The 286021-nt window shown below is 40.0% G+C and overlaps 16 protein-coding genes across 31 annotated transcripts; 11 read left to right on the top strand and 5 right to left on the bottom strand.

Annotated features, from left to right (window-relative positions):
- The first annotated feature begins 2338 nt into the window (after nucleotides 1-2338).
- On the top strand, nucleotides 2339-7255 carry LOC148189924 (uncharacterized). Of its 2 annotated transcripts, none has more exons than XM_088075632.1 (6): nucleotides 2339-2476; nucleotides 3681-3767; nucleotides 3976-4281; nucleotides 4428-4591; nucleotides 4705-4817; nucleotides 6644-7255. In XM_088075632.1, exons 1-6 carry the CDS (start codon nucleotides 2395-2397, stop codon nucleotides 6813-6815), a joined length of 924 nt encoding a protein of 307 aa, XP_087931758.1. In that variant the 5' UTR covers nucleotides 2339-2394; the 3' UTR covers nucleotides 6816-7255. The 2 variants fall into 2 exon arrangements, with proteins under 2 accessions (XP_087931758.1, XP_087931759.1); XM_088075633.1 differs by having other exon boundaries at nucleotides 4705-4833; nucleotides 6644-6771.
- A 7701-nt stretch (nucleotides 7256-14956) lies between these two features.
- Nucleotides 14957-22763, top strand: LOC121941685 (C-type lectin domain family 10 member A-like). 3 transcript variants are annotated; one of them, XM_088075624.1, is made up of 8 exons: nucleotides 14958-15886; nucleotides 16390-16476; nucleotides 16699-16941; nucleotides 17818-17981; nucleotides 18081-18196; nucleotides 18918-19068; nucleotides 19985-20015; nucleotides 21901-22763. In XM_088075624.1, exons 1-7 carry the CDS (start codon nucleotides 15805-15807, stop codon nucleotides 20012-20014), a joined length of 873 nt encoding a protein of 290 aa, XP_087931750.1. In that variant the 5' UTR covers nucleotides 14958-15804; the 3' UTR covers nucleotide 20015; nucleotides 21901-22763. The 3 variants fall into 3 exon arrangements, with proteins under 3 accessions (XP_087931748.1, XP_087931750.1, XP_087931749.1); XM_088075623.1 differs by lacking the exon at nucleotides 19985-20015; XM_088075622.1 differs by lacking the exons at nucleotides 19985-20015; nucleotides 21901-22763 and having other exon boundaries at nucleotides 14957-15886; nucleotides 18918-19398.
- Nucleotides 20080-25600, bottom strand: LOC121941943 (C-type lectin domain family 4 member E-like). Its single transcript, XM_042484974.2, has 6 exons — nucleotides 25372-25600; nucleotides 23804-23914; nucleotides 23595-23729; nucleotides 21133-21257; nucleotides 20866-20966; nucleotides 20080-20747 (listed from the first exon to the last, which is right to left on the bottom strand). Exons 1-6 carry the CDS (start codon nucleotides 25505-25507, stop codon nucleotides 20591-20593), a joined length of 765 nt encoding a protein of 254 aa, XP_042340908.2. The 5' UTR covers nucleotides 25508-25600; the 3' UTR covers nucleotides 20080-20590.
- A 2971-nt stretch (nucleotides 25601-28571) lies between these two features.
- LOC121941944 (hepatic lectin-like) lies at nucleotides 28572-60806 on the bottom strand. 6 transcript variants are annotated; one of them, XM_088075628.1, is made up of 10 exons: nucleotides 60609-60806; nucleotides 60242-60331; nucleotides 58741-58794; nucleotides 57322-57375; nucleotides 43672-43725; nucleotides 31317-31370; nucleotides 29879-29932; nucleotides 29529-29671; nucleotides 29303-29403; nucleotides 28572-29104 (listed from the first exon to the last, which is right to left on the bottom strand). In XM_088075628.1, exons 1-10 carry the CDS (start codon nucleotides 60733-60735, stop codon nucleotides 28957-28959), a joined length of 879 nt encoding a protein of 292 aa, XP_087931754.1. In that variant the 5' UTR covers nucleotides 60736-60806; the 3' UTR covers nucleotides 28572-28956. The 6 variants fall into 6 exon arrangements, with proteins under 6 accessions (XP_087931754.1, XP_087931751.1, XP_087931753.1 ...); XM_088075625.1 differs by lacking the exons at nucleotides 57322-57375; nucleotides 58741-58794; nucleotides 60242-60331; nucleotides 60609-60806 and adding exons at nucleotides 45676-45810; nucleotides 45885-45995; nucleotides 47452-47685; XM_088075627.1 differs by lacking the exons at nucleotides 57322-57375; nucleotides 58741-58794; nucleotides 60242-60331; nucleotides 60609-60806 and adding exons at nucleotides 45676-45810; nucleotides 45885-45986; nucleotides 47452-47685.
- A 2423-nt stretch (nucleotides 60807-63229) lies between these two features.
- LOC121941686 (uncharacterized) lies at nucleotides 63230-68154 on the bottom strand. 3 transcript variants are annotated; one of them, XM_088075619.1, is made up of 7 exons: nucleotides 68026-68154; nucleotides 66252-66472; nucleotides 65643-65738; nucleotides 65315-65542; nucleotides 64405-64547; nucleotides 64096-64237; nucleotides 63230-63765 (listed from the first exon to the last, which is right to left on the bottom strand). In XM_088075619.1, the coding sequence occupies exons 2-7, from the start codon at nucleotides 66409-66411 to the stop codon at nucleotides 63554-63556; spliced, it is 981 nt and encodes a 326-aa protein (XP_087931745.1). In that variant the 5' UTR covers nucleotides 66412-66472; nucleotides 68026-68154; the 3' UTR covers nucleotides 63230-63553. The 3 variants fall into 3 exon arrangements, with proteins under 3 accessions (XP_087931745.1, XP_087931744.1, XP_042340449.2); XM_088075618.1 differs by lacking the exon at nucleotides 68026-68154 and having other exon boundaries at nucleotides 66252-66674; XM_042484515.2 differs by lacking the exon at nucleotides 68026-68154 and having other exon boundaries at nucleotides 64137-64237; nucleotides 66252-66674.
- Nucleotides 67494-71254, top strand: LOC148189923 (uncharacterized). Its single transcript, XM_088075634.1, has 6 exons — nucleotides 67494-67831; nucleotides 68064-68177; nucleotides 68292-68495; nucleotides 69269-69417; nucleotides 70585-70685; nucleotides 71081-71254. The coding sequence occupies exons 1-6, from the start codon at nucleotides 67642-67644 to the stop codon at nucleotides 71229-71231; spliced, it is 909 nt and encodes a 302-aa protein (XP_087931760.1). The 5' UTR covers nucleotides 67494-67641; the 3' UTR covers nucleotides 71232-71254.
- A 3299-nt stretch (nucleotides 71255-74553) lies between these two features.
- Nucleotides 74554-78513, top strand: LOC121941628 (uncharacterized). Its single transcript, XM_088075265.1, has 5 exons — nucleotides 74554-74829; nucleotides 75077-75181; nucleotides 75308-75451; nucleotides 77368-77466; nucleotides 77927-78513. The coding sequence occupies exons 1-4, from the start codon at nucleotides 74652-74654 to the stop codon at nucleotides 77421-77423; spliced, it is 483 nt and encodes a 160-aa protein (XP_087931391.1). The 5' UTR covers nucleotides 74554-74651; the 3' UTR covers nucleotides 77424-77466; nucleotides 77927-78513.
- Nucleotides 78514-79272: 759 nt separating this feature from the next.
- Nucleotides 79273-87631, top strand: LOC121941851 (putative ATP-dependent RNA helicase DDX5). Its single transcript, XM_042484757.2, has 13 exons — nucleotides 79273-79439; nucleotides 80569-80749; nucleotides 80859-80955; nucleotides 81076-81209; nucleotides 81612-81677; nucleotides 81801-81942; nucleotides 82088-82248; nucleotides 82605-82777; nucleotides 83024-83134; nucleotides 83297-83358; nucleotides 84048-84107; nucleotides 85575-85796; nucleotides 86804-87631. The coding sequence occupies exons 1-13, from the start codon at nucleotides 79399-79401 to the stop codon at nucleotides 87259-87261; spliced, it is 1908 nt and encodes a 635-aa protein (XP_042340691.2). The 5' UTR covers nucleotides 79273-79398; the 3' UTR covers nucleotides 87262-87631.
- A 951-nt stretch (nucleotides 87632-88582) lies between these two features.
- polg2 (polymerase (DNA directed), gamma 2, accessory subunit) lies at nucleotides 88583-96619 on the top strand. The gene is made up of 8 exons (XM_042484760.2): nucleotides 88583-89532; nucleotides 90154-90259; nucleotides 90810-90915; nucleotides 91385-91570; nucleotides 91898-92035; nucleotides 92130-92210; nucleotides 92828-92928; nucleotides 93052-96619. The coding sequence occupies exons 1-8, from the start codon at nucleotides 89037-89039 to the stop codon at nucleotides 93215-93217; spliced, it is 1380 nt and encodes a 459-aa protein (XP_042340694.1). The 5' UTR covers nucleotides 88583-89036; the 3' UTR covers nucleotides 93218-96619.
- Nucleotides 96620-97421: 802 nt separating this feature from the next.
- srp68 (signal recognition particle 68) lies at nucleotides 97422-110455 on the top strand. The gene is made up of 16 exons (XM_042484758.2): nucleotides 97422-97579; nucleotides 98079-98145; nucleotides 98765-98878; nucleotides 98960-99155; nucleotides 99446-99528; nucleotides 99650-99759; nucleotides 99903-99982; nucleotides 100262-100402; nucleotides 104832-104930; nucleotides 105115-105179; nucleotides 105575-105728; nucleotides 106313-106407; nucleotides 106659-106788; nucleotides 106971-107046; nucleotides 107146-107198; nucleotides 108337-110455. The coding sequence occupies exons 1-16, from the start codon at nucleotides 97492-97494 to the stop codon at nucleotides 108562-108564; spliced, it is 1779 nt and encodes a 592-aa protein (XP_042340692.1). The 5' UTR covers nucleotides 97422-97491; the 3' UTR covers nucleotides 108565-110455.
- Nucleotides 110456-119243: 8788 nt separating this feature from the next.
- evpla (envoplakin a) lies at nucleotides 119244-137694 on the top strand. The gene is made up of 22 exons (XM_042484753.2): nucleotides 119244-119426; nucleotides 124854-124953; nucleotides 125050-125204; nucleotides 125684-125807; nucleotides 126156-126287; nucleotides 126442-126483; nucleotides 126700-126861; nucleotides 126999-127106; nucleotides 127229-127324; nucleotides 127481-127591; nucleotides 128711-128857; nucleotides 129023-129174; nucleotides 129272-129369; nucleotides 129525-129697; nucleotides 130934-131082; nucleotides 131355-131493; nucleotides 131611-131804; nucleotides 132664-132814; nucleotides 133043-133126; nucleotides 133447-133554; nucleotides 133645-133737; nucleotides 133884-137694. The coding sequence occupies exons 1-22, from the start codon at nucleotides 119374-119376 to the stop codon at nucleotides 137265-137267; spliced, it is 5955 nt and encodes a 1984-aa protein (XP_042340687.2). The 5' UTR covers nucleotides 119244-119373; the 3' UTR covers nucleotides 137268-137694.
- Nucleotides 137695-137747: 53 nt separating this feature from the next.
- ten1 (TEN1 subunit of CST complex) lies at nucleotides 137748-141188 on the bottom strand. Its single transcript, XM_042484762.2, has 3 exons — nucleotides 140980-141188; nucleotides 139218-139375; nucleotides 137748-138879 (listed from the first exon to the last, which is right to left on the bottom strand). The coding sequence occupies exons 1-3, from the start codon at nucleotides 141066-141068 to the stop codon at nucleotides 138737-138739; spliced, it is 390 nt and encodes a 129-aa protein (XP_042340696.2). The 5' UTR covers nucleotides 141069-141188; the 3' UTR covers nucleotides 137748-138736.
- Nucleotides 141189-141197: 9 nt separating this feature from the next.
- Nucleotides 141198-166969, top strand: acox1 (acyl-CoA oxidase 1, palmitoyl). Of its 3 annotated transcripts, none has more exons than XM_088075615.1 (14): nucleotides 141198-141440; nucleotides 143459-143618; nucleotides 152834-152994; nucleotides 155167-155274; nucleotides 155496-155615; nucleotides 155735-155850; nucleotides 157771-157940; nucleotides 158461-158623; nucleotides 159571-159761; nucleotides 160530-160709; nucleotides 161904-162009; nucleotides 162175-162318; nucleotides 162731-162937; nucleotides 164477-166969. In XM_088075615.1, the coding sequence occupies exons 1-14, from the start codon at nucleotides 141332-141334 to the stop codon at nucleotides 164525-164527; spliced, it is 1986 nt and encodes a 661-aa protein (XP_087931741.1). In that variant the 5' UTR covers nucleotides 141198-141331; the 3' UTR covers nucleotides 164528-166969. The 3 variants fall into 3 exon arrangements, with proteins under 3 accessions (XP_087931741.1, XP_087931743.1, XP_087931742.1); XM_088075617.1 differs by lacking the exon at nucleotides 152834-152994 and adding an exon at nucleotides 145685-145845; XM_088075616.1 differs by lacking the exons at nucleotides 141198-141440; nucleotides 143459-143618; nucleotides 152834-152994 and adding an exon at nucleotides 145906-149660.
- A 1162-nt stretch (nucleotides 166970-168131) lies between these two features.
- LOC121941850 (inactive rhomboid protein 2-like) lies at nucleotides 168132-207074 on the top strand. Of its 4 annotated transcripts, XM_088075612.1 has the most exons (19): nucleotides 168170-168270; nucleotides 175785-175839; nucleotides 183983-184132; nucleotides 186785-186948; nucleotides 187892-188075; nucleotides 188849-189070; nucleotides 189197-189325; nucleotides 189863-189972; nucleotides 191014-191232; nucleotides 191512-191623; nucleotides 192041-192115; nucleotides 194518-194679; nucleotides 195203-195288; nucleotides 196071-196134; nucleotides 196303-196397; nucleotides 196540-196615; nucleotides 196699-196799; nucleotides 197396-197549; nucleotides 204559-207074. In XM_088075612.1, exons 3-19 carry the CDS (start codon nucleotides 183995-183997, stop codon nucleotides 204988-204990), a joined length of 2523 nt encoding a protein of 840 aa, XP_087931738.1. In that variant the 5' UTR covers nucleotides 168170-168270; nucleotides 175785-175839; nucleotides 183983-183994; the 3' UTR covers nucleotides 204991-207074. The 4 variants fall into 4 exon arrangements, with proteins under 4 accessions (XP_042340690.2, XP_087931738.1, XP_087931740.1 ...); XM_042484756.2 differs by lacking the exon at nucleotides 175785-175839 and having other exon boundaries at nucleotides 168132-168270; XM_088075614.1 differs by lacking the exons at nucleotides 168170-168270; nucleotides 175785-175839 and adding an exon at nucleotides 171005-171129.
- An 805-nt stretch (nucleotides 207075-207879) lies between these two features.
- On the bottom strand, nucleotides 207880-211578 carry aanat1 (aralkylamine N-acetyltransferase 1). The gene is made up of 3 exons (XM_042484761.2): nucleotides 211308-211578; nucleotides 210289-210443; nucleotides 207880-209236 (listed from the first exon to the last, which is right to left on the bottom strand). The coding sequence occupies exons 1-3, from the start codon at nucleotides 211453-211455 to the stop codon at nucleotides 208931-208933; spliced, it is 609 nt and encodes a 202-aa protein (XP_042340695.1). The 5' UTR covers nucleotides 211456-211578; the 3' UTR covers nucleotides 207880-208930.
- A 2495-nt stretch (nucleotides 211579-214073) lies between these two features.
- On the top strand, nucleotides 214074-264763 carry ube2o (ubiquitin-conjugating enzyme E2O). Its single transcript, XM_088075611.1, has 23 exons — nucleotides 214074-214526; nucleotides 239537-239596; nucleotides 240002-240112; nucleotides 242142-242239; nucleotides 242391-242454; nucleotides 243909-244052; nucleotides 244179-244288; nucleotides 244391-244541; nucleotides 244873-244930; nucleotides 247383-247548; nucleotides 249340-249495; nucleotides 250414-250568; nucleotides 250975-251087; nucleotides 252135-252263; nucleotides 253129-253218; nucleotides 253312-253636; nucleotides 254488-254856; nucleotides 254960-255136; nucleotides 255918-256054; nucleotides 256696-256899; nucleotides 259305-259362; nucleotides 259787-260579; nucleotides 260944-264763. Exons 1-23 carry the CDS (start codon nucleotides 214074-214076, stop codon nucleotides 260969-260971), a joined length of 4149 nt encoding a protein of 1382 aa, XP_087931737.1. The 3' UTR covers nucleotides 260972-264763.
- Nucleotides 264764-286021: the final 21258 nt, after the last annotated feature.

The raw sequence follows: 286021 nt of genomic DNA, 5'->3' as shown, positions 1-286021 counted from the left end.
TCGGAAAATGAATTTTTAGGCTTAGACGTCCTACTAACACAGTGTTAAAGGATGTGAAATCATAATTTCAAAGTATTTAAAAACAGGAAAACATCACATACCAACACACCCAACTTTTATCAATTGTTCAATCAACACCAAAAATGACTTTGCTCCCATTTTCCAAAGGTTTAAAGATCAAAGACTTTTTTTTTATTTACACTAATAAATTTATCTCGTAAGATTTGATCACAAATTTCTTGATATCTGTGTTAGTGAGCACTTCTCATTTTCCAAGACAAACAAACCACCTGACAGGTGTGGCGAATCAACATGCTGATTAAACAGCATGATTACTACACAGGTGTGCCTTGGGATGGTCACAATGAAAGGCTACTCTAAAATGTGCAGCTTGATCACGTAACACAATGCTACAGAAGTGCAAGTTTTTGTGCCTTTGGCGCTGACTGCAGGAATGCCCACCAGAGATGTTGACCATAAACTGAATGTTGATTTCACTACCATAATCAGACTCCAATGTCATTTCTGTGAACACACACCTGCAGACCACACATAATCAGGACATCCACATGCAGCGTCTGAGACCAGCCACCCAGACAGCTGATGCAATAATTGATTTTCTTCATAAACTTTTAGAAACTGCTTGTGTATGTTTGTCTGCGTGCTTGTCATCCACAGAGTCTGGACGCGACAGCACAAAGGCATTACGGTATGGCTTAAGCTATGGACAACAATCACAGGTGCATTTTATTGATTGTCATTTTATTACACATAGATACCATGATGAGATCCTAAGAATCATGTCCTCATGTTGCAGCATGAGAATGCACGGCCCTGTGCTCCAAGGATCTGTACACATTTCCCAGAAGCTGAAGCATACCAGTTCTTATACAACCTGCATATTCACCACACATGCCACCCGTTGAGCACGCGCGGGATGGTCTTGATCTACATGTACAAGAGCAGGTTCCAAATCCTGCTAATATCCTACAATTTTACATGATCATTAAAGAGGAGTGGGATGACTTTCTTCTTACTTTGGGGCATAAAAAAATTCTGTAAGCACAAGTCAAGTCAAATTTTAACAAATGTCAACTGCACATTTTAGAGTGGCAATCCCACAGCACACCTGTGTAGTCATGCTGCTGTTTGATCAGCATGGATAGATAATCTTCGAAAAGGAGAAGTGGTCACTAACATTGATTTTAACAAATCTCTGACTAAAATTTGAGATAAATACAGTATATCTATAGATCTTTAACTTTTACCACAGAAAAATGGGAGCAAAAACAAAAATGTTAAAATTCTTGTTCAGTTTAAAGATAGCACAACCCTGATCCCTCAAAAGTTAAAACAGAATATTTGCAAATGTTTTTAGACCTAAATTCAGAGACAAGATATTAAATGTTAAAACCAATAAAAACTGTTTGGATTTTTTTTTGTAAATATACACTCACTCTGAAGCTGATGTCTGCAACATGTAGGGATTGTGGTTGTACATTCACTCTCGTTAAAGAAAAATACAGTGCCAACAGATGTGCAAATGGTTTTTATAGTTGGCCTTGACTACAATACTGTTCACCTGGTGGCAATTTCACTGACTGTATGTTTTGTTGTTGTTGTTGTTTGTTTTGTTTTTTATTTTGTAAAATGTAAGTCCAGGGTGCATTCACTCTACTTTATTTTGAAACACTTATTTGTGCTGCATTTCATTCTTTTTTTAAAAAAAAAAAAGGTGCAGTGATGGTACTCAGTGTCATACAGTTTCCTCATAAGCTGGAGATATTTCACACAGGTCATGTTGTGCTGCGCAATTGTGGAAGTGTCATGAGTGTCTTACATGTAGACACAATTTCAAAACATGCTATGGACGACATTATGCAATTTTCTTTCTCTGTCTTCATATTCTTAGACTCTGTCTCATGCCTGTTTTGTTTCATACTTAAAATGTTTCACTTTTCGTCATTTTGATACTATTGATACAGACACCTTCTACCATCACACATAAACATCACTGCTTGTACTGTTTCATCCATTATTTTGGCTCACACAGGAATAACAAAGAGGACCGCTTTCAGTTCTATTGACCCTTTCAGTACAATTTATCAATTTTGAGAAATTATACTGTATACTAGAATATATATATATTTATAAAGCATAAATATTGTATTCTTTCGCTTGTTCAAATGAAAACAGATTTTAGGGTTTCATATATTCTCAAGATTCATAATTGTTTCTTCCTCTATTTGACCTATGTTCTAAATCTGTTCACAGTGTGGTAAGGGGTATATTAGCTCACTCTTGAGAAAGACACCCACAAAAAAGGGAAAGACACATTATGGCTTAAAATACTCCAAACTGGGCTTCTCACCAAACATTAAGGGAACCAGGACAATGCAGCAAATGGAGGTAGTCGAATATGTGAACGAGCGACCAAGACGTGAGCAAGAAAGCAGTGGGGATATAAATCAAAAAGGTAATACACATCATTGTATTTTCTATGTACTGTTAAACAACACAGGTTGACATGGTTTTTGTCCTCTATCGAGAGTTTTTAGCTGCACTGGTAGCAAGACCTAACAATCCCATCTCCTGGAAATTGCATTGATATATAATACTAATGTGCAACATACTGATGAAAACATTCACTGACTAAAAATTAACAGCAACATGTTGCTCATATCAATACAGTGATTATAGTTATGTTTATACATTCAAAGTATTGAGGTTTGCCAATAAATGTGGTTTTGGTTAAATATTGATAAAAATCGATGCTGTCTTGAAGCATGAGAGATTTAATCAAAAATCAATATCTTTGCCTAACCGTAACCAAAGTTTTTTTTTTTTTTTTTTATGGCATGACAACATTGAGAACATTTGAATGCTGGTTTCTGGTATCACAGTGCTGTACTGTAGGTCTTCATAAATTACATAAAGTAAGGGACCAGTGGTACCATTTCACAGAACTTTAAGTTCAAAGATTACACAACACAAGGCAGTTAATCTAATATATATTTGGGGGGACACAGCCTTTAGTGTGATATAAGTGTTACACATGCTATATCACTGATTGTAATAGATTTTGTAAAAGGTTACTGTGTCAAAAAAAATGTCAAAAGAAGAAGTGCCTCCTCACAGTTGTGCCTTTGTGTACCAATCAGGTTGCAGTTACAGTTTAACACTGATGCTTCACACACATCTTCCCCCCAGCAGAACAGATGATCTATACCATAAGCTGAGTTTCAAGGTGGACACCAAAAATTTGTGTCACTATTCAGTATCTGACCAAATGTCTCCCCTTCTGTTCTTGAGTAATGACATTGTGTAATGGCCAGAAAAATGTTTTTGAACAGTGTGATGGCATGGTGAAGATGACTTTTGACCTTTTGGATATAAAATGTCATCACTTCCATCATTATATCCTATTGGACATTTTTTACTAGACATTTTGTCATAATGAGTATATAAATACTTGAATTATGGCCAAAAATATATTTTGTGAGGTCACAGAGACCCTGACCCGTGATCTTCAACCACCAATTTCAAATCAGTTCTTGTGTCCAAATGGACATTTGTGCCATATTTAAGGGAGCTCCCTCAAGGTCTTTTAAAGCCTTAATAAGAATAGAGAAGAGATGTGTTAACAATATAATAAACACACACCACACTTGATTTTGCAGAGAGAAGACTCTGTCAGCTGCTGTTCCTCAGCTTTGGCGTGCTGTGCATCGTACAAGCCATTCTCAATGTTTCCCTACGTCTTGCAGGTGCGTATGTTTTCTGAACATTACATAACTTGAAATTTGTTAAGACAGTTGCGTAAACAACAAATTGGCAAATTTGCACATTGTGATGTATTCTGAAATGTCGCAGTTAAACTTGATTTCCCAATTTGGTGTCAAATTAAATCTCAACAACATTTTTGATTTAAATTTATTTAAACATATTTAAAATGTGACTTTTTTATACTTTCAGTGTACTCAAGCAAGGACTCAACCCCTTTGGACTGCAACACAACTCGTTTCTGTGACCAGAACAACGAGAAGACAATGCAAAAGGATTGTGAAGGAAGGAGGCCAGATCACTGCAACAGATTACAAGAAAAATTAAATGCCTTGACCGAAGAAAGAAATCACCTTCAAAACAGAAACAATGACCTCCAAAACAGAAACAATGACCTCCAAAACAGAAACAATGACCTCCAAAACAGAAACAATGACCTCACCAACAGAATAAGGATCGTGGAGCAGGAGAGGGACAGGTTGAAACAGAGACTGGGGGGTGAGAACAAATCAGGCCAAGATTTCTGACCTGAACTTTTGGTCCTCTTCGTGTCTTCCTTTGGAGTTCTGTTAGTACTTATTGCTCCCCAGTAAATGCCTCACAGTATTATTTGTGACGAGTCATTTGTTAATCTCATCCTCCAGAGACGAGTCGTTGTGCATCCACTCAGCAGTGTCCTCCAGACTGGACTGAGATTAACTCCAGATGTTACTTCCTCTCCACTGAAAGGAAGACTTGGGAGGACAGCAGGAAGTACTGTCAGAGTACAGATGCAGACCTGGTGGTGATCAACAACGAACAGGAGCAGGTACAGTTCGGTAAATTTGTGTCTGGATCTGACTGCATCTGTGTATGCCCTTCTTAAATTCAAAGGAGAACTTTTGATGTTGAAGTTACATTGCCTATGAACGCCGTCAACAGAGAGCCTTGTACCAACTGAATGGAGATGCTGATCTCTTGTTCTGGATCGGACTGAGAGACACAACTGGAACCGGTGGATGGAAATGGGTGGATGGATCTGCACTGACCAAAACGTGAGGCCTTTAAAATGTGTGTGTGTATATATCAAGTCAAGTCAAGTCAGTTTTATTTATAGAGCCCATTATCACAAAACAAGGTTTGCCTCAGAGGGCTTTACAGTGTACGACATCCCTCTGCCCTTAGACCCTCACATCACCCAAGGAAAAACTCCCCAAAAAGAACCCCTGTAATGGGGAAAAAAAAAGAGGAAGAAACCTCAGGAAGAGCGGTAGAGGATAGTGAGGGATCCCTCTTCCAGGACGGACAGACGAGCAATAGATGTCGTAAATAGCAAGTGAAATACAATCATGGCAAAAAAGGAAAGAGAAAGAGAGGGGGGGAGAGGGGGGAGAGAGGGGGGGGCACAGAACAATAGAAACAGATGCATGTCATATTACAATAATGGTAGGTGTGAAATTAGTAATTGCTCTCTATGCTGATGTTGATAGAGATGATAACAGTCTCATGCATATGTGAAAGGGAGTTGTCCAAAGGCAAGATCACGGCATCGAACCAGGACCAGACCACGATCAGGGCGGCGGGGGCACAGAATCAGTACAGCCACAGCACGAGCACAACCAAAGGCAGGGTCGCAGCATCAGCACAGCAATCACCACGGTCAGGCACAGTCAAGGTTACGGCCAGGATCCAGGGAAACTAGGAAACAAGGGAGCAGGAGCGCTCGAGAGGCAACGGGATTAGCGTAGTGCAGTTCAACCGACCCAGGCTCTGTAATCGCTTGAGCCCCAGGTGGTGAGAGTACCACATGGCTATCACAGAGCTAAGTTAAGCTTGCACATGGCAATGCAGTAAACAGACATGCATGATTTCTGATGGCAGCATTGAGAGAGGAAAGGAGCTCAGCATATCAGAGGAAGTCCCCGGCAGGTTAAACCTATGTCAGCCTATATATATACACACACACACACACACACACACACACACACACACATATATATATATATATATATATATATATATATATATATATATATATATATATGTCATTGTTATTATTTTTCCATCTAAAAAAAAAAGAAAAAGCACATCCTCAAAAATGAATGACAGTGACTTGGATTCAGCATTGCTAGGTTTACTGCTGCCTTCAACTGGGAATTAATGAAATGCAATACACCTTTACACTTGTTTTCTGTGTTGTGATTTGATATAGACAGAAGGCAGAAGCACAACTATCAAGGAAAAATGTCCAAATCAACAAAAATCTGTATGTTTACAATTCGGGCAGGCAATGAATCACAACATATTATTTATGGAATTAAATTGAGACCAAACATTTAGATTTGATGTTTTTGACATTTGATGTTTTTTTAGCCACAATGAAGGTGAAAATGGTAGTCAATGAAGAGAATCAGTCATAACACAGGTTTTTCAATAACTGACAATTTCCACAACCATAAAAGACCATTAAACATACAGTCCTTAATGTGCACAGAAAATATTAGGCTGATTGGTCTGGTAGTTTGTGGGATAAGGTACACACACATGCATACACACACTCACTCATGGACACACAACCATATGCATGATCTTCCTCAGGCTTACACCAAGTGGAGCTGATAAAAAAAATCAATTTGATTAATATGATTAACCTTACAGGACTCATAAGAGAGAGAACACCAACACTGTGGGACAGGGGAGTTATCTGAAAGTGACACACTGACAGGGGACACTGTGTCAGTCCTGACATGTTAGCAAAACACTCATTTCAGTTTTGTTTTGAGAAATGTATTGGTGTTACACAAACTGCTGTCAGTCCAGGAATCTAACATGAATACTTAAACTGCATCTCTTTGACCTCCCTCACTGAACTGTCATTTAGGTTTTGGCAGTCTGGCCAGCCAGATCGAGGTGGTCCCAACAATGTAGAGGACTGTGTGGAGATGTATCACCGTAAACCAGTCCAGGCCAACTGGAATGATGCCCCCTGTCGATCCCAGCGACGCTGGCTGTGTGAGAGAGATTCATTTCCACAAATGTGTGTGTGTGGCTGAGAGAAAGAGAGAGAGAGAGAGAGAGGTGTTTGAGGCAGCAGGTGTAAGCAATCGGACCACAGAGGAAATCAGCAGTAAAGTTGTCAAGTAGTAGTAAATGTACACTGTAGGTTTCAGATTGTCCATGAATAAACACTGCAGCTCCTTAAGAACCAATAGAAGCTTTTGTGTACCTTTTTTTAAACCTAGATCAATATTGTTATTATTAATGTAGCGGAAAATTGTCATCTTTTGCGTACCCTCATATCTCAGTCTCAAAACACAGCTGATATGACATCACAAGAATTTGATCTATCTCAGCATACAAAACACATGATCATATATGGATGATTGGAGCGATATTTCAGAAAAATCTCAATCACAACTCAATACAGTATGGCAGTCCATTTGACTGGCTGTGAGTTTGAAAACATTTGCTTCTGGAAATGGCGAGAAGTTTTACATCGCAAAGAAGAAGAACAAACCACATTAAATTTGGCTACATTACAGCAGCAAAGTGAAAATATCTGACTGGTGGGATGAGCTCCATCACGCTTTGTCAGTGAAATACAATGAAACTATTATCTGGGAGAAATAACATTGCAGGAGTGGCAACAACTTACTGCTTACTTTTAAGTTTGTAGACTGTCAAAACACCAGGGACTTCGAAATATATCCCTGACGACATCTGATATGTCGTATTGAACACATATTGCAACAATATAACATATCAACAGAAATTTTATCAACATGAAATATATTCTTGTAAGATTTAACAATTTAACATCTTAGATTATTACAGTGAGTTTGGTAAAGAAATGAAATATTTATTACAATGACAATTCACAGGGCATTCACTTGAGATAATTTTTTTTTAAAAATGGAAATTTAATGAGTATAATGCACCTGGGGGACTTATATTAAAATTATCATATGCTTACTTTTGAATATCTGAAACATCGCATCACAGTATAGGAAATACAGATTTCTGGAAATATCTCCAGCTCAGGCACTAAGTCATTTCAGTTCTGTGATCTGACCATGACTGAATCACTGGAATCCAAAATTTACTATGTGTTCGCCAAAAAAAGGTGGTGCATCAATTTTCCATAACCTCATCAAAGAAAATATATTAGACAACAGCAGTGAAAATGATTCATCTCCCGTCACTCTTTCCTCTTAAAAACAAGTAAAGTAACAACACACGTGATTCTGTTAAAACATTTCACTGCAGAGGAGCTGCTTATCTCGGCCCTTTAGAGCTGTTTGGATCAAGAATCACAACAGTATGTATTATGCTGGGGAAAAATGCCACCACTCCAAATTTCAAAAAATCTAAATCTAAAATCCAAAACCTGTTGCCTGATACGTGTGCCACGACAGAGAAAAATCACCACTTCAGAGTTATACAGTTCTATCTGCGTTCTGAGCAGTTCTGAGATATTGAGCTTTAAAGTGTTTCCCAGATAGCCTAAACTTAATGAACCTTTTTGTTTTCTTAATAAAAAATCCACTTAAAATCACCGCACACAAAAAAAGATGTTAAAAAGATGTCACAGATGAAGAATATATGACTGACTCAATTTTTACTCAAAAAAATTCAGAGAGAACCTTATAATTCTAAGGTGACAAAATATACTAATGGTTATTTCAGATGATGGTTATCCTTTATGAAGGATCATCAAAGCTTTTCTTGTCTGGTCTTTTCATCAGTTGAACCAGTGTGTTTTTTTTCGTCCATCTGTCTCCCGACATGGTCATAAACTATAACTAAGACTCACAGTTTGGAAGAAAGAAGAAGTGACATTTCTCAGAACTAACTTTCAGGTTTAGACATATGGCTAACTCATTGTTATAGGAAGTGAAGTCATAATGAATGTAAAGCACAAGAAACCACGAGAGCATCATATGCCCACTATGTTTAGTCTGGTGTAGATAGTATTTACTCTGGGTACAGGGACTTATAATGCCAACAGCAGTTTCACAGTTATGCAGATGATAGTTTCATTTAAATGTAGGTGGACAAACACTGTTAGATTCTTGTCCAGTTTCAGAGAAAAGGTTTTTTTTTAGTCTACACAGTGACCGAAAAAATGTTAATCTATGGTGTATTAATAGGCTATGATGTGCTTAATTTCAATTGCTCTTTGTGCTCAAGTTTATTAGTTAAAATTTACATTGTAGCTATTTTATGGACACAAGCATTCCTCTGTAGTTTTGTTGTTTTTAAATATTGAAGTAAGTTTGAAAAAAAAAAAGCACACAACATACTTCTGCACCAGTTTCCTGTGAGGCATGTGTGCCTGTTGAGATATATCACAGTTTATTTGGTGATACACAAATGTGGAAGTGTAATGTGTTACATGTCGACACAACTTAACACTATGTATGAAACGGGTGGTGGTAGGACCCAGATGCAGTACAACAATAGTCTCTTGCAATTGGTAATAACCTTTATTGTCACCAACACGGAAATGGCTCAGCTGACAGACAAAGAGTTCGTTCTTCGTGCCGGAAGCACTAGCAGTGTCTCTGGGATTGTCACTGAATGAAGAAACGAAGCTTGTACCCACAGTGGCTGGCGGGGAGGAAACCCCGTAGCTCCACGAGCCGTCTCCACGTGCTGGAACGCCGACTGGGATCGAGCTGAGGGATGGTCTGGGACAAGCAGGGGTTCGGTAACCGGGAAGTCCGTCCGCGGGAGCAACAGTACCGACAGGGATCAGGCAGGAGGATCGTCTTAGCCGAGCGAAGGAGTCTTTACCAGTGGAGCCGTCAGTTTTCCGGAACGCCGAAACTGGAAACGTGGTCGAGAACAAAGAGCAGGTAGGTCCGGGGGGAGTCAGGCGAGGAGGGCAGGTCAGGAACAGGCAGAGTCGGCAACGGGTGATCTGACGGAGAAACGCTGGAAAGACATGCATAACGCAGAGGAACAATCTGGCAATGTGTGTGTGTCCTGGAGTGTCTTAAATACTGCATTGATTGGTGATGAGCTGCAGCTGAGGGGAGAGCAGGCTGCAGCAGTGGGCGTGGTCAGCAGGTAGAGTGGAGCAGAGGGAGGGTGTGTGTGTGTGTGGAAAAGTACTGGCAGCAGGTAGGAGGAAACAGACAGCAGGTCCATGACAGAACCCCCCCCTCAAGGGACGGCCCCCGACGTCCCAAAACAGGAACACCCAAGCCGGGCGGGAGGAGGGGGTCAGGAGGAGGGACCGAAGTCCCCCGAAACACCGGAACCCACGTCGTCATCGTCGGAGGAAGGAACGGCCAGCGGCCGAGAAGCAGGAACCCCCGAGCAGGATCTCAGCCCAGACGTCCCGGGAACAGGAGAGGAAGGGACCGGAACAGGAGCAGAGGAACGCCGCCCCCGGACGGCACGAGTGGGCTGATCAGGATGCAGGCGGTGGAAATCTCTCACCAGCTGGTCGTCCAAGATCTGACGAGCCGGCACCCACGACCTCTCCTCAGGACTGCACCCTCCCAGTCCACCAGGTACTGGAGGCCCTCCCAAGGCCGGGAACGGAGCAGACGACGTACGGTGTAAGCTGGAGCCCCGTCGATGATCCGAGGAGGGGGAGGTGGCTGGGAAACGGGCTGGAGAGGACTGTCCTTAACCGGCTTGATCCGGGAGACGTGGAATGTGGGGTGAATCCGCATCGAACGGGGTAACCGGAGCCGAACCGCCATGGGGTTCACGATGCGATCGACCGGAAATGGACCCACATATTTGGGGGCCAATTTCCGGGAGTCCACCTGAAGGGGGAGGTCCTTGGTGGAGAGCCATACCTTCTGCCCCACCCGGTAGGATGGAGCTTGGGAGCGGCGGCGGTTGGCAGCAGCAGCATAGCGATCGGTGGCCCGGAGCAGAGCGGTTCTGGCCTGCGACCAGGTTTGGCGGCATCGCCGGATGAATGCCTCCACTGACGGGTACGCCGTGTCTTTTTCCTGTTCAGGAAACAGAGGGGGCTGGAAGCCATAAGCGCACTGGAAAGGGGAGAGTCCTGTGGCAGAGCTGACCAGGGTGTTATGCGCATATTCCACCCACATGAGCTGGGAGGACCAGGAGGCCGGATGAGAGGAGGCCATACACCGGAGAGCCGTCTCCATCTCCTGATTCATCCTCTCGGCTTGACCGTTGGATTGGGGATGATAACCCGAGGACAGACTGGTGGAGGCTCCCAGGAGACGGCAAAACTCCCTCCAAAACGCCGACGTGAATTGGGGACCACGATCAGACACCACGTCGGTGGGGAGTCCGTGGAGTCTGAAAACATGGTCGAGCAGTGAACTGGCAGTCTCTTTGGCGGAGGGGAGTTTTGACAGAGGCACCAAATGTGCCATTTTACTGAAGCGATCTACCACTGTCAGGATGGCGGTGTTCCCTCCTGACAGTGGCAGACCGGTGACAAAGTCCAGGGCAATATGGGACCAAGGACGGTGAGGAACAGGAAGGGGTCTCAGGAAGCCGGCCGGGGCTTGGCGAGGGGTCTTGTTCCTACTGCAGACTGGACAAGCGTTGACGAAATCCCTGGTATCCTCATCCAGGGTGGCCCACCAGAATCGTCGTTGTAGGACCTCCTTGGTCCGAGCTATACCCGGGTGACAGGTAAGTCGAGAGTTGTGGGCCCACTGCAAAACCTCCGACCGGAACCCTCGAGGGACGAACAGGCGATCCGGAGGACATGAGCTGGGCCCCGGCTGATCCTCCAGAGCGGCCTTGATCCTCTCCTCGATCTCCCAAGTGAGTGTAGCTAGGAGACGAGATGAGGGGAGGATATTGTCCGTGTGAGGAGAGTCTTCTTCTCCCACCAGAAACTGTCGAGACAAGGCGTCTGGCTTGACATTACGGGAACCGGGGCGATAGGAGAGCGTGAAGTTGAAGCGGGCGAAGAAGAGGGCCCACCGGGCTTGGCGAGAGTTCATTCGTTTGGCTGAGCGGATGTATTCGAGATTCTTATGATCAGTCCAGACGAGGAAGGGATCCCTGGTTCCCTCCAGCCAGTGTCGCCACTCCTCCAACGCTAGCTTGACAGCCAACAGTTCCCGGTTCCCGATGTCGTAATTCCTCTCTGCTGGAGACAGACGCCGGGAGAAGAAGGCACAAGGGTGTAGTTTCCCATCCTCAGCAGAGCGTTGGGAAAGCACCGCCCCCACTCCCACATCAGAAGCATCCACCTCCACCACGAACTGCCGGTCTGGATCAGGGATGAGCAGGATCGGAGCCGAACTGAATCGGTCCTTCAGGTGCTGGAAGGCCTCGCCCGCAGCTGTGGTCCAGTGGAACTGGATCTTGGAAGAGGTGAGGGCGGTGAGAGGAGCGGCTATCGTGCTGTAGCCTCTGATGAAACGCCTGTAAAAGTTGGCGAACCCCAGGAACCGCTGCAACTGCTTGCGGGAGTCGGGAACGGGCCAGGAGGACACAGCGGAAACCTTGGTGGGGTCCATCTCCATGTGGTTGTGGCTGATGATGTAACCCAGGAAGGCGACGGAAGAGGTGTGGAATTCACATTTTTCAGCCTTCACGAACAGAGAGTTTTCAAGAAGGCGCTGCAGAACCCTCTGTACATGGTGAATATGTTCAGGCATGGATCGGGAGAAGATCAAAATATCGTCAAGATAGACGAAGACGAATTTATTCAGCATGTCTCTGAGCACGTCGTTGATGAGGGCCTGAAACACGGCGGGAGCGTTAGTTAGTCCAAAAGGCATCACCAGATACTCGTAATGTCCTGTGGGGGTATTAAACGCCGTTTTCCATTCATCCCCCTCTCGGATGCGGACCAGGTGGTAGGCGTTGCGGAGATCAAGTTTCGTGAATACGGTAGAACCTTGCAATAGCTCGAAAGCAGAGGCGATGAGGGGAAGAGGATATCGGTTCTTTACCGTAATGTCATTCAGGCCTCTGTAGTCAATGCATGGCCTGAGTGATCCATCTTTCTTCCCCACGAAGAAGAATCCGGCCCCGGCAGGAGACGAGGAGGGTCGGATGATTCCAGACGCCAGGGACTCGGAGATGTAGGTCTCCATGGCCTCCCTCTCCGGTGCAGATAGCGAGAAAAGACGGCCCTTGGGAGGAGCAGACCCAGGCAGGAGATCGATGGCGCAGTCATATGGTCTGTGGGGTGGCAGAGATGTGGCCCTGGACTTGTTGAAGACCTCCCGAAAGTCGTGGTAATCCGATGGCACCCCGGAGAGGTCTGGAGGAGAACCGGCACTGGCAGGCGGTGTGGGCGTGATCTGTTGATGGAGGCAGATGTGCTGACAGGAAGGACTCCATGACAGAATCACCCCTGTGGCCCAGTCTATATGTGGATTGTGGCGCCTCAACCATGGATATCCAAGAATCAGCGGGACTTTGGGAGAATCCATAACGTGAAACTGGATGGTCTCACGATGTTCTCCAGCCAGGATCATGGAGACAGGAACGGTCTGATGGATGACCGTTCCCAGAAGATGTCCATCTAAGGCGTGTGCCGGAACGGGACGTGGAAGGGGAACCTGCTCGATCCCCAGCTGACGAGCGAGTTCTTGGTCGATGAGGTTGACGTCAGCCCCGGAGTCAACGAAGGTGGCGAGGGTGTGGGACCCTTCGTTAACCAGGAGCTGAACGTGGAACAGCGGACGAGGACTTGGGACAGAGTTCTGGGATCGGCTCAGCAGGATGCCCCTCTCGCCTGCTGAGCCCTGCCTTTTACCGGACATTTGGTGACAAAATGGCCGGCCTGACCACAATACAGGCAGAGATTTCCTCGCCGGCGTCTCTCTCGCTCCTCCGAAGAAAGCCGGGTCTGGCCCACCTGCATGGGCTCTGGCCCCCCTGGAGCTGATACTGGAGGTGACCCGGGACTCATTGGGAATCCGGGTTGACGAACCGGAACACGATGAGCCCCCTCCTCCTGGCGTCGCTCCCTTTTTCTGGCCTGAATGCGTTTGTCGAGCCTCGTGGTGATCTCAATGAGTCCATCCAGGGAATGAGGTAGGTCAAACGACACCAGTTCGTCTTTTATATATGGGGCTAGACCGTTGAGAAAAGCGTCACATTGAGCGACCGAATTCCAATCGCTCTGTCGAGCCTGAGTTCTGAATTCGATCGCGTAGTCCGCCACCGTCCTGTCCCCCTGATTCAGAAGACCCCCAGTAGCATCGGGGCCCAAGGAGACGGGACCAAACACCTTGCGAAGCTCCTCAGAAAAGGCTTGAAACGACGCACAGGCTGGCGTGCCCCTCTCCCACTCCGCCGTTCCCCACAAGCGTGCTCTGCCCGTGAGGTGATTTATGGCGAAGGCGACCCGAGCCCCCTCCGTGGCGAACGTGCGAGGCTGCAGGGCAAACAGGATCGAGCAGTTCGTGAGAAATGGGTTGCACCCCTCCGGATCCCCGGCATAGCGTTCTGGCGCTCCCACACGCGGTTCTGATGCCATGCTGGGCGATGGAGTCGGAGGAGGAACAGGAGCGGCGTGCTGGGTCAGTGACGTAGCCATCTGTTGAACCTGGTTGGCTAGTAGGGTTAGCGCTCGCTCCAGGGCTGATGCGGACTGTCGTGCCTCTGCCGCGTTGGAGGTTAGCTTAGCCTCGTGTTGCTGAAGCATTCCCTCCACGCGGGTTAGGCGGGATTGCAGAGCATTGGAGTCTGCTGGGTCCATGTCTGGCCAGATTGTACTGAAACGGGTGGTGGTAGGACCCAGATGCAGTACAACAATAGTCTCTTGCAATTGGTAATAACCTTTATTGTCACCAACACGGAAATGGCTCAGCTGACAGACAAAGAGTTCGTTCTTCGTGCCGGAAGCACTAGCAGTGTCTCTGGGATTGTCACTGAATGAAGAAACGAAGCTTGTACCCACAGTGGCTGGCGGGGAGGAAACCCCGTAGCTCCACGAGCCGTCTCCACGTGCTGGAACGCCGACTGGGATCGAGCTGAGGGATGGTCTGGGACAAGCAGGGGTTCGGTAACCGGGAAGTCCGTCCGCGGGAGCAACAGTACCGACAGGGATCAGGCAGGAGGATCGTCTTAGCCGAGCGAAGGAGTCTTTACCAGTGGAGCCGTCAGTTTTCCGGAACGCCGAAACTGGAAACGTGGTCGAGAACAAAGAGCAGGTAGGTCCGGGGGGAGTCAGGCGAGGAGGGCAGGTCAGGAACAGGCAGAGTCGGCAACGGGTGATCTGACGGAGAAACGCTGGAAAGACATGCATAACGCAGAGGAACAATCTGGCAATGTGTGTGTGTCCTGGAGTGTCTTAAATACTGCATTGATTGGTGATGAGCTGCAGCTGAGGGGAGAGCAGGCTGCAGCAGTGGGCGTGGTCAGCAGGTAGAGTGGAGCAGAGGGAGGGTGTGTGTGTGTGTGGAAAAGTACTGGCAGCAGGTAGGAGGAAACAGACAGCAGGTCCATGACAATGTATACCATTGAGCCATTTGCTTTCTCAGCCATATTCTTATACTCTGGCTCATGCCTGCTTTATTTCATATTTACAACATTCTATTTAAAATTATTTGAATGCCAAAATGGATAAAAAATAAATTATACTAATATTGCATAACAATAACTGCATGTACTGTAATTTCGATCCACCATTCTTCTGGCTCAAACAGAAAAATGTGGACAATAGTAACAAAGAGGTCTGCTCAAATTTCTTTTGAACCTTCCTCTGCTTTCCTTTCATACTTTTCTCATGGGTGCATGAATGACTTTTAAGGCAGTTTTGACAAATTGTACTTTATCTTAGAGTGTAACTACAAAGGTAAAAGGAAGAAGAAGAAATGCCATGTATCAAAGGTTTGATTCATGAAACTATAAATAGTGTATTCTTTCACACATTCAAGTGAAATGGGTTTTAGGGCCTCATATATTCTGTTTCCATCTAACTGTTTCTTCCTCTATCTGACCTATTTTAAATCTGTTCACTGTAGTAATGGGTATATTAGCTCACACAAAAAAAATACGGAACACACAGTTTACTGATCAGATGACTCTGAACTTGACTTCACACCAAATATTAAGGCAATCAGAACGATGCAGCAAATGGAGGTAGCTGAATATGCTAACGAACGACCGAGACGCAAGCAGAAACGCAATGGGGACGCAAATCAAAGAGGTAATTACAGGCATAATTGTATTATCTAAATACTGTTAAACAACACAGGCTGATATACTTGTCCTCTATCAAGTGTCCTCTATCAAATATCCTAAAAATTAGTTAAGGTTTATTTCCTAAGGTTTAAGCAATACAAGCATGTGGTTAAGATTTTTTTTTGAACCCATGACGGTTTGGCTTAAGATTATTATATTTGTTACTGATATAATAACATAATATAATGTCAGTTATGTTGTGGTATTATTATTGACAACCATAGCTGGTAAACGTTTGAAATTGTTAACTGGTTCAACATCATTGTAGTGATGTGAACAACTAATCTGGAAGTAATAACTGACAGAAACGATTGTTGAAGCTTCAAAAATGAGCCCCAAGTTATAAGATATGTAGCTATCCAAGCCATTAGCATGTTAACAGTGGTAGTCACTTTCTTTTTTCTTGCTAACTTGTCTTCATTTAGCCTAGAATATGTCACAATAAAATACATACTGTTTATTTTGCAGACAGAAGACTCTGTCAGCTGCTTTTCCTCAGCTTTGGCGTGCTGTGCATCGTACAAGTCATTCTCAATGTTTCCCTACGTCTTTCAGGTGAATTTAGTGGCTTAGCATTGTGTAACTTAAAGCTTGCTAAAATAGTTGAATATACAACACCACAATTTTGCAAATACACACATTCTGATGTTATTTGGCATGTTGTAGTGAAACTTTTTTTTTTCTCATAATGTGTCAAAGTAAATCTCAAGATTTTTTTTCTTTATCTTAATTCATTTAAACATACTGCACTATAAATTTAACTTTTTTTACTTTAAGACTGCTCAAGCAAGAACTCAACCCTCTCGGACTGCAATACAACTCATTTTTGTGACCAGAACAACGTAAAGACGATGCAAAAGAATTGTGAGGGAAAGAGGCCTGATCACTGCGAAGGATTAGAAGACAAAGTCAGCGCCTTAACCGCTACAAGAAACGAGCTTCAAAACAGAAACAATGAACTCACCATCAGGATAAGAAATGTGGAGGAGGAGAGGGACAGGCTGAGAGAGAGGCTTGGGGGTGAGAACAAATCAGGCTATGTTTCCTGGCCTTAACTTCACAACATTCTCATTTCCTCCTCTTTCAGTCTATTTTGTCAGTTAGGTCATGGTGAAGTCTCCGGCTGACTACCCAGCACTTCTTGTGGTTACAAAGAAACTAATGTTGCTCCTGGGAAAGATCAAAAGCATCAACTATGTAATAATACATATGGCAAAAAATGTCCCAGTTAAGGCCGATTTATGCACAATAACGCAAATATGTTTAGGGCACCTAAATAGGCAGCAGAAGCAGCCCTGTGAATATGTCTCTGTAATTGATCACTGTCTTTTTCATATCTTCCTGAAATTTCACCAAAGTGTATTTTATATGACTATATAAGTGTGCACTACATCCAGTTAATTTAAAGCAGAGAGGAGCGTCTGTATCATTTGTTGCTCACTCATCCTGTCCATACAGTACGGACCTCCCAGATTTCTCCAACCTGTTTGTGCTGTATGTTTGGATTATTTTTTTTAATTACTTTTAGTCAAGAAATCATTTGATTGGTTTATCTTACCCATGCATCTCCCTCTTTTGTCCGTCCAAAGAGCCAGGTTGTGACAAAAAGTACTGAAAATCATTCTGTCTGCATTTCAAAATACCCTGGTATACCATAATGACCATGATACCACCCAAGCCCACTGTACAGTTCTAGTTAAATAGGCTCGTTATATTCTGAAATGCAGCTACAATTTAAACAATTTGTGTTTTATGGTCACAAATACATAATAAATATTTAGATTTATTGTCTTTAAATTAATTGTCAAATTTGGAGCTGTATTTGTACTTACAGCTCTTTTTTAAACACCTCACAGTATAATTTGTGACAAGTCATTTGTTAATCTCATCCTCCAGAGACGAGTCCTTGTGCATCCACTCAGCAGTGTCCTACAGACTGGACTGAGATTAACTCCAGATGTTACTTCCTCTCCACCGAAAGGAAGACTTGGGAGGACAGCAGGAAGTACTGTCAGAGTACAGATGCAGACCTGGTGGTGATCAACAACGAACAGGAGCAGGTACAGTTCAGTAAATATGTGTCTGGGTCTGATTACATGTGTGTATGCCTTTCTTGATGTTGAAGTCATAGTTACATTTTCTATGGTCTGAATCAACAGAGAGCCTTGTACCGTATGGATGGGGATCCTGATCTCTTGTTCTGGATCGGTCTGAGTGACAAAACTGGGTCCACCAATGGCTGGAAATGGGTGGATGGATCTGCACTGACCAAAACGTGAGGCACCTTTAGAAAAACTTTGCTCAGCAGAGTGACTCTAATAAGAAGTTAAACCTTGTTATCACAGTAATAAATGCTGTTGAAGTACTATATATATATATTTATTGATATTTATATATATATGCATTTTTAATAGGGTTATTGATTGATCCAGGTCCAAATCTTGATAATTGAGTGAATCTCACATTAGTGTTAGGGACGTATAAGGGAGCAGCATTCGTTAGCAACTCCCTGCAACTAATTGGACCTGCAGGAGGTGGAGCAGGTCAACTACCAATCAGAAGAGTGGCTGTTTGATCAGGAGGTAGAGCGGGTCATGAAGATCAGCAATTCAATACCTGGTTTATCCAGTTTGCATGCAAAAGTATTCTTGAGCAAGAGACTGAACCCCAACTTGCTAAGTACATGGGAACTGCTTAACCAAGAAGAAAGTGCCATCTTGTATGGTAACCACAGCTACCGGTGTGAGAATGTGTGTGTCAAAGGACGAACGTCCCATAGTACCAAAGTACCATAAAAGTGTTTTAAGTGATCAGAAGACTAGAAAGGTGCTACACAAATGCTAGTCCATCCATAAATTAACATTACTCTGAGCGACCTGGTTTAATGGATACAAAGGCCGCTGTCACACTGACACACAAACTGCTGCCAGTTCAGTTATTTTTTGTGAACATTTAAATTGCATCTCTGTGACCGTCATCCCTGTATTCTCATTTAGATTTTGGCAGGCTGGCCAGCCAGATCGCAGTCCCACCAAGGTAGAGGACTGTGTGGAAATGTATCACCTCAACCCAGTCTACGCCAACTGGAATGACGCCCCTTGTCAAAAGCTGCGGCGCTGGCTGTGTGAGAGAGATCCATGTCCACAAGTACGTAATGTGCCTGTGGTTGATCCAAAGAGACAGAGAGAGAGAGAGAGAGAGATCGAAAGAGAGGCTGAGAGAGAGATGCTCCCAGAGCTGCAATAAATTAGCCTACACTGCTGCTTAAGAAAATAGTGCTATGTGTTTGTGTGCAGGTCTAAATGACTTAAATTGCTTTTGCATGCAGCACAACTAAAAAGTTCATATTTGAAACCCTTCTGAATAAAAATTGATTGTGTCAACTGTAATATGGAAAAATAATTTAGTCTAGAGTAAAAGGTAACTGTGAATTTGATGTATGTTGAAAAAACTGCTAATTTTGCAAGGTGGTGATACTTTTGGAGCCTATCATAGTTTACTTTGTGGGATAGGCTACTTTTTATTGCTTGGAGATATTTTGTATTTTGAGCTAAATCTCATTAACGCATTGTTGTTTGGTAATTCATGAGTTTCTTCAAGAGATTTCATCCCATTCAAGAGGCTTCTTCAGCTCTTAACTGCTCAGAAATGAAGAGGCATACTGGATGAGAAGTGAAATGTCTTTAAGAAACTCAAACAAGTCCATCTGCCTGCGATTTAGCACCTAGAATTACCATTCGCTGGATGACTGAGAATCTTCACCAACGTGCTGTTTTAGATAATTGTCTTTAGTAACTTTTAGTGGGAACCTCCATTTGGTATTTATTCAGTTACAACAATCAGTTAGGATTGTAAGAATAATGTAATTTACTTTAATTCCCATTCACCTATAAGGCTCATTGTCTTATGTAGTGTATACAGAATAATCTAAAACATTTTTGTCATTGTAGTGAACACAGGACAACAAATAAAAGATAATATCAGTTGAAATTTGTGTTCTCAGAATAGATACTTTTCGGTCAGCACCACTTACTCTTTCTATTTGTTGTTGTTTGTAACACAGGATCACAGGCGCAGAAGGTGGGACAGCTGAGGTAAAAACTTCACAAAAGCAAGAGATTAAGCAAACGAAAAGATGATCAGACACAGCAAGTGCTGTTAAGTCCCTAGTCTAGGTATTTATTACAAATGCTCAAATCTATGTAAAGCCACGTCAAAGCAGCAGAGTAAAAATATCTAAATGATATAATATAATATAATAACACTGCGGGAGTGGCAAACACTAATATGCTGCAGAGAAAAAATTGTGCACTGTTTCCAAGTTTGAAGACAGTAAATACACCACCGACTTTAACATTCAGCCCTTATAAACATTCATTATTATGAAAATATATGGGCAACATAAAACAATCAACAAGTTAAGTGACATTATTTAGCAAGAAATGTAAACAAAAAATATAGAAAATGTAAGATTAATGTATAATGTACATTATGTATAATGTATAATGTATATATAATGTATAATGTGTGTATATATATATATAAACTGTTATCAAATCATTAACAGCTGTAAAGCACATTACATCGTCATCTTGTTGCCACACATTGATAGAGGGCCCTCCTATTTAAAGAAGTTTAGGAATCAACTCTCCATGATACGTTTGGGTTGTCAATTGGATGAAATCTCACAGACCCAGTAGTTTCTTTGAGAACAATGGGCATCGTTCCATTTTAATAATGGATCATGGCTTTCAACATACATCTCAGCACAGTCTTCTGCATATCCAAGTGTTCCCCCATTGTCAGGCTGTGGAGAGTACCAGTACCTGTGAGAAGATAATTGAGCAAGTCACTTTTCCACATAATTTCACACTTATTTATATTTTTGATTTTTTAAAGTGGTTTATTCTTTATTCTGTTTTTCTTTATTTCATGTTTATGTACTTTGTGGACAGAGTTGTCCCATCCACCCATTTCCAGACACCCTCCTCATCTTGGTCAGTCAGCCCAATCCAAATTATTTTGTTGAATTCAATGATGAACTTCTGTTTGAACAAGAAGATAAATGAGAGATGATAGCAAACAGACACCACTGGAGCCCTGATATTGCATGTGACAGTGATCACTTGGTTCAGCAATGTGTGCATCTTTTTGCTCAGATTAATACACAGCTTGATTTGTGATTTTCATCGTTAGGACCCTCCCTCTTACCTGTTCCTCCTCACTGTTGATGATCACCAGGTCAGCTCCTTTGCTCTGGCAGGCCTCTCTGCTCTCCTTCCACGTCTTCTTTTCAGTAGATACGTAGTAATGGCTGGTGCCATACTTAACCCCCCCTGTAAAAAAAAAAAGTCAACTTGCATTTGCTGGCATAAAGAAGTATTTGAAGCTGTACAGACTTAAAAATATAAATTACTAACATAAGAAGTAGTAACTCAGTCTAGCAAACTAAATTAGTTTAAGAGTCATTACAACTAACATCTTTCAATTCAGTTTACTAACAAAATTTCTGTTTACTCTTGAGTCTTTGTTGTGAAATACAGAAAAGCCAACTTTCCGAGCTGGCGTTTGCCACTTGAACTAGACTCCAACCCTCAGGCTGGCTGTCTTGAACTACAGCTGATTAGAGCTGACCACACAGTTATGTTTTGTATTTGACTTTATATAATTAATTTAAAACTGTGTCAGAACTTTTATGCGTTGTGATAAACGAGTTGATACGGCATGTATTATAGTATCTGACAACAGTTAAAAACAAATAACATTAGTTTAATTAGCGAATGCTAGCCACTAGCTGATGCTAGTGATGGTTGTCTGGGCAAGGACCAAACAAAGATGGCATGCACGTCTTATTTCTTCCAACTGTTAGTCCACATGGTCTTAATTCTTGCACGCAAATTTGTTATTGCTTTTAAACCCATGTCGCTGGGTCCATATTTTCTATTAATGTTTTGATATTTTTCTGTCTGTCATCACAAGGCAACTGACCGAGAAGAGGAGCCTGTAGGACCTTTGTGTCCTATGTCCTGAACTATTCTTTTAGAAGAGAACATCACCCTTCAGTGTCTCCCTGACCTGACAACAGCTTTTGCTTACCTCTTTGGACTGATCTACTCTTTGAGCCTCCATTACCCAAAAGAACTGAGGTACACTTTTGAAACCATTTAGAGGGTTTTCATGGAACTTGAAACAGATCTGTCTGCAAGTGTCAGATCTAAAAAAGACTAACTCCTTCACTGAATCCAGCGAGTTAGCTGATGATGTTGCTGTTCCTGTTGCCCCTTATAGAGGTCACTTGCTTAAGATGAATCCTCCTCCTTTCTCTTCTGCTTTTACTTCAAGCTGCCTCTCTCCTCCTCTTTTTTTTTCATTTTTCAATTTTCCCCCATCTTATCTCCCTTTTCTTGCCATATTCTCTGCTCAGTCAACCTGTCATTCTAACTTTGTTAACTTTATTATTCCTTTTGCTTAATTCAAATATTCTCTTTTTCTCAAAGTCTGACCTCTAAAACCCTAATCAGCCAACACCATGTTAATTTCACTCTATCAACTCCTCATTACTAACAAACATTGATCTACCTCTAACTCTTCTTTCTTTGTCTCCCTACCTACCCGTCTCCAATGCTTAATCGTGCCTGAATGTTCCCTAAAATGTATCCTGCAACAGTATGCCTTATGATAAAATGTAAATGTTTAAATTGTTGGCACATTCCAGTGGGTAATCTTCTGATACATAAAATATTTGCTCATGTTGACGGTGAAAAATTTGGATCTAAGAAGCCTTGTCAGTTGCGTCTAAGAGTTTTGTTAGATTGTGAAAATAAATTAATGTTTTGAATCTAGACCCAGAATCTGTAATTATTTTTGTTGTTGTTTTTAAATGTAATATAAACTTAGATTTGAGTTAACAGAAGTTAGAATTCAAAGTTGAGCAAACTCAAAAGCAAAACTTAAAAGGTTGAGTTTAATTCCCTAACTTCTGCTAGTTTGTTGCCTTGAAATTTTGAGTTGGCCCAACTTTTTTTTTTTGGACATAGTGTTTCTCTTTTAACAGCACAGAAGCAGCTACCATGACCAACAAATAACATCATATAATAATTACAATTAATTTTCATTGATGGCCTGAACTGAGCTTAATAACCACAAAGAGCCTGAAAATGCCTCTTTCGAACTCGGCACATGGTGACAGTCGGTCAGTGACCTTCTGTGTCAACCAATGACGTTCTGCCGCTAAAGTAGATGAGTTCATTCGCTTGGGACAGAGAGACCTATAACATCTTTAACAAATTTCATAGAAATCTGTTAAATATTTTTTCCAATTTAATCTACTACATAAGTCTGAGCATAGCACAAGTTCTCATACTGCCAAAAACTGAATGAAGTGATACTGTATAATATCAATGGGATGGTGGTCTGAGCCATATTAACCCCTGTGGAGGCCCATTTCCCACACTGACTGCTTCATGCCCACCCAGTGGCAGCAGTATGTGAACACATACAAGCATTACATGACATTAAAATTAGTTGTAAATTGTAATTACTTACACAATAAGTTTAGAAAAAGACTCATCATAAAATGTGAGCAGAAAAGTGGAATCTGCTGCAAAGAGATTTTCTGGTAAGATATAATTTTGAAGTCTAACTTTGACTCACAAGATGTGAGAACTAGTTACCTGTTGGGAGATTTGTCTGTACAGCATTTCTGTCTTTGGCCATGTCTTCAAATCTTCTCTGCCACCAGTCTCTCTCTTCAGACAAATTTTTGTAGCTGGTCTGCAACTTGACCCACTCAGAGTTGCCTGTGGTGTCTAAAATAACAAACACTGTTAACCATCAGCAACTACTTGGCGTTTTATTAAAGGCAAGCTAACAAAGCACTCACACAGGAGAAGCAGAGTTATGAATCCAGTCAGGAGGAGAAGACACAGCAGACCCAGACACACAGCAGCACCTCTGCAGGAACCCTTCTTCACTCTTTTGCGATCTGCAGCACCTAACACAAAGAACAAAGGAAGCATGTCGGTCTGAATTGACTTGCATGTAAATATCAAGCTAAAAAGATAACTTGTAAGGTTGTTTTTTTAAACTGAACTTCAACAGCTCCTCAGACAAGATGTTCCCAACCTTAAGAGTCACAAAGACATTAAACACTGTAACTCCTCATGTCTTAAAGGTACAGTATTCTTCATCAGGACCGCTTGTCAGATGGTCACATAGTGTTTGAACCTTCTTCCTCTACTGACCAAAGTCATGGGTTCATTGTCAGACGTGCTTTTCATCTTTGTCAGTGGTCTTGCAAAGTGAGTGATGGAATGTGAATGGCCAGTGTTACCGTGAGAAAACAAGAAGCTTGTGGGTATGCAGTCAAAAGTTTTTTTTGTGGTTCCCAGATGAGAATATTGCAACACAGCACATCCTTTTAAGCCCCGTTACAATTCTGAACATTAGCCACAAGTAACAAGTTAAGCAAGCTTTGCAACAGTGTATCTCACTAAAAACAAGATGTCTCAAAAGTAAAGGAAGTCATCAGTCGCTAAATCCCTGCCACCAAAATGATATATTTTTGGATAAATATCCAAGGATTGGTGTTAAATGAGTCAAAGACTCAATAGAAGTCATAGCAAAGAAAAGGTGTTGCGTTCACAGACTGACTGAACGTCAGTGTGCAAGGCTCCCATTTGTTCCTCACCGTCACAGTAAAAGCAGCCAAGGCAAATGCAATACAACTCAAACACAACTGTTAATTGTGTCGAGTATTGTAGAAGTGAAGATCAGATTTAAAACCTCTTTACGACTTCATGATGGGAAAGTGATTGTGGGTAGGGCACAACTACCATCGGGTGATTTTGAAATGTAAACGTGTATCTATTGGCATATTAATAAACATTGCATGATCCCTGAAATCTCCCAGAGGCAGAATCTAACAGATGAGTGGCTCTCTTACAAAATTCAGGAGTTAGAGTGGGTCATTCACTGAATGTAACATTGGCAGTTCGATCGCTGTCTGGATCAGGCCCCATGTCAAAGTATCACTGGCAAGATACTGAACCCCAAATCACTCCTGGTGGCTGTTCGATGTGTGAGTGTGTGTGAATGGTTATTGAACAGCAGGTGGCAACTTGTATGGTCAGCCACTTGTGTTTGAGCGTGTGTGTGTCTGTGTGTGTGTCTGTGTGTGTCTGTGTGTGTCTGTGTGAATTTAACTAGTGTAAAAGTGCTTTGAGTGATGAGAAGACTAGAAAGACACTGTACAAGTGCAAGTCCATCCATCCATCTACACTGCAATGAAGCCAAATACAGGTTTTGTCTAATGAGAACATTAATATTATAATCAAAAACACTTTTGTTCTCCTTCACACAAATTGTTTCAAAACAAAAAACAAAAGGATTTAAAAACTGAAATCAAAATCATCTTACAGTAAGTGTACCTCCTTGCACGTTGTTCATTACCTGCAGGTCCAGTTCTTTTTGACTCCAGGGCGTCTCCATTTTCATAAATGTTTTCTAGACTTTTTCCAAAGCTTTTCTTTTTGCCAGGATTACGTGATGGTCTGTCTACATTAACATAGACATCCTGTTGAGCCATGATGTTCAGCTGTAACGATGGTCAGTTTGGTGCTGAGGTGCCTAAAGAGTCCAGAGTTAGGAGAGTGTGCTTCTGAAATGATCAATGATCTTTCTGAACTGTGTCACTGCAGAGGGTGTCTTTGACACAGCATTACACCGAATGCCTGCTGATTCTTTATCTTGTAGATGCATAGATGTGCTTTCCATTTATGGGCACAAAAGCAATACTTGCTGAGAAAAGTTTCACAAATTGCAAGAAATTAATTGATTTTGATTTTTTTTTTTAAAGCTGGGTAAAAAGAAATGTCTAGAAAAAAAGGCAAGGGATAAAATTTTGTAATTGTCATAATTCTATATTCAGAGTTATGAGTTTCATTTTAAACACAACACATCACTTGATTTAAGTAAGTCCAAATTAGGTTTTATTACATACACAATTTATTATTAGGAACTGTCTCAAGTTCCACTACTTTCCACTGGAGCCTGCAATGTACAATACACAACACCATTTTCACACACTACATCCTCACAAATACCATAGTCATACAAAATACCCAGAGTGCACTTGTTGTGTACAGACTGTTTTAAATAAGTATTGCAACAGCATCCAGTAACTGCCAGTGTCTGTGGATGATGACATACAGTTCAATCAGAGGTTATAAAGACAAGAAAACAGGGTCAGTTCAATAAATACATTATTCAGTGTTAACACCCTTTATGTTCTTATAACGTCGGTCTATTTCAGTTTAATATTTTTTGGCTCGAGTCTCTTTCACCTGCAAGCAGATTTATCATCAGCGTTGCTCTGCTCAGGTGTTCTGTTATTTAGCTTTTGACCAGCAAAATATGTTGGAGTCTGCCATATTTAAATATCTCCAGGCATATTGCCCAGTGAAAATATTTCCCTCTGGATATATATGTAGACTGAACACTGTATCATAACAGCAAGAAAGTGCCTCTCTGTCCACACTGGAGCCCTTAAACATGCACTTCTATAACATCAAGCAAACAAACTACACATTTTGTCAGCTGTGCACTCGAGATCATACTGAAGACATAACCATTCAAACAGCTCGTTCTCATTCCCAACTTGTCATATACCGCTGCTTGGACAATGATTTCAGCATCAGACAAGATTATGGATGGATTACTAACAGGTCTACTGGGCACAGGCCCAGGGCCCCAAAGTGTCAGGGCGCCCTAAGTCTTCACCTGCAAAATCCATCCATCCATCCATTTTCTTCCGCTTATCCGGGGTCGGGTCGCGGGGGCAGCAGCCTAAGCAGGGAAACCCAGACTTCCCTCTCCCCGGCCACTTCATCCAGCTCTTCACCTGCAAAATGTCACTGAAATTAAAATGAACTAATCAGGAAGAGACACAAGAAGACCAGACAGCGATGCAAAAGGCCTGCCAAGAGTCACAAAATAAATACAAATTAGGGCCAAACAACAACAAAGAGACACTAAATTACTTTTCTAAATTTTGCAAAACAGTGTGCCTTGGTATATTGTTTTGGCTATGACTTACTTACTTCTCCCTCCTTTTTTCGGTCAAATTTGTCATTGGATCCAGTGAGCACCTGTTTTTGAAACCTACACATGTGAAGTAGCTTTCCTCAGCCAACCTATTTTATAGATCTTTTTTATACATGAAATGTCAGTCATTATGTTCCCTTTAAACCACTGAAACCTGAGCAAATTGACTTGATTTCTTTCAAAAACATGCAAAGAAGGCAAACAGAAAGGGAAGAAGAAATCAGCCAAAAAATAGTAAGAAATTAGTAGAAAGTATTGGAAAAAATGCCTGAAAATGTGTTGTTTTGTTTTTTTGTTGTTTTTTTTTAAGGAAATTACCTTAAAATGTCCTTAAAAAATATTCTAAAAATTCTGTTACATGATTTTAAATGTGTAATTATGATAATTATAAATAGTTTCCCCCTTGCTTTTTTCTTTTTGTCCCCGAAATATTTTCCCTAGCTTTTTCAAAATAATTTCTTGCAGTTTGTTAAATATTTCTTACCAAGTTGCTCATTGCCTTTCTCCATTATGTTTTTAAAGAAATTGCACCAATTTGCTCAGGCTTCAAAGGTTTAAATACTTGTGAAAGATGTCAGAAAGCAGCACAAGAAAAGTAACATTGCTTCAGGTTTCAGAGGCTTAAATATGGTACTGTACTTTGGTTAAACACATAAGCGGCAAAGCTTGATTCAGAATATTTCCAAAGCTTCAATGTCAAAGGAAGCAAAGTTAACACATTGAACAAATTCTAGCAAGCTGGAAACTGATTATGAAATTGTTGGACATGATACGGAAGCCCTAAGCGGACGTGTTTTTTTTTTTTTTTTTACAAGCCGTTTTCTCGAGATAACAAGATATTATCTCGTTATAACAAGATATTATCTCGTTATCTCGAGAAAACAGAATTTGTTTTCCTGAGATATTATCTCGTTATCTCCAGAAAACGAACTTTGTTTTCCCGAGATATTAAGTCGTTATCTCGAGAAAACAAACTTTGTTTTTTGGTTTGTTTTTTTAAACTTTATTGAATGAACGTCAGAAGAAGAAGTGGCGGGTGGATGATGTGACAGCAGGTGCCGTGCGGTGTTCAGCGCAGACAAATGCGCAAGGTAAGATGATTATTACAGGAACACATCACCCAAATTCATCAGTAATCATAACTAGATTATTATACTGTTGCTCCGGTGCTTTTTGGCCCCTGCACGCATTTGTCCGCGCTGAACACCGCACGGCACCTGCTGTCACATCATCCACCCGCCACTTCTTCTTCTGACGTTCATTCAATAAAGTTTAAAAAAACAAACCAAAAAAAGTTCGTTTTCTCGAGATAACGACTTAATATCTCGGGAAAACAAAGTTCGTTTTCTCGAGATAATGAGATAATATCGTAGGAAAACAAACTCCGTTTTCTCGAGATAACGAGATAATATCTTGTTATATCGAGAAAACGGCTTGTAAAAAAAAAAAAAAAAAGCGTCCGCTTAGGGCTTCCGTAATACGAAACAATTGTGGATTTTATCATATTCAGCACTGTCTTGAGCAGAGTAAAGAAGAGAATCACAAAACATTTTTTGACATTTATTGACATATTCATCAGGCAGTGAATCAAATTCTGAGTAACTGATGTTGAAAGGAACCAGCAGAAGAAAAAATTAAAACATCTCTAAGACATCTTTTGTTGGCATAACTGAAATAAAAGGATCTGAAAGCAGTTCATCAATCACAAAAACATAAAAACTGAGAAATATAAGAGATTGTGATTACAGTTTTTAAACAGTGAACATTACATTACAACATCATCTGTCAGCAATGGGACGTGACTCCAGTCACAAACATGAGAGTCAGACAAGTCTTCCTCAGCCCCGACCTCTGCTTCCTCACTTCACACTGTGCTACATGAACAGCGCGCTGCTTTGCACTTGCAATGGATTTCAACTGTGCTGAGCTGAGTTATTGTGGCAGCATCATCTCACAGATCCAGTGTTTTAGAACGTCACACTCTTCATCATTCCAGCTGTTTTGAATGGTATGATCCTTACTCTCTGCGCAGTCTTCATCTCTGTCTGGAACCCCATTTGGCTCATGTGAGGTCCAGTAACTGAAACCCCAAAGCAAAATATAAGCCTTCAACAAATAACACACATCAATAAGCATTTGACACACAGTAGCATGTAATATGTGTTGCTGTATATCAAATGCTTACATTTTAAACAATAGCAATTCAAGATTTACAGTAGATATTTTTTTAGAAACAGTATTTTATTGACAGCAATGCAGATAGAAGTGGTGTGTAAACCTTGTGTTCAGCGGAGACCCATCCACCCATTTCCATGTCCCCTCTGTCTCTCTGTCAGTCAGTCCAATCCACAGTTGACGTTGGAAATTTCTAGTAAATTTCTTGAAAAAAAAACAATAATCAATAGGAATGAAACATATTAAGTCTCTCCTCAACCTCAGTGACCTCACATTAACTGCTCTTCACTCTTTCACAGATTCATACTCACTCACACATACATACGCACCTGTTCTGCTAAGCTGTTGATAATGATCAGGTCTGCACCTCTCTGCTGACAGTATTCTCTGCTTTCTTTCCAGTTTCTCATGTTTGAGGAAATGTAATAGACACTACCCCTGAAATACACCCAGTCTTGTTGGGAATTGCGATCTGTTGCCGATTTTCGAAAAAAGAAAGACACAAACAAACAAAACAAACAAACAAACGTGATTAATGTGACTGAATAGAGCATGAGATGAAAAACTTTCGGCACTTTACTTTGAACTGCAGTGATATACAGCATCGCCCATTATTACACACTCCAAAGCCAATCTAAGGCCTTATTATTTATTGGCATTTCTTCATCCTAATACTCACACATCTGTATCAGGTTTCTCTTCAGCTCATCTCTCTCATCAGACAGGTTTTTGTCTGGAAGAACATAAAGACATAATATGACAATTGTGAAAAATTTAAAAAAGGGGGAAAGATAGCTGAATTTACACTCATATCAAGCAAGTTGCCATTTTAGGTTTTGGGTAAAGACAACTCACAGTTGTACCAAAATGCCAGAATGCCCATAACAAAAGAGACAATTCAGTTAAAAAGACTTTAATTTGCCTGTTGCATTAAATTTGTGTTTGTGGACACAAAACCTTTCTCACATACACTTACAAACCAGCTAAAACACATTCATGCAACGCCAAACCAGACAGGATGACCAAAACTGATTAAAAACCACAATGTATCTGAAAGTTGCAGAATTGGAAAGAAAGCATTCATGGGACTGAGAATACAACCGTGGAGGCATATTATGAATCATGAGGTGATATACATAATATCTAGAATAACTGTCTCACAGTTTAATGCCTCTGCATATCAGCCAGGTTGTAGTTACAGTTTACATCTCTGTTAGTCGCATATGTCAGACGCATATGCCAGGACAGTTGACTATGTTTTAAATATGGACGTTGCTGCAAAGAAGCTACAAATTCTAAAACTTTTTCCACCAGTAGCACATTAGATCTATACAATCACCACTGTTTTAAGGTGCAAACCCAAGATTAGTGTCACCTGTTCAGTATCTGACCAAATTTCTTCCCTTCTGTACCTGAGTTATGACATTGAGAAACGACCAGAAAAAAGTGTTTTTTGAAGAACATTATGATGTAACGGTGAAGATGACCTTTGTTTTTTTTTTTATATAAAATGTCATCAAATCATCACTTTATTCTTTGAGACATTTGTGTGACATTTTGTCATTGTTAGCATGATTTCTTGAGTTATGGCCAAAAACATGTTTTGTAAAGTTACATAGACCTTGAATACAAATATCTAATCACTATAGTGAGCGTCTGTGTAAAATTAAAAGAAATTCCCTCATAATGTTCTAGAGATTTTGTATAAAACAGAATGGGATGGATGGACGGACAACCCAAAAGCATAATTCCCCTGGCCAAAGCTGTAGCCAGCATGTAGCCATGATAAAATGATAAAAAGAAATATTCAGGACAACACTTTTTGAAAGTGAGTGGTCATCATACCAGCAGCTTGTAATTCTAATCATTCATCCGGTGGTCTTATAAAATTCCAATGTTGAATTTCAGTGGAAGTGTGGGAAAACACAGAGTGAAAATACAAACACAATTTAAAACAACTTACAGAGAGTCAGACGCAGGGAAATGTTGAGCACAGCTTGTAGTAAACACAGCAGTCCAAAGTCCAAAGCTGACCTACAGCATCGCCCATTATTGCACACTCCAAAGCCAATCTAAGGCCTAATTATTTATTGGCATTTCTTCATCCTAATACTCACACATCTGTATCAGGTTTCTCTTCAGCTCATCTCTCTCATCAGACAGGTTTTTGTCTGGAAGAACATAAAGACATAATATGACAATTGTGAAAAATTTAAAAAAGGGGGAAAGATAGCTGAATTTACACTCATATCAAGCAAGTTGCCATTTTAGGTTTTGGGTAAAGACAACTCACAGTTGTACCAAAATGCCAGAATGCCCATAACAAAAGAGACAATTCAGTTAAAAAGACTTTAATTTGCCTGTTGCATTAAATTTGTGTTTGTGGACACAAAACCTTTCTCACATACACTTACAAACCAGCTAAAACACATTCATGCAACGCCAAACCAGACAGGATGACCAAAACTGATTAAAAACCACAATGTATCTGAAAGTTGCAGAATTGGAAAGAAAGCATTCATGGGACTGAGAATACAACCGTGGAGGCATATTATGAATCATGAGGTGATATACATAATATCTAGAATAACTGTCTCACAGTTTAATGCCTCTGCATATCAGCCAGGTTGTAGTTACAGTTTACATCTCTGTTAGTCGCATATGTCAGACGCATATGCCAGGACAGTTGACTATGTTTTAAATATGGACGTTGCTGCAAAGAAGCTACAAATTCTAAAACTTTTTCCACCAGTAGCACATTAGATCTATACAATCACCACTATTTTAAGGTGCAAACCCAAGATTAGTGTCACCTGTTCAGTATCTGACCAAATTTCTTCCCTTCTGTACCTGAGTTATGACATTGAGAAACGACCAGAAAAAAGTGTTTTTTGAAGAACATTATGATGTAACGGTGAAGATGACCTTTGTTTTTTTTATATATAAAATGTCATCAAATCATCACTTTATTCTTTGAGACATTTGTGTGACATTTTGTCATTGTTAGCATGATTTCTTGAGTTATGGCCAAAAACATGTTTTGTAAAGTTACATAGACCTTGAATACAAATATCTAATCACTATAGTGAGCGTCTGTGTAAAATTAAAAGAAATTCCCTCATAATGTTCTAGAGATTTTGTATAAAACAGAATGGGATGGATGGACGGACAACCCAAAAGCATAATTCCCCTGGCCAAAGCTGTAGCCAGCATGTAGCCATGATAAAATGATAAAAAGAAATATTCAGGATAACACTTTTTGAAAGTGAGTGGTCATCATACCAGCAGCTTGTAATTCTAATCATTCATCCGGTGGTCTTATAAAATTCCAATGTTGAATTTCAGTGGAAGTGTGGGAAAACACAGAGTGAAAATACAAACACAATTCAAAACAACTTACAGAGAGTCAGACGCAGGGAAATGTTGAGCACAGCTTGTAGTAAACACAGCAGTCCAAAGCTCACAGCAACCACTCTGTACAGTTTCCTCCCTGTGTGCGGAAATTACAAAAAGTGTATAACATATTTCCATGTATTTTTTTTATTTATAAAATAAATGTTTGCACATTTTTATAAACTATGATTCTTGTTTTTCTTTAGCCTTTTTAATATGTTTTTAAATTTAAATTTCCAAGTATATCTTAGGCATTAAAAAATTTTATAGTTTATTTTGCCAGAAAACACTGAAGTTTTTATAGCTTTAAATGTGGCTTTTATACTTCAAACTGAACATTAAAATAATTGTTGGACTGTAGGAATTCTCTTACCAGTCCCTGCAGCAGTCATTTCAGTGTTTTTACCAGAACAGCTTTCAAAGGCAGCACTTCTGGCTGAAAAATCAGATCGGTCTTCAAGTTCTAATGTGATCTGAGGTTCATCGACACACCTCACCATATTTTATGTACTGGATGGTGCTGACATTTCTCAAGATATGAACTATCAGTGATCTGCTTCTCTTTTTCTTATTTTCCTCTCTTCTTCTTTGAAAAAAACTTTTGCTCCTCCTCATTTGTTAGTGACGTCCCCCATGAGCTCTTACAACTTATATGTACTGGAGGCTTTGACCATTTCCCCATTATACTATGTTCTTGAGTACTTGCAGTTGTCACGATTCCTGCTCCTCTCCCCCTCCTCAGTACTTTTCCATTCACTCTTCCTCTGCTCACTCTACCTGCGGGCCACGCCCACTCTGCCTGCTCTACTCACCTCCAGCTGCATCTCATCAGTAATCAACCCAGTATATAAGCCTGCCACACACACACTCTCATTGCCAGATTGTTCTACGCATTATGCAAGACTCTCCAGCATTCTCCTGCCAGATCTCCGAAAGCCGACCCTGCCTGTCCCCGACCTGCTCTCTTCGCCTGATCCCCGGTAAACCTACCTGCCTCCTGTCCTCGACCACGAGCTCTGTTTTGGCGTCTCTGATCTGCTTCGCTGGTAAAGACCTCTCCGCCTGGCCCCGACGATCCTCCTGGTCCATCCCCATCGGTACCGCTGCATCATCGGACTGCTTACTCGGCTTCGGAACCTCCGCCTGTCCCCGACCACGCTTCCGCCTTCTCCTCGACGGTAACTCCACACGTGCTGTCGAGCTGTTGGGCTACGGGGTTTCCCCCACATCCACGCCGAGTGACGTCAGCTTCGGCTCGTTGCTTCGATCTCCCTCCAGAGACTGTGTTGTGGGTTCCGACCTGAAGAACGAACTGTATGCTGACTTACCTCATCCTGCTTCGTGTCTGAATTGTGTTGGTCTGAATAAAAGTTATTACCAACTAATCCTGGTTACGGTTGTACTGCATCTGGGTCCTCACCACACCCGTTACAGTACAATCTGGCCAAACATGGACCCAGCAGACAACACCGCTCTCCAGTCCCGTCTTGCCCGCGTCGAGGGAATGCTGCAACAGCACGAAGCACAGCTCACCTCGAATGCAACCGAAGCTCGCCAATCGGCTTCGGCGTTGGAGCGTGCGCTAACGCAGTTAGCCACCCAAGTGCAGCAGATGGCTTCCTCGCTGACTCAGCACGCTCCGCCAACACCAGCCCCAGCTTCACCTGTTTTGCCACAGACATTCAGCCCGGCATCCGAACCTCGGGTGGGGGCTCCTGAACGATACGCCGGGGATCCAGAGGGTTGTAACCCGTTCCTGACGAACTGTTCGATCCTGTTTGCCCTGCAGCCACTCACCTTCGCCACGGAGGGAGCCAGAGTCGCTTTCACCATTAACCACCTCACCGGCAGAGCTCGCTTGTGGGGAACGGCGGAATGGGAGAGAGGCACGCCAGCTTGTTCCTCCTTCCAGTCCTTCGCGGAGGAACTACGAAAGGTTTTCGGACCAGTACCAGCAGGACCTGACGCCACTGGGGGTCTTCTGAGCCAGAGACAGGGGAACCGAACGGTCGCTGATTTCGCCATCGACTTCAGAACCTGGGCTCGACTGAGTGAGTGGAACATGGCGGCTCAATGCGACGCCTTCCTCAACGGGCTAGCTCCGTACATTAAGGACGAGCTGGTTTCGTTCGACCTCCCCAACTCATTGGATGGCTTGATCGAACTGACCACGAGGCTAGACAGGCGGATTCAAGCCAGAAGGAGAGAGCAACGTTTGGAGGGGGCTGAACACCGTTTCTCCGTTCATCATCATGGGCCACCTGCTAACCCCGGTCTCCATTCTGAACCCACCTCAGGAGCCGAACCCATGCAGGTGGGCCGCACCGGTTTGTCACCAGAGGAACGGGAGAGACGACGTCGCGGGAACCTCTGCCTCTACTGTGGCCAGGCCGGCCATTTTGTTTCACGGTGTCCAGTAAAAGGGACAGCTCAGCGGTAGATGGGGGCATCCTGCTGAGCCGATCATTGAACTCTGCCCCCTATCAACGGCCCCTGCTCCATGTCCAGCTTCTGTTGGGTGAGGGGTCCCACACTCTCGCCTCCTTCATAGACTCTGGAGCTGATGTTAACCTCATTGATGAGGAACTCGCTCGGCAGCTGGAGATCGAGCTGGACCCTCTGCCCCGTCCTGTTCCGGCCAGCGCACTAGACGGCCACCTCCTGGGAAGGGTCACCCACCAGACCACGCCCATCTCCATGCTCCTGCTAGGCACACACCTGGAGACCATCCGTTTTCATGTGCTGAGGTCTCCTAATCTTCCCCTGATCCTTGGGTACCCCTGGCTGCGTCGGCATAACCCCCACATCGACTGGTCTCACGGGTCCATTTTGGGGTGGAGTCCTTCGTGCCATCAGGTCTGCCTGCAACTGACGGTCACGCCAGTGCCAGCTCCCTGTTCCAGTTCCTGCTCCTCGCCAGATCTCTCTATGGTACCCCAGAGTATCATGACTTCCGAGAGGTCTTCAGCAAGATGAGGGCCACGTCACTGCCTCCACAACGTCCCTACGACTGTGCCATTGACCTCCTTCCTGGCTCTGTTCCCCCCAAGGGACGTCTGTATTCCCTGTCGGCACCGGAAAGAGAGGCCATGGACACTTACATTAAGGAGGCCTTGGCTTCTGGCATCATCCGTCCCTCCTCCTCTCCCGCTGGCGCAGGGTTCTTCTTCGTAGGCAAGAAAGATGGCTCCCTACGACCCTGTATTGATTACCGGGGTCTCAACGACATCACCGTAAAAAGAACCGTTACCCTCTCCCTCTCATCGCCTCGGCGTTCGAGCTCCTACAAGGGTCCACTATCTACACCAAGTTGGATCTACGAAACGCCTACCACCTGGTTCGGATCCGTGAGGGGACGAGTGGAAGACGGCCTTCAACACACCAACAGGACATTATGAATACCTGGTGATGCCGTTTGGGTTAACCAATGCCCCGGCTGTTTTCCAGGCTCTGATCAATGACGTGCTCAGGGACCTGCTCAACAAATTCGTGTTCGTGTACTTGGACGACATCCTGATCTTCTCCCGCACGAAGCACGAGCACGTTCACCACGTCCAGACCGTCCCTGCAACGCCTGCTGAGCAACTCCCTCTTTGTGAAGGCCGAGAAGTGTGAGTTTCACGCCACGTCAGTTTCCTTCCTGGGCTACATCATAAGCCATAACCATATGGAGATGGACCCGGCTAAGGTCTCTGCAGTCACCTCTTGGCCTGTTCCTGATTCCCGCAAGCAGCTTCAACGTTTCCTGGGTTTCGCCAACTTCTACAGGCGGTTCATCCGGGGCTACAGTGCTGTGGCGGCTCCTCTCACGGCCCTCACCTCCTGCAACATCCCCTTCCGTTGGTCTCCGGCCGCGGAGGGGAGCGTTCCGTACACTCAAGGAACGCTTCAGCTCGGCTCCCATCCTCCTGATTCGGGACCCTGACCGTCAATTCGTGGTGGAGGTGGACGCTTCCGATGTGGGTATGGGGGCCGTTCTCTCTCAACGATCTGCCAAGGACCAGAAGCTCCATCCCTGTGCTTTCTTCTCTCGTCGTTTGTCCCCTGCTGAGAAGAACTACGATATTGGTAACCGTGAGCTGCTGGCAGTTGTTGGCCTTAGAGGAGTGGAGACACTGGCTGGAGGGAACCAAGGTCCCCTTCCTCGTCTGGACTGATCACAAGAACCTCGAGTACATCCGCTCTGCAAAAAGACTGAACTCCCGTCAAGCCCGGTGGGCTCTGTTTTTCGCCAGATTCACCTTCACCCTGTCATACCGACCTGGTTCCCGAAACATCAAGCCTGACGCCCTGTCCCGTCAGTTTCTGGTTGGAGAGGGGGACTCCTCCAACTCGGACAGTATTATTCCTGCTTCCTGTCTCCTGGCCGCCCTCACCTGGGCCATCGAGGAGCGGGTCAAAGCGGCAGTGGAGGACCAGCCGGGGCCCAGTTCCTGTCCGCCAGGTCGGCTCTTCGTTCCACAAGACCTGAGGTCCGAGGTTCTGCAGTGGGCACACAGTTCCCGGCTCACCTGTCACCCAGGCATTGCCCGTACCAAGGAGGTGGTGCAACGACGGTTCTGGTGGGCCACCATGGACGAGGACATCTCGGCTTCACAACGCCTGCCCAGTCTGCAGCCAGAATAAAGCTCCCCGGAGGGCTCCTGCTGGTCACCTTCAGCCCCTGCCTATGCCTCATCGTCCCTGGTCCCACATCTCCGTGGACTTTGTAACCGGTCTGCCGCTGTCGGGAGGCAACACCACTATCCTGACAGTGGTAGACCGGTTTAGTAAGATGGCTCACTTCGTGCCTCTGCCTAAACTTCCATCTGCTAAAGAGACTGCTGAGTTGTTCCTGGAACACGTGTTTCGTCTCCATGGTCTCCCTACTGATGTGGTTTCGGACCGGGGTCCCCAGTTCACCTCCTCATTCTGGAGAGAATTCTGCCGCCTCCTGGGTGCCTTGGTCAGCCTGTCCTCCGGTTACCACCCTCAGTCTAACGGCCAGACTGAACGTAAGAATCAGCAGATGGAAACAGCACTCCGCTGTATGGCATACAGACATCCCGCTTCCTGGTCTTCGCATCTAATGTGGGTAGAATACGCTCATAACACCCTCACCAGCTCTGCAACCGGCATGTCCCCATTCCAATGTGCGTATGGGTTCCAACCTCCCTTGTTTCCCGACCAAGAGAGGGAGACCGCCTTCCCTTCTGTGGAGGCCTTCATCCGTCGCTGCCGCCAGGGTTGGACCCGGGCCCGATCTGCTCTACTGGGGTCCGCAGAACGTTACGCCACGGCCGCTAATCGGCGCCGTTCCCGGGCTCCAGCCTACCAAGTGGGGCAGAAGGTTTGGCTGTCGACACGGGATCTCCCCTTGAAGGAGGATTCCAAGAAGTTGGCTCCCAAGTTCATCGGTCCGTTCCCCATCGACAAGGTGATCAACCCAGTGGCGGTCCGATTGAGATTACCCCGGTCCATGAGGGTCCATGCCACCTTTCATGTCTCCCGAATCAAGCCGTTCCGGGAGAGCCCTCTGCAACCTCCGTCCCGACCTCCTCCTCCTCCCCGCATCATAGATGGGACCCCTGCCTATACGGTACGCCGCCTGCTGCGCTCTCGCCGTCGTGGTAGGGGCCTTCAGTACCTCGTCGATTGGGAGGGGTACGGTCCGGAGGAGCGATCGTGGGTTCCGGCACGCCAGATCCTGGATGACAACCTGGTGGAGGAGTTCCATCGGCAACATCCCGACCAGCCCTCCGGATCCGCCTCGGCACGTGGGGTCCTGCTCTGCTTCCCGTCCTGCTCCTGTGTCCGCACCGCCCGGGGATGACGACGTGGGTTCTGCCTCGGACTCCGGTGATGTCGACGGGGGGAGTGTGTCTGGGGTCTCGGAGGAGTTCTGACCCTCCTCTGGGCCCCCGCCGCCCGCCCTGCTTCGGTGGTTCGTGGTGGGACGTCGTGGGCCGTCCCTTGGGGGGGGGGTTCTGTCACGATTCCTGCTCCTCTCCCCCTCCTCAGTACTTTTCCATTCACTCTTCCTCTGCTCACTCTACCTGCGGGCCACACCCACTCTGCCTGCTCTACTCACCTCCAGCTGCATCTCATCAGTAATCAACCCAGTATATAAGCCTGCCACACACACACTCTCATTGCCAGATTGTTCTACGCATTATGCAAGACTCTCCAGCATTCTCCTGCCAGATCTCCGAAAGCCAACCCTGCCTGTCCCCGACCTGCTCTCTTCGCCTGATCCCCGGTAAACCTACCTGCCTCCTGTCCTCGACCACGAGCTCTGTTTTGGCGTCTCTGATCTGCTTCGCTGGTAAAGACCTCTCCGCCTGGCCCCGACGATCCTCCTGGTCCATCCCCATCGGTACCGCTGCATCATCGGACTGCTTACTCGGCTTCGGAACCTCCGCCTGTCCCCGACCACGCTTCCGCCTTCTCCTCGACGGTAACTCCACACGTGCTGTCGAGCTGTTGGGCTACGGGGTTTCCCCCACATCCACGCCGAGTGACGTCAGCTTCGGCTCGTTGCTTCGATCTCCCTCCAGAGACTGTGTTGTGGGTTCCGACCTGAAGAACGAACTGTATGCTGACTTACCTCATCCTGCTTCGTGTCTGAATTGTGTTGGTCTGAATAAAAGTTATTACCAACTAATCCTGGTTACGGTTGTACTGCATCTGGGTCCTCACCACACCCGTTACAGCAGTGTGGCAGATCACAACGCTCCTGAAGGACAATGATGTGCCTCAAACTTTGTAGCAGCAGTTTAACATTAAAAATGAACAACATTGCAGATTGGCAACTGCAGTATATTCAAGTTTGGAAAAAAAGTCATGGTTATGGCATCTAAACCACTGAACAATTGACCTCATTTAAACATCGTCTCCAAGCTTTAGCCCTGTTGTAGACCAGGATTTATTGGCTACATATAGCCAAATTTTTGTCCATATTTTAAGATAATAATTAATACATACAAACCTGTAAATATTTAACAAAAGTACTTCATACCCCTGCGTTTACATTATGAATGTTTTATTTTCTTGTCATTTTTACAGACTCTGTTTATCCTTTCATCTAGGTTTAGACTAAACATCTACTGAACTTTCACCTTTCAAATTTGAATAACCAAAATCTAAACATCTGAAGAAAAATAAATCTAAACATCTAAAGACAAATAAATCTAAACATCTAAAGACAAATAAATCTAAACTTCTAAAGACAAATAAATCTAAACATCTAAAGACAAATAATTATCTGAGAGCAAATAGATGTATAATAATAACAAATTATAGACATTTATTAAATGTCTTTAAATGTTAAATTGCTCAGTGGGAAACTTGTGATTAGTGACAAAAACACTTTGGGAGGTTTTATGGTTATAATAACAAAATCATGAACAAGGTGCAGGTCTGAACATTTGTCCCCGCCTTAAAGGGCATTACATCCTGCATTAAAACTGAAACTTCCAGCATGTACAAAATTTAAAAATGATTAACAGCTGTAGCATTTTACAGATTAGCGCTCAGATCACCTCCATAGAAGGTTCAAGTGTGGTTTGGTGCTCTGGGTTGTTTTTTTAGTGTTCACATATGCACAAAAAATGCTAACTCATCATTCTGAGTGTGTTTGGAGGGCTAAAAAGGGACCAAAAGTAAAAACCAACTTGTTCTCATTACGAACTCATCATATGGTGACGCTCAGTCACTGATCTTCCTGTGCCGTTTATTCTCCAGGATGCTGCTACAGTGATGTCAACAAATGCACATGGTGGGACAAAGTGGCACGGTCCCTTTGTTCACACAACAGCGTGGACAGTCGCGATGATTGGGATTAGGCACCAAAGTCATGGATGGTTAGGTTTAGGTTAAAGAGGCTCATGTGAAGTATAGAAAACACATACACACTCGGCCACATTATCATCTGATGCATCTGTGTGCATTTCACAACACTCGGATATGTTGTGCAAACACCCTCAGTGTGGCCGGATACAGCATTTCACACAAGTGGTTTACACAAGTGATGAGCTATGACAACTCATGATGCAATTAGAATAAACAAACAATGATGCCGCAACTATACAAGCAAAAGTTTATATTTTACCAATATTTCATCTAAAGAGTGCATGAAATACAACCCAGGTATTTTATTAAAATGCCAGTTCACCCAAATGCCTAATTTCTCACCTACCGTTGCCAGTATCTAATAGTGTATAGTATCAAATAGTTCTGGTTTTATTTGTCGAAGTTCAGAGATATCAGTCTCTGAGATTTCCGTTTCCACTCAATACTAATTTTGTTTGTGGTGCTTAAAACTTTGAAAAAAGTATCAAACATGTTCTAACAATTCCCCGTTACTCTGGATCCATAAAACACATTGTCCACAGTTTGCAGAGGGTCATTTATTTGTTAGTAAAAAAAAACATCGACAGTTTTTGGGAGACTAGATGACTAATAACTGTAAGTCACATCGTACACATTGACCCATCGCATGCCAATGCCTCATCTTGCTATATAAGGAATACGTCACCCCCAACATGACTATTTCCATGTAAATTACTCACCTCTTGTTGCGCTGACACTCTGTTAACTAAGTATTTCCACTGAAACGTAAACAAAGACTGATCCTGACCAAATTTGGGCTCACTGCATAAATTAAACTAACGAAAAGAGAAGATCTGGTTGCAGTGTGATATAGGAGGCACAAAACAGTGATAGTGGACCTTCTATCTAATAATTAATTCCAGCTAAATTTTACATCATTTTGTCACCTTTTACAATTTTATGTTATTTTTTATTTATTCATTCATTCATTTATTGATTTGTTTGTTTATTGATTGCAGGGAATTTTAGATCAAATTGCTCCTTATGTTTTCCCCATGTTTTTAAAAGAAATCAAACCAATTTTCTCAGATTTCAGAGGTTTAAATCTTAGTGAAAGGCGTCTGAACACAGCACGAGAAAACTACTCTCAATCCAGTGTTAAAGGGTTAAACAATTATGTAGTAGGAGGTCTGTTGAGGGAATTTATTGTCAAATTTATGGACACAGGACGGGACAACTGTTGATATGTTCATTATAAACACTTTCTTGAACAAGCAGTTTTGAAAAAAGCAAACACATAGTGGCAAAACAGCAACTTAAAATATAAATAACTGATGTAGATATAAATCATTTTTACTTTCTTTTAATCAGTAGATTATACCCAGCTAATATATACCCATATTTCTACAATCGAAAATAAAATCAAAATATCTTTTAAAAAATGAAAAAATGATTATCTGTTGGCATAATTTAATTAAAAGTGAGCCATAACATTAGTTCAATCTGAGCAATTTTAGTTGAAACAGGGAAATGCAATTTTTTTGTTTGTTTGTTTTATATAGTGGTCTTGTGGTTTATGGAGGCAATGTCTTCTCACAGATCCAGAATTTTTTACCATAACACGAGATATCGTTCCAGCTTTTTTCCGCCTTATAATTCTGTATTTCAGCACAGTCTTCATGTCTGTGAAATATGTGACCATTTGGCTCACGAGGGGCCCAGTAGCTGTAATGTCAAAACAAAAAATTAACTTTAATTTTTAAGAACACATACCAAGAAGCCTTTGACAGACAGTTACAGAGTGATTTATTAATCTATACTAAAAGTCAAAGATATAGTCAGGTGTGTAATTTGGTGATATGTCCCTGTCAGTGAGTATCGGTGAAACTAAGTAGTCAAATTTCAGATGTATTATCTTTTCCTCAAACTGTTATTGTTATATTCAAAGAGGTTTGTGGGTAAACAACACAACAACACACATTCAACTGCTTTTATCAAACTACCATGAATATGGAGAGCTGAAAGAGTGAGCAGCCACAGTTAAAAATGGCTCACCACAGTGCACCCTAGTGGTAGAAAAGTAAAGTGAAGTGAACCTTGTTGTCAACAGAGTGCCGTCCACCCATTTCCATGTCCCCTCTGTCTCTCTATCAGTGAGTCCAATCCACAGGAGCTTTTGAAAACGTCTCACGAAGTCCTTGATGGCAGAGAGAAAAAGTCGTCAATATTTAAGACGGTAAATGTAATACAAACAGTTTCAGTCTGTCCTCCACTTCTGCAACATTGCAATCACCCAGTTTTTTTACTCTTTCTTTCACTACACCCTTTACACAGATTCACAAACACACACAGACACATACACACCTGTTCTTCTTTGCTGTTGATAATCACCAGGTCTGCACCTCTCTGCTGACAGTCAAGTCTGCCTTCTTCCCAGGTTTTCTCAGTAGAGGATATGTAATACAAACTACCACTGAAATATGTCCATCCATGTTGAGGATAATGCTCTGTTTCAAATTGGGGAGGGGACACACACAATATCTCAGCTGAAGTGGATTGAAATGTGAACATTAGCTGCTAGTAGTGGCTATCGACATTGTAGATACAGGTTGGTAAGGTTCTGCACTAACACTACAAAATCAATGAGCGACAGCCACCACTGCCATGAAGAAGAGGACGGTCAGGGGCGTGAATCGGAGAAAATTCAAAATGCTTCAGTGTTGAATGCAACATGCAACGCCAGAGTTGCTGGATTATAATTCAGAAAATTGTCAATTTTATTCTCAACATTGTAATGTTTGGCTTTCAACCACAGTGACACAAGCCACTGAATTTTAAGTTCTGTGACTGGATTTTTTTCTGTCTTTAAAGGGTAACCAATTTTAAACATTAACATCTGTTTACAGGTATCAGGGAGTACGACTGCATGTGTGAAAAAAGTTGTGCAAAGCCTTTTTGTGGCTCCAGAGGGAGCTGTGCACAACTTGATGATTGGTGACACCACTTTAGTTAGTGTCATCTGGGCTTGAGACTGCATTGGAAAATGAAAAAAATCTATTAGTGTAAAGTTAGAGAGAAGTGAGTTTAACAGACCTTTTTGGCAAACTCCTTATCTCTGCCTGAGGTTAGCAGCACAATGCTGCATTAGCCTCCGCTTAACACACTCGAATCTCTGACAAACTGTTGATGGTTGAGTTGACCATTATTGCACACTCCAAAGCCAATCTAAGGCCTAATTATTTATTGGCATTTCTTCATCCTAATACTCACACATCTGTATCAGGTTTCTCTTCAGCTCATCTCTCTCATCAGACAGGTTTTTGTCTGGAAGAACATAAAGACATAATATGACAATTGTGAAAAATTTTTAAAAAGGGGGAAAGATAGCTGAATTTACACTCATATCAAGCAAGTTGCCATTTTAGGTTTTGGGTAAAGACAACTCACAGTTGTACCAAAATGCCAGAATGCCCATAACAAAAGAGACAATTCAGTTAAAAAGACTTTAATTTGCCTGTTGCATTAAATTTGTGTTTGTGGACACAAAACCTTTCTCACATACACTTACAAACCAGCTAAAACACATTCATGCAATGCCAAACCAGACAGGATGACCAAAACTGATTAAAAACTACAATGTATCTGAAAGTTGCCGAATTGGAAAGAAAGCATTCATGGGACTGAGAATACAACCGTGGAGGCATATTATGAATCATGAGGTGATATACATAATATCTAGAATAACTGTCTCACAGTTTAATGCCTCTGCATATCAGCCAGGTTGTAGTTACAGTTTACATCTCTGTTAGTCGCATATGTCAGACGCATATGCCAGGACAGTTGACTATGTTTTAAATATGGAAGTCGCTGCAAAGAAGCTACAAATTCTAAAACTTTTTCCACCAGTAGCACATTAGATCTATACAATCACCACTATTTTAAGGTGCAAACCCAAGATTAGTGTCACCTGTTCAGTATCTGACCAAATTTCTTCCCTTCTGTACCTGAGTTATGACACTGAGAAACGACCAGAAAAAAGTGTTTTTTGAAGAACATTATGATGTAACGGTGAAGTTGACCTTTGTTTTTTTTTTATATAAAATGTCATCAAATCATCACTTTATTCTTTGAGACATTTGTGTGACATTTTGTCATTGTTAGCATGATTTCTTGAGTTATGGCCAAAAACATGTTTTGTGAGGTTACATAGACCTTGAATACAAATATCTAATCACTATAGTGAACGTCTGTGTAAAATTAAAAGAAATTCCCTCATAATGTTCTAGAGATTTTGTATAAAACAGAATGGGATGGATGGACGGACAACCCAAAAGCATAATTCCCCTGGCCAAAGCTATAGCCAAAAAAATTTGGATCTAAGAAGCCTTGTCAGTTGCGTCTAAGAGTTTTGTTAGATTGTGAAAATAAATTAATGTTTTGAATCTAGACCCAGAATCTGTAATTTTTTTTTTTTGTTGTTTTTAAATGTAATATAAACTTAGAGTTGAATTAACAGAAGTTAGAATTCAAAGTTGAGCAAACTCAAAAGCAAAACTTAAAAGGTTAAGTTTAATTCCCTAACTTCTGCTAGTTTGTTGCCTTGAAATTTTGAGTTGGCCCAACTTTTTTTTTTGGACATAGTGTTTCTCTTTTAACAGCACAGAAGCAGCTGCCATGACCAACAAATAACATCGTATAATAATTACAATTAATTTTCATTGATGGCCTGAACTGAGCTTAATAACCACAAAGAGCCTGAAAATGCCTCTTTCGAACTCGGCACATGGTGACAGTCAGTCAGTGACCTTCTGTGTCAACCAATGACGTTCTGCCGCTAAAGTAGATGAGTTCATTCGCTTGGGACAGAGAGACCTATAACATCTTTAACAAATTTCATAGAAATCTGTTAAATATTTTTTCTATATTAATCTACTACATTAGTCTGAGCATAGCACAAGTTCTCATACTGCCAAAAACTGAATGAAGTGATACTGTATAATATCAATGGGATGGTGGTCTGAGCCATATTAACCCCTGTGGAGGCCCATTTCCCACACTGACTGCTTCATCACCCAGTGGCAGCAGTATGTGAACGCATACAAGCATTACATGACATTAAAATTAGTTGTAAATTGTAATTACTTACACAATAAGTTTAGAAAAAGACTCATCATAAAATGTGAGCAGAAAAGTGGAATCTGCTGCAAAGAGATTTTCTGGTAAGATATAATTTTGAAGTCCAACTTTGACTCACAAGATGTGAGAACTAGTTACCTGTTGGGAGATTTGTCTGTACAGCATTTCTGTCTTTGGCCATGTCTTCAAATCTTCTCTGCCACCAGTCTCTCTCTTCAGACAAATTTTTGTAGCTGGTCTGCAACTTGACCCACTCAGAGTTGCCTGTGGTGTCTAAAACAACAAACACTGTTAACCACCAGCAACTACTTGGCGTTTTATTAAAGGCAAGCTAACAAAGCACTCACACAGGAGAAGCAGAGTTATGAATCCAGTCAGGAGGAGAAGACACAGCAGACCCAGACACACAGCAGCACCTCTGCAGGAACCCTTCTTCACTCTTTTGCGATCTGCAGCACCTAACACAAAGAACAAAGGAAGCATGTCGGTCTGAATTGACTTGCATGTAAATATCAAGCTAAAAAGATAACTTGTAAGGTTGTTTTTTTAAACTGAACTTCAACAGCTCCTCAGACAAGATGTTCCCAACCTTAAGAGTCACAAAGACATTAAACACTGTAACTCCTCATGTCTTAAAGGTACAGTATTCTTCATCAGGACCGCTTGTCAGATGGTCACATAGTGTTTGAACCTTCTTCCTCTACTGACCAAAGTCATGGGTTCATTGTCAGACGTGCTTTTCATCTTTGTCAGTGGTCTTGCAAAGTGAGTGATGGAATGTGAATGGCCAGTGTTACCGTGAGAAAACAAGAAGCTTGTGGGTATGCAGTCAAAAGTTTTTTTTGTGGTTCCCAGATGAGAATATTGCAACACAGCACATCCTTTTAAGCCCCGTTACAATTCTGAACATTAGCCACAAGTAACAAGTTAAGCAAGCTTTGCAACAGTGTATCTCACTAAAAACAAGACGTCTCAAAAGTAAAGGAAGTCATCAGTCGCTAAATCCCTGCCACCAAAATGATATATTTTTGGATAAATATCCAAGGATTGGTGTTAAATGAGTCAAAGACTCAACAGAAGTCATAGCAAAGAAAAGGTGTTGCGTTCACAGACTGACTGAACGTCAGTGTGCAAGGCTCCCGTTTGTTCCTCACCGTCACAGTAAAAGCAGCCAAGGCAAATGCAATACAACTCAAATACAACTGTTAATTGTGTCGAGTATTGTAGAAGTGAAGATCAGATTTAAAACCTCTTTACGACTTCATGATGGGACAGTGATTGTGGGTAGGGCACAACTACCATCAGGTGATTTTGAAATGTAAACGTGTATCATTGGCATATTAATAAACATTGCATGATCCCTGAAATCTCCCAGAGGCAGAATCTAACAGATGAGTGGCTCTCTTACAAAATTCAGGAGTTAGAGTGGGTCATTCACTGATTGTAACATTGGCAGTTCGATCGCTGTCTGGATCAGGCCCCATGTCAAAGTATCACTGGCAAGATACTGAACCCCAAATCACTCCTGGTGGCTGTTCGATGTGTGAGTGTGTGTGAATGGTTATTGAACAGCAGGTGGCAACTTGTATGGTCAGCCACTTGTGTTTGAGCGTGTGTGTGTGTGTGTCTGTGTGTGTCTGTGTGAATTTAACAAGTAGTGTAAAAGTGCTTTGAGTGATGAGAAGACTAGAAAGACACTGTACAAGTGCAAGTCCATTTATCAAGTCCATCCATCCATCTAAACTGCAATGAAGCCAAATACAGGTTTTGTCTAATGAGAACATTAATATTATCATCAAAAACACTTTTGTTCTCCTTCACACAAATTGTTTCAAAACAAAAAACAAAAGGATTTAAAAACTGAAATCAAAATCATCTTACAGTAAGTGTACCTCCTTGCACGTTGTTCATTACCTGCAGGTCCAGTTCTTTTTGACTCCAGGGCGTCTCCATTTTCATAAATGTTTTCTAGACTTTTTCCAAAGCTTTTCTTTTTGCCAGGATTACGTGATGGTCTGTCTACATTAACATAGACATCCTGTTGAGCCATGATGTTCAGCTGTAACGATGGTTAGTTTGGTGCTGAGGTGCCTAAAGAGTCCAGAGTTAGGAGAGTGTGCTTCTGAAATGATCAATGATCTTTCTGAACTGTGTCACTGCAGAGGGTGTCTTTGACACAGCAGTACGCTCATCACACATGTGACTTAACAGGAAACCAAGGGCTGATGGGATTACACCGAATGCCTGCTGATTCTTTATCTTGTAGATGCATAGATGTGCTTTCCATTTATGGGCACAAAAGCAATACTTGGTGAGAAAAGTTTCACAAATTGGAAGAAATTAATTGATTTTGATTTTTTTTTTTAAAGCTGGGTAAAAAGAAATGTCTAGAAAAAAAGGCAAGGGATAAAACTTTATAATTGTCATAATTCTATATTCAGAGTTATGAGTTTCATTTTAAACACAACACATCACTTGATTTAAGTAAGTCCAAATTAGGTTTTATTACATACACAATTTATTATTAGGAACTGTCTCAAGTTCCACTACTTTCCACTGGAGCCTGCAATGTACAATACACAACACCATTTTCACACACTACATCCTCACAAATACCATAGTCATACAAAATACCCAGAGTGCACTTGTTGTGTACAGACTGTTTTAAATAAGTATTGCAACAGCATCCAGTAACTGCCAGTGTCTGTGGATGATGACATACAGTTCAATCAGAGGTTATAAAGACAAGAAAACAGGGTCAGTTCAATAAATACATTATTCAGTGTTAACACCCTTTATGTTCTTATAACGTCGGTCTATTTCAGTTTAATATTTTTTGGCTCGAGTCTCTTTCACCTGCAAGCAGATTTATCATCAGCGCTGCTCTGCTCAGGTGTTCTGTTATTTAGCTTTTGACCAGCAAAATATGTTGGAGTCTGCCATATTTAAATATCTCCAGGCATATTGCCCAGTGAAAATATTTCCCTCTGGATATATATGTAGACTGAACACTGTATCCTAACAGCAAGAAAGTGCCTCTCTGTCCACACTGGAGCCCTTAAACATGCACTTCTATAACATCAAGCAAACAAACTACACATTTTGTCAGCTGTGCACTCGAGATCATACTGAAGACATAACCATTCAAACAGCTCGTTCTCATTCCCAACTTGTCATATACCGCTGCTTGGACAATGATTTCAGCATCAGACAAGATTATGGATGGATTACTAACAGGTCTACTGGGCACAGGCCCAGGGCCCCAAAGTGTCAGGGCGCCCTAAGTCTTCACCTGCAAAATCCATCCATCCATCCATTTTCTTCCACTTATCCGGGGTCGGGTCGCGGGGGCAGCAGCCTAAGCAGGGAAACCCAGACTTCCCTCTCCCCGGCCACTTCATCCAGCTCTTCACCTGCAAAATGTCACTGAAATTAAAATGAACTAATCAGGAAGAGACACAAGAAGACCAGACAGCGATGCAAAAGGCCTGCCAAGAGACACAAAATAAATACAAATTAGGGCCAAACAACAACAAAGAGACACTAAATTACTTTTCTAACTTCTGCAAAACAGTGTGCCTTGGTATATTGTTTTGGCTATGACTTACTTACTTCTCCCTCCTTTTTTCGGTCAAATTTGTCATTGGATCCAGTGAGCACCTGTTTTTGAAACCTACACATGTGAAGTAGCTTTCCTCAGCCAACCTATTTTATAGATCTTTTTTATACATGAAATGTTAGTCATTGTGTTCCCTTTAAACCACTGAAACCTGAGCAAATTGACTTGATTTCTTTCAAAAACATGCAAAGAAGGCAAACAGAAAGGGAAGAAGAAATCAGCCAAAAAATAGTAAGAAATTAGTAGAAAGTATTGGAAAAAATGCCTGAAAATGTGTTGTTTTGTTTTGTTTTTTTGTTGTTGTTTTTTTTAAAGGAAATTACCTTAAAATATCCTTTAAAAATATTCTAAAAATTCTGTTACATGATTTTAAATGTGTAATTATGATAATTATAAGTAGTTTCCCCCTTGCTTTTTTCTTTTTGTCCCCAGAATATTTTCCCTAGCTTTTTCAAAATAATTTCTTGCAGTTTGTTAAATATTTCTTACCAAGTTGCTCATTGCCTTTCTCCATTATGTTTTTTTAAAGAAATTGCACCAATTTGCTCAGGCTTTGTCATGGTTCCTGCATCCTCCTCCCCCTCACTGCCAGTAAATTTCCATTCACCTTCCTCTGACCTGCTCCACCTTCAAGCCACGCCCACTGCTGCAGCCTGCTCTCCCACAGCTGCAGCTCATCACCAATCAACCCGGTATTTAAGACACTCCTGTTCACACACTCATTGCCAGATCGTCCTCTGCAGCATGCATGTCTTTCCAGCACTCTCCAAACAGATCACCAGTTGCCGACTCTGCCTGTCCCCGACCTGCTCTCCTCGCCTGACTCCTCGTGAACCTACCTGCCTTCTGTCCCCGACCACGAACTCAGTTTCGGCATTCCGGAAATCTGACGGATTCACTGGTAAAGACTCTCTGCTCTGCTTCGACGATTCTCCTGCCTGATCCCTGCTGGTGCTGTTGTTTCCGTGGACGGACTTCCCGGTAACCGAACCCCTGCCTGCCCTCGACCACCTCTCCGCTCGATCCCCGACAACGCTCACACACGTGTTGTCGGCTCACGGAGCTACGGGGTTTCCTCGTCACCAGCCACCGTGGGTACAAGCTTCGTGTCTTCGCTTCGTGTGACTCCCAGAGACATTGCTAGGGCTCACAGCCCGAAGAACGAACTCTCAGTCTGTATCCTGTTTTCCATTCGTGTTGGTTTTAATAAAAGTTATTACCAACTGCCAGTGAAGCGTACTGTTCTGCATCTGGGTCCTCCATACACCCGTTACAGTACGATCTGGCCAGAAATGGACCCAGCAGACTCCGGTGCTCTTCAGTCCCGCCTAGCCCGAGTTGAGGGAATGCTTCAACAGCACGAAGCTCAACTCACCTCAAACGCGGCGGAGGCTCGCCAGTCTGCTTCAGCGTTGGAACGGGCGCTAACTCAGCTAGCCACGCAGGTACAACAGATGGCAACCACGCTGACTCACCACGCCGCTCCAGCTCCGGCTCCTGCCCAGCCCGTTCAAGCACCTACGTCATCATCCAGCGCCGCTCCAGAACCCCGGGTAGGGGCTCCTGAACGCTACGCCGGAGATCCTGAGGGTTGCAACCCGTTCCTAACTAACTGTTCCATCCTGTTCGCATTGCAACCCCACACCTTCGCCTCAGAAGCAGCCAGAGTCGCCTTCGCCATTAACCACCTCACGGGTCGAGCTCGCCTATGGGGAACGGCAGAATGGGAGAGGGGCACGCCAGCCTGCTTGTCGTTTCCTGCCTTCGCTGAGGAATTACGCAAGGTTTTTGGCCTGATTCCTGTGGGTCCAGACCCCACTGGGGGGCTCCTGAATCAACGCCAGGGTAATCGATCCGTCGCTGACTTCGCCATTGAGTTCCGCACGACAGCTCGCCTGAGTGATTGGAACCCAGCGGCCCAGTGTGACGCTTACCTGAGCGGTCTCGCCCCATACATCAAAGATGAATTGGTTTCGTTTGATCTTCCGCATTCCTTGGACGGCTTGATCGAACTCACCACTCGTTTGGACAGACGAATCCTGGCGAGGAGAAAGGAACGGCTCCTGGAGGGGGAGGCTCGTCGGACTCTCGCCATTCAGCCTGGTCCCTCCTCCAGCCCTTCCTCGAACTCTGTACAGGGGACTGAACCCATGCAGGTGGGTCGCACCCGGCTGACAGCCGAGGAGCGGGAGAGACGGCGTCGGGACAACCTCTGTCTGTATTGTGGTCAAGCCGGACACTTCGTTTCCCGTTGCCCGGTAAAAGGGCGGGCTCAGCAGTAAAAGGGGGCATTCTGCTGAGCCGATCCCGGAACCCGGCCTCCAATCCACGTCCTCTGTTCCATGCCCAGCTCCAGCTCAAGGAGGGACTCTACACCCTCGCCACATTTATTGACTCTGGGGCAGATGTTAACCTGATTGACGAGGAGCTCGCTCGTCAGTTAGGGGTGCAACAGGTTCCCCTTCCTCGTCCTGTGCCTGCCAGCGCCCTGGATGGTCATCTGTTGGGGACCGTCACTCATCAAACTACTCCCATCGCCATGCAATTAGCGGGGGAACATCACGAGACTATCCAGTTTCACGTTTTGAGGTCCCCAAACCTGCCCCTGATCCTGGGATATCCCTGGCTTCGCCGACATAACCCTCACATAGACTGGTCCACTGGCTCGATCCTGAACTGGAGTCCGTCGTGTCAACAGGTCTGCCTTAAACGACCGAGCAAACCTGCTCCATCCCTCTGTTCCGGTTCTCCCCCGGATGTTTCCATGGTGCCGCCAGAATACCACGACTTCAGGGAGGTATTCAACAAGGCACGGGCTACTTCTCTTCCCCCTCACCGAGCCTACGATTGTGCCATCGACCTCCTTCCGGGTTCTACTCCACCCAAGGGGCGTCTCTACTCCCTCTCCGGGCCAGAGAGGGAGGCCATGGAGATCTACATCAAAGACTCTCTGGCTTCTGGCATCATCCGGCCTTCCTCGTCTCCGGCTGGGGCAGGGTTCTTCTTCGTGGGGAAGAAGGATGGCTCTCTCCGCCCCTGCATTGATTACCGGGGCCTGAATGACATTACGGTGAAAAACCGTTATCCTCTCCCTCTCATTGCCTCCGCTTTTGAACTGTTGCAAGGCGCCACTATCTTTACCAAGTTGGACCTCCGTAATGCTTATCACCTGGTCCGGATCAGAGAGGGAGACGAGTGGAAGACGGCGTTCAACACACCCAATGGGCATTACGAATACCTGGTGATGCCGTTTGGACTCACCAACGCCCCAGCAGTCTTTCAGGCGTTAATCAACGATGTGCTGAGAGACTTCCTGAATAAGTTTGTTTTTGTGTACCTGGACGACATCTTGATTTTCTCTCAGTCCCGCCAAGACCATGTTCATCATGTCCAGACAGTCCTGCAACGCCTGCTACAGAATTCATTGTTCGTCAAGGCGGAGAAATGTGAATTCCACGCCGCCTCCGTCTCCTTCCTGGGCTACATCATTGGGCACAACCGGATGGAGATGGATCCCGCCAAAGTCTCTGCCGTTTCCGCCTGGCCTGTTCCTGACTCACGAAAACAACTCCAGCGCTTCCTGGGTTTCGCGAACTTTTACCGGAGATTCATCCGGGGTTACAGCACTGTGGCAGCGCCTCTCTCTGCACTCACCTCACCCAAGATCCCGTTTCGCTGGTCCCCGGCCGCTAATGAAGCCTTCCAGCATCTGAAAAAACGCTTCAGCTCGGCACCTATCCTCCTCATCCCTGACCCCGAGAAGCAGTTCGTGGTGGAAGTCGACGCCTCAGATGTTGGTGTGGGGGCCGTCCTTTCTCAACGCTCGGCCGACGACGGGAAGTTGCATCCCTGTGCCTTCTTCTCAAGACGTCTATCCCCGGCTGAGCGGAACTATGACATCGGGAACCGGGAGCTGCTGGCGGTGAAGCTGGCCCTGGAGGAGTGGCGCCACTGGCTGGAGGGTACCCAGGTTCCGTTCTTGGTTTGGACTGACCATAAGAACCTGGAATACATCAAGTCGGCCAAGAGACTGAATTCCCGCCAGGCCCGGTGGGCCCTGTTCTTTGCCCGGTTCCTCTTCACGCTCTCCTACAGACCTGGTTCCCGGAACATCAAACCGGATGCGCTGTCCCGGCAGTTCCTGGTGGGGGAGGATGAGGAGGTTTCCCGTTCCGACAGCATTCTCCCTGCTTCCCGTCTCCTGGCCGCTCTCACTTGGGAGTTGGAGGAGCGGATCAAGACAGCACTGGAGGATCAGCCGGGTCCCAGTTCCTGTCCACAGAACCGGCTGTTTGTGCCACAGGAATTCAGGTCTGAAGTTCTGCAGTGGGCCCACACATCCCGTCTGACCTGTCACCCAGGGGTCGCTCGGACTAGGGAGGTCCTGCAGCGACGCTTTTGGTGGGCTACTCTGGATCAAGACACCAAGGACTTTGTAAATGCCTGCCCGGTCTGCAACCAGAGCAAGACTCCTCGCCAAGCTCCTGCAGGCCTCCTGAAACCTCTCCCGGTCCCTCATCGCCCCTGGTCCCATCTCTCCTTGGACTTTGTCACCGGTCTACCACTGTCAGACGGCAACACTGCCATCCTGACGGTGGTGGACCGGTTTAGCAAGATGGCTCACTTCATCGCTCTACCCAAGCTCCCCTCCGCTAAAGAAACTGCAGAACTAATGCTGCTCCATGTCTTCCGCCTGCACGGCCTGCCGACTGACGTGGTGTCGGATCGGGGGCCTCAGTTTACGTCTGCATTCTGGAAGGAGTTCTGCCGCCTACTGGGGGCGTCCACCAGCCAGTCATCCGGATACCACCCCCAGTCCAACGGCCAGACAGAGCGTATGAACCAGCATATGGAGACCACTCTTCGCTGCATGGCATCCAGCCAACCCACTTCCTGGTCCTCCCAGCTCCTTTGGGTGGAATACGCCCACAACTCATTGGTCAGTTCTGCCACTGGACTCACACCATTCCAGTGTGCTTATGGCTTCCAGCCTCCCCTGTTTCCGGCCCAAGAAATGGAGACTGCTTACCCGTCAGTGGAGAACTTCATCCGCCGCTGCCGCCGAACCTGGTCTCAAGCCCGGTCAGCACTCCTGGAGACCGCTGCCCGTTACACCTCCTCAGCCAACCGTCGCCGCTCCCGGGCCCCTCCATACCAGGTGGGACAGAAAGTGTGGCTCTCCACCAAAGATCTTCCCCTGAGGGTGGAGTCCCGGAAGCTGGCTCCCAAGTTTGTTGGTCCCTTCCCGGTCGAGAAGGTGGTGAACGAGGTCGCAGTCCGTCTCAAGCTGCCCCGCTCCATGCGCATTCACCCGACCTTCCACGTCTCCAAGCTCAAGCCTGTCAGGGAGAGCCCTCTGCAGCCCGTCGCCCGGCCTCCTCCTCCTCCTCCTCACCTCATCGATGGCGCCCCGGCGTACACCGTTCGACGCCTTCTTTGCTCTCGTCGCCGGGGACGTGGCCTGCAATACCTGGTGGATTGGGAGGGATACGGCCTGGAGGAGCGGTCCTGGGTCCCGGCTCGGCAGATCCTGGACGACCAGCTGATTGAGGACTTCCACCGTCGCCATCCTGATCAGCCCTCCCGTGCCGCTCCTGGAGGTGGGTCTTCTGTCTCTTCTCCTCCTCCTTCTCCAGTTCCCGGTCCATCTGGTTTGGGGTCCTGCACGAGGGGTTCCGACTCACCGATGAGGGTTGCTCCGTCCTCGGATGACGACGCTGACGACGACGACGCTGACGGCGACGATGTTTCCATGGGGTCCGAGGAGTTCTAGCCCTCCTCCTGGCCCCCTCCGCCCACCCGGTTTCGGTGTCCTTGGTTTGGGACGTCATGGGCCGTCCCTTGAGGGGGGGGTTCTGTCATGGTTCCTGCATCCTCCTCCCCCTCACTGCCAGTAAATTTCCATTCACCTTCCTCTGACCTGCTCCACCTTCAAGCCACGCCCACTGCTGCAGCCTGCTCTCCCACAGCTGCAGCTCATCACCAATCAACCCGGTATTTAAGACACTCCTGTTCACACACTCATTGCCAGATCGTCCTCTGCAGCATGCATGTCTTTCCAGCACTCTCCAAACAGATCACCCGTTGCCGACTCTGCCTGTCCCCGACCTGCTCTCCTCGCCTGACTCCTCATGAACCTACCTGCCTTCCGTCCCCGACCACGTGCTCAGTTTCGGCATTCCGGAAATCTGACGGATTCACTGGTAAAGACTCTCTGCTCTGCTTCGACGATTCTCCTGCCTGATCCCTGCTGGTGCTGTTGTTTCCGTGGACGGACTTCCCGGTAACCGAACCCCTGCCTGCCCTCGACCACCTCTCCGCTCGATCCCCGACAACGCTCACACACGTGTTGTCGGCTCACGGAGCTACGGGGTTTCCTCGTCACCAGCCACCGTGGGTACAAGCTTCGTGTCTTCGCTTCGTGTGACTCCCAGAGACATTGCTAGGGCTCACAGCCCGAAGAACGAACTCTCAGTCTGTATCCTGTTTTCCATTCGTGTTGGTTTTAATAAAAGTTATTACCAACTGCCAGTGAAGCGTACTGTACTGCATCTGGGTCCTCCATACACCTGTTTCAGGCTTCAAAGGTTTAAATACTTGTGAAAGATGTCAGAAAGCAGCACAAGAAAAGTAACTTACATATGCTTAAATATGGTACTGTACTTTGGTTAAACACATAAGCGGCAAAACTTGACTCAGAATTTTTCCAAAGCTTCAATGTCAAAGGAAGCAAAGTTAACACATTGAACAAATTCTAGCAAGGTGATTATGAAATTGTTGGACATGAAACAATTGTGGATTTTATCACATTCAGCACTGTCTTGAACAAAGTAAAGAAGAGAATCACAAAACATTTTTTGACATTTATTGACATATTCATCAGGCAGTGAATCAATTTCAAACTGATGTTGAAAGGAACCAGCAGAAGAAAAAATTAAAACATCTCTCAGACACAAAACAATGATCTTTTGTTGGCATAACTGAAATAAAAGGATCTGAAAGCAGTTCATCAATCACAAAAACATAAAAATTGAGAAATATAAATTAAGAGATTGTGATTACAGTTTTTAAAAAAGTGAACATTACATTACAACATCATCTGTCAGCAATGGGACGTGACTCCAGTCACAAACATGAGAGTCAGACAAGTCTTCCTCAGCCCCGACCTCTGCTTCCTCACTTCACACTGTGCTACATGAACAGCGCGCTGCTTTGCACTTGCAATGGATTTCAACTGTGCTGAGCTGAGTTATTGTGGCAGCATCATCTCACAGATCCAGTGTTTTTGAAGGTCACAAGCTTCATCATTCCAGCTGTTTTGGAAGATATGGTCCTTAACCTCTGCGCAGTCTTCATCTCTGTCTGGAACCCCATTTGGCTCATGTGAGGTCCAGTAACTGAAACCCCAAAGCAAAATATAAGCCTTCAACAAATAACACACATCAATAAGCATTTGACACACAGTAACATGTAATATGTGTTGCTGTATATCAAATTCTTACATTTTAAACAATAGCAATTCAAGATGTACAGTAGATATTTTTTAGAAACAGTATTTTATTGACAGCAATGCAGATAGAAGTGGTGTGTAAACCTTGTGTTCAGCGAAGTCCCATCCACCCATTTCCATGTCCCCTCTGTCTCTCTGTCAGTCAGTCCAATCCACAGTTGATGTTGGAAATTTCTAGTAAATTCCTTGAAAAAAACAATAATCAATAGGAATGAAACATATTAAGTCTCTCCTCAACCTCAGTGACCTCACATTAACTGCTCTTCACTCTTTCACAGATTCATACTCACTCACACATACATACGCACCTGTTCTGCTAAGCTGTTGATAATGATCAGGTCTGCACCTCTCTGCTGACAGTATTCTCTGCTATCGGTCCAGTTTTTCATGTTTGAGGAAATGTAATAGACACTACCCCTGAAATACACCCAGTCTTGGGAATCGTGATCTGTTGCCGATTTTCGAAAAAAGAAAGACACAAACAAACAAAACAAACAAACAAACGTGATTAATGTGACTGAATAGAGCATGAGATGAAAAACTTTCGGCACTTTACTTTGAACTGCAGTGATATACAGCATCGCCCATTTTTGCACACTCCAAAGCCAATCTAAGGCCTTATTATTTATTGGCATTTCTTCATCCTAATACTCACACATCTGTATCAGGTTTCTCTTCAGCTCATCTCTCTCATCAGACAGGTTTTTGTCTGGAAGAACATAAAGACGCAATATGACAATTGTGAAAAATTTAAAAAAGGGGGAAAGATAGCTGAATTTACACTCATATCAAGCAAGTTGCCATTTTAGGTTTTGGGTAAAGACAACTCACAGTTGTACCAAAATGCCAGAATGCCCATAACAAAAGAGACAATTCAGTTAAAAAGACTTTAATTTGCCTGTTGCATTAAATTTGTGTTTGTGGACACAAAACCTTTCTCACATACACTTACAAACCAGCTAAAACACATTCATGCAACGCCAAACCAGACAGGATGACCAAAACTGATTAAAAACTACAATGTATCTGAAAGTTGCCGAATTGGAAAGAAAGCATTCATGGGACTGAGAATACAACCGTGGAGGCATATTATGAATCATGAGGTGATATACATAATATCTAGAATAACTGTCTCACAGTTTAATGCCTCTGCATATCAGCCAGGTTGTAGTTACAGTTTACATCTCTGTTAGTCGCATATGTCAGACGCATATGCCAGGACAGTTGACTATGTTTTAAATATGGACGTTGCTGCAAAGAAGCTACAAATTCTAAAACTTTTTCCACCAGTAGCACATTAGATCTATACAATCACCACTGTTTTAAGGTGCAAACCCAAGATTAGTGTCACCTGTTCAGTATCTGACCAAATTTCTTCCCTTCTGTACCTGAGTTATGACACTGAGAAACGACCAGAAAAAAGTGTTTTTTGAAGAACATTATGATGTAACGGTGAAGTTGACCTTTTTTTTTTATATATAAAATGTCATCAAATCATCACTTTATTCTTTGAGACATTTGTGTTAGCATGATTTCTTGAGTTATGGCCAAAAACATGTTTTGTAAGGTTACATAGACCTTGAATACAAATATCTAATCACTATAGTGAGCGTCTGTGTAAAATTAAAAGAAATTCCCTCATAATGTTCTTGAGATTTTGTATAAAACAGAATGGGGTGGATGGACGGACAACCCAAAAGCATAATTCCCCTGGCCAAAGCTATAGCCAGCATGTAGCCATGATAAAATGATAAAAAGAAATATTCAGGACAACACTTTTTGAAAGTGAGTGGTCATCATACCAGCAGCTTGTAATTCTAATCATTCATCCGGTGGTCTTATAAAATTCCAATGTTGAATTTCAGTGGAAGTGTGGGAAAACACAGAGTGAAAATACAAACACAATTTAAAACAACTTACAGAGAGTCAGACGCAGGGAAATGTTGAGCACAGCTTGTAGTAAACACAGCAGTCCAAAGTCCAAAGCTGACCTACAGCATCGCCCATTATTACACACTCCAAAGCCAATCTAAGGCCTAATTATTTATTGGCATTTCTTCATCCTAATACTCACACATCTGTATCAGGTTTCTCTTCAGCTCATCTCTCTCATCAGACAGGTTTTTGTCTGGAAGAACATAAAGACGCAATATGACAATTGTGAAAAATTTAAAAAAGGGGGAAAGATAGCTGAATTTACACTCATATCAAGCAAGTGGCCATTTTAGGTTTTGGGTAAAGACAACTCACAGTTGTACCAAAATGCCAGAATGCCCATAACAAAAGAGACAATTCAGTTAAAAAGACTTTAATTTGCCTTTGCTGGATTTTTTGTGGCATTAGCATTGGATAATACCTGCACTGTCTATCTAAGTATGCATGTACAATATATGATGTATAATGTATTATATTCTGTACATACTGGCCTTTTGTTCGGGTTGGGGGTAGGGACTCTGTGTCTCATTCTCTTTTCTTTTTATTGTGTGTTGTTTTTGTATTTTGTATATATCTAAAAACCTAAATAAAATTATTTAAAAAAAAAAAAAAAAAAAAGACTTTAATTTGCCTGTTGCATTAAATTTGTGTTTGTGGACACAAAACCTTTCTCACATACACTTACAAACCAGCTAAAACACATTCATGCAACGCCAAACCAGACAGGATGACCAAAACTGATTAAAAACTACAATGTATCTGAAAGTTGCCGAATTGGAAAGAAAGCATTCATGGGACTGAGAATACAACCGTGGAGGCATATTATGAATCATGAGGTGATATACATAATATCTAGAATAACTGTCTCACAGTTTAATGCCTCTGCATATCAGCCAGGTTGTAGTTACAGTTTACATCTCTGTTAGTCGCATATGTCAGACGCATATGCCAGGACAGTTGACTATGTTTTAAATATGGACGTTGCTGCAAAGAAGCTACAAATTCTAAAACTTTTTCCACCAGTAGCACATTAGATCTATACAATCACCACTGTTTTAAGGTGCAAACCCAAGATTAGTGTCACCTGTTCAGTATCTGACCAAATTTCTTCCCTTCTGTACCTGAGTTATGACATTGAGAAACGACCAGAAAAAAGTGTTTTTTGAAGAACATTATGATGTAACGGTGAAGATGACCTTTGTTTTTTTTTTTATATAAAATGTCATCAAATCATCACTTTATTCTTTGAGACATTTGTGTTAGCATGATTTCTTGAGTTATGGCCAAAAACATGTTTTGTAAGGTTACATAGACCTTGAACACAAATATCTAATCACTATAGTGAGCGTCTGTGTAAAATTAAAAGAAATTCCCTCATAATGTTCTAGAGATTTTGTATAAAACAGAATGGGATGGATGGACGGACAACCCAAAAGCATAATTCCCCTGGCCAAAGCTATAGCCAGCATGTAGCCATGATAAAATGATAAAAAGAAATATTCAGGATAACACTTTTTGAAAGTGAGTGGTCATCATACCAGCAGCTTGTAATTCTAATCATTCAAATTCCAATGTTGAATTTCAGTGGAAGTGTGGGAAAACACAGAGTGAAAATACAAACACAATTCAAAACAACTTACAGAGAGTCAGACGCAGGGAAATGTTGAGCACAGCTTGTAGTAAACACAGCAGTCCAAAGCTCACAGCAACCACTCTGTACAGTTTCCTCCCTGTGTGCGGAAATTACAAAAAGTGTATAACATATTTCCATGTATTTTTTTTAATTTATAAAATAAATGTTTGCACATTTTTATAAACTATGATTCTTGTTTTTCTTTAGCCTTTTTAATATGTTTTTAAAATTAAATTTCCAAGTATATCTTAGGCATTAAAAAGTTTTATAGTTTATTTTGCCAGAAAACACTGAAGTTTTTATAGCTTTAAATGTGGCTTTTATACTTCAAACTGAACATTAAAATAATTGTTGGACTGTAGGAATTCTCTTACCAGTCCCTGCAGCAGTCATTTCAGTGTTTTTACCAGAACAGCTTTCAAAGGCAGCACTTCTGGCTGAAAAATCAGATCGGTCTTCAAGTTCCAATGTGATCTCAGGTTCATCGACACACCTCACCATATTTTATGTACTGGATGGTGCTGACATTTCTCAAGATATGAACTATCAGTGATCTGCTTCTCTTTTTCTTATTTTCCTCTCTTCTTCTTTGAAAAAAACTTTTGCTCCTCCTCATTTGTTAGTGACATCCCCCATGAGCTCTTACAACTTATATGTACTGGAGGCTTTGACCATTTCCCCATTTTACTATGTTCTTGATTACTTGCAGTGTGGCAGATCACAACGCTCCTGAAGGACAATGATGTGCCTCAAACTTTGTAGCAGCAGTTTAACATTAAAAATGAACAACATTGCAGATTGGCAACTGCAGTATATTCAAGTTTGGAAAAAAAGTCATGGTTATGGCATCAAAACCACTGAACAATTGACCTCATTTAAACATCGTCTCCAAGCTTTAGCCCTGTTGTAGACCAGGATTTATTGGCTACATATAGCCAAATTTTTGTCCATATTTTAAGATAATAATTAATACATACAAACCTGTAAATATTTAACAAAAGTACTTCATACCCCTGCGTTTACATTATGAATGTTTTATTTTCTTGTCATTTTTACAGACTCTGTTTATCCTTTCATCTAGGTTTAGACTAAAGTCTACTTAACTTTCACCTTTCAAATTTGAATAACCAAAATCTAAACATCTGAAGAAAAATAAATCTAAACTTCTAAAGACAAATAAATCTAATCATCTAAAGAAAAATAAATCTAAACTTCTAAAGACAAATAAATCTAATCATCTAAAGAAAAAAAATTATCTGAGAGCAAATAGATGTATAATAATAACAAATTATAGACATTTATTAAATGTCTTTAAATGTTAAATTGCTCAGTGGGAAACTTGTGATTAGTGACAAAAACACTTTGGGAGGTTTTATGGTTATAATAACAAAATCATGAACAAGGTGCAGGTCTGAACATTTGTCCCCACCTTAAAGGGCATTACATCCTGCATTAAAACTGAAACTTCCAGCATGTACAAAATTTAAAAATGATTAACAGCTGTAGCATTTTACAGATTAGCGCTCAGATCACCTCCATAGAAGGTTCAAGTGTGGTTTGGTGCTCTGGGTTGTTTTTTTAGTGTTCACATATGCACAAAAAATGCTAACTCATCATTCTGAGTGTGTTTGGAGGGCTAAAAAGGGACCAAAAGTAAAAACCAACTTGTTCTCATTACGAACTCATCATATGGTGACGCTCAGTCACTGATCTTCCTGTGCCGTTTATTCTCCAGGATGCTGCTACAGTGATGTCAACAAATGCACATGGTGGGACAAAGTGGCACAGTCCCTTTGTTCACACAACAGTGTGGACAGTCGCGATGATTGGGATTAGGCACCAAAGTCATGGATGGTTAGGTTTAGGTTAAAGAGGCTCATGTGAAGTATAGAAAACACATACACACTCGGCCACATTATCATCTGATGCGTCTTTGTGCATTTCACAACACTCGGATATGTTGTGCAAACACCCTCAGTGTGGCCGGATACAGCATTTCACACAAGTGGTTTACACAAGTGATGAGCTATGACAACTCATGATGCAATCAGAATAAACAAACAATGATGCCGCAACTATACAAGCAAAAGTTTATATTTTACCAATATTTCATCTAAAGAGTGCATGAAATACAACCCAGGTATTTTATTAAAATGCCAGTTCACCCAAATGCCTAATTTCTCACCTACCGTTGCCAGTATCTAATAGTGTATAGTATCAAATAGTTCTGGTTTTATTTGTCTAAGTTCAGAGATATCAGTCTCTGAGATTTCCGTTTCCACTCAATACTAATTTTGTTTGTGGTGCTTAAAACTTTGAAAAAAGTATCAAACATGTTCTAACAATTCCCCGTTACTCTGGATCCATAAAACACATTGTCCACAGTTTGTTAGTAAAAAAAAAAAAATCGACAGTTTTTGGGAGACTAGATGACTAATAAATGTAAGTCACATTGTACACATTGACCCATCGCATGCCAATGCCTCATCTTGCTATATAAGGAATACGTCAGCCCCAACATGACTATTTCCATGTAAATTACTCACCTCTTGTTGCGCTGACACTCTGTTAACTAAGTATTTCCACTGAAACGTAAACAAAGACTGATCCTGACCAAATTTGGGCTCACTGCATAAATTAAACTAATGAAAAGAGAAGATCTGGTTGCAGTGTGATATAGGAGGCACAAAACAGTGATAGTGGACCTTCTATCTAATAATTAATTCCAGCTAAATTTTACATCATTTTGTCACCTTTTACAATTTTATGTTATTTTTTATTTATTCATTCATTCATTTATTGATTTGTTTGTTTATTGATTGCAGGGAATTTTAGATCAAATTGCTCCTTATGTTTTCCCCATGTTTTTAAAAGAAATCCAACCAATTTTCTCAGATTTCAGAGGTTTAAATCTTAGTGAAAGGCGTCTGAACACAGCACGAGAAAACTACTCTCAATCCAGTGTTAAAGGGTTAAACAATTATGTAGTAGGAGGTCTGTTGAGGGAATTTATTGTCAAATTTATGGACACAGGACGGGACAACTGTTGATATGTTCATTATAAACACTTTCTTGAACAAGTAGTTTTGAAAAAAGCAAACACATAGTGGCAAAGCAGCAACTTAAAATATAAATAACTGATGTAGATATTAATCATTTTTACTTTCTTTTAATCAGTAGATTATACCCAGCTAATATATACCCATATTTCTACAATCGAAAATAAAATCAAAATATCTTTTAAAAAATGAAAAAATGATTATCTGTTGGCATAATTTAATTAAAAGTGAGCCATAACATTAGTTCAATCTGAGCAATTTTAGTTGAAACAGGGAAATGCAATTTTTTTGTTTGTTTGTTTTATATAGTGGTCTTGTGGTTTATGGAGGCAATGTCTTCTCACAGATCCAGAATTTTTTACCATAACACGAGATATCGTTCCAGCTTTTTTCCGCCTTATAATTCTGTATTTCGGCACAGTCTTCATGTCTGTGAAATATGTGACCATTTGGCTCACGAGGGGCCCAGTAGCTGAAATGTCAAAACAAAAAATTAACTTTAATTTTTAAGAACACATACCAAGAAGCCTTTGACAGACAGTTACAGAGTGATTTATTAATCTATACTAAAAGTCAAAGATATAGTCAGGTGTGTAATTTGGTGATATGTCCCTGTCAGTGAGTATTGGTGAAACTAAGTAGTCAAATTTCAGATGTATTATCTTTTCCTCAAACTGTTATTGTTATATTCAAAGAGGTTTGTGGGTAAACAACACAACAACACACATTCAACTGCTTTTATCAAACTACCATGAATATGGAGAGCTGAAAGAGTGAGCAGCCACAGTTAAAAATGGCTCACCACAGTGCACCCTAGTGGTAGAAAAGTAAAGTGAAGTGAACCTTGTTGTCAACAGAGTGCCGTCCACCCATTTCCATGTCCCCTCTGTCTCTCTATCAGTGAGTCCAATCCACAGGAGCTTTTGAAAACGTCTCACAAAGTCCTTGATGGCAGAGAGAAAAAGTCGTCAACATTTAAGACGGTAAATGTAATACAAACAGTTTCAGTCTGTCCTCCACTTCTGCAACATTGCAATCACCCAGTTTTTTTACTCTTTCTTTCACTACACCCTTTACACAGATTCACAAACACACACAGACACATACACACCTGTTCTTCTTTGCTGTTGATAATCACCAGGTCTGCACCTCTCTGCTGACAGTCAAGTCTGCCTTCTTCCCAGGTTTTCTCAGTAGAGGATATGTAATACAAACTACCACTGAAATATGTCCATCCATGTTGAGGATAATGCTCTGTTTCAAATTGCGGAGGGGACACACACAATATCTCAGCTGAAGTGGATTGAAATGTGAACATAAGCTGCTAGTAGTGGCTATCGGCATTGTAGATACGGGTTGGTAAGGTTCTGCACTAACACTACAAAATCAATGAGCGACAGCCACCACTGCCATGAAGAAGAGGACGGTCAGGGGCGTGAATCGGAGAAAATTCAAAATGCTTCAGTGTTAAATGCAACATGCAACGCCAGAGTTGCTGGATTATAATTAAGAAAATTGTCGATTTTATTCTCAACATTGTAATTTTTGGCTTTCAACCATAGTGACACAAGCCACTGAATTTTAAGTTCTGTGACTGGATTTTTTTCTGTCTTTAAAGGGTAACCAATTTTAAACATTAACATCTGTTTACAGGTATCAGGGAGTACAACTGCATGTGTGAAAAAAGTTGTGCAAAGCCTTTTTGTGGCTCCAGAGGGAGCTGTGCACAACTTGATGATTGGCTCAAGTGACACCACTTTAGTTAGTGTCATCTGGGCTTGAGACTGCATTGGAAAATGAAAAAAATCTGTTAGTGTAAAGTTAGAAAGAAGTGAGTTTAACAGACCTTTGTGGCAAACTCCTTATCTCTGCCTGAGGTTAGCAGCACAATGCTGCATTAGCCTCCGCTTAACACACTCGAATCTCTGACAAACTGTTGATGGTTGAGTTGCTTGAAGAAAAATGATTAAATAAGGAAAAATGATTAAGTAAGGTCAACTAGTATTAAAAAATGTAATTACCTTGAAGCTTTGTCTGAAGATCTTGTATCTTTTTGGTCATGTCTGCAGCTCCTTTATGGAGCTGAACTTGGGCTTCATTCAGAAAATTATAACTGCTCTGTAACTGGTCTCGTTCTTCAACTAGGTTGTTGTAACTGGTTTGTAGCTGGTCCTGTTCTTTGGTCAGATTTTTGTAGCTGGTCTGTAACTGGGCCATCTTCATTTTCCACTCAGTGTTGCCTTTTGAGACTATGTTTGACACATAAACGACAAACAAAAAAATAAAAAAAAACACTGTCAACCAGTATCACCTGCGTTGTGTTTATCAGGATGTTAACAAAGTACTCACAAAGGCAACCCAGTGTTATGAGTCCAATCATGAGGAGAAGACACAGCAGACACACAACAGCAGCTCTGCGGGAACCCTTTCTCACATCTCCTGCAACTGATGGTAGAAGTCAGTATTTGTTGTGTGTTTTTTCATCAATACAAAATCAAATTAAATCAACACATCCACATATTTTTATGCCTCCGTGCCAGAGATAGCTGTGACCAGGGGCAGAAAATTTGGCAGAAAATCGAGATGTCAGCAGTGAAAAAGGTCCGTGTGCTGAGCTTTACAAAGCCACTAGCCTGTCTGCAAACTAAAATAAAGTGATCTGAAAATGTCAAAGTGGATCTATAACTTCATTTTTCTGTTTTAGGCTCTGCAGTGGCCGTATTTTGTTCTTCTTGGTGTTTTATGTTTAGATGTAATCCTAAAGTTTATCAAGCTAAAGCCATCAATGACTGCAAACCACTCTTCCCCTTCACTCTCTTGCTCTTTGACCTTCAATGCTATTTGTTCCTGATATTAGCCTTTATTCAAGAAAATAGTCTTTCCTGTGTCGCGTGTTCATTCAAGATGATATTATAGGATTTCTATACACATAAGTACTTGTGTGCATGCATTCATTACCTGAGAGTGCAGGTCCAATTCTGTCTGGCTCCAGACTGTGGATCATTGGATTATCATAAATACTTTCTGAACTTTTTCCCAAACTCATCCTTTTTATCCTTTTGCCAGGATAACCTGATAGCTCTTCTTCGTTGACGTAGACATCCATTGATTGATTCATGATGTTCAGCTGTATTGCTGTAGGTTGGCCCTCAATGTCCCAACGTCGGGAACGTGTGCCTCTGAAATGACAAAATTGTTGTTCTGAACTGTTCTCAGGCAAAGTGACAAACTTAGTAACACAGATGGTAACATATTCATGCATGTGATTCTGCTCAACAGGAAACTAAGGGCTGGAGGGATGATTTATTTTAAGTGACCACTTTCACCTCTTACCACTTTGCCGCTTCATGACAGTGCTTTTCATTTGGTTAAGAGGGACAGTTCATCCCTCAGTCTAGATCAGGGATACTCAACTTGCTTTGCCCGGGGACCACTCTTGCAAAGTGGTTCCCAGTACCGGCCAGTACCGGCAGCTGCGCACAGGTCAGATGTACACAGGGGCATTTCTAGGATTTGAGAACACTGGGGACTTAACCTTGACCTCTGCCGAAACGTCCAAGTATCCTTGCTGTTGAGATTTTCAAATGTATTTGTTTTGGCACTTTAAGCTCCACAAGCTGAGTATCATCTTGTCCCATGATATTGGAGAGCAAGCAGACATCTCTATGACTGATATCTCAAACACTCAGCATCTCACACCAAAACAATCTAGACTGATAAATAGCATTACAGGTAAGAGGAAAGATAAGCGTCTTTTATTGTTGGGTGAACTGTCGCATGTTCATTTATTTCCACCACTGCTCAAAATAAATTAATGTGTACACAAGAAGATAAGATACATAATGACTTTTAAAAATCCACTATCATAGTGAAAAGAAGAGAGAAGTTTCACACATTGCCCTTTTACTTGCAATAAAGTTTAGTGGTGATCTCCAATAAAGTTTATTGCAAGTTAAAGAACAGTGTGCAGGAGGACTTCTCCCTTCTTATGCCAAAAACTATTTCCCCCTAAACACCTGTCTGCAAGAACCTGAAGGTGTGCATGAGCCTTTGCTGTCTAAAAATCCATTACCACAATTTAAAGTAGTCACACAGAGAGTCAATAACAGGATGAATCTGACTTTTAGTTAAAAAAAAATAGATTAAAGATGGGGTGTTATGCTGGTTTGGTGCTTTGCATTGCCCCTTTTTCCAGGTAAACTTCCTCTATTTCCTTCCCTTTAATAAAACCCATGTGACCCACACAAATGACTTGTCAGTGGCCTCTACTGTGTTGATATAAATGCTTAAATACTGTCGGACCTGTCCAAGCAGAACTGCTGAGCTGAATCAGGTGAAGTGACAAAACATGTCTGAGGATATTTATGCCAAGCCAGACCTCACCAAAAAAGTGAGATTTCAGACTGGTGAGAATGATGACAGACAGAAAGATGTCTGTGATAACATCGATACTGTGAGGATTTATGACAACTGCTGGGCAGAGGACAGTACACCGCAGGACAAATCACAGGACACCACTGCAGAGGACCAACTGCAAAGTATCTGTCTATCTGTCTGTCTTTCTGCCTGTCTCATATGTTCTCATGGAATATTGTATCTACTGTAGATGAGTTATATATGAAGACTGTGCATAAAACAACAGAAGTTTAGCTATGAGGCAATATGGAATTTTTAGACTTGCGTAAAAATAACTATTAAGTTTAAATAAAGCAGAACTTAACAAAGTTATTACATGCAAATCCATAGTAAGATTAAAGTCTCTGCCCACAGCGACTCCAGTTGTTGTGAGTTCAGAAAAGAGGAGTCTTCCCGGAGCTGCTGCAGTGTTTCTGGGGCTGCTGTGTCTTCTCCTCCTGGTAGCAGTCATTGTCCTGGTGGTCATACGTAAGTTTCCCAAATTCATCTGGCCTTCATTTGCCAACAGTTGTGTTACATTACCTGTATACATGGTATAACTCGTCTTTGAGCCTTTTACATGTTGGACCCTTGCTGCGACAGTTATTCAAGAGAGAAATCGACTGTGGGGGGACATTGCCAACCTGACCAACGAAAGAGAGAAACTGCAGACAAGTTACAGCGAAATGAAAAGCTTCAATCACAACCTGACCCAAGAAACGAGACAGCTAGAGAACGAGACAGAACATTTGAAGGCCACCAACTACAACCTCACCAAAATGATAGACAAATTAGAAAAACTGATTGGTGAGTGGAAATACCAATAATGATTTTAATTAAAGGCATAGTTTAATATTTTGGAAATTACAGTTATTCAGTTTCATGCCAAGAACTGGGTGAGAGGATTGATAAGTTCAGGCATATGTAAAATAAAGCTAGTTTTACCTGGACTAGCAGCCAGTTGTTGAACTTCTCCTACAATTACCAAGCCAGCAGGGAATGTTCCTACAACATTTGCTAACATTACCTACAAGTTGCAATAATGTTTTAAAGAAATCATTTTAATCTAATGTTCAAAGAACATTTTAAGGATATTTATCTTTTCGAATAATGTCTCTGTACGGTTACATGCTGACTAAGATGTAATGTTATAACTGCAACATTCTGAGGATGTTTGGTGATGATGAGAGGTGACAGATCATAGGATGTTCTTTAGTAAAATTTTCTCACAACATTACATGCAAACAAGGGGAGAACATTTTAAACGCAACATTCAGAACATGTTATTAAGGCCAGAAATTACAGACCACGTTTTACTCAAACATTGTGTTGGTTGTATTGTACCATTCTCAGAACATTTTTAGAACCAAAAATTGCTTGCTGGGTAGGTTTTCATTTTAAGCTGATGAGAGTTTTGAGAGCTTTCTATCTTATTCAGACAGAAGGACACATGCCATACAGTATTTAGGGTACTGTAAGCTGAGAGTGTTGTATGCGTTATGTTTTCTTCTGTCTTTTATCTTGTCAAAGTTTTATCACTATTGTTTCTGAATGAATATCATTTTGTGTGTGTTAAACAGAGACACCATTCTGCCATTCTACCAATTGGACAATGTTTGGCCACAGTTGTTATTTTATGTTCAAATCAAAGAAAAGCTGGGCTGACAGCAAAAAAACCTGTGAAACTCATGATGCACAGCTGGTGATCATATCTGATGAAGACGAACAGGTGAGGAGAATTGAAAACAATCTTTCTCTTCAAACTATCCTTGTTTGTTAACTAAGTATTCTTATTTTATTATATTATGTTATATTTACGGTAAGAAATGGGTTTTCTGATGAATGTTAAAAGTTTGAACCAGAAATACATGTAAACACAAGAGTAAAATATAAAAGGTGGAAGTGTATGTGAGAAAAAGATGAAAGCATGTGAAGTCTCCCTAAACTAAACGAAAAAGGGAAGAGAAAGTCTCTAATGACTTCTGCAAAGCTGCAGAAGTGAGTACAAATTATCAGCGTAACAGGGAGATAAAAACAGACAAAAGGGAAACGATGCACTCAAACCGTAGACTGTATAAATAACGGACGAATAGCTACCCATTGGTTTGTGGACTGCCGTTTTGAAGCCTCGAGTTCAGCATTTCGGTCATTGCCTTCTTTGGTTTTGTAAGTGGCCATGGGGATGACCACTGGATGAGAGGTTGGAGCTGTGGAGCGAGGGTAGGATCTGACTCATAGACTGTAGCAGCACCTCACAGACAGGCTGTCACTCATGTGGCCCCGCCTTTATATAATACATAACTCTGGGCCTTAATAAAATGTTAACAGGTGATGGATACAAAAATCATTCCTCATACAGTTGTCGCGAATATTTGAATTAGCTACAAATACCCAAACCAGTTTTTGTTTAGGCTGTAAACATATTTATTGTAACTGTAAAGTGTGTGATATGGGGGTTTACTCTGTTTTGGAGCCAGGCTCAAGTGGCCATTTGATGAAGTGCGGTTTTTGGCGCTTCTGCATTAGCTTCACTTTTCAGCCTCGGATGTTGTTGTTATTTGACTTGAACCTGTGAAAGCTTTGACGAGAAAGCTCATTCTGTTTTTTACTTTTCCATCTACATTATCACAATACAGTAGGCCTTTTCACAACATTTAAACTTGGCACACAGGGAAAAGCAGTGTTACTTATAACATTTATGATGGCTCGGCTCTATTTAAGTGTCCCAGTAAGTCATTACTGTGTGACTATGAGCCAAAATGCACAATACCAGGACCCTGAACTCAAAGCAGGGAAAGATTTTATTATTCACATCTGAAGGAGAGGTTCATCAGGTCTGTTTGGAAGGGAAGTAACAACTGAATAATAACAACAGATTATCATTTTTGAAACCTAGAAATTTATCAGCTCATTCAACCCGGACTCCTGGATTGGTCTGACTGATGATGAGAGCAAAGGCGTCTGGAAGTGGGTAGATGGAACAAAACCTCCCAAAATGTAAGACATTTTACACTTTCTTATTTATAGTCTTTAACTGAGTTATATTGAAAATGTGTGTGTCAGAATAGCAAAACACACAAACATTTGCCTACTAAATCAATTAACTGATCATTTTGCAATTATAATCACAACAGTCTAAAGAGATTACAGAACACAGATGATGATGAGGGCTTTATATGTTGACAATACAGAACTGCATTTTGCAAATATTGTGATATTAAGAATCCAAGATTTGACTCCCAAATGAAACAGCTGCTTTCTGTGTTTGTTTGTATTTAGTGTTCTGCTTAACTAACATGCCCTGAAAAGATTCACCAACAATAACAGCATTAATTTCTCATATGTTATCAATGGGTTTGATTTGCGACTGAGGAGTTTTTGTTTGTCTCTAGGTACTGGAAAAACAACCAGCCAGATAATGGTGGATACTTGGGGGGAAATGAGGACTGTGCTCAGATTTCAAACACAGATTCTTTACAAAACTGGAATGATTTGCCATGCAGTCATAAAATATTCTTTACCTGTGAAAAAATCCGTCAATAAAATCAAATTACAATATCACTGTATACTCTTGAGTCCACTTCTGTTTTGCTCTCACACGTGTAAAATATTCTGCTCACTAAGAGCAAAGGAATGCATCCTTGTGCTGTACTTTATATGTATAATTAAAGTTCTGAGCTAATATCAGAAATATTATTCATGATTTATATGTCATGCTAGTGATGTGAGAGCAGACAAAAATAAATAAATAAATACATTTGTCTCGCATAACCTTGATTGTATGACTAAATGATTTGGTACATATCATAACATTAATACTATTGAGACTGACTAAATGGTTCTTGAATGGAGTAACAGGACTAGCAGCAGATAAAAATGTAGATATACATAATTTATAATTAAAAAACAATTCATGATGATAAAAGAGAATATGAATCAATGAAATGTTAAGTGTTGAATGTTTTGGCTGTTAAACATTTTAGTCAAATATGGAATCTTGATTTGGGTCAGAAGGTTGTAAAATATCATTTGTTTGTGGGTAATAAAACAGATTCATTTCTTTTTACCTTCCACCCAGACCCTGTTAGTAATATTTACAAGTTACATTCTGTATATTACAGTGTAAATATTTCCAAAAAAAAACTTACTGGATATATGCTAGATTTTCATGATACGATAACTGGATATATAATATAATAATTTATGATGTCACAGTACAAAGGTATTTAAGAATTATTCTTATTATCAATTACAATGACCCTTTAAGGAAATTTAGTTAAACGTTTTATTGAAACTATTATTTTATAGATAGATAGATAGATAGATAGATAGATAGATAGATAGATAGATAGATAGATATATAGATAGATAGATATACTTTATTGATCTCAAAACTGAGAAATTGGGGTCAAAACTGAGAAATTGGGGAAGTAGGTTTTCATGAATGCACTTAAAATTCTCCCTTTCAAAATAAGTAAAATAAGGGTGAGATTCTCTATCCAGCTGCATTATGTCCAATACCATAGACAAATGTACATAATATGATAACTGTCAATTTCCATACTACGATATATCTTGAAACCAGTATATCCCGCAGCCCCAGAACCTTAACAGACTGCAAAGCTTATTTTGCCAGCAGAAATAACACACTATTTTGATATCAATAATAATAATAATAATAATAATAATAATAATAATAATAATAATAATAATAATAATAATAATAATGATAATGATAATAATAATTATGATAATTATTTAATATCCCAAAGTTATAACCAGTTTGATTTATTTTTTTCCACTGTTTTACATAAAAAGCATTTAAACAAGGCTGAGGTGATGAGTATTTCAGCTGGATATCACCATGCATCTTTCTGCTGATGCTGTGCATCAGTGCCATAGCTGTGGAAGCTGTTGCTCTGTCTAAAAGTTGTAGGGCTCTGTTGTCCGGGTGTAAGTCATGCGATCACTTTAAGCCCATTGCTGAGTGCTTGGCTGCTGCAGTTCAATTTGCACATGTGGTTTCGTCTTAGGTTGCAGTGTCCAGTAGAGGTCACTGTATTTGTTGTTTAACTTGACCCTGCTGCAGACGTGATTTAACTGATAATTCACTAGATGCAAAGAAAACTTAGAGGGAAATGTGCTACAATGTGAAGATTGACAAATTTAGAACAATATTAACAGAAAATAGTCACCTAGAGTCACCTATCACAAGTAGACAGGTTCTTTCATGACAAAGCTTTCAGACAAAAACACTCAGTCGTCATTTCCCTGTGTAGAGGAAGAACTGCACAACAATGTGGAAGTGTGAATAACAGTTAAAATTGTCATTCGCCACTGTGGCTTCTGACAGCTGTCAATCTGCTATTATTGAGCTGTCATCTGTCTGCAGCACAGTTGATGTGACTTATCTTTCACTGTGCAGAGGATTGTGGGTCAGAATAGTGTGCTGGCCTGCATTCTGCGAAGTGCAAGTGGACACAGTAGGACGTCTTGGTATTTTTGGCAAACTGCATTTGACATGGTATTTACTGGCAAATATATCTGTTTCTGGCATACTAAATAATACAGTAGCATGGGCACAGGTGATATTGTTCTCTGACACACCTGCAACGGGCGGCTCAGATCGGTGAAACTGCAGTTCAGCTGATCCTCTGCTTGTTTTCACAGAGCAATCAGGTCCAGTTTAGCACGTAGCTGTGTTTCAAACCTCTACAACCCCCCGTGTAATAGAGCTGCTCCAAACCACAACAAATCTAGAGTGACACAGCAACAGCTCCATGTAGTTGCATTTTAACGATAAAGACTGTTATAGATATAAACGGCTCTGCACACCCACACAGGTGTTTTCACTTGGGCTTATTGCAGGTGTAATTTGGGTGGCGCTCTCCTGGGATTCACATGATGTCACCAACTCTTTGCACCAGATCAATTTAAGCAGCATAAGTGAAAACACGTGTTTGAGAGAACTTTAAACTTGTGTCATATGTCAGAGTGCTCTGTTTGGTGAGATTAGACAGTAAACAAGCCGGTTCTGCCTGATGCAACACAAGTGGAAAAGTAACTTTCTAAAGAGAACAATTTTGGTACATTGTAGACTGATCAGTTCCTCTGCAAGGCAAAACTTCACTGAGTTATAAAATACACAGAAGACAAGAAACATGTTTGTAACATGTTCATTCCTCTGTCACTGTAAATACACAGCTTATTATTATCACTGCTTATTATTTACAGTTTCTGTTCTAAATGCATGATATTGTAGTTTTTCTCTATCAGGTGCACAGGATGTAATTTATTATTATTATTTGTTGCAGATTTCATATTAGATTCTCCATGTGTGTGTCTTACACTCTAAATGTTTTCCCTCAGGCAATGTGCTCTAATTTCGTTCATGGTGTTTTTATTGTGTTGCACAAGAAACCATGCCAATAAATTCATCACATGACTTTTGATGAGAAACCTTGAAACATAGTTGTCTGTATGGAAACATGAAAGCAAAAAAAAAAAAAAAATGTAACATTACTATTTTGTAAACTATAGACCCTGCAGCTTATTTTAATTCTACATTTGACATGGAAAAAGACAATTATGCTCAGCCATAATGAGGTTTTGTCCTTCCTTTCAGCCTCTTCATAGTCACAGAGGGACGGCTTATTGTTACTTGTCTAAGTTTTGGTTAATTTATTATTTCTTTGCTTTTTAGTTTGCAATAAACGGTAACTGAACCATGACTGTCATCTCTATGTTATGAACAACAAATCAAATGTCAAAGGTCACTAGTGATCAGGTGAATTCAGAGGGAACAGCCCAAATGGTAATTTCTTATGACTTCCTTTTTTCAGCTCTTCCCCTTTTTAGTCAACAGTGTGGATATTCAGTCTCTTTCCTAAAACAGACTGATTTATTATTTCAAGATTAAAAACAATCTTTGTAAATCTGTGAGTAAGTTATATTAGCCATAAGATGTCGGGGGACCTGTACGCTGAGCCTGGTATCGTAAACAAGGTTTACTGTGATCAGGACGACAAGGATAATATGGTCAACATCTATGTCAGCGCAGAAAGCCTGAGAGTGTATGATAACCCCTGGGTGGAGAGCAGGTCTCCAATTACACCAGGACCTGCAGAGATTCAGCATCCAGGTATGAACACATGATGAGCATGAGCAACAGTTATTTCCCTTATTTTTGGTGGAATGTAAATGTTTTGTTTTCTTTTCTGAGTGATTTGATTGTGTGATACAGCAGTGGGATTTTTTAATCAAAACATCCTTATTTTCTTGTATTTTACTATTCTTAGCTTATAATAATATGAGCTTAACATTAATTCATGTAATTTGTCAGTATCCTTGAAATCCTGAGCCTGATGTTGCTTATTTATTTGTATCAGTCATCAGTGATTCAGGAAAGAGGAATCGTGTCAGAATGGATTTGGTGTTGCTGGGTTTGGTGTGTGTCCTTCTCTTGGTCGCGATCATTTGCCTCGGGGTCTATAGTGAGTTTTTCCCAATTCTGTGTGGTGTCTTAGCACTTTATATGTTCTTAATCACAGAAATATTGTAAAGATATGATAACATGGGAATATTCACTGTTGTTTTACCGTTCCCTCTTGCCACAATAGTGAATAAAGACAAAGCAAGCTGGAGAAGGGAGAGAAACCAGCTACTGGCAGTTAAAGACGGTCTCGAGAACAGAAGTCACCAGTTAATAGCCAATATCACCAAACTCAACAGAGAAAATAAAGAGTTGTGGGAATGGTTTTGTGGTAAGTAAAAAATTTCATATTTGATCACCTTTGTTCACCGGTGAGTTATTTGGTAGATTTGTGTTTATTGTGGGTGAAAATGCACCAACCAAAAAAATCACCTCACTTCATAAAATAGCCTAGTTTTGCTGTGTCTTCACAGTAACCATACAAGGGCCCCCATGTTTAATTTTTTTTTTTTTTTTTTTATATATATTATTAAAGAAACTGTATACCACATTCAGAGCATACATATTACATATTACATTGCATTCGGGATTGCATTCGGGATTGCATTCGGGATTACTCTTATCATGGAGATGGCTGAGTCATGGTGTGTCTGGTGTGTCCATGTGATGTCATGGACAGGCGGTAGATCAGGTCAACAGTAGACAGCAGCAGGAACAAAGGTCTCTGAGAACTTTCAGTAGTTTCTTCTCTTTATCTCTTACTTATTCAGTCTCTCTTTCAAACTCAGAGTAGATGCATTTGGATTAGTGTTTAGCGCTGCTTAGGAGGAGATAGACAGTAATTAGTGACGACACGTCATTGCATCTCGCTGGTTAAGGAGCTGAAATTACCCAGGCGTTGTATTCCCATCAATGTCAGTCGAAGCTGGAGGCTCTCATTGTATGAAAAAGCCAGATATTGAAGGGTGTTGGCAAGTTTTTTGTGCAGTGGGAATGAGTCTATATATATACATATATATATATATATATGTGTGTGTGTGTGTGTGTGTGTGTATATATATATATATATATATATATATATATATATATATATACATGTATATGGAGTCCACCATGTTCTCTTGCGGTAGCCCTAAAATGGGCAAAGAAAATACCATCTCTAGATAGGACAATTCACATTTTTGCAACGGCCACCGGAGTTGTCCTACACACTCTGTACACAGAAGAAGTTTCCTTTCTGTAACTTCACCACTACATGCCACTTAATCCTACATACTAGACCTTTAAAGTTGGGGAGGGGGGCATTGAGCATTGAGCTCATGCCCAAAAAGCAATGCTGCTCTGCCCCTGGGGGTCAGTACGGCTCTATGCATGAAAACTGCAGTATCAGCAACGGCTATTACTAGCTAGTGGAATACACACACAGGAGCTCACATGCACCAACATGGACTTGTGGCTGAAGCAGCTTCACACAACAAATCACAGGGAACCTCGTATCACAACACACAGATGGAGCGTGTCTTCATTCTTTGCATAGGACGCCACTACTCCACTATAGCTTTACAGAGCGAATAGTGGTTTGCTGCTATATTAATGCCCTGAATGTCGAATACAGTACCTCTGACATTGATGTCATATAAGAGAGGACATTTTGACCACCTGAGGTAATGTGACAGCTATAATTTTTATTGTTATGTGGTGATGGGACACACATTTCAGACAACAAATGTACAAAATAGAATATTTCACTATTATATACAACACAACAGCACTGAAAGTATTTGTATCGTTATTAATCCTAGATGGATGGCAGTGATGCCACTGGTAGAGGTAGGAAGTAGAAAGGAGGTGTGCGTCCTTTACAGGTGGTCACCATAATACATCCATGGTGGTCACATTGTCAATGTGTAGTTCCACCTTTGGTTCAGGGATTTATTATAATGGACTGCACTTCCTCTGTGGTTTTGACATGAAGTAAAAATTAATGAACAATGAAGCTGCTAAAAATAAACTGACTCTGTTCACATGTGTATCTAGCAGAGACAAAATGTGTCCCAGTAATGATTATGTTGCAATGCTGATCACCACAGTGAGGTTGTCCTTAAGAGTTCAGCACTTGAGAAATTGAAACTGATGAGAAAAGTGAGCCAAAGCAACGATAAAATACTGTAATTATTCCGAAAATTAAAAGAGAACATGCTGCCTTGTATTTGGACTGATTAAATTGTCTCTCCCTTTGAAACACAGGATGTGTGAGGCCAAATAAGAAGCCGAGGAAATGTAAAAACCTGGATCAGTTTTAAGGGACTGGGAGAGGGAAACTGGCATAGTGCTGACCACACAGAGGTACATGATGAAATTGTTATTCTTGGACATTTTAAAATGATTTCCTTTACTGATAATAACTATTCTTAAGTTAAACTTCAGACTTCAAAAGTAACATTTCTAAATGCCTGGTATTGTAATGTATCTTTAGGGGGTCCACAGGAGGTAATGTCCCATGTGCTGCAATTTTTGTATCTTATTCTGCATCAGTATGACTTGCTAGATAAATGCCCTCCCTGGCTAGTATGTCTTTGTTTAATCATGGTGGTGGTTTTTGAGGTATTGCACAACACCACCATTTGCAAATTTAAGGAGAACTCCATTAATGCCAGACAACTTCTTTGCAAAATTAACAGATTTTATTTTTAAAAAGCTCTCACGTGTTACTATTTTCTAATAAAAGAGCTCGTATATTTTACATATAGAATAAATGTAACATTTTAGTTTTGTCATCATAAATTATTTTTCTCTGTCCCCACAGGTACCAGTATGTCACACAAGATAAAGATGATTATGGTGGAGTCTTTTTAGTACATAATGTGCCAGAAGAATTTACTGAAAACAATCAGTTTCCAAATTCTGTCACTGTTATGATTCACTGTTACATTGGTGCATTTCTCTTTCAAATGAATGTTTACATAATACTGTTAATCTGTAGAGTTGGTTACCAGGCCTGGTTATCCACCTGTACTTTGGAGCTTTGTTCCTTCATCTCAATAAATATGTTTTTGAGTAATAGCAGCACACCCCTCTGTTCTACAAAATATATTTGTTGGTCAAACTACAGATTTGCTTTGTCAGCTATTACTGCTGCCTGGGTTATATTCACTGGTGACGTTTCATTTATTCTTTTATTTTTATACTGCACAAAAGCCACTTTGAGGTTGTCAGTGTGAATGGTTGCCAGGCTCATTAACCCATCAGAGACCACTGACTCAGGTTTGTGTCCTTCATCCCACATGTTGTTAGGTTTGAACTACTTTGCAGATACTTCAATGTATGAATAGTCTTCATGTTAAAACTGCTAAAAGAAACTGTATGTACATTAATAAATGCTGACCTCTTTCTCTGAAATCATTACATTGTGAAGAGGTTTTTTTTTTTATTATAAATTATGAGTACCAGCTGACTTATTTTTAGGCTTAACCCTGTACTGTTTCCCCTCTCAACTACCATCAAGTTAGTTGTCACAGAATCATCTTGAGCAATAAAATTATATTTAATGTCACGCAGTTAAAATGTTCATCCCACTCAGCAACCCAACCCAGTGTCAATGCGACAGCTGCAAGTGTGTTCAGGAAGACTTAAAAAGGAACGTTCTGTAATGGCAAAACAGATTAAAAGGTTAATAATAATAATAATAATAATAATAATAATAATAATGGTTTAATGGTAAGAAGTCAATTTCAGTGGCAATATGAGAATGTTGGATTTTTCAGACTATGGGAATCACAAATAAATTAAAAATGTATGTATTCATTATTTTCTCCACACAGTTGTCACATATAGTTTTTAAGTTCATCACAGATAGGCCGTTTCGTGACCTTGCCATCACCTTCTACCATGGCTGAATACCCATGTGCGTGTTTGCTTTTGTTTATCAATGTTTTAAATTTATTTTAAGATTTTTATTGATTTACGTATTGAAATGACGATTATTAATAATTCTATATTAATATCCGTGTAGAATTTCGGTTATCTGTGCATATTAAATTTTCTTTTTATTAAATAAGGCTGTGGATGACATAAAATAAAATTAAATAGTACCACGGGTGTGCCACTGTATGGCGCGCATTGATACGATGTTATCCGCCTCATGTGACATCACATCCGTCTCTCCAGCCAGACTTTTGTCTGCCGGCATTTTCTTTTTGTTTTGTCTGTGCTGAATTTAGCTCCTAGATATAATATTCTGTTTAGTTATCCGCTTTTGCTACAGCAGTCTGCTACACAATGCCTGGCTTTTCGGACAGAGACCGGGGCAGAGACAGAGGGTAAGTCAAATGTCAGCTTTGGTTGTTTTGACGTTAATGGTTAGCCGGGATGAACAGCTTAGCATTCGGTTGCTAGCGCTACCGCTGTCATCGCTGCATCCCCAATACAAGACGTTTGCCTTTTAGTATTTTCGTCGCCACCTGTGATTATCTTGCTACGTTGATGTATTAGATTGTGAAACACATTTTTCAAGCGACCAGGCGTCCCTGACGTATTCATAATATTCTCCGTTTCCTTGTCTGTTAGAGGTAAAATGGCAGCTAAAGACGGCTGTGTGTCGGCGGCTGAGCTCTGCTCGGCAGCCTGCATGTTATCATGTGACGCAGCGGTGTCTCCTCTTGCGGATGCACATCCGAGACGAAGATTTGTGTCGCAATTTATTTTTAACGAGTCGTTTTCCATTAATAGTGTCTCTTACCGGCGCCACATAATGTTCTCGTTTTCTCGCGTTTGAACAAGTCATCAATCTTAAGTGAATCATTGCGCCGTTTAATGTTACTTGGTGTTGAGTGTTGCTGAATGAGTAGGGCAATATTCAAGTGCTGTAAATTTTGAACTGTAAGCAGTGTTGGCTACATTGAAACTTGTCAGCACAACTATTGTTTCGCTATAAAACCAGAGATGCTCAGTGTTCATACAGCAAATAAGATTCAGCTCCAAGTATGTCCTCTAAGCTATAAACAATATGTATTCGGAGGTTGTGTCCTCTTTCTTAAATGTTGATTACACTGTCTGTAAATGAAGTTTACGTATTTAAAGCCCTTTTCCTGCACTTGCAAAACTCCTGTGGTTCATTGTCCATAAAGTTGGGGGACCGACAAAAGCCTGATTGTCTTTTTTGAAGAAGGGGAGAAAAGAATCATCTGAATCTATGTGCAGAGACGGAGACATTTTGTCCTTTAACTTTAATATATATCAAGATACAAAACATAGCCCTGCCCTTAATAAAAAGCAAGCAAGATCATCTTTTTGTTTTTTCCATTCATACTAGGGCCTGCAAGGACACAGGCTGTTTAGCACTAACCACAACTAGTTAATTTTCGTAAAGTGAGAAAATTGTGGAATGGCCCTTTCAATAGGCACCTCCCTGGCTATGCTTTAATTTAGTGTCCCACTCTCTTACACAAGGTATTGTGGAGGACCGCCTCGTTTTGGTGGTGGCGGAGGAGGCAATAGGGGCGGACCTCCTCCAGGAAAGTTTGGCAATCCTGGTGAAAGGCTGCGGAAGAAGCACTGGAACCTTGACGAGCTTCCAAAGTTTCAAAAGAACTTCTACCAGGAACATCCCGATGCTACTCGCAGACCACTTGTAAGGGCTGCTAATAACTGCTTTTCTTTGTCATGTTTTGATTTATGGGGGCTTGTGTGTATGTGTGTTGAACATGATTGGTTTTCTGCATTTCCCCTTTCAATTCCAGCAAGAGGTTGAGCAGTACCGAAGAAGCAAAGAAGTCACGGTCAAAGGTAGAGAGTGCCCCAAACCAATTGTAAAATTCCACGAAGCTGCATTTCCAAGTGAGTAGAAATTCATGCTCTACCAAGCAATTAATCTTAAACTGTTCTTTACCTTTTAAATGTGTCATTGTCAGAAGGTTGGCCGTGCAACAATTTAACTTGCTTATCTTGCTTCTCTAGGTTATGTCATGGAAGTTATTGTCAAACAGAACTGGACTGAACCAACTCCCATTCAGTCTCAGGGGTGGCCAGTTGCCCTGAGCGGTAAAGACATGGTTGGCATCGCTCAAACTGGGTCTGGGAAAACCCTCGCTGTAAGTGAAATCTTTTCTTATGATGGTTTGTAAGACCTTTTCTACCCTGGACCTATATGAGAAATTTCTTGTCACTCATCGAATGTCAAGATATCACACTTATGTCAAATGTTAAATCCTGTCAGAAATCAGTTTCAGTTGACAGGTGAGGCTCATTACACTGTTGGCCAGAGTGACTTGACTCAAGATGGAGCAGAATGAATACAGAAAATAGACATTAAAGAGAAGATGCAACTTGAAACGATGCTAACTCTCATCAGCTGAGGAAAGAAATATATCCTGCTTATGTTGTTAAAGTTAATGAAAACAAGCCAGCGGTGCACATTGGAACACTGATATGTCAATTTAATATGTATATTTAGAGCTCAGGCCTTTATTTTTATTTATTTATTTTTTCTTTAGTACCTTCTGCCTGCAATTGTGCACATCCAACATCAGCCATTCTTGGAGCATGGAGATGGACCCATTGTAAGTACGCTTGAAAATGTATTGTTGTAGTGTGATCTGATCTGACCATGTTCGGTCAGTTTGTGTGGTGTGAATGATGCATCACACTGATAATTTTGACAAATTCTAACCATCTGTCTTTAGTGCTTGGTGCTGGCGCCAACCCGTGAGCTGGCTCAGCAGGTGCAACAAGTGGCTGCTGAATACGGCAGGGCCTCCCGTCTCAAGAGCACCTGCATCTACGGTGGTGCACCCAAAGGACCCCAGATCAGGGACCTTGAGAGGGGTATGCTTACTTAATGACTCTCACTGTGTAAATTGTATTAAAATTATTCTACTCTTTGCTGCTATCAGGTGTTTGTTTTATGAATACGGTTTGATTGGTTTTAGGTCTAAAATATAACATTATGGTGTCCCTGTTTTGTTTTCAGGTGTTGAGATTTGCATCGCTACCCCAGGTCGTCTCATTGACTTCCTGGAGTGCGGTAAGACTAATTTGCGTCGTTGCACCTATCTGGTGCTGGATGAAGCTGACCGCATGCTGGACATGGGATTTGAACCTCAGATCCGCAAGATAGTGGATCAAATTCGGGTAAGTTGTGTTATTTTCTTTAACTTGGAAGACATTATACATTATTATTGTTAATGAGACAATATCAGAGTAGAGGGAATATTACTCAGCTGCATTGTTTATGAGAAATAGTATTCTCCAGCACCTCCATTAAATGAGGACTTGGCTCTCCAGAGAGTTATTTAAGAAATGCCCACACAAGTTGACCCAACAACCTGCAACCGATACTCATACCTTGTAACTTACCCAGATTAGATGTTGCTGATACAAGATATCAGACGAGAGCACCTTTTAACTTCTGAATGTGAGTGCTTAATTTACTCTGAAGCTGCCAGATAGTATTGAAGTCCTCCTTTTTGTCTTTTTGTCTTCATCAGCCAGATCGTCAGACCCTGATGTGGAGCGCAACCTGGCCTAAAGAAGTTCGCCAGCTGGCTGAGGACTTCCTGAAGGACTACATCCAAATCAACATTGGTGCACTGCAGCTGAGTGCCAACCACAACATCCTGCAGATAGTTGATGTTTGCAACGACATGGAAAAGGAGGACAAGTGAGTAGAGATATCTCTTTATTAGCATCAGTCAGTAAAATGATGTGATGGAGAAAAAGTTTGCATCAGTTACTAGCCATGCATGTTCCTTGTTTAAATAGTACAAGTATTTCAGGAGCAAATCGTGTATATAATCTTAAACCAGTCTTTGGCTCTTCTTGAAACCATAGAAGCATAATGACTGTTTCAGTGACAGACTACATTATTGTCAAATAAGTTTTTGATCAACTTCCTCTCCTCTGCCAGACTGATCCGTTTGCTGGAGGAAATAATGAGTGAAAAGGAGAACAAGACCATTATTTTTGTGGAGACCAAAAGGCGTTGTGATGAGCTCACCAGGAGGATGAGAAGAGATGGGTAAGGGTCTCCTCTTCCATCCCCTCCAAGAATGTCTCATCCCTATTTTGATTTTTGTTTTTTATCTAGAAAAGTAACATTTAGCAATGCATTTTTGTTTGTTTTCTCAATGTACGTACCTGTTCTTGCATTATTGTTTAATGTTCAATCTGTCGGTCACAGGTGGCCAGCAATGGGAATTCATGGAGACAAGAGCCAGCAGGAGAGGGACTGGGTCCTTAACGGTGAGATTTAATAAATCACATCTAGGGATAACTATGCATCTCGAGGCAGTTAAAAATCGCTAAAAAAATGTGAGATTCAAATCGGTGAGATGAAAAATCAACCGCACTACTTTTTTTTTAACAGCAGAGGGCGTGATCTACTTTTGACTTTGCTTGCCCGGCGTGCCATTTCACTAAGTGTTGAACGTTCAACATCACGTCCAAGACTAGAGACTCCTCGCCAATGTTAATAAGACGAAGCAAAGGCTCCACGACATTTGTTATAGAAATAAAAGATGCACCCTCTAGTTTAAAATCGGAAGTGTGGCAGTATTTGAGCTTCCTTTAGAAAGTAATAAAGGCAAAAAGATAACAGAAAAGACAAAAATAGTCTTCAAATATTGCAAAAGAGTGTAAAACTACACATATAGTACAACTAAAATGATGAACAGCAGGGGACATTGTGCATATCCAGAAATGCATTCGTTGTATAATTCGAGTTTTGCATAATAATTTGCTTAATAGTCATAATTTTTGTTATCCTATTTTGTATTAAAAAATATTGTGAGAAAATCGCATCATGAACCCAGTATCGTAGATTGTTTCAAATCATGAGTTGAGTGTATTGTTACATCCCCAATCACATCATTTAAGACTCCTATTCAGAGGCTGCTTTGTGATTGTAATAATTGCTGTCCCTCTCCCTTCAGAGTTCAGATATGGCAAAGCTCCAATCCTCATCGCTACAGATGTGGCCTCCCGCGGCTTGGGTCAGTATGCCATTGAGTAGCACCACTTTCTTATCAGTGTTACACTTACTTTAAAGAAAGTGGTTTTGCTTTCTTTAACTTTTTCTATGCATTTTCTGAGTTTTTCTCACCTTAAGGTGGAGTCTTTGTGGCAGGCGCTAGGCATGACAGTCCCAGGCCTCGAGAGGGAGAAGGATGACATATTGGAAGTGCTCAACTGGCTTGCCACCCAGTGGGCCTAGAGAGGTGAAAGCTCTTGTGTGCCAGTGATCTTCAAAAGGCTGTGTGGCTAAGCCTTGGTCTCTGATATGTTGTTGAAATACACACACATCTGTTCTCTGTCCATGGATTTCACCTGACAAATGCCATCCAGCTGTTTCCAACTCAAACGTTAAAAAAAAGAAAAGAAAAAAAAAGATATGCTTGATGTTGTGACTTCTGCCTTGCATGCTGTTGTGTTAGAGAGCGCTGTATTGCAAGTCACTTGTTTGAGATTTGGAACAATTGTTACCTTTCGGAGCTTGTATCACATAGCATGGGTGCTTGTGAGCCTGTCTAAGCTTTCAGTTGTTTTCTTTTCCCGTCAAAGTGCTGGATTTCTTGAAATGGAGAGAGCAGTTTGAAATCTTTTGTCTCTGAAAATTTATGAGACCTGGCACATGTGTTTAGGGGGTAATGGGAACATCTAGTGAGAGGAGAAAGAGAGTGAGACAGCTCAAACCAAAGTTCCTCCCTCGCCTGCGTTTCTATAGTCATGTCGAGACCTGCCAACGAGAGACATTTTCTCAAGTGAACACTGGCTTCTTGGAAGATCTTGCCTTGATGAGACTGATGAAGGGGGCGGGGGGAATTGTTCCGTGCTCGGTGAGGGGTCCCACAGGGTTCAATGCTTGGGCCTTTTCATTTTTTTCGAAGGGGCCCCTGTTCAAATTAGTACTTGGTCTATTTTGTCTTGGCAAGACGTGCAGTGCGGCCTTTAATATCAAGCTTCTTTTGAGAGTGTACTGGGAAAAACGGACCTGCAAAAATGTACCCCAGAATGGTCCTATATTGGCACATGAGGAGGCCCCAGTGCATATCGTGGCCCAACTGCGTAGAAGCTCCTGGATGTCACTTGACAATTTGTGGGGGATTTCGCTGCATTGGGAAAGGACTAGTGAATGCATACTCCTTTATGGTAAGACATAAATCCATTTTTTTTCCTCCCTTGGTTAACAAAAGGGAGACTGAATGTCTTTTGGATCATTTTGATTATGGTATGCAATCGGAGTGTGCATCGTTTCTCTCTTCCCACAGTAGTATTCCCATGGAGTAGATGTATACACAATCTTATGTTGTTTTAACACGTTTTTCTTCCACAGCCTAATGACCATTTTCTTCCCCCAGCCTCCACAGTTGCTAACTTTTCCCTTTGATCTGGCTGTTGTGGTGTGCAAAATCCTGTGTGGCCTCCATGTTTTGTTTTGCCACACTGCAACACTTTCACAGATGTGGAGGATGTGAAATTTGTCATCAATTATGACTACCCTAACTCCTCCGAGGATTATATCCACCGCATTGGACGCACAGCCCGAAGTCAAAAAACGGGCACAGCCTACACCTTCTTCACCCCCAACAACATGAAACAAGCCAGTGACCTGATCTCTGTGCTCCGCGAGGCCAACCAGGCCATTAACCCCAAGCTGATCCAGATGGCAGAGGACAGAGGAGGTAAAAGCCAACACTTGTTTATGTTAATAATGGTTCTCAAGATGCGTTTTATATTCTTGTAATAATGGCTCTCAAAGATGCGTTTTATATTCTTGTATATAAGAGAATTGATTGTTAGGCTCAATGTAACGAACAAGTCAAGCCGCCTGCTGATAGTTTATTTATTCATTTATGTCACTGATTTACATAATATGCCCCTTATTAGTCATTGTCCCCAAATTTTCTTTTTAGACATGGACAACCTTACATAAGTGCTAAAGACACCATGGTAAATCTAGCACTCAATTATGAGAATTTTTTAAGGGCTCCATTTCGACGATCGCTGTGTCCAAATCTGTAATGATTCTGGTTCTCCGTAGGTCCATCTATCCTATATCTTTCAGAGCGCCTTTAGGGAATTACTAAAGATTTGGCACAAATGTCCAGTTGGACTCAACAATGAACTGATACGATTTTTTCTTTTCTCCTGAACGTGATATCTCTAGAACGCCTTGAGAGAATTTCTACAGATATGGCACAAATGTCCATTTGGACTTTCTGGCCATTATTCATCATCATAACTCAGGAAAAAAAATAGACATTCGGTCAAATACCTAACAGCAGACGCCAGTCTTTGGTGTCCATCCTAAAACTGTGCTAATTGTGTAGATCTTGTGTGCTGCCGGCTTGAAGATGTGTTTGAAGAGTCCATGTTTTATCATTTTTAGCTGCAACATCCATATTTTAAGTATTTTCAACTATCATTGGCAAAATATGACCTGGCTGGTCCAGGAGGCACACAGCGGAGAGGCATGTTACTGTAGTTGGGTTGTTAAGATTTCTCCAATGTCAGATTAGTCTACAAAAGGTTTTCAGATATGCTGACATATTCCAGGTCTGAAAGGGGCTTTATACATATTTCAGTGTCTATTGATATTATCACTGTTGTTTTAGGTTTAGTGTATTAATAATCTGAACCCACTCTGCTCTCTCTGTTTTTGTCCCTCTCCTGTCTTTATCTCATGCAGGTCGTGGAAGGGGGGGAAGAGGTGGCTACAAGGATGACCGTCGGGATAGGTATTCCGGGGGTGGGAGGAGCAACTTTGGCGGTAGTAGCTACAGGGACAGGGACAGTGACAGGGGGTTTGGCAGTGGGCCGAAGAGTGCCTTTGGTGGCAGTAAGGTTCAAAATGGTGGCAGCTATGGAGGCAACAGTGGTAACTCAAGCGGTAGCTATGGCAACAACAACTATAGCAACAGCAACGGACAGGGTAATTTCGGCGCTCCAGCAAACCAGGTGGGTGCCTTTGGTAACCAAAGTTTCCAGGGTCCCCCACAGTTTGGGGCCATGCAGAGGGCCGCTCAGAATGGCATGAACCACCCACCATTCCCATTCAACTCCCAACCGCCACCGCCACAGGCCCAACAGCCACCACCCCCACCACCAATGGTGCCCTACCCCATGCCACCACCCTTCCCACAGTAGATATGATATACGCACAATATATGGAACCAACATGATTTTGGTTTAGTCTTGAAATCTTACAGTATGATTATTATTATTATTATTATTGTTATTGTTATTATTATCCTTTGTACTGTTTAACTTTGTTTTGCTTACAGCAGGGTTGGAATTACTCAGTAAACCCAGAGCATTAAATGGAGTCATAGACACGTCTCCTATAGTGCAATTACGATTGCCGCATTTTTCCTTGACTGTTTTTTGTTACATTCCTCAGTAATTTATTTTTACTAGGTAATGCGATGTTTTCAGTTTGTGGTATGTTTAAAGTGATGTTATGAAGATCATATAAAAAGGGTGTGTGTGACCCTTTTAAATAAAAAGAAGAAAAGGGGACCTGTGTCTTGTTTTTGCTTTGTGGGGGGTGTTGGGTTCAAAGAACTATTAGAAATTGTATTGTTTTGATGTGTATCTGGTTGTCTCTAACCACACATGCGGTAGTATCAGGGATGCGCGATCCATAAGTAATAACCCTGAACACATTTGTGAAATTACCTTAGAGATTAACAGTACGAACGTCTAAAGGCAGGTTGCCTAGAAGTTACACTTTGCATTGGTATAATGACTGACTGACTAAAAGAAACAATGCTGCATTGGAATTAAACAAGGTGCATATTATTGATTATTATGGATGTTTGCAACCTCTGGGTGTTCCTGACCCTCCTGTTTCTGGAGCCATTACCACATTGATCCCACCTGAATGTGACAGTGCATGTGAAGTAGGATTCAGTGAAGGGCTGCAGTAACCACTGAGGATGCTGAGAGTCTACAGGAAAAAATAAAATATATTTATTTTAAAAACTAATATGATGGTGAAGCGTCTGCTTATTTCAGAAAGTCCAATTAACACATCACCCTACATTTTTTTATTATTGTTTTTTTCAAATAGTGCATTGTACAGAGATGTTATTTGATAATTTTTTTAAAAAAAGATCATTTTGACAGTAATATCGTACATAACATAAGAAAAGACCATAAAATTAAAATTAAGACAACAAATTGACGAGGGACATATAAACTTATAACATAGATATAATATATTTGTTTTTAATCACACATTGATACCATGGGGATGTATCATAGTGAATCCGTAACCCGGATGCATTTTTTTTCAAGGACGGCGACGGCTTGACCCGCCCTACTCTCCCTCTCATTGGCTAGTACTCGTTACCTTCATTGATCTGATTGGTTAGATTTAGGCAAGAAGAGTGCGGTTGGTCAAAGCCACGGATGAATTATAGGTCAAAGCCAATCAGAAGCAGCGTAGGGCGGGCCATGCGTTTCCATCACTTCCGGCTCATGCATCACATGTAACTCCGGTGAATTTCAAACTATGTCTAGCGGTTTTTATTGGATATCAAATGTGTGACAACAGCAGTGAGAAACTGTCAGGCGAGTGTGTTTTATTTTGAATGCACAGACATAATCTAGCATTTGCAGCATGTTGCATTCAGGCCGTTAGCTAGCTAAAGTATGCTATAAACAGAGAGAGGGTAAAGCCACCTCACCGAGCCTGTGTTTCCGTGTTCAGCAGAAAGTTAACATACTTTTTTTTTTTTTTGCTGTAAAACAGGTTGCTCGCTTGAGTAAGTCCTCGCTAACACTTTAACGTTAGTAGTTTATTTTATATCAGCGTTTGGGGCTGTTGAGGATGGTTAAAGAGGAGTGATTTGTCTAATGATGGAGGATCATCCCTGAAATAGACAATCTTTTGATTTACTTTTGTTCAGCTTATCATCATGTTGTCGTGTTGTGCCAGAAACGCTTTATCAAGGCACTTATGCGTATTAAAACCCTCTCAGTGCAGAGTAACACCGACTCTGCAGCACAGCAGGAGACGCTGCAGTGCATCACCCAGTGAGGACTTTGATCAGGTCAGGGCTTTGCTGCAGCTCTGTGTGGACAGACACTATGTTTCACCCGGACAGACAAACACTGAGCTATTTCAGCGTGGGCTGAGCTGCAGCTATGGACCTCTGGGCATGGAGCTGAGGAGAAACCTGCTGGAGCAGTGGTGGCACTCTGTGAGCAGGTCCTCAGCTCAGGTGTTTGGGATCAACACTCTGAGCAGCAGCAGGGACACAGCAGCAGATGGACGGAAGCAGCTGAGGATGGTTGAGTCCGAACATTTAAAAGACATACTTGGACAGCATGAACTGAGCAGGGAGCAGCTCATCCAGAGGGTACAGACGCTCATTCAGAGGTCCCCGTCTCTGAGGACAAACTTTCTTCAAGGTATAACGCTGCAGGACAAAATCCAGAGAGGCTCACTGTTTGTTATGATATTGGTGCGATTTGAAAGTTGCACTAATAACTATAAAGCGTATTATGATTACACTGGCATGAAGTTTGGTCTGTATGGCAAGCTGATAGCAAGAAAGACCATCCTTTATTCAGCAAACCATCAAAATGTTACAGTAAAAATAAGAAGTAAATGGTGGTTTTAAGGGACTCTCCTTGCCTTAATTGAGTCTACCCTGGTGGAAGCTCCACATATCAAGTATTATGCTTAGGATCATGATGGCTAAGATTGGGACTTTACAGTCTGCAAAGGAGCTGGGATTTGTACCTATCCTCAGAGGAAGTTCCACATGAAAGAATTAACAAAATGAAACATTTTTGCACATATAATATATGCATCAGATCTGATGATATCATTCTAAAACTACTAATTAAAGCCAAATATTGCGGCATTTAAATTTCATAGTCAGAAAATAGGAAAGTGCATCACTCCTGGGAACATAACTGATGTCATTTATCCTCAACCAGAAGCAAAGACAAACAGCAACAGTGTTTTCCAACTTAACTGTCTTCTTTGTTGTACAAAAACAGCAATTAAGTCTGAGTTGTTGTCAGGTGCGTTGGAGCAGTTCGTCCCCTCGTTGGAGCTGGTGAACAGGAAGCTGCCCTTCGGCCTGGCTGAGACTGGTCTGTGTTTCCAGCCCTCAGACGGCTCTGGTTGGTGAGGCTTCCTCTAATGTCTGTCTGTCCCTCTGTCTCTTTATGTGTGTGTGCAGACACATACGAATGAAAAAAAAGGTTTATTCTTGCACTTCACTTTCTTCAGATGAGATTTTCAAACATGGGCAAATCAATTTAGCTCCTTCATGCTCAATACAGCTTGATGAGTTTATATAGATCTCACCCGCATGTGGACCTTATCAGAGTATATAGTAATATTTATAATAGTAATATTTGCAAAATCCAATATCTTTAATATGTCATTAAACCTTTTCTACCCACTGTGCTGACCGTGGGACATTAGCAATATGTACAACTCAATGATTTCTAATTCTATAAAAGAGGCACATCAATATGAACATGTAGTATGCTGTTTGTATCAATGAATTAGATTCATTTCAGATTTGATGCATTAATTTCATTTTACACTGTCAATTCTCAGCATTAGGAGGTAAATTTGCCCTCTGGAAGTACAAAGTTGTGCTTAAAAAAAAAAGAAATATGCGTAGTGCTACCATAATTGTAATGTAGTGTTTTGTTTTTTTTTCCAGCCCAGCTGAGGTCACTCAGACGTCTCTGGTGTGGTTCTGCTCTCCTCGAACCTCTTCCCAGTGGCTGGATCACTGGACGCAACAGAGACTGAAGTGGTGGAGAAAAGTGGGTATTTTGAAGTGAGAGGAAGTATTTTCAGAGCACAGCAATTAACAGATAATTACTCAGATGCACATATAGAGTTTTTTTTAACAGGTTCAAAAAAGTAATGGGAAAGATGAACTGTCATGTTTTGTGATATGCTTTGATTACAATATATTTATAATCATAAGGTTGTTAAATGGTTTGTATTTGCCAGTATTGTGCAGTGCTAGCTGGTCCTATTTTTATTGGCGTCTTAAATTGAATCCTCTACAGTTTTCCTACAACAGAGATATTTTTTATTACTTAAACATACACCCCCTGATCTTCCTGAAAGGCCCTCCAAACACTCCATCTCCCTCCAGAAAGCTGCCGTTCATGTTTTAAAATGACACAAGTTTTAAAAATAAGCATCAAGATAGGAGGAGGTTTGGTGAGAAGTCAAGCAGTATGTCTCAGTTACATCAAATCAAGACAACCCATGTCTTCGCAGTTTGCCGTGTCTCCCTCGGACTTCAGCAGCAGTGACGTTCCAGAGGAGGAACTCGAGGAGGCGTCGTCTCGTGGTGTGAGGATCATCTATAGCTTCCCGTGGGGAGAGGAGCCCCTGGAGACGCTGTGGAACAGGGGAAACACAGAGCTGCTGCAGACACACCAAGGAGTATATTCCAAACTTCAGGTCAGTCTGCTTCTTCTTTTAGTCCTAACACTGTCCTGTTTTGTACACGTGTTTTCTTTGTTTGTATTTAGTTTAGCTGTCAAGTTGCTGTTGCAGAAAAGTGAATGATAAAGTGACGCATTTGTAACTGTCTGTACTGTTTTGTTTTTACCCAATTATGACCCATGTTGAAGACAAATGTTTTTTTGTTTTGTTTATTAGATTCTTGTCTTTAAACCCTGTTGCACTGAAATAGGGTCATACTCAAAGGCAGCTATTCACTAGTGTTTTCCCCCTTCTTCAGTGTAATCACATGCAGTGTTAATTGTCTCTCTAAACGCGCTTCAGTGTCAAGATGGCCGTAAGTCAATTCCTCACGTCGTCTCAGTAACCGGGAACATGGATCGCGGTGTGATGGCCTTTCTGTCCAACTCACTCCAGCAGCTCAGGAAACAAGACAGCAAGCAGAAGCTGCATCAGAGAAAGGTGATGACAGCGATAATATATTCCACTTGACATTTGTGCTCCATTTTTTGATGTAATCCTCCATCACTGAGTTTTGGTTCGCTGTTGATTCCAGGTCCTGAAGTTGCATCCAGTGTTGGCTCCTGTCAAAGTAGCTTTAGACATTGGCAGGGGAGCCACTGTGGAGCTGAGGCAGGTGAGTAACATATTTATCATAATAGGACATCAGTGATCACTTGGTTTTTATTTATCGTGATTAAATCTGTGTGAACACACATCTAAAAAGTGAATCAAGTGCTTGGTGAAAAGGATCTTTCAAGTGAACAGGGTTCCCACAGTCATGGAAAACCTGGAACAGTCATGGGATTTCACATTCTCATTTTCTGTAACTGGAAAAGTCATTGAATTATTAAAAATCATTCAAAGTTTTGGAAAAGTCACGGCATTTTGTTGTGTTTTTTTCAGTAATTTTTAGTGGAAAACTTTCTATGTCCAATTCCAAAGTTCAAAAAGCGTGTGCCTACATTCTTATGTTTCAGCATTTTTTTCCAGACTTGCATATGAATATGAACATACCATACCACCATACCAGTAAAACAACCAATTACTAGATATTTGAAGAGGTTGCTGAATAATTTTATTACAATAACAAACATTTTGGGAAACTAACGACACAGTTCTTGTAGTGTTATACGTTGTGAATGGTCTCAGAAATGTTACAATGTGTCCGTGAAAAACCATGGAAAAGTTTTGAAATTTTGGCCATGAAAATGTGTGTGAACTCTGAGTATATTAATGAGTATTATTTTGTAGGTGTGTGAAGGGCTGCTGCTGGAGTTTATGGAGGCCAAGATCTCTGCGTGGCCTGGGTATCTCAAAACTCTGCCAACATCAGTGGAGCTGCTGAATGCAAAGTAAAGTGCAATTTAGTGTTGCAACTGAAGAGAAATTGCTCATTAGTAAATGCAGCAAATTAGCCGTGATTCTCTCGCTGTGAACTGATGTGATTTGTTTGTCCCTGTGTCGATGAATTTTAGGTATGATGAGATGGGAGTGCTTTTCACTGTGGTGATCAGTGAGAACACGCTGGAGAGCGGCCTCCTTCAAGTCCGCAGCAGAGACACCACCATCAAAGAAACCAAGCACATCTCTGAGATCACAAAGTTTATCTCCAGATACATTTCTGCTGCCGACAACATCTGAATGGACTTTCTTATTTTAGCAACTAAAAGAAATGCATCCCTTTAAGGCACAAAACAGTTACTCATCTACAAGTCACTGACTTCCTTGTGAGGAATATTTTTACTGACAGCATCGAATGGAAATTAATCTCTTACTGAAAAACGTTTGGCTCAAAGTGACCCAATAAGGAAAGGTGGATGTTTGATGTGTATCGCTATATACATCTCGGTAAGGCTAAGAATTATTGGTGAAAAGGAGACGTGTGCAGTGCAACTTGTTGCTCAAACAAAATGTATACATAATGCATGTAGTTTTTAAGCAGCTGCTTCTCAGTACTTTTGACAAGTAAACACAAAACTGTTACAGAAGGTAAAATAAAGCACTAAGTAGTGAATAGCTGCTGTCAGGGCTAGATGTGCTTTGTCCGGATGTTTAGGAGTGCAGTTTCATCAGCAGCTGGATTCATGGGCCTGGGAATGTGCTGGACAGCCCTGCTGGTCAAGTATGTAACAATCCAGGTGTCGATCACAGGTTTTTCTTGTACTGTAAGGTTATCAATACCTCTGTAACCTCTTAAGGACGTGTTGCCTCTGACCTGGATCGACAACTGGAGAGCAGTGTACAAAAAGTTAGGGAAATCAGAATTCTTCAGATGTCCTTGGATCGGTTTTTGGAGCGCCAGGGTCCATCCCATCCAGTGTCCCCCAGGTGCTGCTACTTGTGTGCCTCCTACTGGGGATGGTGGCTAAATGTAACCTGCAAATGCACTGACATTACTGAGCTCATCGATCCCAATCTCATATTGCTGAGATCTTGCCAGGGAAAGTCGCAGAAATCTTTGATTGCGCGAATGATTGTCACAATGCCGGTCAGCATCTTCAATTCTGTTTGTTGGCATGCCATTGCCAAATGCCAAGAGACTGGTCCCACTGACTGTTGCAAGAGAGAGAACATGTCCTGAAGGGACGTCTGCCTTTGTTGGTTCCAGTGCATACTCAGAAAGTCCCAGCCCTTCATAACCATGTTGCCAGTGAAGTCAATGGTATCAACATGAGTCTCACATCTAGCTGCAGCAATAGTCTTCCTGAGTCTTTCATTCGTGATGTTGCCCCCGCTGGTACGTATGGTAACTCCCAGGACCAGCATGCCCATGATATCATTTCGGCGCACCGTGCCTTTCTGGAGAGATAAGGCATACACAGTTAGGAACTCCAATATTACCGGTATGTTCCCTGTCCGGATTGACATGGCACCACCAGTTTGCATGTTCATCTTGTGGTACCCAGCCAGCGCCCATGGGTGGAGCTCATTAGCAGCAGTTACTGGTTGCGACCCTTGGGGTTGGTTATCAGGAGTATTTGCATTGAGGTGGTTGTTCCCAGCTCAGACATCAGTGATCCAAGCAGGCCAGTGAGTTGGGTTGATGCAGATAAGCCCTTTTGCATCTGGTTGAACAGGAAACCCAACAGGCCAGGGATTCCAAAGTCCATCAACCTCCAGTTCGAAGGGAACAATGAGATCATCAACATCCATCGTGTTGGGCCCGAAGGACTTGAAGATCAAATGACGAACTTGGTTTTCATTTATGTACATCGTGTTTTTGAGAACAGGAAGTCCTCCTGTCACAACACTGAGGGATATGACCGCCTGTACCAAGTCTTGGTTCCTGACTGTACGTTCATCCTGGAGAGCACGACCCTGCTGGCGAGCAAGGATCCCTCTTGCAAGATGATTTACACATGCTCCTTGTGAGTTGTATGGAGGGAGTAAACGCATCCAATGACTTCCTGCACTACCTAGTAGTGCGGCTAATCCTGCCAAATTAAAAGCGTTTGCCATTTAGACCAATTGCTCTATCAGTGTTGAAGAAACTAGATAACAAGCCATAGAGTTTTAAAACTGCATGACATTTGTTTTATTTCCACCTCTTCCAGAGATGTTCCTATGGATGCAGCCTGCACCAGATGACTTGCACAGTTTACTGGACAGGGAGAGTTTAGTGGTGGGCAAAAATGAACAAACAAATCTTTTTGAATGACTCCTTTAGTGTCTGGTATGTACCCGCACAACCTGACTAGCTTCCAAGTGCTCATGAATCTCCGACTTAGATCTCTCGCGTACTTACTGTTATTGAACAGTGGTGCTCACTCTGCCTACTACTAGTTAACAGGAAGCAATGACAACAAACTCGAGTCAAGTTGTTCTTCTGACTTTTGTCTGTTCACTAGTTTTTAAGATGTAATTTTCAAACAACATGGACTTGGTCATTTTTATAACTTCAGTTCCTTTGTGAGCTTCTAGTCGAAACAACATGGAGGCTGCAAAGACGATGCTCAAAAATTTTAAACAATATGTCAACAAAGAGCAAAGGAAACAGATCAGTTGAGCCATGAAATATAATTGAAAAAATTTTTTAATGATTTTTCGGACACCACCTGAATTCAGCACATTGAATTAATCTTACCTACATACATTTGGGATGCTGAATCAACGCAATAAAATTATTTTATCTTTATCAATGTAAACTTAGACATGATGATTGGTCATGCACTCGGAGTTCCAACAGTCATGGAAAACCTGGAAACATCATGGAATTTCACAGTCTCTTTCTCCAAGTCTGGAAAAGTCATGGAACTAGTAAAGATTATAACAACAAAATTATAACAACACAGTTTTGTAATAATCATGGAATACTGTCATGGAGTAATGTTATTGTTAAAGTAATCTTCTGTGAATATTCTTCACATAATGTAACATAACAGAAAATTTATTTTCTAAGGCTGTTTATGTGATGTAACTCTCATATGCATCAATGTGTAACACCGTTTTTGTTTACGTGTCTTCAATTTCCCCCCACATTCTGTCTGTCTTCTCCCATGTATGCAAGTTAGCTAAGATTGTGTCTGAATAGAGTTTGTATATGGTATGACCGAAAACTTCCAGACAAGTATTGCAAAAAAAACATATTAATTAAAAAATTGTTATTATTTTTAAAATTACTATGGATCCTTGAATAGTCAGGAAAAAGTTTTGATTGTTTTTTTTCCAGCGAAAATGTGTGGGAACCCTGCCCATGTAACCCTGAAGAGGGGTTACATGGGGTGGGCAGCACTGGTTGTTAAAGGTGCATGTAACTTTATTATTAGTGTCATGGAGCAGCTGCCACCATATTTTGCAAGAAGTATCCAAATTTGATAGTTTTGAAAGGTTTGATACACTTGCATGTAGTCCTATCAACTTCAAGGAAGTTTTTTTCCCCAGTTTTCCAGATTTTTTTTTAATTTAAATTTTTCAAAATTTACTAACAAACATGACAACATGCCATTCACTTCTCCAGTGTCAGCATGAAGGTGTTGTCAAAGGGAACAGTGCTAAATCTATTTATTCACTTTTTTTAATCAATAAATCAAAAAAGTAAACATATAGTGTGAAGTGTTTCAGTCCTGTTGGAGTGTTTGAAGTAATACATTTTCTAAATTAAAATAAAATAAATCAAATTAAGATACATAAATAATAAATAGATTATCAGACAAGGGAGGGAACTCATTCTAAACGTAATCATTTACTCTAGTGGGAAAGTGTTTCAAAATATACAATTTTAGTTCTTTTGGCCCTTTTAGAGGTTTTGGGGATTTCAAATATAATTTAAATTCATTCAAGTTTGGGAATGGCGAGATCCTTTGTTTTATCCATTTATGTATGTCAAGCCCAACTTTGTGGACAACACTACAAGAGAGGTATTTATGGTCAGTAATACCTCATTTTCTTAAAATGTACCTGCATTATAATAAATACCAAAACAAAGTTGAAGTAATTCTTTAGAGGGGTAGATGTTCATAGTTTCAAAATTTGTTTATTTCGTTTTGGAGAAATAGGTAATGTTAGATACATTATCCTTAGTTAATTAATCTTCCTATCAAATTCATGTAGGGTGCCATTTTTGTTTGTCTTTTAGGGTAAAGGTTTTCAGTAAGCCAATTTCTGATGAAGTGATTACTTGATCTTCCATCCAGTATTAAAATCACTTGACTTGACATCGGGGCCATTGTTGTTGTATAGGTTGGTGTTTCAATTTCTTGTTAGACTTAAAGGAACCGATACTAAGCCGAATGAGCCGAATCTGTCCCATGGATCTGTCCCCATGGATCTGTCCCATGGATCTGTCCCTGTCCGCCCTATGAGCTAAATCTCGCGAGGTTTCAGTGTAGCTTCGCCCCTCCCTGTGCCGTCATTGGTCCCTGGCTCGAGCTCTGACTGAGCATGTGTATGTCCCGCTTAGCTGTTAGCGTTTAGAGATGGCCGCAGACAAGCAAAACGACGCCAAAGTGTCCACCATGGATGAAAATAAAGAAAATGCACCGGACGGGGGACTTGGACTGGAAAGTATCCTTCCCAGCAGCAAACGTGTAGCGGCCGTTTTGTTTCTCGTCCAGCGGTTCAGTGCCAGGCTCAGAAGCTAACGTTAGCTTGCTAGCTAGCTCGGTTAGAGGATAACGCTAGCTGCGTTAAAGCTACGTGTCATACTGAAGCAGGCTGTCAGTGGTATAGGTAAAAAGCCGATTTACGTGGCCTGCCACAAACTTTTCTCGGAAGTCTTAGGACGTTAAATTAACTAAGAGCGTTAGTTATTCCTTACCGCTGTAGGTATGTTTATTACTACATGTTAAACTATTATAACCTCTGAGATTCAGTTAGCAGCTGCGGTGCCGTTTCTGCAACACATCACAGCACTACAGCCAGACTTTCTGGGTCTGTACACTAGTGCTGATACGACTGTCATACTGATACGTGATTATGAACGACAAATGTCCTTGAGTATGGTGTATGTGTGTGGGAGAGAGAGAGATGATAAATAAGGTTGTCCCTTAACAATGATTCACAGTTTTGCAAATAATCAAGGAGTCCCAGCAGCAGCATGGCCTCAGGCACGGAGACTACCAGAGATACAGGTGAGCCTGGCTCAGTCATACAGGACAAGTAAACCTGCACTAACGGGGCCATAGCTGCAGAGATGTCTGTGGTGCAGTAATATGGCTGTTCACATGGAAGTACACACTCTTTTCAGTGTTCACAAGACATTCAAAGGGCGTATTTATTGAACTTTAATGTGAAATGCCCATCCTGTAGGTGCCATTTTCCCAGAATTCCTGTATATATAATGAAGTATTTATTTTTGGAGACCACATTATTGTTTTAAAAAACTGAGGAGAAGCGTTTTGAGTGGAAACATCTGGCGCCATATGGTTGTCATGAGACTGTGCTGCTGCACAAATGGCTCTTTTTAAAGGGCTTGCATGATGTCCTTGAATGGCCACAATTTTGAGGGGAAAAAATCAAGTACTGAAATACCTTGAAAATAGCGTCTTTGTTAATAAAGTGCCTAAAATGTCCATGAAGTGTTTCTTAGACAATTTAGGATAATATTTTTTCACAGACAACCTTGCAGTTATTTTAGTGTTAATGACCTGACTGTGTTTGTCATGTCTGTTGTGCAAAACCAAGATGGAAATGTACACGAAAGACTAATTTATTTATTTAAATGTAACCACCATTGTGTACTATGTCCAGGGGTTACTGCTCCCGAAGACTGCGTCGCCTGCGAAAGACTCTTGGGTTCAAGATGGGTAACCGACACAAGTTCATTGGGAAGAAAATAACTGTTGAAATGCTTTCTGACAGCAGGTGAGGAATGGAAGTGTTTAATGAATGTGTCCCCTAAAAATGGTGAAAATGCAACTAATGCAACGTCCTCTCCCTCATCAGGTATCTGCTGCTGGTTTTGATGGAGGCAGAGCGTGCATGGAGTTACGCCATGCAGCTGAAGCAGGAGGCAAACACAGAGCCACGTAAGCGCTTCCACCTGCTGGCACGACTACGTAAGGCTGCCAAGCACAGCGAGAAGCTGGAGAAGCTCTGTGAGAGTCCCCGTGTTGATGCCAAGACCAAACTTGAGGCGCAGGTACACAGTAAAGAGTCACCTTCAACACGCTTTTAAAGACACAGTGCAGAATGAGATTATATACTGTATGTGCTGTGAGATCACACCCTCAAAGGTCCAAAATGTTTTCAGTCTTGCATACTTCAGCTCTATACCATCTTATCTTCATTTTTTCTATATATATGAAACAAAACTACTGACATTGTTGATACATATAATTTGTTATTTAAAGCTGTGTTACAGGGATCAAAATTCAGATTCTTCTTATTCTTACAACAAATACTAATAAGGGCGCCTGTATTTTATTTCAGGCCTACACTGCTTACCTGACTGGTACGGTTGAGTTTGAACTGCAGGAGTGGAAACTTGCCATGGAGGCCTTCAACAAGTGCAAGTGAGTTTTAATGTCCCTACAGTTTCTTAATAAAAAAGGCAGAATAAGTGACTGCGTTTGACTTGTACAATTTATTATGACTGGTAGAAAACTTTAAATAACCCCATTTTTTTCTTGTCAGGACCATCTATGAGAAGCTGGCCAGTGCTTTCACTGAGGAGTTGGCAGTTCTGTATCGTCAGCGTGTGGACGAGATCTCACCCAACATCCGCTACTGTGCTTACAACATCGGTGAGTAACACATACTCACACAGAAGAAGGGCGACAAAGTGATCTCCCTCAACGTACCTCACAGCCATCTTAGAATCATTTAGGCATTTGGAGACATTGTTCACTCACACTGTGTAAATGTATTTTTTTCTGTCTGATTGCAGGTGACCAGAATGCCATCAATGACCTGATGCAGATGAGACTGACTGGTGGAGGAGGAGGCATGATGGCTGAGAAACTAGAGGTGAACATACAGGAGTTTTGACATTTGTTTATTTGCTTGTATCATCATTCATTTGTCATATTCTGGTGATTCCTAATATTTCAGGGTTGGAACACACACGTTCCTCAGATCTGGTCTCTTAAAGAGTAACCAGCAAATCTGTGTGCACAAATAAATTGCATTTTGAACAAGATTAAATATTAATTGATGAAAGCCAAAGATGTATTTGCACTTGTGGACCAGAAAATGTGTTTTATTAAGAAAAAAAGTTTAATATCCTTTTTTTATATTTCTCCTCAGGCCCTGATCACTCAGGCAAGAACCAAGCAAGCGGCCACCATGAGTGAGGTGGAGTGGCGCGGGCGGACAGTTCCTGTCAAGATAGACAAGGCCCGCATCTTCCTGTTGGGTCTGGCGGACAATGAGGCAGCTATTGCTCAGGTCAGTATTTCCTTGGTTTGTCTGTATTGTAGGGGGTAAAAACATACTGAACTTCACATGTCGTCAGCAGCTCTTAAATGTTTTGGATGTGAGATTTATAATGTTAATATAGCAGAAAACCCTATTTGCTGTGTGAAGATATAGTGGATGAATGGTGTCCTAAGCAGAGAATGAAGTCATGCTACCTCTGTGTGTATTGTAATCTGAGCTTTTCTGTTTATTTTGCTGTGGTAAGCCAGCTCAGCAGGTATATTAGCCCACCATTTTCGCTAACTCAGCCACCTCCATGCTGAGAACTGTATCCAATTCATATGATCTGATTTTGGCATAGAGCCCCTTGAATATCATTATAAGCCAAGACTTAAAGATACATGTTGGGGGATCCCTGTGGCCTGTTGGTCTAAAGCCCAAATTATATTTTTTGTATCTATGTAGCTTTGAGGCTAAATGCAACATAAATTTCAGCCTTCGTCGGCATGACTGTGTGAACCATATATGCTGGCAAACACATGCGCTCACACTGACACCGCTATAATATTAACCATGCACACTTCCAATCTCACTCACTTCTTTGCGTAAACACCCATGCAAACACAACCTTCCTGATTCAGTTACACCTGAGGGCCTCTGTTACATGTCAGTCCCCCATGTCCTCTCCTCATAGTTAACGCCTGTTTCTCCTTTTTATTTTTCACATTTACCTTCCACACAGTTTACGTTTTCTACACATTATGATCATAAAAAAAGGTTCATTCTTACTAAGATACAGTGTAGTTTTAGTGGTTTTCAACCCTTTTCCTCAAGGGACCCCTTTTCTGATATTTTGTCATATTTTCTGGATATTTAATATACACATTTAATGCAGTACAGAAAATGTACATATACATGTACAGTTAATCTGAACAGTGTACACAATTAGTGCAGCAAGTTTGTATGAAACGAACACTTTGGATCAATTTAAAACAGATTATTTCCTTTTGCATCAGAGATGCGTTTTCCAAATATTTTAAGAACGTTTTATACAATTCTACTTTATAGAATTTTATTCTAAGCAATCATTCATATTTAATAGGTTTTTTTCTTTTTAAAACAAATTCATTTTTTCTCCTTGACACTTGACCATTGCTTTATGAACTATGCAGTAGTTTTAACCATGTTCTTTTCTACTGCAGGACGAGGCTGTAAGGGGAGCGTAAAGGCTCCGTCAATATAGCCTGTGTTCAGGTCTTCACCATTCCCTTATCCTGTTTGGTTTTTTTTAAGTTTATATCTTGAATAATGATCTAAACTTAAAGTAACAGCTTTACGTAGTTTTCTTCATTGAAACTAAAAAAATGCTGAGATAGGCCTACTGTACTTATGCCACGGACAAATGCTCACCAGTGCAGCCGTCACAAGTTTTAGATCAGCACCATCATGTGAAATCTGCAACTTCACAGCAGTAGTGTTCTGATGACAGTATGTTATTTTGTTGTGCTGAATCATCAAATGCTCACTGAAGAGTGTCTCATTTGAAGTGGGTATTTGTAAATGCAATAACCTATAAAGTCTTTGTTTTGATTTGAAAGGGGTTAAGACCATTGCTCCTCAGCTTTTATGCCTACATGTGCCACCCCATGTCTTCACTACTCTCTGCATTACACTGGGCTTCACGTGAAAAGTCTCAAAATGGGCATCTGGCCCAAGTTTGAGCTGAACACCTCCTTCTAGTAGTCCATGCAGTTCCTTAAAGTCTCAGTAGGTGGCAGTCTCCTCTTTGCTGTCTTCTGTGTCCCCCTCACTGCCACCACAGCTCATTCCTCCTGTCTTCTTTATGCCAGAAGACTCAGCACACCCTGCAGACACACCTGTCACACCCACAGCCACTCAGGTCTGTGGCATGCAGCCTCTGTCATTGCACAACTGCATTCTGTGCATTTCAGCCCACACATGAATACAGGGCTACACCCAGCAGGTCTCAATGGACAGATTAGTATTATCTCAAAACACCTTTCAGTTTCAAATGGACCCTTTTGAAACTTGACTGCAGTGTCACAGTCCATTGTTAAGTTAATAGTGGCTGTAACTGACTGTGTATGAAGTTCTGGAGCTGAACTATCACGATTGTCCTTATTTTGATCATGTGTGACCTACATAATGAAATAACATCTTTACTGACTATCTCTGTGAGTTATAGAATTAATGTTATAAGATCAGCGAGCATTGGATCCATTTGTCCCAGTTTGCTCAGTAAAAAGAGTATGTAGCACCAGCACCTCAAGTTTCTCCTGTGGTGCCCCTGATCTCCGGCTTTTGGCGTCCGGAGGCAGGAAATGCCATATTGGGCCATAAGGCAGTCCTAGTAGGCGAGCTCCTTCAACTCCTCCCTCCTCTAATAAGTTTATCCGTCCATCCCTCTCTCTCTGAACAAGAGGAGATGCTCGACAGGTTGAGCCGGTTATGCTAGGCGTTGCCAGGGTGTTGCCACAAGAGTGTGGCACCAAATAACATCAGCCTTCTGGGTGGATGAGAGCCGCTGTATGACCTGTTTATTATCAGTTATCACTATGAGGAATTTTCTCGTAACATTCCTCTACTGTGTTTCTTCCTAAGGGTTTTTTTCTTTAAAGGTGAAGATTTGAATAATAATATTTCATCCATTAAGGTGTTTAACAACATGTTTATTACAGAAATGACGCTCTATTAAAGTTTATTTTGTCAATAATCCTCTACATTCTCACATTTACAACAATACAACATGCTGTCTTTTTAAAAATGAAGTCCTGTTGGCATGTGGGACTACCGTAGAGTAATACAGGCCTGCTGTGTGAGTGTGAAGGAAAGGTGAGGTGAAGAACAATCCTGTCATTCACAAAGATGTGAACCCTGAAACTCTGCAGAGTGATTGCTGATGAGTTGTGTGCAGGAATGTCATCGGCAGCCTGCCGGGCCACATACCTGCGCCTCTCACCCAGTTTGCCACAGTCACATCCCTGCTCACACTGTCGCTCTTTGTATCACACCGCTACAACTTCAAAACAGATGAAATATTTGTCTTTGCACGATTGACTTGTAAAGGTGCAAGTGTAGCTTTAATTGGGTGGAAAGTGGTTGTTAGTCTGTCTGACTTCAGATATTGAGGCCAATTTGTCTACATCTTCTTTTCTTTAAGAGCATTTGTATCTATTCTTTTTCATCTTTAAGATATTTTTGTGGTAACCTCTCAAAATAGGGGAAGACATTTGACCTTGCAAGTTTCTACAGGCTCCAGGTCCGAAGTTCACAAAGAGTAGTTTAAACTCAAGTCCTCCCCTCCCAAATTCCTCTGGATGTAAAACCTGTTGACATAGTTTCATGGTTTATTTGTCTTCCTCTAATCTTTCTGCACCTTTTTATATTTTATAATTGTTAAAGCATTGCACCAAGGCTTACATATAAAGCACTGATAGCGTTTTATCAGGCTGTACATTTATAAGGGACAGTGTAAAATGTAGAGATGTCAGGAGGACAGATACTTTATTACGAAGTCACAGCCAAAGGAAGCAACAAGTGCAGCTGCAGCAACAGCTCTGCCTTCGTTTGTGGGGAAAGAAAGCCTTTTTTTGTTTTTCTTCCTAAGCCCAGCTTTTTTTGTAAAGTCTTTGCAGTGGGAGTACGGCATATTCACACCATGCTACAAACCCCAGCAGCGTGATGAGGCACTGAGCATCTATTTCTCGCTGAATGCTGCACATTTTCATTTATTATTTTGTTCACTGAGAGTTTAAAAATGTCAAACTTGGGGTGAAACGCAGCACTCATCACTGTCAATTTTGACCCAGGCATCAAATCACAGTGGAAGGAGGGAAGGGTGGGAGCCTACCCAACTGTCACATCCTAGATGTGCAACTGCTTAAAATTATGACAGTATAGGAGAAATATGTTTATATTTTTTAAACTATGTGTTAATGTTTCCTGGCCCACAAATCTAACGAAACCCACATAACAAGTACCTTGTGTTTAGGTGGATCTCCAGTTTAAGTTCCCAGGATTTATTGTTTTGTGTTTTTAACATGGTGTGAAATTTGATATCGTGAATCATGAAAATTCATTGGTATTGGTGTTGATGAATACATTTCTGGTGTTGTGACACACCTACTAATCTGATCTTGTGGATCAATACTGATACAGACCTTCAGTACAGATACACATTAAATACCGTTCTCTGGTCTGCTTAGTTGTTTGTTTTTTGTTTTTGTTTTTTTTTTTTACTGAAGTGAAATACTGCTGATGCATAGACCTACAAGTGCCACTGACAGGACATCTTTATTTCCTGCATGTGCATCATAGTAAATGCATTTTAATGTGTAGACAATAGCATTTATTTTTACTGAGAAACAGGAAACATGGATGGTGATTAAAAAGCCACTATGCTCCACTGAAGATGTTAATTATTGTTTCTGTTTTGCAGACAGCTAATGAGGAGACCAAAGAGCATCTGTATGAGACCCTGCTGGCTGAGTGCAGAGACACCATTCAGGCTGTGAGAGAGGAACTCAAGAGTGAGGCGGTAAGATTCGGGGGGTTAAAAAGTTGAGATCTATCAGAGAGGACAGGGGTGTGAGTTTGTATGTATGTTGCTAACAGGTCAGACTCATTAATGTGATTGACAGCTCACTGAGTTGAAGAAATGTGACATAAAATCAAGAACTTAAAAAGTAGTTTTTTCATGAGATTATTGTTTGTCTTTGTAGAAGCAGCGTGAGAGGAGCTCAGATGCTGACAGCGGCAAGGTGTCCAACCTGCAGTTCCTGCACAGGTAAAAGAAATACATGGACTTAAAAGAGAGACTTCCAAATGCCAGGATCAGGCTTTACATATTTCTGTCTTTTGAGGTGTTTGCTGTGTCACATTGTCTTCTGTGACTGTAACTAACAGTTGTTTTCATTATTGATTTATCTGCCAGTTCTATTCTTCATTCATCAGTTTGTGTGTAAACTATCAGAAAAAGGTAGCTTCTTCATATTGCTAATGTTTGATTAGCAGTCTAAAATCCAAAGATATTCACTTTGCTGTCATATATTGCAAGAAAGTACTGTGTGTCATATCTAGTAAACAGCCATAAGCATGAATTAATCTTTCAACCCTCTAGTAATTCTCTTCTATTATATCCTTAATAAGTAAATAATAAACATGCTGTTGGTCTCCTCCCAGTTACCTGACCTACATCAAGCTGTGTACATTGGTGAAGAGAAATGAGAGCATGGCCCACACTCTGCAGGCTAAACTGAAGGAGCCCGAAGCTGACGAGAACAAGAGAGGGCCCCGTCCGCAGGACCTCATCCGCCTCTACGACATCATCCTGCAGGTTAACGTCTGAGCATAAATACATTGTGATTGTTTTCATATTTAAGTTTGATATCCATGAAGAAGTAGTTTTAAAACCTCCGCTTGGACTCAAAAATTAACTGATTAGAATCTGATGGTCCAAGGTCACTTTGACCTAATACAACATGTTTATGGCCATAACTCAAAAACCCTCAAGAACATGCTTGAAACTGTGCTGATTGTATAGATCTTCTGTGTGTGAATCATTCATGTTTTCACAGACATGGATGTAAACTGTAAATGTAACTTAGAGGCATTCAACTGTGGCGCGGTATAATGTCAAAACTAAGGTTGCTGCCTTATTTACATTATTCATCCATGAAAGCAGCATGTATTTCAGTCCGTTTAATTAATTTGAAATTGGTTATTAGTTGCCAGTTACTCACAGTAGCTGTGTGATTGTGATAGGTTGTTTGACCTGCTTTGTCACCAGTGAAATGATGTGTACTTTGCCTTGTTTGACAGTCTCTGTCACAGTGTAACTCACCTTCTGTGTCTCCTCGTCTTCACTTCCTGTCTCCCTCATCACCTCACTAACCTTTCTCTGTTTGTCTGTCTCTCCAGAGTCTGGCCGAGCTGTCCAGCCTGCAAGGCTTAGAGGATGACCACACCTTCCAGAAGGAGGTGTCCCTCAAGATGCTGGTTTACAAGGCCTACAGGTCAGAAATTTTAGAGTTATTAACTCCTAATCCAAAAAAAACGCAACTAAGATTCAAGGAGTAGGGTGTCATCTGGATGCATTGCTTAATGTGTTTTTTGAGGCAGTTCATTTTCATTGTCACTAGCATGACATCCATTAGCCCACATTATGTTCTCACAGCTGCTGTCCTCTATGTCCTATGTCTTTGGTTGTACTTTCTATACATCAATATATACACTGATGTGGTCCTCCCGTCTGCACTCCTCACAGGTGTTTCTTCATAGCTCAGTCTTATGTGCTGGTGAAGAAGTGGAGCGAGGCGCTGGTGCTGTATGAGAGAGTGCTCAAATATGCCAAGGAGGTCCAGTCTAAGGCCAAGAGCCTCAACAACAGCCTTAAGGTCGGTCATGTAAAAACACACACAAGCACCACAATTACAGTTAAAAATAGACTGCACGGCAGGCTTTTTCTCTCTCTCTCTTTGACTGACCCTCAAAGGTTTTTTGCAGTCAGAAAAGTCTTTGTGACAGTTTAACAACATCTGTACTCAAGCAGACTCACGTTTGTGTGTGGTTTCTGCAGGATCTCCCTGACGTTCAGGAGCTCATTGCTGAAGTGAATGCTGAGAAATACTCCCTTCAGGCTGCTGCTATTTTAGGTGAGAGCACCTTTTAAAGTGGCAATTTTCTAGCCAACTGATTTATTTTTTACTGTATGAGAACCCATTTAGTCCCATTCTTCAATGTTTGTGTTTCAGACACTGATGAGACGACTGAAGTTCCCTCTCAGCAGCAGGTGAAAGACAACACGGTAAGAGGACAAAATCAAGAGACGCCACAACAATATGATAGATGTTGTCCTCAATCATGGACTCAGAGTAGCTTTTTAAAAAAAGAAAATAAAAGAACAGATCTGACAGAAAGCTTAGATTCTGGTCCTTGGTTTTTATGCCTCCATGCCACTGAAAGCAATGGCCCCTTTCACACTCAGTCTGCCAGAGAATGACAACCTGTGACCACGACAAAAGCACTCAACAAACATGATTTCTAACCTCAGAGTTTCAATATGCTCGATGCCTGAGCTGAAGAAGTATTTCTCTGATATAAAGAGAAAATAGGCCGTCTCTGCACCAGAGAGATGCAAACACTTTTGAAATTGGTGCCATATGACCAGATAAAACAGAGCAAAAGGGTGTTATTGCTCAAGAAGTCGAAAAAAAAAACTAAAACTACAATAATGCTCCGCACAGGACATAATGTGGACTAGTCCTTGTGAAACAGTGGCGGCCGGCCGGATCACGTATTCCAGCAGTAATCTAAAATATGTTTCTGAGAACATTTGATGCGAGAAATAGGCAACTTAGTAACAAAATCCTGGTTTATATTTAAAGCTAAGTTTTACCTGCAGATCTCGGATGCTGTTTTCACTGTTCTGGAAGCTGTGGCACCCACTTCCTGTTCTCAGTCTCACACCATTACGGTGAAACAGGGCATTAAAATACATTTCTGAAAACATTTTAGGTGAGAAATAGGTAGTGCAATAATTGACTCTGAATTCGTATTGGATCAGCACGGCGTAGTTTTACCGTTTGATAGGATTTCAGTCTGAGTTTGAGAAACAGAGAGAGGCGCGTGTGTCTCTTGACCAGCTGTTTACTCTTTGAGAACGTGGTGGCGGTGGCAGGGTTGGCCGTGGTTGGCAGGTAATACGAAAAAACGGAAGTACAGCCTGTAGTTCGAGCAACAGCCCCAAGAGCCAGTGAAACACCTCCAAATGACGTCAATCATGTATTTGTTTTGAGTTTCAGTGCCACAGTTTATCTTCACATACTACCCACATTGTTCTGATACAAAGCTGGTTGAAAATTGACAAAGTATACCTTTAATAAATTCGTGGTTATCTGTGATTATGTGTTGTTGACTTTTCTACTTCTTCCTACTTCATGCAGCCCCTCTGCAACCGCCTGGAGACCTTCCGCCTCGACCCCACCCTGGTAGGAAAGCAGCCCAATTTGGTCCAGTTCCCTCCCGACTTCCAGCCAATCCCCTGCAAGCCTCTCTTCTTTGACCTTGCGCTCAATCACGTGGCCTTCCCACCGCTGGATGACAAGGTGGAGCAGAAGGGCAAGGGCGGTCTCACCGGCTACATCAAGGGCATCTTTGGCTTTGGCAGCTAAATCAGCCCCCCCCCCGGCGGTCGTCTCTGCAGGAGGGCCTCAAGGCTCCGAGTTTACCACAAACAACCAGACTTGGGTCGGTTGTTAATTAGAATAATTTAAATTACTTTTTTGTTTTGAGTTTTAGTGCCTAAGTGCAAGATGGGGGGAGTTTGCAGATCAGAGGAAGGCAGAGTGAGTCTACTTTTCTATAATCTTTTCTTGAAAGAGAAATCAATTTCAAGTAGCAATATGACCCAAGTTCACCTGCCACCTTTAGTAATAACATCAGGCTGCATGGGTTCCTTGCATACAGACTCCCTCCTTAATCTGAGCTGTGGAGGTGTCTGTGACTTTCAGGTCCTGCAGGTTACAATGCCATGGTCTCTCAGTACAGCCAAGTTGTCGATCTCACAATTCTGTCGGAGTAAAACAAGTCACTTAGGCATCATTAGTAGTTATTCTTTTTTTTTTTTCCAATGTTATGTAAGCGCCTTCATGTTATTAAATGTATGTTTTTTCTTTATGTGAGAGGTGTTTTCAGCTTTCTTAAAATTCGCAAAGTGCAGTTTTGTTATGGCAGCTACTTTGACTTAAAAACAAAGTACTGCTCATCAAATACTATAAACATCCTGTGACATGTAGTCCAGCAAACTGAAGATGTTTTACTAATCATAGTTTCACAAGACTTAAGCTGCGTCCCATTTCTTCCCTCCACCTTTGCTCTGACTATGAAGGAAAGCACCAATATGTAATTCATAACTTCACTTTGCACCAACACAGCCATTGAAAAAAAAGAACACTACATGGTGATATCACCGCATTAAACTGGACATGATTTGCTGTTAAAGAGCACAAGAAGAGCGATATCATCGCACCTTTGTGGTCCTTCTTTTGTAAGTGGCTCCTGATTTGTGAAGTCGCGAGCTGTAATTTCACCTTCAGACAGAGGAAGACTCTGAAACAAATAGTTGTGGGAAGAGTTTGAATAAAGCTTGAACATTTTATGTGCATCAGCAGGATGATGAAAGACATGAGTCAAGGCCTGACATCTTGGTTTTTCCTTAAAAAAAAGAGAAAAAAACCTGAATGGTTCGGTATTTTAATTTGTTGACTGCAGCAAAGGTTACGCTGTATATGTTGTCCTGTATGACATTTGGCGCTGAACTTGCCGTGTTAGAGAAGGGTCCAACTGCTTCAGCCCGTCTACATAGAAGCCTCATTTTTAACACCCCTCAGTGTCTCTCGTTTACCAGACATGTTTTCTACAAAAGAGTCTGCTGTCTGATGACCATGACGTACCAGTGCAGCTCCTTACACTGTAATTAATTCATGAAATGTTTTTATTTTGACATTTTTATTTGCACCTCAGCAAAATTGCATTGTAAGATTGCAGTAGACGTTCAGGACTTGAGGGAGTTTTTAGCAGCCTTTTACTCATCCTACCACCTGTTTGCGCCTGTTTGTCCGTCATGAGTAGGACTTTGTGTTTTTGTCACAAATAACATGTCTATGAATATTCTGTAATGCTAGAAAAAAAATATTTTGTTTGCCAGTCCGCATCGATTTCCTCTGACTCTTAAGGGACCTGGTTTGCCTGTGATATCTGGTAAAACTCTAGCTGGAGGACTGTTTCAGTGTCACTCCTCCCACTTGAACATTTCACTGTTTTGCTTCCTAATTCTTATCAGTGTCTTTGGTTTTAATTTTTTTCCCTTCCCTTCAGTGTTTTATGTTAAAGAATAAAAATGGACGTGCTGGAAAAGTTCCAGCACTTGACCTCAGTTGGCCTGGAAAAAAACAGTTATGATCGATAATTGCCAGAAAAAAAAGTGGAAAGAAAAATGAAACTATGAGAATGTATGATTTGATTTAATTTCCAGGCATATGATTAAAATATATTTGCACCAAACACTGTTTTCTCTGTTTTTCATTCACTTCTTCAATGGAGTATTCAGTGGCAATAGTTTCACTAACAAAGGGAAAACCACCTAAAAGGTGTGTGTTACATAACACAATATATCATTAAAAATGTACAAATATACAGTATACAAACTTCAGTAGTGCTAGTAAGAGGTTAATTCATAAGAATACTAAAAAGAGGCATTGCTTTCGTAAACAATTGTTTTAAAGGTGCCATATAAATAAAGTTATTATCTTGCAAAAAGAAAAACGTTCCCTGATGCAGTCATTCTGCATTTAATGCCTGTATGACATAAAGGTGTGAGAAAGAAGAAGAAGCTGCTCCATAAAATGAGCTTTATTTTCACTGTTGTGGTTTTGGGAGAGAGATTATCATGTAAACTCATGTTTTTGGACTGCCTTTGACCCCGGGTCTTCAACAGGGCGTCTTTACTGCAGGGGAGGCACCAAATTACTTCTTGACAATTAAATGAAAGTTTTAAATTTTTGCCCCCCAAAATCAAAATTAGGCTGAAAATAAACATTAACATGAATTCACCACATTAGATATATTCATAAAACCCATCCAATTTACAGTACACAACATTAATTATGCTAACTGTTGCGCAACTATGTAAATTAGCTAACACTTAAATTACTATGTGGCACCTTTTTTTCATATAATGACAAATTAGCTGTACTTTTACCATTACATCAAGTTAAGGGACATTACTGTGAGTCACAAAAGATCATTTTATAACTTTCTCAAGCAAGAGTCTCTGACACACCATCCACCTCAGAAAACACCAGCAAAAAGTGCAGAGGGTGAGGCTGAAGCACCGAGCCATGCGACAACTGCTGCTGGCATAGCAACTACAAGCAAGTGCAAATGAGGGAAACCTGAAAATATTCAGAGAATTATCTCAAGTGAAACTTAGGTGGACCCTGCTCCATCTCTCTTTCAGCAAAGGGTTTTTTGGCCTGAAAAACGTTGTCTTAGACCATGAGAAAAACATGCATGAATTTTGAAAAACCGGCCTAGTTTTTACAATGAAATTCAGCAGGTGGATTTCTGAGTAAGTAAAGAGGTGTGGGACTAATGCACCTCTGATGTGGGTGTGTTAGTAGGAGTGCGTGGGATGCCTCTGCAGGGTGTGAGTGTGTTTAGGTTTACTTGTGTATTTGCATTGTCATAAGTGTGAATAATTGCACAGGTGTGTTTGTTACTCAAACACGATCAACTATGCAAATGATTCATCCCATCCCCATTTTAACCTCAAAGTCACAGATACATTTAATTAAATGGATTAAATGCCTCCAACTCATATAGGATCTTAGTGTCTTATACTGCATGCTGCTTTCTGTCTGTCATCACATTCCTATACACACATACCTTTGTCTCTCCAGAGACACAGAAATGTGCTCTGCCTGGATGGACTCAAGACATTTGATGAGGTGAAGATAAATGCTTATCTGCAGGTTGAAACCAGAGATAATTATAAAAAAAAAATTTTTTAAATCGTATTAGTTTTTGTTTTATGTTGTTGCTTTAAAAACCTGAAAAATGGTTTACTCTGTAAAATTACCTGATTGAATTATCTAATTGACGGTATAATAGCTTTTGTGAAGAGAAACCAAATAAACAAAATGTCAAAAAAAAAAAAAAGAGATAAGACACGGTGCCACTAACAGTCTTCTCTGTGGTTTTACATTACTGTTCATCAGTTTATTCACATTCCTGTATTTCTTATTGTGAGATGAAAAGATGAAAGAAGTTACAGCTTTTTACAGCCAGGAAAATCATTTTCATTTACTTGCAGACACATTTATTTTACAGTACTGACTTGTGCAGGTGAAAAAGTCCAAAGTACAGAACTGCCTTTAAAGCTTTGTAAGACTGACTTTGTAAACCAGACAATCATGCTGTGTTTGTCTGCTGTGCGTCGTTGAGTGAAAGAGACTGACACACCCTCACTGTGTTGCCACCTTTGTTATTTCTTCTCACTTCAACTGTTAGGAATTTAAACACATGCCGATAATTCCTTGCCATTTTTTCATGTTGTTGTAAACTATGGAAATGGATGTTATTGTTACCTTTTAAATCCCATTTAGCTTTGACCTTTCTGACCTTTAACACCCTGAAGGACCAGGGCTCGGACTCACATCTAGATTTACAGCAGTGTTTATGAGATGGTTGTCACTTGTTGTATTTCTCTGTAATGTTTTTGGTCTTTCTTTCAAGTCTCAGTCTGTCGGGCTGGTTGGTTCACCAACTATCCCAACAAATATTGCATGAATTACCATTAAATCTTGAACAGACATTTATGGTCCTGAGAGAAACAACTCTGATGACTTTGATGATCTCCTGACAAGGAGCGTAGTACTAAACTGAAAACTGAAAATTAGCAGCACTGTCCCTGTAAAAATAAAACAATAAAAAATAGAATAAATTCTGGGCCTTATGCATAGTTTTTTTAGGCCCCTGACCTTTTTCTCTTAATCCATGGATCTCTTATATACCTTTTGATTTTTTTTGCTTAAAAAAGTCAGTTTACTTTTGTAACCCACAGTACAAAAGGGGACTGAAAAGGTAATAAATGAATAAAGTCTTAATCATTTAACCACAGTAATGATAATATGTGAAAAAAACTAAAAATGTAATAACTAAAAACAACAGTGAATTTAACAGTGTTTAAATGTCACATATAAAATAAATGTGCATTGTTGGTTTTGATGAGCGTTATCCAATGACATTGTTTAGCCCTCCATCTATCATGTTAGGCTACGTTACGGTGGTGAGGGTCATGGATCGATCATAAATCAGTGAAGGACATTTGCCCAAACTGCTCATAGACCAAGTCAGTTTTACAAAGAAGAAATGTACAAATACAGTTATCAAAGGTGTTCTCACTTTAGAACTTTTTCCGTTATCATTGAAAAGGAAAAATCTGTTAAAAGAATTACCTGAGGAAAAAATAAGAAGAATAAGAACTGGGTTTCTCTCTCTCATAATTTCACCTAAAGCCAAAGAACCTCTTTTTAAAATGATAAATAATATTTACCCCTGTAATGACTTTCTAAGACAAAGATTTAACATCGAGAAAAATAAATGTGTGGTTTGTGATTCCGAAATTGAAACTCTAGAACTACTGATTTTTATTTGTGAACATACAGGATCTTTTTGGGGATCATTTCAAAACTGGATTTCTGAAAATGATTCAGATTTTCCAAAGTTAAAATATGAGCTCATTAAATTTGGTGTTTTAATGGAGGACATAAAAAGGGAAAATATGTCGATTTATGAAAACCAGACTAAAATTTCTTGTCTTTATGAATGAGTTGTTAAATTTCATTTTTTATTAATATTATTTTTTAAAATTTCTTTTGATATTTGTATGTTTTTGTTGTTGTTTATTTTGAGAAATGTCGTTTAGTCTGTAATTTTTACTTGTTAAACCTGTTCATGAATGTAAAAGCCAGTTTTTGATTACGAATAAAGTTAAAAGAAAAAAAATAAATCGGTGAGGGTGTAGGGGTGAAAGGGCAGAGAGTCAAGCTTGGTTGAATGTGAGCGAAAATACGTCATTGAAGTGGTAAGAAATACAGCTAAAAACAACAGAGAACTCTGTTGAAGTTTATGTTGTGTTTTCGTGGTTAAGTTGTGTTTCGTGTTGACAATATAAACCAGAGCGTGGATTAAAAAACAGCGCACGCTGCCTGTCGCAGCGCGTGCACCGCAGCCTGCGACACCTGCGCAGGTGAGTTGACTCAGCCGTTAGCCGTGATGCTAATGCTAGAAACGTTAGCAGCTAAAGTCCGCTAGCTTCAGTGCTAAATCGATTATGCCAGTGCTGTTGGCCACTGGAAAGTATGACATTTAATAATTACAAATGATAATAATAATAATTCTGCCAATAAGCAGTACGTACTGTTATGTTGGTAGAGACAGAATACTGTCATTTTTTTTTGTTTTTAGGTGCTCTGAATTACCGGCCTAGCTGCTGATTATTTTGCTAGTAAAATTTTACCCTTAGCATAGGCATTTTTTTTAATAAAGAATTTATGAATATTTTAAATTTTGCAAAATTTACAAAATGTATGCTGTTTGTATTTTATATTATGCACCTTAACTTCAGTAAACGATTGTGCGTTTACTGCAAGTTTAGCTTTTTAAACTAGTTAATAATAATAATAATCTGTATATGTACTGCACTCTTCATACATAAAATGCAGCTCAAAGTGCTTTGCATGAGAGAGTGCTGGAATTTAAAACCTAATGGAGTGTGTGTTTATATATATATATATATATGTGTGTGTGTGTGTGTGTGTGTGTGTGTGTATTTACATTTTCCAAGAAATAAGTAAATTTAAAATGCTAGGAAATTTCCCTAGCTTTTTAAATACACTTATGTCTTTACATGATTACATAATTAGGTTTTTTTTTAAAAACAGACATTGTTGTCAAGTGTATCAGTTAGCTTTAAGGAACAACTGACTGCTGTTAAAACCTTCATATATTTTGATATTCTCCAACATGGTTACTGTTGACTTATTTCAGCATAAATAAACATGTCAAACCGTGACTGGATTTAAAAAGTCCTAAAAGGGTTTTTGCAGTCTAACAAAGCAATATAACCCTTTGAAACCCTGAGTGACATAACGTTTCTTGAGTTGCTTTCAGACGCCTTTCACAAGTATTTCAACCTTTGAACCCCAAACAAATTGGTGCAATTTCTTTCAAAGATATGGCGGAAAAGGTAAGTGTACAAGTGCAGCTTTTTAAACTAGTTAACTATAATGATAATAACAACAATAACATTTGTATTGCACCTTTCATACATAAAATGCTGCAGATCAAAGTGCTACATGTGTGAGTGCTAAAATATAAAACCTAACAATGTGTGTGTGTGTGTGTGTGTGTGTGTGTGTGTGTGTGTACATATATAAAATTAAATCATTATGCAGCACGTGAATACCATAACTCTGGAAATAAGTTGCAGACAGGCAAGGATGGAAAACTAATAAAAGAAATAGATAGTTGCATTGTTTTTATATGAATGAAATTGTGATATTTGAAACTGAGCGGAACTAAAGGTAACGATCTGACCTAATTTATAGGTCTGTTTTTGTGCGGAGTCCTGCAAAGACTAGCCAAGACTTGGGAGAAAATCTCAGAGCTGTCAGAGGAGGTTTCAGAGAGAACCGTTTTCCAGTACTGAGCCCAGCCTGTGAGAGCCTTCAACCTGCTACCACAGTAGGGAGGCTGTGATCTGAACACCTACATTGAGCGCGGTAGGACTGTACTGTACTTTATTTTTAAGTCTGTTATTTTCTAAGTGAATGAATAAATTTGCATTGAACGTACCTGTTAAACTCATCTTGGGCATTCCACCTGTTTATGACTTTTCTAAGCATTCAGTGCAAACAATTTTTCATATTTTAGTCCTGTTTCTGTCCTCTATTGTCTCCATCCTCTTGGCTCCTGTCACTCCGGGTTTTCTGGGTCTGATCCAATCTATGCATGTACCTGTAACATCCCTTTTTCTGTACTTAGTGGTCACACATCCTGGTTAGACTTTTTCTTTTTTGAACCCCAAAAATCCCTTTCTCAGGGAAAGACAGAAATGTGACAGAGTGTGTTGGTGCTCCAGCAGCGTTGTAGTGGGGCAAACCATTTTGCACCTTTAAGGTGTGAGAGGGGCCTCAAAGAGCTTCCACTATTTTTTCATACAAAATTCAGTCTTTCAACTGATTTATTCCACCAATTTAAATGTATTCATGGCACATCTTTCTTAAAAAAAATTGCTAAGGAAACCAAATTTTTGTTTCCAGCTTTTTTCCTCCTTTGACTGGGGCCCTGGGTAATTACTCTGAGTTTTCCCCTCAATACAGCATTCCTGCTCCTGGCGTTTCTTCACTGAAGTTGGCACTTTAATTTTATAGGAAGATGTCTCCAGCTGTTGGATGGATGGCACTGACTGTGGTTCAGACAAAAGATTTTATCTTAACTTCCAAACCAATAGGGACAAGAACTCATAAAGAAAAGATCATTGGGAATTTTGGCATTTACAGTTCCATGATAACTCACAAAACTCCATCTGCTGAGGATGACCACTGGTTTCGATCAGAAGCTCCTGAACAGCCACTAAAAGGACCTTGCGGTGTGATTTTCTGGGCGACCATGTTAATGTTGTTTGGGCATTATTAAAGCAGAATCTATACTGTAGCTTCTCTCAGGTCTGGCCCAAAATATTTTCCCATGAAAAGGAAAAATACCACATAGCATATCTGAGCAGCAGAAAGAGTATCTGTTTTTCCAGACAGGTGGACGCACCCAGAGGAAGAGAAAAAGAGACTGTATGACTGGACTGATCAAAAATGCGTGCTCTCTGTGCTGTTCAACACTCGGTTTCCGAGAAAGCTGTCCGGCTGCATTCCTCGCCATGATTCTCTTTTGTTGATATGCTCCAGAGAGACACCCTGATCCTGAATGACTCGCGTGTCTGCACTGTAGATACTACACTCGGGTCTTTGCAATGTATTGAGCCGTCTTTTATCGTTAACATTGTTATTACATGTGCCTCTACTGTATATAGAGGTATTACATAATGCGCTTTCTTTCTGGCTCAAGGACTAGCAGACACTTTTCCATTATTGACAGTATACACTGTGTCTGTGTTTTTAGCACAGAGTTTATCCGTTAGCATGAAGATAGGCGTGAACAGAGCAAGTAAAAATAAAAAGATGACTAAAAAGTTGTAAAGAATAATAATTATAGTAATAAAATGCCTGAATTATGAAATAGAACCCAATCAGATGCCAAATTTAAACATTTTAAATGGAGAAAACAGAAAAATTCCAAAAACATGTTTATGTAAAGTTCCTTTTCCTGTCACTTGATTTCACATCACGAAATAAGTTAATCATTTGAAACTTGAGCAAATTGGCTTGACATGGGAAGAAGGCAATAAGCAACGAAAAAAGAAATTGTAGTAAAAGTAGTCAAAAGTACAAGAAAATTACCTGACAATTTGTTTTTGTTTTTTAAAAAAAAGAATAACATAACAGCAAAAAAGAAAGTAAAATCATAGAAACAAGGAAATTACATCAAAAAGTGTAAATTATTTATATATATATATATATATATATATATATATATATATATACACAGTATATATATATATATATTTGTTTTTTCAAACTGGATCCTATTCTCCTTTTTTTTCGTGTGTGTCTAAGTGACTAACAAGAGCACCATTTTTTTTGGTAATTCTAGCGTTTAGTGAGAGCACTGCAGGCCGCAGCAACAACATTGACTGCAATGTAACCACTCGGGGCAATTGTGCACGTCAATTTACGTCCACTAAAATACTTTTTTTAATATACACTTAAATATTTTTTGCCACTGATGGGCTTACATTTTTTTCTGTTTCTGACATTATTAGAAGGATCCCTGTAGAGACATACATTTCTGTAAAAGATCATTTTTTGGGCCTTTAGCCTTTAATGGACAGGACAGTAGAAGCTTGAATGGGGGAGAGAGATGGGATGACTTGCAGCAAAGGACTGAGGCTGGAATCAAACCCACGGCTGCTGCAGCGAGGACTCAGCCTCTGTACATGAGGCGCCCACTCTACCAACTGAGCTGTCCGGCACCCCAAGATACAATTTTCTGTTAAACAGTAAGATCCTTTTTGTTTTACCAGAGGGGGTCTTGAAATCTCTGTTACCAAACTCACCAAACCCCATTAAAATATACTGTTATCTTAGTGTGTGTAAGGACAGCATATTTTCATATCTTACTGGGTAAATTAAGGGTTAATTTCAATTAAAACCAGAGTTGGTGATTTTTGTCTAGAGAAACCTAAACCATGACAAATAGAGTTACATGTACATGTGAAGAAAGGTGACAAGGTGGTGGTAAGAGTGTATTAAAGAACAAAAAATAAACAAGACACATTGACACAACAGATTCCCAGCAGTTATACATATTTCCCCGTGATCACGCCCCCACATCACAAAAAGCTATATCTCTTTTTGGATCCTTTCCATAACGTTGTCAGACACTTAGAATCAATAATCTTAGCCTGTAACTGACAAAAACAATCATTTTTAGTAAACTTATATTGATGGTGCAAACATTGTTGCCCACTCCCATGTGTAAGGGGTTTGCCTTTCCATATAACACGCCTACGGCCCCTTCGATTGAGAGTAATGAAGAGAAATATCACTTAACTTTTGTCCAAATCTGTAATGGAAACCCACCTAGTGACATATTTTGCCATAATCTGGGATTGAAATTGGGGTAATTTATGCCTTTATTAGATAGTGACAGTGGAGGGATGACAGGAAAGACTGACAGAGAGTGAGATGGGTATTGACGTGCAGCCAGGGGCCCCCAACTCTGCTGAAGTCTGTCAGATTTGGAACCACTAACTGCTTTTTAACTTGATTCCTCCCAACTGTATTCAATGCTCGGTTTGTTAACGAGTAAATACCATTTGTGTTTTAAAAGGAAAAGTGTTTTGTTCACAACTCCCTGCAGGAATTCAGTGTCCCCTCTAGCTCCATGAAATATGCATCCATGCTAATTAAAGAGCCCCTGCTCACTGTGAGAGATCTGAGAGGGCCACGATAAAAAGGAAGGGCAGGACTGAGGGAGGGAGGGAGCTTAGGAAACAGGTCAGGCTGGTCTTCCTGCACAAGGTGGATGTCTGGGCGGTGACACACCTGCTAACCTGTATGGGAGGAGCTGCGAGCGTCAAAAAACTGCGCTGACGTGAATGTGTGTGTTTAAGTGTGTTCGAGAGGAACCAAAGGGAGAGGAGAGACGGAGTGGGAGCCACAGGGTGAGGAGGACTGAGACGAAGAAGGAGTACGAGAAAGACATTTTTGTGGGATCTCTGCCTGACCCCCACAGCCTCCAGGATGTTTAGGAAAAAGGGCAAGGACTCGTCCAAGAGCTCGGGCAAGCTCAGCAAGTGAGTTGTTTTTTTTTCTCCTCAGAGGGCTTTATGAATGTGATGCATGTATGAATGTATGTGTATGTGTGTCGTGACAATGTATCTCGGTCATGTCACCCCTCCTCCTGTTCTTCCCCAGCCGAGGACTGTGTCATGTTTCCTGTGCGTGCCGTCGTCCTCTTTCTCTCTGAGTGTTGTGGTTCCCCTCCTGTTACAATATGGCTGGGTGAAAGTTTGCTCAGGCAGATTCTTCACTGATTTGTGCCGAGTTATGTCATCCTCGGGGGATGGTGAAAGTTGAATGAGATGTTTGCCAGGCTGTTGACAGGGCGCTGAGGTCAGGTTTACTTTGTAAACATAAGGTGCGCTTCGAGACAAGAGGTGAAAGCAGTGAAAATGTGCTTATGACTGGAGGTGAAAGTCACAGACAACTGTTCTTTCCAACTTGCTTCATCAGTCACCAAAAAAAGGAACCCAAAAATGTGACTCAATGAGCCAGTTTACCTCAAATCCGAGGCAAGATTTACACTTTTGATGGCTGGCAAAAACACTGTTGGTGATCATATTTCAGTGAGAGAGAAGAAAAAAACTATCCTCTGAGAGGGCCTGGCTGCTTTAAAAATGTAGAAATATGAATCACATCATATTCAGTGCTCTTTAATGATGGCACCTTAAACTGGCAGGTGCTTGCACCTTGAAAAGTTTTTAAAAAGCTGTATTTAGTGTGTGTATATGTGAAATGCACAAATTCATGCATTAAATTTAAGAGGACAGGGACAGTAGGGAGCCATCAATCTCCAGAGTTACTGATCTCCTGGCGGGTTAAAAGAGATAATTTCACTCAACTGACATAACTTTAAAATCACATTTAAATGCACAATATGTGACAGAGAGAAGCTGGAGACACATTCAGCTGGCAAAATCCCTTTGTGTCCCTGTCATGTGTCACAATACTGACGTGCTTTCAGGGGGTGACTGGGTGGTTTCACCTCGCCCCTGCCCTGTACGTGTTGTCCGACTGCTGAGGTGTGATGAGGGCTGGGCAGTCTGTACTGCTTAGCTGGTTTCTTTCTCTTAAGTGGGCGTTGGTTCCCAACTGTATTTTACAGTGTGACACAACATGCTGCTGGGTTCATTGGGCCCTAAGGACATTTCCATCATGAATTAAATCAGTGAAGACAATAAAGACAGTGTATAGTAGGCTGCAGCTAATGATTATTGTCATCGCTGAATAATTTTTAGATTTATTTATTCAAATAACTAATCATGTAGTTTCTGAAATGTCAACAAATCCAGATCCAACTCCCAAATGGATTTTTTTTGTTTTGTTCGACTAACAATCAAAAAAGAATAAATATTCACTTTTCATTTCACTTTAAAAAGATCCTAATTGTTTAAACCTAAAAAAAAGTTAGTGTCTGGACTACCTTAAAATTTTAAGTTAACTGAGTTTGAGAAGACAGAGTGAATTAATTTTGTAATGATTCAACTTATCTTTTCAAATTCAGTCAACTTAAAAGTTTAAGGCAGCCCAGACATTAACCTTTTAAAGCTTAAACAAACAGATTCTTTTTGAAGTGTTTAATTGGAATGATTAAAAACAAAGAAATGCAGAAAAATACAATTCAGAAACTGAAACCAGCAAATATTTCGCCTTTTTACATAATAAATGACTGACGATTAACTGATAATCAAGCTCAATTCATTGCCTATCCATTGACAAATAGATTATTACGGATTAATCAATACTTAGTTTTGTCAGTTTCACACTTGAAGCTGCATCGAATGTTAAAGGTTCATCTGGAAACTTTAGAAACTTAAAATCATTTACAATGAGAAATTAGGTGCACAGGTAAAGCAGAGGACACAATGGTGTGCGTGTGTGTGTGTATGTGTGTGTGTGAAGTATAAACATGTGGGTGCTGGTAGCTGTATGAGGGCGGGTCACATGATTTCCATAAGCATGTCAATATTTCTGCTCGTGCGATCTGTCTTTTACATCACAGCTCACATCTTGGGTCGCACAGTGATTGAAAGTAACTGAGCGTGCAACTGATGACGGTACGCTGACGATGGCGGTCAGTTGTTCTCTCAGTGGACAGTCATTGGGTGGAGCCATTGACATATGCACATTCACATTAAAGGACATTCCTGTCTGCGGTGTGTAAGGAGCTGAACCTGCTTAGCAGTAACACCAGCTCTGAGCTGCTCCCAACCTCTTTACGCCCCAGAATTCAACACAATTGAACACAATTTAATTTCATAATACAAACTGTGGGCTGGGAGGAGATTTGAGAGTCAGGGAGTGTTTGTGGTGCAAGTTTTGTGATCTTGCAGCTAGGTCAAAAAATGCAGAAAAGCCCTTTGAAATTATGCGGGTCATCCAGTTACCCAGGTTTTATGTCAAATGAGCTGTAGCTGCAGCTGTCTAGCTTCCCTGCTGTGGCCATTCATAAAAGCAACAAAGTACTCATTGTGTACTTTTTTTTTAACTAATTGTGATATTATTTGTATTTAGTGCATTCTTTCCTATTGGAAGTTGCCATTTAGTTCACTAAACACGGAATATCAAACCTACAAAAAACCCACACATTTATATATCAGATTGTTGACGTAAGTATTCTCTTTTAAAATCCACGCAAGCAGCAGTCATTCTCTGAGGGTTTAACTAAACAAGGCCGTACTGTATTCAAGAATTCATAATGTACACTTCCTCCACAACATCAGATCGCCTCACAAACGCCTCACACACTCCTGTCACCTCCTGACCAACACTCTGCGTTGGACATGAGAGGTGTGAAGTGTGTACCTACACTTGACAACCGTTAACTTATTCCACTCATGCCCTCAACAACCTCCCCTCTTCACATCCAGCAGATGTAATAAGGAAGACATAATTAAGTCAGTTATTATAGATACACTGTAAAAATAAACCATTTGTTTTAACTTAAAGTCTTCGGGCAGCCTTCAGTGTTTAAGTTGACTGAATTTGAAAAGACAATTTGAATCATTACAAAATTACCTAAACTTGCCTTCTCAAATTCAACCCACTTTAAGTTTTAAGGCAGACTGAATACAAACTTCTTTAAGTTAAAAGGAGTTCTTTCTAAAAAGTGTTTATATATACACAGATTAACAGTTATTATACCACCTTTAATGAAAAAAATAAAAACATTTGAAAAAGAGGCGGGTGAGGAATAGAAGTCAACCTAAAATTTAATTTAAGATTTTTGCTTTAAAGTTAATGTCTTTTTTTATTTTTTTTGGTCATTGTAGTCTACTTACAACAATACAACATATCCAACTATGGCCTTTCCATTACTGTTACAGTCCACCAACATAATCAAGTCAGAGACAGGAAGTCAATGTCTGACACATTTTCACAGATCACACAAGTTAAAGGGTTTTTTTCAGTGTTGTCTCTGACTTTAATTTTCTTTTTTTGCCAGCAATGAGAGCAATGTACAAGCACAAGTATTTCTCTGGCTGAAACGGGGAAATAATTATTGTGTAAAATATGTGCTCTATGTGTGTGTGGCGCATACTTGTCTGTCCTGCTGAATGAGCAGGAAGAGGGAGGCCATTGTCAGAGCGGCTGCAGAACCAGCTCAGCTCGCATCTCAGTGACTCAGTGCATTCCTCCGCCGCTCCATCATGAAAGAGCTACATGAAAATTGCACTTAGGCTGTTGTAAATCTGCCTTATATGACATTTGCTTGTATACTCAACAGAGAGACATAACTTCGTACCGTAAAGCAGCTTTGGTATGCGGTCAATTAACCAGCAAGGTCGTTGCCAACATTTTTAGGTGCTGAGTTACACATCAGCGCATTTTCAGAGGATTGAGGTGGAGATATTTGCTTTAACTTATAATAATAAGTTAAATAATGTTGATTGCACAATGTAATGGCTATAGAATAATGACACCATCTATGTCTAGACTGGTTCCCTATATGCTTTGCTTTCACCACGAAATTTGTGTGTGACTCTGCACAATCTCCCGGGGGGTTAAAAAGTTGTCCGTTTCCACTTAAAGTGAATGAATGAAGTCTTTCCAGGTTGTAAAATTAGACCTATAGCATAAACCTCCAGTGAGAAGTGAAAGAGTTTGCCATGTACAATATCAAATTCCATGTTTTGAATGATTTCTTCAACTGAGAGTTATTTGTGAGCGTAGGAGTTGCAGCTGTGACTTCACTTTAGTTTAACTGATTTAACCAATAAAATACTGAGTAATTTACCTGCCTTGGTGTCAGAGAGCAACTACACACTATTTTTTTGTAAGACAATTTTAATGACTACCTCAAAATGGAGACATTGGATGTTTGGACACAAAGCATTAAATACAGTAAGAAATTTGACCTCCAAACTTTAAATTAGATTCAAGTTAAAAACAATAGCACTAGTGAATGAGTAGTTTCTATTTGACTACAAGTTTGCTACAATTAACTGCTTGTAAAGCTCCTTTATGTTTCCTCATTTCTCCACACTCATTGGATTTCTTTCTACTTTAATTGATCACTAACTTGACATTAAACTCAGAAGATGTAAATACCATAAAGCCTCTTATACAAAAAAAATGTTCATATTAAATTGTAATATCATCCAATGTAATGGTTTTTCAAAACCTTAGCTAGGAATCACTCATAGAGCTATTATTTGGTTTTATGGGTGTAGTTCGTCTCTCGTTAAAGCCTCCACCTGTTTTTGTCTGTCAGAGGCATCACTTTACCTTTTGCCATGGAATGGTTAGTATTTAAGGAATGCTTTGGAGTGGCTCGGACGGTGACAGGAAGTGTCCTCGCTCTGACCCTACGCCATGCCATTCGCCCTGAAGACAGTGCGTGATTTGTCGGGCAGTGTGTGATCTTGATAAACACGCATCAGGTAGCTAATACAGACGAGTGAAAGAATAAAAGGAGGCGCAGATTCTTGATATTGGAGATCTTAAAATATGTTTTGTCCTTAGATGTCATTGTCTCACAACATGTCTGAGCTCTTTAGTTCATATTAGGATGTTGATGTGAAATATGTTCATAAATTAAACCAATTTAATCTTTTTTTGTGGTGTGAGAGAATATCCCAAACTCTATCAAACTTAGATTCACTGAGTTTTTAAGAGTCTTCCTGCTGTGTGTGTGTGTGTGTGTGTGTGTGTGTGTGAGTGTGAGTGTGAGAGTGTGAAGTCCACTTAAGTTTGGATGCTGTTTTGTAGTCAGTATTGATGATCAACAAGACCCCTCACTATGACTGCAATGTGTAAAACTAAAAGGCAAACTGAGAGGACAGCGCAGCCACGTTGAGTGTCAGTCTCTCTCTCAGGAGATTTGAGGCTGTGTGGAGCAGAAGAGGGGAAATACTGAGCTGATTCTTAATGACACTTGATCTGATCTGTGGCTGCGGCTTCATCTGTGACCTTTCTGACCTCTTCTCCTCACCCTGCAGGGCCCAGGCCAGCAGTCTGGCCTTGCTGATTGCCCAGATGCAAAAGAATGCCGACACAGTGGAAAAAGACATCCTCCGGTCTGAGGAGCTCCTCGCTGTGGTGAGAACACACGCTGAAAGACAAATACAAACTAGTGCACAAATCACAAAGAAGGAAAAAAAAAGATTCAGCCTAACTTTTGTCTACTTCCAACAGGATGCTGAAAATGACAAGAAAGATCTACCCCTCCAGCACCAGAATGAGATATCAGACAAGCTGGGCGAGGCTGAGGGCCTCCTGAAGGACCTGTTCCTGGACGTCGACAAAGCCAAGAAGTACCAACACCACCAGGCCAGAGAGATAGAGAGCGAGTGAGTCGTGACAGAATGAGCAGTATACACAATGGTTTACAATTAAGATAATATACAAAGAAAATAAACAAAATGAGTTTAAAATAAAGTTTCTATACGTGATCCTTCAGTGTAAAAATTATACATATACATTTAAAGTCCACAACAGCTACTGTTATTTGCCAGTCATTGCCATAAGTAGAGTCCACCCATGTCCACCTTAAAGCTAATGCTTATAACTATGGAGGCCCAAAGTGGTCAATATGTTTAAATTAAAAAAAAATAAATAAATAAAATATTTTAGTTGTAGGGAAAATTGCTTGTAATAAACTGATATTGTGAAAAGAAGCCGGATCAAAAATAATAATATTTTCCCAATTTATGGTTATATTATTTAGTCTACATTCATTCGTATTTCAAACTCTATTTCACACTCTGGGTCTTTATAAATATTGAGCTCTTTGTTTCTTTGCATCTCTTCTTCCCTCTGGTGATTCCAGTGTCCTCCACCTTCATGAGCGCTGGTTGACAGACTGTGCCTTCTACCGAGACATCTACGAGCAGATTGACGACGTGTCGCTGATGCCCAGAATCAGCTGGGGGCCTATTTTCAACCACAAGCAAGTATGTATAACCACAGTAAACCCTCTTGTGAACACTCTTTTTTCTTATGGGATTTGTGTACTATAAGAAAACTAAAAGCCTCATCCCTTAAAGTTATTTTTACACAGTAATACATTAAATTCTACTCCTGATCTTCATGCATTATATACCTGTTGCATTCCTACAAACACGTGTGCATGTTTTCAATCAACAAACGATGCCTTACTGAGACAAAAATATTAACCAGAGCTGAGCAAGTTAGAAAACACAACTAACCAGAGAGTGCTCAGCCTGTCAGACTCTCCCTTTGGTGGTTAGTTTTGTCTCAACAAAGCATTAACTGTTTTTTTCGGGTATCTGTGCTCTCAGAAACAAGTGAACTCGGAGGAGTACGGCCCCACCATGGAGGACCTGGAGAAGCAGGTTGCTACACACAATATCCTGCACAAAGAGGTTGAGGCCTACAACTCGCAGCTCTGCGTCAGCTCTGCAGGAAGCAAGGTGAACACACATGAAAATGCACATTCTGGCTGCCTTTCACCTGCACTCTGTATATACCACAGCAGCCGATCAAAACCTTAGATGTCCTGCTCTTTAATGTTATTGGAAAACTGTGCCAGCAGTTAATAAGGTATGCTGTTATCTTTTCTTTTAGGACCAATATGTAGCCCTGAAGAAGCAGTACAACAATCTACTGGTGAGTTGTGTTGTCCACATGTGGTAGTGCAGTTTCCAATTTATTTTTGAGTTTTATGCATGAACATTTGTTAGGAGAAATGTCATCAACAACTAAATAATTTTAGAATTTTAATCAAGGAACCCAAAACCTCCCAAAATACAATTAAAATTTCACATGCGTCTACACCTTTAGAACTTATCAGGTTTTATTCAGTTTTATTAAATTTCTCTGTAGGAAAACTCCAAGTGGCGTCGCCACTACCTGAAAAGTCTGTATGAATACATGCACGGCTGCGACAAGGAACTGTCGTTCCTGAAAGATGAACAAGATAAGATCAAAAAGCAGGACTGGAGTGACCGCATGATGGACCCACCTGACGTCCGCCGGACATATGAGGTCAGAATGAAAGAGTGAAACATAAATGTAAATAATAAGCTTATGTTAGTTGTCCAGAGGGATCCAAACTGAGGTATTTGTTCTGTACTTGGGTAACCAAATCTGTGAATAATCCCAGTTGATCTGATCTCGATCAGAACTTCAAGAACAACAACCTGCTGTCCCACGAGAGTGAGGTGAACAAACTCCAGGACGAAGGAGACAGACTTATTGGACTGAAACACCCTGCCAGTGACACAATAGAGGTAAGTCTCATCACCCAGAATACACTGCTTTCAAAAGCAAAGGCAGTGTCATGAAATGTAACCTTTTAAACTCATTTGAATGCCACTTAAATCAAACTCTTTACATTATGTTACATCTCCAGGCTCAGAAAGATGCTGTTAGAAACGAGTGGCAGAAATTCCTTAATCTCTGCATTTGTCAAGAGACACAGCTGGACAACGTGGAGGAATACAAGAGGGTAAATATGGGACATCTTACGCCACACTTTGTCATTACTGCAATCTGCATTTGAGTTTGTGTGAGAAGATTTTGTCTCTTTGTCTGAATACATCTCCCTGTAGGCTGACACATTAAGTTTTATGCAGTAAAAAATGTGTTTTGTGTCATATTCCAGTACCAAATGGAGGCTGAGCAGCTGTCAGAGTCGCTGACCAAACTAAACAGCAGCCTGGATCCCAAGTCCCTCAGCAAGATGGGCAATGCAGAGACACTGCTGCAGCTCGAGGTACAGAGCAACTTTTGTAGTCCCACCTCCCTGTGGGAGATACACACTGAAGCACCCACTTCTCCTCTTTTAAGTAGTTTTATGAACAAGTGAGGACAAGCTGGTTCTTAGTTTTAATATATGGCAAATAAATCTATTAATATTATAATTATATTGCATGCTTTATATATTGTATCTTTTTTTTCTTTATCCATCATATTCCTGAGGGCACTACTTTTGGCAAATAGTGGATATGGCTGCTCTGTGCATCAACAGAAAGTGAACGCTGCAGTAATACACAGTTCATTAGCACTTCTGTCTTACTTGAGTCCCACTGAAATAGTCTTACACACATTCCTGTCCAACTTCTATCAGTGGACATGTTGCTACAGTATTTGCAATCTAGCTTGAACTGGCACTGCAAACAACATCTGTGATTTAATGTCACAGGAAAAACATCGGGTGTAAGTCATTCCCAACTCTGACTTCTTCTGAGATAAATTCATTGTAAAACCATGAATGGCTATGGTTTGTCGACATGGCTAATCTTGGTGGCTAACCGCCAGTGGTGGTTCTGCTGAAAGCATTCGCCTTAAAAACTGCTATGTTTTTAACAGACACTTATTTAATGTAAAACTGGAATGTAATAAATTGTCCGCGAGAGCTCTGGTGCACGTGGTGTAAGTTGGTTTTGGGTTGATACAATTTTCAACACAGATTTGGTGCTAAATTTAAGCACTTTTGAGCACTTGAGCATGACATGTTGGTACCAGCTGTTTGCTCAAGTCATCACTTGAGCTTAAATTCTTAGCCGGATGCAGCCTCTTAATATCAGCCAAGACCGCCGGCGGTCTCGCCCCAGTGGGTGTCTTGCACAGTTCAACACTAACAACACATTTATCAGGCATCCCAAAGTTTAAAAATAGAAATGGATACATTGTGTATGTGTATGTATACATTGTGATATTTCAATATTGTCTTGGACTCTTAAAGCACAAAAAGTGCATTAAACCATTATTGGAGATACATGCTTAAATGTATCTCCAATTCAGTCTTAATTCTTCAGTGATGTGTATGATGAGGATTTGTTGCTATCTACAATGAGATGATAAAGATATCTCTATGTTTGTTTCACCCCAGGTCGAGGATAACGATGTACAGACGAGCGAACAGCAGCTCGCAGACCTGAGGAAACGCAGCACCACCATCGCCCCTCTGAAGCTACGACGTAATGCCCCCAACAGACCCATCACTGTGGAGTCCCTGTGTGACTGGGAGACAGATGAGGTGGAGCTTCTTCACCTTAAATTGTTGTTGTAGAAATAAGAAAAGGCAGAAATTGTCAAATATTTACAGCTGGGGTGTTTACTTCAGGCCCTTTTATTCAGACACACTAATGTTTCTTTTTGTTAATCTTTTTGGACATGTTTCTCATTTAATATTACCATCTAGGATTCTCTGGAAAGAGGTGAAAAGTTCACCCTAAAATCTAACTCATCTGAGAACTGGGACGTTATTTCAACTAATGGGGCCACAAAAACCTTCCCGGGAGTTTGCTTCCAGATCCCTCCACCTGATACAGAGGCCATTGACAAAGTGGACCTGTAAGTAATACAAGGTCGAAGTATTATGCAGCTGCAATAAACAGTGCAAGAATATGCCAATAATACTGTTTCTATTCACCTTTGTCCAATTCATTAGGTTGGGTCGTGAACTGGCAGACATCAAGAAGAGGAGAGCTGCTCTGGTGGCATCCCTGAAGAACCACAAAGCCGAGGTCTCCAGAGCCCAGCAAGCAGGTCTTTGTCTATAAATTAAATCCTTGAATATCCTAATTGTGAAGTATTATTGGTTCTGTAAAACATAACGATTATTTACATTTAAGTTTTACATTTTTATGGTAGTACCGCAATCAGATTAGGCAATAAATTAACGTCCCTGTTTTCTCATTCAGCCCCAGTTTCATCTGGCCCAGTGGATCCCAAAATGAGCGCCCTGTCTAAGCAGCTGGACAAGCTGGACAATGACCTGGCCAAAACCGAGGAAAGCATGCTGAATCGCCTGCGAGCCCCACTGAACCCCAACGATCCAGCAGGAGATCTGGCCAAGAGGCTGAGGGAACAGGAGGTGAGAGATGTGAAGTCACACATACAACTGTGTTATTTATTTTAAACCGTAGACTGTATAAAATAAAGGACGTAGCTACCGTGATGTCACGCATTGGTTTGTGGGCAGCGGTTTTAAAGCCTCAAATTCAGCACTTCAGCTCTCAACATCTTGTTTTGTTTTTGTCTTTTTTTGGAGCTGTTGAGAGTTGAGGGGTGGATCTGATTCACAAACTGTCACTTAAAACGGTTCGCCCTTAAACATGTTCAACTTTAAGACCTAATAAATGGAAACATGTAGGCTACATTTTAGAATGAATAAAAATAGCTAAGAGACCAAAATTGTTAGTTGCGCCAGGCTGTGAACATATTTATTTCACTGTTGGGCATTTTAACATGGGGACTGACATTGTTTTGGAGCCCCCCTCAAGTGGCCACTCAAGGAACTGCATTTTTTGGCACTTAAGCATTGACTTCAGTTTTAAACCCTGGGGGTTGCCTCTTGATTTATCAGAGCTAAGATTGATCCTGTTAAGCATGTTTCTGCCTTTATTCCTTTTGTCGGCTATGTCGATTAAACACCTCTAATTTATCAAATGTTTTAGACCACATGTCTTTTAAGGAGCTGCGTATACACAGAGTGATGATATCATGCAAAGTGTTGAAAAGTCTCTGAAAAATTTAAGACCATGAGTTTTTCTTTTTTTGAGATAAGTTTGATCAAAGAGGAGTTCTAGATGATTTGATGCCTAATATTTGATGACAATAGGCTCGGGTGGTATTATTTTTCATACCTTCATACCATTCTGACATTTTACCGGGGTATACAGTGTATGTATATGATGGTATAAGTATGAGACGCTCCAACAATCACCAGCCCTGGTTTGGTCAGGGAGACACCTCGGGTGTGCTGTGTTAGAACTTTTCTGAAATGGCACTAATTTGTAGAACAAAATTCTATACATTAGATAAAGCCAGTTTCCAAATTCTTGTTTAATTTTGTTCATGTATTAGAGCCAAAGGTTTTTCAAAAAGGATTTTTTTTTCACTTAATAAATCAGTAAATATGGTCAAAAGCCTATAAAAGTAGTTTGGAATAAAATGTTATGAAATCAGGCTGTAAATGGCATATTAACAAAGCCCTCTGAGAAAACCTTTTGAATATTGGTAGGAATAAAACTTAAGTGTTTGTATGTACGTGCTATGGAAGTTGAGGTTGTTGGCTCCTAGTAACTAAAGTATCATCCGTCCCTTTTAGGAAGCTAACAGGGCTCTGAAGGCTCTGGAGCAGCAGAGGCAGGCAGCTCAGGCCGAACTGCAGCCCCTGCTGGCCAAAGACCCCAACAGTTCTGCACTGGCCAACAAGAACAACAACATCGCAGAACTTGCTGACCTTTACACCAAGAAGTAAGTGTTGTTTATGTTTTGTTAGGGGGATCGAATTTATGCAGTGATTAGGGGGAGGGGTTTGTCTTCGATGAACATATGGATTGTCCCTCTTTTAAAACAACAGATTACAACTTTTCCCTTAAAGACTGCAAAAAATGATTTAAAAATATTTACATTAAAAATGCCTGTCATAGGTGTTCATCTGTCCGCCTTTGTTGAGCTCTGCTACGTAACTAAATAACCTCAGTATAATTATTAACACGTTTATCTTTTTTTGGTTTTTTTTTTAGAGCAAATGCATCTCTTAATCTGGAGAACCAGATTAAGAAGGTGGACGGCCTCGTCTCTGGGTTTGAGAGAAACCTGAGTAATGATGGTCCAATCCCTGATATGCCGAATGCAATCCAAGCCCGTGCTGAGGACATTAAGGTGAGGAAATCTGCATTTGAAATCTAAGCCCTACTACACAAAAGGTGATGCTCTTTCTCAGAGATTTATTTTAGATCTGACAGATTTGAAATTGCATGTCTCCTTTGCTGTATTCAGTACCAGCAAAGGTCTGTGGCAGCGGCTCAGGACGACATGAAGAAGCTGAGTCAGGATCTGGACACCACGGAGCAGCTTTGCAGGTCTTTGCAGCAGGGTTACCAGCAGTACTGCCCTGAAATCCAGCGCCAGGGATCAGATGTCAAGCAGCTGCAGAACCGCTATGCTAACGTGGCCAACCAGCTGCAGGAGAGGTGAGAATCAAACCATGAGCAAATCAAGTCAAATCAGCTTGGTCCCCAAAGGAGTGATATGATGATTAAAAGGACAGAAAAGAAGAAGAAAAAAAAAACATATTGCAAACATATTTTGCTTTTAATTGTATATATTTAAAAAAAAGTCTTTGCTTCTTTTTTGAAATCCAGATAGCTTTGCCTTTTCAACGCTATAAAAAGTATTCAAATGAAACATAGATGGTCTCTAATGAGTTTGCAGTGACACTCAACTTATAACCCCCCGGGCTGTAAGTTGATAGGGTGCCGGTTGGCCCAATGACACTAAATTAAAGCACACTGGAAATTATTTCTGTACTTTAAATGTAGTGTATTAAAAAAAATCAACATAGAGCTTGTTTATATTTTTAAAAAGTGCCAGGGAGGATCTCCTGCCAGTAGCCCAATTGCCCTCAAATCCTAGAAACACCCCTATGGTAACCAGACCACTGCATTGCTGCTGCAACTGGATGTGCTTTTTTGAAAAAGAAAAATTAACCGGCCCCCTGGTTATCTGTCACTTTGCAAAAGTTGCCCCCCAACAAGTTGAGTACTAGATGTATACAACTTTCCTACTGGCTTCAAACATACATAGGACCTACATTTTGTTGTTGTTTTGTTTTAAAAAAAAAAAAAGTTACTATTGCAAATAAAAAAAATATGTATATCATTATTTTGCAGAATGTTTCAGTGCTTTTACATGCAGTAGCTTGCAAAAAAAAAGCAGTTTACACTGATATGATGTGTCAGGCAAAGGTCTAAGCTAATTATACCTCAGACTTAAATATATTTTAGGAAAGGGCACAAAAGAATTATATTGAACATATTGATAATTTCTCAGAGAGAAAATATTACAAGAAGCTGCAATCAAGAACCAGGAGTACCAGAGCACATCCACATCTCTCAAGTCCTTCCTGGACAACATGCCAAAAGACCAGATGGGCTACAATGCTAATCTGTCTGAGGTGTCTGCCAGGCAAAGCTCCCAAGAGGTGAGACTGTGATTTATTTATACATATGATTTGTTCTGTGTAATTCTGTGAAAAAAAATAAAAATTATATATATACATATATATATATATATATGTATATATATATGTGTGTATATATGTATATATGTATGTATATATGTGTGTGTGTGTGTGTGTGTGTGTGTGTGTGTGTGTATACATATATAATTATTTTAATGACTCACCGTGATTCAAACCTTTTAACCACAGAGGCTGATGGATGATCTGAAGAGGAAGGGAGATGACCTGAACAGAGTGACTGACTTGTCTCAAGACCTGCAGAGTCTACTCAATGTGAGACTCAAATGGATTATTAGACAGTGATATAAAATATTAGCATAAGAGTGTATTGGTAATTCTAGTTATCCAATTATATAAGAAGTAATCCCTATTGATACCATAAATGATGTCATCATTGTAATACCTTTTTAGTTTATGTATAAAGAAATATTTGCAAATAGTCAAAAAATGGGAAAACAACAGCTGTATATAAAGATGTACAAAATGTCTTCATTTTCTCCCACTGGCTTCCCTTTGAAGTGGAAAAACAAGCATACTCGATTAACTGAATACAATATGTTGCGCCCAAAGCCTAATTCCTCATGTATGTGCAGGAATATGAGACCAACGTTGACAAATACAACAGTACACTTGAGGATGCTGGAGCCACTGTTCCCAAGAAATCCGGTATGCCCACACTGGCTGATGCTGTTCAGAAAGAGGTAACAGTCAAACTCCTAGTTTGAAACGTCACGTGACTGTGTACGTAAAATGTGTATGTGGTTGATGGTTTGCTCTCTTGTTTATTACAGGGAAAGGATCTGGTCAACCGTTATGCTAAAGCGTCAGCTGAAAATACCCAACGGCAAAAACAGATGGGCTTGGCTCAGAATCTCATGGCACTAGTAAGAAAACAAGTCATGAATAAAAGTAGCCTTTATGTTTTATAGTGGCCTCTTCACTGTATAATATATTTTCCATAAAGCTTCATCACTAAACAATTCACTTGACAAGTAATTGCCATTCAATTAATTTGCTTTTCCTGCTGCAGAATGAAGAGAAAGTCCAACAGGTGGCACAGCAACAAGTGCAGTTTGAAAACCAGCAGAAGACTTCTTTGGAGTTAAACAGTCTGTTTAAAGATCTGGATGAAGAGAAGGAGAGGAAAATTCATGCTGAGACAGACCTGAGAAACTTTAAAGACAGGCTGATGTCATTGAGGAACCGCAGAGGAGTGGAGCACATTGTGGAGACAGAAGTACTGCAGTACTTCCGGGACCCAAAGCTGGAGAGTGATTTGGCTGATCTGCAGAAAACTCTACAAGAGGAGACGCTGAAACATAGCACCACCCACACTGAGGTTGAGGTGTTGAACAAGAAAATCAACATCCTGGAGGAAACCATCAAAAACACTCAACCCAAACTGGTGACCAGAGAGGTGACAGAGTTTGAGAAAGATCCTCAGTTGGACGTAGAGGCCGCCAAGATCAGAGACGAGATATCAAGGATGAAGAATGAAATTCGAGTGAAAGATGGGGAGAATATTCAGATGAGGACAGAATACACGATTCTCGAGCAGAAGCCAAAAAACATCAAAGAGAGAGTGGTTAAGAAGGAAGTGGTGAAAGTGGAGGCGGACCCACAAATGCTGAAAGCAGTGCACACATTCGAGACAGAAATTTCTGAAGAGGGCAACAAGGTCAAGCTCATCAATGATGAAATCTTCCAGACTAGGAGCATGATCAATACAATTCAAAGACTGATTCCTAACATTCAGCCCAGGGTCATCACTAAGGAAGTGAAAAAGATTGAACAAGACCCTGAACTCATCGCTGAATCTAAGAGGATTCGAACAAGCATTGAGGAAGAGAAGCTTGAAAACATCTCTATATCCAAAGAGCTGACAGAGCTCCACAATCGCTACAAAGATGTACAAAGCTGGAAGCCAAGAATCGAGACAAAGGAAATTGTCAACGAGATCTACCAGATTGACCCGAACACAGAGGTGGAGATTGTGCGGCTCCGAAGAGACATAACGGACTGCAACAAGCAACGTTCTGATCTGGAGAGGGAGATCACACACGTCACGACAGATGTGAACATCCTTCGTGCAGAGAAACCCAAGGTGGAGATGAAGGAGGTTCTCCAAGAAGTGATCAAAGAGGAAAGAAGCCCTGAAAATGAGAGGGAGATTCGGAGGCTAAATGATCAGGTGAACCATTTACACTCCACTTACAGCTCCCTCTTGGACCAGGTTAATTTGCTCAGGAGAGAAAGAGATGAAGTGAAGGCTGAAAAGTCCAAGATAGAGACCAAGGTTGTCACAAGAGATGTCATCAGGTATGAGTCTGATCCTCTGCTGGAGAAAGAAGCTGACCGTTTGAGAAAAGTTGTGCGGGAGGAGGCACAGACTCGGCGCAGCATTGAAGAGATGGTGTTTGATCTCCAAAACAACTACATCCTGCTGGAGAGACAGAAGCCTGAGGAGAGAGTGGTTGTGAAGGAGGTTGTGCGTGTACAGAGGGACCCGAGGCAAAGTGTCGAGCATGAGAAGCTCAGCAGGAGCCTGGATGAAGAAATAATGACGCGGCGTCAGGTTAACCTAGAGTTGCAGCAGCTTAGAACCAAGTTGGAGGATAAAGAGAGGATCCTCAGAGAGAGTGATGAGCACCAAAAGAGGGTTCAAGCCGAGTTTGAACTCCAAGAGATCCGCTTGCGCATCACACAGCTTGAAAATGCCCCACCTCCTGTTGAGGAAAGTATTATTGTTGAGGAGGTGCTGAAGGTTGAAAGAGACCCAAGACTGGACAGGATGACAAACGACGTTAGGTCAGACATGGACAAGGAAACCAGCAATATCATGCGTCTCCAAAGAGAAATTAATAACATCACTCTAAAGCTTGAGATCCTGCAGAAGGAGAAGTCTGGTGAGAGGATGGTGTACAAAGAGGTTGTCCGTGTAGAGAAAGACCAGGCTGTCGAAGCCGAGAGGGAGCGCTTGAGGGAACAAGTGTCTCAGAGTAAATTTTCCAGACAGGACCTGGAAGATGAAATCAGACGTCTCAACGATAAAATCAACTTTCTGATGGGCAACAAATCCAGCTCTTCACGAGAAGAGGCTACCCTCAATTCGAACAAAGAAAGCCTACTGAGGGAGAGGGACAACCTTACTCGGGAGCTCAGGACACTCGAGGCTACAAGACATGACATCAGCCTGACTTTCCAGCAGCAGAGCAAGCTAGTGAGCGAAAGAACACATATGAGCAGGCAGAGGAGCCTGAAGATGGAGTCTGACGTTCAGCGTCTGGAGAGGGAGATCCTGGACGAAAAAGACAAAATCCATCAGCGAGACAGCACCATCAGGGAGCTTGTGCTGAACCTGCAGAAAGAGGAGCACACCGAGACAAGGACCAAAGAGACCAATGTCTCCACCAAAATCACCATTCTGGATCCAGATACAGGCAAAGACATGTCCCCTTATGATGCCTACCTGCAGGGCCTGATTGATCGTCAACAGTACATTCATCTGCAGGAGCTGGAGTGTGACTGGGAGGAGATTACATCCTTGGGACCTGATGGGGAGACATCTCTACTGCAGGATCGCAAGAGTGGAAAGCAGTACTCTATCAAAGATGCCCTGAAGGATGGCAGGTTGACAGAGTATGATTTACAACAGTACAAGAAAGGCAAGCTTCCCATCTCAGAGTTTGCCTTGCTTGTTGCCGGTGACAAAAATAAGCAACCTAAGTTCAACTCAATCATCCCCAAGTCCGCCACAACGGGTAACTCTGAGCCCTCCTCTGCAAAAGAAATCTACCCAATCGCTGGTCTAATAGATACAAACACAGACACCTGCTTTACAATACGCAGTGCCACCCTGCGTAAACTGATTGACCCCACCACCGCCCAAAAACTTCTGGAGGCCCAGGCATCGACAGGCGGCATCATTGACATCAGCAACAATCAGAGATACACTCCTCACAAGGCAGCAAACAGAGGCCTCGTTGAGGAGAGTCAACTCCAGAGGCTACTCAATGCACAGAAGGCCTTTACTGGAGTTGAAGACCCCATGACCAGAGAGTGTTTGTCTGTGGGAGAGGCTGTTCAGAAAGGCTGGATGCCAAAGGAAACTGCCATTCGCTACATGGAGGCACAGCACCTGACAGGAGGGCTGATCAACCCCGTTACCGGCCAAAGAGTAAACCTCTTTGATGCCCTAGGGTCCAAAATGATCGACAGTGGAATGATGAGGGAGCTGCAGGCCGACTCAACCCACACCAAAGATATTGTAGACCCGATCACAAAGGAGAAGATCAGCTACAAACAAGCTCTGGAGCGCTGTAAGAAAGACCCAGTGTCAGGTTTACCGATGCTGCCCGCCTCCTCCAAAGAGTCTGGTTACACGTCATCGTTCAAAAAATATGCAAGATTCTAGATGTGTTTACAACATAGTTGCAGTTATCTGTTCTGTGGAGTGATATGGTAAAACATGCCCTACTGCATTATGGGAAATCCATACGTTAATTACATAGGCTACATTTGGACTCAGGAAAAGTATTTTGCTGTAAAGCTTTCTGTCTAGCTTAAGTGATTGCTGCTGTATTGCCTTTGTTTACCAAACATGTCTTGATGTGGGCAGATGGATTTTTGATTTAATTTAAAAACAGAGAACATAAATGCAGTCCATCTTTGATATTATTGTGTTATTAATGATACTGGGACATGGTGCAATGCTATTTACAAAGATTTGATTTCATTCTGTATTACTCATGGGCTATCCTTGACACTGTTGACTTTAAACTCAATCTTGTTTGATACTTTATGAAGAAAGTTATATCAATAAATTTAAATTATAATAGAGAGCTTCAATGTGGTTTGTATTCTTTGTAAATTAAACACACAAACAGGTATAATAGACAGTTTTCAACATTTACTTTACATTTACTTTCAAGTAGGTATTGTCACGTCTAATCTTATTTTAAGAACCCAGTACAAACATAAAATTTGGGTTACTTTTACCACAGTTTCCCATTTTATGCTCCTGAAAGGCACCCCGAGTGTGCCAAGAGGAAGGGGTGCCATTTCTCGACAGATATCAAACAGCATATACTGGGAACCACTCCACACCGTGTGCTTGAGCATCCTGATTGCAAATATTACCCATTAAAAGCGCAATGTATTTAGGGGAGTCTAATGGCAGAAATGGTATATAATATTCATAATTATGTTTTCATTAGATTACAATAAACTGAAAATAATATTGTGTTTTTGTTACCTTAGAATGAGCTGTTTTCTCACATACAAAGTGGGTCCACTCCCGTAGAGTCTGCAATGTTGTTTCTACAGTAGCCCAGAATGGACAAACCAAACAGTGCCTCTAGATAGGGCCATTTGCATTTTTGCATTGGCAACTGTAGCATTCCTACACTAGGTATGTCCAAAGTCTGGCCCGGGGCTATCAATCCCAATTCAAACATGTTGGCCTTTTTGCTGCATTGTAATTCCAAGCATAGACATTATTGTGAAAAAAACACATTTTATTCTTGAGACGTTTGAGTGCCTAATCAAGTTTTTCACTTGAATATTTTTTATTGCAGCAAAATTCTGAAAAAGCAAGTGATTTTATTATTTTAGAGGGCTACCAAAATTGAAATTGTATTTGTAATATTAATCATTTATATAATGACAAAAAAACCTATACATTTGTGTATCGATACAATGTTGCCGCACAATTATCGCGATACTATCCTGTATCCATATCTTCCCCCACCCCTAGTAGACAAGATAACAATGTAAACTGTAAAACTTTAACAGTTAACCAAACTGTCTTAAAGTTTATTAAAGCTCACACTGCAGCGCTCCAGTGCACTTCAGAGGTGGCGCTGTAGTCCTGACAGATCCTGATCAGGTGGCATGTGGAGCATCACCCTGTTGGCGCTCCCTCTCCCTGAAGAAGCTTCTCTGCTCATTGATGGCTTTCTGAAGAAGGGCAACGTTTACACCATCTACGCAGTTCAGTACACGGGCACGGACCATCACACCAACCCCTGTAAGATGAGAAGATGCAGATAAAAGCAGGTGATAGAGGCGAAGAGTGCTGGATGTATTTAAATGAGCCTAGTGGTCACGATTTAATGAGACTGAGAGTGAAATTTACACACGGACAAACAAACACAAAACATTTTTGAAAACTGAATAGTTCGCTTGAAAAATGTTTTTTAAATATTGCTGCAACTGCATCAGCTGTTAAGGATCAATTAATAAACTAATCATATTTGTACGACACACTGTATTTCGTACACTATTTTCACATCTGGTGATGCTATTTTCAGATAGACAGTCAATTTTCTTTTTGATTAACCCAAGAAAAACCATCTTTCCTTACCCTCAGCATTTTCAATCTCACCCAGAGCTAGGTACTGTGCTCCAATTATCGGGTGAAAAGGCTCCACAAACAGGGTGTGGATGACCACCTGGTGCTCTTTTGAAGCATGTTGAGCAGACAGCGTAGCCCTGGACTCCTCAGGCTGATAGCACACAAGTCTGGAAAAAGTGAACAGGAAGGTTTATTGTTCGAGTCAAGCCCAGTGAACAGCTGTATGGTGTATTCTTGTTTATTTATCTGATGGCTGTTACATATGATCATCTTACACAGATGAAACTACCCAACAGTGTGTAAAGTAGAAACAACAGGTTCCAGTTTGACAGGCTACAATATTAAAATGCTGCTATCATGTTAATGCTACGTAATGACCGAGAGGGCTGTACCACATTAGCAGTGTCTTTATGCCTTCTTGCCGGCCGTAGTCGTGACGGGAGGCATCATGTTTTCAGGTTGTCTGTTCATCCCTTTCTCGTGAACGTGATATCTCAAGAACACCTTAACGGAATTCCTTCAGATTTTAAACATACGTTCACTTGGATTCAACAATGAGCTGATTTGAATTTGACGTTCAAAGGTCAAGGTCACCGTGACCTTGCATCCGTCTCATTCTCATGAACACAATATCTGAAGATGGCCTTCAGGGAGTTTTCCTCAAATTTGGCACAAACATCAAACTGATTCGAATTTGGTGGTTTGAAGGTTAAAAGTCAAGGTCACTTTTACTTTGTAAAACATGTTTTTGTCCATTACTCAAGAATTTATACACTAAAATTTCACACAATAGGATAAAATGATGAAGTGCTGACATTTAATATCCAAAAGGCCAAAGGTCAATTTCACTGTGAAATCATAATGTTCTGCAAAAACATTTTTTTTGGCCATTTATCAATGTCATAAGTCATGATTATGACGTTTGGTCAGATAATGAATTGGTGACACTAATCTTCGGTGTCCACACTGAAACTGTGCTAATTGTATGGATCTCTTGTGCTGCCGGGGAAAGATGTGTGTAAACTCTAAGTGCAGTTTGACTGCTGCACGGAGGCACACGCCCATGTGGCTGTACTTCTAGTTACTTTTATTGTACTTACATACTTATGTAGATGTTAAAGGCAGGATGAGACATTCTGAGAAAGCTTTTCCTCCATTAAGACTGGGGGCTGCAACTAACGATTTTTTTATCGATTCATCTGCCCATTATTTTCCCAATTAATCATTTTGTCAATGAAATGTCAGAAAACAGTGAAACATGTCCCATGTAATTGCCCAGGGCGCAAGTTCACGTGTTTATATGGCATGTTTCTCCTACTTACAGTCCAAAATTGCAAAGCTATTGACTTAATTATCATGTATAGTGAAGAAAAGCATCAAATCCTCACATATAAGATACATGCATCTGGCAAATGACTGACTTGCCTTCATTGCTTTCTCTTCATCTAGACAACTAAATCATAAATTATTGCTCTTGGACTTCACTTGACTTTAACAATAGGGTATTCCTTCTAATTTTCAGATTTGTGAATAATTTATATTATCTGTGAAAACTGAGGGGGGAAAAAAGGTGATTTACCCGCTTTCCCTCTATCCTTACAACATTATACCACGTAAAATAAAAAATAGAATATTGTGCATCTACTTGCCAAACCTGGATTGCTATTTGCTAAACTGTTATAATTTCAGAAAAAAATCAGATTAATATCAAAATAACAAACAAAAGAGAAATGATGTTTTCCAATCAGAGCTCCAAAACTGATAAACCCACCTGCCAAAAACTCTCACTGATTCACCTTCCTGCACTGCACCGGAGTTTACTTCCCAGGGGAAGTGAAAAACTGCGGCTGCGGGAAGCATCGTGGAAATAGATTAAAAAAATCAGAAGTGGTTTAATAATGAGAATAAGCCGATGAGGAAGTTAGCACTGCGGTGAGTCTGTGTGTGTTTGTCTCACATGGTCACATGACTTCTCTCCCACATCACCTCTCTGCGGCTGCGTCAGCAGGAGGAGGCCGAGACAGGAAGACCCTGCCTGCTGAGGAGGCTGCTGGAGGTTATACAACACTTTTCTCATCACACTTTTCCACCGTAAACATTGTTTTTCAGTCGGATACAGAACCATGAATCCTGATATAACGAAAGAGCGGCAAAACGCCTCTTTTGACGTCGACAAACTGACATACATTTTGGACGGAGGGCCTGAAAAGACCAAAAGACGGCGAGAAATTGGTGAGTTTGAGATGTCTCCTTTGCCCCATAACGTCAGGAGTTAACGCCGACACTTGAAACGCTATAAATTGATGAAAGTAATGACATTTGCGACGAAAAAGAGCTAACTCAACAATGCTGTCGTCGGCTGTTTGCTATGAAGTGGCTAGCAGCTTTCTTGCCTGTGGCCGCTAGCTCACCTCCATTGTCCTTAACCAAACTTTTACCTTGTTTATAAACTATTTTTCCATAAAACCATTTTAAGGGGGGGCTTTCTAAAGTTAACATACTACAGTGATTTGACATGTTTCAAAGGTTAATTCGGCGTCATAGTGTCCAGTGATTTAATGTTTACCAGCGGCTGTGTTTTAACTGAAGTACTCAAGTCAGTTACTTTAGTAGAAGTAACAATACCACTGTGTAGAAATACTCTCTTACAGGTAAAAGCCCTATATTCAAACTTTACCCAAGCAATAGTATGGAAGTATAAGCGTGACAAGTACCAAAAATAAAAGTAGGCTTACTCATAATGCAGAGTGGCCCATTTCAGAATAATATGTTATATAATTGGAGAATAGTCTATAGATTAATTCACATAATACCTGATATTTAAGCTGGTTAAGACTGGTCTTATTTTAACTGCTTCATTTACCGCCGCGTAGCTTATCCTATAACTATAAGAACAGATCAGATCTTTTATGTTGACACTATTTTTTATTAATAGTATAATGTAAGAAATTATAGTTTTTTAATCTATAATAATTTGTAATTATAATCCGAATTGCAAAAAAGCTTGTAAATGCTGTCAAATTAATACAGTGGAGGAAAAAGTACAATATTTCCTTCTGAGATGTAGTGTAGTGGAAATAGAAATACTAAGTAAAGTACTGTAAAACTGTACTGTACAGTTCTCTTACTTTCCACCACTGACAACATGCAGGCTTTTTTTAATTCAGTGTATCTGTAAATTTATTGAACCTAATGGTGCAGGGATTTGAACTGCAACCAACTAGGGTCTCAAATAATTATAATTATCAATGAATCAGAGTATTTTCTTGATTAAATTTTTTTTCTGTAAAAAGTCAAAATTGGCCAAAACGATTTCTTCAAATGTCTTTTTCCTCAAACAACAGTCCAAAACCCAAACGTATTTAGTTCATAAATTAAGGAGACCAGGAAAACCCACAAATAATCACATTGTCGAAGTGAAAACCAGAGTGATTTTTATATTACGCATATCAATTAATAGATTGTCAAAAGAGTTTCTAATTAAGTTTTTAAGCTTATGTCCATTGACTTATGGACTGAGTTCACCAGAACAATCAACTGAACTAGCGGCTGATGTACAGGTGATTTCAGGATGCTGGAGGCAGCAAGGATGCAGTGGTGGTGTCCTCCGAATTCTGAAAAAAGAAGGCTCCCTTTTCTTGACAAAGGCCTTGCATGCATATATGATGTGTTTGATCTCAAAATGTAGACTTTGCAGGATCCATTTTCCCATTGTGACGCAGCCATTGAAATAGTGCTGCCTTTATCATGCATGGATGTGCTGAATGTTTGCCAAAAGTGTTGTGCATAGATACCTAAAAAAATGACACTATGTAGAACTTTATTGGGCTTTGATCCAGAAGCTAAGTTTTCAATACTTTGGTTTTCTTCATTTCATTGTATTTATTGCTGTCCAAAGTCAAGGTGCTCATAGATTGTGCGGCCAAAAGACTGTGCTCGTTGTCAGCCCAGGAACATTGTTAAGAAGAAGGAAGCCATGATAACTGAACTATAGGCCACTGAGAATAGATCGTGATCGCCAAACTTTTATCTGTCTAAACTATCGTGTGGACTATTGTCTTGCTGAATACACATTTTCAAATCGTAATACACGCTCACAAATTTGGTGCACGTTTTCATACCGAGCTACATATTGACTCATTTTAACAGAATTTTGGAAAGGTGCAGTTAAACTTTTAAAATAAGTATCGCATTTACTACAGCAGCTGTGTAGACTAAAAGATATTCTCCTGGTTTCATTTTCACTGTAGAGTCCATGGTTCTCAGCGACCCGGACTTTAAGGAGGAGGACCCAAATTTTCTGTCCCGCAGTGAGCGCTATGACCAGGCTGTGAGAAAAAGTGCCCAAATGATCCTGAAGCTCAGGGAGTACGGCATAGCAGACCCAGAGGAGATCTACTGCTATAAGAAGTATGTGGTAAACAAGTCCATGCATGAGTCGTCAACTGGCTTACACAGTATAGATCCAGATAGGTCTGTGTGATTTCAAGGCAGTCAAATCCACTGTCAGGAGAGATAGAAATATAGTATGTCCTTTAAAATTCTCAAAAAAAGATGCCACGGCTTAAAAAGAGGCTCTATTTGTATATGAGAACTATATATCATGATACCTCAATGTGAGAATTTTGGAACTCAGAGATATAAGTTATGCCCAAGTATCATCAAAATCCTGTTTACCAAGCAATATTAGGCATTTAACAATTATTTAAATCCAGTTATTTCTTTTTTTTATGTCTTTTCAGTTCGATGCGCAGTAGTATTGTACTGGTGAGGCACACAATTAGTGTTGAAAAAGAAATAATATGTTTACTGGTCATCACTTACGATTCTGAAACAGTTCTGTTTTCCACAAGCTTAATTTTAGCGACACAATATGTTCGTGTGATATATTTTTGTACCCACTGACTGCATGTTTTTGATAAAAGCAAACTATTATGACCTATGACCTAATTTACATGGTTGACATGTTACACAATACAGCGACTGTAATGCTACCACACCCTTATTGTTTTTTATGGCCGTAATTACATAACATACCTGGATTGTTCATTAACTGACATGCAGTATACAAACTAACATTACCAAGGTTTGTTTCAAATACCAAAGATATGTTGTGGACCGTTTTAACATGTATATGGCACCAGTTCCACAACCGTCCTGCGACTGCACCAAATGACTAAACAACAGGGTGCTTTAAAAACTTCCTGGTGAAAAAAATTGTCTTTGGAGAAAATGTGTAAAATGTGTAATTTTTAACATTGCTGACAATCTTTTCTGTGTGTGGTCTCGAAGCAAACAAATGCAAGGGAATCAAAGTTCAACACAGGATCGAGCTAAAATTGTGTCAGAGGGTATGCAAGCTCCCAGCATTCACCGGCTGTACAATGTAATGCAGTGTAATAGATAACCAGGTTTTACTGTGTATTGCAGGAGAGATTCTGTTCAAACTTTCAGTGTGCTGTGATCCTGCACTCTTTATCTTTCTGTTCGGTCTATCTGATGTTTACATGCAGTGAGTTTTTCACTGTAGTCATTCTAAGTGTGGCTGCTTCAGAGGGAAAAAAGTAAGAGTGCAGGATGGGTGGTTTATGGAAAACCTAAAATGGGTGAAAAATAAAAGGAAAACCAACATATAGTGTCTTAAGACCCAGAAACAGCAAACCGACATCAAAGAACTAGTTCGTTGTTTCACCTCATGTCGCCCCATGCCTCCTGTGTCTCGGCCAAAAAGATGTGTTTGTACACACTGCAAAGACATCAGCCAATGGCCAGCTAGCATGTACGTTCTGCAGCTACGTCAAAGGAAATAACTCTTCATACCTATCTTATTTTATCTGAAAGTCTTAGTTACTCGTTTTATCACAATTTTATTGACCACTGAATAACATCCCAGTCGACAGAGTGAAATTGTCCAAAATAGAAAATTAGTAAGATAAACTTGAACCTTGGCCATAAAAATCAGACTGTCAGTGTTTACTTAATATAGAGAGTCAGCAAATACACCTGTTCCACACCAAGTAATATCAAGTATAATATTAATAATAATATTTATTTAAAAAGCGCTAAATGTAGTCTGCAGCTTTATCCACTTTTAAGTAACTCAACCAGAGACTTTTCCTAGTTACTTATTTCAGGTCGACAGATTTTCGGCCTGGCCGATTACACGGACCGATAATTTGCATTTTGCCGATTATATGTATTGCCATCAGTCTCATTAAGCACTTATAATCTGCATCAGTATCGGCCCTGAAAACCAATATCGGTCGACCCCAATTACAGTTTTACTGATCGCTGAATAACATCCTGGTTGACAGAGTGACATTGTCCAAACAAGTAAATTGAGAGGTAAACTTGGACCCGGCCATAGAAATCAATGCTTGCATATCATAGTGAGTCAGCAAATACAGTAGCTTCACAACGTGTGAGTAACTTCAAGCCTAAACTTGAATCGTATCCTCTACCTTTCCTTCACCCAGTATGGTTAGAGGCAACCAGCATGAGGCCTTGGGTCTACACTATGTCATGTTCCTCCCGACCCTGTACAGCCAGTGTGACCCTGAGCAGTCCAGGAAGTGGTTACCTCTGGCAGAGTCCTTCCAGGCCGTGGGCACATATGCCCAAACTGAGATGGGTCACGGTCAGTCCTGGACTAAGCCCTTAACATACTCACTTGCTTGTTGTTGAAGGCCTTCAGAGACAACTTCGGCAGGCTGTCATTAAATAGAACAAATTGACATTTGAGCTTTTCAGTGTGTTGCCAACATGATAATGGGGGCAGTAAAAGAGTGCGTTACAGCAGGTAATGGACTATTTAGAACCAGGAGCAGTTCTGCTGACTTTTTGTACGTGTTTGACAGATCTAAATCATGTAGCAAATTGTAGTAGTAATGTAGTAATTGCATGTGTGTCCTAACAATTATGTTCATACTTTACATCTTGTTCTAACAAGAGATAGTGATAGGTGGCTAGTTAAGTTCATGCAGCTGTATTAACATTACTTTACTAATGGTTGTCCCTTACACCTTCGGAGTTAATAGTATCCTAAAATAAAATACTAGTAAAAATTAGTTTTGTCTCACATTTTCCGAAACGTATTCCCATCTACCGGTAATTCTATTACTTACCGACTCACAACTCTCACACTCCATCTTTATGTCATAATGATGCACTAATGGTAAAGCTTGTGTGCATTTTGATTGATGTGTCTTGATTGCTTTGCATCTCTTTACAAATGATGCACTCAGTTTCAAATCATTCTAATCAATAGTCATAATTATTTGCTCTGTCTTTGGTTTGGCTGTTGACATATTAAGTGGGCAGAAAAGTTGTGATGTTAGGATTAGTAGGTTGTGTAGACTAGGAAGTGAAACTGGTCAGAACTATGTTTTGTCCTTTTCATGACATCAAAAGCAAGGGCTACATTACTTGCTGCGCAAATATGTGGTCTGGGATCCCATAATGAGGCTGAGTCCGAGCCTCTGAATGTCTCTTTGTAATCTGAGAGAATGTAGGCCAAACCACCTATTGTTTGTTGCCCAGCTATAACAAAGTCAAGTGGATTTTATTATGAATTAGTATTAAATCTGTGCAAACCTACACTGAAATTTTAGAACCAATGGTCCCATCTTTAATGAACATTTTGTTCACCTGTGTTTTGGCAGGTAGGACCAACACCGGGTCATATTATTAACAAAGTTTACACTATTACCAGAAATCAGTTCTTCACCAGTCTAAATCAGCAGTTGCCAGTGGCTGAACAGTACAACTTTTCTGTGGAGGCTATTGTTTTTAAACAGCAAAAGAGAGTTAATTTCAGGAAAATTTCAATTTTATCTAGGTGTGAAACTTCTTGAAAGTTTACGAATAAATTACATGGCATTGGATCAGTGTATGAATTTGAATACCTACCAATTCAAAATCCAGCATTTTAGGTGTTATTAAAGGCAGTATTATAGGAGGCATTTTGCGATACTTGTATTGATATTGGAACAACTGTAATAGAAACGTCTCCAGTAATATTGTCAAAGATATCACTTTCTTGATACATATTTATTCTGACTGTTGAAACTTTTTCAATACTTTCCACAGAATCAATATGTTATTGCGTTGTTAGTTTTATCTGTTAATAATTAAAAAGAATTGTAATGCTACCACAACCTTACTGTTCTTTATGGCCGTAATTAAATAACATACCTGGATTGTTCATTAACAGACATGCAGTATACAAACTAACATTACCAAGGTTTGTTTCAAATACCAAAGATATGTTGTGGACCATTTTAACATGTATATGGCACCAGTTCCACAACCGTCCTGCGACTGCACCAAATGACTAAACAACAGGGTGCTTTAAAAACTTCCTGGTGAAAAAAATTGTCTTTGGAGAAAATGTGTGATTTTAACATGGCTGACAATCTTTTCTGTGTGTGGTCTCTAAGCAAACAAATGCAAGGGAATCAAAGTTCAACACAGGATCGAGCTAAAACTGTGTCAGAGGGTATGCAAGCTCCCAGCATTCACCGGCTGTACAATGTAATGCAGTGTAATAGATAACCAGGTTTTACTGTGTGTTGCAGGAGAGATTCTGTTCAAACTTTCAGTGTGCTGTGATCCTGCACTCTTTATCTTTCTGTTCGGTCTATCTGATGTTTACATGCAGTGAGTTTTTCACTGTAGTCATTCTAAGTGTGGCTGCTTCAGAGGGAAAAAAGTAAGAGTGCAGGATGGGTGGTTTATGGAAAACCTAAAATGGGTGAAAAATAAAAGGAAAACCAACATATAGTGTCTTAAGACCCAGAAACAGCAAACCGACATCAAAGAACTAGTTCGTTGTTTCACCTCATGTCGCCCCATGCCTCCTGTGTCTCGGCCAAAAAGATGTGTTTGTACACACTGCAAAGACATCAGCCAATGGCCAGCTAGCATGTACGTTCTGCAGCTACGTCAAAGGAAATAACTCTTCATACCAGCAGGTGTCAGTAGTCTGTATTTGTTATTCATAAAGGAAAACTTGAAGACTGACAGGATGGATTCAAGACACTAGTAAGTACAAGTACAAGTATATGTTTGAAGAACCAATTATACTTTAAGTGCGCTAGCGTACAATTACACAAACTATTACAATAGTTTCTTCTAGAGAGCTAAATGGCTAAAAAAATAATCTTGCCTAAAATATGAAGTTTTTTCAATCCAACACTCCTGTGAATGTAGTCGTTTAAAACAGCTGAAGAACAGCAAACAAGGACCCACTAGTGGCAACAGTGCAGGGAACACCTCAAAAACTAGGGCGACAGATGCTCATTAAAGGCCAGACATTGACGGATTGGTGTGTCAGGGCCCTTAGTATGAAGTCAGGCCACTATGAGCCTCCACAACAGCTTCAGTGCACATTACTAGATCTGTGTATCTCTACTGGGGGATGAACAACATTCCTACACAAGATGCTTTCTGAATTATATATAAAGCTTTTTATTTAATCTGGCAATGTCATTGAGATTGAGGTCTTTTGCAAGACAGACAGTACTGCAGCATTCTAGTTTTTCCTTTAATTTGTCCGCCGTCTGTACAAATGTAATGCAAGTAAGAAAAAACAAATGCTGCCGCTTTATCCAGTTGTAATGAGTGCCTCAACCAGAGACTTCTTATTTTATCTGAAAGTCTTAGTACTCGTTTTATCACAATTTTATTGACCACTGAATAACATCCCAGTCGACAGAGTGAAATTGTCCAAAATAGAAAATTAGTAAGATAAACTTGAACCTTGGCCATAAAAATCAGACTGTCAGTGTTTACTTAATATAGAGAGTCAGCAAATACACCTGTTCCACAACAAGTAATATCTAGTATAATATTAATAATAATATTTATTTAAAAAGCGCTAAATGTAGTCTGCGGCTTTATCCACTTTTAAGTACCTCAACCAGAGACTTTTCCTAGTTACTTATTTCAGGTCGACAGATTTTCAGCCTGGCCGATTACACGGACCGATAATTTGCATTTTGCCGATTATATGTATTGCCATCAGTCTCATTAAGCACTTATAATCTGCATCAGTATCGGCCCTGAAAACCAATATCGGTCGACCCCAAATACAGTTTTACTGATCGCTGAATAACATCCTGGTTGACAGAGTGACATTGTCCAAACAAGTAAATTGAGAGGTAAACTTGGACCCGGCCATAGAAATCAATGCTTGCATATCATAGTGAGTCAGCAAATACAGTAGCTTCACAACGTGTGAGTAACTTCAAGCCTAAACTTGAATCGTATCCTCTACCTTTCCTTCACCCAGTATGGTTAGAGGCAACCAGCATGAGGCCTTGGGTCTACACTATGTCATGTTCCTCCCGACCCTGTACAGCCAGTGTGACCCTGAGCAGTCCAGGAAGTGGTTACCTCTGGCAGAGTCCTTCCAGGCCGTGGGCACATATGCCCAAACTGAGATGGGTCACGGTCAGTCCTGGACTAAGCCCTTAACATACTCACTTGCTTGTTGTTGAAGGCCTTCAGAGACAACTTCGGCAGGCTGTCATTAAATAGAACAAATTGACATTTGAGCTTTTCAGTGTGTTGCCAACATGATAATGGGGGCAGTAAAAGAGTGCGTTACAGCAGGTAATGGACTATTTAGAACCAGGAGCAGTTCTGCTGACTTTTTGTACGTGTTTGACAGATCTAAATCATGTAGCAAATTGTAGTAGTAATGTAGTAATTGCATGTGTGTCCTAACAATTATGTTCATACTTTACATCTTGTTCTAACAAGAGATAGTGATAGGTGGCTAGTTAAGTTCATGCAGCTGTATTAACATTGCTTTACTAATGGTTGTCCCTTACACCTTCGGAGTTAATAGTATCCTAAAATAAAATACTAGTAAAAATTAGTTTTGTCTCACATTTTCCGAAAGGTATTCCCATCTACCGGTAATTCTATTGCTTACCGACTTACAACTCTCACACTCCAGCTTTATGTCATAATGATGCACTAATGGTAAAGCTTGTGTGCATTTTGATTGATGTGTCTTGATTGCTTTGCATCTCTTTACAAATGATGCACTCAGTTTCAAATCATTCTAATCAATAGTCATAATTATCTGCTCTGTCTTTGGTTTGGCTGTTGACATATTAAGTGGGCAGAAAAGTTGTGATGTTAGGATTAGTAGGTTGTGTAGACTAGGAAGTGAAACTGGTCAGAACTATGTTTTGTCCTTTTCATGACATCAAAAGCAAGGGCTACATTACTTGCTGCGCAAATATGTGGTCTGGGATCCCATAATGAGGCTGAGTCCGAGCCTCTGAATGTCTCTTTGTAATCTGAGAGAATGTAGGCCAAACCACCTATTGTTTGTTGCCCAGCTATAACAAAGTCAAGTGGATTTTATTATGAATTAGTATTAAATCTGTGCAAACCTACACTGAAATTTTAGAACCAATGGTCCCATCTTTAATGAACATTTTGTTCACCTGTGTTTTGGCAGGTAGGACCAACACCGGGTCATATTATTAACAAAGTTTACACTATTACCAGAAATCAGTTCTTCACCAGTCTAAATCAGCAGTTGCCAGTGGCTGAACAGTACAACTTTTCTGTGGAGGCTATTGTTTTTAAACAGCAAAAGAGAGTTAATTTCAGGAAAATTTCAATTTTATCTAGGTGTGAAACTTCTTGAAAGTTTACGAATAAATTACATGGCATTAGATCAGTGTATGAATTTGAATACCTACTAATTCAAAATCCAGCATTTTAGGTGCTATTAAAGGCAGTATTATGTGATATTATAATGTCAATATTTTCTAAGATATTGTATTAAAGTTAGAAATTCCAGTATCTTGACAACACTATTCCCCAGGCAGACAATACCTATATTTAACCCTTTTTGTACCCCGACCAAAAAAAGAAATTGATTGATTCATTTAATGCTATGTGTGATTGGTCCACTACTGCAGCAGCTACAACTCATGCAGTTTGTGGTGTGTTGAAGTTGGAGGCAGCAAATTTGATTGAGTTGGCAGTTCAGCATGGTTAGATGTTGCCAAAATGTTTGAATGTATCACTATACTACATGCCTTTGGCATGTTACGTAACTTAATACTTCAATTGACATGATGGGTATTAAGTAGAAAACAAAAAGTTACTGGTATTGGTACTGTTTCATAATTTTGATACCTCAGCCCTAGCTGCAAATAACTATCTTATGAATCTTTTCTTGCTTGATTAATGGATTAATTTTTCATTCCATAAAACACAGAAAAGCAGTGACAAATGCCCATCACAATAAAAGGTGATGTCATTAAATGTCCCCAAATCATCAATCTACTATAAACAGAAGAAAAGCTGTAAATTTTAAGAAAAGAAAAACAACTCAATTAAGCAGCAATTAATACAGCAATTAATCAAATCAATCAGATTAGTGCCCTAAACATTTTTTTTTAAAATTAAATCATAATAACTTTATTTATATAGAACCTTTAAAAACAGTTGTTTACAAAAGGCTTTGACAGACAAAGCAAAGGCGGGAACTCAGGTAATAATAAAATCAACATCAACAAACATGCCAAACAGAGAAAGGTCTAGAACAGTCAAACAAAAAGCCCAGAACAATATGGGTATACAAAAGGTAAACAAGAATAAAGCAGATAAAAGGAGTAAAAGTAATAAAACAGGCAGATCACAAAAAAGGCAGTTAAATTTGCCTAAACTGCACTTACCTACACATTATTATCTGCCAATCCTTGCCTTAGTGTCCAAAGTAGGGATGTACAATATAGGATGTTTTGCCAATATCTGAAATGCTAATATGTTTTAAAGCCAGTAATCGCCGATATGGATGATGTGCCGATATCATTATGCATACAGTCCAAAATGTACATGTCATCTCAGTAAATCTCTTTTCGAAGCTGTAGTTACTGGGCCTGAGAAATATGCACTTAAGAGAGGAGCAGGTCTAGTTTTCATGTATCTCTCTATGCGGTTCAATGAAAAGTTCAACCAGACATTTTTTGTGGCTTTCAAACTGTATGTTGTCAGACTAGTTGAACATCCAGGTAGTGATAGCAAGAAGTTTAGATTTGGCAACTTGATGTAAAAAAATGCAAGAGGCAGCTTAATTAAGGGTTTGTGTGATGTTTATGCTTTGATTTGATCAGTTTATGATCAGAGACCATGAACATGGGCCAGCAGAACCAAAACTGAGAACTGGCTGAAACTAAAGTGCTTTAATACTTTAATAACTGGGGTATTTTAACTCACGTGTCAGAGAAACTTGATCAATGCAGCTCCTAAAAGAGTGAAGCCAAATAATTGCCATATGATTAAACCAATATGCATGATATGCTCACAAGCTGTTTTTATTTGTCTTTGTCACTTCTTCCCTCAATTCTTACTGCTGCGCTGTCTCTATCTCTTTACTCGCTTCTTCTTCATTTGAACCACATTGATTCTTAACTATAATGGATTTTAAAAAAATGCTTTATCCAACATTATCTGCTCATTCATTTGAACTTGTATGGTTAAAATTTTCCATAAAATTGCTTCCATTAAAATATTCCTACGGACCCCCCTCCTTGCCCTTTCCACATTACTACTCCCTTTTCTTTCCCAATTTGCCCCTGTCCTGCGTGGCCTAGCTGTGTGCACCCAGACAGGCCAGAGCCCTTGGATCTCCATCTGGGGATGTTCCTGCCCACACTGCTCAACCAGGCCACCCCAGAGCAAATGGACCGTTTCTTCATGCCTGCCTGGAATCTAGAGATCATCGGCACCTACGCTCAGACTGAGATGGGCCATGGTAAAATAAACAGAGCGTCCCTAGCAGCAGGCTTGTTGAGGCCTGACCATAAATAGGGATTATTTAGTTGCTTTATCGTTGCTGTTGGACCCCAAATTGTGTAGAAATGATGTTTATATGTGTCTTACTTCATTGCAAAAACAAACTGGTGCTACATTTTAACATTGTGATACTTCTCATGCTTTAATTCAAGCTAATGTTGATCTAATAAGCACTAATATTTATTGTTTCTAAACTTCCATTAATAATTATTCAAGAAAGTTTATTGTCAGTCTGCCTTGGTAGTGTTTTTTATATCCTTACAATTAAATGCAGTCAAGAAGGGAAAGATACATGAGAGGGCAGACACGCTGTAAACAATTCCCATGTTTAATTTATTTTCTAAGCTGTTTTAAATTGACAAGGATAAATTTGAAGCCTTTATTGTAGCAGAACTATGTGTGTGTGCAGAGGAAGGGTTGCAAAATCTGTAGGCCTGTACCCAACTCAGAATTATGCCGGTTAAATTGGATTTGGCTATTTAATATGAATATTTGACTGTTTATTTTGTTTTCCACACAGAGTTTTAAAGTTGAATGGGCTCAGCAGGATGTTCAGTATAACAGCATCATTCATGTGTAGTAAACAAGCTAACAGCTTTAATGATGGGTCGGAAATGTGCATCACTTTTCTGACACTAAATATCAAACAAAAGCCAAAAAACTGTATAACATTAAGTTGCTGTGAGCTGTAAATTCACGACTTCTAAGCAGAAGGTCTCTTCTCTCTCCTCCATGGCAATGCCTGCATGTCTGCAGCTCCCTGCTCCAAAGAGTAGCATGACAGTCAAGAGAACTCACTCCACAGCAAAATCTGGGGACCACAACATCCCCAGAAATACACAGCACAGAAAAAGAATGACTGCTGGACTTGTAGCAATCTCAGTTGACTGAGGGTCTTCGACTGATGATTTGAATCTCTGACTTTCAAGGGGCAGCCCTAGAAACATGAAAAAAGCATTGTCACTTGAGGTTGAGTAACTAATTTCTTCTACTGATACATAATGGATACTGATCATTTAGCGATCAAGTCTAAAATTAAGGGTATATAACAAAAACCTGAACGTTTTTGTATATGTACTGTATATGCATATGCAGTCTGTGGATTGTAGACTATATAAGCACAGTGTGGGAGACTTGTCTGCATTTCCAACTTTTGGTGCCAAATACTTAAACTATCAACCATAAACATCTATGTACACATTTACAGATCTATGTATGTATTATCAGAATTGTCAACACATTAACAAATCTCAATACACCTGCAAATCTGAATACAGATTTTGTGGCTATATTTTTGTTACATTGACAGATTTGATTATGCAGATGGACTGACAGTTACACAGCTCTCTACACACGTTCGCAAATAATTCTGCTACAATAATGGCCGAATCGATTAACACAATCAAACATCCAGTGTAGGTCAAATGTTTGATGTGCATAGCCTGCCTGACTGATAGTACCATAAGACCTACTTTACAAATATGAAGTTAACAAAAGTTTGTACCAAATTAAAATTTCCTTTGAGTTGCATGCCCAAACCTCTATAATAGTTTCTCACTTGTCATGCTCCATGACCACAAGCCTGCGCCAGATACCACTCTTAGACAAACCCTTTGTATGTACTTTTAACAAAATTGTGTCTTTACTAACAATTTTAGATAGCTTGTTGTAGGCTGAGATGTGCCTTCAGTTGCAGACTAGTATAGCAGCACATGTTCCAGTTTGAACAGGAACATCCTGTTTTGCTTGTGTTAGATGCAAATTCAGCGGCCACCAAGCAAACGGCATGAAACATGCAGCATGAATGATCTTAAAATGTGATTTTTGATATGTTTTTAGATCTGTCAAACAACTATAAAGTGCACTGTTTTCCTCCTGTATGTTGGCTTCATTCATTTTGTTTCTCATTGTAAAGAGCTCAGCTATCTGTTTTTTTTTTGAAGATTTTTGAAGTTGTCAAGGGCTAAACATGTTTTCTATCCATTCACATTTTTCATGTTTTGAGTTATCTGTTGTCCTTGTGTGATTGACGCTAAAATATTAATATGTTCTGTATGATGAATTTATTCATCTTCAAGTTACATCAGTTCATTTTGTCTTTAGCTGGCTTTGACGTGTTGTCTCTCTCTAGGCACCCACCTCAGGGGGCTGGAGACCACAGCCACCTATGACCCATCCACACAGGAGTTTGTCTTGAACAGTCCCACAGTCAGCTCCATCAAATGGTGGCCTGGAGGACGTAAGTACATTCACACAGTCATCACGTCTCTGCAGAAGTGGACAGAGTCATTTTGCAGCCTGGATTTGGCATTGTATCAGAATCTCTGTGAGTTTAAAGAATGTGTTATGTTTTCCTCACAATGTTATGCTGCTTCTTTTTGGTTTTTCTTTTAGGCTAAGAGAGCTTCATTGACATTCAGAAGAAACTAATTTGAACTCTCTCACTCTCTCCCTTTCTAGTTGGAAAGACCTCAAACCATGCAATTGTTCTAGCCCAGCTTTACACACAAGGAAACTGCCATGGTCTGCATGCTTTCATCGTACCCATTCGTGACATGAACACACACGTACCCCTGCCAGGTAACCACCATCTGTGACGTCCCTCTGGATGTGGTGTTTGTGGTAAAGTCAGTCCTTGTACACCTTTGCGTCTCTGCCTTCCTTTTTTCAGTCTGTGTCTTTTTTCTTGTCTCTCTCAGGTATTGTGGTTGGAGACATCGGCCCCAAGTTTGGCTTCAGTGAAGTTGACAACGGCTTCCTGAAGCTAGAGAATGTACGAATCCCACGGGAGAACATGCTGATGAAATACGCCAAGGTGAGGTTACAATATTTGAACTGATAGTTTCCCTAAGTTCAGATGTTTTCAAATTGATGAAATAATTTTTGTTGTCCAAGATTTGATCTTCTTTTGTGAAAGGATGGCTGTCAGTGTAATTGCATCGATGCCTACACCAGAGGCAACCACCAGATTGGTGGTTCTCATCACTGCTTGTCTATTGTCACTAGAGAGTGTAAAACATGCTATTCTTTGCAGATACTTTAAAAGTTAAGCAAAGACCTGCATGACAGTTAGGTTACCAAATAGGGAAGGATTGTTGCATTTGCAGTTCTGTTATGTGTCACAGAAACAAAAGTTATTGCAATTACAGATGTGCAAATATTGTTGTTTAATGCAGAATAATCGGCTTGGGTATATGTGGCTTTAGTCATCAGCATTTACATTTTCTTTTAATTCAGTCATGAAACTCATTATATTATGCAAAAGTTGTTTTTTTTCCCAATCAGTAAATCTTATGCATATAGGACATAATGTCAGTGTCAGAATACCGTATATTCAGTGTAGTAATATTGTATTTTAGGCTTAGGCTGTATCTGGTCTTTCATACCTTCCCCAACTGGAAAGTTCACTACATTCTCAAAGCTCTCTTAGCTTTTTCAGTCTGATTATATAAACAATATAAATTCACAAAATGTCAGGAAATGTAATGTTCTTGTATCCATTTCCTTATTAAGAAGAAAAACTGCACTGTTCATGTTCTGAATTCAAGTTTCTCTCTTTTACCAAACTAGGAATAATGTTAGCTTGATTGCCTTGTATATCCAATGTATATCGCACTTTACTCAAACTCTACAGAAACAAAATAAAACTTGTTTAGTCTTGTTACTCATTTTTTAAGTTAGTTTACTGTTTCAACAATCACCAGCTCTGGTTAGGTTAAAGTAAACTCTGATTTTACTGAGTTAGATGTGAAAACATACAGATTTCGTCCATTACTAGCTGCCTGTTTACAGTACTGTAACGTTATCCACAGCACTTGCAGTAGCCATGTTTGTCCGCTTAGCTGCCTGTTCCACGAGTAGGGACTGACCTCTGGTGGTACATGATGTGCACTGCATACAATATATCCTCTATCTGGCCTGTCATTGTGAGTTTAAAAGAAAGCGGAGCGCCTCTATATATGACAGTATTGAAAATCATATACTGTAGGAATTTCTTAATACCCTGTTATACTGAAATACTGTAAAACCCCTCAGGCCTAGTGTATAAACACTCAGTAACCAATTGATTAGGTAAAGTTAGCTAAAAGCAATGTATTTCAATTCAACATTCCTGCAGTAAACCCTGCCGTCATAAAGGTTCAAATGTTAAGGTTTTGGTTGAAAGTGTTTCAGAGAGGTGTTCGTTCAACATTGTGGTCATTTTAAAGGATGTCATCTGTGATGCTGTCAAACTGCAGTAAAGTATACAGAGAGATGTATAAACAGTGTGGCTAAAACAATAGAACTTGACTCTAATGAAGACACAGTAATGTTGAAATTGAGTCTGTTTGCACAATTAACGGCTGCAGATCAATCAGTGTGCTCCAGTTCCCTTTTTCTCGCTGTAAGTTTGCTGTCTTTAAACTGAGAAGCACCTGATTCATCTGCATACTGCTGAAAGATGCATGGAGAACCTGTTTCAGATAGAAATACCTGTCAGTACATACAACTTTACAATACCACAAACATTCTGTTGAATGACCATGAAGATGAATTAACATCTCAAACAGTCTAAAAAAATACTTTATATTACAACCTCCATTAATGCAGCATTTATTCCAGGACTGTTGTAGAAGACTGCATTACTTTATCTAGGTGTGTCTAATAAAATGTTGTTATAATAAATTGAATTTATATATTGCATTTAGAGTGCAACTTTCACTCCTCTAGTTAAAAGACTCTGTCTCTCCACCAGGTGGAGCCAGATGGGACCTATGTGAAGCCACCAAGTGCCAAGCTGACCTACGGCACCATGGTGTTCATCCGCTCCATGATTGTTGGCGAGTCAGCCCGGGCCCTCTCTAAGTCCTGCACCATCGCCATCCGCTACAGCGCTGTTCGACACCAGTCTGAAATCCGGCCGGGGTCAGTCATTACAAATGCACGCATAAAGGCTTTTCTGCAAACAGATGCACACACAATGCATAACTCATAAAAGCTGTGAGAAAAAACAAACACATGCTTAATGCTGCACGTGCAAAACTCTCAAATAACAAATTATAAATATATAATTGCATTTAGCTGAATGGTAGACTGGTACCTAACTTTCATGATTAAGAATGTAAAAAACAAGTTCAATTTACTTTAGTTTGTATTGTAAGAATGTGACTTAAACAGTTTATGGTTTATACAGTAAACAGAACAGGGCCGATATGTCAAAATAGAATAATGATATTTGTATCTCAGTTATCTTTGATCCATAACAGAGCATTCAACACATGAAATTGGTTTCAGGGGTTCAGAAATGGGGACATTATTCCAGCAGGAAAGGGAAGTAGCACTGGTTTTTTTATGATTTTATGTCCCGCCACATCCTCATGTATCAAAGGAAAGTAAAACCTCTATATGACACTAAAACTCAAGCCTGTATGTTTCTGTACCACAGAGAGCCCGAGCCTCAGATCCTCGATTACCAGACACAGCAGTACAAGCTGTTCCCTCTGCTGGCTACAGCCTATGCCTACACTTTTGTTGGACAGTACATGAAGCAGACCTACCATCGCATCAGTGGCGACATCAACCAGGGGGACTTCAGTGAAATGCCTGAGGTACTGACAGGAAATACACATGTAGGATGTGATCAAGGCTTAATGATGACTGAGTGACTGAGGATGGTGCAGACTGACTGACGGGGTTGTAGATCAGCCTCAGTCTTTGCAGCTATTTTGAGGAGATATGTGGTGGTTAAAGCTGTGAAATCATTGGAATGCCTGATTGGTAAGTCAGCGCGAAAGCCGACACAACTTGCAATTTTTTCAAATCAAGTATTATGATTAACATGCTATATTCTGACTATAAAAGCTGTGATCCCTCTGTCTGTTTGGTTGATTGACAGGTTTTCTGATTACACTCTTTTTTAAATTTGTTATAACAGCACTTGATTGAACGATATTGTAAACAATTTATTCACTTTAATTATAACTGCTTTATCCCGCTTGATTGTACAGTTTAACCTTTATTATAACAGTATTTAATTTTAATAGTCCTTTATTTAAGTTTATTATACAGCACTTTATTTACTTTTATTAAAACAATCCTTTATTTGGCTTTATCATAAAAACATTTTTAAACTTAATTCTTACAGTATTTTATGTAACCTTATTATAACAGTAGTTTATTTAACTTTATTATATAACATTAGCTTGATTATAACAGTAACATATTTAGTAGTTTAGTGGAGTGGAACATTTTGAGATATATATGGTGTATTTTGATATATCCTTAAATATTATGATATTGTTTGCAGGTCATGTTGCTCAGCCCTATCACCATACTGTGTCTTCAGGGCAATGGATCATCCATCTCATCGAATTCACTGTGTAGTTGCTGAGGAGGGTCATTAATAATTCTTTCAGCTTTACTTCTAGGAAGTTCTTTGTATTTGCTACTTAGGTGCCTATGTGTTTATTTGATTTTTTTTTTGTAAATATAATTGTCATCCACTGTTTAGGCTTTCATAAAGCCATTGTCAACTTCTCTGCCCTCTTATCTACAGCTCCATGCCCTGTCTGCTGGTCTGAAGGCCTTCACCACGTGGGCAGCCAACGCCGGCATTGAGGTGTGCCGCATGTCATGCGGCGGCCACGGCTACTCCCGCAGCAGTGCCTTGCCGGACATTTACGTCGAGTTCACCCCAACATGCACCTACGAGGGAGAGAACACAGTCATGATGCTGCAGACTGCGAGGTAACTTGTCACGCAGAAACACAATATGACCACAACGGACCCTTTCACTAGGACCAGGTTCACAGCCTGCCACGTTTTCCACCCAATTCAAACACCCGCTACAAATGTGCTAATACAGCAGGAGGGATGTTCTTACTTTAATTTTACTTTACTTTTTAAGTTGTTACACGTAAACTCACAACATCTGCTTCTTTCCTAAAATGCAGTTTTTAGTACAGAAACTCAAAGAACAGTGCTCACACACACACGTTTAGCTTTTTCACCCATCATTTTATCACGTGCTTTAACAGAATGAAAATGAGGCCGAGACAAATACAGGCACATACAGACATAAACATTCGCCCACTCAGCAGCGCTATCATACCACTGATGCAGGGGACACACCAGCACTCCACCCACAACAAAAACAAACACGGGTGATATTTTATATGCCGAAATGATAGCTATTGTGGTTTCATATCACCAGTACTACAAAGGTCAGCTGTGCAGTTTCAAAAACTTGTATGGTATTTTGTCCCTTTGAAGGTATATTGTTTCCATGGCAAGGAACGAACAATTACTGAAAGTACACACACAGTGGATAAAGGTGTTGTGAACGAGAATGAATGTAGAAGGTGACATATGAAACCACACATTGTTTGTTGTGTTAGTAAAAAGATAATCATACTGCATTTGTATATGACTGACTTAGCGCACTAGCTTGTTCTGTCACCCATGTTTTGTTGTGAAACCCTCACCTGCATGCCTCCTCAACTTCTGTCTATGCAGATATTTGGTGAAGAGCTACCGGCAGGCTAAGGCAGGACAGCAGCTGAGCGGCATTGTCTCATATCTGAATGAAGCAACGCATCGGAGGGTCCAGCCTCAGCCTGTCGCTGCCAGACCAACCGTGGTCGACATAAACGACCTGGCGAGCCTGGTGGAAGTCTACAAGCAGCGAGCTGCCATGTAAGAGACAAGAGCAGGAGAGAAAGTGACCTAGTTGCTTGAAATATTGCTTTTGTTCTCATTTCTGGCTTAGGTATTTAACGCCTTGTACCATTTCACATGCTTTACATTTTCGTTGGACACATTTTTTTTTGTTATGTATGTTGTGAAACAGTTTTTATTTATTTTTTAAGAAGCTATATTTATTGTCCTTCATCAATGTACTGCTGCATTGACCCCTCCACTCTTTGCTCAAAGTTGCATGTGTATGATGTTAAGATGTAGAAATTGGTCTTTCTGTGTTATTATTATGTTTATTAAGTGCTTGAAAAGAAGAAGGATAGTAACACTGTCTGCTATTTCATAACACAGTTAGATTTTTATCCCAGGTATTGGTGCCGGCTAGTGCTACAGATGTCAACATTAATCATCATGATCAGTTTTCATGTTCCTGAGGCGATGTGCTGCCTTGATCACATACGTGCATACTGTCAGCCTTAGTCACATCTAAATTCATCAGGCAGTCAGTGTCAGCTGTGTGGTGAGCACAAACAGCAGCTAAGCCAGTCTGATGGAGGGTGACAAAATATAGCCTGCCAGTTCAGACATTAGAGGGCTTAGGGAGTAATCATTTCCTCTGTGTTTCTTTCTGAAGGTTTCCTGCAACATATTCAGTCTTCTAAAAATATATACATCTATATATCTTTATCTATATATAGATTCGATTTATAATAGTTTATTTGTGAAAAGGCAGTCTTATTCCATAAGAAAAGTTCTAGATTTACAGGGAAATTCTATAGGCACAACTTTTTTTAAAGTAACAAGTAAGCCTTTGTTTTATGTAAAACCCACAGTCGAACACAAATATGTGTCGCCTTGTTGTTAAAGCAGGGGAGGTAGAAAGTGTCTTTCGAATTTATTTAAATTAGAAGGTAAATTTATTAGTTTGCATTTGTCCTTAATCCTGCTACATGTTTTGAGTTGATTAAAATCAGCAGCTACTATGGAGATTCCATCCGGTTGCTCGGGCATGTTGCTGTTTACCTCACTGTTAATGACATCATTGGTTAATGCAGATGGTGTGTGTGTGTGTGTGTGTGTGTGTGTGTGTGTGTGTGTGTGTGTGTGTGTGTGTGTGTGTGTGTGTGTGTGTGTGTGTGTGTGTGTGTGTGTGTGTGTGTGTGTGTGTGTTTTTTTTTTTTGTTTTTTTTTTAGTCTAGTTGAGCTGGCAGCAAAGAGCATCCAGCAGGAGTTACAACGCAGGAAGAGCCAGGAGGACGCCTGGAACAACAGTGCTATTGACCTGGTCAGAGCTTCAGATGTAAGTTCAGTTCTTTGTGTGTGTGTATGTGTGAGATCACGATGCTGTGACACAATTTAAAGGGACAGTTCAATTCTTCTTGTTCTATCCCTTTTTTCTTGTTTGTTGTCTTAAATGTCTTTCATTTATTTACCTGTCCCCCTGTTTTGTTTTTTTTGTCTTCAGGCCCACTGTCACTATGTTGTAGTGAAGCTCTTCACTGACAAGCTGGGGGAGATCGGTGACACAGCGATACACTCAGTGCTGTCGACCCTGGCTCTGCTGTACGCCCTGCATGGCATCACAAACAACTCTGGAGACTTCCTACAGGTCAGAAAAACCATCTTATCAACAGTCATTGGTTCGTGTTATTGCAAGTGTTAGAGCCATATTTTGCAAAGCTGCTGCAGTTATTTACATAATCTATGTGTTGTGCAGTTGGTCGGTTTTATTGTCCGCTTCCATATGAACACCACCATCAATAGTCTCTTTGTCTCAGAGGTAGCAAAATGGGGTCTTTGTGTGTATGATTTGTATGCCTGGCTGGCTGTTGGCCTTCTTCCTGATCAAATGAGGCAGATTCATTTTTGTTTAATCAGCTGAACTTTAAATTGAAAATATAACACAAGACTTGTTTTGTTTAACAGGAACAACCCACTATCTCTACTATCTGATTCCTCACCATTCGGGCAGCAGGTCCAGCAGCACGTTTTCATCCACATCTCTGTCTGTTTTATTTCAGGCTGGACTGCTGAATGTGCCCCAGGTGCATCAGATTTCTGTTCGTATCAAGGAGCTGCTGTCTCAGTTGAGGCCCAACGCTGTGGCGCTGGTAGATGCTTTTGACTTCCACGACAGGAGGCTGAAATCGGTCCTGGGACGATATGACGGGAACGTCTATGAGCACATGTTCGAGTGGGCTCGCCGGTCACCCCTGAACGCTACAGAGGTCAGTCGGGGTCACGCTAAATGCTAGCAGCGAGAAAATAATGCAGACCTTATCTGAATTGATGAGGTAATAATCTTGTTTGTTCAAAAAAATAAGGCCAGTATACTTTTCCTCAAGTAAATGCATAACGTGTCCGTAACGGTATGCAACTCTTAATCTTCCACCTCTACTCTTATTGGCATCTGTTCTCGACAGGCTTCTTCCAGATAAGACTCGTCCTTTTAATGTTTGGCAGCCAGTCAAAGATAATAACTGACATAATAGACAACATGTGACCAGTGTTGATTTAGCTAACTAAATTTAGAAGTCTGGGCATGTTAGTCAGTGAAAATTGTTGATGTTTTAGTCTTTTAGTCATCAGATAACTGAAAATTCCAGTCAATCTAGTCAAGCCAAAACCAATTATTTTGTTATTTTAATAGAACTTGAATAACATAACACTTTATGTTATCATTATTTAATAAAGATCACAGATTCTGATAAAGCGATTCATGTTTCAGCGTCATTGTCACGAAAATGGGTCCAGATATCACTTTGTTCCTTTAAACCCCTGTTGTTAGCCTTATCAACTTTAACTTAAAGAAGTCACTCTTCCTCGTTTTGTTGGTGCTCATTGTTTGCTGCAGATTTGGTTCACACCACTCAAGAAACTGCTTCTTAAAAAAACTAAAAACAAAACCAAGTCTATAATATTTTGTTGCCTCTTTTTTTATTCTTTATTCAACAAAAATAAGGGAATTTTAGTACTGTTTTTATTTTTTAAACTGCATTTTAGTCATGTCTTTTTTGTCAATAATATTGCATGTTGATTAGTCACAGTTTGTGTTTACGCTGTCTCATCAGTGTCTCATTTTAGTTGTAGAAACAAATGTTGTTGACAAACATATTTGGTCATAGTTTCTGTTTATAAAATTCATACTGCATGAGACCATAACAGCAGTGACTATAAATGCACATTTTTAATTTCTCAATTTGTGTGTTATTTCTGTTGGTGAGAGAAGCAGTTTAAATTAGTGGGGGCAATAGTGCTTATCATTTCATTGACTGGAATAAAGACACCGTTACTATTTTGGTATAGAACAAAAACATTATTTAAATTTACATTTCATTGGATGTATATAGTGACATGAAAACTGGCTAACAGTGAAAATCACTTTAATTTCTGTAGAACTTTTATGCTTAAAGTTCTTTATGACTGATTTATACTGCATCAAGACAGCCTGCACATCAAACTGATCAGTTACTCAGGTTACAGACAGGAACACAAAGTGACTTTAAAATCTTTCTTTGGCTATCTAAGATTGCACTATTGCAACTGTGCACTTTATGGGTGACCACAATCATTCTGCATCAGAGGAAGAAGACTCTCTCTGTGTGTGTGTGTGTGTGTGTGTGTGTGTGTGTGTGTGTGTGTGTGTGTGTGTGTGTGTGTGTGTGTGTGTGTGTGTGTGTGTGTGAAATTACATAAGTATGTCTTATTCCCTGATCTTGCTCGTTGTCTTAGCTAAATAAATGCTCTATTCCTTATTGCTTCTACAGGTCCATGAATCCTTCCACAAGTACCTGAAGCCCCTTCGGTCCAAACTGTGAGCTGACCCTCTCACACCATGATTCCTGGCTGTGACCCCTCAACTCTGCGTACATAGGAACAACCTTAACCACGTTTACCATCATATCAACCCCATGATGGCTATCACTGGTGGTATTTACCAATCTGAAGGAATGTAACCTTTCTTACTTAACTCTCTTTAAAGGCCATAGTATACAGCAACACTTTGGGGTAATATAGACATGACTTGGATGATGGGGGGTGATGTGGGAAATAAAAGTGGGCTGTAAACAGGTGTTGAAAAACCCAAAACAATCTGAAGACGATGTAATTATTGAGGAGGATCTAAGCAAAGCCAGGAATAAAAATTCTGTCTATAAAGCGCTAATAAAAGTCATCATTTTACGACAAAAATACATTTAAGAATACTGTAAACAATCAAGAATTTACATTTATAGAACATTGTGTTTTCTGTTGAAAAATTCAATGGTGAAGATCAGTAGTATTCATTTTCCCCCATCTTTTCTTCACTTTCTGCTGCATGCCTGATGGCTCCTCTGTGTGAGCCAGCCAAGATGAAAATGCCATCTCTCTCCTTTTTTTTTCTAACAAGAACACAATGTTATAATGAACATTACATAATGTTAGTTGTTTAGGAACAAACCAAAAGCGAAATCTGTTTTGGTTGTTTCCCCTGACAACGAGGACCAACATGTTATAATCATTATTTAAGAGGAATTAATTTATCCATGACCGTTGTCAGTCGCTGTAGGCACCAAGGAAGAATAGCACCAGTCTTTGGCAGCCTCCTTACCCTTCCATAGCTGTGAATAATGGATTAACATGATTGAATTAAATAACAGTTACAATTTTGACTGCGCTGGATAAACAGCCTAGCAGATTAGAGCAGAGATCCAACAGAAACATCGAGTGAAGATATAAAAATATTGCCCTGTAAAATACTGTGGCAGCACCATTTTGAAACAGTAGATAAAGCCCCTGGATATACATCAAAATCATCTGTGCCTCAGAGCAGTGAGAAAATTAAAGGTCAACTATGTCTGCATTTTTCAAATGGAAATGTCCACTCAGTTGTTGGCAAGAAGCAGTGATGCAGGCTCGCGCACTGATAATAATAATAATAATAATAATGCTAATAATAATAATAACTAAAAGGCCTTATTTAGATTTTTTGAAGTGTGGTTGTGTGAGGTCTTTATCGATAGCCAGTGTACTACCTACATTAAATGGCCCCCAGTGTGGAGAAGGGGATGGGGAACTGAAGCCGTTATTACACTCTCTTCAAAGCCACCGGACTCCATTGACAACAGTAATTTTTCCTCACAGAACACTGGAGTTGCTTGTCTACTGTTTTCTCGATCACTTTATGTTAATTTGTGACTTTAGAATTTGAATGGTCGGATTTGAAAGTAACGCCACTGGGAAGCTAAAAATTAATATAAAAACCATAAATAATAATATTAATAATAATGGCCCCGCCCTTCAAATATGATGTCTTAAAAGTCAAAGTTCTATATTGTGTCAAATGAATGATAAACAAAGACTTAGTAGAGACTAAATAAACCACTCTGGGCTGATTTATTCTAAATTTTTAAGCCTCTGAGTTATGGCGTTTCTGTGAAGCTGTGTGTTTGATCGGATTGTTAGAATTAATGATGATAATGTTCTGAGGGTCAACATGCTCCTGAATGTGTTTATGGGATAGAAAGCTTTCTGCAGATAATGGTTGTGTGTCAAATGTGAATAAAGCACCTGTGAGGGCAGGTTGTATGGATTTCTGACAATGATTTAGGTCTGAATGAGGCCACATATGCACTGTATATGTGCATTAGTATTCTCCCTCCCTGCTGTGTGGGGTTGATATATTGTTAAGAAGGGTAAAGACCCCAGCCAACATCTACATGGATTCTTTTTGTAGTTTTTAATCAAGTACATTTATAACTACAAACTTTAAATAAATCCATTGTTAAATATGCTGTAACGTTCACGTTCTACTGACTGAATTATTCCGATTCATTTATGATGAAATATGTGCAAACTGGATCTTTTTTAAAAAATTTTATTTGTCCATCCCTATCTGTTATTAAACAAAAACTGTTGTAAAAAAACAATAACAGACTTAGCAAAGAAGGACTCAAATAAAATGAGATTTTATTGTGACTGCAGAGATACAGCGATTAAAGGGGGAGCTTTAATTCAATGCCTCTGTTGGAAAATGTGCCTGAGGAAGTAGTTTTTTTTTTTCTTAATGTAATTAATTGACAATATTCTCACAAGCTGATTGTGTGTCATTTCAGTACTTGTATGACTTTTAATCCGTTATCAATATGTAATGACTCAGTTTTGTTAAGCATATTTGTGTGATGATGTTTCCTTGAATAATGATGTTAAACAACACTATTTTAATGGTTGGTAAATAATTTGAGTTGTAAATTATATTAATAAAAAAAGTAAATAATCAATGTGCATTGTGTTTCTGTCATGAACATTTTCGTAACCAGCTTGAACTGTTTCATGTCCGCTTTGGAAAACACAGCTCAAGGCCCACCTTTAATTACATGCATTACCACTTTTATGAGAAATGAACTTAGCATACTCATGTAAGTCAAAAACTTTTCCTTTAAAATCCCTTGAATTAAGTTAATCACCTTATCAGACTAAGATGACACTGGGATCTCTGCAGAAGTGAACATTAAAATAATTCAGCAAATGGAAATACATGAAAATTAGAAATTTCAGGGCAACATTATAGCAGTTGTCAAATGGGAACTCCATCACAAATCAGTTTACTATTCATGATTAGTGCTTTTCTGGCTGTTACTATAGAGAACTATAGAGGAGCTTGGATTACACCAATTTAAACCTTTTTTTTTTTTTTTTTTTTTAAATCTGTTGCAAATCTTCCAATGTTGTGGAGATGTACAAGTAAATTGCTGGTGTACCTCTCCAAGTTTATGTTAAAAAGTAGCTACAGCAATACCTTGTAATACAAATAAAAAGACACACAAACAAAGATTTGAATCAATAAAGCAATTAAATGACTAAGTGAGACATGAAATATTTTACTTTGAAAACAGAGCAATCAGATTTTTTTCCCTCCAGATTTCCATACTGTGTAATGCCATGGAGTGTGTGCTGCTCAAATTAATTTTCAAAATTTAAAAATTCAAATCAGGTCAGAGTGAGACTGGTGAAATAAGCACCAAAAATTCAAATTAGCAATATTTAAACTTGGACATCTTGGTATTCTTTATTTGCAATATGGTGTTCAGCTGCATATGAAATTGAAATAATTTTGGCCCTTCTTTGCTTCCATACATTATCAGACAAACGCAGATACTGACTAACCCTGCTATTCATACAGGCACATTTCTTTCTTGCAGCACATAAATGTAAACAAATAGACTGTATAGCTAATAACATTATGAGACGTAAACCACGAATGTATGAACTCCATCAGCTAAGAAGAACCGCGCGGCTGTACTGTCTGTGCAGTGGTTAATTACTGACTGATCAGGACACTGAGTTCCCGTAGTTTCAACACGCGGGCCGCTGCTGGGGGGCTGGCCCGGGCCCAGCTCGCCTCCTGTGGATACGATAAGTCGTAACTCCGCCCCCTGCTCCTCCGTGGAGCCGCAGTCAAGGATGTTGGAAGAGAGAAAGAGGGAAGTAGTGACACACTGGCAGTCAGTAGCTTACAGTGTCGTTGCATTTCGGACATACATCTGCTAATGAATAAAAACCCTGATATTTCTTCTTGGAGGTGAGTAAAATTAGACTTTTCAAACCTTCAAGTTTGCTTTAGAGCCGTTTAAAGTTGTTTGAGTCGGCGGTCACTATCGAGTTTTTAAAATGAAAACCGACATTAAATATCTGAAAATGAACTTGAATAAGTTCTCGGTTAAACGGCATTTCCACACCAGTGTGAGCCAAACGTTTTTAAAAGGATAAACATCACCGTGAATGACATTTACGATGGTAGCTTGCAACGGTCGTTTTCTTTGAAGTGGCCGCTGAAAGCATGCCTCGACAAGCTCTTTGTTGCTCTGCCCGCCGCCACAAATATATACGAATACCTTCATTCATATCAAATGTCCGTCTGTTATCCCTGTGAAGTTAATTTTAGTCACCATGTGCCGACAAAATTCATTTGTTGTTACACCCCTCCCATTTGTTTTTCAAAGAATGTAGGAGGGAGTCTACACACGGTCTGACAGGAACGGAAACTGACATTTTAAAATGAATTATGACCTAATTAAACCACATTTTGTCCAGGTTTCCTAATAGAAAGAAGCTAAACCTTTCTATTCTGATGCAGTTTAGCTAAAAGCAAGTATATTTTTAGATTTACACAGTGGTGACTAATATTGGGAGAGTCGAGTAAGTCATTAAATTGCTGCTTAAAAGTTAGTGCAGATACAAAGTGTTGTAATAATTGTTTTGTTGTATGTGTCACAGTCCTCACAGTTACCTCTCCACCTCCTGCAGAAAGTTACATAATAATTCTGTACCACTTTTTGGTCCACTAGCAAGTCTCACGATGAGGGTCTGTTGTGGATAAACCTTATCAGATATTTGTCTTTGGTCTGACTGCGTAGGAGTCCTTTGCATAAAAACCTGTTAAGCAGACACATAAGATCAAGAAAAATGTGGTTTGATTTCTACACAGTGTAGACTGGGTCAAACTGTAGGTCAGTGTTACTCAGTTTGTGGTACTGTAAATATGCTGACTGATGGGTTGTCTAGTAGTTGGGTAAATACAATGGTGTACAGTAAGTTCAGGGGCCAGTGCAAAGTAGATTTCTTGTATCCTTCTGTTTTCAACCTTAACGTGAAAATAATTGCTCTGGCAACATATGATTAATACTGAAATTATGCCCAAAGTACTGTACACCTTTACACTGTAGGACTAATATAATCATGTTTAAACCATTTATTTTCTCTCATTGTTTTGTTTTAGAACAATAGCTATATTTCGTTCTAATTACTCTAAACAAAGTCATGGAGGGGAGGACTTAAAGGCCCAGACACACCGGAGTGACATCAAATGAAAGTCGCCTGTGTCTCAGCCAAAAGTTGTACATGAACACATAGCAAAGACTGTAGCTGATGGCCCTCCAGCATGCATGTTCTGTGTCTGTGTGAGAGGACATAACTCTTCATACCAGCAGACGGTGGTCGTCGGTAATCGTCATTCAAAAAGGGAAACCAGAAGACTGTCTTGATACTAGTTAGCACATTAACAACACAACCTGGTGTTGTAAGAACAGAGCATATTTACTGTGTGCCAGTAAACAACAACACAAACCATCAAAAACGATTTCTATCGGCTGATTCAACGTACTGAATCGTCCGATTAAATGCCAGTGAGGGCCAACGTTGCAGAACACACGGCAGTGACAAGGCAACAGACTCTTTCCGATGGCACAACATTGAAGGAAAACAACTGGAATATTACGATATCCAAAATCTAAGACAATATGTATTCATATATCATGATATCAATGAAATATAAATATAATGTCCAGCCTCAGAGCTATGTTTTGCACGATAACTAGCCGATGTTTCTAGGTAATTGCTCTAAGAAAACAGAATTATAACATGATTCATACTTTTGTTGTATCTTTTATAACGGTTTAATATTGTATTAGACCTTACCTGTTAATGGTGACCTCTTAATACTTTATTAGCTTTATCTCATACAGCATTTCAGAAGCCCCGTCAGCACTTTTGCTGTTACACTTACACTACAGTATTGTTACAAGCGACATTGTCTTATTGCTTATCTTTATTTTTCATGAGAAATGCCACTTTCGGTAACAACAAAATATCACTAAATATTTTGCTTGAAAAGCTTTAGTTTTTTTGTTACCCTTTAGGGATGCAAAATAATATCGGCACTTAATTTTTTATTGACAAAGTGAACAGGTACAAAACGTCAATCCTAAGGTATGGTATTTTTCTTGTTTTACATGAGTGAATATTACATACATTGAAAGCATTGTATTTTATGTCTGTGGGTTGGCTATCATAAGAAGAGTATTCATAATTTAATGTTAATTCCATTACAGAAGAGACCTGAATATCACTAAAATTAGAGGATGAGAAAAGTGGATATATATAGATGATGGTATTTGTTATCGGCCAAATGAGTTGTTATATGGGCATATCCAATATGGGCAAAAAATCCAATATCAGGCATCCCTATTACCTTTACTTGTAGAGCCTGTAAACTTCCTAGATTAATTCACAACTTTATTAAATCATTGAACATGCCACACACAGTTCAAACGAACCCCCCATAATGATCTACAACATGGCTGCATGCATAGTGTACAAGGGGAAGCAGTGAATAATAAGTCATTATCGCAAAGTCCATGCTAACTTTCTGGCAATGTAGAAAAAGAGGAAATACATTGTAAAGCACAGAACGCATATTGTACAAAAAACAAGTTAACAGCTGCATTGACATGGCTGAACTGGCATGTTGTTTGCACAGACTTGCACACCTGTCACTGAGTTAATGGATTGTGTCAAGGAAAACTGTGACCCAGAGCAAATCAGAAAATGAACGTCCAGCGCCTATAAGGAAACATAAGATCAGCCTGAAGGGCATACAGAGGTAGGCAAACATATCAAACGTCCTGTTTTTGATGTCCATCTTTCCAGAAATTAAAGTTTATGTGGGCTGTACTCGACTTAGAATTATGCCAGTCGAATCAGATTTAGCTGTTCAACACAAGTATTCGACAATTTGTTTATTGTGCCATATAAAGTATGAAAGGTTGAATAGGCTCAGCAGGACGTTCAGTGTGACAGCGGCATTGAAGTGATATAGTAAACAAGCTAACATTGCAACCAACATTTTTTTGCAATTTAGGGGTCTCTGGCTGATAATTCCAACATGGTTTTAAATAGATGAAGTATTGAGTTACCAGGATTAAAGTTTTTCTGTAGGCCAACCCAGAAGCTAACATCCCACGGGTTCCCTCGTTGAAAAGCCGATGGGATTTTTCCATTGGATTTCGGATAATTGCATTAAAATTAGCTCTGTGGTAAACAAATGTTCATGATATTTACACGTTTTGTTCAGCAGGATAATCTTCACAAATGAACTTCACTTTCAGGATTTTTGAAGCCTGAAAACAATAACCAGAACTAAAAAAACCCAAAACAAAACTATTGCTAGGCCTAAACAAACAACATTACAGTAGCGTCGCCATCGCTGCAAGACTGTACAGTCATGTTCAGTGTGGTTCAGCATGATGACGTTCTGCAGTCTCATTTAGTCACTTGTTAGAAACAGTCTTTTTTAAGACACATGAAAGCTTCAACGTTTGCGAGTGGTGTATTTACTGATGTATTTCATGTCGTTTAAAAAAACACAAAAGACTCTTACGCTTGTGTTAAACCGACCTTATTTCAGACTTCTAACTCAAAACCCATTTGAAAAACCCATTTACTTTGAGACGAAGGAACCCAGAGTGCTGAAATGCTTACTGATTTCTGGGTTTTAGGACTCACTAGTGGGGCTCTCTATATTTATCCAGTGGTTTGAAAGTAGTGCATCTTCAGGATCCATAATACAGTTACAGACAGCATCCTGGAAACTGTGAAGTCGTTCAGTAAATGATTGATTGCTGCCTCTTTTGATGGAAGTAAAAGTGAAATAAGCCCAAAATGCATCAGCTCAGAGGTTTCAGTTTCTTTATTTTTACCCCCCCATTAACCACAGTCCACTTTATCTGACATACCTAACTGTGGTTTTAGAGTTTGGCTTGCCTTGTCCACCTGTATCAAGGGTCTTCCGGTCTGTATCACAATCTAATCCTGTCATCACTTCTCTCTTAGGGCTTTCCCATCATTACCTTATCTGTTTTCATCTGCTACTCCATAACACACCCAGAAAACAGTGCTTTTTCCCAGCTGCTGGCTAGGCTGTTGAAATATTTTTCCTGCGCTCCCTTGCCAGCCTTCATTCCACAGTACATGACACAGTATCTTAAAATATTGGGACACTCCGGAAATGGTTTGCAACCCAAAGACTCATAAACCTTAAAAGGATTTCTGTGGATACTCTGTTTTTGCCATAAAGCTTTCAGTGGTGCAAAGAGTAGGTTATATTGTCCATTGATGTTAATTGTGGCAGAGAGATAGCTTATTTCCTCTATGTTTCTTCTGAGATCCATGAGGAAAACAAAAAGACAAAATGTCTTTACTCTCATTCTGTCTGGCACCACAGCGAACTTGTAACAGTGAGTGAGAGTTCTCAGTTTTAACAGCCAGGCTGAGCAAGTTGACAAGACGTTCTCTCACAAAACCCTCAGGAGTTTGCTGTTTTGAGTGACACATTGCAATGTACACACATGTATGCATGCACTTGTTGCACAATGCAGATTAAAAAAAACATGAGAGGGTAGCAAAACCTTGTTTTATGTGTACACAAGCGGTATGTACTCTAGTTATTCAGGTAACATCTTGCGGACTGTGAGGAACTCATGCCCTGGGAACAAGGATGTGAGGTATTGCATATTAGCTTGCTGTTGTGCGGGTCTGGGCATGCACTGCACACTCTTGGAAAATTGTGCAATGTTTTTTCTGGAATGGTTTGATTGAAGCCAAGGTCCTTTTCAAACAAGATTCCTTGATGGTGAACTTGAATTGCTATCTTCTAATAGCTTTGAAATGGAACTATTGATTTGTTTGAGGCACCAAGGTGCTATTATCAGCCAAAGATAGGTAATGGGATATGTAAAGAATCTGGGTTTTGTTTCGAGAGTCATCAAGAGAAACTGTGGTTGGAAGTGTAGAATGAGGGGGCAGTTTCGATTGTTGCTTTGACTTTTTGAAGTGCACACACAAACACACAGACACCACTGAAAAACACACACTCTCCTACGCCTTGAGTAGCGCTCAACTGATTAATCTGCTGCCGGCAATAATGACTGTCTGCTCAGTCATGATCAGTTTGAACCCCACACACACATAGCAACAGCGCAGGCAAAACAAACCAGACATCTTGTCCATCTAATACACGTATGAAGTTTATAGAAGACATTTCACTGCTGCCATCAAAGGTTCGTTCGTCTTCAAAAAGGTCTTGTAAAAGCAAAGCGCTCCTTTTCATTTTCAAGGCATTCTGCCAGCTGACTGCTGGCCCACGACCATGTAAAGCTCTGTTACACTCAGTTCTTTTTGTGCTTTCATTTACAGCATAGGACTTGTCCAACAGCTCTGTTTGTTGAAACTGATAGGAGAACATCTTTTGTCAAAGATGGAATTCTGTTTTCATTGATTCATGTTACATCCCTATAGCCAGCATAGCTGATTTTTTTTTGTTTTGTTTTCTAGAGTCATGCATTGCTCACATAGAGTGATACAGTTTCACCAGCCCCTTTCTCCTAAAAAAAAAAATGTTTATAAAACTAATTTGAAACACAAACGTATTTTTGAGGGAAAGCTAATAAGGAAATGTTGCTAATGAACAAACCTGGAATTTGAAAAAATGCTGATACTTAACATTTCAGCAAAATGTGTACTGCCAATGTATTTCAGTGGTTTTGCGACAATATAGGAAATCTTGATACAGTCTCCACTCTAGTGACTACAACATTATTTGGTTTTTTTTTTTAACTTTTCATTAACATACAACCAAAACCAGGATCTTTCCCTAAATTTGACCAAACCTGAGTCAAGAGTCTTTGCAATTATGTTTTTTTTTGTTATTGAAATGTAACAGAAGTCACAATCTTTCCCAACCTAAACCAAAGTGCTTTTGTTGTCCAAACCCTAAGACAGTCTAGACACGAGCCCAAAAGTCTGGCATCACATTCCTGCACGTTGCATGCCTGCCAGCCGCCCCAACAGCCTTTTTGCTAGGCCTATGTGTTACATGACTGTGGTGTTTCACTACTGAACACACAGTTGTCTGTGAACATAATTCAGGCAGCAATTGCATTGCCGCAACAATGTAATTAAGAAAGCAGTTTAGTGACAAAAAAAATATAACTTATAGGAGGCAGGGTTGGTGTTACACAACTACCTTGCTTGTCAAAAGTATTTGACCACTATGTTGTAGCTTTTTGGAAATTGTGGCTATTGGACATCTTGTATGAGCTATTATTTCAGCATTTTTAGGTAGCAATCCAAAAGAAGAAATAATAGGGGTAATGCAAAGAATAACTATAGTGGGCCTTGTACACTATAAAAAAGCTGACATAAGAATGGAAACTGCAATTTCAAAATAAAATTTAAAGTGAGAATTTTGGACTGGTGATGGTGCCAGAATAAGGGTCAACAAAATATTATAATTCTTCATCTGTTAACTGAATTTTTTATGAAGTAGACATTTTGGACCTGACAGTGGCTTAGGAGGACTTGCCAGGGGTTCATCAAAATTATACTTAATCATTCTGAGGAGACAATGAATATCCACAGTAAATATCATGTCAGCCTGGCCAGTGTTTGGTCCAGACAAGAGGTCTCGGCAAAGCTGCATATCCATAGATATCTAGAAACGGGAAAAGTGTCTGATTGCGCAATATCTTTGGCACTAAATGAATGATAGATAGTGAGAGCAGTCATAGGGCTAGGACTTTTTGTTTTCTACAGGTGTTCAGTCAGATGAATCTAGATGTACATTTCTACATTTCCAATAAAATTGTCTCTGACATTTATAAATGACCTTCATATTGTTTTTTTTTTTAAAATTCATCTTTGAAAAAATATGCATTTCTTTAGAGTGGTTTGTAGTAAACTGATTAGCATTGTGAATACACAATATCTCCTCATGTTACTACTCCAGTCCCATATACAAAGTAGCACTTGCCATAGTCGTTCACACACTTACTGAGTGTGTGAGACATGGAGTCTGTGAGGATGTTGAACATTGTCTGAACATCATCAGTTGAATTCAGTTCATCTCCCAAGGCTGTCCTCAGTCTTGATAGTGAAACGGACACAAATCCAACCAGTATTCATTCCGCACAAGTCATTGCACGCATGCTTCATTACTCACACTTGTTCTGAGAGCCTCTGAGTAATTGCGTGTGTGAAGTTATCTTTAATGGATTTTTGAGTTGCTGTGTCCATGCATAAATGTGCTCCTCTGGTGTTTTGAGAGATACTTTCTAGTAAACCTGAACAACACTCATCACATTCAAAAAAGCTTTACACACATTATTGCAGGTTAAAAGTTAATGTTACACATGTTTAAACAGTTCCAATAAACTCACAGTGAAAAAACGTTACTCATGCTTTTTTATGTGTCCTTGTCAGGATCTACAGGGCAGACTTGGATGTAAGAAAGAAGTAATGAGGCAGTTTTGTGAAGGTCAGTTCCTCATTTAGCCTCAAAGAGTTTCAGTATAAGTCCCAAAACAGCACCGCCCACAACAGCTATTTCCGCTGTGGACTTGCACAGTAAGATCATAGACTTTTTCGTCATGCTAATCTCAAAATGACCCATTCGGAATTGTATCAGTATATAGGACACAATCATGTTGATGTAAATGTTCATGATTACTGTTTGAAGAAAGTGTGATTAGTCAAAGTCATAAGTTTCGGTGACAAAAAGGAAGTATGTTGTTGTGCAATGTTGTCTGGAGTTCAGGTCATGAATGTCACATTCACAGCAGTGTAAAAAGCACCAATGTGACAATGTAAAACAAGCACTGCCTGACACAAACTTAGTAGTGCTTTTATAAAATGGATGTACACACCTTACTACTTTGGAAATTTTTTTAAAAAGGCTGAGCTTGGCACACACAACACTTTAGTGAGGCTCCAGTTCAGCGAGACGCTTTTCTTCACACAGTAGGCAGTATCAACCAGCCTTGTATTGCTGTGGAGGCGCACAGTGTAGTTTTTCGACAATTCTCTTGGCTCAGATGAGAGAAGAATTCCAAAAATATAAAGCCAGTGAAATAGTTGGGTTGCTGTCGAAGTAGGCATAGTAGATGTTTTTATATTTTTAACAGGAAGTTTGAGGGGCTGTACCTTCACACACTGATTAAATCTGATGGTGTTTGGTGTTTTACAATTAGCATGTGTTTCTACGCTATCATAACTTTGTTAACTGTCAAACAACATGACCACATTTAAAGGGGATACTTCACTGAGTTACAATCAGATTTGTATTGTAATATTGTGAGTAGTAAGTGTTAATAAAATATGGTAAACTAACTAACCAGTGCCTAGATCTCCCAGTTTCCCTCCAGTAAAACTCTGTCAGATAACGTAAATTGTGTAATTAGGCAGAGTTTTGCTGGCTGTATTTAACACATTTGTTGTATTGCATGCCACTGACACAAAGAGTATATGAGCAGATTAAAAGACAGCCCCCCTCTTTCTGTCTTTCTCTCTCTCTCTCTCTCTCTCTATCTCTATCTCTGAAATCCAGACCAAACACAGATCAAATGGTACAAATTGACAAATAAATACCAAGATTATGTTACTGCACTCTCTATTTCTTTCCTAAAATGTTTTCAGAAATTTGTTTTGCTGGAATAGCAAGAGTTTGTGAACAGGAAGTGGGCACCATACTGGTTTCTGCACAATAAAAACAGGAAAAAAATAGGGAATTAAACTGTAAAACTAAGCAGCGCTGAACACATATAAACAAAGATTCTGTTATTGAGATGCCTATTTCTCACAACAAATGTTTTCAGAAACATGTTTTAGCCTACCGCTTAACTGTAATATGAGAGCCACCATTGTGTTCAACGAATATGCATTACATCACCCAGCCCAAAAAACAGGACAATTTATTTGTCTTGCTCAACGCAATGCATTCTGGTAGTTGTAGGTTTTCTACTTACAGTCCTTTGCCTATATTCTCCTTGATCATACAGCATCAGTTTTTTATTGGTGTCTTTCTATTTTGCTTGAACTAGATTGCCTATAAGTCAAGCTTTCATTTTTTTTCTGTGCAGTGTACTTCGAGGGACATTTTGGTCCCCAGATTTTATTGTGGAGTGAGTGCTCTTGACTTTCCCGCTTCTATTTGGTACCGAGAGCTGTGGAAATGCAGGCAGTGGCACAGAGGAGGAGAGTAAAGAGACCTTCTGCTTAGAAGTGGTGAATTTAGAGCTCATAGTTACTTAATATGATGCAGTCTCTGGCTTTTTGTTTGATATCAAGTGTCAACAAAAAAAAATATTGCACATTTATGATCTGTAACTAACATGTAACTAACATAGTTAACTCGATTACTACGTATATGCCACTGTCACACTGAATGTCCCACGGAGCCCGTTCAAACTTTAAGATTTTGTATGGAAAACAAAACAAATCATCAAATATCCATATTGAACAGACAAATCTGATTCGACTGACATAATTCTGACTGAGGTACAGCCATAGATTTATTAAAAGGCCATCTTAAAAGCTGTGAAATACTTCTTCATGCTAATGTTCACAAGTTTATAAAGTCTAGCCTAGAAAAATCCCACTTGTACCCTCTGTATGTTTTTCAAGGGCTGCCTACACTTAACAATAGTCAGTAAGTGTGCTTGGCCCAAGTGGAGTCAGTCAGCTGTTGTGAAGAGTGAGGATGGCAGAAAATGAAACATAATATCTTCCTACAGGCATACATGTGGGTTATGCACGGGGTTTATAAGATGAGGACAGTTTGTCCTGACTGTAAAATATGTATACAAAACTATCCAGCTCTGAGTCAGTGAGTACAGTCCAGCCCGTCTCAACGTCCACAGGGTATAACACTGCTTTGAGCATCATGGGAATATACACAAACAAACATATGACACATACATTCTCAGGGGGAAGAGACTGAACCATGGTGACACACTCTCACGTGATTTCACCAAACACAAGAGGCAGAGGTGGCTGACACACAGTGACAGCACAGTCTCACTGATTAATGGTCAAGCAATGAACTTTTTAGATGAACTAGTGAATTGTTAGGCGCTAAAGAGGCACAGACACTCAGTGGTAATGGTACTTTCCATGTCATGGGATGACATTAGAGATGGATGATGTCATTGTGGACATGCCTCTCCATTGCTCTCTGACACGTGACTCTTTTAGACCGCACAGCAGCGAGTGAGTTGACAGGTTCACCCAACACATCCGAGGGTGAATAGTCATTGAATTGTGATTCCCAATGTTAATCCTGCTTTTTTTCCCCTTTCCATACACTTTTTTTACACAGCTTTTCATTGTCTTCTTAGAAAGCTTAAACTTGCCTTTATTTGACTTTGATCTATAATATCTTGTCATTTTGTCTAAGGTTATAGAACCATAAGTGTAGCATGAGGTACTGTATGTAATTTGCCTAAAATCCATTTGCTACATTAAACAATTAACCATCACATTCGCTGGTTAGTGCATTAGAGAGAGTGCACCGGTGGTTAATGATTATAAAGAGATGGTCCATGTTTATATAGCTAACATGCCCTTATGGAGCTGCTGCCTGCTGATATACTACCATCACCACACACAGCTGGAAGAAATCATGGATTTGGATTCAGCAAAAATAACTGAACTCATTCCTGAGATATTTTTCCTGTTGGTGGTATCAACAGTCTGCCAGAACAGACACAAGAAGTCAGAACAAACAGAAGGTGTAACACCTGTAGAAATGTTTGTCAGTTTTCTGCCTGTCTTTGTCTCATTTGTCAACACAGCCGTCATTGTTTAAATCTGAATATTAAATCAGCTCAATAAGAACTGGCCCTCTGTAAAAGTGCCAGTGTAGGTAAAACTTACCTAGAGTGGCACCACACAACAGTAGATACTATTTTTACACACTTGTCATCATGGAGTTGCACGCTGTTGATTAAATTCATCTCCATGCTCAGTATCTGGGGTCAAACTCAATTTCCCAGAGGCTGATGGCCACTCTTTTTGTTTATGTTTTTCCACACATTTAAACAATATACTCTGCACTCTAGGGCTGAGCGACTCGTTTTCCCCTCTCTCCTTCTTTGTACCCAGATCTGGTTTAGGTTTAGGTTTAATAGCGTAATGCCACTTGACATTGTTTTCCTACTGAATGGCAGAAAACACAGGATGAGGGAACATCCAACTGGATGAGACATACATAATTGTCCACCCCCTTAAAATGTTGCTCCAGCTCACACAATTAGTTACTGCTCACTAAAAGTTAAATGTGCAAATAAAAACCCAAATTTTATGCTCTGATTTTCAACCTTGCCAGAAAAAAGCAACATTTTAAAGACTGAGGATAAATAAGACATGGTGTTGGCCTTACAAAGTGGTCTTGAGGGGAGGATATTGACAGCTGTGCTGTTTGACCTGTGCACTTTCTCATGCCCATTGGTGTTGTTATATACTTTTAACTTATATACAAAGTATGTTTTGAAAAAAGCAAAGCCAAATATCAAAGTTTGTTTTAATGTGTTGGCAAATCTTTGCAAAAAATGTTAGGGCAAGCCAAGCTTATTGATATAACACATTTTAGCAAAAGGGCAATTCGAAGTGCTTGACAGAAAACACCAAAAGTATTGAGACAAAATGCAAAAGAAACACATTATGAAAGGACATTTAAATACAGTTAAAAAATAATCATAATAAGCAAATATAGAACAAGACAGTTACAAAACAACAGAATAACATTTACAGTGCAGTGTGATAAAATGAATAATAAAAAATAGATTGAAGATAATAAAATTAGTAATTGTTCGATTTAATAATAGGCAGCAACACATACAAAAGTCTCCGGTCTTGATTTAAAAAAACCTACAGTTGCAGCAGAGCTGTATTTTCTCTATTTTATGTGGTGAAAAAAAACCTGAATCCTGCTTGTCCCTGTTTAGTTTTAACAGAAAGCAGACCTGTCCCAGATGACCTGAAAGCTCTGGGTGGTTCCTAATATAGCAGAGGACCAGAAATGTATTTTGGCCCTAAACCATTTAGTCCTTTAACAGTACTGAAATTATTATTATTTTTCAACAGTAATGAAAAATACTCCTTGTCCGTGGTTAGTGTAGGTTTCTATCGCTTCTATCTTTCCTCAGGAGAATTCAATTTGTTGTCCATCTATTCCCATTAGTTATGTGGATCCTAACAACTGCCTGTCTGCATTGATAGGCTATGATCGGCAGCAGTCTGTCCACCACTTGAGCACTCTGTCCATTAGCCAAATTCTTTGCTATTTCATTATCTATGTGGGTGGGTTCCAGCCCCTACTACTACACTAAACCACAGGCTGCTTTGCCAATAGCCTTATCTCTTGTCTCAGGAGGACTGAATCAGGCTTTCTGTCCAAGCCTGAAATATTTATCACACATAAGTGAAACCACTGTTAGCAGAAGTGAAATATACGCCCCTATTAGCATAAAGGCCTTATAGAAGTGCTGTTTTTTGGGGGGTGGGGTTGCAGTACGTGACATGAACAATATGTAAAGCCCTGTCTAACTGTGTCTCTTGGCTCTGTGGTGGAAACTAGGCTATTGACTGAGTCGGTGTCAGATTTCCCTGCTGCTGCCATTCCTGCTGCAGACACCCAGGGTCTTACATTGATTTTTACAAACCACAGCTCCAGGACAGCTTCAAAGCTTTCAAGACCATAATGACATAATGGATGTGTTGGCCAAGGCCTGTGACATTATAGGTTTATATCTGCGATGCCTCTGATTTCTCTGGAACTATTTTGTGTATTGCTACGAGACGCTCTGAGCTCCAGGAATAGACTGGCTGGTTGTTTCGCTGCTGTCTATGATTGGTAAAGACTGGAAGACAGAGATAAGTAAGTTTAACAACATTATTTAGTCCGTGTGCAGATTGAGACTGGTCATGAATTTAGTTACACCATATCAGCTGACAAGACTGCAGATGTGATGTTTGGGATATTTGTGTCATCCAGAGTTGGCAGCATTTGCACACACGTGATGTAGTTCAGTAAATGTGAGGTTTTGTTTGTAAACACTGACTGTAGGACACAGTGATCTTGACAGGAGTCATGATCCTCCTGGCACTGTGATCATTATTTATAAACAATCAGGAGTAAAATGTGTGTCGGACATAAGCTGATGATCTTATTTAGAGCAACTTACTATGAATGTTGAGGAAGCTTCAACTACCAGATCACCATTATTACAATCAATCAAAATGATTGCAGAGTAAAAGGGTATGGATTACCAACCACCTTGAGGATAGATTGTGATTTGAGAGCACTATTGATCGCTTTCATCTGATGTCATCAGGTGTCACTCCCATCAGCTCAACAGCTGGTGTATCAGTTGCTTCTTCATTAGTGGTCCAACTACGTTCATTAGGTGCTGCAGAATCAATTTCTGGTTGAGTTAGTTAGCTAACAAGTTCCCTTGATTTTATTTTAAATTTAAAATTGAAATGATGTGTTTATAAGTCTCTGGATGTACTTGCAGTCGTACTGTTAAGACTGACGTTATATATATTATGGAATGATCAGTCAGTAGAGAGGTTTTGCTGTACAGTTTATGTCAAGAAAGCTATTCCACTTTAATTTTGCTCTGTGGGCAATTCTGCAAATGATTGATCCAGGCTGCTTTTTATCGTAATTACATCATGTTTGCATCAATGTGATGAAGTACATTGATTTGTAAGGCATTTAATTCACTGGATTAGACAAAGGAATCCATATGCATCTGGTTATTTTGTCACTTAATGGTTTCTCAAAACAATTACCAGAAAATGCACGATATCATAATAAACTTTGCGCTATTACGGTAGAAATTACAAATGCCGCACACATGTACATATAGCCCACTCCAAGTCTCTGCGTTTGGAACATAAGTATTTTCCCAGGTCAGTTTAAATTAAATGCATTTAATAAATATAACTCATTAAATCCAAATGTAAATTGCATGTACGCCTCAATGAATTAAACTGATTCTTTAATCATGTTTGCACTCTTGTTACCACTTACACTTTGTTATCAGCATGTCACTGACATGAAAGTCATTTTAAATTAATATTTTTGTACCTTTGTCCATTTCTTGATTTTTTTAGGCACATATTCAGCCCTAGTTCATATGCACACTGGTATTTTTGAAAAATATTTTTTGCCTTTCTTCAGACTGTCTGCACATTATTAAAAAAAGTCTCTGTCCAAATGAAATTGCAACACAATTGAAGTGCTGTTAAGAGCATGGTAAACCAACAGGCAGTGACCAATCAGAAGCCTAAAAGAGCTGTTACTTTAGGTGTACCTGGAGCAGTGACCTACTTAGCACGTTCTGATCCCTCTGTTCCTCAATAAAGTGGAAAAGTAAATGTACAGACTTGCAAAAAGTCCCAGCAGCAAGGTTAGAGCCAACACTATTTTGGCCATGTTGGCCATTGCACAAAATGTTGCCTCATTTGTGTCACTTCAAAAAGGAAATAACAGTGAACACTGACATTACAAGCCACTCTGTTTTGCATGTCAATATGTCAACACTGAAAACAGAGTTTCTGAAAAGGTCTGTCACCAGTGATGAAAACACAGTTTGCGTTTGGAAGACGCAGGGCCAAAATGCATATAAAAGGCTACATACCAATATAATATACCCATGGACATTACAGTGAAATACTCCAGCAGACACATCCTCCTCCTTTCCTCTCACATCTTCCCTTATAATTACATTGACTTAAATCAATTATCTAAGCACTGTGTAGCAAGACACGGTCACTATCCTTGATATAGCACCATTTGTCATCTGCTGGAAGTGGTGCAGAGCCTTTTAAGGATCACTTAAGAAATTGCCTGTAAAGGTAATCAAGCAGCAAGGAAAGTTGGCAATGATTTTTTTTGAGCAGATTAATCTGGAGAAGAGCCCGCTGCTGTGTAAGAGACTGTTTGTTTGCATAGACTTTAATAGTTTCCTTTGAGTTATTGTTAGGTCAGTAAAGGGTTGGGCCCTCCGTACACACAAGATTTGATACATAGACATTTCAGTTTTTTTAGGCCCTTATGCTGTTCGACATGAACTGGGCTTGGTTAAATATTTTCACTCTACTCCAGAGATCAGGTTCACATGAATGCATAGCATTGCTTAAACCATATCCACATGCCTTCACTAGTAGCACATTACATGTTGTATCTGTGCTAGTGACTTCATATTTCTTTGCTGAAGTATTTAATATCATCATCATAAATGTAGACATACATCTTTTATTTGTTTGTCTTTGTAAAAGGGTTTTAAATTAATATATTTCTTCATCTTTTCTGTCAACAAAACTCTTATCCTGTTAAAAATCCAAGGTGACAAGAGATTTCATTTCCCTCATCACAGAATATCAACTTTGCATTTTGCTAATATAAAACCCTAGTGTAAATGCTTAAAAATGGCTAGAATTTGAAAGTGCATGTAAAATGTATTTATTAGAATTTGGTAAGAGTCTTTTCTTTCTGTTACACAGCAGCACTCTTCTTAAGTGTAGTGATTTTAAGCTAATGTGACATAAATGTTTCTGTATATTTCTATATTTATGTTTTTGATTTACATATATTGTGTTTCTCTCATCTCCAGCTCTCTGACAGGATGGCATCACAGGAGGGGGAGGAGCCTCTTCCAAACACACGTCAACCAGATAGTCGTCTAAAGAGCAAGAAGCCGCCCAGCCTTGTAATAGCCATCCCTCCTCCTGAGGAGATGATGTCACGTGACCCAGCAAGACAGGTAGGCTCACCTGACCCTCTCTTTCGCAGCCTGACCCCTTAGACCATATTGTCATCAAGAAGATGTGTTATCACAACGACGAACCACTTCCTGTCATAGTTCTGGTGTTAAGCACTTTCCCCTGCGTGCCTAGTGCCTGTAAACTGCAATCACTGTACTAGTTATATTTACTGCTGACCATGAATGCAGTTAAGACTGTTTTTATCTTTTAACTGGTTGAAATTTAACTTAATCAAGATCTCAGATCTTTTGTTCAAAGTGTAATGTTTGACAGAATGAAGAAATTACAAAACACAGTTTTCATTAAAAACATATCTGCATGCATTTCTTTTTCTTTCACCTCTGCAATACTTTTTTGGTTATGATTTCGTTGTTAGTATAGCGTTATTGGTCAACAAGTTGTTCTGAAACTGTTGGCCAGTTGATCAGTCAGTCATCTTACAGTGTATTTATTTTAAGTTTTTAAAAAACAAAACGATTTAAATCAGCTGGGGTTTTGAACTCAAGAAAGGCTCAGTATAATGATTTCTAACACAATCAAGAGGTTGGATTTGAAAATAAAACATGCTCATCAGTGATTATGGGAACTTCAGTTCAGTTTTATTGGTAATGAATTGTAAAACAAGATTTGGTATTTCTTTACATCCTTACAGTAGTTAATGCAAGTCATTTCGCTCAGGAGATGCATGCCTTCATTTCAGAGATATAGTTTGGAGGAAACAAAAAGACTTGCGCTAGTACATTTTTAACTGTTCTTAAGGGATTAAAATATGTTAATGGGATATTATGCATGCCCTCTATTCTTATGAAGTTACCATTTGCCCGGGCATGGACGCATTTTGAACAGCTGTCTTGGCGTTAGTGTTTGGGCAAACGGCCATACGTTTTCCCCCTGTGAGCCCCATGCTTAGAACACAAATGTGGCATTTTAGCTACTCAGAGTAGTAGGTAGTCAGAGTTTAACTGAGTGTTGTACAGTTAAACTGTCCCTAAAGAGCAACAAGTGTAATAAACATGCAAATAAAGTGTGAACTGGGGCGAATACTGTAGCTTTGTTGCTAAGAGAGAGAAAAGAAGAAGCAGGAAGAGGCCCCGTGCTCAGGCTTCTAATTGTGGTTTTTCCATTGCTAAGGGACATTTGAATAACACTAAATTTGGAAATGCTTTGCAACTTGGAAATTTGCCAGGTGTTATTCTATGTGTGCTGTTATAGAGTAATGCAGGAATGAAATTTACTTAAACGCCAACATGGAACATAGCATCATCCTGGTTCCCTCTACAGAAAGCCTATGGGATTATCCCATTGGATTTTGGATTGTTGCAGAAAATAAGCTCTTGGGCAAACAAAAGTTTCTGATACTTAAATGTTTTGTTTCGCAAGACAATCTTCACAAATGCCATTGTTATGGGTTTATTAAGCATAAATGCAATTGCCAGAAGTAAAAAGCTAACAATATGCTATATAAGAAGTACATCACAGTCACATGACTTCAATGCCATCACCATAATGAGGCTACACAGCTGTGTTTGTTGTGATGGAATTCTGTAGTCTCATGTAGCCACTTAAAAACAGTATTTTTAAGACACCTTAAAGCCTCAGTATTTAAGGCTGGGGTGTTTACTGACATGTTTTATGTCACAGAGCAGAACCTGCAAGTATCTTAAGCTTGTGTTCACCACTTATTTCAGGCTTCTAACCAAAAACCCATTCAATAAACCCATTGACTTCGACATAAGGGAACCAGTTGTGCTAGCTATTTAACTCATTTATGGATTTTAGGACTCATTCCTGCACCACTGTATTGTCGGTTAGTGCTTCCAATAAATATGTCTACCAAAAATCTATCACTTCATTGACTTTTGATTTGCTGACATTTATGTCATTAATCTAAGCCCTTTCCTGTCAAGCCTATAGAGAGATTTGATTACACAAATCCTACATCAGGTATCCAAGATGCAAGAATTTATACGTGCAACCACTGTTTTTTTTTTTTCTGGTAGTAGCTCTCTGATGGCAGAAACCATGTATCTCCATATCCTGACAAGCTGTGCTTCAATCTGAACATGCAGCTCGCTTGCAACTCACTTCAGGCCTCATTAATTCTCAGAATGACAGCACCATTAGCCTAACCAACTGCAAAGTCACTGCAGGTTAAGATAATGGACTCTCACAGGAATCACTGCACCCCACATAGTTGAAGAACACTATAAACAGCATATGCAAGCAGGTGTTTAAGAGAGCAGAGCCCTCTTAGCAATACCAGACCACACAAAATATTGACTGAACACAGCTGTGTCCACATTAAATGTGCACTTAATCCAAATATCTCAATACTTGGATTTAGTCTTGTTACTAACCCTAAGTATTGCACTCATTGCAATAATAACCTTATGACTTTCTAAACAGTCTTATGATTTAAAAACAATTTCATCTGTGTCATCTGTTTCATGTGTTCCCTGCAGCCCTGCGATAATTTATTGTGTTTTGTGTTGCTAATTGGCCAATAAAGGCCACAGTAGACCTTTATAATTATCCATGCTGCTGGCTGCTTTATTTAGGTCATTTTAATATTCCTGCAGCTATAATTGCAACACTGATTAATGTGTGTGCACTATTCATATTTATTATTCTTTCTTCTTTCCTCTGATAAGCCACTACGACCGTCCCTGAAAAAAAGTGCAAGTGGTCAAGCAACAAGTTCTGTGTCCGAGAGCATCAGTGGAGCCAGAGAAGGTGCAGGAGATGGAGGCTTCTCATTCAGAGACAGAAGAGCAAAGTTTGGAAGACAAACGTCGCTCTCACAAAGCATCCGCAGGTAAGATGAGGAGTTCGTTGTTTGAGTCACGTTCATTATTTTTGTTGATGTTGTTCGGAATTCTTATTACAGTCCAATCTGACAAGTTTTAATCCAAGACACACAATGGATACATTAATCGGCAGCGAGGTCATGAGCCCTTGAAATAAACAACAGGCAAGGCACCCGTTACCAAACATTATACAAGAAATGAAAGTGCTATGCCCTAGAGGTCATTCAACGTCAAGAGTTTAAACAAGTGCACATCCCATCCCCACAGTTCATTCAGCAGAAAGAAAAATCCTCTTCAGGATCCCTCTAATGAGTATTTGGTTGTCTTGTCAGCATTCAGTAGCAACAATTCCCAAAAGCCCGTCAGAAGTGTTTTAGCCATGAACAGATGATATTCAATAGGGATAGGCATGAGTACACCAGTACATGACGTGGATGTCACTGTTTGTACAAAATAGAGTAATTGCTGGTTGATGACATAATGGTGATTAGGCATTAGATGATGATTGGAGGCATTTAGACAAAATAAACAAAATGAATGTGCAGTGCAAGCTTTGTAATGTTAAACTTGTCAGAACTAGTTACGTGATTAACTATATGTGCATCAGGTGCAACAGGAAAACAGTAAGGACGAATAACACTGAATTTCTCATCACTCCATTTGCTAGCAGTGTAAGCATGGGCAGAGAAGATGAACCATCTTGTCATGATAATGGTGACTGCACTGTGCAGATATCACTGGCAAATCTTCAAAGAGGCAACCCTAACGCCTACCCACATTTTCGCTTGGGTGTACATTTTGGACCCTATCTTATGGTAGATTTTTTTTCTGAGTACTCCAGTATAATAATTTAATACAAGTACTCAAATCTTGAAATTACTTAATGCTCATCCCCTCTATTTATTTGTATTCTGTAATACTGAGGCTACCTTCTTCTTTCTGCACCTGCAGGAATACAGCCCAGTGGTTTGGGGTGGGGGAAGACTGTGAGACCAAGCAGCAGGTATGGCACAGGAAGAGCCTTCGCCACTGCAGCCAGCGCTACGGCAAGCTGAAGGCCCAGTACAGAGAGCCTGAGATGGCCACCAGCTTCGACCAGGGCCCAGAGTCACCAGCAACAAGCAGGATGCCCAAGGTATTCTACTGTCAAGAGAGCTTAACATACACACTCTAATTCGTCCATTATTTAAACTCTAGACATTCTGATGTATTTTTATTCAACATAATTTTGTTTAGAAACACCTTTAAAACCTGATCATATTGCACTAATAGACGAAAACATAATATACCATGAAAATAAGTGAAACTGACAGCAAAAAGAAAAGGATGAGACACAGCAGACTCTGAGTCATGGTATATGTCCACTGAGTGTTCCTGTTTCCACTGAATTTTACAACCAATATGTTATAACTGTAATAATTTCCCCACCTATTTGAGTTAAAGTTATGATACTGAGAGACTTCTCTGGAAGGACAGGTGGAAAAAAAATGATCGTAAGAAAAAGAGATTGTGAGGAAAGAAGGAAAAATGTGTCTGGCTTTAATAAAGTAGAGCGCAGTACGGTGACAGACATGGACCATCTGTGCCCCAGATGAATCATGTCAGTCCCTTTAGTCCCTTTCATACTGCTCCACTCATCTACTCATCATCCAGTATTTTGGTTTCCTTTCATTCTGTATCTCGCGCTTACACTCACCTGCTTTTCTGACCCAGCATACTTTCAATTTGGAAGGCCAGTGATAAGAATTTCCATTTAGCACCATTTTTCTTTTTACTCTACACATACACAGACACATTAGAGAGCAACTCTCTCTCAAAGTGTCACATACAGATGTGTAGTAGGGTTTTTTTTGTTGTTATCATGGTAAAAATATTTGTCAGATTGACCCTTGTCTCTGTTTTTGGTAGATTAGGGATCCCCTGGCACGGGGGCGAGCCTTCCGTTGCCCAGATGACATGGACGGGCGCTCCCCGAGGACGCCTCACACTGCTCAGGGGGGTCCTGTCACACCAGGTGTCACCTCACTCAGCTCCTTCACCAGCCAGCGCTCTGGCTACAACCGCTTCCCCAGGCGCAAGAGGGAGTCTGTGGCCCGCATGAGCATCCGAGCTGCATCCAACCTGCTGAGGGTGAGTCGGGTACTAGGAAACCATTGTGTGTGTTGGGATGTTTTCCAGATGAAAATGGAGCAGCTAAAGCAGAACTGATCTAAGAAACATGCTGGTGTACTTATATGTGGTGTGTATGTTGATCAGGGTCATAGTGGCTTGGCAGGCTCCCAGACAGGTCGCAGTTTCCCCAAGAGGAGCTTTGTCAGGCCCAGCTGGATGGACGAGGACACCGTGGACTCTGCAGACACGTCAGCGTCGCTCTTCTTCAGCAAGGTCAGCAGCCACACTTCTGTCTTCCAGTCAGTGCCTTGGCAGCAATATCGCTCTTTGCTGTGCATTTCTTTGGCAGTTTTTTAATCTTACATCCTTCCCCATCCTGCCTATGTCAGCAATCCCACTTCTTCAACACTGTGTTCCACTTTCACTACTAATCTCTCATCAGCCTGCTTCTCTTCAGCAACTACATCTTCTTTCTTTATCCTTCCCTCCTATGTTCTTTCCATACATTCATACCTAAAAAAAAGCCTATTTGTCAAACCTGTCACTGTAAACTTTCTACAAATAAAACCTATTAAAATGTATGATGTTGACAGATGTTGATTAAAAACTGCTCGTCATCTTAGGTGTCCTGTATTTTCTCCCGTTACAATGTCATCTACAGCAGAAACAGGATTATGTTGTCTAAAATGTCTAAAAACATACAGTATGATGGCTGCTAATTACTTACTGCTCTGTGTTTTTTTTTTTTTTTTTAAATCTCTGTGCACTTCCTCTTCCTCCTCTGTGACCTCCATGGCCTCGGCTGCATAGGTTGATGCCCATGATGAGTTTTACTCTATGGCTGATGACGTATTTGAATCGCCTCCCATGTCTGCAGCTTTTGCTCCCAGCGATCAGCCTGACCTGAAATTCCCGAGCCTGTGAGTAAATACATAACCAAAAACATCTGAACACCTTTATAAAGTCACTGAAATGGTTTCACTGATACTCCTATATTCTTGTGTCAGTTTATTCAACAATCCTTGTTTGGCCTCACACAAGTGTGGCCAAATAAGGTGTTCCAGCTTTTAATCATCAAGACCTCATTAAATATGAGGCTTGAGTTCTGCCAAATAGGTGTGGCTGTTAAAGATGTAGTCAGCAACCTTTATAAAAAAAATGCGGTTGTGAATCATTTCAATCGCTGCTCAAGAACTGTGGGCAAACTAGGCCGCGGTGAACAGATACAAATCAAGATTCTGTTTCTGCTTTACCTATTTCACGCCTCAAATGTTTTCCAAAAACATATTTTAGTGCACTGTTAAGCTGTAAAATGAAAAAGTTTGTGACCCAACCACCATGTTAGAAACAGTCAAGCCATAAAAAAAACACCTACCAGCTGGAGCAAACTTTGTCATTTTGCAACTTAACAGTATACTAAAATATGTTTCTGAAAACATTTAAGGTGAGTAATAGACAAAGCAGTAACAGAATCTTCATTCATATTTGATCAGCGCAGCCTTTTTGACAATTTGACTGCAGCTCATGAGCAGCAATTGACATGTTTGACAGCTGCATTAGAGTCTCCTGGCTGTGATTGGTTGCTTTTGTGGAGCCACAGTGGATTTTAGCAAATGCCATCAGAAGCAGTAATAAGAGGATGAAGGACATGATTTCTCTCTTTTTAATGTACTACTATCAGAGTATAATGACAGTTTCAGCAAAATGACTGAATGGAAGTTTTTTTTTATAAAAGTGACAAACTGTAGCTTTAAGTCCATGCGTCAGTATACAGCCTGCAACAAAAGCAGGATTGACAAATATTCTTGTGATATTTTTTTATTGCATTTTGTATGCAGTTGTTTACCTTGTCTTTTCTGCTCATCTGTTTAAACCCCACCTTTCCGCTCCCACCACCACTCTTACCTCACCCTCTTTCTCGCCACTTTTCCATTTCTTTAATGGCTTTATCCTAACCCCAGTAAGGACGTATCTCGAACACCCAGGACACCAACAGTAGCTCCAGAAAAGACCCGTCCTCGTCGGGGTGGTCGCATCGCCTCCCAAGTTAAGCACTTTGCATTTGACAAACACAAGCGTCAGTACGGGATGGGCGTCGTGGGTAAGTGGCTGAACCGCCACTACCGCCGCAGCCTCAGCAGCAACGTCCAGAAGCAGCTGGACGACTTCCACAGCCACAGGTTGGGAATGAGTAGATGTGCACGAACATACTAGTGGATTATTCACAAATTTAACATAATTAACTTGTAGATGTCAGTCAGCACGAGAAAACTAACCAGTGGGATCAGCTACTTGTGCTTTAGAATGCTTAAGAGCTGTAAATTTGAGGTCTTTTATGCATAGTTATTTGACTAAAGATACATTTTTTCATTTTAATGTTAAGTTTGAGCAGGACTGACACAGCGTTGACTTGTTATGATTTTCACCTTATTTACAGTGGTTCTCTCTGTGTATTACAGGCCCTACTTTTCCTACTGGATCACGTTTGTCCATATAGTCATCACTTTGCTGGCCTGTTGTACATACGGATTTGCCCCTGTGGGGTTTGCACAACATTCTACGTCTGAACTGGTGAGCCAAGCTCAAAACTTAAAGGCATACTGTGAGTTTGAAATCTTTTGACACGATTAATTGCGTTTTACTACCAAAAACAGGTATGCATCCTGCTGTTTGTTGTGTCAAAGTGCTTGGTTAATGCTTTTTGTGTAGAAGCTATGCTATTTGGATGCACTTACACACTCTGCTCAATCAATACACGGCTGAAAGCATTAAATATTGAAAACAACATAAAAAGCGATCTCTCTCTTCTTTTTTTTAATCCAAGCAAACATATCATCAAACACAAAGATGCATTTAAGAGACAAACTGTTTTTAATTATCTGTAACTCACAAATCATAAATAAAAGTATACCTTTGATGTTTTGGAACCTCCATTTAATATATTTTGCAGATCTATTTCTGACTATGTGACTCTGTCGCCCTCTGTAGGTGCTGAAGAACAAAGGCATTTATGAGAGTGTCAAATATATCCAACAGGAAAACTTCTGGATTGGTCCGAGCTCTGTGAGTCTCTTTGTGGTCTCATTTTAGCTGCTTCATTACGCTGTATGTTTTTCAGTTTGTACTTAGATGGACACGTGCATTAGATTAGATTGGATTTTTATGTCCAAAACCTCAGGGAACTCGTACCTATAATGTTGTTTGCTTCTATCTAAAATGAAAAGATTGCAAGTAATTCACCTTAGTTTATTAGTTTATATGACAGGGACTGTGCATATTAAAGAACATTGCTGCATACAGTACCAGTCAAAAGTTTTGACACACCTTCTCATCTAATAGTTTTTCTTTATTTTTATCATTTTCTACATCGTAAATGAATACTGGAGACATCAAAACTATGAAAGAACACCTATGGGATTATGTAGTGAACAAAAAGTGTCAACTAAACCAGAATATGTTTTATATTTTAGATTCTTCAAAGTAGCCACCTTTTGCCTTTATGACAGCTTTGCATACTTCTGACATTCTCTCGTTTAGATTCAAGAGATAGTCACCTGGAAGGGTTTTCAGTTAACGGGTGTGCCCTCTCAAGAGCTAATTTGTGGAATTCCTTAATGTGTTTGAGACCATCAGTTGTGTTGTGCAGAGGTACGGTGGGCACACACTTCTATACAGTGAAAAGCCCTATTCAACTACTGTTCTAATCCATATTGTGGCAAGAGCTACTCAACTAAGTAAAGAGAAACGACAGTCCATCATTGCTGTAAGACATGAAGATCAGTCAATAAAGAAAATTTCAAGAACTTTGGATGTATCCTCAAGTGCAGTAGCTAAAACCATCAAACCCTATGATGAAACTGACTCTCATGAGGACCGCCCCAGGAAAGGAAGACCAAGAGATACCTCTGCTGCAGAGGATAAATTCATTAGAGTTACCAGCCTCAGAAACTGCAAATTAACAGCATCTCAGATTAGAGCCCACATCAATGCATCACAGAGTTCAAGTAGCAGACGCATCTCAACATCAAATGTTGAGAGGAGACTGCGTGAATCAGGCCTTTATGGTCGAATTGCTACAAAGAAGCCACTACTGAGGAAGAACAACAACAAGAAGAGGCTTGTTTGGGCCAAGGAACACAAGGAATGGACATTAGACCACTGGAAATCTGTACTTTGGATGAGTCGAAATTTGAGATTTTTGGTTCTACCTGGCATGTCTTTGTGAGACGCAGAAAGGGTGAGCGGATGGTTTCTACATGTGTGGTTCCCACCGTGAAGCATGGCGGAGGAAGTGTGATGGCGTGGGGGTGCTTTGCTGGTGACACTGTTGGGGATTTATTCAAAATTCAAGGCACACTTAACCAGTATGGCTACCACAGCATCCTGCAGCAACATGCCATCCCATCTGGTTTGCGCTTGGTGGGACCATCATTTGGTTTTCAACAGGACAATGACCCAAAAGACACCTCCAGGCTACGTAAGGGCTATTTGACCACGAAGGAGAGTGATGGAGTGCTGCATCAGATGACCTGGCCTCCACAATCACCCGACCTAAACCAAATTAAAATGGTTTGGGATGAGTTGGACTGCAGAGTGAAGGCAAAGCAGCCAACAAGTGCTCAGCACCTCTGGGAACTCCTTCAAGACTGTTTGAAAACCCTTCCAGGTGACTATCTCATAAATCTGATCGAGAGAATGTCAGAAGTGTGCAAAGCTGTCATAAGGGCAAAAGGTGGCTACTTTGAAGAATCTAAAATATAAAACATTCTGGTTTGTTTGACACTTTTTGTTTACTATATAATCCCATAAGTGTTCTTTAATAGTTTTAATGTCTCCAGTATTCATTTATGATGTAGAAAATGATAAAAATAAAGAAAAACTTTTAGACGAGAAGGTGTGTCCAAACATTGATGTTACCACAGAGCCTAAAAGTAAAAGAACAAAACAAAAAAAAATGAAAAGATAAAACATAATTATTGAAACAGGGTGCCAGCACTTTCCCTTTTTGTGTCACAGTCTAGTGTGTCACTTGGGTGACACCGGACACTTTCTGCCTTGTGTGATACAGGGTTACACCTTCATAAATGTGTGACTTTATCACTTACTGCATTTCCTGTCATATGCTGGTGTTCTCATCAAGCTTTAGCCTTAGTCTTCGCCCACGCTGGCTTTAGTGACATTTTTTCCCCACAGTCTACAAAGTTATTTCCTTAAAAATGTAAGATATATACAGATGGTTTTTTATACAGATATTTTTTCCTGCATTAAAATGTGAGATCTCACTGGACAAAGTCTCAAGTAGTCAGTCCTGCACGCACTTTTTTAAGACTTATTAAAAGACTGAAACATGTAATCTACATCTAGAAATAACACATGCAAGGAGGAGTGGATTTTATGGTTTGGGGTTTTATGGTGTGTGGGTTGCTATGTTTGTGTGTCTTTACATAATTTGCTCCACTTTTCAGGATGACCTGATCCACCTGGGAGCCAAGTTCTCACCATGCATCCGTCAGGACACACAGATAGTCAGTCTGATCCAGAAGGCCAAAGATCAGGAGAGAGAGTCTGGCTGCTGCGTTCAGAATGACAACTCGGGATGTGTGCAGACCCACAGCTCCGACTGCTCTGTAAGCAGTTCATCTGCACCTTCTTACCGGTCATATAAGTTCTGCGATAGAGAAACCTTGCTTCAGTTTAAGAAAGAAGTCATGCAAAGCCCGTGGATATGCGCAAGAAGTTGCAATTGAAAACCTCAAAAGGAAATTCAGTATGCTAAAATTACACACTTATAGCCACAGACAACACAAAAAACACACTCTTTAACACACACCTCCACATGAAGTTATTATCTGTAAGCATCTTATCTCCATTCTTTGCATACCTCCTCATAGTTTTTGCCATTACACTAATTATATTAGTCAAAAGTCTTAAGGTGTAAGTGCAACAAGATTTAAATGTTACATTCACTTTTCTCAATAAAAAGATATTTCTAAGTCGCTTGTAGGCAAAAGTTAAGATATATTAAGATTTAACTGATATTTATATGCTTTACAGTGGCTACACAAAACATTTACTCTTCTGTTTAATATTTATTTCCCTTGTTATTCCAAGAAACAAATGCTAACATTGAAAACAAAAATAACTGTGCAGGAGACGCTGGCCACCTTTATTAAATGGAGCAACGAGCAGGTGGACATCCCCAGGTCCTCTGGTTCTGTTTGTCACCAGGATCCCAGGTGAGAATATGCATTTGATAATTATGCCACTTGACATAAGAACACTTGAGACCCTGACACATCGGGGCGATTTTTCTGCGCATGTAAACTGCACATCAATATATATTTTTTGAGGTGGGTACCCTCACACAGACAGTGAATATTAAGTGGTGATGTATTTTTTTTAATTAGATTAGTATTTTTCAGAGCTTTCACACTGTAAATAATGGCATCAACCAATCACAGTATGCCTATAATTATGACGATTATAAAACAGTATGATGCGTCTGTAATCCAAACAAAGGCAGTAATACTGTATTGTCAAGCTTAACAAAAGCAGAGCATACCAGATCCACTTCCTCTGTTCTTACCATTCACAATAAAAGCCACAGACACAAACACTTTGTAAATTTTTTACAGAGAGACCTCAGACTCACTCAGAGCATTTTTGCTTAAAGGAATAAAACAGCTTACAGTACATTAGGCTGTACAACAACTTACCTCGGACAGGCTGACAGAACCTGCTCTGGGTTAGCATGGTAGTTGTCACAAATTTGCATCACTGGAGTATTAGTATCAAAACCTTTATACTTAACAAAATGTTGGAACTGTCGCAAGTTTGCATCGCTGCTGGTATGAATAGTTTTGATTTTTGTGTTGTTCATTTGTGACGACCCCAGATTGTAAAGGCCGTAAGTATTAATACAAATCAAGTAAGTTGTCATTGTGGATTTTTAAGTGCCAAAGTTTGATTTTCATTTCATGTCTTTTTTTTGTGCTTGTGTGTTGCATGTTGTGATCAGAGTGTGTGAGGAGCCTGCCTCTGCAGAGCCTCATACATGGCCGGATGACATCACCCAGTGGCCGGTGAGGGACACTGCTACTCATTTGAAAATGAATTTTCTATGCTAGCTTTCTTCAAAACATTTTTTTAATGCTGCTTTCTGTGTCTGAGATCTACACCACAAGTCAAATAAAGACACGGACTATTGTGCAGTATGTCTGTGTAAAGGCTCATTGTTTGTTCTTCATCAGGTGTGTACATATCCCAAGCAGTGGAACCACACAGGCTACACACACATGGACTGTAACATCAAGGGACGGCCTTGCTGCATAGGAACTAAGGGCAGGTGAGACATGTGGGCTGGAAGTTATTTATTGGCTTCAAGGCCTGCAGATATCATCGTCTACATACTGTCCCACTGTTTACCCAATGCATTGTGACTTCATCTGGAGAAAATTTGAACTGCATTTTGCTTGTCCATCCTGTAGATGTGAGATCACGACCAGAGAATTTTGCGCTTTCATGCATGGTTACTTCCACGAGGAGGCCACACTCTGCTCTCAGGTAGTGTGTGTGCGCATGTGTTATGTGCGTGTGTTTGTTAGCGTATCAGTATATTTCTTAACCCTTATACTTCTCTTGTGCAGGTCCACTGTCTAGATGATGTGTGTGGCTTGTTGCCCTTCCTCAATCCCGACGTTCCTGATCAGTTCTACCGTCTCTGGCTCTCTCTCTTCCTCCATGCTGGGTATGCACCACACCCTGCAAAAACATCCCTACACAAAGGTTGAATATCGCTCAAAGTAAATATTTTAAATACATTTAGGTGCATCTCTTAAATTTTTTATTTCTTTTTTTTAATTTGTTTTATTTTCTGGGTTTCAGCTGAGTCAGACATTCAAGTATAGATGTAACCACTGCAAAAGTAACACTTCATAGCTGCTTAATGGCATGGAGAGAATGTTTAATATGCTTTGACAAAGTGTAAAGCCTATTACGCTGAGTCAATGAGCCATTTCAGTCGTTTGCAATGATTACCGAGCGTGGTTTCATTGTCAGCATCCTTCAGGATCCAAACTAAATGAAATATTTTGAAATAAGGCCCCAGTGAGCTGCTCACTCACATGCATACTGATGCTTAGTGCTAATACTAGGCACATGGGAAATCCCTCAGGTCCGCTCTTTAAACAAGCAAATAGGCAATGGAAGCTTTTGGGAAAATTTTCAGACGTTTGCAGTGTGCGTAAAAAATGCATATTTGATGCAATGCACTAATTAAATTATCAGCAGACTGCACAGATGTGTAATTCTATGATGTGTGTGTGTGTGTGTGTGTGTGTGTAGGCTGCTACACTGCGTGGTGTCGGTGGTGTTCCAGATGACCATACTGAGAGACCTGGAGAAGCTGGCAGGTTGGGTCCGTATCTCCATCATTTACATCCTCAGCGGTATCACTGGAAACCTCGCCTCCGCCCTGTTCCTGCCCTACAGAGCTGAGGTGAGTTCTTCACATAAATTCTTACACACGCATAAAATGCACACAAACTAATCAAATGAACACATTATACAGTAGACTGAAAAGCCTGCAGGTGCTAACTTGGGACGCTTGCACACTTACTGTTTTGGCAGTTGATCTGGCTTACAGACTGTAGCAGGATTATTAAATTGTTAGCAAGATGACAGATAGGCGTTGTTGGTCTTTCTGAGATCAGCTTCCCAGTGGGGAGGTCCCCCGAGAACCAGTCGTTCCTTGTTCTTGTATCGTGGAAAGTTTGGTTTTTTAAACTATGAAAAAGTGCCACAGGTCAGACATTGCCTAATAACATCAGCTCTTCTTGCCATGTCTACAAGCAGTAGTAGAAAAACTGTTTCCTCTTTTTGTAAACTTACCTTTTTTAACCTATCTGTGTGTATAGGTAATAGTAAATAGTAATAGTATAAAAGTAGTAAGGGCACTTTGAAGAAAGTCTTTTTTTAATCAGACCTGACTTCCAAACTGACAACTTCACATGATAAGACTCATGCACATATATATATATATTCACATGCCCCCTTTAACTGAGCATGGATGTATTCGAGCATCTATATCTCTATCTATCTATCTATCTATCTATATCTCTATCTTTCTCTCTCTCTCTCTCTCTATCTATATATATATATATATATATATATATATATATATATATATATATATATATATATATACATATATATCCACATACTCTGTTGTCTTATTCTTTATGTACATATATGTAAGGCAAGATAATTTGCTGTAACTTTCCAGGCTCACAAACTTAAGGAGAACCTGAGAAGAGGAAAAACAGCTTATCTTTCAAAGAGATTTTCAATACAAGCTGATTTATTCATTAGTTAAGCACTCACATGCACACAGTCAATACATGCATGTCATACTGATCTCTGAGCTTTTCAAATGTCTGGGATGTTAAGCTGTGAGGCAAACGTGAGACATGGACCTATGCTCTTAACATCCAAAATCCTGTAACATTCTTTGAATGAATTTAAGACCCAAAGCTGCTGCCTTCAACAGTCAGACTGTTGGTACATGATGCTTTTTTCTTTTCGGTGCCATTGCTTTATTTGGACTTAATAGCTGCTAAATCTGGTCTGAATGTGACACATGAACCAAGACACCAACAGTTTTTGTTACAAAATGTTTATTGAAAGCTAAAAATTTTCAGCACATTTCCACTGTAAGTTTGTCTGCTATTCCCACTTAGTGGCTTAGCTCAGCTTACCTTGGCTCACTTACTTGAGGGGAGAGTTTTTCATTCTGGGGATTATTAGAGCAGACGTGACTGCTACCATCTAGAACGGTCTGGAGGGGCACTGGAAACACCTCATGGAGAAAATTAGCTTACATGGACAACACATTATGCAAATTATGAGACCACTTTTCTGTAGCTTAGTCATCCATATGTAGAGAGCAGTGTCATCCAGCCGAGGGTTAACCACATCACCACGATTTGTTAGTTTTAGACTACAAGTCTCTAACCACCTCTCAAAAATTAAAATAAATGTAGAAGAAACATGAAGCATGAAAAGAACTTGTACTGACAGTCACCAACAGAGACCAGAACTTGGTTTTGATTCTGTCGGCAGCAACTTGTCTTGAATAAATAGATGAACCAAATAGTAAACAGGAACATGATACCCCGCTGCACAAACAAAGACTGGCACCTGTAGAATATCAGATTTAACAAGAAAATCATTATCACTGTACCAACAAATAATCAGTCAGGACTTCACATATTAGCACATCATATGAGTTACCAGCATGCTTTTTTGATGTCTCTGCAATGTTAAACAAAAGTAGCTAAAACTGAGTGAGTGTTTAAAAAGAAACAAACATTTTCAATGATACATTTTGCCAAACGTGAAAGTCGCATATAGTTAAATGGATACAGCCACAGATTGTATAAAAGAAATGGTTGTAGCCACTGTGACGTCACCCATTGGTTGATGGACGACTGTTTTGAAGTCTCAAGTTTGGCATTTTCTTAATTTTCTTGTTTATTTATTTATTTATTTTTGGGTGGCAGAAGTGCTCATATTTGGAAGAAAGGGTGGAGCTGTGGAGACGCGAGGGGAGGATCTTATTGAGAACCCTGCTTTATTGTCTATGGGGTCATAATTTAATAAATGAACTTTATGTTGTATTAAATAAGACTTGAAACTAGCAATTGAGACCATAAAGTTATCAGGAAAACGTTTACTGAGGTAATAAATCAAGTGAGAAGTCAGGTCATTTTCTCACTGACTTACACACTATTGGACTTCTTTTTGCAACCAGTGGAGTTATCTCCTGCTGCTCATTAGAAAGAATGTAGGTTTAAGATACTTCCACATTGGCTTCACGTTTCAGACGAGGAGACTACGTCCAATTCTTTTATACAGTCTATGTATTCACCTGTCAAAAGAAAAATCCTAAAGAGACAAAAGGAAACTGTCTCGAGAAAAGGCTAAAAGACAAAAACTTGAGAACCTTGCACACACGATATGATTTCTGCTGACGTGGACCTGTCTTCACACCTGCAGGATGAAGCTTTATGTGTTTTATTTAAACATTGTTACCCTAATTAATCCACTGATGCTGTTGGAAACTTTGCTGATCGAAAGCTGAAGCAATCCTCTCGGCACACAAGATTAAGTTGGTGAGTGTCTGAGAGAGGGTGGTTGCTTAGTCAACTCCACTAATTAGGTTGATGTCAGCACACATTTTTAAAACACTCTGATCACTCGTAGTCTTTTTATCTTCTCTTTGTGAGTGACTCACATTAGACACACGTTTATGCCATACATACAGGGAGATTATATTAGAATAAGGCCGGAGATCATCTGGTATCTAATACACATGAAAATGTATTAGCCATCATTTCCGAAAGCATAACAAGCTGGAAACTGCAACAATGCCTTTGTCTGTTCTTGATGTAACTTGACCCTTATAAAAGTTTGTAAATCAAAGAATAATCTTTGCAAATAAAACAAACATGTTTATCCGTGCAAATTACTCAGCGGACGAAAAGAACACAGTCTGGATTACCTACTTTTTACTGGCACGTCTGTTCTCTTCAGTGTGTCTGTATATCCAACTTTCCCCTTTCAGAGATTAGACTAATGCCATTGTGTGAGTTCACAAAGGCCACTGCTACGGTACTTACTGAGTGGGATTACATTTTTCTTTTCAACAAAAACAATTGTTGGAAAAGACGAGACTTGTCTGCTGATGCCTCTGTTCTGTACACCTTTGTGAACTCAAAGGCTCCTCCTGGCACACCTATGAAAGAGTCAACTGTAAGAGTTAATGGACAAATGTGGTCGGTAAGGAAAACAAACCCTCAATTCTTAAATAATGACAGATTTTATTTTGCCTTTGTATTTATGTCCTCGAGACGTCTGTTAACTTCGTCGTGAATCGACACCAGGTGCTCTCATCTGATAATGTAGTGGTGTGACATGAGGTGGATGTCAGAATGACGTACCTTGACGTGAGAGACAGAAATCCCACCACCCAGCTCTGCTTAGCACCGACCAGCTCACAGCTCTTCACACACCAGGAATAACCAGAGGAAGCACATGCGAGGCACAACACAGGGCGGTCAAGACGCTTAAGGAATCAGTTTAAGTGGATTATCCTTCAACTGTTGAGTTAAGGAGACCCTGTGGCAGCTGTGACTGGAAGAAGGATAATTCTCACAAGTAAAGCAGATCGAAAGAATTGTGAAAGTACAGCAGCTTCAGTTTCTACTCCTAAAACTCCTCTGACAAGCAAAAGAAATACAATTTTAAAAAAAGAGATAAAAAGTCATAGATCTTCAGAGCAATGTGCACTGAAGTATCGTAAAAGGTTTCATGGTTCCATTTGAGAAAACACAGAACTATATTTACAGTCTTGTGGCTGTTTGATCAGATCTTTAAACTTTTATGAACTGTAAATATGTTCACCTGAAAGTGCAAGTGGAAATCATACTATTGTCACTTGCCATGAGGAATTAGATTTAGGAGGACAGCCAGTCTGATTGAAAACATGTGAGCTGACTAAACGTTATACTGATGGTAGCTGAAGTATACCTTGTTATATGTGACTTTATCACATGGCTTTGTTGAATACTTCATTCTGAAATACATAGAGAGGAAATATATGAAATGTATTCTACTTCTATGGTATTTCTGAAGATTTGCTATGGATAGCCAACCATCGCTGTGGATCCAGTTTGCAGACACTTAGCAAAAGTGATAAAATAATTTTAAGGATGATCCGCTATCCCTTAGCTTTGCCTGAGCTTATTTTCGCAATAATTACCCACTCGCTATACAACAACCTTAACTTAGTTCCGCTCAGTTTAGGGAATAAATACTCAAGCATACTAGGGTTTGTCAATATATCAATAATATATCAATATTGTTACTTTAGACTACACATTTTCTTAATTTTTTAAAATATCATAATATAGTAATTACTGTTGTTCCCTAGTTATAAAGGCTGAGTTACAGAAAAGCGATGTAATTCTCTGAACTTTCCAGACTGTTTGAGCGTTTCTCTTATTTTCTTTTACCTGCTTAGTCACCGATAACCCTCCAATATTGTTGCAATATCGATACAGAGATTTGATTTTCTCCGTATTGCCCTGCTATAAAGTATATTGCACATATTTATCAAAATCAATTAAGTTACCTTTTGGAATCTAATCAATGTCAGCTGATGCGTCACTTGTAAAATTGATAGTGAGTCCACATAAATCATAGAAGTATGGACCCAAGCGTTGTGTTGAAAAATAAAACATTTCCAGAAAATCAGAAGTATAGGCTATAAGCATTTAGAATTAACATTATAAATGAAATGCACAGTAGAAGAAATAATTATGAAACCAGAATTCTATCATTTTGTAGTTTTTAGTGAATTGAAAATGGATGGCAACGCCTCTTCCTTGACATACACACACACAAGCATTATAGAAACATTATACGTGGGAAGAAAAAATTGCAAACTCCCTGTTTATTAATATATATTAATAAATAAATAATTAAATATTAGTCACTAAGTCTAAATAGGGCACTGCAATAGTAAAATAAAATAGTTAATCGTGCATCAATTCCCACTGGTTAATGTGCATTACTAAGTAACGGCCTAATAATGAGCTGGTCAGCAGCAGTGTCCTCCCAGTCACTGTCCCATCTCTTAACATCTGTTCCAGTACTGTCTGTCTCAGCCACCAGTGAGTGACCACGGCGTGTGTCAGGAACGTGTCAGCCTGCGTGTCTGGCCTGTGTGGGTGGAGGAGCGCTGTGCCATGCTCCTTTTCTGTTTGTGGGAGTTTAACGTCTTCACAGATTAGCCATCTGCCTCTGACCAGGCCAAGCCTCCAAACTCAGCCCTGACATCACTGTAATCTGCTCACCTTTACTGCATGACCCAGGGCTCATACCAGACTTCTTCCACACATCTCATGAAGCCTGAGATCTGGTCACAATGAGTCTGTTTAAATCATTGTTACCTAAAATACTGTCCCATATGTACTGTTCCCATACGGCCAGACCATGGTGGTGAAGAGGGAGCTGAACCGGCAAAGCTCTTGACTGACCAGTCCATCTGCATTGAGACCCTCACTGCGGGAGCTTTTGGTACTGACCAAAAGAATGAGATCACAGATACTAGCAGCCAAAATAAATTGTTTCTGTAGGGTGTCTGGGTTTAGCCGTACCAATAGGGTGAGGAGCTGAGACATCCAGAGGGAGCTCAAAGTAGAGCCACTGCTCCTTTGTGTCACAAGGGGCCAGTTGAGGTGGTAAGGGCATCTGATTGGGATGCCTCTTGGGCACCTCCTGTTAGAGGTTTTCTGGGTGTCTCGAACTGGTAAGAAGTCTCTGGGTAGACCTAGATTACACTATACTGGAGGGATTATGTATTTCAGCTGGCCTGGGAACACCCTTGAATCCCATAGGGAAATCCTGGAGGGACTGGAAACAGTCCCTCCAGGATTTCATAATGTTGTGATCGCAACAATTATAGCAGATTCAGCCAAACCCTCTGAATTCCGCCAACCTTACATTTTGTCCAGTGACAGCAACTTGACTATTTAAAATGAGTAATGTTAAAACTTGATTTCTTTGTGGAGCTGCATGTAGTGTAATGATTCACGCAACCCCTCAAGTCTCTCTCTCTGTCTCTCTCTCTGTCTCTCTCTGTCTCTCTCTCTCTCTCTCTCTCTCTCTCTCTCTCTCTCTCTCTCTCTCTGATTATCATGAGACTACTGCTGCGCCTGTGACAGTCACCTCACCCCAATCACAAGTAGTTTCCATTTCTGTGGTAAATGATGTGGGAAATGATAATAATGAGCTCCAAATCTGAGACAGCATCACAAATATTTTTGCATTTTTCACTTCCCCCTTTATTGTCATTGCAAAAAATGCCTAAAAGTAAGGCAATATGCATAGAAAAGCTGCTGTGAAATTGTGCATTTCAGGCCGCAACAATCACAAAAACAGCCTGTGAAATCCTGAAAGGACTGTATTTCCCCTACAGCAGCATGCAAACAACATAAGCAGCAGATATGAACATTTATTTGTCTTTTGCTTTAATATTTAAAATATAAAACATAGTAACTCAAGGAACAGAATCCATTGTAACACATCAGAACTAAAATCTATACGACCTGCTTGTGTTATCTACCAGACAAGTGGAATAGGTACTCACTGTTTAGAATACAAATCACTGTTATTTGAAGTAAAAAATCAATGCTTTTAGGTAACATAAAGGTCACACAAAAGCCCTGAGTCACTGGTAAGCAGGATGTATGCATGTTATCACCGGTACACATCAGAGATGATGCGTGTGTGTGCGTGTCCAGTGCTCAGTCATACATGTGAATCTTGTATATGCAATGTGGGGGTTGCTTTCTGTGTAAGCAGGAATATAAAAACACTGTAAGACTCAAATCTTTCCTTTGTTAAGTTGGTTCTAAAATGCTTCTTTTGTTCTCTCCCTCCAGGTGGGTCCAGCAGGGTCTCAGTTTGGACTCCTCGCTTGCCTGTTTGTCGAGCTGTTTCAAGGTTGGCAGATGCTGGAGAAGCCATGGAAGGCCTTCCTCAAGCTGCTGGGCATCGTCCTCTTCCTCTTCCTGTGCGGCCTCCTGCCGTGGATTGACAACATTGCGCACATCTTCGGCTTTCTCAGCGGCATGCTGCTGTCCTTCGCCTTCCTGCCCTATGTCACATTCGGGACGTTTGACAAGTACCGGAAACGTATCCTAATCGCCGTCTCCATGCTGGCCTACATTGGGCTGTTCTCCTCCCTCATTGTTTGGTTTTACATAAAACCGATTAACTGGCACTGGCTGGAGCATCTCACCTGCCTGCCCTTCACGAGCAAGTTCTGTGAAAAATATGACATAGACCATGACATCAATGATGTGGTGCACTAGTCTCTAGGCTGCAGATGATGTGGCTGTGCTACTGATCCACTGTCCTCTAACCAATGACCGGGTCAGCTGGTTCCAGATCAGCTCAGTGGCCTTCATAATGTGACAGTCTTGTTTGTTATACCCTTATCAGAGGGCCTGATGGAAGTCTATGTGAGTGGAGCTGAATCAGTCTCCTCTCCACAGCCTGCTGACTTGCTCACCGTACCGTAAAACTTTACTCAACCTGCATAATCCTCAGCCAAGCCTGGCACTACCCAGGGCGTTAATTTGCTAATGGGCTAGCAGATCCTAAGAATCATAGGACAGGAAAAGATTCTAAGGACGTTAAAACTACACAGAGCTTGGTCGACCCAAAGGAAAAGATCTACAGAGCGAGGCACTGACTTCGACCTGAAGGAGCCAGACAAATTGAACAAGCTAAATGAATCACCTCTGGCCTACAATCACTTTTCCTTTTATCGACGACAACCAGCTGAGATTAAAAGGAAGGCTGATGTCGGGGATGGTCATCAGGTATCTTGTGGCTCAGTAAACTGAGATACATTAGACACTTCCTGCCACTAACTCATGTTTTCAGTAACACTGGGTTCAACACTACAAATGCTGTCATTCAGTTCTGCAGCTTCTCTACGTTTTAACAGTCGTGAAAGAACTGTTTTTATCTCCCCTGTTTTCTATGTATGCACTCGGCATGTCTTTGGAGCAGTGAGATGTTATGCTAAAGGTAACAAGGTGTTCAAAGTATTAATTGTGCAGCTGGAATGGTGCAAAATATCAGTGGTCAACTAAGGTAAGATTTTTATCTGAAACCACTAGTTGCCTTAAACAGATTATGCCATTTTACAAAGATGCCTAATTTTCCTTTTGCACACTGCTCATGATCAAGCTCCTGAATGCTGACGAACGAGTCTACCAAAGCAACTACACGTGCTGATTATATATGCATGACGATCTTAAATCCTTTCGTTTTCTGTAAGTCACTGCCACACACACACACACACACACACACACACACACACACACACGTTCTCAGTCAAGCTCTACATATTTGTCTGCTAACACAGTGGTGCCTAAACCATTTTGTATATTTGGTTTAAAAAAATAATGAAAAAGATATTTATTCCAGGAGTAACGATCAAAGCAGACAGTTTGTGTTAGCTCAAAGTAAGTTTTGTACTGTATTTTTTGACTCTGTGAAAGCAAACAGTGACAGGATCACAAGATGTCATTTATGTTTCACCTGAGCCTTAATGTGTGTGAAATATACCGTAAAAAAAGGCTTTGTTTTAACCATACATTTGTCAATACTCTCCTTGACAAAAACAATGCAAGAATGATGATTTTGAACAGTTTTTAATAGTGTTGATGCAGACATACGATTTTTGTCAAAGTCTTGTCCCTTACGTGTGCACTTTTCACAAATGTCTTTTTGTCAGGATGCTAGCAGCTGATAGTTTGGGCTGTGGTTCATGTCCCACAGTACATTGTTGCTGTTCTGGTATGTCAGCCTGTAAGTGTGATAAGTATATTTTAGAAAGATTTTCTCCCATGGGTTCCCAGCTTTTGCCTTGTTTTGTTGTTTGTGGTTCTGGCATGCATTGGCCCCGGCTGTAGGAAAGCCACCGTAATGACTGTTGTGTGGAGGATTATGTGAGTTACTAAGTGAGTTATGAGATTACATGAGTTTGTCAGTGGAGCTGACTCACTTGTCATCTGGTGTTGTTGAGAACATGAGTTGTGGAATACAGAAAACGTTGTGTGTTGGACAATCAGTTTTTACACCACTGTAATTAGATTGGAAAGGCCAAATGTTTAAAACATAGGACATCTTTTAGGAAACCTCTTCACTGTGCCTTTTGACATGTGAGTGTTTGATCTGAACCGCCACAGCCCACATCTTCAGTCATGACTGAATGCCGCAGTTACAATGCTGTGTTTGCATTGGGACCAAATCATTTTACCCTTTTCTATTTATTGGAATTGGTGGTCAAGGTACTGTTCTGTTTTGCGTTTTGAGTTTTATTTGTGAAAATATCTGTTTGTTAAGGCAGTGTCAAAATAAATGCCACTCTAGTAATAATGAGGTTATGTGTGTTAGAGAAAAATTTGATTTCCTGTTGGTACTATCTATTTCCTGTACTTGTGGCGCTATACCAGTGAGAGCTTTAACCCTAAGAGATATCTTGAGTAGAGAAATAGAGTGAGAATAACAAGAAATTATATTTTCATGGACCTGAATTTATGTTTTACGTTTCACAATAAACTGTAACAAAACTTTTCAAAGCTTGGACCGAAATTCTCCCAAACAGCTACTGATTGGTCTGTCTGGTGAGACTGTTATCTCAAGTGATCTGTAGGTTGTTTGCATATGGCTCTCAACATGGAGGTGCCTGTGTTAGCGGCTTGCACCTAAGAGTGCTAACAGCGCAAACAGTATTTACAATGGCAACAGTAATAACAGAACGAGCAGTGTTCACCTGGGGGATTCAGAGGGTGGACGCTATACTTCATATCAGCGCTAATCAAACACAGTGCGGGCAGCGGCAATTAGCTAACCAGAGCTTCTGGCCCGTGTACCACAACAAACCACAGAGAAGCTCAGATTACAGCACTCACAGAGGAACCATGATTTTTTCCTGCTCTCAGGACACCATTACTCCACTACATCTTTACATAGCAGCTAGTTGTTTGCTGCTATATTAATGTTGTGAATGTTGTATATTCATCCTTTAAAATACTCAAAATGTGAACATCAACATTTAATAACGACTAGCTGAACTCTTATCTGTTGATGATCATGTGATATGATGGTAAGCCCTAGAACAGCTACTAAATTAAATTAGCAGTACGACAACAAATATAAAAAATGAAAAGAGCTCAAAGCAGACATGCTAGAAAACAAAACCTTTATTATTTGAAGAAAAAAAAAGTAAAAAATAAAACAAAACACATTTGCCTTGATTCAAGACTTGGAGAGGCAGAGATGGTGATTGTCTACGAGGAGAAGGCAAGAGGAGACTATCAGGGAGACATTTTGAAAGCGCACATATTTAAGAAATATTTACAAGGCAAGTATTTTATACTACTCTACTTTTATACTATACTAAATATATTTATTGTATGGGTAATTTTATGTGTATGTCAGTCACTGATTGAGACAGGACCACTAACATCTTAATACAAGCAACATGTTCAAGTTAATACGCTAATTTGTTGTCGGTTTATTGCTGATATCCCTCCCTTTGTATTATGTCATAGTAAGTGTTAGCTGTTTACTTTGGTATATAACTTAGGAGTAGTACTGTCATAGAGTTACACAAAATATCACAAACAATAATCTTCTAATTCTGCTTTGAAAGGCATACTGTTTATACAAAATTGAATGGGTTAGTATGCATTAATAATGGACAGATACTGCATTTATTGACTAAAACAATGTCCTTTTTGGCTTCCTAGAGAGTCAGAAACCATGTTAAATTGGTGGAATAAGAATTTAAAAAAAAAAAAAGGGGGGGGGGGCGAAAAAGGCAGCTGTGTTCTATTGAATTACAATGATACATTTTTTCAAAATAAAAATAAAATTGTTTTATACAAAAAGAAGATTTAAATTAAGTGCTTACATTCTTCCAGGACTTTGGTCTAATGATTTTTTTCTACTCACATTGAACTACAGGTTAATGTATTTGTAATTTCCCACCACTTTTCCAAACAGCTGTTGTTGGCAGCTGGACAGCAGCTCTTTGTTCTCGGCTGTCTGCAGACTCACAGTCAGAACACACCTCACCGCCTGCTGAACAAGTCAGATGACGATCACAAATGCTGCGCTGGGCGATCACGTACAGCAAAGCTGCTCAGACGTTCCCTTGATTATGTTTCCATCAGGGGAGGAGTCCCACCACTGCTGATTTCCAGGGAGAATCCACATTACGTCCTCTTGTCCTCAACAACCACTGTTACGACGCATGAAGGCGTGGCCCCTGACTGGGTACATCATCTCAATAAAGGCAAGGGGCCCCACTGTGATCTCACTAGGGCCCTGCACCTTGAAACCAGACTTCCGGTAGAAGGGTACCAGGAAGTCTTCGCACATGAGCACGGCGCGGCGGACGTAGGGGAGGCAGCGGAGGTACTGCAGGTAGCGCCACATCAGGATGGAGCCTTTGCCCTGCTGGCGGAAGGTCCGGTGTACAGCAAGGACGTGGATGTGGACGGTGGTGCCATGGGGCTTATGTAGAGTGAGAGCATCCTGGGAAACGGAGAGAAGGGAGAGGTGTAACGGCTTTATAGTTAGTTTATAGTCTATATAGTTTATAGAAACCTGTAAATATTTGATGCCAAGAGGACAAATGACAAAAAAGCCCACCTTGAGTCCAAATTTCTCTGCTATTTTGGAGACAGGTAACTCAGTCTTAAAGGTCCCAAATTGTTAAAGTCAAATGTATGTACTTTTTTATTGTAAAGCAGGTATAGGTGTAGTAAAAGTAATGTGGAAGTATAAAAACACTCAGTTTTCACTCAATTTTAAGCTCTGATTACTGCTACTGAGTGTTTTTGCTTCTTGCCACCAGAGTCACATATGTAAAAATAAGGGAAATAAAGCTGACACACATATCTTTAGAGCTTCATAGATGCCTAAAAATATCTGGCTTAAACATTTAAAAAGGTGTAGGTCGTGTCAAATTTTAATTTGACACACTGTGACCTCTGACCTCTGTATATCCGAAGCCCTGTTAGCACATTGTTTTCTACGAATCCTTTGCACTACCCTGTTATACAAAATCTTATTGTTCAGTTTGCCTAACAATTGTGATATTTAGATGAAGAGAAATTTTGCCGCATTTTAAAGTGTAATTTCATGTATTTTTAAAGTTTTATATTAACTTTTTTTTTATATCTGACTCTTAGTGTTTAACATTTTTTTGTTATTCTTTACAGACATCCTGTATTTCACAGCATGTGAGAAATTAGCTTTTGAATCTTTTAAATCATTTCAAAACAGTAGGATTTTTTAAAAGTCTATTACAGTTTCCTGGTAGTTCTGGATCTCTCTTCAATTTGACTTTAAGGCCGTAATGCTGAAGCTTACTCCCACGCATCTGAATATTTCTAGTATGCTTAAGGTGGATCTTTGGAGCATTTCTCCTCGCCCACTGAATTCCCAAAGACATTTATACCACACATATGCCCTTAAATCTGTCAAAATCTCCTCTGTTAATCTGTTCTGAACCCCGTCTTGCATCTTCCTTGCCAGTCAGTCTGAAGTAAATAACTGTCCAGGTGTCGTGCGCTCTGTCTTACTGTGGTAAGCCTCTCCTGGTCCCACAGTGAGCCAATGATGAAAGCCACCAGACGTCCCTCCTCGAACCAGCCAAGAGACAGCTCAGGGCACAGAGTGAGGAAGTGACGCACTTCGTCCAGGTAGAGAGGACACTCACCGGACACTGAGATGAAGGCTTTGTGGAGAAGAAGAAAATTAGGCATTATGGGTACGTTCCCTCCTGACTACCTTATATAAAGATGTGATGAAAAGATATACTGGCTCACAATCATTGAAGTTATATAGGTTAAAGGCACCTGTACTCATATAGTCTATCACCATGACAACTTAATTTTGTAGAAAAAAAAGAAAGTTACTATTTTCTTAAAATATAATTTGTATTAAAACATAAGGCCTTTTTTTTGATCAATGTGTCTCTGTTTTCCAAGGTTGTAATTACAATATCACCCCCCCAAAAACAATGTCAATATGTGTGTGTTGTCTCAGCAGGGAAAACAAAACATTAAATGAAAATGGTAAAAGCAACACAGGGCTGAAAGCATTTTTAATATTTGAAATCACCTGGCTCCTCAATTTTGTGTTTACATAAATAAAGACATTTAGACTGTGTATTCACTGTAAAAATAATTTATTTGTTTTGACTTTTTAAGATTACTGTCTGGGCTGCCTAAGATTTTTAAATTGACTGAATTAAAGACAACACGTTTAACCATTAAAAAACTACCTCAACTTGTCTTCTCTTATTTAGCCACCTTAAAATTTTAAAGCAATACAGACACTAACTTTTTAAAAGTTAAAACAAATGGGTTATTTAAAAAAAACTGAGGCACAAATAAGTGCAAAATAATGCATGAAAAAGTGTTGGGTGCTTAAAATTTCCTGGGGGAGGACCCCAACATCCCCCGACTTCATATGGGCCCCCTAATGTTGAAAAGAAACCTAAATAGTTTCTGTGTGCGTAACTGTGCCGGAAAAGACTGTCCTGAAGTTTATAAAACCGCTTAAATAAATGATGTAAGTCAGCAAAGAGTCTGCTTACCTTCTCTCTCAATCTCAAACACGCTGATGGCATCCTCCGGGCTCAGGGAGCGGAACTCGCTGGCCGGCAGCGTGTGGCGGCGGCCCCGCGGCCCCGGGGAGCGCATGTGGAGCGGCCTCATGAATGGTACTGCGCTCACGACCGACATTTTTCTTTTTTATTCAAAAAGCTTAAGTAAAACGAAGGATACTGTCTGACTTGCGAGTAACTGCTCGTCTGAAAGCCTGATCCGTGCGTAACAGGGCTGCGCGTAAAGACTGAGCAGAGAGCGGCGTGCCTCTGGTACTTATACCCTCGGTGCGCAGTGGTGGTTGGTTTATAATCCTGAAGTCAGCTGGATAACCAATTCCCAAGTTTAACAATAAACATGTTTAGTCGGGGTCAGGAGGGTTATTTATGCGTTGGGAGTTAACCTCGTCGTGGCACCATCAGACCAGATTTGGATTTTACTGATCATGTGTTGGAGGACTCACACTAGCAGCATGTGATGTTACCAAACTGTTATCAAGAGTAACCCCAGGTATAACAGACAATAAAGTCGTTCACCTGTGGTACAGAGCTGAAAACAGTAGTTAGTATTTGACGGGCAGGAGCTTTTCTGATTGGTTAACCATTAATGTCAGTGTCACTTAATGTCCTCTGCTGGTGTTACCAAACTGGGCCATCTTAATAAGGACTGGACTAATACCACTCTTCATGTGATTCCTCTAAGGGAGACTTTCCATTGTACCTGCAGGCTAAGTCGAGTTCACGATTTTTTCCACGCTTTATTTTCCAGATCTGTAAGAGGATTACAGGATGTGTAGAAGTTTGTTTGTCACTTCTTGTTATGTGGAGAATTTCAAGAAGCCGCATTTGTTGTTGTGTCTGGGTGGATGGGGGGTTCTAACCAACTTTTGTTAATCAGAGGATGGCAGCTGAACTCAATGATTTAATGATTTTGTCATGTTTTTTGTGTATTTAGACATGGTCCAGTTAACACAAAATGACACCAAGAGCAGGTGGACACCTTGTGCCTGTGTAACCATCTCCAGATAAACACTCACCTTGAATTTTATGGAGCATTTCCTGCTGGTGTATTTTGTATTTTTAGATTTGAGAAGGTTTCAAATATTCCTCGGATCAAGGTCTTTCTCAGGACTCCCAACATGTTGCTCTCCTTGAATCCTGAGTGCTCATTACATTTTGTCAGTGTTGAGGTCTACTGTACATTCTACAATTTCTAAAGATAAATAAAACATTTATGTCTTATTTATCTTAAATCAACAGTGAGGATGTCGAGATACACAGACACTGAATGTAAATTGTGGAATTACACAAGGATGCCCAGTTTCACCTTTCTGATGATTTTGATCAATATTGTTTTTTCAGGGCTGATACCGATTCTAAGTATACTAGTTAATTAGACTCATAACCAATATTTGAACCAATATGCATTTACAATAAAATTGAAAATGTTTCTGTCTATATATTTGGAATTTGGAATATAACAAACTCCAACACAAAACTTTGTTTAAAATACCCTGAGCAAATGTTTAATGAAAACTGAAACTTTTCATATCATATACACAGCAAGTTCCCAGTAAATTTTCTTTTTATAGTCAAGTGAAACTTTAAAAAATAAAAAAGAATAATTAAAAGCTCCCTGAGGTTTTACAAAGTAAAAGTTCCTCCCATGCTTACGCTTTCTTTGCTCTTTTTAATTAATTAATTAATTTGGTGATGATTAATATAAAATGCAGATACAGATTATCAGCAAAATGCCAAATATCCGACCCAATAATCAGCTGATAATATGTCGACCCCTAATAAACAGTGTACAAACATCTTTTATTTTGAATATGAATGAAGATATGACTTGATGTGGGAAGTGTCCTAAATAAAGAGAATGTATTTCCTCAAAACAGCAGCCTATAAACAGAAACTTTGAATAGCTTTTGATGTCTCCTGTATTGAATAGCTTTTGATGTCTCCTGTATTCGACAGCTCTTTTGTTTTAAAGTTGTCATTGTGTTAGAAGTGTTAGAGTAAACAAACTGTCTTGAATGTTCATCTTAAAGAAAGACATTGCTTTCATGCGTTTAGATAATTTTATTTCCCTCACCATCCTCCATGTGTAATTGTAGGTTTAATCTTGTAATAATTCAATAAAGAACAGTAAAAAAGTTTTAAGCAAAATACAATAAATAGGCTGAATGGCTAAATTCTGTCTTATGTGGCTGCTGTGTTAGTACTGATCTAGACCTATTTGATGTTATGTCTATTTATTTTCAGTAGTTATGATTGGGTGAAAAATGTGTATTTTTATTGATATATTTCTTTGCACCATCTTTATTTTGTTAAATTTTTGTATATAGTATATTGTTTTCTTAGGGTGAGGTTGCAGAAAAATCAATTGTGCACATGTAAACTTTTACATCCCCTTTCTGTTTTTTTCGTGGTATCCAAACGCGCAAATAAATACACCAAAATATACACTTTTTGTTTGTGGTTAGTCGAAACAATCCATATATGAGTGAGACTGTAGTAAAAAAAATCAATTTATATAAGGAATTTTAAAAAACTTGAAGCAGTGTATCACAGATTATGGCTCACACTGCCGCTCAGTGATAAGAGCGGGTACTGCGTGATGACGCGCCCTCCCTGCACTAGATACGTATCTCTACGTAACGACGTAAACACGTGCACTCCGCTGCTTCCAGGTTACAGTTTTTTTCATCAACCGTCATCCTCGCGCTCCAGCATCACTCCCTGACAACAGCAGCGATGGCGGAGCCCGTAGCATCGGATGCGGCGGCCACAACGGAAGCAGCAGAAGCGACAGCATCCCCGACCCCGGGCCTCTCTCCCGCGGCCAGCCCGGGCTCGGAGCCTCCATCCATGGCTCTGTCCCCAACGGCGGACGGCTCCCAGCGACTACTCTTCTCCCACGACCTGGTCTCCGGGCGGTATCGCGGCTCAGTCCGGTTTGGCCTGGTACGGATGATCCACGGCGAAGAGGATTTTAACTCAGACTCGGACCTCGACGATGGCGGAGGAAGAGGCGGCGGCGGAGGTGGAGGCGGAGGAGGTGGCGGCGGAGGAGGAGGAGGAGGACGAGTCCCGTGTGGTTCGGACACTGAGAGCGCTGTGGACACCCCGAGTCGGCCTCTCTGTAGGGGATTTGTCCGCGTCCAGTGGTACCCTGAAGGAGGAAAGCAGGACATCAGGGAGACAAAGGTACCACACAGCAGCTAATGTGTTCACTGTATACACCGACACTCGGTTATTCCCTCAGTCTGACATGCAGTGTTTTTAACCGCCTGTTGTGGTTTTGGGAAGAGACGAGTCGACTTGCCAGCCTGTCAGGGATAAGGTTCACTTAATCCATCTGCCTAAAACGCGTAACCTAGCTCGCTAGCTGGCTAGCATTCAAGCACACATGCTAGTTAGCAGTTTAGCTCGTAGCCTCATGTCAGTGAGGTGGTGCTGGCGGGCTGAACAGGGCTGCATCCAGACCACAGGTAGCGGCTCCCTGTCTGCGAGTCTAACTACAGGTTTTGGCAGGTGCAGGACCCTGTTAGGAACCTTACACCTATTGATTAGCTCACCGTGTAGTTCCTCAGCTGGGTGTGCCTTGGCCTGAGACCAAACACTGTCAAACACTAACGCCTGTTTGATACAACAACCCTTGTTATTTACTGAATGTCTTAGTTCCTCATCTCAAATACCACAGCATCCTACCTCAGGCCCGTCTGACCTGCTGCTTTCAGTGACAGGCTGCAGACACAGAGAAGCTCTCACCGGATTCACTGTTAACTTGTGGTATCTTCTCAGTTTTATCAGTGATGTTTACAGGTTTACAGTTGAATCAGTCTTGCCAGCATCTGAGCTGAAACATTTAGTTAATTGATCATCCAAAAAGGCAACTATTTTAGAATATTTTAATCTCTGTGTTGTAATTTTTTAAGTGATACTGACAACATTTGTTGGTTTCATTTATATCTGTATGATAACCATCTCGGGAAATATTCAGGGTATTACAGAATTGTTATTATAATTATCAGTCAGAATGACCCTCAAAGGAATGAAAATGGAAACATTAGCAGTGGTTGAACAAACATTTTATTAATATAATTGAAACTTGAAACAAGTGTTTTCATTGAAGTATGTTTGGAAAGTCTCCCTTTTGAGAGGACCTAAAGTAAAGGTGAAATTCTCTGTTCATTTGCTTTTTAAAAATATTTATGTCTATATATAATATTGTGGTTGAGCAGATTTACACTGTATGATATACATAAACTTTCATATCACAGTAAACCTTAAACCTGGTATACCTGCAACCCTAGTTTCATCTCATCAACTGTGAGAATTAGCTTCTTTTCTCTGTTGTTATAAACTGAAATTGTTTGGATTTTGGGCTTTTTGTTCAGATGAAATAAGACACTTGAAGTAGGGCTGGGCAATATGGAGAAAATCAAATATCACACTATTTCTGACCAAATGTCTAAATACAATAATGCAATGATATAATAAGGTTTGTTTATCAGTAGAACCTGACCAAAACTGGATTTTTGGGCCTGTGCCGATACCGGTATTAGGGAGTAAAAAATTCCGATATTGATATATTGGCCAATACTATATATATGTTATACAGTACAAAAACACAAATTTCTTTGCAGTTATCCCTCAAAAATGCAAAAGTGACAAAGATAGCTAATGAAGGCAGGAAACTTTATAGTTTAACAAAAAACTAAACTGTAAAAAAATGACATCAGTGCACTAAAACAGTGCACTTTATTTGGGATTTAATAATTAGAACTATCCTGAACATCTTTTCTGCTATATGTTCTGTAAAAATAAGTATTCATATGGCTATTGGACTGTACCCCGATATATCTGCCAATATCAGCTGATTTTATCGGCCAACCAATACATTGGTCAGGCTCCAGTTTTGTACTTTTACAATATATTTACATCATGCCATTATTGATAAATAACTATCAGTGCCCTGGATATATGGACCAAGTGGATAAAGGCAAACAATAGCACAGCTAGAACACTCTGGTAAGTTAAGGAGATTACATCACTTTACTGTAATGCAGCTGTTAAAACCAGGAATAGACATCACTTAAGATATCCAAAATCTAAGACAATATCTAGTCTCATATCACGATATTGATATAATGCCCATATTGCCCAGCCCCAACTTGAAGATTCAATTTGAAATATTAGCTGCAGTCCCACAGTAATCTACATCATTTATTCATTCTGAGGGGCTGCAACAAATAATTTTATTAATTAGTCTGCCTCCTTTTTATGTGAAAATATACCAAAGCCAACCTCCAGCCAAAAATCCAAAATCTAAATGTATTAATTTTATTATAATAGGGACTAATGAAATCAGTAAAAAGTCCCACCTAAGAAGCTGGAACCAGTGCATTTTCGGCCAGTTTTCCAGACCAGTTGCAGTCGATGGTTTGATTAGCTGCCCTGCGCACACAGCAATAGTCAAAGCCTGCTTTTAAGAAGAACATTTAGTAGCATTGTTGTTAAAAGACACATTCATTAGCTTAGTGAACCTACTTTTTGGATCAGCCGGTCAACTTTGACTTATTTATCATCAAACATGACAGGCATCACTTATTAAGGCAGTGACAACAGAGCGATTGCTGGTGAAAGACACCATTGTCTTGCTCCACTTAGGGACACAGTTTAGTGAACATCTATTATCCATTGATGTTTCATTGAACGCCACGCTCAGAGTCATATTTGAATGAAATTGTAGTTGGCGAAGAAATGGGGAATCTGCTGTCGTCCGTATTCTCCAGGGCTTCTCTAGATTTCTCCTGGGCTTTGTGGAAAGGGCTCACAGGGTTTAAATGAGGCCTGGTCTGGAAAAAGCTCAAACAAGCTTGTGTTAGAGACACAGGATGAGACCAGAAGAAACCTCTTTTAGGTCCCACTGTCACCTTGCTTTGTGTTTCCTGCTAAATGTTCTGGTCTGAGTGTCATTCAACTTCTGTCACAACAATAGCTTCGTTAAACAATGACGCCGATGTTTACACACCTCGCGGGCTGTTAATGCTGTGTCATTATTAGCCAGCGTCCCCAAATGATCTAGCGTGTGCCAGTGTGCGCATGTAAGGATTTCATTTTGTAGTGTTGTTGTTTTAGGTGTGTTGTGGAGTGTGTGATTTCTCGCTTGCTTATCAGCGTGTTCCACATGCCTTGTCTCAGCAGGCTCCGTCCTGGTTGCATATATCCTGAGAGCGTGGTGAAGATTCAAATCAATAATTCATGATTGCTTCCTGCAATATGCAAAGTTGCATATCTTTAAGATGATATTTCTACAAAAATTTGACTTATATTTATTCTGCAGGCGGCACTTCCCGCTAAAAGGTTTTCTCACAGGAGCAATCAGTGGAGGGAAAAACTGCTGCTTAAAATCTGTCAGGGTTTCTCCTGAGGTCAATAAAAACAGCATTTTCACAGCAAAAGTAGGATTTTGATAGTCGGAGCATAGCTGCATCCATTAGGTGCAAATTAGAAATGATACAAGATCAGTTGTCTAATGTTTTCTTGCACGGTAATTAAGCCACTCTGAGTTTAAAATTTCACCTTTGCTTGTAACATTGACCTTATTATTTAAATTTTCTGTATGTCCTTATTGCAGCAGAAGGATCTGTGAACATACACATGTCCAAAATTGACTTTATAGTTCATAGCAACCTGCATTGTGCACAAGATTTCCTAAAAGTGCTACAAGAATAAACAGATGAGCTTAATGAAGATTTGTCTGCATGTATGATACTCTGGTTTGATTTTCTTGGCGAGCTAATTCCAAAGATGTGTGACCGACTGTGGCTGACAGGGAAGTTTATCAGCATCTTGCAGAGTCCCTAAAAACACAAACACAAGACACGCCCCTCTGGAGATGGTCTGTGATGAGAGGAGACAGCGGCACGAAAGGCAGTGCGGCCTTTTGTGCTGCTGTCTTGTGTTGAATCTCTGCAGAGTGTGTTGTAAAAAAGCTATAATGTAACATTTCATGACTTTTAAGCTTGGGACACTTAATTGAAAATGTTGCTAAATGAGCAGCTACTTATACAGAAGTAATTTCACGTGGAAACAAATAAATTGATGCTTTGGTGAACTAAGAGAATAATCATTCCCATAATGCGTTGCTATTTTCAGGACATGTGTAGCTCATTGTTGGGTTTTGAAAACATTTTTACTAAAGTGAATGCCAGCAGTGGCCATTCTGAGTACCTGCCATCACATTGACTTTGCTCTTATTTTTTGAAGACACTCACATCGACACTCACAACAATATACAGTAATAATCGCTATCTGGGGTTAGTAACCGTTCACATTTGAACCAACTCCTCAGTATTTAACTGCTTCACACCAGTCAACTATTCTGCTTCTTAGCTCTTTTCTAATCACACGTAGTGTTAATCTTCTGTCTGTCTGCTTGCGTGGGGTCTGCTCGTCTTTGGCTTTCTGTTTATGCTTAATAAGTATGTAATTTAATGAACACAGTCACAAACAGCAGTAATACTTGGTTATTTCTGAAACAGAATAGAAAAAAAAATAAATCAGACTTCCCGGCACTTTTGCCTCTTTTCTGAACCCAACACTGCACCCAGATAGGCTCTCAGTTACCAAAATATGGCACTGATTGATTTTAAAATGTATCAGTACTAGTGTCTAAGGCTGGGTATTGTTACGCTATACCATTAAGGTATCGAGTGAAATAAACCCAGTACTCTCCTCTCTGGTCAAAAGATGCCCTTATTTGATTATTTTTGTACACAGATCTAATGCGACGTGTGATTGAACCACCACTGCAGCAGCTACAGCACACACAGTCTGTGGTGTGGTGAAGTCAAGCGTGCTGTATCTGTTGGTTTGGCAGTTCAGTATACTGAGATTCCACCAAAATGTTCAGAAGTATGGCTTTACTACATGACTGTGGCACATGGTGGCATTTTAGACAGCTGAATGCTTCCATTGACATGAGTATTAAATGAAGTCGAAAATAAACAATAGCAGATAAAGTTCTCAGAGGGCGCTGGTGTTGGTATGGGTCTGGGATGCATGATAATATTGACACGTCATCGGTTTCAGCAGATATTGGCTTTAATACGAAATATCAGAATAGACCAACATGCTGATTTCTGCCGATATCACAAACCGATACATATATTTCTTCAACTGACAAAGCTAGCATGTACAAAACATTACCTCTAAACTGAAATATTTTTCTTATTTTGCACATTGAATGAATGTTACATACACTGAAAAGCATTGTATTTCCTGTCTCTATCTGCTATCTGCCATCTCGATAAGAGTATGCATAATATGATGCTAATTCCACTACAGGAGAGACTTGATGATCATTTAAATCAGGTGGGCAGAAAAGTGGATATATCGATATCTGTCTTGATTATCGGCCAAATGAGTTGTTATATATCAGAATATTGGATATCGGCCAAAAATCCAGTATCATGCATCCCTAGGACGGATATTGTAATTTTTTAACCACTGACATAATTCATTCAGTTTCCTTAAAAGTACCAAGTTAAGTACCATACCATGTTGCTAGCATATTATACGTTAAGTGTACTTGTACTTGCACTTGTCATGCTCACACCAACATCTGTGCTCAACATATTATAGCTTATGAAAAAACGCTCTGCTTACTTACAGCTCTGTGACTCACCACCATGAACATACACTGCCACGGGGGAACATCTAATTCTGTAGTTCTTTGTACGTTTTGTGCCGTTACACAAACCCACACATGTACACAACACTGTACTTTCAGTGAGTTGTAGTAACTGAAAAAAAAAAACTACTCAGATGATCAAATTTTCACAAAAAGTACTTTTAAAAAATAAACCTAGCTTCCTGAGGCACTCAGCCACTGGCTCTCAGACGAGCTTGTATTAGCAGCCTCGAAAGCGTGATAGGCTCAAGTCCCACCAGTAGCCGAGAAATGGGAACAAGTCTGCAGCTCACTACTGCACTCCAACACATCACATTGGTTGCACCCTATGAAATCTTAATAACTACATCTCCAGAGGAGGCGATGGGGCTCAGATCTGTATCTCAGAGCAGGTATGAACGGGGACACCTCAGCTGTTGTCAGCTGCACTGCTTGCAGTTTCACTGCGAGTCACTCAGGAACATGGCTGACTTATTTTCATTGCCTGCAGACAATGTTATTCCCTTTTTCTATTTCTCACCGTGGTATACTTAGAGGTTATCGCATTACTGTCTGACATTGGGTGGTGCAGTCATCGTTTTCCCACTTCTTGCTCACAGTTTAACTGTCGCCTCAAGTGATTTAGCGACGATTCACCTTAACCTTGTGCTGCAAAGGCACACAAGACCAGATGCTCATTGCATCTGAACCTCATTTGAGTTTTTAATAGGAAGGTACAGTAATAGATTCATAATCCTGTAAGGACAAGGACACTGTCTGTGCTTTATCAGCAATTCAGTACTTTGACTGAGGATTAAGATGATTGTTTTCCTCAAAGACCTTAAAGCTGCTGCAGGTTGCTGGAAGGCCTGTTACTGTTGTCAAGTCCGAACTGACCCCAGTTTACACCCAGTACTACTTAGAAGAGAGTGAAGACATGAATACCCGCAGTGTACTAGATTTGGCTTTCTTGCAGATAAATCCATAATTTAAGAACAGATAAACAAATCAAATGAGTGCAGAAATTTCACATGACATGGTGTGACATTTAATAGCTAATGCCTGGCACACAGTACACAGGAACTGGGATGATTATGGGCATGATTCCCCTCTGTCAAAAATTGTTGGCAAAGCCCTAATTTTTTTTGATGGTTCTTACTATATAAAAATAGAAAAAAGGTTGCACACTGTTAAACTCTACAAGATCTTCCTGAGGATGATCTTGTTGGTCTTTTACACTGAAGCGTTGCCTCGTAAAAATATCCTGTTGTGTGGAGGGAACCCTAAAGATCACCTGCGGCTTTAGGGTTGAGCTGAATACCAGGATGAAACAACTATCCGTTAGGAATAACGAACTTTTTACGAGTCTCATCTGATTTTGAGTAAAAATGGTTGATATCTGTACTTATGAAATAAATAAAAATTAAAATGGAGGAAAAAAATCCTAATTTGGGTTGCTGTGTTCAATCTCTTACTCTTGTAATAAAAAATAAGACGAAGCTCAATTCTGAGATCACTTTGTAAATAGTTTTCTCATAAATAACAACATCTGATCAACCCATATTAATTTTAGGGTTAAAAAAACAACTTGTGGTTACACCCCGCCCATTTCCAGTGGAAGTCCCACTCACTTCCAATTTAAACCCCGCCCCTGTTACAGATACAGATACCAATAATAAAGTTGGTCGAACAGATGCAGATAATGGCGTACTCTCTCATCCTTAGTTTTAATGCAATATCAAATAGGATACAACTCATATTTACTCACTTCCAGCTCTCATGTCACATACACAGTCTATGTTCACGATGTCTCCTTGACTTTATTCATACTCTAATTATTTTTTCTTTCTTACTTTCCCACAAAAAGTGTACAAAAACTAAGTGCTAGGTCTTCCTACCTGTTGTTTGCCATGTTTGTTCACTGTAAAATCTCATTTGATGTACAGGATTTCTGGTTTGGGAATTGGGACTCTGTTTGTGGATGGAATATGTGTGTGTGTGTGTGTGTGTGTGTGTGTGTGTGTGTGTGAAATCATCGCTCTCCACACTCTATCGGCATATATCTGTTAAATTTGTCATTACCTGTTGTTATGTGTGGGGTCTCTAACATTTTCATCATCGATTTGAAAAATCTGTCAGCTGGCCGAGCTTTGAGGTGCCGATGAGCTGGATCTTGACATTGTGGCTTGATGTGTTTGTGCTGTGTGCTTCTGTGTAGGTAGTGAGAGGTAAGACTTCTTTAACATGCAGCCTGTGTAGTGAAGGATTTTCTGTACTTTGGTTACCATGGCACCCAATTATATATTTTTTCCCCAGAAGATTTTGATGCTTAAGGTTCATTTTCAGTGATTTCCCCCCCAGGTGGTTATCATTGTTACTAATATTACTGACAGTGTAATGTTTAAAAATAAATAGTAAAACAGTGGTTTTAAGAGAAACTCTTACTTCACCGCCTGCTTTCAGCATGAGCAAACACACACAGCCCTGTTGCTGCAGCGCAACCTTGGAATTTCCATCCAAGGACAGAAGTGCACTGCAGCAGGTAGCGAGCAGTAGTATGCACAGAGGAAATGGCAATGCAGCGGGCATCTGAGGTGTCCTTGAATCGATCATTTATTTGATAACTTGAAGCACTCATCACTGCAGTGCTGAGACCCCAGGAAGTATTGTAAGGTATCTCCTGGTATGTATGTGAGGTGACGCAGCAAACCTCTGCTGGTCTGTTTGGTTTAATAAAGGCTCTGAGAAGGTTGCTGTCAGGACAGAAGGGGTCGAGGTGAACTGCGACTACAGGCTCCGCCCTGGAAGCAGCAGCATTTGTGTCTGCGGGGGTGGAGCAGGCGGAGGGGGAGGAGGAGGAGGCTGGTGTGATAATAATGATGACTGACTGCTGCTGCTGACTGTACTACAGAGAGATATGGTGATGGTGAATAGGAAGAAAAAGTGAGGAAGTGGGTGAAAATAAGTGTAAAGTGGATGGAAACGATGTAGGGAAAGCTGAATATCAATAAAACTGTAACCTGGGTCTCAGAACTACAAGGGGAAAATAAAATGAATAAAAAATCTTGGCTGGGAAGGTCGTAATGGGACAGGCAGACAGTTTGGTACCAGATGGCTGTTATGGTAATGTGCAGACTTTTAGTCCTTGAGATGGTTATGGTCCCACCTTCTGCTCTCTGACCCATTTTTTACTCCCAGCCTCCTCTGGTGCCGTCTGAGGCAGAGCAGCAAAACTATTTCAATGCCCTCGAGTTGGCAGCACTACATTGCAGTCCCCTTTCCTGAATGCAGCCACCATCAGATTGCAGTGATTTTTGTTTATTAAGTCCTACTCGGCTAGTTGTGGGTTACATTTGAAAAGAAGCATTAACATTTTGTTTTATATTTTATACTGTAATCATTCAGTTGCAACTGACAAAAGAAGTCACAGACAGTTGATTTTAGTTGGTTGCACAAATGTTTTTTTTTAAAGCAGAGTATAAAATATATTAGATAATAAAAACCACTGAGTTTAATGCTTTATGAAGTGAACAGGGAGACTCCTGGGGTTTTATTGCTTTTATCTGTTATTGAGCTGACAGTCTTTGGTTTTGTTTTTTAGAGACACCACCTGCTCAGCAAGGCAGACTGTAACAGCAACCACAGTCAGTCAGTCACATAACTTTTGAAAGGTGTAGTGGCACCCCGGCCTGCTATACTGTGAGCTCCATCAAATACGCTGCAGTCAACTTCACCTCAGCACAGGCTGTATGGGTTGTAGCTGGGAATGCATGATAACATAGGCATGCCATCGGTATCAGCTGATATTGACCTTAAAGTGAAATATCGGAATCTGCAGATTTCTGATTGATATATGTATCTATGTGTATTATGTATGTTATTTCAGTTGATACCTTAAAAGTATTGAGTACCAATACCCAACCCTAACATGCATGTGTGCAAAGCCAAAGAATAGACATTAAATGTCTGTGGCAGGTTTGCTGAAATCTTAAGTAGCAGAAGGGTTACATGCATTGTTGTGTGACCCCTGCCCTCCGTCCTGTAACCATAGCATGGTACTTTTGGATAGTATTTACGCTAGGTGATATCTCTGTGTGAACTAATATCATTCAACATAACTGTGATCTTGTAACAGTGAAGTGATCTTCCTATACTGCAAATTGTTTGTAAAGCAGTTTAAAAAAGCAGTCGATTTTAAAGGTTGTCTGATGATAAATGACTGAAAAATCCAGTAAGACACAGGGGGTGAACAAAGGGAGAGCACTGCAGGTGCTGTATGACTTCAGGATGACTTCCATCTGTCAGCCTTGCCCTGCCCTCATCCATCCAACTACAGAGGTCTGGCCACACCCCCACTGACTTACAGGATAGAAACGTCTATGTCCTAAAAGGGATCGATCACATTCAAGTCATTTTACCACACAGGTTTCCCTCAGCTCTCATCCATCCTCTGTCCATGATCACAGACCGTGTTTTCACTCTTATGCAAAAGGATGCCAGCTGCAAGATTACAAAGCACTTGGAAAACAATCATCTTACTGTTGTGATGCTTTTAAGATACAAATGGTAGCATTATTGGTACTTGGAGACGTGGAGTTTTTCTAAAAGTGCAATATGGATAAGAAGGGCTTTACCAATGGTCTTTTTATTTTTGTGCATTCTACGCTTCTATTGTGGTTTTTGAATAAGCTTTGCACACCTGTTGTCACATTTTATGACATCATCACCCTAAAAAAGGTGTCTGCAGGTCCTCATAAAAACCTTAAAATGTTAAAAATCAAATTTTATAAGTAATAGGCTTTAGGAGTGTTTAAATAGACTTAACTGTGATTTTGTGAGGTTGTACTTAACGCAGACATTTTAAATATGATAATAAATAGAATTTATCCATCTTTTAATTTCTCTTTGTCAAAATGGGTCAAGCTCTTCTTTGCGAAAGTCCACATTTCTGATGTGATAAGTCTTTTAACCTACTACTGAACAGTGTCTTTTTACTTTACACTTGCACTTACCTGCTGGCAAATCAGGTCTGTAATAAACTCTAATAAACATGTTCCTATGGTGAACCTACCGGAGCACAGGGCCAAATTTATACTACTTAAATTTTAACTGCTTGAATAAGAAAAACATGATCTTTAAAAAATAGTTGTCTTAAATTTAATTAAAGATTTTTAAAAACAAAAATCCTTATTCTAGTATATAACAATACAGTTACAATAAAATATATAACAATACACACTAAAATAGTCTTAGAGCCAAAATAGAATGTTGTTGTTATGGTTATATAAATGTTATCTGGTGCTATTAGATTGCTGACAGACCGCCCCGTGCCTCCTTTTGTGTATGGTGAAAATGTTGTTTTGAACACGCTAAAGTCAACAAATATGTACTGAAGCTGAATATTTTGTCAGATTACATCCAGGGAAGAACAATGTATGGATATGTCGATATTGTGATATGAGACTAAATTTTGTAATATTCGTAATATTGTAAGTGATGTCTTTTCCTGGTTTTAAAGGCTGTATTATGGTGAAGTGATGTAATTGCCCAAACTTACCAGACTGCTCTAGCTGTATTTGCCTTTACAAATTTAGTCATTATTATCCCCATTATCGATGATTATTTATCAGAAATTGTATTTTTTTATATATTTTGTGAAAGCACCAATAGTCAACCCTACAATATCATCACAATATAATAATATTAAGCTATTTGCTCAAATATATTGTTATATGTGGTTCCACATCCCCCAACACATTTGACTTTTGGAAGATGCAACGCTCTGGATTTATTGGAATTGTTTGGATCATATGAGTGGGAAACAAAGTTATGCAGCCACCACTGGAATATAACTCTACAAATAGTGTAGTAATAGTATTGGTGTAGGATAATCTTTATGTACAACTGTGAGGAAATACTGGATTGAAACAGAGTGAATAGACATGAAAAAAAATGCGCAGAATTTAAATGTTGATTTAAAATGTAAATGCCAACTAAATGAATGATGCTTCGAAGCTTTAACTTACTCAGTGCAGCCTCATGGAGAACAAGAGTATTTCTCGGAATAAACAATGGACCATTAATGCATCTCTCAGTAAAATAAACCACAACAGAAATGTGAATCATTAGCCTGTATCATGTAGCTCTTCATCACTACTTAGATATTCTCACCATGTGCAGCCTCTAAATGAGCAAACACAGTTAGTGTGTGATTTGAAATGGCCTTCAGCAGTGTGCAGTAGCTACAGCAGCTCTCTTCTGGAGTGATCAAATTAGCTTTTTCTATTTATTTAGTTCACGCACACTTATTTACTTAGCACATAAACCGTTTATTCTGTCCAATTCAATCCACAGACACCTTTCTCTTTCAAATACTTATATTGATCTTTTGCATGCTTGTGTTAACCTTCCACACTGCACATGCCGTTTGATTGGAAATTATTTCTGAAATGCTTTGGTGTAAGGAAAAGAAATCTGCAGGATTTGATTTAGCCTGTGGTGACGGTGGGGCTTTGGCTTTCTGAAGCTGACCTAGAGGCCGAAAGTCAAAAATAGAGCACCCATAGATATTTCTCACTGTACGTTCTGCTCCAAATTTGCCGCATCAACACCCTCAGATGAGTTTATGATTGTCGAAATGCATCCTTCAGCGCTGTTTGCTCAGGAGCCGTCTGCAGGTGCTCTAAGGTAGGCTGGCAGACGTTGGTGTAATTTGGGACATGAGGCTGCTGCCAAGGCCCACCCAACAGCGCTTTGGAGTGCAGAGCCTTAGTTATGGTTTTGAGCAGGTGCCAGGCAGGCGCAGGAACACACACAAAACAGGTTTTGTCATCAGACACTGAGGTTTTGTATGCTTCCTCTGAAAACAAGAAGCGCAGCTTCAGTGCTTCATTGCTGGTGTGTATCATATCTGATGGAAGTATTCAAACCTAGAAATGGTCTGAACAGCTAATGCATACAGTCCTTCTCATGTGCTACACTGAAATGAATTCATATATGATAAAAAATTTCCCCTGCAAAAGCTCAGGCACCTATTAGTGACCGAAAAACATCAACATACATTTTGAAACACCCAGGTCTTTTTTTCTGCTTTTAAACCCCACAAATGTTGATATGTGGGTAGTGATGAATGGACTTATTGGCCTAACACTGGTATCGGCCGATGTCGCCTTGTTGACTGTCATTGGCATATTGGCAAATAAGATGACATTTTACCCACGGCAGTGGCTGATGTTTATCTGTTATCTGCCGGCTAAATGTTGTTTTTGTAATATGCGGTTGGATTGGGACAACAGTAGCTGGCATACCCAGCTGCTGATCCAGATAAGAAGCCGCTGGCTGTAAGAGCGCAACAGGTGCTCGTGTGGTTTGCTGGCAAATGAAAGTGAAAGATAATGTTAACCATGTGGGAGTTTTACACTGTTTGAAGGAAAGATCAGCGACATGCAGTTTTTGTCTTTTGCCAAGGCGCTTTTTCCAGAATAGTCAGTGCACTTGGATTTTGGAGAAATACTCACCTTTATATTTCAGTACTGGCACAAATGGCACGCAGATACGTATTTGCTCGACACACCAGCACAGAGTGAGTGGCTGTTCAGCTCTGTAGCTAACATCTTGGACGAGAAGAGAAAGTGACTGAGCTGCACCACGCGTACTGTGTTTTTAGTAGGTGTAGTTAGTTTAGTTGTATAGGTAGCTGTATTGCAGGCTAAAAGGGATTGAAGCAGTTATTCCTAAATAAAACAAACAAAAAAAATCTTTATGTGAAAGAAGGCCAAATTAAAGGTTGTGATATACATTTCCACAATTAATTTTGTGTTCATTCAAAAATAGTGTAATGAAGGACTGAATTACTTTCAAACAGTTCAGTTATTTTGTTATAGTAATGATGTATTTGTGTACCTGGCGCAAAAGGAGGACTAAATAACAACAAAAATGAAATAAATAGGAGCAGGGGAAAAAAATCGATACAGCGCAGTATCGCAATATTTTGTGTGGCGGTATGTATTGATACATGGACACCATGTATTGTTTCTTATTACATGAATCATTAATATTGCAAATACAAATGTAACTGTGGTAGCCTTTTAAAATACTAAACTCCATTGCTTTTTCCGTCCACATGATACAATTTTCTGAAGTAAAAATAAAAGTGAGATGAACAGACTGAAAACTTGATCTTATTAGATGAAACAGATGTTGACAGTTTTCCTTTGGGAACATAATTTGCAGCTAAGGTTATAAAATTGAAATATATCATAATATATGTTATCTCAATATTCATTTGAAAGTGCATTAATACTGTATTGTGACAAGGGCTGTCAAACTAGTTTATTTTCAATTGCGATTAATCGCAAAATTTTAATAGTTAATCCTTTTTACTTGCAGTTTTTAATCACATGCTTTCATTTCCATTAATCTGCACTGCAAAACAGTTAGAAAGTTCATATTGACAAGGTGAAGCGATTCTTACCAGATCGTCTTAATTAGGAATCAGATGATGACAAAAAAGTGGGACTAGCATAAAGTGGGCATGTCTGTAAAGGGGAGACGCATGGGCACCCACAAAACCCATTTTCATTCAGATATCTTGAGGTCAGAGGTCAAGAGACTCCTGTGACAATGTATCCCAACTTTGAAGCATTATATCACCCCCTTCCTGAGAAGCGTCCTTAGATCTTCTAATTTCATATGATGCCAATATCATTACTCTAGCTTTAAAACTCTGTACAGCCTCTTAAAGACAGAGTTGTTGGCTTTTGATTGGCGTAATTTTAAAAAAAAAGGTGTTATGTTAATTGCGACTTAAGTATCATGATAATATTCTTTCAGGGGCTCTCTGATGATTCCCATCCCACCCCTTAAAATATATAACGGCAACAAAATATGTCAGCATCCGCTATCAGCCAAATTGTTATTTCAAACATCGGCATCGTCTCAGAATTTATCGGTGCATCCCTAATGTTAGTATCGGTAAAACCACAGACTCCACCCTTACTTTTAAAATCACTAAGTGCAGCAGCAGATGTCGACTTGTTTTAAGGTGGGCTGTCCTGATGATTGGTCACTGGCTATTTTTATCCTGCTGACAGTAGAGCTACCTGTGTTGATTGATGCACATCTGCGGACAAATCTAAGCCTGCGAATAAAATCCCAGCGGCACCGCTTGTAGGTACCAGTTGGAGGATGATGTCAGCAGCTTTTATTTACAGTAAATCTGATATGACAGCAACACAACACTTCCTCCCTCCCCACCCTTTCTTTTTTAACCCTCATCTTCCTCCCCCCTCTTGTGTTTCTTTCTTACCCTGCTTTCTCATTTTCTCACCCTCCCCCACTTTTCCTCTCCTCCTCACCCATCCTGTTAGCCTCCTCCCCCTCTTCCTCCCCCCTGTGTTCACCTCCTTCCTCTCCTCCCTCTGTGTCCCAGCAGACCAGTGTGTTGGAGAATGTTGACGTAATGTGCTGCCGACTGGATGGTCGTCCAGCTCCTGCCCTGAGATAATGGATCTCATTTGATCACACACACACACACACACACACACACACACACACACACACACACACACACACACACACGCACACACACACACACACAGAGACTCTGAAGTGACTTGCTGAGCTGCTGGAGCCTGCATCCATCCCGCCAGCCCTCTTTCCTCCTGTCTCTTCTTTCTCCATCTCTCATCTCCTCATCCTCCCTTTTTCCTCTGCAGTATTGGCCCTGCCCAGTGGGGAGACTGCTCTCTGTCTCTTTCTCTCTCTCTACCCTTTTTTACTTCCTCCCCCCTTTTTTCTATCTCACTATCTGCTGTGTTTGCTGTGCTCTAGTCTATTTCTGGCTCTTGCTTTTCTTGTTTCTTCACTCTTTCTGTCTCTACCTCCGGATCCGTCTCGACCTCCCACTTGTTGGGCTGCTTCCTCGGTGCCTCGTTCACCGCTCATCTTCTTCTTCTCCCCGTCACACCCTGCCTACCCCTGCGTGCGCCCTCCTCCCCTTCTCCATCCGACTTTTGCCCATCTTTTTCTTCATCTCCGTGATAGACTCTCGAGTATTCTCCATCCCATCCTTCATCTCCCACTCCGTCTCCATCTTACATTCTCTGCCGCTCTTTATCTCCCTTTTCCTCGCTCATTTTATATTCTGCTTGTTTACGCTCCTTTTAATGTACCGCTCTCTGTGTCCTGTGGCCTTTAGTGCTTTCCTCCCTTTTCTGTATCTTTACTTTCTTCTTGCTTTTGGTCCTTTTTCCATTTCATCTCTGAAACTACGCTGTAAGACGACAGCTCTGTTATAGATACCGTGTGCTATTAGTCCGCTTGTCATTGCCTTGTGGCGGGTAAAAGGCCCCTGTACCTGCTCTCTTTTTAATAGAGATGTGCACGCTTCCTGTGTGTGTGAATCAATAGCCTTCAATCACACTGCACAGTGCGGCAGCAGCGAGGAGGCGTGAGGATTGATTGATTATTCAGTTGTTTGTTGCCACATCCACTAAGGATGCAAGGTACTTGGTCACTGGTTTTATTTTGTTTTTAGCCTCATCCCATTTAAGCAAACTCACCTATATTTTAATTCTGATATTTTTGGCGAAATTCAAACGGAAACGTAGAAAGACAGGACTTGATAGACATAAAGATCTGTATCTTTGCTAAGTCATTGTCCTGTGTGATGACCTCAGCTTTTGTTTAGGAAGTGCGGCATCAAGTTAGCCAATAAGGAAGCTGTGACAAAGCAGTTCTCCTGGCCAATAGGAGAGCAGGAGTTTGGTGCTCTAACATGCGCAAACAAATGCATACAAGCTTGCAGGGTTTGCTTTGAATGTGAGGAGCATAGTGAACACAAGGATACACAGCAGAGAAGTGATTTAATCTGCAGAAGTGTTTGTGCTTTTTGAAGCCACCATTCAAGTCAGTAGGGGTTGAGTGCTTGATACTCGGGTTACTCTGGAGGGTTGGGTGCTGCTGGAGGGTTGGGTGCTGCTGGAGGGTTGGGTGCTGCTTGTTTTAAGATGTGTCTGGCCCGCATTTTACCTGGTGAAATTTACTTTGGTGATGTGGCAAAAAAGCAGGTCATGTAAGAAGTAGAGGAAGCCTAGCTGTCATTATTTCAGTTTGCTTTCATATACAGCAAGTTCCCAGCAACTCAAGTGAAAATTTAAATAAAAAATGAATAAATACAAAAATCTCCCTGAGGTTTCATGAAGTAAAAGTTCCTCCCATGCTGAAACTTGGGTCAATTGTGACATCATGTCCTTTTTTTTCCCATTAGCCCGTGAAGTTACCTCATGTCCGTCCCAGCACACAGTAGTTCTGATCATCTTCAACCTGAGCTAAACAATAATTGAAAACCCCTGCGTGGGTGTGCAGGGTCTTTAAAAGGTGGCATGATGGTACTCTTCATCATTGTACTGTAATACTACAAATCCATTTACATAAGAATTAACAGAGTTTTATCCAAAAAAAAATCATCTCCATAAAAATTACACAACAGCCACAAACAATACACAATGATAAGAGTGTAAGTGCCGGGGACAACAATTAAATTGGTAGCTATTAGGGAATGTAGCCAACAGAAAAACAGTAACTTCTTGAATTATCCGCTGGTTGCCTGGCAACTGATCCCGGCCAGATATTAATCAGGCACATAACCCCTTGTAAGAAGTCAAATTCCATTTCAATCCCGGCCTTTTCGTGCAGATTAAACCAACCAGACATTACCTGTAAATTAGTAATCTTTAGAGGTGCTTATTTTGGCTAGCTGTTTCACTCTTTTCCTTGTCTTTATGCTAAGCTAGGCTGACAGCTGCATACTCCAGCTACAAATTTACCGTATAAGCAAAAAAGGTATCAATCTTTTCATCTAACTTTCAGCGAGAAAGCAAATATGCAAATTTCCCAAAATATTTTTTAAAGCTCAACACAGAGTCTGCAAAGCTCAACAGAATTAAGGGTGTGGATTCATGAGTCTGTTCACCTCCTGAAGAGCTGTGAATTTTATTAAACTCCTAAAACTCTAATGATGCAGCAGAACCATGATCTGCCTGAGGCTGAAGGCTGAGGTGCAGGATGCGGCGCTGTACGATGACTGCACCTTCATTTTCACAGATCGATATATAACAGAACCCGTGGGTGTAAAGTAAGTATAGGCAGATGTATGTGTGTGTGTGAGAGAGAAATATAGTATGTGCACCTGTTACTACTGCAACCATTGTGTTTATTTGACTTCCTGTGTATCGGATGGCTTGTTAGTATGGAAGACGAGAAAGCGCGGTATAGAAAACTGTCTGTCAGAGAGGAGAACAGGCGTGGCCCTGAGCTGCAGTCCTCTGCAGTGTCTCTTTCTCCCCCTCTTCCTCCTCCTTGTACGGCACCTGAATAATGACTTGTGTTAATTAGGCCGGGAAGTCAAAGCAAATACTGTCCTCCATCGATTTCTGTAATCAATCTGGTCCCTTCTACCTAATCGGCCTGGATGGAGAGGCAGCCAAGGTTGTCTTCTATTCAGAGCAAAGTGCCACACACAAATAGACACACACACACACACACACACACACACACACACATCCATTTGTGCAAATGTCTCTTTCTTTGTTGTCTGACTCTGCGTCCACCGCTACCTTCCCGCCTCACTTGTCATCACCATCCCTACACAAGCCATAGCAGCAGTCAGCTGTCTAGTTTTCTGATCATTTTGCAGTATGTTTGCATTAATGCGTTGAGTATCTGCGAGCCAGTACACATGGGAAATGAGGAGGGAACAGGTTTCAGTCCTGTTTTAATGAGTTCTATACACACTACACGTGACTGAATCCGAACATGTTGTTGAAGAAATGCATAAATCATTGCAGCAGCGTTGCAGTCTATGCATGTGTTGAATTTCTGAGGAGTGTGTTGGAGAAACAATTTTCAGTGTGTCTGAAGGAGTTGTGTATTTCACGTGATCTGCATAGAGAAGACTCCCTCCTCTGCAGAAGAAAGGCATCTGCTTCATTTGCAGACTTTAAAATATGACTTGATTGCTTGATTGCGTATTTGCCTGATCTCTAAACAAACCACAGAGCTGTCAAACACCTCCTATCTCTGTAGAAGGTATAAGTTGTGATCTGTTCAAAATAAAAGCAAAGATGGCTTAGTGCTCTGTTATTGTTTAAAGGCCGTGACACTCCAAGCCAACATCTGAGAACTAGGGGGCGATGAAAGCCCCGTTGTGTCACTCTCAAGTGTAGGAAATTAGCACCGGTCACCAACCAAATGCTGGTAAAATATGCAAATATCTGCTAGATCCTCTTCACTTACCAGCCAAAAACACGATGGTAATCTATTGAGTGACCGACACAGTGTCTCAGCCGAAAAGAGGCACATGAACACACCAACACCCTGTGTGAAAGGAAATACCCCTCCATACCAGCAGATGGCGGTCATCTAGAATGTGTGGAATTGCCAACGAGGGGTGACGAAAGCCAACGGTGTGGGAGATACTGAGGCAACAAGGGCTGTGGGTGCTCGCCATCACTTCAGTGTGGGCAGGCGGTCGACCGTCGGCTTGATGTGTCATGGTCTTAAGACTCAAAAGTACCAATGTGTACTTTTCCCCTAAATAATTTTCACGTAGCTCACTTTTCATATCAACCTTTCCATTGACACTATTAGGAATATCCTGGTTAGGCATTATCAGTTGTTTCATACTTCTTATACCTATATATAATATATCAGTAATAGTGTGCAGCATTGCTACCCCCTCAGACCAGCAAGTTTGTTACTCAAGCTCTTTTAGCTTTTTCAATCTAATAAATAAACATGTAAAATGACAAGAAAGGCAATGTTTTTACACCTTTTTCGTTATTAAACAGATGAATTAACTATATGCCTTCTTAATTTAAGGTTCTCTCTTTAACCAAACTAAGTACTAACTTCATCTTTTATAAAACACAATTTCATTTAAACTTGACAGAAAAAAACCCTCAACAAAAGTGTCTTAATTAGTCATGTTGGTTGTCTGGTTAGTTAGTCCACTGTTCCGGCAATCTGATTTGGTCAAAATAAATCTTAATTATCCAAGTTAGATGTGGAAATATGCTGTTTTTCCTCACTGTCTCTCTGCCATGGTGGCTGGTTACAGTACTGTAACGCTGTGGTCATCCCCAACACTCACATTCAATACATCTGTCAGCTCAGCTGCTGGTTTCGGTAGAGACTGACCTCTAGAGGTGTGTGCTGTGCACTACATACAACAAGTTAAACTGAGAGCAGGGCATGTGTATTTTTTTAAAGATTATTTTTTTAGGCTTTTACCTTTATTTTGACAGGACAGTACAAGTCTAAAAAGGGACAGAGAGAGAGGGGACGACATGCAGCAAAGGGAGGAGGCCAGAATGGAACCCACGGCTGCTGCGGAAAGGACTTTTTTTGGGGTTTCTGATTTTTGTCTGCAATGCTGTCAGGTGCTCAGCTTGGTTAATATTTAGAAAACATAAAATACGGCAATATATATAATCTTCATAACAAATGGAAGTCTGACACCAGTATGCAATTGAAATAAATAAATAAATAAATAAAATTGTCACTCACGTCTTTCATTATTGCTCATAAGATGATTAGGGCAAATCAAGCAGAGTGATAAATTCTCTGGTAAATGGACTAAACCAGAGACAAATTCCGCTGATAACATACCTGTACATCTTACCAGGAATAACAAAAACGACTCCAAAAACAAGGAGCCCCCTCTATCCTCTGGATTTTATTAAAATAATGTATGCAGTCATATTAATACCTGGGTTTCCGATATCATAAATATGACCAAGAAAAGGTTTAGGAAGACGAAAGCAGGACACCATTGCTGCATGTAACTTACTCACTCCAGCAGTCACTTGTTCAAGCGGCATATGGGTGCCGTCATCTCGGAGAAATACCTCCCTATAATGAACAGTGATAAAAGGTGGAAGATATTTCCTTTCTTCGGCTTTATATCACTGTGATCAGTGAGACAGCAGCCCCATCATCCCTCCTCTGTTCAGTCTCTTCCTGGAGAAAAATCCCTCTCACTGCAGTACCATGCTGCTGTGTAGCAGGGTTTTCTAACAGAGGTATCTATCAATAAATCTGAACTTAAAGTTACATTAAATAAGCAAGTGATATCATTGACAACCAGCATTTTCATAACAGTTGAAAGCAAATTTCCATACTGGTCATAATCAATAATGGGAGCAAAGGTCCTGCTGTGGTCTTCAGTGGTGTGGGGCAGTGTGACCTACAGTCAGGTGTTGTATTGCTCTTTCTGCTCTCTCTTACAGTGGCGTAAATGGTATTGATTTTAGTGTTTTTAAACTGGTGAGGAAATCAGTTACTACACTAGCGCAGTGCACCATGATGCTCTGAAAGAATATTAATGAAGAGGAGCTGTGTATGTGTCTGTCTTAAAAAAATGTTTAGAAATTCTCAGCTTCTCTCAGCTAAAAGGTGTAGATGAAGAGCCTGTGTGTGTGTGTGTGTGTGTGTGTGTGTGTGTGTGTATATGTATGTATGTATGTGTGTGTGTGTGTGTGTGTGTGTGTGTGTGTGTCGATCAATGGATCACCATGTTCCCTTGTAATCTATTAAACAGCAGCCTGTCTGCTCCTCATGTCTCTGCTACTGGGGGTTACAGTACACACACGCACACACGCACACACACACACACACACACACACACACACACACACACACACACACACACACACACACACACACACACACACACACACACACACACACACTCACTCTCACTTGTGCTTTCATCCTTTTTGGATGGTAGGACGTCTTAACATACAGGAAAATTGAGGGCCGTCATAAAAATAAGAATTGACAGGTTTCATTTTTGTATTTGATATCACTTAAATGTTCTGTATGTGATATTCAGAGCATTAATGTAGCACCATTATATATATATACACTATTTGCTCTGTAAAGATACAGTGGCATAGCTTTACTGTGGTTTGTTGTAGTATTGTCAGAAACACTGGCTAATTGGTACGTATTAATTCTAAATATTTGAATCCGTTTCAGTACTAATTTGTTGCATAACTGATTGACCTCTACCATTCTGCTGTTCACTGCTACTAACAAAGAAAAACAAAAGTTGTTGTTGTCATGGTAAGGTTTCAATCATCTTTTGACAATTTATTTTAACCCCCCCCCCCCCAAATGTCACAAATGGTATTAAATATCAATATTTTCATGACAACACAAGTTTGTTGTAGTAAGCCAGTTCAACCATTCGCATGTCAGTACATGTGTGTATCCCACTGGCTTACTCATTGCTGTTGTGCCTTGCACTACACCCATTTTATGGAGAAGACACCTTCATAGGCTATCATCCACCCTCTGGTTAACACCATAACCTCTGTCAGCATTGTTGCTGTTGTTTAACACAGTTTATGGAGTTAGCGCTGTTAGCTGCTAGCTGCTAGCTGCTAGCTGCCAGCTGCCAGTTAAGCCATGTTGACAACCTCGTCAACAGTGTATGACAACTTATCTGCTATAAATTTGTCATAGAGCCCCTTTATAGTGAAATTCTTGTATATTTGATCTATATTTTATATTCTTAAAAGTCGCTAGTTTGATTGTGGGTCATACTAACTTAATACTTGTCGTTACCTGGATGAATATTGCTATGCATCTGGCTACAATAGCTAATCCTTGAGGCTCCTCTCTGTTGCTTTTGGTCAGACTCAGAGACAAGCATACGTGAAATATAAGTTATCTTAATTTCAGAACTTTAGGAGGCTTGCGTCCTAACACATATTGATTTGCTTCTGATTTGCTCTTTTTTCCAGATCTCAACAATGTTTGCGAACCAGTGCAAAATATCCATGACCCATAGTCTCAATGGCCATAATTAGGAGAATAAAAGGTTGAAAAATCAAGAGAAGGATTTGATATACAAAATAGTGGAAAGTAAGTTAAATTATTTGTCCTCACAATTATAATAAGTATGGTACAATATTCCCACTTTATGTTCTAAAGGATTTGCTCATACAGCACAGTAATAATCCAAAATGAAAACGCTCCCCCCTCAGTCATTACTTAACATGCAGCAAGCCTCCGTGTTTTTAATTTCTCCGCTCTCTTTACTCCTAATTACACTCTCCTCCTCTACTTCCAACTGTCTCTGCCCAAACTCAGAGGCTCTGGCTGGCAGTTTGCTGCCACTTTGCTGTGTACTCACTGCCAATAGAGCCGCTTGTGCTGTAGTTTGTAGAGTTGAAGCCTCCAGCAGGTAGCTTTTTGTTGGCAGTCTGTGCCTGTTTTTTAACTACTGTTCACTTTCTGCCACACAGACTTGTAAATATAACCTAGACACAAACACCAAAATTAGCTTATTTGGCATTTTGTCAGTTTAGTGATGCTTTCTCAGTTTAAAGTAAGTGACTAAAGTGATAATTCACAGTTTTCTGCAGCTGGAGTTTCAGTTTCTGTAGTTGTTGTGTTCATTCAGCTGTGATATGAAAGTTGCCTGGTTTAACAAACACTAACATGTGTTTTATAAATGTTGCCAATAAGAGAATAAAAATAGACATGCTGTATACAGTAAAGTTAAACCAATTATTTATCTAAATAATGTATTATGGGTACACATTTTCAGTGTAAAAGTAACTTTCACTGCTTTAAATTTCTCTTGGGTTAAAGTGAAAACCACACTTCACCACACCCACACACTTTCTTGCTTTCTGCTTTTTCTATTTATTTGACAGTATTTCATAAACTTTTCATATAATTTTCTGTAATAGTTTACCATGGTTATGAATCAGCAGTTTAGATAATGAAGGCTGAAGCACCGCAGAGACGCTGCCAGGAATAAAGAGTAACAGCTACTTCTCCTGAATAGTAATATATTGGTGCAAATGAGCAGTGGCTTTCAGTTGTTCTTTGGAGGCAGATCATAAATCATCAAAATAAAATAACAAAAATTACCCCAAATAACATTCAGTGATGATGCCAATCACTGATAGAAGACACATTCCTCAAATTGACTAACCTAAGTGCACACAGTGCAGCGCCCAGAGTTAAACCTAGTGAGGTCCTTGAGCAGGTTGCCGATCTTTGCACATGCTTTGCTTGACATAGCAAAACGCCATTGTGGCGTGGTGCAGTCCATGGGAAGTAATGTTTTTTAGAGCGATGCAGTGCGCAAAACTTGACCAATATTTTCAAAATGTTGATAAAACACTATTGCATTATAACTGCGTTTCCATAAATTGATGTTATGCGACTCCTCCTCTAACAGTAACAGTCCAAGAAGCATGGCGATGTATCTTCCACACTTATGCTCAGCTTTTGAAGATTGAAGCTCTTGTAGTGCCTGCTGCATGATGCCCGAGGGAGCCGCTTCCTACCAACAAGCAAATAGCCATAGCGTCATGTGACTTATTAAAGCGAAAAAAGTGTTTCTATTGCAAAATATGGCTTTTTTAAATTGCATGGAATACCACCTCATGCGAGCATGAAAACTTTTTTATCAATACATGGAAGATTTTTCTTTTTTATCGAAATTAACATGTTTCCATTAGACATATTTTTACATTCCCAATGGGACCCCGCCTATCATAATGTTATCAAAAATCTTAATTTTACCAAGAGATTGTTGCAACTGAGGATAAAATGATGATTTCCCAGAGATGTAAAATCCTGTTATAAACTACTGTTCAGTGTTTTACTGTCTAGCCTCCAAACTCATGGATCTATAGCTTAAAGTAGTTTCCTGGATCGTACAGTATTTAATCACCTCACTGTTGCCCAGAGAAACGCGGCCCTACCAACACCTTTTTAATGCAGGGCTATTTCTGTTCTGAGTGACCATTAGCAAGCATAGTGACACAGCAAAACTTCGCTCGCGGGAACAAGGTTTCCCACTGCGACTTTGGAAGCTGAGCCTGTGCCAAGTTTAGCTCAGTGCCTCCTGTTTTCTACCCCGTGTCTCTGAGGGCTTGTAGCTCTTGATCAATGCTGTTTTGCTTCCATCTGTCCATCAGGCTGTGGCTTCTGTAGTTGTAAACCATGTCCTTACAGCTCCTATTTTTGTATCAAAGTGTTGATTAATAATTGATGGTGACAATATGTTTGCTGACTCCTTCAGTGTTCTCACACCAGAGGCTCATGTTGGCCAGCTCAGTGAAACGTGTCTCCGTGTTTGGATGGCAAAAATAATTTCATCTCGTCTCAGGGGGCGTTCCAGCTCTGCTGACTGTGCATGTTGCACTCTTCATGGCTGAGAGCGCAGGGGACGAGACGAGGCCGTGACAAACCACATCAGTAATGTTGTCATGCTCTAAGTGTGAATGTGATTTATGTGCAGTTAATTTCCGAGTTCTTCTCCGCGGTTCATCACGGGGTCACTGATGTGAAAAGTTCTCCTCTGCAGTTATCATAAGAAAATGATGATCCAATTACAGTGACCGACACCCGGCAGACGCTCCTGTCGCTGTGAGATTTCTGTAAGATGAGGTCACCCAGCTGTGTCAGCCACCATTTTCTAAACATGTTTGCCCTTTGTGTTTTACAGCTGAAACTTGAAGATCGATCCATCGTCATTCGAGACATCGTGCGACGGAACAACTCTAACGTAAGAGGAGTTTTTTTTCTTCATCTCCATCCCTGCCTTTTCACTCCACCTCTCTCATTCTGTCTTGTTATTTCGAGCTGTCTTTCAGTCAAGTCTTGCTTTTTGTCAGTCTTGTCACTGTTCACCTCTCTGTTCCATCTGCTGCATCAGACATGACTGGAATATTATCACAGGTCGACACTTACAAAGGACTTAGAGGAAACTTTCTGTGCCACCGCAGTGCAACAGCTCCCAGTCTAAATACAGACGCAACACTTTTCCTTTTGGTTTAAATTTAAAGTTTTGTCTTGTATACATGCCGTCAAACCATGTGTTTCTGTTGATGAACAGGTTAATGTAGCAGTGCTGATAAATGATATGATGATATGCTGATGATATGCTGACGTTGTGTTTGTTGAATTACAGGACAACCAGTGTGGCATTGTGACCAACATTGACATCGAGTGTGCAGTGAAACTAGTGGGAACAAGCTGTGTTCTGTATCCAGTTAACAGCAAAGACCTGCAGCACATCTGGGTAAGACATTTTATTTGAGGGCCTCACTTCTCGTACACAGGACCATCAGATATGTTTATGGTAGCACTTTATTTGACAAGTCCGTATTTTCCTGAGACATTTTAAAGTGATTTCTTGAAAAGACCCATTTCATAAATTTCACAGAAAATTGATATTTGCTAGGGAGGCACCAGTGTAAGTTTTCAGTCCCATTACCTGGACTTTTGGAATCAGCTGGTAATGAGAACTGATTCCATACCAATGTTTAATTAATAAACTGTATGTCTGTATGTGTGGAAGTGACTTGGATCATTCTTTTATGTTTTAGGCATAATTTTGCTAAATTTGTGAATGTGGTGACTCATGCACACCTTTGAAAACTTACGGACAGGTGCATATGAGGAAGCAGTCCATAGATGGAGAGAGGAGAATTGCACACTGTCCTATTGCTCGCACATTTTTTTTTATTAAGGAAACAACATTTTGATAGTAAGACCTTTATCAGGTTAAGTGGTGAAGGTCTGACGACCAAACTGTTGTTTGTTTAGTGTGCAAGAATCCTCCTTTCTTTTGCTAAATTTGTAAAACAAAATGTAACAAAAGCATATACATTTCCTGATTATGTTTTTAAATTATTAAAAATAATAAATAAAAGTTGGTGAAATAAATCTTAAATTCACCAACAAATTGATCAAAACCCAATCAAAATCTAAAATTGAAGTATAAAACACTACAACTGTATAAAATGAGAACATTATGTGACCTACTGATGCACCACTGATGCATGACTTAATGAAATCTGACATAAACATAGAATTGAGCCAAATAGATCAGCCACACTGTCACAAATACCTGATCCAGCTATTTGAGACAGTATCAGCCTAATATCCGATATCAGTATTGGATCGGTGCATCACTGATATTTGCACATTAGTATACATACAGATGCATAGTGATGAGTCAAAATAAGAAAAGTCTGCTTCCACACACTGCCAACACTCACGTTTTCTCGCGTTTTATCACAGCAACAGTAACAAATGCTTGATTACAGCCTTTTTGCTAAAACGGAGCCAATATTCCTTTTTTCCTGACAATTAATACCAAACTATATAGTACATTCCAATACATTTCCTGGGAAATTATTTGGAAATGACAGACCCACAAAATACAGAATCATCAAATTTCTCTCTCAGATACCAACACGTACTTCTAATTACACACGTTTAGCATTTATAGATATTATAAAATGTCTAAAATGATAAAAATACAACATGTCATTGCATAGCCTTTTCTATAATATAGTTAAGAAGTGTGTTAAGGAAATAAAATGTTTGACTAATTGCCAAAAAAGTGATAATTTATGACCACCTGGAATAATTTTGTAAGACTGAGCTGTACATTTCTTACAGCTTAACCAATTTTATGGTGAAACATTTGCTAACATGCTCTGAGTGTTTAAATTCTTAATTCCTTAGACAATTGTAGTAGATTCCTCTGTTTATTTTAAATTATAGATCATTACAAATATGTTGGGTTTTAAAAGTAAAAAGTAGTCACATAGTGAGACAAAAGAAATCATGTAAGAGGCAAAAAACGATGATGATGAAAAATGATGCATCAGCATGCATTGATAATTGTTTTATTATCGCATCATAGCCCTCTGAATCGAAATCAAATCTAATCGTGAGGTGTCTACAGATTCCCACCCCTCATCTCATGGTACATTTAGTACTCAAAGCAGTATTTGGTACCAGACGATTCACCTCAGTCGTTGCTGATAAGACGGTTGGTTTAGAAAAATGGTAACAGAAATGATAAACTTCTGCAGCTTTGAGTGAAATATGTTATTGTCCAAGTAGCCTCTTTTGTCAGTTAACATACAGTATCACAGTGTTTAATCTGAAGCTGTAGCGGTGTTGGTCTTCCATAAAGAACATGAAACTGATCTACAAGTGATTACTGTGCACTATGATTATTATTGTTTTACAGATAATACTTTGATTTAAAAAAAAACCCAAAACTTTTCTCACATTCATTGTGCTCTTTCTAGTCTTTTATGTACGGTGACTATATCGCCTACGACTTCTGGCTGGGGAAAGTGTATGACCTGACTAATCACATCATCCTCAAGCTCTCCAACGGAGCCAGGTAGACTGTGTTTGTGTGTGTGTGTTTGATTTAACAGCGTGTGTGTCAGCGTGTCTGTCGGCATGTCTGGGTGCTGGCACACAGTCATCAGTGCCAAATCCAGTGAACGTCAACCAGGAGTCTCTCTCTCTCTCTCTCTGCCTCCCCCCAGGTGCTCCATGAGTGTGGAGGACGGTGCCAAGCTTTACGACGTCTGTCCACATGTCAGTGACTCGGTACGTAGCCACAAGTGCTTATCTGTCACCTCAGGTACATCCACTCTGAGCAGAGCAGCTGTTAGTCAGGAGTCACATCCCTTTACAGAAAGCTGGCCTGTAGACTGTAAATACTTCTTATCTTTAATATTCTATAGTTAGCATTATTTTTGTGGTCCTCAGCCTGTTTTCATTTGAATCTAATGTAACATCCATCCACAGATGACATTTACATGTGTGTAGGTCTAGTTTGTAAAAGAACACGTGTTTGACCTTTTCCAGAGCACTTTTTTACGCTCTATAGAAATGTTAGAACAATTACTCTACTTTGCATTTCACATAATGTAATTTAACTGTTTTTTTGTTTTATAAATCAGAAATTTCCATTTTAGTGTTTTTGGCAGATTTACGACACACCATGTCCTCTCCAAGGCTTATTTACAGGATTTCACAATTTCAAAAAATCACACTTTGTTTAGACCTACAGATCAATTAAATTGAATTTTTAACGGCTTCACTCAGGATTTTCATTCATGTTTTTTTCTTTTTATTCTCCTTTTATTGAGGTGTTTCAAGGTCTAAACATATAGTCCTCATAGGACTTAGTAGCCTTATCTTTCCAACTGTTCTGAAAATTACATTCATAGCTGGAGATAATACAAAAGTGAATTCAAGAAGAAGAAGAAGACCAATAAATTAAACATAAATACAGGTATGGACATAGTAAACAAATATGAAAAAGAAAAAAAAAACTTAATAAATAGAACCAGAACGTTGGGGTGCTTCTTCATGATACTGTAATCACAAAAATGACTTGAAAACCATTAAAAAAAACTCTTAAACAAACCCAAAAAAATTCCCCTTTAGGAAATGAAGAAGAAACAGGTATAACATACCTTAGCCAGCCTCCCCATCTTTTAAAAAACTTGTCTTGATGCAGTCTAATAGCAGACGTAATCTTTTCCAAGATGTCAATCCAATTATTAAATGTTTAAAAAAAGTACATTTTTTTAAGCAGTGTGCAGAAAATGTCCTTTTTACATAGATTTTTTTGTTAAAATTAACTGCAATGGGATTTTTTTCCTTGTACTTGTTGAATCATTGTGTTAGCTTTAACTGCGTAAAAATGATTAATGTTGCCAATTTGTTTTTTCTTTTTCAAAAATGAACATATGTCAAAAACAAACATTAACATGAATTGAGAATAATGAAGATAATTTGGCCTATTTATGAAAAAAAAGTTAAACATTTAATTTATAGTAAACAACATAAATGATCGGCATGAATCCTTGTATAATCATCACTGTGCAGCGTGTATCCATATTGGCAGGTGAACAGGTTAGCTAACAGTTTTTACAGCACAGTAGGCGCTCCCTACTCTGTCTCTGTTTCAGCTACGGTGTCCCTGGCCTAAAAAACACTGAAGACCCCTGCTCTACTCATATTGTGTCCACGCTTCTGTGTTTGTTCTTCAGGGTCTGTTCTTCGATGAGGCGTATGGTTTCTACCCAGGCCAGGTCCTGATTGGTCCGGCTAAAGTCTTCTCTAACGTTCAGTGGCTTTCAGGAGTCAAACCGGTCCTCAGCCGGAAGTGCAAGTTCAGGGTGGTCGTAGAAGAGGTGAGACAATGATTGTCCTTTGTTTCGCTTTTTTAATGACCATCAGTCCCGTTGTGCACTTAATAAATCAGAGGTTTAGATGTAATTGTGTATCTTAAATCTTCTCCATGGTGTCATCGTGCTCAGGTAAAAGTGGTTGAACTGAAGGTGACATGGATCACGAAGAGCTACTCTCCCAAAGGTTCAGACAGCGTCTATCCGCCTCCCTCCACCATCACACAGGAGAATCTCTGCCGGTCAGTCTGAATAATCATGCTCACACAGATTCACGTTTGCACAATGGAAACAAACTAGAATTCTGTCTTTTTACGTGATGTTACTGCGCTGGTTGGTTTTAGGGTGCGGCGTCTAGGGTACTACGACCACACCCAGAGGCAGCTGGGAGAGAGGGCGCTATATGTTTTCCCAGCTAAGGGGGATGCCACGCGCATTACCTGTGAAGGACCGGAGGGTGCCCCTGTCCTTCCCGAAGACCCCGTGGCCAGAAAGGTTAGGATAAGAAGATTTTAGTTTTGTTTATATGTCAGCTCCTTTACAGTATATGAGGAACTTGCTGCCTGTTGTTGAATGTTGGTCGGTGCAGCCTGTTGTCCCCTCAGGAGCTTATTAACACTCAAAATCACCTGTTTTTACAAATGACAGTGATTGTGAACAGCAGATTATCACGCTGCCGGGTGTATTTTACAGATGTTATCCTCAAATATTGGAACTCCCTCGGTATTACAGAGACTGTCAGTAGTTGTAAACGGCGAGGCATTTTTTGATCATCTTCAAACCCTCTGTATGTGTGTGTGTGTGTTTACGTGTGTGTCTCTTGCAGTTGAAAAGGATGTTCAAGAAGGATTTGGGGAAGAAGACGGAGAACACCGACGCGCAAGGTGCCAAACAACACTCCTCTCTCTCCACATCCAAAGGAACATACAGTACACACACACACACACACACACACACACACACACACACACACACACACACACACTTCTGCTCTCTAATGTCAGTGTTGTCTCTATTATGAGCTCAGCAAGACTCTTATATTGAAGAATTACGCTCACCTAAAAACAGAAATGCGTATGAGAAAACAAACACCAACACTAAGCTATAAATTTCCATTTCATGATACATAAACTAGGAGCTATTTATCAAACACATCACATAATGAGGAGGTTGCTCCTCTTCCTTGTTACTGGAGTCCACTTTTACTGTTTCATTGTGCGATAAAGTTAAGGAAGTAATTCACCCCCTCATTTGTATATCAGTAACTCAAAGTCAACAAAAGCACACTCATCCAGAGGACAAAAGGCGTAGGTGCCTGGAGATAATACAAGAGAATAACTGAAAAATCTGCACACTAGATTGTACTCCCATTAATATTTAATATGAATACCACTGAGGTGACGTTTCGAGCTGCATCGGATCATTTCTGATGAAGAGCATGAAGCTCAAAATGTCATCTCGTGGTAATTATATGAAATAATCATAGGAGCATAATATAATATGCAGACTGTTTTTCTTTCTTCTTTTATATCAAGTACTTACCCTGTGTTATGTTGAACTTGTGAAGAAAACTTAAATCAAGAATCCAAAAACAGAGAATTCTTGCTGAACTATATTCATTTAACAACAACAAAACTACAGCAAAACATTAACTTACAAACTCTCACACAACTCGTACAGCGTAATCCAAGTCTCGTCATTTCAGTCGTATACTCTCAGTACTTCCCAAACACATGCATTTTTACTGTGTATGGGAAGTACTGACCTGACAACTGGATAAATGAGACTGGGATCGTACCGCAGTTGTGTGAGAGTTTGTAAACAAATGTTTAAATACACTTTTGCTGTTGTTAAACACGGATCCCGTTTACTTTAATACATCAAATTGAAGTAAATATTTTCTCCATTTTTGGATTCTTTGTTCTCTGGAGGCATGTGAGAAACACAAAGTTTTCTTTACGAATTCAACGCAACAGGCAAAGAGTAATTTATATACAAGTGTTCATTTGGGGGGTGAAGTATTCATTTAATCCTTTAATGTATCAGTCTGGTTCCACACAAAGCAAAAACTTGAGTTTGTTCAGCTTAAAGGCCGTAATGGACATACTCCAGCCCGCTGACCGCTCATATGCTTTTCCAGTGCAAAGCAAGATCTATTTTCAAAATGCACTAATTATGTTTTGAAATACAATAGTGTTGACATTGTTAATGTTTGGAAAAAGATTTCTTACAGCTTTAATCACATAAACAGAAACAAAGGGGCTCTTTTTTTTAACTAATTTGTATTTGTTTTTTATACAGGCATGCAAACACCATACATTACTTCATGTTATGTTACTGCTATATTTGCTTTTAGTGTTACGTCTAAGTACGAAATCTATTTTGCAACTTTAAAATGTCCCGCTTTGTGCACGGCTCTTTAATTTAACAACTAACCTTACAAAATTTTGAAGGAATCTCAATCAAAAATATTTTGTTAAAATAACAGGTATCACTTAATACATTTTAGATTTATTTTTTAGGTTCAGATTTTTACCACTTTTAACTCACCAGCCTCAGAAATCCAGTAGCAGCTGGGTAGTTCGACATGATTTTCTCCTGTAAATCTCTCTGATTCACCTGATCTAGTTTCTATGAGCGCTGCTGCAGTGGTCTTCACACTTAGCCCATTAGTCAAAAACACCATCATTTCCTGTTTCTGCAAGCAATCAGTCAGAGACTTCACTATTAGCGTTAGGATGGGAGTGATAGCATGAACAGATGAATTGGGGTTTTAAGTGAGTATGAAATGTGAGAGAACAGCATAATTTGCATTTTCTTTTACTTTAAACACACACACACACACACACACACACACACACACACACACACACACACACAAACCCCTACACCTACACCTGAGACACATAGAGCACTTAATCATTAATCATTGTCTGAAAAGTGAGCATTGTTTTCTGCTTACATCTTCCCTAAAGTAGCTGAGAACGAAGTGTCTCCATGCAAAGCAGTCAGAATTATTTAAAGTTCCTGTGAGACATCAGGCAGTCCTTTACTCAAATGCAGCTCAGTACAGAGGGAGCAGACTAATTGGAAATTGTGCTGAAGTGCAGCTCGCTTAAGCTCAGAACTGTTCTGCATCTGTCTGCACCATCCAGGAAAAAACAGGATGACTGTGTCTCTTTGTCTCTGTAAATCTACAGAGAAAGAAAAACCTGAAGTAGACTACAAGTTTCTTGTTTTTCACCCATTTTCATTGATGTTTATAAAGATTATCCACCCATCCATTCCTTAAATTGAAACCCTAATGTGTGCACTCTCTGTTTTATCTCTCACCAGGGGAGCACAAATCAGAGCAGACAGACTCGTCTCATCCCAACAACAACAACGGCCCCGTGGTGCCCATCCAGAACCCTCTGGACTCCCAGAACACCAACGACACCTCGGCTGAACACGGGGAGCAGGACGCTGACGACGAAGCTGCAGAAGACACTGACGATACCAGGTCTGTTTACATTAAGCTATTTAGTTGTTTGTTTTAAAATATGTCGCGCTGTGTGGATGGACCCAATAATGTATTGCACGTCTGTCCGTCCTGGAGGGGGGGGGGTTCCTTAGATGATGTAGGGGTCTAAGAGCAGAGGGATGTCATATGATGTAAAGCCCTCTGAGTCAAACTGAGTTTTGTGATAATGGGCTTTATAAATAAAATGACGTGACAATAATACAAAGTAAGTTAGGTGAAACTGGATCTAATTACAAAAACCTTTTTTGTGAAGATTAAATGTTCAGATTTTGCTGAGCCTGTGTCCGAGGGGTGTTGATTCAAGCCTGGGAATATTTGATACCATCGTTTAAAGTGTTCATAATGATTTCCCACAGCCCAAGGTGACTTATTTAAACTTGTGTTTTCTGTCAGTTTACCATATATGACCAAAAAAAAAGCATCAAGAATCATTTTTCAGAGCTTCGTGGGAACCTTTGGTTGGTTGCCCGGGGTGGCCACATCTGTTGTGTCGCTCATAGTCAGCGTGTTTTGTCCATGTGAACGAGAGTCCACTGTTGCACTGATTGTTAACATTTAAAGAAATAAGTGCAAAACAATCAAAAGCGAAATAACTAAATATGCTTTAGCATGGAAGAAAAAAAGTCATGACGTCTCTTCACCGAACCTGAAGAAGTATTGTTTGATCATTCTGTCCGCTGTAGCTGAATTAATCTGCATGTATGCAGTTTGTGTCTCTTCGTTTTGACTTTTCCTAAGTTTTTTTGACAATCAATGAAGCAGATTATTATTACACTTGTTCTAAAAAAAAAAAGTCATTTTCATGACTGTTTTGCATGTGATGGGGAAAGTGTGATATGAGACATAATGTAACACTGTTATTCCTTTAAGGGTTATACTAACTTGCAATAATAATTATATAAATCACATACGGTGATGCCGCAATATTTTTGGAGACGGTTAATTTACTGTGAAAACTTCATACCATTGGAGCCCTAGTTTAGCTGAGAGCCTTTCTCACAGCTTTTTGTAAAATTAACTGTCAAAAAATGACCGCAGAGCTGACTCATCATCTCTCAAACAGAACATAAGTTTAAAAGTGTCATATTTGTAGACTAGCAGAGCTGTTGCACTGGGTTTTATTTCATTATTTAATTTTAATGTGTCAGTTGTGTTTAGACAGTTCCTCTTGTGTGTCTTCATTCACACTAAAAGTTGCGGCTTTGCTGCAAAAAGATGTCTGCAGGAGCGTCAGATAGTTATACATTCAGCCCAGTCCTTTTCTCTCATACTTTCAAATTAGAGCTCCAACAACTAGTCTTCCATTAGTTGAAAATTAATCAGCGCCAATTTTGATAATTGCTTAACTGTTCAAGTCATTTTTTTTTTCAGGAAAACTGCCTAAAATGATCTGGTTACCGCTTCTCAAAGATGAGTAATTTTGCAGGTGTTGGGTCTTATACTATTACTGAATGGTAATTTGAATATGTCACATTTGGATAATTTTAAGAGCTATTTTCACTATTTTCTAACTCTAGCGGGCTGGACCAATCTTTAAAAAGAAAACTATCCTGTCTGTGTACAGATTGTTTGATTAAATGAGATGTTTAATATTTTAGACATATATAAAGGCTGTACAAAGCTTTTGAAATCAGTGTAACAGATGGTATGTGTTGTTAAATGCCAATAAAAAGTATATTAAATAAAATAAAAACACTGAATAAAACACTTTTATGTTAAAAAAAAAAGAGAGAGAGAGATGTTAACCTGTGATTATAATCCTGTTTGCAGCTCTCTGACGTCATCGGCCAGCTCCACAGCCTCTTCTCAGAGCGGCGGTCTGGGAACCAACCGTAAGAAAAGCATCCCGCTCTCCATCCGCAACCTGAAGAGGAAGCACAAGAAGAAGAGGACCAAGTTCTCCCGCGAGTTCAAGCCTGGAGACCGGTGGGTTAATTGAGTCTTTAATTTCTTTTATTCACTCTCCTTTCTTTTTTTCTCCTTCCTTCTTTCTTTCCTACCCTCTTAATTTTTGTATTTATGTTATTGGATTATTCAGCACTTTTCTGCAGATTAAGTGACTCATCAGATCACTGTGGTAACTGTTTTTTGTCAAAAGTGACCACTGATTGATCCAGTGCCTTTTTAAAGTTTAGGGAACAGCTGAAATGTTTTCATAAGGCTGATGAGTCTGGTGTCGGAGCCTCCTACGCACGTATTCCCCCCTGCAACTGCAGTGGTAATTTGTTGTAAAAATGAGACCAATGACATCATCAGTTACCGACTGTTTAAGCAGCCAGTGGCTGCGTACCCCAAAAAACTGACAACAGTGTGTTTGTGTGTCTCTCCGACCTCTGTGCTGTTTGTCAAAGGCCTCATGTCTCGATGTGTCTGACAGTGACACTGGAGCTCCACAGCAGCCTCGCACACAGAGAGCCTTTCAGTGCAGATGGTGTCATTTCCTCAACCGCACTGTCACACTCATCCTCAGTTTACAAAACAGATTTCACACTCTCGCTTGCTTGTTTTACCTCACCAGACAAACCACAACACCGCAGATGTTCTGCTCTTTGACGTTTAGTCCCAAAAAAGATTCATGTTTTCCACAACAAAACCGTTCAGTCGTCAGTTTGAGAGGGCCTCTTGTTGGGTTGTAGGATGTTTGAGTTAGTAAATGATGAGAGGGAGAACTAGAGAAAAGTAGTGGCTTAGTGAACATAAATGATTCAGCAGATAAGAGGACGGCAGAAATATATGTATTATACAGTATCTTTGCTTTTGTGATAAGTGAAAAAAAGATAACCCAGAGAGAGAAATTGTCCTTTTTTTAAAATGATGAACATTTACCTTTGTGTGTTTGTGCAGGGTTGCAGTGGAGGTTGTATCCACAAAGACGACGGCTGATGTGATGTGGAAGGACGGGCGGGTGGAAAAGGGGATCCGATCAAACGACCTCATCCCCATTCAGCATCTGGACAGCCACGAGTTCTGCCCCGGGGACTTCGTAGTAGACAAACGGCGTAAGGAAAATGAGTTTGATTTCGGGAAAAATAATAATAAATTTTGTTGTTTGATTTGACTTTGTTTCGTTTCGTGTCTTCAGACCGGCAAGACACAGCCTGTCAGATTCTTGTCCCTGTGGACTGTGATGAGATTTTTTATATAGGCCACCTCGTACCTACAGTATCTAGGTCATTTGCTGAAACTATGCCAAGTTTGTGTGTCTGTGAAATGGAGTGAAAAATACGTGAAGGCTGTGAAGTTGCAGCCAGCTAAAGTCTCTGTTTGTCTTCATACAAATTCAGATTTTTGTTATAAATCTTTGCATTTTGAAGTTTTGAGTGTTTTTCTTTAGTGTTCTTTGTTTTGTTCTCTAAACTGTGTATGGATGTGTGTGTGTTTGTGTGTGTTTGTATGCTCTCTCAGCCCAAGCCCTTCAGGACCCGGGAGTGTACGGTGTGATCCAGTCTGGTGATCACAAGGGCAGAACATGTGTCGTCAAGTGGATCAAACTCAACTCCAGCAGCGACGACGTGGAGGTCAGTCAGGAAAATGAAAGAGCAACAGTGTTTGTGTTTTAAAGGATTTGAAAACTACTGAGAATCGTCTTTGTGTGTGTGAGAGAGACAGAGGAACATACAGAGGAACGTCTGCACTTCATCAGTTGTATAACGTAGTGTGCGGTTATGCGGTCTGCCATTTTTCAAAATGTGATTCAAGTGAATAAATAAAATGCCGTCACCATTGACAGTAGCTTGAATGTATTAAAATGGCAGGTTTGTGCAGGCTTTCTCGTGTGGCACAAATAACAATTCTGACTGATCTGGTGGTCAGCAGCGTTTTAAATTTCACCACTGGAAAGATGATGTTTTAATGAAACGTGGCTGTTCAAATGCAAATCCTTTTAAAGACTGGTGCTTCATGACCAGGGAAAACAGAGAAAAAGGACTGTGGCATTCACTTTTGCAGCTACCACAGTGCACAGTGTCACTAAATGCGTGTCCATTTGACAGAATTGCAGCCAGCAGGTAACAGTCTCATATTACAGCTAAACAATAAGATAAAGCATGTTTCTGAAAACAGTCGAGACGAAAAAGAGCAAAGCAGCAACAGAATCTCTCTTCATGTTTTATAAACGCTGCACAGTTTTGCAGCCTCCATTTTTACGATACAGGAAACAATATGACGCCCATTTCCTGTCACAAATTCTTAGATTAAAGCTAAACAGTTTTACATACTTTCATATGTAATAATTTTCTATGACAGAAGTTTACCACAGTTCATTTACACATAGTACCCGCATTGTTGTGATACAAAGCTGGTTAAAATCCTGCGAAATATCCCTTTAACTCTACCTTCGAGTATCGGCTCAGCTCGCATGGAACCAGGAATTATCCCTAACTTTTTCCAACGGAAAACCAAAAAAAGAGGGAGACTAACCGTGTAAAGCTGTGCCGTACGATGCAGCGGATGTGCAGCTTTATAGTAACTCGACTAAACTCCTTTATATACTGTTAGCAGATGGCTGCTGTACGTGACTCTTCACCTTTATGTAGCAGAACTGAACCTGGCTCGGTTTATTCCAGGTTATCGGTATGGAGGAGGATGTCAGCGTGTATGACATCGCAGATCATCCAGATTTCCACTTCCGCACCACCGACATCGTCATCAGAATATGGAACTCAGAGAACGGACACAACGACTGCGAAAATGAGGTGAGAACGATCGAAAACGTCTGTTCTTTCAAATGCATGGCATTACTGTTAGTCTACCCTCATATAATACCCAAATATTAGAAACAGTGTAATGGAATAAAATTCAACAGCACCTCAAATTTCCTTTATCAACAGTTAACCCATTAAAACCTGGATCAGCATTACTTTTCTTGTGCTGTGTTCAGACGCCTTTCACAAGTAATTAAACCTTCAAAACCTGAGCAGATTGGTTTGAGTTACTTTGAAATTAAAAGAATGAGAAGATTAAGAACATTATTTTAAAACGCTAGGGGGAAACTTCCAAAAAAATATTTATTTAGTATCGTAATTTAAAATAATTTTACAGAATTATTAACATTTTTAAGCATTTTTTCAGGTCATTTAATGTTTATGTTTTGTGTGGGGTTTTGTTTTTTTTTTAGAACTTTCCTATTATTTTGTGTGTTTGCTTTTGCTTTTTTAGGAAATTATTTACTCTACTAATTTCTTGCTAATTCTTGGTACAGTTCTTCTTAAGTTTCTAATTGCCTTTTTCCCATGTTTTTTGAAAATAATCAAGCCTGTTTACTTTGGTTTCAAAGGGTTAAAACAAAAACTTGATATGCATAAGGGTCGCATTTATCCCTGACTTCACTGTACCTAGTAAACTGAAACTGACACGTGAATTCATAAAAGGATTGCACGGCAAGTACGATCTGTAAAATTAATAATTTGTATTGCACAAAATCAAAACTCTGCCTCAAAGAGCATCACAATCTGTACAACACACAATATTCTCTTAGAGCCTTCTGGTCTTGTTTTCATATTGTATTTTGTGTTCTTGGATATCGACAAATGTTGTATCTCTGCACACATCTTCTGTAAGACGTCAGTCGGCCAGGTGTCCAGGGTGGATGTGAGCAGTAAAGTGGAGGTGGTGTGGGCGGATAACTCCATGACAATCGTCCTGCCGCAGGTAAACGTTTATTCTTAACGAAACTCAATGTTATTTTTGATGTTAGAAGTGCGACGTCTGTTGCTGACTGTCTCTTAATATTTACACACACAGCATCTCTACAACGTGGAGTCTGAGATCGAGGAGACCGACTACGACTCAGTGGAAGAGACGAGCAGCGTCCTGTCCACTGAGGAGTGGGAGGACGAGAGCGACAGCTGGGAGACAGATAACGGTCTCACCACTGAGGACGACAGTCACGTCAACAATGCAGATGTCATCGACACGGCGACCCCGACCCCCACCCCCACCGGCTCCTCAACGTTCATCATCCCCCCTCAGGAGGGCAGCAAAGCTGGAGTCACCAGTCCCACCAAAGGAGCCCCTGGAGAGGAGGGAGAGGCGTCTGTGGCTGCTGCTAGCCCTGCTTCTGGAGGAGGTGGGGGGTTCATTTTTGTAATATTTGGATTATTGTTCTTTTCAAGGTAATAGCTTCAACTCTACAGAGCAAAACATAAATCATTCTCCTTGACTTTTGTGGAACCACTTGTGAAGTTTTTTCATGCTACATAGAACTGTTGAGTGTCAGTAAAGCATTAAAAACCTTTCTGGTCAAATCTATATGTTTAGGCAAAACAGGACAATTTAATGTGTATAGCATATATATATTGATTATGATTAAGCTCAAAGTACATATAGCAAAATAATCTTACATTTATTAGGTATACCACCTTCCACAGAAAAATAAATCACAAAGTGCTTAAAGAAATATATTTAAATGAACAAAAATACAATTAGAACAACATTAAAAACAAAAGCCACAAAACTAAAGCAAAAGAAAAGACCGTACAAAAAACAAAAAGCCAATAGAAATGTTTCCAGTCGCCACCATCGTCAGTTTGTGCCAGAGAAGTATTGCAGATAAAATACAGTTAGAAAACCATTACCTGATTGTTTGATGCTTCATTAGATAGGTTTTATATTTTTTTATTTTCAGCAAACCCCATAATAAAGACCAAACCAACAGTGAGTTGATCCTGCTAACAAGTATTGCCTGTGTGTCCAAAGCACCTTCCTCTGTGCCATAGAGCTCCATTGATGACTTTGTCTTGAATTTAAGACCAAAAATTAATTAAAAAAAGCTTTTACCAAAACAGAATAGGGATACAAATATGAATACAAACACAATGCCTTCACATCACCGAAAACGCTCCACCTGTGTCCTGTTTGACATGTCTCTATTTGTACTTGCAGGATCTTGTTTTACACTTCTAAATTCTGCTTGCTTAGGAACGACTCCAGGAGCAGTGAACGGAGCGGAGAAGCCCAGTAAAGATGGTGCCTCTCGGGGCTTCAGGGAGCTGAAAGAGGCCCTGAAGATCCTGGAGAGCCTGAAGAACATGACCGTGGAGCAGCTCTGGACTGGCGGTTCCCCGACCTCCCCAACCTCCGCTGAACCTGCTTCCACAACGAATGTAGCGAGTTCAGTGACGCCCACTGCCCCCGAGAAACCGACCAAGGAGAAACGCTTCCTGGATGACATCAAGAAGCTGCAGGAGAACCTGAGGAAGACGCTGGACAACGTGGCCATCGTGGAGGAGGAGAAGATGGAGGCTGTGGTGGAGGCAGGGGGGAGTGGAGGAGCGGGGACAGAGGTAGGTGTTACATGAATCTGGCAGAGTTGGATTAATTTGCCAGTGCAGTAAAAAATAAGTAAGTTCAGCAGTAGATCTTACCTGCTGGTGTGTCACGATTCAGGTAGAGAGAGCTGGAGAAGAAAAGCCCCAGCAGGAGCCTCAGACACCCGTGGGTGGACAAGAGTGGCCCAGCGAGTTTCTCAGTGACACACCAGTGCTGTGCCAACAGAGTGGTGGTAAACCTGGCGTCACCTTCACCAGTGCCAAGGGAGAGGTGTTCTCTGTGCTGGAGTGGGCACCAGGTGAGAAATCTCTCACGCACGCACGCACGCACGCACGCACGCACGCACGCACACACACACACACACACACACACAGTTTTCCAGCAGATCCTTAAAATGTCTCCAAAGGCATTGAATTCATTGATCTCAAATAAGGCCTTAAATGGTATTAAAAAGTTCAAATTCAACTTTTCAAAAGTCTTAAAATGCTGAGACATTGGGTGTAAGATTTCAGTCATGTTTTCTGAAATTGCTGGATATTTATTTTGTTTACTGTATTATTACTTTACCTAATACCTCTCACATTAATGATAGGATAGACAGATAAGAATGGCAAAACCAAAACTCAGATTTTGTTATCCAACATTAAGCTCAAAACAGAGGATCCACTGTCTGCTAGCCAGCTGTCAATGAACTTTCAACAATATTCGGAACGCAAATTCAGCAAAAATAGGCTATCAAGCCGAGATTTTACAGCAAAGTTGAAGCCGGTACAAAGCAATGCATACAAGACTCAGTGTATTTTATGCGTACGTTTTTTTTCATCATGATGGGAATCAAGGCAGTGCACTGTGAGAAACACAAAATTGCCAAGAAACTTGCAAACTCTCCACAGGATCTCCCAGTTCTGCTCCACCCTTTTCTATCCCACGAGACAAAAAAAGTCATGTTAGAATTCATCAGCTCAGAACAAATATTTGGGCATATTGTCCCTTACCCTAAATAATTGATGTTCGTTCATGTTTTTATTGTTTATTGCTGTTCAATCACCTTGTGTCTGTCCTCTCTGTGTAATTTTTAGACACACACTCATTTAAGAAAATGGAGTTTCAGCCAGCGGAGGCAAAGAAGTTCTTCAGTACAGTGAGGAAGGAGATGGCTCTGCTGGCAACGTCATTGCCAGACGGCATCATGGTCAAAACATTTGAAGATCGCATGGTGGGTTTCATTAAGGTCATGGTAAAAAGTAGTCCCACTATCACCATTTTGAAATAAGTCATACCCTGATTCATTTTGAAAGATTTGTATTCCTGCTATTAAAAATACTGACAGGTTCTATCTATAACTACACAGTAGTTGCCTGGTCAGAATTCACTGCAGAATCGCAGTTACAACGGGCTGATATTTTGATTTCAAACAAGGGTCAAAAAGCTTCAAGCTTGAAAGATGATGTCGAGAAATAATCTTAAAGCCCGAAGCTTTATATAACCCTTTGTAAACTGCTTTAAGTCTAAATGATCAGATAAAAGAATAAGGCAGTGCATCAATAATGGGACGAGGAGTGGGAGCTGCTGTTTTAAGGTTGGTAATCATTTGTAAATATTAATACTGTTATCATCCCCTGCTGCTTTTTTAAACATGCCACTACTTCTCTTCGGTCCTACTCCATGGTTGTGTTGTTGTTTCCTATACAAAGGTCACTGAGATTCTGGGTTTGTAGAATGAGGTGTAGGATTAATTTCAGAGTCAATCACCCACACATTGAAGTAATGGATGAAGTTTGGCCATGCTTTTACAGATTTCACTAACTGCTTACATGACAAAAAGTGTCCTAAAGGTCTTTGCTTTCTCCGCCACAGGACCTTTTCTCAGCCCTGATCAAAGGGCCGACTCGAACGCCCTATGAGGACGGTCTCTTCCTGTTTGACATCCAGCTGCCAAACATCTACCCAGCTGTGCCGCCTCTGTTCCGCTACCTGTCGCAGTGCAGCGGCCGCCTCAACCCCAACCTCTACGACAACGGCAAAGTCTGCGTCAGCCTGCTGGGCACCTGGATCGGCAAGGTGAGTGCCGATTTACAGGTGAATGTATGTACAGGTGTGAGTTCTTATTAAGGTTAGAGATACAAGCTGCAGTTTTACAACACCAGGTGTTAAAGTGTGAGACTAGTGTGTTATTCCTGCCTAAACCAATTAGAATTATTGTTTCACATATTTAATCGTTTTTTTCCTTCATTTGAGGTTCCGTTTCCTGTTTGGATACGTAGCTCCTCTATTTTGACAGATTTGTGTAATAATTGCAATTAAATGAATTTAGTGCACATCGTAGGTCTCTACACACAAACAGTTCTTCAATTATTCTAATCTTATAACTGAATGTCTTTAGCTTTTAAACTGTTGGTTTGATGACTGAAAGTGTGATGGATGTTTTTTGACTGTTTAGTCATTTTATAGACTAAAAATAACTGTAATTGATTAATTTGAAATCAATCAGTTTAAATAGGGATGGAAAAGTCACATAATTTAGGTATTTGTAATGTAATGTAAATAACAGCAAATTTCTTTTCTGAAGTTGTTGATGCACCACTAACGTGTGTGGATGTGTAATGTTTGTTTACCGTCACGTATGTGTGTTCCTTTTCACTCTACATTTAGTCTCTTCATTCGTATCTGCCAGCTTGCTGAAAATTACAATTTACTAAGTAGGAAAAGTAGTAGAAAGTAGGAAAAGTCAAAACGTTTTTAAATTTTGTCCATGAAAATGTGAGGGAACCGTGGTTGTAAGTTTTGTGGTTAAGCAAACAAAATCCATCCATTCATCCATTTTCTACCGGGGCCGGGTCGCGGGAGCAAAAGACAGAGCAGAACATTCCAGACTTCTCTCTGCCCAGCAACACTTTCCAGCTCGTCCTGGGGAACCCCAAAGGCGTTCCCAGGCCAGACGAGACATGTAATCCCCCCAGCGTGCTCTGGGTCTGCCCCGGGGCCCTCGTACCAGTAGGACGTGGCCGGAACACCTCCGGTGTGAGGCGCTCAGGAGGCATCCTGATCAGATCCTTGAACCACCTCAACTGGCCCCTTTCGGCATGAGGGAGCAGCGGCTCTACTCCAAGCTCTTCACCCTGTCTCTAAGGCTGAGCCCAGCCACCCTGCGGAGGAAACTCATTTCAGCCGCTTGTATCCACAATCTCATTCTTTCGGTCTTTCTTTCAGTCACCCAAAGCTCATGACGATAGGTGAGGGATGGATCATAGATGGACTGGTAAATCGAGAGCTTCGCCTTCTGGCTCAACTCCTTCACCACAATGGTTCAATGGAGCGCTGGCATTACTGCAGATGCTGCACCAAACTGCCTGTCTCCACCTCACGCTTCGTTCTACCCTCACTTGTGAGCAAGACCTCGAGATACTTGAACTCCTTCGCTTGAGACAACTCTCCCCCCAGAGGGGACAGTCCATTGTTTTCCGGCAGAGAACCAAGGCCTCAGATTTAAAGGTGCTGACTCTCATCCCGACTGCTTCACACTCTGCTGCAAACCGCCCCAGTGCATGCTGAAGGTCACGGTGTGATGAAGCCAACAGAACCACATCATCTGCAAAAAGCAGAGATGCAATTCTGAGATCCCCAAACCGGACCCCTTCCTCCCCCCGGCCTAGCCTTGAGATCCTGTCCATGAAAATCACGAACAGAATCGGAGACAAAGGGCAACCCCTGGTACCCCGAACTCCCGCAGCACCCCCCACAGGACTCCCCGAGGGACATGGTCATAAGCCTTCTCCAAATCCACAAAGCGCATGTAGACCGGATAGGCAAACTCCCACGCCCCCTCCAGCAGCCTCGTAAGGGTAAAGAGCTGGCCCTTTGTTCCACGACCAGGACGTAATCCGCATTGTTCCCCTGAATCCGAGGTTCGACGATCGGTCAGAGCCTCCTTTCCAGCACCCTGAAGTTAACTTTTCCCGGGAAGACTGAGCAGAGTGATACCTCGATAATTGGAGCATACTCCCCAGTCCCCTTTTTTAAAGATGGGAACCGCCACCCTGGTCTGCCACTCCACAGGCACCTTATCGGACCTCCACGCGACACTGAAAAGGCGTGTCAGCCAAGACAGCCCAACAACGTCCAGAGCCTTCAGCATCTCAGGGCGAACCTCATCCACACCTGGCAAACAAAATCCAACGTCTTCTAAACTTCCCATGCCAACGTCATTGTCACACAGGACAACAACATTCATATCAGTCATTTTTTGACATCAGATTAACGCCTGGTACCAGCTGGCTCATTCAGTTTTGAGACTCCTGTTTTCTGTGTGCTTTTCTGATTTTATCTTCCCTTAGTCAGTTCACTCGCTACAACGCATGTAGTAAAGGACATTACGCCACAGCACGTGTTGTACCACACTCCTCTCCCTCATGAAACAGAAGTTAGAGCCATAACATTTCATTTTCTTGTGGTGATTTGATCCACAGGGCACTGAGAGATGGACCAGCAAGTCCAGTCTGCTGCAAGTTCTCATCTCCATACAAGGTTAGTGCGCGCGCACACACACACACACACACACACACACACACACACACACACACACACACACACACACACACACACACACATACATACTTCCTCTCTCTGCAGCACAAAAATGTTTTATTCATGTGTTCATTAGTTCAGACAGGCTCAGAGTGCAGTGTCGCACACAGTCGTTGAACTAAGTGTCTCCGCCTCACACAGACATTACACCACAGCCATAAAACTCTACTGCAATCTGTCCTGCCAGACAAACTGAGTCCAGATAATCCACTTATTTTCCTATCTCGCTGACTCAGGGTTAACACGTGTCTGTAAGCGTAAGATTCAGTGCATGGTCATCATCTCCTCGCCTGAGTTTGGTTAAAATGTCCACTCTGAGCCCACAGGTGTTGTTTGCCCGCCTTATATCTGTATCTTTCTGCAGGCCTTATCCTCGTCAACGAGCCTTACTATAACGAGGCCGGCTTTGACAGTGACAGAGGCCTACAGGAAGGATACGAGAACAGCCGCTGCTATAACGAGATGGCCCTCATCAAGATGGTCCAGTCTATGACGCAGCTCCTCCAGAATCCCGTGGAGGTCTTCAAACAGGAGATCCAGGAGCACTTTGCTTCTAACGGCTGGCGGCTCGTCCACCGTCTGGAGGCTTGGCTCGAGCTGCACGACGGCGCTGAGCGGGGTCAGGCGGCGCACAGGGCTCACCACTCAAAAGACCGACCCTCATCTGTGGAACCTCTGGATGAGCAGGGACCCGTGGCGGTGGCTCACAGCAGCCCCACTAAGCCCGGGGAGGAGGGGGTCACGGGAGTTAGCAGTATTATGGAGGAGGAGCTGGAGGATTCAGGGCTGAGTCCCTCCACCACAGCCGCCTCTCTGAGCCACAACTCAGACTGCGACAGCATCCAGGGGAGCACCTCTCTGGGTGGTGAAAACAGGGGCGGCTCCACGGTCGCCTGCTCTGTAGTCCGGGGCGGGACGTCAGAATCAGGTCCAGCCACGGTTAGCGGAGGAGGCTCCACAGGAAGCCAGCCAGTGGTGCGACCAAAGAAACGGAGAAAGAGCTACCGGAGTTTCCTCCCTGAAGGCAGCGGCTACCCGGACATCGGCTTTCCACTCTTCCCGCTCTCTAAGGGGTTTGTGAAGAGCGTTCGAGGTGTGCTGCTGCAGTACCGAGCTGCGCTGGCCGCCGCTGCCATCACTGAGCACACAGAGGACAAGTAAGTGCCTCCTCGCCGTTCCCCCCACTGCACTGTTCCCTGCTCTTTTCCTCCTTCTCTTCTACCTTTTCATCCGCCTCGAGCTGTAGAGAAGGATACATTAACTCTGGGGGGGGCTACAATTTTCAATCTTCTGTACCCGTGTCCAGAGCTGCACTGTGCCCTCAGCACTGCCCACATTTTTGTCCTCCATTTCTTAGTCTGTACCGCTCCTGCCGCCCCCAAAACTCCACAATGTTTTGCCTTTTTCCCCCCCCCGTAATCCCTCTGGATCAAACCACAGAAGAACAGCACCTTTTTGATCAGGAGAGTGAGCAGGTTCAGGTTTGAAAAGCGACTTGATAATGTCTTTGTTCTCCTTCAGTGTCTCTTCAGATGAGTGTGATGGCTAAAGAGGAGCGGACCTCACATGCGCTCAACCATTTGCACAAACCTTTGGGAGCTACCCTGTCACATAGGAACCCTCATCTGTTCATGGACGCAGGTAAACACACGGAGCTTTTTACAGGAGGCCGACAAAAGTTTCTCTTTCGGCCTCAGCAGGACTTTCGGTGGATGCAGAAAGGACTGAATGAAATGAGAAATCAGTGCCATGAACCCTCTTCCACCCTCCTCATCCACCGAGCGTCCAGCAGTCACCACACGGGTGGAGTTTTTGCCGGATAAAACCACTCTGTCGTCTCAATCAGCGTGACTCGTGATTGTCGCTGCATTTTGGACGAGGTCAAAAATGGCTGAAGAACTGCAAAACCCAACTCTCCTGGCTGTCGGGTCGACTGCGGCTAACTGTAGCACTACTGATATTATCGCTGTACCATCCTGCACTACAAAAAACGAATGGACAATCTGGTCTGGGAGAGGTGAATACACCAACCAGGAGGAATCTTTTTAAATAGAAATCACTGGTTGTACGCTTTCTGCCAAATTTTGTTCACACACACACACACACACACACACACACACAATATTCAAAGTACTGAATGTCAGTAAAACTGCCAACCACAACAGCTTCACCACTTACCACTTCTTCCACTACACTTACTGGTATTTTTCCTTCGCCAATCACTCAAACTGAACCACGCAGCAAACATCGAGTGACAAAGTTTACATACGAATCACCTCTGGAGGTCAGACTGCTGTTTTTGGTGTGCAGATAAGCCAGCCAGGCACAGGACGACAGTCAGGTGGCTCTATGTGAAGCTGTTTGTGCTCTAGTCAAAGCTTAACACAGCCGCCGCCTCCACATACAAAAGCTCACTTTCTGTAGAATTTAAGTTCACCAAAACAGACCTGCTGTTTTGGTGCTTTGGTGTTCTGGTGTGTTTTGAGTCGTTTTACTCTCATAGGTTGTAGTGTTTCCGAGCGGATGAGCTTTACCCACTATGCTCCACTTTTCGGTGACCGAGGTGAGCCCACATCACTGCAAATGACACAATTTAAAGAGTAAACAAAAAAAAAAAAAAAACATACAGCATCCATTCCGTCATCTCATGTCAACATGTTGCCTTACTTGAATCGTTCTTAATAATCTCAGATCATTGTGTACAGAGCTGCTTGTGTCATGCTTTAGACATTAACCTATACAGGCCGAGGCACTAAAAACCACTAAAACCCTGTTCCAGTGTTTTCCTCCTTGAAAGTGCAGATCTCTGATCATGTTTCCCCCTTTATCATTTCTTAAAGGGACAGTTCACCCAAAAATCAAAATCATTTTCCTCTCACCTGTAGTGCTATTTATTTATCTAAATTGTTTTGGTGTGAGTTGCCAAGTGTTTGCGATATCGGCTGTGGAGATCGGCTGTCTGCCTGCTCTCAAATATAATGGAACGTGTGGTGCTCAATATGCCAAAAAATACATGTAAAATCATGACCTGGTTCCATGTAGGAATTTTTTTTTTCTCTACTGAACTACACCGGCTTACCGTATCACCACGCAGACGGAGGCATGCAACTACTGCCAGCTCCCCTAGCACCACTGAGCCAGCGTACGTAATGCTAGGTTCACACTGGACGCGGTAGCGCCCTGATATGTTAATTGTTGTGTTGTCACCCGTCAGCAATTGCCTGTCCGTTGGCACCAGGGGTGCCTTTGTCCACACCGGTCAGCAGCAGTTCTCATTCTCTGCTCTTTTTTAATCACGTGGAGAGATCTGTCCCTGCTTGCTTGTGTGTCTCTGACTGTGTGTCAGTTTTTGTCTGTGTGAGTCTGTATGTGTGTTTTCTTGCATCTCTGTGTGCCTGTCTGTCTCTCTGTGTCTGCTTTAGACACAACTGACAAGCATTGTGGAAGCACTGGATGCATATTTAGTCATTTATCATGGTCAGATCATGTATTGTATCTTTATGGTTCATAATAGAGTGTTTCGTGTGTTTTCCTGTCAGATTTGCTTGCAGAAAAAATAGAGCAGACGCCAAAACTATAACTGCAGACTGTCAGCCTGCCACTGAGCTCGGGGCAGCACCAGTATGAAAGTATTGCTCAACAAGAGCGCCATCTCGCAGTCACGAGCACAAGCTTCATGAGTAGATGCACGCTGTCTTCTGCGCAGTGATTTGGTTGGCAGGACATAAAATAGCTCCAACATGAGACTGCTCCCAACAAGATCTGTGGATTATCTTGAGTAAACGGGTCATAATATCTGGAAAGTGACAATGCTGTTGCCGGCCGATATGAGCACTCAGCAACTCACGCCAAAATAATCTAAATTGCTAAATAGCCCAACAGGTAAGAGCAAAATATGTATTTTTGAATTCAGGTTGAACTGTCCCTTTAAGCACAAGTCTGTCAAACTGCACCATTGCTGTATTCTTATTTCTTCTCCAGATTGCACGTGCAGAGTTTAATAACATCAGAATACACACCACAGTGAGTGTGATGCCGACGGTTTGTTGATATTCTGATTTTTTTTTTTTTTTTTTTTGCTTGAATGACTATTTTCTGTGTCCTCTGACTTGAGCGTCTTATCCCGCGAAGCGACTGCTGACCACGCAGCACGCAGGCATAACTAAAGCTGATATGACTTGTCTTTTCTTTCTCTTCATGGCATATATTCGATCTGGATGAAGGAAAGTTTATTCACCAAGTTTCAGTGAAACTTTGCCACAGATTGCGCTGCAATAACTGAAAGAAAGTGAAACTCACCTTTAGGTCTAATCGTGCTTCCTGGGGAAATCAGAGCAGTCTTTGTTTACATCTCTTTAAATAACTGCATCCCTCCTTTAACATTTCTTTTCTTTCAAGATATTATGATTCCCATGGTTGTTGTTATTAATATAATACAGGTCAGACAAACCCTTTGTGCTCGCTATAATCTGTGAAATAAACAAGAGAGTGCCGGCTGTCTGGTATTTTACTTGAACAAAGAAGCTTGATGCTGAAGAGTGTTTCTGAATGAGAGAGCACATTGTGCCATTGTGAAACTATGAGTGATGGGAGAGGATTAAAAAATTACATGAGCCAAGAGTTGCTGCGTTTTACAGAGATTTAAGAAAATAAAGGTCATGGATGAGGGTATTTTGCTTTGCTTTGTCTTCCATTTTTTCCCCTACGACTTTTAAAACTGGCATTCTTGTACAATTGGGTGTCCGTGACTTTTTGTCCCCTTCATATCTGACTCCGCCATTATGATTTTGTTGCCTTTATTGCTACAGAGGAGGATGTGTTGTCGTCTTCACTGGCTGCTGTAGCATGTAGCCTTGGTTGCTTTCCCCTCCCACTTGCTGCTGTATGTAAAATGTCACCTTTACAACTCTCGGATAGGTGTGTTTTTTCAGTGGTCAGAAGACATAAGACTGAGTTTTTGGAAAGATTTAATGCTCACTAACGCACTGTTTTACCAAGACTTGAGAGGTGACATAACCGCTCCATCTTTCACCCTCACCATCACTCGCAGAAACAGAAAAATGTGAAGTTATCTCGCTAGATCTCGAAGCAAAAAATCTGGCAGGATATCAAGCACATTATGTACAATTTTCTGTGTATGTGTGTATATTATTCAAATTTAAACCATTATTATTATTACTGCGAGATGTTTGTTTTACAGCCAAAGCATGTAACATGTTGCTTTAAGCCTTTTGAACGGGCTACTCACACAAGACTTGACTGTACGATGTCTACATTTCCACAGTGGCCTGTTATTGATATATAAAAAAAAATAATAATAAAGTTATGATTTGTAGCCTGATTCCCTCTGTACAGATGTCATGACTATATTGAAATATAGAAATACATACAGTATATATATTTAACACAAACCTGAATTCTAACAAGTCACGTGGATGCTTGGGGCATATATGTACAAAATGCTGAGTGTGTATTGTACTTATGATTTCATTTTTTAATGGTTTACTTTTGTTGCGTCAAGACGACTGTATAGTGATGTATTAAACCTTGCAAGCAGTACCATAGCAAAATTGTGGTTTATATTTATTTGTTAGCTGATGTTTTGAAAGCAAATAAGCCTCGTAGTCTCTTTTTTTCCTTTGAATTAATATTAACCCTGTGAAACCTGGGCAAATTTACTTAATTTCTTTCAAAAACATGGTAAGAAGGCAACTTTAGACAAAAAAAAGGACAAAAATTGTAAGAAATTTGTAAAAAGTGAGAAAATGACCCTAAAAACCCCAAAACAAAACAAATCCAACAATATCAAAACTAACAAACCAAAAAGGGAAATAAAAAAATCAAGAAAATTGCCTAATAAAAATTAATATAAAAATTATAATAATTCTGTAAAATAATTTTAAATATATAATTATGATAATTATGAATATTTTTTTCTGACATTTTTCCTTATCTCCTTATCACAATAATGTTTCTAAATTTTCATCTTCTATTTTGCAAAACAGTTCTTGGAAAGTTGCACAAAGTTGCCTTTGTTTCCATGTTTTTGAAAGACATTTGCTGAAGAGTCAGAGGTTTAAGTACCTCTGAAAGGCATCTGAACACAAGCAAAGTAATCCAGGCTGATCCAGGTTTCACAGGGTTGAAGGTATACTATGTAGGATTTAAAAAAACAAACAATTTATAGACTTATACAGTCAGTCAGTTGTATGTTACTCCCTCATTACTTTTAACCCACTTCAAGTGCGTGGCAGTGTTTTCCATTTGCAGAGATTCTGACTGTGTTTTGTTATTTTTGTGTTGTGCTTAGGATGTTACTAGAGGTGTGCCCAGCTGAAAGCAGCATGCATCCAAGAGGATACTACAATGAAGTGGAGTATAGTATGTCGTCATACTATAGTATGGCAACATACTATAGTATGGCGAAAAATGTAAAAATATATCATGTCCACAAAACAGCTGAACACAACACAGCATGTTGAGAAACGCCATACTATTGAATGCGGAAAAAAAACAGCCATGAACGTCTTAGCATACAATGTTGCAAAGACGGCAAAATAACATAGTATAGCATGCCAAAAAAAAAACCAACTAATATGCCATATTATAGTGTGGCGAAAAATGACAAAATATGACATGTCCAAAAAAGAGCTGAAAACCACAAAGTATACCATGTTAAGACACATTTTACTATAGAATGTAGAAAAAATACCCAAAAAACATCATTATATAGCATGTCCAAACAGTGAGTGAAAATACCATACAAAAATTTATGGCAAAAAATATCAAAATATGACATGTTACAAAAGCAGTTGAAAAGGGCTGAAAACCGCCTAAAATACTGTGCCGAGACACGCCATAGCATAAACTGTTGCAATAACGGCCCAAATCACCACAATATAACATTCGGAAAAAAAAAAGAAGGAAAATGCCAAAAAGCCCAAAAACAGCTGAAAACAGCATAAAAAAGCGTGGCGAGACATGCCAAAGCAAGGAATGTTGCAAAAACAGCCAAAAAAACCGTAATATAGGATGTCTAAAAAAGGACCAAAAATGCAATGCTATAATATGGCAATATGTCCAAAAAACAGCTGAAAACCACTTAGTATAGCATGAAGAAGCATGTTACAGTTTTGAAAAAACATCTAAAAACGTCCGAAAAACCCACAAAATAGGACCAAAAAGCAAGGCTATAATATGGAGAAAATGTCAAAAGATGACATGTCCAAAAAACAGCTGAAAACCACTTAGTGTAGCATGTAAAGGTATGTTAACTCAACACAGCATATAATAGCTTGCTGAGACACGCCCTTGCATAATTTGTTGCAAAAACCACCAAAAACACCAAAATATAGCATGTCGAAAAAATTACCAAAAAAGCAAGGCTATAGTATGGCAAAAATGACAAAATTTGACATGTCCAAAAAATGCTGAAAACTCCTCAAAAGTGCTTAAAATAGCATGCTGAGACACACGCTAGCATAATTTGTTGTAAAAACTGCCCAAAATACCATAATATAGTATGTCGAAAAAATGACCAAAAAAGCAAGGCTATAGTATGGCAAAAATGTCAAAAATTGACATGTCCCAAATATACTTGAAAACACCTCAAAACAGCTTAACATAGCTTCCTGAGAAACGCCATAGCATAATTCGTTGCAAAAACCGCCAAAAACACCATAATATAGCATGTCGAAAAAATGACCAAAAAAGCAAGGCTATAGTATGGCAAAATAGTCAAAAATTGACATGTCCAAAATACTGCTGAAAACACCTCAAAACAGCTTAAAATAGCGTGCTGAGACACGCGCTAGCATAATTTGTTGCAAAAACTGCCAAAAACACCATAATATAGCATGTCGAAAAAATGACTGAAAAAGCAAGGCTATAGTATGGCAAAAATTGACATGTCCAAAATACTGCTGAAATCACCTCAAAAGTGCTTAAAATAGCGTGCTGAGACACGCGCGAGCATAATTTGTTGCAAAAACCGCCAAAAACACCATAATATAGCATGTCGAAAAAATGACCAAAAAAGCAAGGCTATAGTATGCCAAAAATGTCAAAAATTGACATGTCCCAAAAACAGTTTAAAACACCTCAAAACAGCTTAAAATAGCGCGCTGAGACACGTGCTAGCATAATTTGTTGCAAAAGCCGCCAAAAACACCATAATATAGCATGTCGAAAAAATGACCAAAAAAGCAAGGCTATAGTATGGCAAAAAAGTCAAAATTTGACATGTCCCAAAAATACTTGAAAACACCTAAAAACAGCATAAAATAGCTTGCTGAGAAACGCAATAGTATAATTCATTGCAAAAAATGCCAAAAACACCATAATATAGCATGTCGAAAAAATGACCAAAAAAGCAAGGCTATAGTATGGCAAAAATATCACAAATTGACATGTCCAAAATACTGCTGAAATCACCTCAAAAGTGCTTAAAATAGTGTGCTGAGACACGCGCGAGCATAATTTGTTGCAAAAACCGCCAAAAACACCATAGTATAGCATGTCGAAAAAATGACTGAAAAAGCAAGGCTATAGTATGGCAAAATAGTCAAAAATTGACATGTCCAAAATACTGCTTTAAACACCTCAAAACAGCTTAAAATGGCGTGCTGAGACATGCGCTAGCATAATTTGTTGCAAAAAACGCCAAAAACACCATAATATAGCATGTCGAAAAAATGACCAAAAAAGCAAGGCTATAGTATGGCAAAAAAGTCAAAAATTGACATGTCCCAAAAATACTTAAAAACACCTCAAAACAGCTTAAAATAGTTTGCTGAGAAACGCGATTGCAAAATTTGTTGCAGAAACCACCAAAAACACCATAATATAGCATGTCGAAAAAATGACCAAAAAAGCAAGGCTATAGTATGGCAAAAATGTGAAAAATTGACATGTCCAAAAAATACTTCAAAACACCTCAAAACAGCTTAAAATAGCTTGCTAAGTATTGCCATAGCATAATTCATTGCTAAAACCGCCAAAAATACCATAATATAGCATGTCGAAAAAATGACCAAAAAAGCAAGGCTATAGTATGGCAAAAATGTCAAAAATTGACATGTCCAAAATACTGCTGAAAACACCTCAAAACAGCTTAAAATAGCGTGCTGAGACACGTGCTAGCATAATTTGTTGCAAAAACTGCCCAAAACACCATAATATAGCATGTCGAAAAAATGACCAAAAAAGCAAGGCTATAGTATGGCAAAAATGTCAAAAATTGACATGTCCAAAATACTGCTGAAAACACCTCAAAACAGCTTAAAATAGCGTGCTGAGACACGTGCTAGCATAATTTGTTGCAAAAACTGCCAAAAACACCATAATATAGCATGTCGAAAAAATGACCGAAAAAGCAAGGCTATAGTATGGCAAAAATGTCAAAAATTGACATGTCCAAAAAACAGTTGAAAACACCTCAAAACAGCTTAAAATAGCGTGCTGAGACACACACTAGCATAGTTTGTTTTAAAAACTGCCAAAAACACCATAATATAGCATGTCGAAAAAATGACCGAAAAAGCAAGGCTATAGTATGGCAAAAATGTCAAAAATTGACATGTCCAAAAAATACTTGAAAACACCTCAAAACAGCTTAAAATAGCTTGCTAAGAAATGCCATAGCATAATTCGTTGCTGAAACCACCAAAAACACCATAATATAGCATGTCAAAAAAATGACCAAAAAAGCAAGGCTATAGTATGGCAAAAATGTGAAAAATTGACATGTCCCAAAAACAGTTGAAAACACCTCAAAACAGCTTAAAATAGCGTGCTGAGACACACACTAGCATAGTTTGTTTTAAAAACTGCCAAAAACACCATAATATAGCATGTCGAAAAAATGACCAAAAAAGCAAGGCTATAGTATGGCAAAATAGTCAAAAATTGACATGTCCCAAAAATACTTGAAAACACCTCAAAACAGCTTAAAATAGCGTGCTGAGACACGCGCTAGCATAATTTGTTGCAAAAACCGCCAAAAACACCATAATATAGCATGTCGAAAAAATGACCAAAAAAGCAAGGCTATAGTATGGCAAAAATGTGAAAAATTGACATGTCCAAAAAATACTTCAAAACACCTCAAAACAGCTTAAAATAGCTTGCTAAGTATTGCCATAGCATAATTCGTTGCTAAAACCGCCAAAAATACCATAATATAGCATGTCGAAAAAATGACCAAAAAAGCAAGGCTATAGTATGGCAAAAATGTCAAAAATTGACATGTCCAAAATACTGCTGAAAACACCTCAAAACAGCTTAAAATAGCATGCTGAGACACGTGCTAGCATAATTTGTTGCAAAAACTGCCAAAAACACCATAATATAGCATGTCGAAAAAATGACCGAAAAAGCAAGGCTATAGTATGGCAAAAATGTCAAAAATTGACATGTCCAAAAAACAGTTGAAAACACCTCAAAACAGCTTAAAATAGCGTGCTGAGACACACACTAGCATAGTTTGTTTTAAAAACTGCCAAAAACACCATAATATAGCATGTCGAAAAAATGACCAAAAAAGCAAGGCTATAGTATGGCAAAAATGTCAAAAATTGACATGTCCAAAAAATACTTGAAAACACCTCAAAACAGCTTAAAATAGCTTGCTAAGAAATGCCATAGCATAATTCGTTGCTGAAACCACCAAAAACACCATAATATAGCATGTCGAAAAAATGACCGAAAAAGCAAGGCTATAGTATGGCAAAATAGTCAAAAATTGACATGTCCCAAAAACAGTTTAAAACACCTCAAAACAGCTTAAAATAGCGCGCTGAGACACGTGCTAGCATAATTTGTTGCAAAAACTGCCCAAAACACCATAATATAGCATGTCGAAAAAATGACCAAAAAAGCAAGGCTATAGTATGGCAAAATAGTCAAAAATTGACATGTCCCAAAAATACTTGAAAACACCTAAAAACAGCTTAAAATAGCGTGCTGAGACATGCGCTAGCATAATTTGTTGCAAAAACCGCCAAAAACACCATAATATAGCATGTCGAAAAAATGACCAAAAAAGCAAGGCTATAGTATGGCAAAAATGTCAAAAATTGACATGTCCCAAAAACAGTTGAAAACACCTCAAAACAGCTTAAAATAGCGTGCTGAGACACACACTAGCATAGTTTGTTTTAAAAACTGCCAAAAACACCATAATATAGCATGTCGAAAAAATGACCAAAAAAGCAAGGCTATAGTATGGCAAAAATGTCAAAAATTGACATGTCCCAAAAACAGTTTAAAACACCTCAAAACAGCTTAAAATAGCGTGCTGAGACACGCACTAGCATAATTTGTTGCAAAAACCGCCAAAAACACCATAATATAGCATGTCGAAAAAATGACCAAAAAAGCAAGGCTATAGTATGGCAAAATAGTCAAAAATTGACATGTCCCAAAAATACTTAAAAACACCTCAAAACAGCTTAAAATAGTTTGCTGAGAAACGCGATTGCAAAATTTGTTGCAGAAACCACCAAAAACACCATAATATAGCATGTCGAAAAAATGACCAAAAAAGCAAGGCTATAGTATGGCAAAAATGTGAAAAATTGACATGTCCAAAAAATACTTCAAAACACCTCAAAACAGCTTAAAATAGCTTGCTAAGTATTGCCATAGCATAATTCGTTGCTAAAACCGCCAAAAATACCATAATATAGCATGTCGAAAAAATGACTGAAAAAGCAAGGCTATAGTATGGCAAAATAGTCAAAAATTGACATGTCCCAAAAATACTTGAAAACACCTCAAAACAGCTTAAAATAGCGTGCTGAGACATGCGCTAGCATAATTTGTTGCAAAAACCGCCAAAAACACCATAATATAGCATGTCGAAAAAATGACCAAAAAAGCAAGGCTATAGTATGGCAAAAAAGTCAAAAATTGACATGTCCAAGAAATACTTGAAAACACCTCAAAACAGCATAAAATAGCTTGCTGAGTATTGCCATAGCATAATTCGTTGCTAAAACCGCCAAAAAACACCATAATATAGCATGTCGAAAAAATGACCAAAAAAGCAAGGCTATAGTATGGCAAAAATGTCAAAAATTGACATGTCCAAAATACTGCTGAAAACACCTCAAAACAGCTTAAAATAGCGTGCTGAGACACGCGCGAGCATAATTTGTTGCAAAAACCGCCAAAAACACCATAATATAGCATGTCGAAAAAATGACCGAAAAAGCAAGGCTATAGTATGGCAAAAATGTGAAAAATTGACATGCCCAAAAAACAGTTTAAAACACCTCAAAACAGCTTAAAATAGCGTGCTGAGACACGTGCTAGCATAATTTGTTGCAAAAACTGCCAAAAACACCATAATATAGCATGTCGAAAAAATGACCAAAAAAGCAAGGCTATAGTATGGCAAAAATGTCAAAAATTGACATGTCCAAAATACTGCTGAAAACACCTCAAAAGTGCTTAAAATAGCATGCTGAGACACGCGCTAGCATAATTTGTTGCAAAAAACGCCAAAAACACCATAATATAGCATGTCGAAAAAATGACCAAAAAAGCAAGGCTATAGTATGGCAAAATAGTCAAAAATTGACATGTCCCAAAAATACTTGAAAACACCTCAAAACAGCTTAAAATAACTTGCTAAGTAATGCCATAGCATAATGTTTTGCAAAAACCGCCAAAAACACCATAATATAGCATGTCGAAAAAATGACCGAAAAAGCAAGGCTATAGTATGGCAAAAATGTCAAAAATTGACATGTCCAAAATACTGCTGAAATCACCTCAAAAGTGCTTAAAATAGCGTGCTGAGACACGTGCGAGCATAATTTGTTGCAAAAACTGCCCAAAACACCATAATATAGCATGTCAAAAAAATGACCAAAAAAGCAAGGCTATAGTATGGCAAAAATGTCAAAAATTGACATGTCCCAAAAATACTTGAAAACATCTCAAAACAGCTTAAAATAGCGTGCTGAGACACGCGCGAGCATAATTTGTTGCAAAAACTGCCAAAAACACCATAATATAGCATGTCGAAAAAATGACCAAAAAAGCAAGGCTATAGTATGGCAAAATAGTCAAAAATTGACATGTCCCAAAAATACTTGAAAACACCTCAAAACAGCTTAAAATAGCGTGCTGAGACACGTGCTAGCATAATTTGTTGCAAAAACTGCCAAAAACACCATAATATAGCATGTCGAAAAAATGACCAAAAAAGCAAGGCTATAGTATGGCAAAATAGTCAAAAATTGACATGTCCCAAAAATACTTGAAAACACCTCAAAACAGCTTAAAATAGCGTGCTGAGACACGCGCTAGCATAATTTGTTGCAAAAACCGCCAAAAACACCATAATATAGCATGTCGAAAAAATGACCAAAAAAGCAAGGCTATAGTATGGCAAAAAAGTCAAAAATTGACATGTCCAAAAAATACTTCAAAACACCTCAAAACAGCTTAAAATAGCTTGCTAAGTATTGCCATAGCATAATTCGTTGCTAAAACCGCCAAAAATACCATAATATAGCATGTCGAAAAAATGACCAAAAAAGCAAGGCTATAGTATGGCAAAAATGTCAAAAATTGACATGTCCAAAATACTGCTGAAAACACCTCAAAACAGCTTAAAATAGCGTGCTGAGACACGCCATGAGCATAATTTGTTGCAAAACCGCCAAAAACACCATAATATAGCATGTCGAAAAAATGACCAAAAAAGCAAGGCTATAGTATGGCAAAAATGTCAAAAATTGACATGTCCCAAAAACAGTTTAAAACACCTCAAAACAGCTTAAAATAGCGTGCTGAGACACGTGCTAGCATAATTTGTTGCAAAAACTGCCAAAACACCATAATATAGCATGTCGAAAAATGACCAAAAAGCAAGGCTATAGTATGGCAAAATGTCAAAAATTGACATGTCCAAAATACTGCTGAAAACACCTCAAAACAGCTTAAAATAGCATGCTGAGACACGCTAGCATAATTTGTTGCAAAAGCCGCCAAAAACACCATAATATAGCATGTCGAAAAAATGACCAAAAAAGCAAGGCTATAGTATGGCAAAATAGTCAAAAATTGACATGTCCCAAAAATACTTGAAAACACCTCAAAACAGCTTAAAATAACTTGCTAAGTAATGCCATAGCATAATGTTTTGCAAAAACCGCCAAAAACACCATAATATAGCATGTCGAAAAAATGACCGAAAAAGCAAGGCTATAGTATGGCAAAAATGTCAAAAATTGACATGTCCAAAATACTGCTGAAATCACCTCAAAACAGCTTAAAATAACGTGCTGAGACACGCGCGAGCATAATTTGTTGCAAAAACTGCCAAAAACACCATAATATAGCATGTCGAAAAAATGACCAAAAAAGCAAGGCTATAGTATGGCAAAAATGTCAAAAATTGACATGTCCCAAAAATACTTGAAAACACCTCAAAACAGCTTAAAATAGCGTGCTGAGACACGCGCGAGCATAATTTGTTGCAAAAACTGCCAAAAACACCATAATATAGCATGTCGAAAAAATGACCAAAAAAGCAAGGCTATAGTATGGCAAAATAGTCAAAAATTGACATGTCCCAAAAATACTTGAAAACACCTCAAAACAGCTTAAAATAGCGTGCTGAGACATGCGCTAGCATAATTTGTTGCAAAACCGCCAAAAACACCATAATATAGCATGTCGAAAAATGACCAAAAAGCAAGGCTATAGTATGGCAAAAATGTCAAAAATTGACATGTCCCAAAAATACTTGAAAACACCTCAAAACAGCTTAAAATAGCGTGCTGAGACACGCGCTAGCATAATTTGTTGCAAAAACCGCCAAAAACACCATAATATAGCATGTCGAAAAAATGACCAAAAAAGCAAGGCTATAGTATGGCAAAAAAGTCAAAAATTGACATGTCCAAAAAATACTTCAAAACACCTCAAAACAGCTTAAAATAGCTTGCTAAGTATTGCCATAGCATAATTCGTTGCTAAAACCGCCAAAAATACCATAATATAGCATGTCGAAAAAATGACCAAAAAAGCAAGGCTATAGTATGGCAAAAATGTCAAAAATTGACATGTCCAAAATACTGCTGAAAACACCTCAAAACAGCTTAAAATAGCGTGCTGAGAAACGCCATGAAAGCATAATTTGTTGCAAAACCGCCAAAAACACCATAATATAGCATGTCGAAAAAATGACCAAAAAGCAAGGCTATAGTATGGCAAAATGTGAAAAATTGACATGCCCAAAAAACAGTTTAAAACACCTCAAAACAGCTTAAAATAGCGTGCTGAGACACGTGCTAGCATAATTTGTTGCAAAAACTGCCAAAAACACCATAATATAGCATGTCGAAAAAATGACCAAAAAAGCAAGGCTATAGTATGGCAAAAATGTCAAAAATTGACATGTCCAAAATACTGCTGAAAACACCTCAAAACAGCTTAAAATAGCATGCTGAGACACGCGCTAGCATAATTTGTTGCAAAAGCCGCCAAAAACACCATAATATAGCATGTCGAAAAAATGACCAAAAAAGCAAGGCTATAGTATGGCAAAATAGTCAAAAATTGACATGTCCCAAAAATACTTGAAAACACCTCAAAACAGCTTAAAATAACTTGCTAAGTAATGCCATAGCATAATGTTTTGCAAAAACCGCCAAAAACACCATAATATAGCATGTCGAAAAAATGACCGAAAAAGCAAGGCTATAGTATGGCAAAAATGTCAAAAATTGACATGTCCAAAATACTGCTGAAATCACCTCAAAACAGCTTAAAATAGCGTGCTGAGACACGCGCAAGCATAATTTGTTGCAAAAACCGCCAAAAACACCATAATATAGCATGTCGAAAAAATGACCAAAAAAGCAAGGCTATAGTATGGCAAAAATGTCAAAAATTGACATGTCCCAAAAATACTTGAAAACACCTCAAAACAGCTTAAAATAGCGTGCTGAGACACGCGCTAGCATAATTTGTTGCAAAAACCGCCAAAAACACCATAATATAGCATGTCGAAAAAATGACCAAAAAAGCAAGGCTATAGTATGGCAAAATAGTCAAAAATTGACATGTCCCAAAAATACTTGAAAACACCTCAAAACAGCTTAAAATAGCGTGCTGAGACACGCGCTAGCATAATTTGTTGCAAAAACCGCCAAAAACACCATAATATAGCATGTCGAAAAAATGACCAAAAAAGCAAGGCTATAGTATGGCAAAATAGTCAAAAATTGACATGTCCAAAAAATACTTCAAAACACCTCAAAACAGCTTAAAATAGCTTGCTAAGTATTGCCATAGCATAATTCGTTGCTAAAACCGCCAAAAATACCATAATATAGCATGTCGAAAAAATGACCAAAAAAGCAAGGCTATAGTATGGCAAAAATGTCAAAAATTGACATGTCCAAAATACTGCTGAAAACACCTCAAAACAGCTTAAAATAGCGTGCTGAGACACGCGCGAGCATAATTTGTTGCAAAAACCGCCAAAAACACCATAATATAGCATGTCGAAAAAATGACCGAAAAAGCAAGGCTATAGTATGGCAAAAATGTGAAAAATTGACATGCCCAAAAAACAGTTTAAAACACCTCAAAACAGCTTAAAATAGCGTGCTGAGACACGTGCTAGCATAATTTGTTGCAAAAACTGCCAAAAACACCATAATATAGCATGTCGAAAAAATGACCAAAAAAGCAAGGCTATAGTATGGCAAAAATGTCAAAAATTGACATGTCCAAAATACTGCTGAAAACACCTCAAAACAGCTTAAAATAGCATGCTGAGACACGCGCTAGCATAATTTGTTGCAAAAGCCGCCAAAAACACCATAATATAGCATGTCGAAAAAATGACCAAAAAAGCAAGGCTATAGTATGGCAAAATAGTCAAAAATTGACATGTCCAAAAAATACTTCAAAACACCTCAAAACAGCTTAAAATAACTTGCTAAGTAATGCCATAGCATAATTTTTTGCAAAAACCGCCAAAAACACCATAATATAGCATGTCGAAAAAATGACCGAAAAAGCAAGGCTATAGTATGGCAAAAATGTCAAAAATTGACATGTCCAAAATACTGCTGAAAACACCTCAAAACAGCTTAAAATAGCGTGCTGAGACACGCGCGAGCATAATTTGTTGCAAAAACTGCCAAAAACACCATAATATAGCATGTCGAAAAAATGACCAAAAAAGCAAGGCTATAGTATGGCAAAAATGTCAAAAATTGACATGTCCCAAAAATACTTGAAAACACCTCAAAACAGCTTAAAATAGATTGCTAAGAAATGCCATAGCATAATTTGTTGCAAAAACCGCCAAAAACACCATAATATAGCATGTCGAAAAAATGACCAAAAAAGCAAGGCTATAGTATGGCAAAAATGTCAAAAATTGACATGTCCAAAATACTGCTGAAAACACCTCAAAACAGCTTAAAATAGCGTGCTGAGACACACGCGAGCATAATTTGTTGCAAAAACCGCCAAAAACACCATAATATAGCATGTCGGAAAAATGACCAAAAAAGCAAGGGTTATAGTATGGCAAAAATGTGAAAAATTGACATGCCCAAAAAACAGTTTAAAACACCTCAAAACAGCTTAAAATAGCGTGCTGAGACACGTGCTAGCATAATTTGTTGCAAAAGCCGCCAAAAACACCATAATATAGCATGTCGAAAAAATGACCAAAAAAGCAAGGCTATAGTATGGCAAAATAGTCAAAAATTGACATGTCCCAAAAATACTTGAAAACACCTCAAAACAGCTTAAAATAACTTGCTAAGTAATGCCATAGCATAATTTTTTGCAAAAACCGCCAAAAACACCATAATATAGCATGTCGAAAAAATGACCGAAAAAGCAAGGCTATAGTATGGCAAAAAAGTCAAAAATTGAGATGTCTAAAATACTGCTGAAATCACCTCAAAAGTGCTTAAAATAGTGTGCTGAGACACGCGCGAGCATAATTTGTTGCAAAAAACGCCAAAAACACCATAATATAGCATGTCGAAAAAATGACCAAAAAAGCAAGGCTATAGTATGGCAAAAATGTGAAAAATTGACATGTCCCAAAAATACTTGAAAAGACCTCAAAACAGCTTAAAATAGCTTGCTAAGAAATGCCATAGCATAATTCGTTGCTGAAACCACCAAAAACACCATAATATAGCATGTCGAAAAAATGACCAAAAAAGCAAGGCTATAGTATGGCAAAAATGTCAAAAATTGACATGTCCAAAATACTGCTGAAAACACCTCAAAACAGCTTAAAATAGCGTGCTGAGACACGCGCGAGCATAATTTGTTGCAAAAACCGCCAAAAACACCATAATATAGCATGTCGAAAAAATGACCAAAAAAGCAAGGCTATAGTATGGCAAAAATGTGAAAAATTGACATGTCCAAAAAACAGTTTAAAACACCTCAAAACAGCTTAAAATAGCGCGCTGAGACACGTGCTAGCATAATTTGTTGCAAAAACTGCCCAAAACACCATAATATAGCATGTCGAAAAAATGACCAAAAAAGCAAGGCTATAGTATGGCAAAATAGTCAAAAATTGACATGTCCCAAAAATACTTTAAAAACACCTCAAAACAGCTTAAAATAACTTGCTAAGTAATGCCATAGCATAATTTTTTGCAAAAACCGCCAAAAACACCATAATATAGCATGTCGAAAAAATGACCGAAAAAGCAAGGCTATAGTATGGCAAAAAAGTCAAAAATTGAGATGTCTAAAATACTGCTGAAATCACCTCAAAAGTGCTTAAAATAGTGTGCTGAGACACGCGCGAGCATAATTTGTTGCAAAAAACGCCAAAAACACCATAATATAGCATGTCGAAAAAATGACCAAAAAAGCAAGGCTATAGTATGGCAAAAATGTGAAAAATTGACATGTCCCAAAAATACTTGAAAAGACCTCAAAACAGCTTAAAATAGCTTGCTAAGAAATGCCATAGCATAATTCGTTGCTGAAACCACCAAAAACACCATAATATAGCATGTCGAAAAAATGACCGAAAAAGCAAGGCTATAGTATGGCAAAAATGTCAAAAATTGACATGTCCAAAATACTGCTGAAAACACCTCAAAACAGCTTAAAATAGCGTGCTGAGACACGCGCGAGCATAATTTGTTGCAAAAACCGCCAAAAACACCATAATATAGCATGTCGAAAAAATGACCGAAAAAGCAAGGCTATAGTATGGCAAAAATGTGAAAAATTGACATGCCCAAAAAACAGTTTAAAACACCTCAAAACAGCTTAAAATAGCGTGCTGAGACACGTGCTAGCATAATTTGTTGCAAAAACTGCCAAAAACACCATAATATAGCATGTCGAAAAAATGACCAAAAAAGCAAGGCTATAGTATGGCAAAAATGTCAAAAATTGACATGTCCAAAATACTGCTGAAAACACCTCAAAACAGCTTAAAATAGCATGCTGAGACACGCGCTAGCATAATTTGTTGCAAAAGCCGCCAAAAACACCATAATATAGCATGTCGAAAAAATGACCGAAAAAGCAAGGCTATAGTATGGCAAAAATGTGAAAAATTGACATGCCCAAAAAACAGTTTAAAACACCTCAAAACAGCTTAAAATAGCATGCTGAGACACGCGCTAGCATAATTTGTTGCAAAAGCCGCCAAAAACACCATAATATAGCATGTCGAAAAAATGACCAAAAAAGCAAGGCTATAGTATGGCAAAATAGTCAAAAATTGACATGTCCCAAAAATACTTGAAAACACCTCAAAACAGCTTAAAATAACTTGCTAAGTAATGCCATAGCATAATGTTTTGCAAAAACCGCCAAAAACACCATAATATAGCATGTCGAAAAAATGACCGAAAAAGCAAGGCTATAGTATGGCAAAAATGTCAAAAATTGACATGTCCAAAATACTGCTGAAATCACCTCAAAAGTGCTTAAAATAGCGTGCTGAGACACGTGCGAGCATAATTTGTTGCAAAAACTGCCCAAAACACCATAATATAGCATGTCGAAAAAATGACCAAAAAAGCAAGGCTATAGTATGGCAAAAATGTCAAAAATTGACATGTCCCAAAAATACTTGAAAACATCTCAAAACAGCTTCAAATAGCATGCTGAGAAACGCAATAGTATAATTCATTGCAAAAAATGCCAAAAACACCATAATATAGCATGTCGAAAAAATGACCAAAAAAGCAAGGCTATAGTATGGCAAAATAGTCAAAAATTGACATGTCCCAAAAATACTTGAAAACACCTCAAAACAGCTTAAAATAGCGTGCTGAGACACGCGCTAGCATAATTTGTTGCAAAAACCGCCAAAAACACCATAATATAGCATGTCGAAAAAATGACCAAAAAAGCAAGGCTATAGTATGGCAAAATGTCAAAAATTGACATGTCCCAAAAATACTTGAAAACACCTCAAAACAGCTTAAAATAGCGTGCTGAGACACGCGCGAGCATAATTTGTTGCAAAAACTGCCAAAAACACCATAATATAGCATGTCGAAAAAATGACCAAAAAAGCAAGGCTATAGTATGGCAAAATAGTCAAAAATTGACATGTCCCAAAAATACTTGAAAACACCTCAAAACAGCTTAAAATAGCGTGCTGAGACACGCCATAGCATAATTTGTTGCAAAACCGCCAAAAACACCATAATATAGCATGTCGAAAAAATGACCAAAAAAGCAAGGCTATAGTATGGCAAAAAGTCAAAATTGACATGTCCAAAAATACTTCAAAACACCTCAAAACAGCTTAAAATAGCTTGCTAAGTATTGCCATAGCATAATTCGTTGCTAAAACCGCCAAAAATACCATAATATAGCATGTCGAAAAAATGACCAAAAAAGCAAGGCTATAGTATGGCAAAAATGTCAAAAATTGACATGTCCAAAATACTGCTGAAAACACCTCAAAACAGCTTAAAATAGCGTGCTGAGACACGCCATGAGCATAATTTGTTGCAAAAACCGCCAAAAAACACCATAATATAGCATGTCGAAAAATGACCAAAAAGCAAGGCTATAGTATGGCAAAATGTCAAAAATTGACATGTCCAAAACAGTTTAAAACACCTCAAAACAGCTTAAAATAGCGTGCTGAGACATGCTAGCATAATTTGTTGCAAAACTGCCAAAAACACCATAATATAGCATGTCGAAAAATGACCAAAAAGCAAGGCTATAGTATGGCAAAATGTCAAAATTGACATGTCCAAAATACTGCTGAAAACACCTCAAAACAGCTTAAAATAGCGTGCTGAGACACGCCATAGCATAATTTGTTGCAAAACCGCCAAAACACCATAATATAGCATGTCGAAAAAATGACCAAAAAGCAAGGCTATAGTATGGCAAAAATGTGAAAAATTGACATGTCCCAAAAACAGTTTAAAACACCTCAAAACAGCTTAAAATAGCGCACTGAGACACGTGCTAGCATAATTTGTTGCAAAACTGCCAAAAACACCATAATATAGCATGTCGAAAAATGACCAAAAAGCAAGGCTATAGTATGGCAAAAATGTCAAAATTGACATGTCCAAAAATACTGCTGAAAACACCTCAAAACAGCTTAAAATAGCATGCTGAGACACGCTAGCATAATTTGTTGCAAAAACCGCCAAAAACACCATAATATAGCATGTCGAAAAAATGACCAAAAAGCAAGGCTATAGTATGGCAAAAATGTCAAAAATTGACATGTCCCAAAAATACTTGAAAACACCTCAAAACAGCTTAAAATAGTGTGCTAAGTAATGCCATAGCATAATTTGTGGCAAAAACTGCCAAAAACACCATAATATAACATGTCGAAAAAATGACCAAAAAAGCAAGGCTATAGTATGGCAAAAATGTGAAAAATTGACATGTCCCAAATACAGCTGAAAACAACTCAAAACAGCTTAAAATAGCGTGCTGAGACACGCGAGCATAATTTGTTGCAAAACCGCCAAAAACACCATAATATAGCATGTCGAAAAATGACCAAAAAGCAAGGCTATAGTATGGCAAAAATGTCAAAAATTGACATGTCCAAAATACTGCTGAAAACACCTCAAAACAGCTTAAAATAGCGTGCTGAGACACGCGCGAGCATAATTTGTTGCAAAAACCGCCAAAAACACCATAATATAGCATGTCGAAAAAATGACCAAAAAAGCAAGGCTATAATATGGCAAAAATGTCAAAAATTGACATGTCCCAAACACAGTTGAAAACACCTCAAAACAGCTTAAAATAGCGTGCTGAGACACGTGCTAGCATAATTTTTTGCAAAAACTGCCAAAAACACCATAATATAGCATGTCGAAAAAATGACCAAAAAAGCAAGGCTATAGTATGGCAAAAATGTCAAAAATTGACATGTCCCAAAAACAGTTTAAAACACCTCAAAACAGCTTAAAATAGCGCGCTGAGACACGTGCTAGCATAATTTGTTGCAAAAACTGCCCAAAACACCATAATATAGCATGTCGAAAAAATGACCAAAAAAGCAAGGCTATAGTATGGCAAAATAGTCAAAAATTGACATGTCCCAAGAATACTTTAAAAACACCTCAAAACAGCTTAAAATAACTTGCTAAGTAATGCCATAGCATAATTTTTGCAAAAACGCCAAAAACACCATAATATAGCATGTCGAAAAAATGACCGAAAAAGCAAGGCTATAGTATGGCAAAAATGTCAAAAATTGAGATGTCTAAAATACTGCTGAAATCACCTCAAAAGTGCTTAAAATAGTGTGCTGAGACACGCGCGAGCATAATTTGTTGCAAAAAACGCCAAAAACACCATAATATAGCATGTCGAAAAAATGACCAAAAAAGCAAGGCTATAGTATGGCAAAAATGTGAAAAATTGACATGTCCCAAAAATACTTGAAAAGACCTCAAAACAGCTTAAAATAGCTTGCTAAGAAATGCCATAGCATAATTCGTTGCTGAAACCACCAAAAACACCATAATATAGCATGTCGAAAAAATGACCGAAAAAGCAAGGCTATAGTATGGCAAAAATGTCAAAAATTGACATGTCCAAAATACTGCTGAAAACACCTCAAAACAGCTTAAAATAGCGTGCTGAGACACACGCGAGCATAATTTGTTGCAAAAACCGCCAAAAACACCATAATATAGCATGTCGAAAAAATGACCAAAATAGCAAGGCTATAGTATGGCAAAAATGTCAAAAATTGACATGTCCCAAAAACAGTTTAAAACACCTCAAAACAGCTTAAAATAGCGCGCTGAGACACGTGCTAGCATAATTTGTTGCAAAAACTGCCCAAAACACCATAATATAGCATGTCGAAAAAATGACCAAAAAAGCAAGGCTATAGTATGGCAAAAATGTCAAAAATTGACATGTCCAAAATACTGCTGAAATCACCTCAAAAGTGCTTAAAATAGCGTGCTGAGACATGCGTGAGCATAATTTGTTGCAAAAACCGCCCAAAACACCATAATATAGCATGTGAAGGAAATGACCAAAAAAGCAAGGCTATAGTATGGCAAAAATGTCAAAAATTGACATGTCCCAAAAATACTTGAAAACACCTCAAAACAGCTTAAAATAGCTTGCTAAGTAATGCCATAGCATAATTCGTTGCTAAAACCGCCAAAAACACCATTATATAGCATGTCGAAAAAATGACCAAAAAAGCAAGGCTATAGTATGGCAAAAATGTCAAACATTGACATGTCCAAAATTTTGCTGAAAACACCTCAAAACAGCTTAAAATAGCATGCTGAGACACGCGCTAGCATAATTTGTTGCAAAAGCCGCCAAAAACACCATAATATAGCATGTCGAAAAAATGACCAAAAAAGCAAGGCTATAGTATGGCAAAATAGTCAAAAATTGACATGTCCCAAAAATACTTGAAAACACCTCAAAACAGCTTAAAATAGCGTGCTGAGACACGCGCTAGCATAATTTGTTGCAAAAACCGCCAAAAACACCATAATATAGCATGTCGAAAAAATGACCAAAAAAGCAAGGCTATAGTATGGCAAAAATGTCAAAAATTGACATGTCCCAAAAACAGTTTAAAACACCTCAAAACAGCTTAAAATAGCGTGCTGAGACATGCCATGAGCATAATTTGTTGCAAAAACCGCCAAAAACACCATAATATAGCATGTCGAAAAAATGACCAAAAAAGCAAGGCTATAGTATGGCAAAAATGTGAAAAATTGACATGTCCAAAAAACAGTTTAAAACACCTCAAAACAGCTTAAAATAGCGTGCTGAGACACGTGCTAGCATAATTTGTTGCAAAAACTGCCCAAAACACCATAATATAGCATGTCGAAAAAATGACCAAAAAAGCAAGGCTATAGTATGGCAAAAATGTCAAAAATTGACATGTCCCAAAAACAGTTTAAAACACCTCAAAACAGCTTAAAATAGCGTGCTGAGACATGCGCTAGCATAATTTGTTGCAAAAACTGCCAAAAACACCATAATATAGCATGTCGAAAAAATGACCGAAAAAGCAAGGCTATAGTATGGCAAAAATGTCAAAAATTGACATGTCCAAAATACTGCTGAAATCACCTCAAAAGTGCTTAAAATAGCGTGCTGAGACACGTGCGAGCATAATTTGTTGCAAAAACTGCCCAAAACACCATAATATAGCATGTCAAAAAAATGACTGAAAAAGCAAGGCTATAGTATGGCAAAATAGTCAAAAATTGACATGTCCCAAAAATACTTGAAAACACCTCAAAACAGCTTAAAATAACTTGCTAAGTAATGCCATAGCATAATTTTTTGCAAAAACCGCCAAAAACACCATAATATAGCATGTCGAAAAAATGACCGAAAAAGCAAGGCTATAGTATGGCAAAAATGTCAAAAATTGAGATGTCTAAAATACTGCTGAAATCACCTCAAAAGTGCTTAAAATAGTGTGCTGAGACACGCGCGAGCATAATTTGTTGCAAAAAACGCCAAAAACACCATAATATAGCATGTCGAAAAAATGACCAAAAAAGCAAGGCTATAGTATGGCAAAAAAGTCAAAAATTGACATGTCCAAAAAATACTTCAAAACACCTCAAAACAGCTTAAAATAGCTTGCTAAGTATTGCCATAGCATAATTCGTTGCTAAAACCGCCAAAAACACCATAATATAGCATGTCAAAAAAATGACTGAAAAAGCAAGGCTATAGTATGGCAAAAATGTCAAAAATTGACATGTCCAAAATACTGCTTTAAACACCTCAAAACAGCTTAAAATGGCGTGCTGAGACATGCGCTAGCATAATTTGTTGCAAAAGCCGCCAAAAACACCATAATATAACATGTCGAAAAAATGACCAAAAAAGCAAGGCTATAGTATGGCAAAAATGTGAAAAATTGACATGTCCCAAATATACTTGAAAACACCTCAAAACAGCTTAAAATAGTGTGCTGAGAAACGCGATTGCACAATTTGTTGCAGAAACCACCAAAAACACCATAATATAGCATGTCGAAAAAATGACCAAAAAAGCAAGGCTATAGACTGGCAAAAATGTCAAAAATTGACATGTCCCAAAAATACTTGAAAACACCTCAAAACAGCTTAAAATAGCTTGCTGAGACACGTGCTAGCATAATTTGTTGCAAAAACCGCCAAAAACACCATGATATTGCATGTCGAAAAAATGACCAAAAAAGCAAGGCTATAGTATGGCAAAAATGTCAAAAATTGACATGTCCCAAAAACAGTTTAAAACACCTCAAAACAGCTTAAAATAGCGTGCTGAGACACACACTAGCATAATTTGTTGCAAAAACTGCCCAAAACACCATAATATAGCATGTCGAAAAAATGACCGAAAAAGCAAGGCTATAGTATGGCAAAAATGTCAAAAATTGACATGTCCCAAACATACCTGAAAACACCTCAAAACAGCTTAAAATAGCGTGCTGAGACATGCGCTAGCATAATTTGTTGGAAAAACCGCAGAAAACACCATAATATAGCATGTCGAAAAAATGACTGAAAAAGCAAGGCTATCGTATGGCAAAAAAGTCAAAAATTGACATGTCCCAAAAACACTTAAAAAAACCTCAAAACAGCTTAAAATAGCTTGCTGAGAAACGCGATAGCACAATTTTTTGCAGAAACCGCCAAAAACACCATAATATAGCATGTCGAAAAAATGATCAAAAAAGCAAAGCTATAGTCAGGCAAAAAAGTCAAAAACTGACATGTCCCAAAAATACTTGAAAACATCTCAAAACAGCTTAAAATAACTTGCTAAGTAATGCCATAAGCACAATTTGTTGCAGAAACCACCAAAAACATCATAATATAGCATGTCGAAAAAAATGACCAAAAAAGCAAGGCTATAGTATGGCAAAAATGTCAAAAATTGACATGTCCCAAAAACAGTTTAAAACACCTCAAAACAGCTTAAAATAGCTTGCTAAGTAATGCCATAGCATAATTTGTGGCAAAAACTGCCAAAAACACCATAATATAACATGTCGAAAAAATGACCAAAAAAGCAAGGCTATAGTATGGCAAAATGTCAAAAATTGACATGTCCAAAAATACTTCTGAAA

The sequence above is a fragment of the Plectropomus leopardus genome, chromosome 3 (assembly GCF_026936395.1).
Source record: "Plectropomus leopardus strain MGB_pleo_1.0 chromosome 3, ASM2693639v1, whole genome shotgun sequence".
Classification (NCBI taxonomy): domain Eukaryota; kingdom Metazoa; phylum Chordata; class Actinopteri; order Perciformes; family Serranidae; genus Plectropomus; species Plectropomus leopardus.
The sequence above is the reverse complement of the archived record's forward strand: the minus strand, read 5'-3'. Positions and strand labels throughout refer to the sequence as shown.

What these genes read in the sequence shown, in the direction of transcription:
- LOC148189924 (XM_088075632.1), top strand. Translation starts at nt 2,395, where the DNA reads ATGCAGCAAATGGAGGTAGTCGAATATGTGAACGAGCGACCAAGACGT. An exon ending in TGGGGATATAAATCAAAAAG is followed by an intron (nt 2,477 to 3,680) that starts GTAATACACATC and finishes TTGATTTTGCAG; the next exon opens with AGAGAAGACTCTGTCAGCTG. An exon ending in TCAACAACGAACAGGAGCAG is followed by an intron (nt 4,592 to 4,704) that starts GTACAGTTCGGT and finishes CGCCGTCAACAG; the next exon opens with AGAGCCTTGTACCAACTGAA.
- LOC121941685 (XM_088075622.1), top strand. Translation starts at nt 15,805, where the DNA reads ATGCAGCAAATGGAGGTAGCTGAATATGCTAACGAACGACCGAGACGC. An exon ending in TGTTTCCCTACGTCTTTCAG is followed by an intron (nt 16,477 to 16,698) that starts GTGAATTTAGTG and finishes TTTTACTTTAAG; the next exon opens with ACTGCTCAAGCAAGAACTCA. An exon ending in GCTGAGAGAGAGGCTTGGGG is followed by an intron (nt 16,942 to 17,817) that starts GTGAGAACAAAT and finishes CTCATCCTCCAG; the next exon opens with AGACGAGTCCTTGTGCATCC.
- LOC121941943 (XM_042484974.2), bottom strand. Translation starts at nt 25,507, where the DNA reads ATGGCTCAACAGGATGTCTATGTTAATGTAGACAGACCATCACGTAAT. An exon ending in AAAAAGAACTGGACCTGCAG is followed by an intron (nt 23,915 to 25,371) that starts GTAATGAACAAC and finishes TCTTTGTGTTAG; the next exon opens with GTGCTGCAGATCGCAAAAGA. An exon ending in ACAGACAAATCTCCCAACAG is followed by an intron (nt 21,258 to 23,594) that starts GTAACTAGTTCT and finishes TTTTTTTTACAG; the next exon opens with GGGGGGTTAAGTATGGCACC.
- LOC121941944 (XM_088075625.1), bottom strand. Translation starts at nt 47,587, where the DNA reads ATGGCTCAACAGGATGTCTATGTTAATGTAGACAGACCATCACGTAAT. An exon ending in AAAAAGAACTGGACCTGCAG is followed by an intron (nt 45,996 to 47,451) that starts GTAATGAACAAC and finishes TCTTTGTGTTAG; the next exon opens with GTGCTGCAGATCGCAAAAGA. An exon ending in GAGAAACCTGATACAGATGT is followed by an intron (nt 31,371 to 43,671) that starts GTGAGTATTAGG and finishes ATGTTCTTCCAG; the next exon opens with ACAAAAACCTGTCTGATGAG.
- LOC121941686 (XM_088075618.1), bottom strand. Translation starts at nt 66,555, where the DNA reads ATGCATGAATATGTTACCATCTGTGTTACTAAGTTTGTCACTTTGCCT. An exon ending in AATTGGACCTGCACTCTCAG is followed by an intron (nt 65,739 to 66,251) that starts GTAATGAATGCA and finishes TTCTACCATCAG; the next exon opens with TTGCAGGAGATGTGAGAAAG. An exon ending in TACCACTAGGGTGCACTGTG is followed by an intron (nt 63,766 to 64,095) that starts GTGAGCCATTTT and finishes TTGACATTTCAG; the next exon opens with CTACTGGGCCCCTCGTGAGC.
- LOC148189923 (XM_088075634.1), top strand. Translation starts at nt 67,642, where the DNA reads ATGTCTGAGGATATTTATGCCAAGCCAGACCTCACCAAAAAAGTGAGA. An exon ending in CATTGTCCTGGTGGTCATAC is followed by an intron (nt 68,178 to 68,291) that starts GTAAGTTTCCCA and finishes TTGCTGCGACAG; the next exon opens with TTATTCAAGAGAGAAATCGA. An exon ending in GGAACAAAACCTCCCAAAAT is followed by an intron (nt 70,686 to 71,080) that starts GTAAGACATTTT and finishes GTTTGTCTCTAG; the next exon opens with GTACTGGAAAAACAACCAGC.
- LOC121941628 (XM_088075265.1), top strand. Translation starts at nt 74,652, where the DNA reads ATGTCGGGGGACCTGTACGCTGAGCCTGGTATCGTAAACAAGGTTTAC. An exon ending in CATTTGCCTCGGGGTCTATA is followed by an intron (nt 75,182 to 75,307) that starts GTGAGTTTTTCC and finishes TTGCCACAATAG; the next exon opens with TGAATAAAGACAAAGCAAGC. An exon ending in GTTGTGGGAATGGTTTTGTG is followed by an intron (nt 75,452 to 77,367) that starts GTAAGTAAAAAA and finishes TTTGAAACACAG; the next exon opens with GATGTGTGAGGCCAAATAAG.
- LOC121941851 (XM_042484757.2), top strand. Translation starts at nt 79,399, where the DNA reads ATGCCTGGCTTTTCGGACAGAGACCGGGGCAGAGACAGAGG. An exon ending in GGTCTGGGAAAACCCTCGCT is followed by an intron (nt 81,210 to 81,611) that starts GTAAGTGAAATC and finishes TTTTTTCTTTAG; the next exon opens with TACCTTCTGCCTGCAATTGT. An exon ending in GATCAGGGACCTTGAGAGGG is followed by an intron (nt 81,943 to 82,087) that starts GTATGCTTACTT and finishes TTTTGTTTTCAG; the next exon opens with GTGTTGAGATTTGCATCGCT.
- polg2 (XM_042484760.2), top strand. Translation starts at nt 89,037, where the DNA reads ATGTTGTCGTGTTGTGCCAGAAACGCTTTATCAAGGCACTTATGCGTA. An exon ending in GACTGAAGTGGTGGAGAAAA is followed by an intron (nt 90,916 to 91,384) that starts GTGGGTATTTTG and finishes ATGTCTTCGCAG; the next exon opens with TTTGCCGTGTCTCCCTCGGA. An exon ending in GTGGAGCTGCTGAATGCAAA is followed by an intron (nt 92,929 to 93,051) that starts GTAAAGTGCAAT and finishes GATGAATTTTAG; the next exon opens with GTATGATGAGATGGGAGTGC.
- srp68 (XM_042484758.2), top strand. Translation starts at nt 97,492, where the DNA reads ATGGCCGCAGACAAGCAAAACGACGCCAAAGTGTCCACCATGGATGAA. An exon ending in CGGGGGACTTGGACTGGAAA is followed by an intron (nt 97,580 to 98,078) that starts GTATCCTTCCCA and finishes AATGATTCACAG; the next exon opens with TTTTGCAAATAATCAAGGAG. An exon ending in TCTACGACATCATCCTGCAG is followed by an intron (nt 105,729 to 106,312) that starts GTTAACGTCTGA and finishes CTGTCTCTCCAG; the next exon opens with AGTCTGGCCGAGCTGTCCAG.
- evpla (XM_042484753.2), top strand. Translation starts at nt 119,374, where the DNA reads ATGTTTAGGAAAAAGGGCAAGGACTCGTCCAAGAGCTCGGGCAAGCTC. An exon ending in CTGAGGAGCTCCTCGCTGTG is followed by an intron (nt 124,954 to 125,049) that starts GTGAGAACACAC and finishes TACTTCCAACAG; the next exon opens with GATGCTGAAAATGACAAGAA. An exon ending in GCCAACCAGCTGCAGGAGAG is followed by an intron (nt 131,805 to 132,663) that starts GTGAGAATCAAA and finishes ATAATTTCTCAG; the next exon opens with AGAGAAAATATTACAAGAAG.
- ten1 (XM_042484762.2), bottom strand. Translation starts at nt 141,068, where the DNA reads ATGCTTCCCGCAGCCGCAGTTTTTCACTTCCCCTGGGAAGTAAACTCC. An exon ending in TCAGTGAGAGTTTTTGGCAG is followed by an intron (nt 139,376 to 140,979) that starts GTGGGTTTATCA and finishes CACTTTTTCCAG; the next exon opens with ACTTGTGTGCTATCAGCCTG. An exon ending in TGAGATTGAAAATGCTGAGG is followed by an intron (nt 138,880 to 139,217) that starts GTAAGGAAAGAT and finishes CTCATCTTACAG; the next exon opens with GGGTTGGTGTGATGGTCCGT.
- acox1 (XM_088075615.1), top strand. Translation starts at nt 141,332, where the DNA reads ATGAATCCTGATATAACGAAAGAGCGGCAAAACGCCTCTTTTGACGTC. An exon ending in CACACACGTACCCCTGCCAG is followed by an intron (nt 155,616 to 155,734) that starts GTAACCACCATC and finishes TGTCTCTCTCAG; the next exon opens with GTATTGTGGTTGGAGACATC. An exon ending in ACTCTGGAGACTTCCTACAG is followed by an intron (nt 162,319 to 162,730) that starts GTCAGAAAAACC and finishes GTTTTATTTCAG; the next exon opens with GCTGGACTGCTGAATGTGCC.
- LOC121941850 (XM_042484756.2), top strand. Translation starts at nt 183,995, where the DNA reads ATGGCATCACAGGAGGGGGAGGAGCCTCTTCCAAACACACGTCAACCA. An exon ending in AACATTCTACGTCTGAACTG is followed by an intron (nt 191,624 to 192,040) that starts GTGAGCCAAGCT and finishes CGCCCTCTGTAG; the next exon opens with GTGCTGAAGAACAAAGGCAT. An exon ending in CCCACAGCTCCGACTGCTCT is followed by an intron (nt 194,680 to 195,202) that starts GTAAGCAGTTCA and finishes ATAACTGTGCAG; the next exon opens with GAGACGCTGGCCACCTTTAT.
- aanat1 (XM_042484761.2), bottom strand. Translation starts at nt 211,455, where the DNA reads ATGTCGGTCGTGAGCGCAGTACCATTCATGAGGCCGCTCCACATGCGC. An exon ending in GTTTGAGATTGAGAGAGAAG is followed by an intron (nt 210,444 to 211,307) that starts GTAAGCAGACTC and finishes TTCTCCACAAAG; the next exon opens with CCTTCATCTCAGTGTCCGGT. An exon ending in ACCAGGAGAGGCTTACCACA is followed by an intron (nt 209,237 to 210,288) that starts GTAAGACAGAGC and finishes TCCGTTTCCCAG; the next exon opens with GATGCTCTCACTCTACATAA.
- ube2o (XM_088075611.1), top strand. Translation starts at nt 214,074, where the DNA reads ATGGCGGAGCCCGTAGCATCGGATGCGGCGGCCACAACGGAAGCAGCA. An exon ending in TCAGGGTGGTCGTAGAAGAG is followed by an intron (nt 244,053 to 244,178) that starts GTGAGACAATGA and finishes CATCGTGCTCAG; the next exon opens with GTAAAAGTGGTTGAACTGAA. An exon ending in GAGTTCAAGCCTGGAGACCG is followed by an intron (nt 249,496 to 250,413) that starts GTGGGTTAATTG and finishes GTGTTTGTGCAG; the next exon opens with GGTTGCAGTGGAGGTTGTAT.